The sequence below is a fragment of the Argiope bruennichi genome, chromosome 4 (assembly GCF_947563725.1).
Source record: "Argiope bruennichi chromosome 4, qqArgBrue1.1, whole genome shotgun sequence".
Taxonomy (NCBI): Eukaryota; Metazoa; Arthropoda; class Arachnida; order Araneae; family Araneidae; genus Argiope; species Argiope bruennichi.
The window spans coordinates 82,511,584-82,758,440 of record NC_079154.1 but is presented as its reverse complement, the minus strand read 5'-3'; the positions used below and the strand labels follow the sequence as shown (position 1 = coordinate 82,758,440).

Below are 246,857 nucleotides of genomic sequence, written 5' to 3'. Positions count from 1 at the left end.
ATATTTCTATTAGTGCCTTCTATTAGTCATTTTAATGTGAAAATGCGTTTTCTTTCGATAGAGAGTTATTATTATAATGGAGGTTAGAAATAGATTTCAAAATTCTAAGGATCATCAAACTACTTATCAATCGAAGATTTATAGAATTAAATTAATAATTTTTACAGAATTATTTCCATTACCAGATTCATTAATTTCAATGATTGAATTTCCAAATGCATTTTTTTACCCATACGTTTCTGAATGTTCATGCCTTCTGATAGTAAAAATATTACCACCATGCATTCTATTCTACTTTGAAGAATCTTTAACTGTGTAAAATTTTGGAATTACACATGATAATCTTCTACAAATAATAACATATCAATAGCAGATTCGATTTCTAAATTACCAAAACGCTTTTCTATTTCAATATGAAAATATTTATTTTGTTCCAAAGTTTCTGTTAAATAATCTATGTAATATTTGAAGAATGTAATTAATATACGAATCAACTTATCAAAAAATTCTATTTTTTGATAAGTTATTAATATATTTTATTAACATATTTCGTAACAGAAGTTTTCTAATCCTTTTTAAGATTCTTAATTTTAAATTATTCAAATAAAAAAAACTATTCAAATAAAACCTATTTAAATTCAACGGAAAACATTCCATATCTCATTACTTCAAGATATTTATGCTAAATAACTTCAAACAATTTAACAAAATATAACGTCAAATTATTCAAATCAAACAATTCAAAATCTAATTGAAATTCCAGCACTAGTTAAATACAGAAATAAATAACATGAAATTCGAATTTTCTCACCTTTAGTTGATGGCCATACATTCCAAATGTTGATTTCAGATCATCGAATTCTGAAGAAAACTTCCATCTCCACTTTTCTTCTTCTAAAATGGTTAGCTTCAAATTTTGACTTAAGATATTCCATCCACATGTATTTTTTTCTTTTAATTTATAAATATAAACGCAATGATGTTCCGAGCTCCGATATACGAAAAAATATTTCTCATTCTATCATATATAAAGTAGGTTTGAAAATAAATGTAGATGGTTCATAAACACTTCACCATTTACTTTTATAAAGACAAATGAAATATATATATGAATATAGGTAAATACACGAAGTTTGAAACACTCCACGGAAAGAGAATACAGATGTAGACAGTGTTGCCAGAATATATTAACAAAATATTCCAAAATCAGATTTAAACCTAAAAGCAGATGATCAAACAGATTAAGCAGCGTTTACACGAGGCTAACTATTGCGCGAAGTGGAAGGCCACGCCTATCTCAGGAATGTCACATGACCTCTAGGTTTAGTTTGCGGAAAGATTAATCTTTAGCTCAATCTTTTAATTTGAGCTTCAGTCAGCGTGATAACAACTTGTTGATAAATTTTTTTCATGCACGAGTAACGAGTAATTTATTTTTATTTCATTTGAAAAATATGATTAAAAAATTTTTTAATTAATTAAAAAAATTGCATGCCAAAATAATATAAATTATTGAAAATATATTTTGTGGAATTTCATGATGTAAAAATGATTTTTGTACTGCAATATTTTCCGAAGTTATTGCGAGAAAATTCCAAAATTTCACTTAATTTTTAAAAAATTACTCCGAGATGCAAATGCATCCTCCAAAGTATAGATGAGACAAGTTTAGTAGCTAGGCCAAAAGGCGGGAAAGCGCCAACACACACACTTTATTGGTAGTAGATAGGGTTTATACAAAAACCGGTTTCCAAATTCGATATTTCTAAAAAAACCGGTTTTAGCCGGTTTTCGAATTTTTGTCAAAAAAAAAATTGAATAGGGAAAAATATTTTATTTTTCCCTATTCTATTTTTTTATTTTATTTTAATTTCTATAAAATAACAAAAAACGAATTCAATATCAAAGTCAAAATATAAAAAACAAAATTAAAGATTACATATATATAATGAATTTTCGGAATCCTGTCGGCTTTTTAATATATAACACTTTTGGAATCCTGTCGGCTTTTTAATATGTAATATTATTTGTTATGAAGCATGATGCAGTTTGAAGAATACAGTGAAGAGACTTTTTATCTTTTTAAATTCTTTTTAATCCATCGGAAAAGCATAATTATTTACAAGCAGAGACGCGGACAAGACGTCCGCCACAGCGCAATACAAAAGCCGAAGTGGGGAAAAAGGGCGGAAATAAATTATCCCTCGCCTTATATAACCTTAGATTTTGATAGGTAAAATATTTCTCCACAGTGCTAATATATTATTAAGATTCTGATAGGGATTTCTGACGCATGTCAATCACGTGTAAGGGAAACACAGGGATCTTTTAAGAAAGAATGTGCTTACTGGACATTTTTACCCCTTTACGCCGAGCGTGTGAAAGTATCGGCGTTTAACTGACTAAGCAATTTTATAAAGCTTCTCTTGAATTAATTAAGTAGAGAAAGTGGAATTGGATTACGAAATAAGAGAATATTTTAGAATGAAGTTACTATGGGCTAAATTAAGATGAAGTTACTATGAAAATTAATTAAATTGAAATTAAAAGTTTAAAATATCATTACATATACATATTACTTACAGAAAATAACGAAAACTCAAACAAAAATTTCAAATAATATTTATATTATTTTCACTAATTTTAATTTCTCCTAAAAAAACAGGATTTTAAAAAACATAAAATATCCACTGAAAGGTGGCTAAGTCTCATTCTTATTTTGGGCACAATATTGCCTGAAATTGAAAATACTAGTTCACTAGTTACTGAATTTGGCATCAAATAACAAATCTAAGTTTTTTGTTCTTTTATTCGTTTGTTCAAATAATGAAAATTCAGCTTTCAGTGTCTTTGGATTTGTAAGTTTTTCTACAGGGTCTTCAAGAAATTAAACAATTATATTATATACGACAATTATTTTATGAACTGCTTTCAAATGATTATGTAGATTGCTCGTAGATGATCCTTTGCAGCTCAACATTTTATTACAATGATTTCAGATTGCCTTGTCTATGCCATACTTTTTGAAATTATCCCAAACTTCCGACTAACTTCCCAAACTTTATCTAAAAATGAAATTAAAGTTATTGAATAAATATTTTCGACGTTTATTTTACAATTTTATTATTAACTATTAATATTAATGCAATTTAAAATAATCTAATCTATACATTTACTAGGAATTTTTTTAAAAAAATAAACACTTCTTAATCTAATTCCGATGATTTTAATCTAAAGACATTTTATGCTAAAACGTTTCGAAAGAAAATATGGAATATTTTAACACCCTGTGTTTTATTTAAAATTCCAATTTTATTTTAATTGAATACTTCGTATTGATATGGCTAGTTCAAGTGGTGTAGTAAAAAAGCTTTCAGGAGTGGTACAAAGAAAATTTTATATGATATTATTAAATACTGTGATCAGGAAGCAGAAAACGAGGAATTATTTATTGCTTTCACACGTTCTTCGAAACGAGCCAGTCAAATTGCTGACGTTTCTATTAGCACCGACTTCATACCGATAGACAAAACATCCGACGATAAGCAAGAGATGAACTTTATCAAACTTTTGTTTCACCTAGAAAAAAAAAAGTGAAAAGGGATGTTCATGAAAAACATAAATTGACGAATTCGAGGTGCAGTGCACAAGCACTGGCCAACGCAACTTGCAACGTTGAAAAAATGTGTTTGCTGCCCGTTGCATAGAATGAATAGCAAATCAAATAAGTTCAAAATTAAATTTTACATAATAATATGAATTCTTAAAACCGGTTTTCGAATGTGATAAATTTACTTTAATAAACCGGTTTTTTAAAACCGGGTTTGAAAACCGTCAAACCCTAGTAGTAGAGATTTAAAAATTAATACTTAAGGATTCGCGAAAACGATCTATTCGAATTTTTAAACTACGCATAGGCAAAATTTTAGGTAACCTTTTAAAAAACTGGAATTTTGGCAGGAAAATAGTAAGGGACTTGATACATATTTCAAAGCTTTGATAAGTACATTTTATTCTTCAGATTATGTTTTGCGTTGCAACTTGTATTTTCTCGCTATTAATAAATCAATCCTTCACATATGTGAAAATATTTTAGAATAGGGGAGTAAAACGATCTACAAATTGATAAATCTAAGATTAATGCCCTCTCAAGGATTTTATTTCGGGAACCACAGGAATGTTAGCATTATGAATATAAATAACAGAGTACAAATGGATGCATCGCTTATAAAAATGGACACACCGATTCTTACCAGAAGAGATAATGCGCCCTTATTATTATCGCACCAAGCTACCAATTTATTCACTGCATTTTGCAATTGCCTTTCGATTAAGTTCATATTACTGTCTTGACGTGAAACTTAGAGATCATCAAGTTCCTTGAATAAATGATAGCAAAATGGTTAAAATCTTACTCAAATGATTTATAAAAAGTGTGACGCCGAGAAATCTTCCTTGCGGAATTCCCTCAACTTGAGTAAAGGAATGGGAATAAACATTACTAACATGAATACGAAAAGTTCCATGAGATGAAAAAAAGAATTTTTAAATATAGGCAAGCTGCCCCTAAGACTTAAGTTTTAAAAAATGTGGAAAGTATGCCATAACGCCCAGCACGGTCGTATGATTTTTCTGTGTCGAAGAATATGGTGACAAGGTGGTTCCTCCTAACAAATGCATTGCGAATCTGGGCTTCCATTAAACGAGATTATCAAAAATAAATTCACCTCTACGGCAACCATCCTGCAACGGGGAAATGCAACTTTGTTTCTCCAATTCGAACATTAACCAAAGCTCAGTAAGTTCTTGCATACAGTCCGTCAGAGCAATTGGTCTATAGTGCAGGGGATATGCAGGATCTTTGTCAGGTTTAAAGATCGAGATCACAATAGCGTTGAGCCATTATGTACTTACTTCTCAACCCAGATTCTCCTGAATAATATTAATAGATTAGAAAGGGAAGTTATTCTCAAACGGCAAAGCATGTTATATGTGATTCCATCAGGCCAGGGACTGGAATCATGGCCTTGAAGCAAGGCTATTTCCAGCTCCGACATCCTAAATTCTCAGTTATATGAAAATGTACTTTTAGCATTAAAACGCAAAGGCAAAAAATTCTTATTGCGTAAAAATCAGGAATATAGGAATCTACTGCGGACACATGTGCTAATTCTTGACCGAGAATATTGGTTACATTTAATGGGGAGGAATGCCTCACATTTCTTGTACTTAAAAACAAAAGAAGATTTACTATAAATCCCATTAGCAGTAAGTATTACCTTTTTCCACAGTCTTACTATAAATATAAGATGTCATAGATGAAACAAAAGATGTCAAAGATTTCCTCGAACTACAACAACAAATGCAACAAGCTGAATTTAAAAAAAAAAAAAAAAGGCTTTTTTCTGTTGTTGGATACTTTCTAAAAATATTTCACAGCATCTTTTGGTTTTTATGACTTTGACAATAAACTTAATTCCACCAGTCTACAAAATTTTCTTAGACGTGAGGAAGATGTAGTGTTATTAGTGGCATTTATTATGGTATGTTGAACTGCTTCCGAGATGTCTGATGCTCTGACCATAGCTTGTGTGATATCTGCCAATTGCATGAATACAAACGAGTATGCTTGCTGGAATAGGAAATGCGGAAGACATGGAGTCTCTCTATCTCCTTCCTTGAAACCCCTTTTTTTAATGACGCATTATAAACAACAGATTAAAGAGTCAAATTACATACAAATACAGTATTTATTACACAATACATACAAACATGATACATGAGCATGATACACATGAGAATAATAATTTAAGTCACAAATATCAATGAAATGCTTACTAGTGAAATTTTAAGGTGTAAAATACAAAAATTTACTTTCAAAAAATATATATGCATACATTTTTATTTATTTCTTGGACTTTGCTGAAATCGTTTTTCTTTAAGTTAAATTATCTACCAGTCTTTGCATTAAATAATAACGTAATACATAAATGTTAATGCTTTTCTGAAATTGCAATAGAAAGCAAAAAGAAAGAAAAAAAATAATGGTTATAAGAATCAAATGTTTTATCTAGGGCATTTCCTTTTTAAATTCTCTAAGAATAAATAGAATAGTATAAAAATGATCAAATAGGATGCTCTCAGCAAGGAAAAATATGGAAAAATGCCAGCATTTATTAAATATATTCAGTTTTTCTGTTTCGGTTAAATCAAATTTCTTTTACAATCAATACACTTTTTTAATATCTAAGGAAAATGCAACACACAAACAAAATCTTTTTTTTTTGTATTATTAGAATATTTTCGAATAAATTAAATGTTTTGAAGTTTCATAAATTAAGAAAATTTTTACATAACTATTAAATTTTAGAATTAAAATCAATTCACTCTAGAAAATAATTTGTTACAAAAAGATTTCTAGGTAATCAGTCAGGATGCAAATCATCTTAAAAAAAAGATTTTAATCTTCTAAAACAAATAAAAATTTGTAAATCAAGATTTTTAGTTATAGAGCAAAAGAGATAAGATTTATTTTTAAATTTAAAAAAATTACACGGGGTAAAAACAAAAAAGATGAGGATATATCAATAATAGGTTTATCATTATTACATATTTAATATTTACATGAATATGCTACCAACTATGATACTAATAAAACACAAAAACTACTATGATATTCCCTAAAGTAGCTTAAAAAATGAATTATTTTTAATTCAAGGTAAAAATTATTCTTCTGTTTTTAACATAATACTCAAAACACTACCAAAGTACAATAAATAAACTTTAATTTAACAGTTTTGTAATATCACAAAAAAAATTCAAAAACCTTCTTAATATTTCAAACAAAGTTGAAATTTAAAGAGGAATAATGACTAGACGGGAGGGGGGGGGACAAAAGATAAAAGGTACACTGCACTCTACATTACTACAGCCAGTACCAACTGAAATTATCAAAATTATGAGTACTCTCGCTTTATTTCAGCATTATATTCAGTTAAATTGTTCCAAATATAATATATAGATAACTAAAAAAAAATTAATAAATCTGAATCTGCTTTCTGTTCTGTATTTACATTATCCATCCCATTTTAAACACAAATAATATATATTCTATGTAATGATATATATTATTATCTATAATGATTCTCTGTATTTAAAATGAAGATTTTAATTTCAAGTAATTCTTTCTATGTATAATATGCTTGCACTCTTCAGTATATTATTACTTGAATTGTCATTGACTGTATTATATTTTTGAGTAAACCATATAAAATTCATAAGAGAATTAATAAAAAAGAAGAATATCAAAGAGTAACAGTAGTTGTGAAGAAAAACACAAAAATTAAAAATCCTTGATAAAATATTATCAGTGTAAATTCATCTTTGAAATGCAAATATTCTCTCATCTTGAAGAACATCAAATTAGTTTTTGAATGATAAGCAAAATAAAAAATTTTTGCTATATAAATATTCTCACTAAAATAATGAGCTATTAATGCAAACAATGAAAATAAATGGCAAAACATATACATTACAATGACACAAAAATGCTAAATAAAAAAGTAAAATCCTTTTAAGGAAATGCCTTTTTGTACGTTTTCAGAAATATAATATATATACATATGAATTTTAATACTGTTCATTATGACAAAATTCGCGACACACACTATCAACCTCACTCTTGATGCTATTCCAGTCATCATCAGAATCACAATCAGCATCATCTATAACGACATACAGAGGAGATAATGGAGAAGTTTCATAAGTATCACCACTAATGCTGTTGTTCTTAAATTCCAGTACAGAATTATTCAAAAATTTTGACAAATTACAATTGGGTGTGATCTCCTTATTAGGTAAAATACATTCATTATCAGAACTATCCATGGAATTGGTTTCAATATACTGAAAATTGTTACATGTTTGAGGTATACATTTACCTCCACCTAAATCACAAGTACACGGCTTACAGCAGTCAACATCACAATCAGAACTACACACAGAAATAGGCTCAATATATTGCAAATTAGAGGAAGCCTGAATTAGTTGCTTAGCAATCCTTTCATAAGAACAACATTCATCAAATGACAATTTGGCACTACTTTGAAGAGGTGAATATGATGCTAAATTACCAATATTATCAGTTAAACATGGATTTAATTGTGGAAATTCACAGAAAGTTTGTGGATCTAAGTCCATTTGTTCAGATTCTTTTGTACATAAGTTTAATGGTTGATTGACAATTAATGATTTTCTACAAACTGCTTCCGAAGAATTATCAGCTAAACTTCTAATTGTTTCATCTTTAGTAGAAATCAAGTTTTTCATTCCAACATCACAAATAAATTTTGAGGAAGCAGATGAAATGGAATCCCTACAAATATTTTTATTACCAAAGTAATCACATATTTTAGTATCTTGATAAGGATATAGTATTGTACAGTATACAGGTGAACTTGGTTTGGGTTGAGTTGTAAAATTTTTACTTACACTATTCTTATTTCCCATGCTACTCACAGATATAAGTGCTTTACCTTGACATTTTTCTAAGATTAAGCCAATGAAACCAGATTCTAATTTCAAATCTTCCATTTTAACAAGCAAAAGATTCCATCTTCCCTTGTTACTATAAGATTCTTTTAATGAATCTAAAGAATAGTAGGCTAAATTTTGTTTATTAGAAGAAATTTTAATTGTAGAATCTACTGATATCAAGCACTCCTGAAATTTAGGATTTCCTGCAGCAGAAGTTTCTTGAGATCCCGATATACATTTACTTAAACTACAAATAAATAAACATTCATGAAATTCAATACCACTAATATGTAATAGCTGAAGTTTATTCTCATAAATACAAGGGAAATGCTTATTATCTGAAAGAAAAATTCTTGTAAAGTTATCTTGAATTTGTTTTCTGTCAGTACATTTTTTAGATTTAATTTTATTTTCCAGATCTGTGATCTCAGTTTCCGGATCTTTTGTTTTCTGGACAATTTTTGTTTGATCCCCAACAGATACCAGATTATAAACAAAGTTGTTTATTGTTGATGATTCAACATTAAAATCGAAGCATGGCATTTCTAATGAAGCTTCCTTATTTTCATCTACAAAATTACTTGAATTATAATCTCCAATTCCTGACAGCTGATTGCATTTGTGATGGGTATTATTTAAATAGCTGTATCTGCTATATAAAGAAAGCATTGGCGCACAGGATAATTGATCATTCAATATGCCATCCTTATAATTGAAACCATTAATTAATACAGAAACAACCTTCTCATTCTGCTCAGAGCAAACTGTAATTTGAGAAGCTGATTTGAAGAGCTCTAAATCGGGATCTTCCATAAAATGTACTTTACGATTCAAAGTGTCTTCATAAATACAACTTACAGAAGTTTCTGCCTCAGCTGGACAGAGGTCAGTAGAAATATCTTCTAAACGACTTGACATATCCTTAGATTGAAAGGGATGATCAATATTTGATGTATAATAATTGGCAGAAAAACAATTATTAACAGATGCATCAAGAGAGCAGTTGTTATTAAAATTTATAAGAGAATTTGTGTCTCTTTCAGCAAACTTTTCAAATGATGTATCTAAAGTAGAATTCATGAGAAAAGGTGTAAGCATATCTATGCCACTATCAACTACAGAATTTTGAAACATTTCATGACACATATTATTGTTCAGGTCTTCTGAATCAGAAAGATCGTGTTCAATATTCCTCCTCTTTTTGCAATCATTTGGATTCATTTCAAAAGCCAATGCTGTTTCAGAACAAATTTGAAATGCCCCTGAAACAGATTCAGGAATGTTTTCTGAAATATTTTGAAATGTGGTAAGAATTTTTGAGTGAGTGTCCTTCAAGGGAACTACTATTGCGCTGTCTTGGGAATCACAAATTTCTTCAGAAATAAATTCAATTTGAGAATGCAATAAACTTTCAGTATCGGATCCACTGTTCATTCTTTTTATTGTGGAGTCAATTGAATTTAGTTTTTCAAAGGTTACATCTAATTCAGAACAAATTTGGAATGTCTCCGAAACAGATTCAGATATCTCTCCAGTATTATTTTGCGAAGTAGGAACAGTCTTTAAATAAATATCATTTGAGGGAATAACTATTGCACTGTCTTCGGAATCACAAATTTCTTCAGAAACAGGACATTCAACTTCAGAGAGTAGGTTAATCTGTACTGATGAAACATCTTTACAAATATAATCATTGGAATTACATGACGGAACAGAAGCAATAGCATCATCAGTTTCTCTCTTTTTGATGTTACAGCTTCTTTTAGATGCCACTTTCCGTCTTTTCTGTTTAAAACTAGAGCCAGAAATTTCAGTTCCAGCTCGTTTCTTATTCTTTCTTTGACCATGAATACTTACATTAACAGAATTGTTTTCAACCTGAGCCTCTGTGCTATTTGGCTGAATCTCTAGCAAAGATTTTATGTTGTCATTTGTCTCATCTTTTAATACCAAATTAAGATCACAGTTTTCTTTCTCTGGAACAGTATTCAAAGATTCTTCTGGTAAATTATTTTGATTACAAATTGACAGATGCCCAACTAAAGGTTGTACAAGAGAAAAAGGTTTGGCATTATTATAGGATTCATGCTTGGTATGCAAATAATTTTCAGTAAATACATTTTCAGGTGCATCAGTAACCTCATTTAGAGAAATCTGATTTTCCTGAACAGATTCTTCTTGGCACCTATTGCCTTCAGCTAACGTATCTACCATATCTACAGTGGTAAGATCATTGGGAAGAGTAATATCATTGCACATAATATTGTTCGTATTTGCAGTTGCATTTTGTAAAAAGGCAACATTGCTGGAAACAGGTGGAATTTCTGGTTTAAAATCTGAATTCTTTTCCATGCTAAAATCTAAAATATTGTTACAGGTTTCATTTCTATGTGATGAGGGTTTTTCTGAACACTCTTCTCCTGAATCGTGCAAGAAAGGTAAAGGCACTAAATCAGGTGAAGAGCAGGAAGGACTGACAAATTCTGGATCTATAAAGGAATAGGGTTCTGTGGGCAGATCATGTATATCAAAAACAGGATCAAACACATCAGTAACAATTTCAGGCTGATACAAGACGTTGTTACAATCCAGAATTTCCGTATTCTGGCAGGATCCAGGGAAACTGAAAAAAAAAAAAAAAAAAAGTCTCATGTGAACAAGAATTAGAAACAATACAAACAAATTTTATTCTAAAATAAAATTTTAAAAGCCTGCTACTTCTAAAGCCGTTACTTTAGAAAAACATAGATGGCTATATTTGAAAATTACAATCAGTAATTTTTATTACTCTATATATTTCTTGAAAAAAATGCAGTGCAGTTTTGTGATTTTGAAACAAAAGTAAATGACAATTTAATTTCAGAATAAAACATTTTTAATAAATTTGTAAATAATTCCAAAAAAATGTCCATTAAAAAATTGCATCACAAAAAAAAATTATCAAAAGCAATAGGCACTGTCTAAATTATGAAATGATAATATGAAAATTGACAAATAATGAAGTTTGCAGGCATCTTGATATTGAACTTACATGCTAAAGAGAAATTTAATTAAATAATAAAAACTTTTTTCAATAATATGCAAATATTTTCATTTGGTTTTTTACAAATTTTTTGTAGATTCATAATTACATTTAGTGTAAAATAATAATTAATCAAAAACATAATACAACTGAAGCAAATTTTAAGGCATTAAAAAAAAATACCCAAATTTGATTAGATTTTGCAGACAGGTTAAACACAAACGAGAAAGTAATAAATACCTGAAATGGTTACCTTCCTCAATTAAATATGATTTATAAAGCAGATCATCGCCCTTTTTAGGTAAACTTGTTATAATATTTTGGACAGCAAGAAAATTTATAGGATTAGACATAAATCTCCTGTGCTTCTCTGTTTTAATATGCTAAAAGAGAAAGAAAAATGTCCTTTTTTAATGTTTAACCTTTCAAGATGAACATAAAACTATGCACTTTATTGTAAATTTAGGTATTGTATGTACTGTAAAACACTACAGTGCATACAATACTTAAATTTACAATAAAAAAAGTATAAATTATATAATTATATTTCTATTAGGAAGACATAATCCAACATAACATACTGATGCTTCAACAACATTTCCATGCTTTACCTGTATAAAAATATAAAGGATTTTTTTTTAAGGTTACTCTCACTGTTTGTAAGACAATTTGGAATATAATGATTTGATATATTACCAATTAATTAAATAAATTCCTTATGTTTGGTTTGATTATATTAACGTCCCGTTTGAAGCAACACTAGGGCTATTTTAGGACGGACCTCGTAATTTTGAACCACGGTCAGATAACAAGGACGACACCTGAGCTGGCACCCCCTCTCCACACCACACCAGCGGGAGGACGTTTGGTCATGACGGATTTATCGTGCAACAGACCCCCGTACATGACGGTTCTTCGGTGGAATCGGGTCATGAACCTGAAACCCTCCGGTTCCGAAGCCGAGACCTTACCACCAAGCCACAGCAGTCCCCAATAAGTTCCTTACAAAAAATAGTTGAATATAAAATTTCAATCTAGACACTAACCTTTCGAGTTTATTGTTATAAATAATTAAATGAAACAATAAAGAAAAATATACATTGTTTATAATCAATAATTTTGAAAATTTATTGATTATTGTTTATAAAAAATTAAAATGAAAGAGAGAAACTCATATTCTAGCCACTTTTGGAGACTAGTTTTGGAGACCACTTTTAGACAGTTAAAAAAAAATAATAATAATAATAATATGGAATACTTCTTTTAAATTTCAACATGTTATTTAATACAACTAAAAGACAAGAATTTAACTGATTCAATCTTTTTGAATCAAATTTCTGCAAAACAAACAAATCAGTGCAAAATGAAAAGGGCGAAATAATACTGAAATAAAAACAGAAGTAAAAATCCTACTTTGGTGGCAATATTCAAAAATGAAAATTTTTTATATTAATTTTAACACTGCCAAGAGCATGAGATTTGATGTAAGCAAAAGTATTTTAATGGAAAAGTGTGAATTCCATCATCAGATTCAGATTAAAACTTAAGTAAATTTTAAAAATATTGAAATTTTAAAAAAATGCACAAAAATGCAATCAATATTATTAAAAAAGGAATTTTTATTAATTTTAAGATAATGTATTGTTGGCCAATAAATTATAAAATTCTCAGCTCTTTTGTGTATGCATTAGAACGGGTTTAATTCTATAAAATAAGGATGAGAGGAAAGATGAAGGAAGGGATTTTACATTTAACAATAAAGTAAATTCCGGATATATGCACATCATTCCACATCTCACCCCTTAGTGAGATAGAATAGTCAAAAAGTCGTCGTCTCAGAATACTAAAACGAACAGCAAAAATATTTTTGTGAGGTAATGATTTCAAGAGATATGAGCTTCAGTTTCTATACGCAGGTCATAGCGATTATTCATCTGGTGACATTTAAGATTATTTCCACACCTGATTACACTTTGTTTCTAACATCTTTATCTTTTACATATTCTACCCTCTAACTGAATGGAGTTTTTAATCCACACTAAAGAATTTCTCCTAATATTTAGCAGCTCAATTAGTTAATGAAGCAAAGTGTTAAATTAAGTGCAGTTGAAAAAATGTTCAATGAAGAAGTTTAGTTTAGTTTAGCTAGAAAACTTTTTGGGCTTAAAAAAATGAAGCAATTTGAAGTGTTTGACATTTTGTTTACATTTCACTGTTATCAATTGATAATATGTAATAAGTATGATTTATGTGCCACATAAGTTAGTATCTTATACATATAGAAATATACATGATAATAATTTGTGATGGTGCATTATAGGCCAGACAGTTTGACTTAGAGCAACCAAATTAACTGCATATGTACTTTGAAGGATGGAAAAGGGGTCATAGAGTGATTTTTTAATGTTAATTAGAATTTCATTTAACTAAAAACTAAACAAAATCTTGACATTTTCTCACCATAACTTCTAAAAATATTATAACACAAAAATGATAACCATCATACAAAAAAATAATTTGTTTAGTATTAATTTAATAGTTGTGCAAATTTTTCCAGAATTTTAGCAATTTTTTATAGATTTTTTTGTTTAACTTTCAACAATATTTTATATTGTCGCTCTAAAATTTAAATTATCTTCATTACTTTATTAAAAATTTAATTACATGACTTTTTCCCTTTGTTGGAAGTTAAAAACGGTCTTGTTTAATATCTACATAGTTTACAGGACAAATAAAAATGTAAAGTTACAATATCACAAAAGTCAGAAGATGGATGAACTGGATATTTATATTTTTAATAGAGTTATGATTTCTGGACTAGTTTCCATTAGAAAAGTTTAGTTCATTAAGTAACTGAGCATAAACAAGACAATTAAAATAACACAAATTTAATCCCTGAGATTTTGGTGGAATTATAATCATGAAAATATGAATGATTTCAATTTGAAATAAGAATTTTATTATTATAAACATTGTTACAAATTGTACACTTATTTTTAAAAGTTAATTTTGTACTTGATTATTTATTGAATTTAATTTTCATCAATTTTATTCGAAAGATTGAATTTGCCATGAATTATTCAACATAAGAAAATGTCTTAACGTAGTCCAAAACCAAGTAAAATTGTTTTATTCTCATTCTTAGATCTGAAAAAGTAGGAAGGTTTTTTATAATCAGATCATTAATCATCCTTTATTTAACAAAAAAAAATATATTATTCAAAGATTCCAAAAGTGCAAGAAATATATAAATGAATCTTAATTAAATAAAATAAAATAAACTGTAGTAACAGTTCAAATAAAAGATGGGAAAAAGAATATGATGGATTTTCTTTTTCTTGACAATCAATTGCTTTGGAAACTACTGAAGAAAATACATAAATCTTAAAGAAAAGAAAATTAATACAATTATCAGTATATCATATACGATATAATAGAAATATCAATACATTTACCTCATCAAGATCAATATAATTCTTATGGCAAATTTCACAATACGGGGATTTGGATTTAACTCTTCTACGGTGTTTTTTATTTCTATAGAAAAGATGAGGGAAATAATTTATTATTAAATTTAGAATAACACAAAAAATAAAATATTTTAAAGGAAATAAATAAAAGAAAATATATGTATATACACACATACATATAAGGATTGCAATACCGGTATACGATACAGAATACCGGTATTTTGAGCTATTTGTACAATTTTGTAATACTGGTATTCATAAATTTAAATATCGTTTTTTCGATATTTACTAGAAATTTTTTAAATAGTCTCCACTATATGTTCAGGGATTGTCAACATAGCAAAATAGTATATGTTTTTATGTATCCCTAATGGGAGAAATTAATTAGATTATGAATACAAAGTTGCATCGTACGATCAAGAGTATGATAAAATACTGTTTGACAATGGATTGTAAATGCTTTAGGATGGGTTTAATTCGACAAAATAGGGGTGAGAGAAAAGATGATAGGAGATGTTTACATTTAATAATGAAGACAGAAATCAGCTATATCCAAAACCATCCGACAAGAAATTGATTTATTTGAAGATGAGAGATTTAGAGGTAAATACTTGGAAAAAGTATATCATGCATTGTTAATAGTACCACCAACTAGCGTAGATACCGAAAGAGCATTTTCGACAGCTGGTAATTTTTGCACAAAATTATGTTCCAGGCTTAATGATAGTACAATTGATGCATTATGTTTTTAAGATCACATTTCAAAAATTTGTAATAGTACCACAAACTGAATAGTGATATTTACACTTTTTTGTGATTTAAATAAATAAGATGTTTGTTTCCTTTTTTGTGATTCTTTATATACTGTTATAATTTATGTTACAAATTATTTTTTGTGATATTTACACACTCTAATAAAACTGGCAAATAAAACAAAAAAACACCTGTGTTTTCTTTCTTTTTCTAAAATTTCTACTACCGGTTTTAAAATTGGTATCCCGGTATTAAGATCTAAAAAAATACTGAATACCGGCATTGAACTTTTGGTCCGATATTGCAATCCCTACATACATATACACACAGTGCAATTTGACTAATTCAAGGCCAACAGTAGAAAAAAAAAATTTTTTTAATTTTAAACAATTAATATTTATATTAATATATATTTATGAATATTAAAAGTTTATAATCCTTTTACAAACACTAATTTTTTTTAAGTATTTTTGATAAATATATATTTTACAGCACTTCAAATAGAATAATTGCACAATAAAAATTAAAATATTAATGTGCTCAAAACTTTTCAAGACAGTGAAAAGTTTTATTGCTTTAATTGATTGAATGCATTAGTTTTTAAGGCCCTAGTTCATTCATGTCAAGATTTGAGCGAATAAAGGACCTTAAAAAATTAATCACATACAAACATTGCAGACATAGCATATACATTTTACACTAATATATTTAACAAATAAAAAGCATTTCAGAAATAAAAACAATTTCTAATTTTTTTTACTTCAAATTAATTGGAATGAATTCAAATTATAGACTAAATTTTAACATTATTTAGAAAAGAAATTCAAGAAACCAAAGCGAAATTTAAAACATTCAGTTTAAACTTGTTAACATTTAACTACATTAAAGCCTGTATTTTAATAAGTTACTCTTAAATTACATAAAAAACATCAAGATAATTGTAAAATAACATTAAATTCAAAAATTAAAGAAAATTTATCAAAAAACACAAAAAAGGCATTTAAAATTTTTTTTGTAGATTATATTAAAAAGATTTTAAAAATATGATAAAACATTAAAATATTAAGATAGCTTCAAATTTTTTGCATTAAGTTGAAAATTAAAAGCAAAAATTAAAAAATTCAAATTCACTTTTGACTTCAAAATTTGGATGGCATATGCCTGTTTAAAATTGTTCAGGAATTTAGTAATATATACTGATTTTTAAAAAAAGCAAAAAAGAAATATTGAAATACAATCAGTTTAGACACAGAAGTGAAATGTAACTATCCTGTAAATAGGTGCTGGGCATTAAAAGTTAAATCAAGTTAAACTGCCTAAACAAATCAGCAACGCAAAAAATCAAACACATTAGTGAATTTTTATTTCATTAAATATCATATAGTAATATTGGCCTTTCCCATTATCCTTAAAGCAACCAAAATAGGCATTAAACCACCACTGGACTGTTGGTAGCTATCATCCATAAAGTTTCTATTCTTTAAGTATATTTGAGAATTTATCTGCTAGCAGAAAACTAATACTTTACAATAACAATTTTGTGTGGCAGTAACCGAAGTCAGATTAACAGAAAATTATTATAATATTTTCTTCACAGCAATAGAATTAACAAAATATTTTATAATTATAGCACAGACCATGTATATAGAAGTTTCTGTTATATTAACATCCGTTTTAAAGCAACACCAGAGCTATTTTGGGATGGACATCGTAATTTTGAGTCGCAGTCAGATGATGATGACGACACTTGAACTGGCACCCTTTCTCCCAAACTTCCACACCACACCTTCGGTGGACTCGGGTCCCAAACCTGAAACCCTCTGGTTCTGGACCCGGGACCTTACCACCAGACCACCGCAGCAACATATATATAGAAAAAGAAGTATTTAAGCAAACAAATTTAACTTACTTAACCACTTGCACCGTATTCTCTTTTTCCGTGTCTAATGGAAGTATACTGGTGGATACTTGTACTGAAGTACAATTGGATGGTTTGAGATTCTCTGTTAATTTGGTAAATGATTTTGTGCGACTCTCATCAGCATGAAGTGAGTAAATTCTAGATGATTCTAGATTCTTATTACTAGTATTTATATTAATTTCAGCAAAAACAGATCTTGACACATCTGAGAGATCCCCTGTCCTTTTAAATTGCTTGTTCAGTTGATTGATGTTGCGGGATAGAGATGAATCAATAACCTCAGTCCATGAAGTAAATTCTTGAAAAATTGGCTTAAATTTCCTAAAAAAGATAAACAAGAAAGGTGAATAAATAGAGAAATTTTAGAAAAGTGCTTGATTGCTAAAAGCAACACATCAAGATATAATCCAAAGGGTGTGGGGAGAAAAATATTAACAAACTTATTTATTCTGAAAAATACATCAATAATTATATAAAATATAAGTTGGCATTATTTTATTTTTGTTTTATACATAATTTACATTCTGACAAAAATTAGCAAATGATGAGTATATATATATATATATAGATAAATATACTGTTTGTTTTAGGATTGCAAAACTTACATTTCTCAATAATTGTACTTCATGAAAGGCTAATACATAGAAAGATGAGTGATTATTATGCTTTCTAATTCCATGAATAATCCAAGCTTATCCTATTGCTAAATATAAACATCTCATCTTTTCATCTTTCCTTTCACCCCTTTTTACAGAAAATAAACACCTCCTGGTGAATGCATGAAAGTGCAGAGGGTTTTTGAATTTAAGAATGAAAAATATATCAAAAAGCTTGAAATAAGGATAAAAAAATTAATTAATATTATGAAATTTTGTAGATTTCAAAAAAATTAAATCAAAGTAGTGTAAAATGAGTAACAAAGATGAAGGGGAAACAGTGAACAATACTTATTTGAGTTACAAAAAAAAAAAAAAAAAAAAAACTAGTATCTTCTTTTTATATGTTAAATTACCTTCTAAGAACACATTTATATCTATATACATATTTTAGTTTCTCAGTTCTGGAAATCATTATCAACATTTATTTATGATTTGGATGTGAATTTCAGAAATTAATATATACATTTATACATTTTAAAAAAAATTTAAGAACCAGACTGCTACATTTTCTATGAAGAAATGCATAACATTTAGAATAACTTAAAAGTATAAAATAAAAAATTTTAGTGTATGATAAAATTTGTAAAAAAAAAAAAAAGAAAGAAAGAAAAAAGAAAGACAGAAAGCAGGGGTAAGAAAAACAATTGCTAAATTTACATTACATTTTATCATTACAATTACAGAAGGAAATTTTGAAGGTAAATCTAATAAGTGGACAACATCTATCTAAATATAGACTAAAAAGGTGTAGCAGTGAAAAGAAAATATAAAGAAACCATGCTAAAATTCAAAGTATGCGCCAATTTTTAGGAATATCTTTAATCCACAGAGGAAAGTAGGAATGAATAAGCTATTAAAGGTCATCATAGATTAGCATTACATTTGTCTTTTTAAAAAATGCACTGCTTTTTTTAATGAAATTTATTAAACATCACTGCACTAAAGCAAGGAAGTACACAATCACTCAAAAAATTTCTATTTATTCAATGCATTTTTTTAACGTTCTAAATTCAATAATAAATTCTTCTCGGACTATTTTCAAAGAAAAAATATATAATATTTAATTGAAACTTTTCAAAACTTCAGGCATCAATAAGATCAGCATTTATTTTGATGCCTAATTCTATATTAAAATGGAAAATCTATTGAAACTCCAGGTAAAAAACTTTGCACTTGAAGACAGCCTTTAAAGTGATAAAGCCATTTTAATAAAGTGAAATGTTAAATAGCTTCTAATGAAATGCATCAATTTCTCATTCTATTTATTATGGTAAATATAAATAATCAAGAAATTGCATGACAGTTAAATACCTTTCCTTATCTTCAAACTTTATAAATGGAGGGAGAAGTTTTTTAACATGTGATGGGTATTCTTCCTTTTTTTCATTATCTTTTTTCTTCTGATCTTTCTGGAAAAGAAACATTTTTATTAAGCAGAAAGCAGTATTGCACAAAAATAATGTTTTAAAACAAATACTAAAACTAAAAAAAATATACTGTATATAAAGCAGTATAATTTTAAAAGCAAATGAAACAGAAAGAAACAGACATTCAGATAACAAATGTAAAAGAAATATTAAAACTAAATAAAAATTTCTTCATATGGAGCAGTACAATTTTAATTGCAAATAAAGCAGAAGATAAACCTGTATTCAGATAATAAATATCTTACAGAATAAACAGAAAAAGCACAGAATTAAGATACATAAAATTTCTTTTACTGTCATTAGTAAAAGAAAGTAGCATTAGTATTTCCATTACACAATAGGAAATATGAGAAAGGTCTCCGAACCTGATATAGGAATAGAAGCAATTTGATAACTAAGTAAATGAGAATAAAAATTGAAAAGAAAAAGAAAATTGCAATTTATAGTTTTATGCATCTTTAAATTGTTTCTGAAATACAAATCTGACTCAGCCTTCATAACTTTTTTGTGCACTATATAGTTGATTTCTGATTTCTTAATTCTGATATCAATTTTTGATCCTTTATTTTGAACTAATAGAGAATTCAGCTCAACCTGATTTCAATAACTCTGTGGGACAGAAAAAAGACTAGTGGTTTATAACTATTTTATTGCTGGGAATATTGTTTAAATTTTAACAAAACATTTAGCAAATTATCATTTCATTATACATTTCACATTCTTCTTTGAGAAGTTTCAAAAGTGTTTCAGAAGTTTATACAAAACTCAAAGAATTACTCTTATCATTTTATACATATATCCTAAACATAAAGAGGAATTTGTAGAAGATTTAAAGCATCCCATACTATTCTCAGAGAACATACTATAATATTTCTAATTTGATGTAATAAATTATGCAACTAAATTTTATGTCAATCTGTCCCTTTTTTTTACATATATTTGAACAACTCATCCTGTATCCACAGAAATCTTATAAATGCTGATTGAACCTTGCAACATTTCGTACCAGTAAATCAAAAATAAGTGCACCAATTTCCTGAAAATCGTACTTCAGTCATACGAAATTTCAATTCAAGTTTCAGAAAACAGATAAAAAATTATAACATTTATTCAAATGTCCTGCTCTAAACTGAAAGTTCAGGCTAGTGTTTAGTTTTAACATCAGTTTAAGTTGTATAATTAGAAACATGTTAATCAAATTTTATCAAAATTGAAGCTATATCAAATTTTACATCCATTATTACCCACATTTAAATGGTTCCAACATTTGGAAATAATGCAGAAGCAAACATATAATTGTTGAATTTAATATAAAAAGATAAAACTCCTAAATGATTACTTTCCTAATCAAATATGTTATTACGACTGATAAATGTCAGTGTTTTATGTTTTGCGTAGGAGAAATTCGAGCTTTGAAATAAAGAAGTTGAAGTGAATCAATCATTGATTTTCACATAATACAGAATTATTTCTCACTAAACATGGGTGCAGATGAAGAAACACAATGCAGTTTTTAAAACAGCAAAATGTTTCGAAGGCACTTGGATTTTTTTTTTAGTAGTATTCTTTACAAATATAAAACATTCTGCCAAAAAACTTTTTTTCCCCCCAGCTTCAATAGCTCCACTAACAATCACTATACCAATACCAATACCTTTTCCCAGTTTTAGAAATTGAAACCTGAAAGAAGAAAAGTTAAGTCAGTTGAAAAGAGCGAACTTCTGCAATTTAATGACAGGTTTTATTTTGTTTCAAATGCTGTGGCATTGATCTTTTATTCCTGCAATATTTATAAAGAAACTAATATTTTTTAGACCAAACGAGAAACTATTTTTAAAAGAAATTTAAGATTATCTGTATTTTTCAGATTTTATAAATGATTTTCAAATTCCTTGTAGTTTCCTCATTTTCCTATTGCTGTGGCAACCTAGAAAGTATAACTGAATTCCATTCTAATATATTTTTAAAAAAGTTTTAGAACTCTGCAGGAATTATGGTGATATAAATGCAAAAACTTATATAAATATATAAAACAAACCTGTTTAGCATACTGTGCAGCAATCAAATTTGTGTATTTTTTCACTTTGGGGAGAATTTTTTCTACATGGTACACTTTTATACCCCAGCGCTTGCAATTCTCTAGGAGATCTGTGGCTCGTTGATTCTAATATTATTATAGAAAAAGAAATATATCAAAATAAAAATATTTTTAAATCATTATAAAACTTAAGTTTGCTGTGAACTAGATATTACAATCAGATATAGGGGGAAATGAGAGAAGTTAAAAAATATTAATGATATTACAAATAAATTGAAAAGATAAAAAAAAAAAAAAAAAATAGAATATCTACCCATAGTATTAGTAAAAAGTTAACTTCAGCAAAATGCAGTTAGAACATGAAACGTCAAACTCCTTAAAATGCATGTATTTTATACAAATGTGTGTATGTGTAGTAATTTCAATTTAGCAATGTTCTAAAAATTATTTTCTAATCACTTGAAATTGTATCAATGTAAAGCTCTGAAATGCTACGCGCTATTTATTTTCCCAGATTTTGAGAGAATCAAAATGCTGAGTCAATAAATTCCTTTAATTATATAAGTTCAAAATATTTTTACACAATCTCTTTTTTTTTTTTTTTTTTTTTTTTGCATTCTCCCATCTGCCTTCCTATTCGGTACACTGCATTGTACTATAATATATATATATATATATACACACAACCATAATTTTTTTGAAGCAGAATCATGGCTATCCCGGGAGGCATGATTTATGTAAAGAGGTGCGGACAAGGCACATTCGTTTACAACACGATACAAGAGCAGATTAACATAAAAGAGAGGAAGAATATTTTTTCCAGTGCTTATATTCTATGAGATTCTGATAAGGATTTCTTTACACATCTCGAATTAGGCAAGGGAATAGTAGGGATCTTTTAAAAAGAATTCGCTTGGTTGACAATTGTTTATCCCTTCACTCGGAGCATGGGAACCGCTGACTAAAGCATTTTCACAGAGCTTTCTGTTGCATTAATTAAATAGAAAAAGTGGAATGGGATCAGAAAATAATTCAGAATAAATTTAATATGGGCTAAATTAAGCTAAAAAGTAGGAAATTAATTAAGTTTAAATTAGATTTTAAAATATCATTACATATATATTGTTACGGATATAATTCCATCGGGGTTCTTTTCTGATTTGTCAGTCGATAAAATAAACAGTCCTTTAGTGACAAACAACGACTTTCATTAACACGAAGACGACAAATATACAGCCAAGACGAACACAGGAAACACACTGCAACAAACAGTAGTCCACAAGCCGAAGTCGGTAGTGAAAAAAACAGCACACAAAGTGGCCAGACAGAATTCAGCAGAAGGAGGAAATCTACATAGCTTCACTCAACTATCTCTCCAAACACCTGCAATTCTCCACTGTGTCCTCACTTTAGCTGTATCCAACTACCAACTCACTACTACACGATTGACTATTCCAAACACAACTCGATAATGCTTTCACAATAAACACCAGGACTCAGCACACAACTCAATTCAGCAATCGTTTGAGCTCTTTGCTGGACTGATTTAACTATTCATCGTAGACTCTTTACACGTTTATGACTGACTGCAGCTTGAGACTGCAGGCCTTTCATAGTTCCCGGAAAGCAGACAGAGAAGGTTCTGGACCAATCAGGCGTATCTTGATTCCTATTGGTTGAATTGCTAAGATTCTGGAAGTTTCCAGTAATATCTATTTTATCGCCAAATGGTTGCCAAGCTCTGAGATCACTGATGCAGCATCCAACAAAGCTGATCGTAAAACGGTGTTTCCAATGATAAACTAACCATGCTGCGAAGCAACTTTGCAGGTTTGTAACTATATATATATATACAGTGGTGGCCAAAAGTATGGACATTTTTTGAAGGTTTCATGTTTTTCAACTTTGAGTGCTTGTAGAATATATTAATTTTCACTTAAATACAAATGTTTATATATCAAATTGAAGGTAATTTAATGTAGAATTTAATAACAAAAACAGTAGTACAATATCTGTATTACAAAAAAAAGTTACACTCATTTTAGTAATATCTATCTTAGATTTGCCTTTTTTTAAAGTGATACTTACACAATCAATACTTAGTAGGATAACTCTTATTTTTTAAGACAGCTTCACAGCGTCTTTTCATCGAGTGAACGAGTGTTTGGAGTTCATCTTTCGTAATCACATGGTGCCAAGAATCAATTATAGATTCAATAAGTTGTCTTTTATTGGATGGACGTTTTTTTCGTACAAGAATTTTCAAACGTCGGCACAAATTTTCAATTGGATTGAGATCAGGGCTGTTTCCTTGCCATGGTAATACATCTATGCCTTTATTTTAAAATCATGCTTTGCATACTTTTGCTGTGTGGCATGGGGCTGAATCCTGCTGAAAAATAAATGGTGCTTTATTGGGGAAGAAATCCCTGATGGAAGGTATCAATTTTGGTTCCAGACAGTTTTGATGTATTTTTTTTTGGCATTCAGGATGCCATCAATCACTCGGATTCGGCCCACACCATCTGCAGACATACATGCCCAAATCATGGCATTTGTTGTTGTTTTTATAGTTGCTTCAATGCAATCAGGATGAAGCGCTTCACCTACTCTACGTCTCACGTAGTTTCTTCCATCACTACCAAAGAGCGATAATTTAGTCTCATCGCTCCAGATTACTTGCTTCCATTGATTTTTCTGACCATTTAATGTGTTCTTTTGCGCACTTAACTCGTTTTTCGCGTTGCTTTTGATTTAAATATGGTTTTTTCCTTGGAATTCTAGTTTGTAGTCCAAATCCTGATAACCTTCTCTTCTTATTGTTCTTGAACTTACTGCAATACCCGCTGCATTCATTTCTCATCTAATGGCATTTGATGAAATTTTTCTATCTTGAAGGCATAGCCATTTAATTTTTCTATCGGCAGTAGCACTCGTGCATTTTTTTCGGCCTGATTTGGCCTTATTTCCCACTGATTTCGTTTTTTCATAACGTAAACAGAACTTCCATACACCAGAACAAGTCACTGAACCACCAACTTGTCTTGCAATTTCAGCATAAGAGAGGCCATTTTCTCTCAATATGACAATTCGGCTTCTTTTTGTAGATGTCGAATCAGTTCTTGTAGGTGACATTGTTTAAAATTAGTTTAATTAAAAAAAGGACTTAAAAGATTCAAAAACAACAATACTCTATTTAATTGTACTAGTATGCCTCATTCCGCAAAATATTTCCACAACAATAACTCTTTTACCATCCAAATAACCTAAACTATAGTTACAGACATTTGATGGGTCCTCAGAACAGTGTTTGTGATTGGCTAGTACGCTTTTATTACAAAACACGTCATTATTCAAAACGATTTGTGTTTGTATGTTCTACTAAAATGAACGTAACTTTTTTTTGTAATACAGATATTGTAATACTGTTTTTGTTATTAAATTCTGCATTAAATTACCTTCAATTTGATATACAAACATTTGTATTTAAGTGAAAATTAATATATTCTACAAGCACGCAAAGTTCAAAAACATGAAACTTTCAAAAAATGTCCACACTTTTGGCCACCACTGTATATATATATATATATGCATTTTGAAAATCTGAGAAGCTAATGATAATCAACAGGTTTGCTATACTAGGTGTATGGTAAAAACAATGCAATAGGCTCAATAACAAATAAAGGTGTTTATTCAGTAGGGAGACATGAAAGCAAAAACGCAATCAAAACCTACACAAGCACAACACTTATAATATACATCAGAAAATCAGTAGTAAACAACTGCAACAATATAAAGCAGTCACAGATCTCAGAATTAGAAAGACTTCATCCCTCCAACATTTCCTATTCTTCACAGTCTACTCTTTAGCTGAACTATAAAGCCAACTCACTAACAACTAGATAATAAGACTGGCTACTCCATGTGGCTTAATCCTCAGCTCACTAAGTGCCCAACTTAATTGATTCAATGCTTGCATTTGACTTAACTGATTCCAGCTCGGTCTCTTGTCTTTTTATAGCTTCCGAAGAAGGGCACAGAAACTTCTTATAAAAATTGTCTTATTTCATGTCGGAATGGTACTATTGCTATAATTCTTGTTAATTCTGGGAATGCATTTGGCCAGTTTCCAGATAACAGAAAAACTTGCTGGCGTGAAAGTCGTCAAACCTGAGGGTCATTGATCCATGATCTGTTCAGAATCCATCCGAGCTAACCGTAAAACTGTCTTTCTTACAATGCTATTAAATGTGCTGGAAAGCAATATCACAAATTCGTAATATAATATACATATATCGCAGGATTATTTTTTTTCCAAATTGGCTGCATCAAGCTTGAGTAGAATATTGAAACAATTCCAATTTGGCACTGGCATGATTTAGATGCAGGATGAATGCATTTTGAAGTTACTTTTCAAGACTTCAAAATTTTGAAGTTAATTTTCAAACTTTTTTTCATTTGATTCAGTTTAGGAATAAAGCATATATGTGATAATTTGTTTTATATATAATATTATCCAATATTTAAAAATATGAAGAATTATTTATCTAGTTATTTCAGTTATGAAATAAAATCTTTAATGACACCGCAAACATTTAAAAAAAGCACGGCAAAAAAATCAAAAATATTTCCTAAATGGCGAGAAGTCAAAATGCTGCATACTCACTCACAACGTGGATAAATAATCAATATACAAATAAAAACACCAATTTTGCAAGATTTGAAATATTTTAAACTATTGCTGCTTAATATTGATAAAGTGTGCTAAAAGTAGCTATTTTTTTTTCAAATTAATTTTTCCTTATAAATTAAATTATTGCAAAAGCATACTTTTATAACTTTAAATAATGAATAAGAAAGCAATCCTTTCTATATTAAATAACTTGTTAATTTTAAGTTTTTATTGATTTAAAAGAATATTTAATTTACAAACTAGCAAGTCAAGAGAAAGCCATATCGTAAAAACAAAAATATATTGCAAATACTACTTCATTCTATGCAATGATATATAAAAGTAGTTTTTCTCTATAGATAATATAACAGGCATAATATGGCAAATGGAAGAATTCCAACTGCCTTAGTATACCATATATCCCTATCTCATCAACTACTATAATAAGCAAAGTAGGAGTTCTTATAGAAAGTTTTGTGAATAACTTTTCTAATGAAGAAACTATTTTTTGAAATTTAGAATGAATATAATATTAAAGATAAGTTTGTTCAAAAAATGTTTTTTATATATATATTTAAAAATAATATACATACTAAACAGATAAATACAAATCCTTTACTTTATTTAATTGACTTTCCACATTGATTCTAAAAAAAATTACATGAGAATTTTTAACCACAAAATGAATTTTGGTAACCATTTTTATATATACTTACCTCTTTTGCTTTTTGAGTTGCTTTCTTGAGAAGAGCCATGCCTCTTGATTGTACCTAAGACACAAAACATCCTAATTAATATCTGGAAAATAAATGATTAATATTCTATTATTTTCCATAATCTTAACTTACCTTTGGTGAAGGAGGATATGGATCTGAGGAAAGTGAAATGGAATATGGTGATGATTCAAGATAGTCTGCAGAACTAAAAGGAAGAAAAATTATATTAAGCAATCAAAAGAGAAAATTTTTAATTAATTATAGGTTATTTAAATGTATAATTAATAGATAAGTCTCTATGTAAAAAAAAGCAACAATACACTCAGATACAACAATACAAAAAAATGTATTTAAAATAATAGATGAATCCACAAAAACAATTAATAAAAAGAAAAAATATAATATTTTTATAAATTAAGGGAAATATTTCTATTACACAATTAACACTAAAAAGTAATTTATTAAAATGCATCAAATAATGTTTCCTTCATCATCAGAACACAGCATCATTAGCTGAAGATGCTTCTTTTATACAAAATATATTTGACATCTAAACTTTCCTTAGTATTTACATTATCTTTTATATTAAACTTCTTATTGAAGGAAGGGAGAACAGTTGAATGATCTTCATAATTTTTGGTTAAGCAATATTTCATTTATTATATCAACAACTAATCTATTTTTAAATAGAGTCAGTGAAAATGAAACACGTCAAATGCTTTATGACAGGACAAAATTAAAGAGATGTGGAAGACAAGAAACCAAAAATGTCATTCATTTACCTATTCTAGGAAACATACTTAAAATCTGATTAAAGCAAGATCAAAAGGTCTCAAATTTACAAATCCAATTATGTCATTAATGTGATAAGCATATCTTTATTTACCATTATGTTATGTTTTGAGATATACTATTATCAATTTTTAATATTATCTCTCTTTTATTTCAAAAATATTGAAAGATGGTATCTATTAAAGACATTTATATATTAATACATGTATAATTTGGTTGCCTTTAATGAATTGAAAAATGATTTACAAATATAAGAAAGGATACATATTTACCATTCACTAAACAATTGAGGACTTGGACACATTCCAGTTGATTTTGGTGTTAATGGACTATATGGTCTTTGATGTATTATTGCAGTTGTTTTCAAAGGAACTCTATTAGATACAACAAAAGACACATATTTGCTGAAAACTGGTTCATGCCTCTATAAAAGAAATAAATATATTATAAGAATAAAATTTATGTAATAAATGTTTTAAAAAAACAACAACACTGTACTGTGATTCAAGGCAACAAAACAGGCATCCTCCTCATCACATAGTCATGGCTTTTATAGGAATAATTTAATCAATTTAATTTTTTTTAATCCTGTTAAGAACAATCTTAATTATACAGTTAATATATAATAATGATAAATAGTTTAAATAATTACAAAAATGTCTTATTTTTTTTAATCCTTTGATTATTTGAATAAATATTTATCTGTATAAGATTGCTAATGTTAAGACAAATTTGAAATCACTAATACATCAAGAAAGCTAGAATACGGGCAATAAAAAAAAGTGAACCTAGTTAAAGACTTATAATTTTGATTAAGACATTAAATTTGCACAATAAAATTATTAATATTTATAGAAAGAGCCAAAAGGTAAAGGAAAATTTATAAAAAAAATTTTAAAAAAATGAAGACCACATTGTCACATTTTTTTTTTGTTGTTGTTGTTGTTAAAGAATGTTTTAAAAACTCAGTAAATTTGGATAATATAAGAAATTCTTAATAATACGTAAAATACTGACAAACTTTTAGAGATGCAAAATTTTCTCGTGCATTAGAAACTGCAGGGGGTTAAAACAATGCTCTTTTAATTTATTTCTCTAAATTCATGGAGCAGACGCTCCAAAAGATTGTGCAGCAATGCAAAACAAGGGATCCACGAAATGGGAAGTTAATATTCACTTACAAAGAATCTATTTAAATGATAAAGAATGGATAGTTTAAGAGAATAAGATTTTTTTTTTCTTTTTTTCCCCTTCTTATAATCCTATTCCAACTGTTACAAAATAAACACATAACAAAAAAAAAGGGAGGGGGATTAAAGATGAAAATCAATAAAAATTTTATATTTGAATCTTGCTGAAAAACTTTAATTTGATCCTTTCACATATAAAATAAGGAATTATTACAATGAATATAAAATGTGCAAAAGAAAGAGGAAACAGATTAGACCTTGATTTAATAATATAAATGAAATAAATAATTTTTATTTTGTTACCTTTCTTTTAATATTAAAACTTAAAACCCTTTTCTAGTAAAAGATAATCAAAATTACTTGACCCATGTGATTAACACTGACAATATTTTTTACATTTTTTTTCGGTAGTGAGAATACAAAATGGGATTGCATAATGCAAATCATAGACTAGCTACATTTCATAATCTTGATCTAAATTGTTCAACATTTATTGAAGAAATACTTAATATACCTTTACTTTAAATAGATTACAGAATGCAAAAGATATAACCAAAACACTTTAAAGTTAGTGCATTAACTAAAAACAAAGTAATATCAGTTTGTTTGTTTTTTCCCTCTAAAAACAAATTATAGAAAAAAAATAAGTGAAACCATATTCATTAAAATATTTATGAATAGTTAACAATGCTATTCATAGTTATTATTAAAATATATACAATGAAATTTATAATTTATTAAATTAATTACATATGACAAATAAAAGATCTATGAATTCTGTTTTTGAACAATATAAATTGCTTTTAAAAAAAAAAAAATCTATATTAAAGATTAGAGCAAAAATATGCAGTTATTTATTATCAATATAAATGTATTAAAACCATTATTAAATATAAAAACACTTACAGCACCAAGCAATTTCAAATTTTTAATTAAAGAAGCTTCTTGAGGGTATCCGTGCAAATCAAGGAAAAAAGTTTTTCTCTCAAAGGGTCTTAAAGAACTATCAACTCTCATGCTGCAAAAAATAAACATATGAATAAAATATATATGCAGACTGTTGATATTAAAACAAAATTATCCACTTTATATCCTTTAAAAAGACAATCATAGCTTGAATTAGATACTGCAACAAATTACATGGACCTTACATAGAATCAGTAACATTACCTCAATTTAACATCCATATACTACAAACTTTCAGAAAAACCATAATTAGTGATTCTAAGTCATGATCTAAATGTACAGGTTATTTTTAAATAAGGAGAAGAAAATTATTGGTAAAATTGTTCTATTAATCATGCAGCAGAATTAAATTACCTAAATATGTAAGGAATTAAGAAAATAATATATAGTGTAAAGGATTAACTTTTTAACATAATTCTATCATTTATATTTTAACATGCATGCAACTGCACTTACATCATTTGAAATATTAAATACAATTTATCCTATTTGTCAAAAATAATCAGATTTTGTTAATTTATAAATGCAAATTTAATTTATGTAAAAAGTTTTCAGAATTACACTAAAACTAGTATTTGATATTATATTTATCACATATAAAAAGTATAATGCAATTTTGTAAAAAATAAGTTACAAAAAAGCTAAAATTTCATTTAATTTTTTCATTATAAATTATGCTAGAATAAAAAAAAGACCAGAATCTATAAATTAGTTTTATAAAACCATAAATTTTGAAATAATGTGGATATGAAACATTACTTTTCTCAAAAATTTTATTTTTAATATTTCAAAAACTATGTTCTTTAAAAAAAAAAAAAAAACATTTATTTATTTGTATAACTATTCCCTACAAATTCCTTTCAAAGAAAGATTAAAAGTACATACATTGTAATAAAATTTCATTACAGCTAGTGTTAAATATAGTATTAATACTACAGACATTCCAGAATATAGTTTGGAGCTTATTCATTATGATATGAAATATATATTTATGGTTTAGTATGAAATTTTTTTTATGTACTAAAGTACATAAAAGATCATATTTTACAAAATTATAAGAATTCAAAGGAAAAAGTATTAATAAAATAAAATATCTTTAACTTTCCAAAAATTATACAGCTTTCTTTAATGAATTTCAAACAACTAGTTAATCAAAGATAAAGAGAATTTATGAAAATAAATTTAGCAATTTATTTGCTTAAACCAAAGTTAAAAATAAAACAATATATTGAATTTCCTACACAAATGATTATCATATATTTAAAATAAATTACTCCTTAAACATATAAATATTCAAAAATTAGATACTTTAGAGGATTTAATACAAGAGAATGAGAGTATAAATTTGTTTTTATATCCATTCTGAAATGCAAAAAACATTTGGTCAAAAAATTAACTTTAATGTAACTGATAATTTTTAAAATTTCAAGATAATATAAAAACACATTTTAATAATAAGTAAGCACATAAAAACCTTAGAAAAAATTTAGTAATTGATATCTCTGCAATGATTATAAATATAGCAATCATTATGTAAAAGAAATATTATAGTCATTAATTTGAAAAAAAAAACATTTTTCATACTTATATGCACATGAAGAGCAACAAAGGGAATCATAATGAAGGAATTATTACTCATTCATGGAAAAAAAATAACATTTATAAGTGAAGTCTTACTTTTAGCATTGCCTTTAAATTCAATAAAAACAGTAAATACATAAAAAAAAGGTTCATCAATAATTATTTTTCGGATATTCAGCAATTTATATATATACTAACTAATGAGCCTAATAGTTAAAACTTTGCGCACCACAAATAAAGCTTTTTCAGACGCGCGGGAATTTTTCACTGGTCAGGTTTCAATGATCACATAAAAATACTTATTTTACATTTATTATATTTTTAATTTATACTCAGTAATAAATAACGCTTATTCGTTACTTCAATTCGTATTAAAACAAAAGAAGCACCTTATTCATTTTATAAAAAAAAAACTTATCAAAGGAACTTAAAAAATTATTTGTTTTTTGCCTTTATTAAAAAATTATGAACCATTTATGTTTTTCCAAAATTAGAAAAAATTAAATATTAACAAAGAAATTAAAGCAGTAACTGATATCAAATACTTTCTCACTTGATATGAATAGCCAAACTCGATCAATAATCCCAAAAGAAATCGTCAGCGGAATAATTCTAATCGATTAACAACCGATTTTTCCAATTGTTAACAATAATCATAGAGTATCTTCTTCACATTTTATAAAATATGCACTAAAACATTTTTTCAGCATATCAGAAATATGACGCTTTAGATATAAACAAACAAAATCGTTGGAAACGCTTCTCCCGCTCTTTTCAAACACCGCGAAACGAAAAATGAGATACAAGAATAATAAATACAAAAAAAAATTGAGGTTAAATTATTGATTGATTGATTGTTTGTTTTAATTTTTGGGTGGCATAATTATTTCAATCTCCTTACCTTAAATTGTAATAAGAATTGTGCACTAGTATTCAATAAAAATTTATAAAAAATTTAATTTCAGCTTTTAATACCACATACATAACATACAACAATATGAAAAACGTGTTTCTCTTATCTATGAACACACGCTATTCAACTACAAGGCAAATATTGCTATCAATGAAAAGAAGTTCTGCAGTTTTCGTAGGAAAAAAAGAGGATAGAAAAAGGAATAGAAGTGAAACACCAGTTTTTCGAATTTAAATAAAAAGCTTTAATCTAAGAAAAAAAATCTTTAAATCAAAAAATTGTAGATATTTAAAATACTTATAGACTAAATGGTCGAACTTTTTGATTACTAGATATGATCGGGAAGTTTTTAAAACATGTAAATTTAAATATTTATATATATATATATATATATATATATATATATATATATATATATATATATATATATATATATATATATATATGTGTGTGTGTGTGTGTGTGTGTGTGTGTGTGTGTGTGTGTGTGTGTGTGTGTGTGTGTGTGTGTGTGTGTGTGTGTGTGTTTTGTGAAATTTTTGAAAGTTTATTAAAATATATGTCACATGTAAACACAATTCACTTTTTTTTTTTTTTTTTGAAAAATTCGATTTTTGTTGTAAAAACGCTGGGCCATCGAAAAATGGTAAGTTCTCTATCAAACAGAATTCGTGGACTGAAAAGTAATCTTATTCTAAAAATGTTGCTGCTTGATTTAAAATGGTATCATAATGGTTGATTTTCAAGAATAGTGGTGAAAATTTAATTTTAAGATAACATTTTATTATAATTATTAGTTAAGCTTGAACGTATTTCCCGCTGACCGTCATGCTCTCGAAAACCTTTTCATGCTTTTGGAGACTCCACTACAAAATGAGATTTTTTTTCTTTTTAAAATTTAATTTTAAACACTTTTTTTTGGAAAAATTGTCGTTATATTACCATTTCAAATCAACGAACAACACTTTTGGAACGGGATTATTTTTCGGTCTGGGAATTTTGATTCATAGAAAAGTACTTATATGTATTTTTCAGTGACCTTATTTCTTTTTTTTTTAATAAAGTCGAACTTTTCAGAGAATAATACAGAAAATGATTATTCAATAATCCAGTAATTAATCGAATTACACACTTTGAAATCCATTTTTGGTATGACAATTTAACAATTTAAACCCATAAAAATGCTAATGTTTTTTTTTTTTTTTTTTTAACCGTTAGATATTTTATGGTAATTTGACTCAACTAGTAGCTGAAGGAAGAACTAGGTTACACATGTTAAATGCTCAAACATATGTACACACAAAACGGAGAGAAAAAAATACGTTAGACTATTTTCGTAAGCATAATATAAAAACTCATATTAGATAACTTTTTTAACTTCAAAAAATTATTAAAATAATCAAATATTTGATTAAAATTCTTATGTAACTAGAATTATCTAACCATTGCAAATATTAAAATAAAAAAAAATTACCACTGTTTCATTCAGCAAAATTACTGCTTTCATCAAAACATATTGAAGAAAAAGTTGCGAGACTCAAAATCTTAACGGATTCAAAAAAGAGCTTTATTGTTTTTGCGTGAAGTGCATGAGCATTCAAAATGCGTTTTAATGAATAACGAATGTATTGAAACCATTTGATATTATAAAGCAGCGTTTTTAGATTAGAATTACTTTTTCTTCCCTGCCCAAAAATTTAAATAGATAGAAAAGTATTTATTAGTAGTTTTATACCAGATTTCTTTCGAAAAAAGTTGAATTTTTAGAATTACGATACAGTTATCAACCTGAAATTCTAGTCAGAGGTTTCCTTGGAACTGCAAAATTTGCTCTCAATTTAAATAAAAACTAATAAAATTGATTTTAAAATTTGTTTCCGTTGTAATTAATCTATCGTAACATTTGATAGCTCATTTCATAGAGATTTTTTTTTCAAATACATATTAAACTTTTCAACTTTTTGTCTTAAATTAAAAGCATTTTATTTAAATATGGATGCATTTAATAAAGCATCTTAATTTAATATTTTCTTAATCCCACTTCCTGATTTATTGAATACGCTAAGATCTGTGTGATATAATGGCACGTTTTTGAAGATCCAATAAAAAAAATGTATGGTAATAAAACTATAATATTTTTTCGGCATTTAAAATTCAATCCGATTCACTCCTTCAAACTACAGTCCGAGTGGACTAACCTAAAAGATTGATTAGAAACCTGTAAATTAACATGCACTTGAATATTGTCTATAAATAATAGATTTTTTTTCCATTCGTGCCATAAATTTGTGCGTAAAGATAGAAATAAAAAAAAAACAGCTTCATTTGTGCATGTATTAAATATCTCAACATATTTTACTGATAAGTCATGGTCAATTTCATTATTTATTTCTCTTAATAAAACTGTATACAGTAGACTCCCGATTATCCGCGGGCGGGTTATCCGCGCCTGCCGCACAAAGTTTTTTTTTTTTTTTGGCTGATTTTTTCAAAAAGGTGCAGTTTTACAGTTATGCTTTTGTAATTACATAATACATTACAGTATTAAAACAGTACATATGTATTCATTTTTCTGTCTATCCTTGACGCCTTTCGTAAATACTAAGCACTTTTCTGTTTTCATTAACAAAATGCATTTTAGGTTAGTTTTGAGTGATATTCTAAAATATTAAGCGTTAGTTAAGCATTTCCTGCTGTTTATTTTACGTTTTATTGTGCATAAAACGATTTTTCAAAGTTGGAATGACTGTTTCCTTTTTTGTTATACCCGTTTTTAGCTTTTTTCGGATTATCCGCGATTTTTGTTATCCGCGGCGGCCGCGCCCCCCAATTCCGCGGATAAGCGGGAGTGTACTGTATTTGGTTTTAATACTGAAAAGAAGAAATCTTTATTTAATATTTTTTGTATTACAATATATTTCTCAACTAAATATTTGAATGCGATAATTTTAGATAATATTTGAAGACTTCGTGCTACAAAAATTTTTATGCTTTCGGCTCCATTAGCTGTTCACCTTGAGTACGGGGATGTGAAGTCGCCGTAGATAAGTGAGTTCTTACTACTCTTAGAGATAGATTAATCGTATGTTGAGTTGCCTCAATTTTGATGATGGGTGGAACTCGTTTGAGGTTAAACCGTGGGTGGTGATGGTCTTTTTAACTCCACTTCAGCTCCTGTGTTGATGTCGTATGAATATCATTGAGATGACCCAGAAAGCTTAAGCAATACGAGGGTAGCTTAGTGATGGTTATATATTTTCGGTTCATTTTTCATTTCTGAATTTCTCTGGTCGGAATATCCTTTCTATTTTATAGAATGCCAACGTAATATATCTATTTTTATAAGGCTGCCCAAGAAAATTGCATTGCTACTCTGCTATTCGCTGTTCTTTGAATTTGTATCTGTAAATTAGGTCATAGGAAATTTAAAACAAAACAAAACTCTACGTTTCATCAAACCAACTTTTGTTATTTCAGAAATCGCATTTCATTATTCTCTTTATTAATTCTTTTTTTTTTTTTTTACTTGCTCTAAATTTATACATATGAAAGGTTATTTTCCTTGGCTTTATTTTGACTCTATATATGAATGTGTGTTTTCGTTTCTTTTAAAAGAGTTGTTAATAATACTTCCCATCCAAAAGTATGGTTCTTTTCTTAATATATACTTTGTATAGATTGTAGGCTGCATCACAGAATCACAGGTATAAAGCTGTTGATGGAATAACGAAATAAACTTGATTCAGCATTACATCTCACATACGATATTTTGTAAGTAACTATACATACACACAGTAGCAGTTCGTGTATATGGACTGCTGAATTGCATCACCTCTCTTCCGTTAGTGCATAAACGTAATCACTTATTTATTTGATTTTGTATGTAATATACAAATTAATCAAGCATCTAATCTTTCTATCTGTCTATCTGCAGCCAAAGAGCAATGGGGGAAATGTTATTATGGAGAGATTTCCTTTTATCACAATTTCTTCTGCTTTTCCGTAACTAAGAAAGGTTTTAAAATGCAAACATCACCGGGGATAGTAAAGATGAATTGTAAACATTTTTTTTCATTGTAAAATCAATTCTTCAATGTTCATGAATTCCAATCCTCTAAGTTTAACGTGCTTTAAAAATTAACAGAAGAAAATGTTTAGTTTGAAAATTAAATTTATAGCGTTAAAATTAAATTATAAATGACAAAAATAGTTTCAATTGGAATTTCGAAATATGAAAATTGTAGAAACTTAAAATTACCACTAACTATTCAGCTTTATTATCATACTAGCCAGCTTTGATGAACAATTGGATCAACGGGATAAATGGTTGCTGAAAATTTCAGTTGTTTCCACAGCAAAATATTTTTAAGCTTCTAATGTTGATAGATATTTAACATGCATTATTTTAAAGCCTTACACAGATATATTTATTGTGCTTTGCATTTTCCAACTTTCCTGGGTACACCTTTATATATCCTATTATACCATAAGAAATAGCGGCAGTGTTTTAAAATGGGCGCACTTAAAAAAATTTTCGGCATCGCTTGATTCTGGGGTTCAATTTTAAGTGCAGCAAAATATCAAAAAAATTATTAAGTTAAGTTAAAGTTATTAAAGTTATTTGCTCTTTACTAAAACCTATTCAACATAGAAAAATAATCCAATTCTTCTTATCTTGATCATCAATAAAGGTGAAAAATGTAGGATGAAGTATTAGTAGCAGCATTGAAAACGGTTTGAGCTTCACTTCAACAATGAAATACGTTGTTGTAAAATATGCTTAAAATAATTTTTAAAAAAATTAAAATTCGAAAGAAGAATTGTTTCGCAAAAAAAACCAAGTAGAAAAATTTAATGATAATTTTTCGAATTTTTAAGACGCGGTTAAAAATCATTTTTCTGCTTAAATATTTTCAGAATTTATCGCGGAAAAACGAGAAAATTTTGTTTAATTTTTAATTAAAATTCCAATCACAATTACAAAAAAGATCTCTCCAAGATGCACATTTCCATCCTCCAAGGTATACATGTGCCAAATTTGGTAGCTGTAGATCAAACGGTCTGGCCTGTAGAACACAAGCACACACTCGTTTATCTTTATTATTATTATGGTTGTTCCGCCAGAATAAATGCTCTCTAAAATTTTCAATTATATTTTATGTAACTTGGTCTCTTACTAGCTTGTTCAACAAAATGTTTTTAAGCTTTAAATTTTGCTAGTCATGTAATTCATATTATTATAAAAGACTTACGCCGTTCTGTTTACTGTACTACGCATTTCTCTAACTTTTTGTTAGCTCCCGTAAAATTTGAACATGAATTTATAGTGAAAATGATTAAATTTCAATAAATACAAAAAAAAATTATTGTTGTTGAAACCAAGTATATTTTTTTAAATCGTGGGTAGAGAAAACAGAATCCTTTGGCATTACTGTCACACGAGCACTCCAGAATAATTTTTATAATTTATGCAATAACTGGAATAATTATTGAATAAAAATTTCTCTGCTTCATTACCAGATTCAGTTTTTAATTTTATTGTCAAAAGATTTTAATGACTTAAATAGTAATATTTTATTTTGTTTCGATCAATAAATATGCATCAAAAAATTACGAAGTCAATATTTTATATTTTTTTATTCTAAGGAATCATATCCTGGGAAATATTTTTTATAAACTTTTAAATTTAAAAAAAAAGGTTTCTATCTTCTGCGACCAAATTTGATCGAACTATGAAGTTTTAAACATTTCAATTTTAGAGCAATCAACATTTTCATAATCTTAGACCAATCAGCCTTGGGAAAACTCTGGCTGTCGGGATTATCGTATCTTTGAAACGATCGATGGAGTGGTTTGAAATCGCGCCGCTTTATATGAGAGCAATATTTAAATTCTCGTAACTCACTCAGTTTTAGTCACAATAGAATGGACTTTTCTTTTTATTAAATTTATTCCTCTTAATGACCAACTGGATTATATTATCACTGGGATTATTGGTTATATTAAATTTTCTTTAAATTGTGTAGATATAAATTCATGTGCAAAATTCCGCCAAATTATCAGACATAAAGCCATGTTATTTTAAGTGTCTCTTACATATGCTCTCTGTATTGTGTACATGAAAATTTCTGATATAGATGAGTCCTTTGTCATTATGGTGTTATTAAAAACATAAATATTCAGTTCCTGTTTTTTATAAAAGTTGTTACTTACAAGCCCGCTGACATACCTGTCAGCGATTTAAGCCGAGTGAGCGTTTCTTGTCATGGACTTAATCTATTTCATGCGGCACATTTGCTTGCACAACCTCTTTTTACAGGGGTACACATTCACACACAGAACACGAAAGTAGAACAACAATCATGGCCGAACTGGGACTTGAACTCGGGAAGCCCAGAAAACGGGAAAGACGCGCTACCCCTATGCTAGGGTAGCGCAGTTGCGGTATTGTACCTTCATTTTATGATACGTCTCTTAAACTATACATTAACCTTGGTTGTTGTTTTTTTTTGTTGTTGTTGTTTACCTGCATTCAACAATGGCAAAAATAAATAAATAATCATGGAATCAAATAGTTGATGAAACAATGAAAATTGTTTGAACTTTAGGACAATAATATTATAACATACTGATGGAAAACAGGTGAAAAAATTATATTTTTAAAATTGACAAGATAGATAAAAAAAAATCTTTCGATTATTGAATTGGTAGTATTAAAATGATAATATAAACAATTCTAAAGCGATGTAAAATTTATTTTGAGCGATATAATTTTTATAAGTTATACAGAGGAAACTCCAAGATACAGTATAAGTTTTTATTAATTAAATTTCTTATTAAAAATTCAAATAATCGCTCCTAAGTGCATATTCCTGCCCTCCAAAATATACATTTGCCAAATTTGACAACTGCAAATTGTGGACGATTATAGAGCGTAAACACACACAAAGATATATAGATAAAGATTATTACTTCTAACTATTTTTATCCCTTCTTCTCCCCTTTCATATTTCTACTAATTTTATGATTTATATAAGTCCACATTAAAAAAGTGCTGACAACAGATATCAATGTTTTTACTGTGATTTTACCATTAGCCAGACAGGATTTATTACAAAGAAATGAAATATACTAAATAAAGAATCTTGGAAAAGTTATTGCTGCAAAAAGAAAGATTTGATAAATAAAACGCCAATTCTTTTCTTTTTCGTTTCGTTAAAAGTTAAAAGTTTTCCATGTTAATAAGTTAAAAGGTAGGCGGCAGTAACAGTCCAAGGTAACAGTATTGATTTCTTAGTCGAAAATATAAAAAAAAGGTCGTCAAAAAGTGACTCATGATTCACTTCTCGCCAAATGTGCTATTCAGCCAGCTGTTGGCAAACTAAATGGGCAACAACAAAATCAGATGTCCGACATTCTGCAGATGTAACTGTTGTGTCGTCAAATTTAGACAAAATTCGCTTTTTTCGGCTGTTTACTGTTTACGGTTACCTTAGATGGTATAAAGATTTCAGTTATCATGATCTTTGATATTTAGTTCTTTACCGCTACCTTTCCGGAGTGGTGAAGATTTCTGCTAATGAAACTCTCAATTTCACGCTGGCCGAGATGAATTTTTGCCGAAATTTAATTTTCACTGAGAGTGAAAATTACAGTTCTCTCTCTCCTAATGTCGTCACCTCTGGCTAGATCCACATATTAGGTTATCTATTCAGATTAAAATATAGAAAATTTGAAGAGATACAATATTTAATGAATATTAGTAAATGTATTCACATAAAAAGGGAATCCATAAAGCCTACATATAAATATAATACCATAAATTGATTAATTTTCAAAGATTCGTGTATACACTCGCGCAATTGACAATATACAATCAAAATTGTCAAAATGTTCCACCTCGAGATTTTGAGGAAAATTTCTACATTTTAGAGTTCTTGGAATTCCTTTTGTTTTCTCTCCCGAAGAAAGATTGAAATTATGTCAGTTTGGCCAAATTTTTAAAAACAAAACTGTTCGAAAACCAAATTAGCTAGAATAAAGATTCCCATTTTTTAAATATTACCATCCATTACATCGAAGTAGAATCTACTATAATGATTCACTTCGTTTTCAATGAATAGAATTTTTACGTAGTGAACGGCATTCCTTCTTCCCTAAAAGGGATTCATGAATCAAAGAAGGAATTTCTTACAAAAAATATTTCTAATATGTGCCTTGATAAAGATTTTAAGCTTACACCCCATTTTTGTAAAATATAGAAAAACAAATATACAATCGAAATCTTGTTGTTTCTCATCACAAATTTATTCTTGTTCCTCAACTTGTGTCACATTTGAGCAAGAAGAATGAAATTCGAATGTTTGAGATTTTAACATCAAGATTGTGAATATGTATAAAATTTTGGACGAAATCCATCAAACAAGAGATTCTGTCTGTCCTCCGTCCCTTGTGTTTTCATGTGATAAATAATAATACTAAGGAATAAGTTATAAGTCGTTTTGTTCAAAATAAAATTAGAAAATTATATTCCTTTTTAAGAGTTTTTCTAACCATTCAATTACTAACTGTATATACTATAAGTCCCACCTATTATTAAAATCATAGTGAAATGGTTAGTACCAGTAAATGATATCTTTGTAACTGTATATGCATTGTTTCAACTTGCAATCTTAAATATATTTTTTTTTTAAATTTTCATTCTCGTTGTCTCATATTGGTAAGTGAGAAATAGAAATATAGAGAAATAAATGTAGGAAATTATTTAAAAAATTAATTATTATTAATTAAAAAATTAATTTCTTAATTAAAGTTTTATTTACAAAACATAATCTTTACCAATTTAAAAATGAAGTAATAACTGTCTATTAAGTAATTATTCGAAATTAATAAAAAAAATGGCCTAATTAAAATTATGCAGTAATCACTAGTAGCAATAAAATATTTTAATCGCTTGATCTTTGAATTTATTTAACCTTATTTCGGAATATTTATTGCTAAATAATAATAAATCCTTAAATCAGCATTAAGGTTAATATGAGAAATGAGTTTCAAATGATTTTTGGGTTTTTAATTACTTCATATTCCCCCCATTTGTAACTTTAAATACTAAAAAATTCAGTAATTTGATGCGTGTCAGACATTGTTGGCGAAAAGGTTAAGTTAGGATATCTCCACAGTGATTAAGCAAGAGTCGTCATTGAGAATGCACCAAACTATTTAACTTCAACTTCAGTAAAGATTCAAAGCTGATTCATCATTTAAAACGATTCATTTGATTACAAAAAGAGGTTACACAGTTTGCTGATAACCAGCATATCCTTTTAAAATTAGATGTGCATTCATTTTATAAAATCAATCTGATCTGGCTACACTGAATGATAAAGTTGAACAGCTGTGTTTGAAATTAGATACTGATTATTTGGGGACAAAGACATTGTTTGATATCTTCGGACGTTGGATTGGATTGTTAAGACATTGTAAGGCATTTCAGCAGGCAAGCGTTCCTCTCTAAAGAATTTTTATCGCATAAATGGAAGATCTCTTGAACAAATTTAATATGCACCAGGCAATCATATTTCCATCATCTTTCAACGCTCTGGGCTAAAGTAACTTGGCAATTAAGAGCTTCAGCCCCTACAGCCCAAAAATATATCTATCTAACAATAAATAATTGCGAAGTAAAAAAAAAGTACTTGTTCTTTTATTAAAGCATTAAAAATTGAAAATCAGCGCCTTTTCAAAATTGGATTTAGTAGACTAGCTTAGGTTAATTTTGCTAGCTTGCCTGATGAATTTAAACAGTTACAAAATAAAAATCCCTTTTCTTGTTGGATCCTATATATTTAATAAATGCAAAAGTATAGTAAATTACCAAATATTTAAATTAATATAATAAAGCAGACATTAATACTTGGCAATTTATTAAAAACTATTTATTTCATGAATATATAAATATATTTTTAATTTATAAAAGTAATATTTAAGTAAATATTTTTTTTATTCTTAGATATAAAATATAAATTAAAACAATAATAAATTTTACAAGTATTTATTTAATTGATTTGAATTTATTACTCTAAATATTTTACTGAACTGTTTGGGACAGATTCATTAATCGATCAATATTTTTTTAAATATTATATTCTATCAACGAAACTTTCAAAATCATTTAGTCCTAATGACGATTTTTAACATTATTTAACCCTCTGATTGCAAACTTTTAAAAATTCACTATTTAGATGCAAATAATTTCATATATTAAAAAAAAGCGAAACAGTATCTTATGCTATCCAATAATAGCACGGTATTATTTAAATCTATAATAGTAAAATATAACCGCATTAGCTCACGAAAACTGAAGAATGCAGCCGACAATAAAATGATATCCATTCAGTAGAAACTACGAGATTAGAGCTGAAGGCTTAAATCAATTTTTTATTTCAAAATTAAAATTAATCATTATAGTAAATCGTGCGATCAGAGCCGCCTATAAAATCAGAGATACCCATATAGCCATTGTACAAAACGGCTCTGTTCCGGACCTGAATATGCCTTATTTTGCGCAACTGAATCTCAAACTCATGACCTTCTCGTTCTGAAGTCGAAATTTTGCAACTAGGCCAATTTTACGTACTATCACATTAAATAAATATTCCTGATGTTAAGAGTTTAATCAGAATCGCGTCGCATTTCCATTTATAAGCATTATTATGAATTTAATTCATTTACCTGCTTTGCAGTTATTTATTTATTCATTTTTTACCATTTTGAACTGTTCGTAAACATATATTCATTATATATTATTTCGAGCTGATTGTGTTATATATATATATATAATTCAACATTTTCACTTTGATCCGAAGTTTTAAATCTAAAGTGTAATTCTGTTATCAAGCTTAGTAATAGTTCTTTAAAAACACAGCTCTTTCAATTATGCTTATTCTTGTGCAAAAGACCTTAAGCAAAATTTGAATTCAAAAATGCATATTAAAAAAATGCAATTTACTGACATATAGAATTGTTAGGAGAAGATGGTGTCTCAATCAATGAAGAAAAAGCGGGTATTTATAAGTTCTAGATTCAACAGGTATCTACCACTTTTGGGACAAACAAGTATCCAATGGCGGAGCAAGAATAAGTGGCATCAAGGCGTCACATGACATTTTTGTGTATGGTGTGATAATATGGTATAATATGTATAAATGTTGTCCAGGCCTGATATTAATTTTCGTCCTTTTTTATATATCAAAGATGGTATAAATGATTTTTATTCATGAAGACAAATTTTACAGACACCTTGATCATCCCACCCCGTCCATCTGGCCGCTACGCCCTTGTTAACAGCCAGTTATATAATTCGAGTAAGATCAGGCTTGCGCAGATGGAAGATTGCGTATGCGCTGAAAGAGCAAGCTGAATAACAAGTTCTTGTCTCGATGAACAAATTCTTGTTACTGTACAATTTCTGCTCATGCATGGTATTATTGGATGAATTGTAGAATGAACTGAATGTAATCTTTAATTTAGGAGGGAATCGATCATCTTTATATTTCACTGGGGGATTTTCGGCAACATTGTATAATCATACAATAAGAATTTCCTTCCATTTTCTCTTTGAAAGTACCTTATAAATATCAGATTAATGTTTGCTTATTATGTAACTACAATAAACATTTTAAAATTGCCCTGACAACAACTGACTTAGTTAAGAGGCGGCCATTCGTTATTCTAACTATTGGTTCCCAAACAGCTACATAACAAAAATAAATAATACCCAGAACACAGTAGTATTTTTCTGCTTTTGTGTTATTTAGCTTAAAATTGATAACAAACTCACTGATACTTTACTTTTATGATCTTTTCTCCCTCAACTAGAGCCGAAATATAAATCTCCTCCTTGTTTTCATCAACTATGATTTAGTGCGATTATTAAGCAGTTTGAAAAAAAATCAGGAAAATCGAAATTACTCATATTTTTAGTTTGAATAGGTTAAATTTTTTTAAAGGTCGTTTTAAAGCTTACATTTGCTCTTTAATTAAATTTTAAATGAAATGTATTATTTTTCACTTACCTTGTTTATCAGAATTTTCGTGTGTGATCTGAAGTGAAATCAGGACATGAGAGAAAAAATTTATTTTGTTTTAGTAAAAGGTTATCTTTTTTTCTATAATTAAAAAAAAATTTAAATAAATAATTATTAAATTATCTTATGACATATGGCATAAATAATAAATATTTTTTTAAGATTAATAAAATTGAAAAGTCATAATTCTCCATTTACTTTCAAATAATAACGCTAGATGGCAGTAAAACGCTATTTACAATCCTCTCTAATCTAAGCGCGCGTTCTGCAAATCGCGGTTCTGAAACAGCATTTGTTTTTCGGTATCCAGGCTAGTGACACTGAACCTAACCTAGTGAAATGAATGATTTTCGTTCATTTTTCGCATTATACATATATATATTTATCTCAAACACATTTTTGTGATATTATTCTGTGAAATCTATACATGCATTTTTAAAATAACTTAATTTTATTTACACATTTTATTTTATGACTGCTTAAAAATTAGAGTAAGAATTGAAATCTTTTAATTTGAAGTCCATGAAATATAATTTAAAATCTTCGTTTTCTTTAATATTGGTGAATTTTTTAAAAAAAATTCTATATTAATTTGATAATAATTCTATACTGATTATATAATTAATTATATAGCCAATTAATTACATAACTATATTATATTAGTTATATATAATAACAGTTATCACCAATTTTGTCACTTTCAAAATTTTAATATATTCTATTTAAGAGATAGAAACAGATTACGATTGTAACAAAAATCACATGAACAGATTTTAAAGAATGTGCTTTTAAGGGGAAAATTATTCATATACCGCAATACCTAGAATTAATTGTTAGATTCTTTAAACAGTGTTACTAATAAAAATAATTATACTATAGATGAAGTAAAACATCAATAGTTATTATTTGTTAACTATGGTACTATTTTTTATTCAACAAGACTTCGAATCAAAAAGTGGATGTTCCAGAATAGTATGCTAACGCCCATCTTTAAAAATTCCGTGATCGTAGATGCACGCATAACTGCAGAGTCCGTTTTATTCAGAGGAAGAACAGAAAAAAGCAGAAAGCATCGATTGCTCCATTCTGTCGCCGTCAAAACATCCAACGTATAGAACCGAGTCATTCTAGGCGTAATAGATCGAATCGTTGTTGCTAATGAAATCTAATCAGGTGTTGACCGACCTCTAGGTTTCTGACATTTCGTCTGCTCTTAAAGAATTCATTAGTAAGGACCTTTTTTACTTTATTTCCCTATTATTCTTATAATAGTATGGTGTTTTATGCTTGTGTTGGAATATTATGTAATGTGATGTTCTTTTCTGTTTTCATGATTGAGCAGTTTTGAGATTGTGAATAATACACAAATTAGAATTTCGTTATACAGTTCGACAATCGTGTTAAGCCTAACAATTCGCACATAAAACAGTTTATTTTGATCATTTGATTAGTAGTTTTATTTTAGATTCTAACATCTTACTTCATATGCTTATTATTCTTTTTGAAAATTGCCCGAGAAACATCTAAAATTCCGTATGTACGTACTGCATAGTTTCTAGCATACGAAAAGAGCGAGCATTTTAAAGGGTCTCCTTGTTATTTTTTCATTAATGTATACAATTAGTTAAGTAAGTTAGTAATTGTATTATTATTAAACTTTTTTGAAATTAACGGCCAAAATAGATATGAAAAAATCGAGGGCTTGCTAGAACTTCCGGATGCAATTGTACGCGATAGAAAATTCGTTAATTTATTTTGGGAAAATACAACAATTTTTGTTGATATAATTTATTATTATTATTATAAGTTAGTAGAAATATTTGAACTTCTTTGCGTTTTTAGCGTAATTTTCCAGGCCAAACTTGAAAGTAATTTATGTTAAAAAAGATTTGATGGATTTTTTACTAAACAATTGGTTCATTTTCAAATCATAAATATTATCACATTTTTAATCTGCCTTTTTAGTTGCGAAGTAATTGTAAGTTTGAAAAGAAAATTTAAGAAAAGTAATTGAGTTTGAAAAATTATTTAAGCTTTAAAAAATATTCTCACAAATTAAGAATGATAAATTTTAAATAATTGTTTGATAGTTGTAAAATATAATTATTAATTTACATTTTTAATTTTAATTAGTTTATTTATAATTTAAGTATATTCTTTTAAAAATAGATGATGTTACATACTTGTTATCTAGAAATTTCTATACATTTGATGAAGTATACATTTATTGAGCAATTTATTTTCATGACTTGAGGCATATTAATTATTTAATAATAAATATAATATTGTTTGAAAATTTTTGTACTCAAGAAAAGCTAATTTAAGAATTAGAATTTATTTGTATATTGATTCTTAGCAATATTGTTACCAGAATAATATTTTCGATAAAATTATTTGATTATTGCTGTAAAATGTCTTATATTGGGAATTTTAATGCAGTTTATTTTTTTATATAAATCTTTTATTATATATTTTATTTAAATGTTAATGCTTTAGTTCTTAAATAATATCAATTTAAGTAATTGATATCCCCCAAAGAAGTATTTTAAAGAAATATTCAGACTATATTGCAATAAGAATATCTGTATCTAACTGTTAATTCAAACTTTGAATTATAAAATGTGCATGCTATTTTGAATTTTTTATTTTTAATATATTAGGATTATGAGATTCTTATTTGCATATCTTTTTCGTTATTATATTATTTACCAAAACAATTAATTTGTCTGGAGTATATATAAAAACTTAATTATATTTTTTGTTTACCATAAACTATATATAGTACCATAAGTAATTGTTTACGTCAAAGTAAATTTTATTTCAAAAGATTTATATTGATATAAATAATTATTTAATCTGTTTATGGCGCTTTATATAATAACTTAAATACTGAAATTCATTTTGACACAAATACATGAAATTTGATTTAAGCTTTAAGAATTTTTTGTAACAAGAGATGTAATTGTTTTGATGTGTAAGTTAGAATCATTTTAATTTATTTGTTGGAAAAATGTTCAGATATTTTAAGATGTGAAGTTCAACTTTTTTAAAATTATTAATTTTCAAAATATATTTTGAATTTCTTTTCATTATTTTTGGATTCAAAAATATACCTTTATTAAATATATATTTTTATGAAATATATTTACATTTTTCTTAACTATATTTTATTTATTATTCCATTACATATATATATGAGGAAAACAATGGTAATGTGATGTTCTTTGATGTGTGTATAGATGCTTTATTCTGAGTTAACATGCATATTTATTTATATTGTCCTTCGTAATTTATACTCTGTATTCTTTCAAATACAGTTTTGTGCTTTCATAAAGTTGGAAACAAAAATCACTTTTATTTATGTCATATTAAAACGAATGATAGATTTTTCAATGTGAAAATGATTCTTTATGACATTGGAAGTATTTTTTTTTGATGCAGCCACAATATTTTATTATAAAAATTGTATGACTTTTATTTTATCACATCAGTTTATTTTATTGCTTTAATTATTTGTTTAATTTTTAGATTATAATAAAATTTATTTTGAATTTTGATACACTTTAATTTTATTCAACCTCTAATATTTCCTTACCTTAGACCTTAAGACCTTAATTCATTTTATAGTGTTTTTAAAATAATGTAGTGTAATTTGTTAGAAAGTTAATGTTGCTTTGACATCATAACCTAATATTATTTTATTAAGTAACAGTTTTTATTGTGTAAAATGTAAATATTAAATTATATAAAGAATATGTAAACTGTGAATGAAATATCAATTATGAGTATTAAAAAGTTTATTGCATTTAAATTTTTCTTTATTAAAAAGTAAAGTATTTATAATTAGTTATTTTCTTTATTAAAAATTTTTTCAGTTATTTATAATATTTACATGTATGTAGCTTCTTCATTTTTACTTTTTTGGGTTAAAAGAATTTTTCTAATTTTTATACTAATTTTATTTAATCAAGGTACTTCGTGAAGTGCTGTGACATTTGTTCTTACTAGATTATGTGAAGTTGAATAGCTGTGAGTACCTGAATTTTGAATTTAATTCTTTAATCATATGTAAATAAAATATTTATTTTTCCTTTGCATATTTAATTGTTCTTTATTAAAATAATTTTTGGTGAATAAGTACAGTAGAGTAACGAAAATGGGCTAGGGAAATGTAGATTCCTGAACCATAATTTTAAAGAGTGCCACAAAGTCAATATTTTTATTTAATTGTTTGCATTTTTAAAACCTAAGGCAATAAATGAGAGTAGGATAAAATCAATACAATAATTTTGTCTCATTTCCTTTCAATATGTTCTTGAATGAATGCATGAAATGGCTTAAAGATTATCGTAATTAGGGTGCGTCATTTGTTGTGACTCCAATTATGGGATGTTTTAGAAAAATAATTTTATTGACATTTTAACTAAAGAAATTAAACATTTATTTTTACTATGAACTTCATCGAGGCAGTGTGTGTGAGAGCGTTCCAAAGAGAAGGAGAGAAAAAAGCTTTTTTAGAAGCATACCCGTATGATGAACAGCGCAAAAATTACATCACACTCAGCCTCGATGGAGCCTGTAGTTTACAAATATTTGATATGATTTATGATAGATATATATGATAGGCATTCACTACAAGATTAATGCAAAGTGCTCTATCTGTGTCTTGGAGAATAGTAATTCACGGGGATTATTTATAAAATTTTAAGCAATGCTTTTGTGTTAAATATTTTATTTTCTTAAAAATATTATTTTAACTTTTTTCTTTTATAATGCTTAAAATGTTATTTCTTGATTTTATCGTAAATGCTATGACTTTTATTATTACTTTGTATATTTTTTTATTTAATTCAGGAAATTTTACGTATAATTACTTATACAAGTGATAAATGAGCAGTTTTTTGAGTATATGGCTTTAAAGGTTAGCTCATAGCATTGTCAAATATTCTTCTTTTCTTAAGAAACTTATTCTTATATTTTTATTTGTATATATAAAATTGTCCTTTAGTTACATTTTAATCTTGTATTAGCACTTTGAAAGTGATATTTCTTTTCAATATTTTTTAAAAAATTATTTTAATACAATAGATTATTAAAACAAAAGGTGATTGAATGGACTAAAGAATCTTGAAAAACCAAGTGATTTCACCTAATAACCAAATGAATGTAAAATGTAAGTCTCAGATGTACTAAAGATTCATTTAAATGTCCTCCTTAGCATTAAATATAGGTATAAGTCAAGCATCATCATTTAAATGTAGAACTTTCGAAAGTAAGTTATTTGCTGAAACATCATTCTTAAAAAAAATTAGTTTGTCTAACTTGTTCGTCTTCATTTTTTTTATATAGGATATTAATTGGGCAAATGGCAATTAATATCCTATATACTAATGGAATTCTAACTAATTTTGACTAATTTTTGTTTCCAATTTTGAATTTATCTCTTAAAAAAATTATTATTATTAAATTGAATTTATCTCTTATGTTATAAAATGCATTTAGCTTCATTTTTTAAAAAATATGTGTCAAATTGTCGAAATTGTATTACGTCTAAAATACAGGACAGAATATCAATTATTGTTAAGAAAAGATGTTTTAATAATTGATAATCTTTGTCATTTTATTTTTTGATTTCTTTTTAAAAACTATATATATATATTTAGCTTACACAAGGTTATATTTAAATTGTTATTTAAATTATAAATAATTTTTTTAAATCAAATATTTTAAAGAATGTTTACTTTAGAGACACAATTAAAAAAATCATATTTAACTCACGATCATGACATTATTTCTTTAAAGTTTCTATAGCTTATAAAGGATATAGAAATTAGCTAAAAGATCATTTTTACAATAAAGCAACTGATCAAGAAGAAATTATTCTTTTGTTAAAATTACTAATCCTGAATATGAGTAGCTTAAAATAATACAGTTTTATTGAACCATATACAGTTTTTCCTACAAAATTTTGGAAATTTTATTTATATGTGGATGTATAGCATACATTATTTTTTATTTACAATTTTTCATGCTATTTTACTTTTTAAAAATGCCATTGTCATTTTTGAACAATGGTACGAGAACCATAAATCGCAAGCTATATAAATACTTTCCTATAAGACTTCTTGTGTTCTTGGGTTAAAAACTTCTTTTGTTCATTATTTAAAAATGTATATCACTTAGCATCTGTGATGCTCAATCAGAGTTTTTCTGTTGAATGCTTGATTTTAAAATTATTTTTTGTGCTGAAAAGTTTAAGAATCATGCAGAGGTTGCAATCAACACATTTATTATTGACATATTGTAGATTATTTTCATTTTTTAAATAAAATGATTTTGTCGAAACATTAATTATAAATGCTTATTTTGACATTTGATATATAATAAGATCATCTTTTAATTTTAAATATAATAAAAATATTTCTCGATATTAGTAATAATAAAAATAACACTGTACTTAAATGAACTATAATATAATAGTCTCAGGCAAGTCTTAAAATTATGAGATTCTGTTATGATTAAATTGTGGTATTATTCTAGCATATTTTTATTTAAGGATTTAATGTATCGTTTTCTAATTCTTTTAAATTTAAAGTTTGGCAAAAGTGAAGGAAACTTTTTGAATGAAATTTTCAAATGCAGAAACATTTTATTTCAAATTTTTAAGGATTACAGGAAATCTGAAATTCTCTGAAATTGTTTTTCTGGGTATTCAAATTTTATCGTTTTTATATTTTGTAATTTAAACTTTATTTTATATTTTTAAATTAGTATTTCTTCCATAGTGACTGACTTATTTAACTTTTATAGATTATAAATTGTATAACTATTATGCAAATTAACTTGAATATTCAAGAATAAGTCTCTCAATTTACATAATTCTAATGCATTCTAATTATTTTTTAAGTTATGGAGAATTCTATTGTCTAATGCCTTCTAATTGAATTAATATAAATTTAACTAATATTTAGCTAAAATCTAAGGTTGCATTTTTAAAAAAAATCATGGCTGATTATTTTGCATTATAATTTCTTGATAATGCTTTTTATATTTAGAAAATTTTTTCTCTTCATGAAATAACTATCTTTTCTTGCTACATTCAATAAATAGTAAAAGATAATTAAAAATAATTTTTAAAAGTTTCTTAGAACTTAATTTCTTTTAATAGAAATACTATTAGCAAAGTAAGGAAAAAGTCAAAAATTAACTTTTACAATGGGGATACATTTAATTTAGACAATGCTTAAAATTAATGAATCATTTGAAAATTACATAGAGCCCTAAATAGCAAAGGAAAACATTTTCGTTTATTTGGTGAAATAATTTTTGAAATATATGAAGTATTATTAATTAATTTCAGAATATAATTTTACATTAAAAACTTTTACAGTCTTGTAAATTTGGATTTTGAAGAAAAACTGAATTTAATCAGAGCAAATAAGAAAAATACAGAGCACAAATTTCATTAAACTGGGAAAATTCTTCTTTGTTTCATAGATTCCTTCTTGAATATGCAGTACTTGTTTTGGTTTGGAAAGGAGTTATTAGTTCGTCCATTTTCACCATCTATTCAAGATCTAAAATTATGAGGTCTATCCCAAAATAGTTCTTATGTAGCTTCAGAATGGGTTATTATGGGTCTGAATTTCTATTTCACTTTATCGTATAAAGAGAAATTGAACAGCTATTTCTTTTTTCTTATACATGATTATTTTCATGTACTTTTCTTATAACTAGGCAAAAATAATTTTAATTTTTAATTAAAATTTTCAAAGCACTCAAATATGATTCAACATTTTACTATGAAATTATTTCAGAATTTTATTCTTATAATTCAATAAACCAGACACATACCCCCCCCCCCTGCCCATAAAATTAAGAAATGTAGGCAAGAAAGGTGTAGAGTGGCAAAATTGTTTTTGTAATGTTCTCCCTTCATTTATCCCAAGTTAATTATAATGTTTAAGATACCAATTGGTTGTCAGAGCCCATATAATTATTTTTGTGGTTTTTGACGTTATCAGTAGGTAGAAACTGACATCAGAAGTGGTAAAATAGTTTAACCACAGACATTTAAAAATTGTGAATTTGTTGGAAAACATTCTTCCCTTTGTTTTAGAACAGGTAACTATCAGGAGTAAAATATTGCAATTTGTTCTTGTGACTAATCTCATTTGATCTTGTCAAGTTCATGAATTATGAGATTAGACAACTTCTGTGAGTCAAAGTAAGTTTGGATAACTTAAATATTTCTTGACATAAAAATCTTTCTCTTTTGGTCCAGTGTATGACAGTTGCATTCCTGAGGGATTTTCAGGAAGAACTGACTTTTTTTTTTTTTTTTTGATGGAAACTTTTTAACATCTTGTTTAAACCATAGAAAAGAATATGCTGCTCAAGCAGTGCTGATCTATTTTTTGAATAATGCTATTTAAAAACATGGTTTAATACATAACTTGCAGCCTCCAAGTTGATATTCATCTGCCTTGCAGTGCCTTAATAGCAATGTGCCTTAATAGCAAACTGCAGCCCAGTTAGAGATTCTAACTAGCCTTCTACAGATTTTTAAATAAGGATTTAGAAATTTTATAAGTAATGGAAATGTTATATTTATAACAAAATAAGTTATATTTATTACAAAATATATCTTTTAGAAATGCAATTACTGCTTTCATTCCTCCCTAATAATTTTTATAAAAGGATATTGAATGATTGTTTAAATAATATGTTTGAGTCTTGTTATAGAATTTTGTAATAAATTATAATGGTATGTGAAAATGTTTAATTTTTGACCTGCTCCTAAAAATGCTCCATCCCTATGTAGACCACTGACTGGGGTTAACAATTTGTAGTATAGGAAATAAAAATATTTTATGTATTTAATATAAATTAACTTATTTTAATATATTTGAAAATTAATTAATTGAAGAAATTAATCTGTCACTTTAAAACTCACTTATTTGTTTTGAAAAAATATTTGTGGTATATCCCTGCAAAATATACCAAAAGTGTATTTAAAATAATTTTTGATTTCTCTATCTTGTATAATAAATTTAATCACTTGCCATACGAAATAAAATTTGGACAATTTTTTTTATCTACTGAAAATAATTAATTATGAAAAAAAGCGAAATCTTATGAAAATGTTTTTAATTTGAAGAAATCTGTCATTTGCAAAGATGTAAATTTCAAGACAAGAAAAAAGCATCAAATTTAGAGATTTTTATTTCATATGGAGTACATACAAAATTCTGTTGCATTTCTTATAGGCAGTTCAAAAGTTTAGTTATGAAATAAGAATTTTTCCTCGTCTCTTTGGAAAATTTGGTGTTTAGATTTCAGTTTCAAATTTGAGCACGTTTTTTTATTGCTAGTTATTCACTAATATTGGATTTTGATAAATACATACAATTCACCACATTTATTTAAATTTTCATTTATTTTATAAATCAATTTTTGTTTTTATTATTATATTTTAAGAGTAAATAGCAGGCCGTTTTGATATGTACAAGCTTCCAATAGCCCAACTAAGTGATAAAAAGGAAATGGGGGAGGGGAGAGCTGCTGCATAGACAAAATATGTTTGCGTTAAAATTGACAGATATTTCGAGGGGGGGGGGATAATTACTATGCAGCAGGCATGATTTCCCTCGCTATTCCACTGTTGGCTGCTTTGAATTGGAGTTAATTCCCATTTTTTATTGATATCCCCAAGGAGATTTGATAAACAAACGCATGATAACACTAATCAGGTTTTAAAATGATTTGTTAATACGGTGCAACTTAGGTTCGAAAGTCTTTATTTCTGATTCATCGTTAATTTGCATTTTTATCTAATTCGTTGAATTTCCTTTTGAGTTAATGTTAAATATCATCAGTAATTAGAATTTGAGTTTATTTAAAGTCAGAACTAAAATTTGTAAAAAAGTTATTCATGTTTCTGAATTGCTTTCGTTAATTAAATAATTCGATACTGTTTTCTTATCAAAATTACTTACTGGTTTATTTAAATTAATGATTAATTTTTAATTATTTTATTAATATTATTATTTATTTATTATGAATAATTAGCTGGAGCATAAAATAAATCTATACTGTTATTTTTAACTTAGAAATTATTGTTTTTCTAATCGTACTCATTTAAGAATCAATTGCTCTTAATTCGAATCTTTGTTCTGGTTTCTCAAACTTTCGAATTGGCTAATTTCTACTGTTTATGATTTTCACGACAAATTTTCATTTTAAGGTATGTTACCAATTAATATTATATTACAGGATATGTATGAGTAACGAATGTTTTGGAATTGCATCTTCAGCAGTTTTATTAGAAAATCTTACGTCATATATTTTAATAAATTAAATTTTCTATTCTTTTTTAATAGATTTTAATCTAAAAACTTTTGTACTTATCAAATGGGAGAAAATCGAAAGAAAATGCAAGATATAATGTTAGAATTGGTAGATGTGTTATATGTAAGTAGTTCATAATTTATCTCTTATATGAATTTTCAATGAAATTATGTGGACACAGCTTGCATACTTTCAAACAATCGATACCATATGCCCTATGAAACTTGATCTAGATTCTTAATTAAATTATATGACTAAGTAACATTTCATCTGAACATTCCTTGCTATTGCATCTTACATTTCGGTTTATATCTAGTGATGAAAGAAAAAAAAGTTGTTTTGCGCTGTTAGATCAAACTATCCGAGTGCTGATGCTAATAGAAAAGAATTCCGAATTTTTAAAATATATATATATATATATTTGATATACGTATCGAAATATTTCATGACTTTGAATTTTTTTATTGTTTTTAACATGCTAATGCTCATAGGCTGGCATGCTATCTATAAACTGCGTCGTGAGGCACGAGTGACTAAGCATACATGAATTAAAGATCTTTCAAGATTTTACATGGTAGATTGTTTACTTAGAGCTATCATATTTTCAGGCATTTACTTCTTGGCAAATAAAAGGTTTACTTATAATTGATTTTCCGAAATTTAGATTTTTAATTAAAAATTAATTGAAATGCTAATATTTTCTCTCAGCAAAGTCGCAGCTTATTATCATATAAAAGTTTTTTTTAAACAAAAATTATTTTTAATTTATCTTTTTAATGTTAATAATTTTATATCGATACAATTTTTCTCTTTTAATGAATTCAAAAAAGTTTGATCATATTTAACAATAGTACTTTTCATTATTTTAATAAATATATTAATATGAGCGTTGTTACAATATTCAGTATATTTTTTGTATGCATTTTATCGTTGCAATTATTAAGAGTAAATTTTTAAAAATGATATAATCACAACGCAATCCTTAATGTTTTAATAACTGTATTTAAACTCTCACGGATTGCAACGTCATTAAATATATTTTTGGTTTGTTGTGTCTAATATTTATTTCCTGTTAATTTAACGGGATGTTTTTTTTTTTTTTTTTTTTTTTTTTTTTATACTTTGTTCCGTAGTTTTCATATAGCTGTATGGTCTACAGGTAATGTATATAAAATCTGCTTTCCCGATTACATTATGGTTACAAATGATCTACCCTAATGAATCAATTACTGCTTATAAATTGCATTGTGTGATCAGAGAGAATTGTGATTTAGAGATGAAATATTGTGAATTAGGGTTTTAATATTTCTATAAGTTACATGTTAAATCCACTATGGCATTAGTGGATTTAAATCCTTTGGTCTTTTGGAAAGCTTTGGGAGACAAATATATTACCATTATTATTTGGCGGTCGTCCGAATTTCACACTAGCTATTGTCTTGAATTCTGTTGTTATATTAATTTTTAAAGTATCATCAATTATTTGGAATGAGAGTAAATACCCGTGGCTACCGGGAGATTAAAACTCTTATATATGTGTTGTTTTTTATCGCATAAACTATTTTTGTATAACTTTTTATATAAACTACTTTAATATACAAAATCGTTTTCTCGTCTAAAATGTTTTTTTTTTAAATTTAAATTAAAATATCATTTGAAGCAGACGATTTAAAAAGCCGCAGATAGCTGCTTTCTCCATAAAATTAGTAATATTTGTTATATATTAACACTACGAATTTTGTTCACAAATGCTGAAGTATGAAAAATTTTGAAGTTGAAAGAACGTTTTGAGAAATAATTAATGAAATAGTCAATTTTCTATTCATAAAAAAAAGTTGAAATTAAACTAAAACAGTAACTTTTCCGCTAAAAATTGTTAATCGTCTCTACTTCTAAAGTTTCCTCTTAAAATCTTGCTCATGTGCTCTTGCAAAAGCTCTTCATATTCTTGTTCGTCAACAATAAAAAAGATATTTTATTTGTTTACGAAAGATTTAGTTTCTTAGCCTTCGTTTGAATTTGAGTACTGCACTTATTTTCTTGTTAAATCACTATTTTAAAACAAACAAAAAAACTATGTCAATTGATAAAAATATTGTATTGATAAAAAGCGAAATTAAAAAAAAATGATAGAGTAATTGAATGTCTTATAGTTGCCTGGCAAAAGATTATCTGTAAATTTTCTTATTTCAGAATTTTCTGTTGTAAATTTAAAAAAAGTTAATAAAGATTGAAAAATATTGTTCAGAAATGTAATTCTTGTTAGTGAAAAGGCAAAATTTTGAATTTTAAAATGGAGTAAAAACAATTTTCTGGCATAATTTTTTCGGAAAATCTGTGTGAAAATATGCGTTGATTTGGTTATTTTTTCATAGTCTTCCACTTTATCATCGAATCTGTTTCTTTAGCTAACGAACGCTTTTTGTGCTTCCATCTAAGCGATTGATCTATTTTAGACATTAAACCTGCTACTTTAAAGCAAATAAATATGTTAAATAGTATGTATAAAATAAAAGAGAAATTAAAAAACAAATAGTAATAGAGTTTCACCAAAATATATAGATATTATATTCCTTTTCTAAAAATCATCTATTTTAAATTTAAAAAAATTAATAACAATTGAAGAAAAAGCGCACAGCAACGAAACTGGTATCATTGAAAAGGTAAAATTGTGATATATTTTGATATATAGGTAATTGTGATATAAAGGTGAAATTGTGATGAATTTTAAGATGGCGTAAAACTATCTTTTCTGAAAAAAAATTTCCTCAGAAGTTATTGAAGGAAAATGGTAAAATTTTGGGTAATTTCTAATTAATTGAACATTTAATCAGTTTTTGTACTTTGAAAAATTAAAAAATTCTTTGTTTTGATTTAATTAATAAGCGTGCAAAATTTGATTGAATTTGACTCAGTTGTTTATAAGAAGATTTAGAATTGTCATAATTATGCCTTCAGCCATAATTAGCCGCCTTTGGCGACCACCCTGTTCGCCAATCTTAATGCTCGTTAAAATTTTAATAATTAAATATTTTATGTAACACCTATTTTAATAACTTCTTCATCAAAATATTTTAAAGCTTCAAATTTTGATAGTCATATAATTCATTCATAATATTATAAAGGCCTTCAGCCATAACGTAATATGTATCTCCCTAATTTTCTGTTAGCTTCCGTAGAATTTATGCTTTAAATTAAAGTGGTTAAATTGCAAATGGTTAAATGGTTAAATTGCAATTAATATAAGAACAATTTTTTTACTGAAACGAAGCATTTTTTTTTTTTTTTTTTTTTTTTTTTTAAATATGAGTACTGAAAACAGAGTCGCCGAGTATTTAAGCCTTATAATATCTTTCTAAATTTATGTAATATCTCAAGAAGTTTTCTACAAAATTTTCTAAGATTCATCATGAACAGATCAATTAATTAACAATGTTTAGTTTTAAATGCATGGAACTCTAAGAAAATAAACAGAATCGTTTGAAATAATCGGCCGAAAAAATGTTAAGCCTATCTTCTTTAGCGGGGGGAAAAAGAAACCGAAGCCTTACTAATTTGGCGGTGGGGAAACGAAAAATTTTTTTTATGGGAAAGTTAGTTTTTAATTAATAATTAATATTCCAGTTAAAAATTCTTAAAAAGGGACCCTTGGTGCACATTCCCGACCTCCAAGGTTGGTATGCATGTGCCATATTTGGTAGCTGTAGGTCGAACGATCTGGCCTATAGAGTGCCAACACACACACACACACACACACACACACACACACACACACACACACACACACACACACACACACACACACACACACACAAAGCTATATATAAGTATAGATAGATTATAATAAACAAAAAAAAAATTATCCTCTAAAATCTTTATCATCTGTTTTATATTAGAATATCAATTAAACCAGACAATTTTTTAAAACCGCTAATAACTAATTTTTTCCTTAAGACTTTAATATTTGCTATTTTAGTACTGCAAATGTTGTTCTCAAATACTGAAGTATAAGGATTGTTTTCATTTGAGTGACTCAGTGTTAACTTTAGTTGAATCACTACGTTGAGATCTAAAAAGGATTGTCTAAAGACGTATTAAAATAAAAAAGAAATAAAAAAAAGGTATATTTCAAAGTGTAAAAGTGTAAGATAAAATTTTGTTTATTTCTAATTAATTGAATATTTATTATTGAATATTTTAAGAATATTTTATGCTTTGAAAAGTTCACTGTATTCTTTCTCATGCGGAAAATAGTCTGCTGATTTCCTCCCTCCCAACGTTTTCCCAAAATCTTGTCCTTGATTTTAAGAATTTATTAAACGTCCTTATTCGATGACATACCTTGTAAGGGACACATAATTTTTGTTCTAGGAATATTTAACTTGCCGATATGTTTTTTTAAATCTTTTAAATTGCTATTTTCACCTAATTATAAATTTAAATGTCAAATATTCTGTAGTGTGATGTATGAATCTTGTATGTCGCTGTATACGTAGTCAGTACTTTGATCTTCGTATATCGGTAGTTTGTCTTTTAGCAATTTTAAAATTGAATTTTACCACATGTAGTTGCAATGCTTATAACGCATATGTTACATATGATTTATATAACACTTATGTTGCATAAATTACATGAGATACATCTTAATTATTTCTTTCCAATTTTTTAAAATTTTTAACTACATTTTAACTATTTTTCGAAAGACTCCTGATTTAAATATTGCAAAATGATGCAGACGAATCAGTATTTCAATGTTATAAATGGACGTGGCTTCGAATGGAAAATTTACTGGCATCACTCTTGCATAAAACGACTTCAGCCTTGTTAAACAAACTTTTGAAGTGCGAAACGACGGCATTTTCATAATTACAATAAATCTTTTCGTACGACTACCTAAAACATAGCCGTGTTCTTTTCGTCACACGACTTTTTTTTAGCCATCAACTGTCTTGACCTTGTAGAAGCCGATGAAAACGTCTTCGCTTTTTGAGATTTTTTTCCGTTTGACGCGCATCTTGCTCGTTAAATCTACAGCTGTTTAAATAAATAAATACACTCGTTCGTGGTTAATGTCCGTTCTTGCACTTTCAAATGATGTACAGAAAAATGTCCCAGTGTATCGTGTTTATTGTGCAACGTTTGGTTTTATAGTTGTTAACGGTTCGCTTGAGAGTGCTTCTTGACACCTTAAAAATGATTCTAATTTGACTGGCGAGCGCGTTTTTTCCCTCTGTGTATTTATCATTATCTCATTTATGTTGAGTGCCATTCATAGCTATAGAATGCTGCATCAGGCAGTTGTAAAATTATCTATATACTTAAAATGATTGGCAAGGATTAGTCCCCCAGCTCCAACTACTGGTCCGATTTCGACAATTTTTTTCTGAAATTGACAGCTTATGAACATAGATATATTTTCAGTGGCCGCCTGACACATTCTCCATCTATGAGAAATATCCCCAAAATATTATTTCACTTTATTTTCTCTATGGTCAAAAACATCGACAGAGTTCCTCATCGCAACCTGTGCACCGATTTTGCTAATTTTTATTTAATTTGAAATGTTATAATGCCTATACCCTTACCTCTCACCCCACCGCTCTCCATTCTTGAGAGATGTTGCAAAATAAAAGTTTGAGGTAACAACGGGACTGATATTGCCAATTTATTTCGCTAATTTGAGAGCATAGCTAACCAATCTAAATGTTTTTTTTTTCTTCTTTTTTTTGTGCAGGTATAATTTGAAATGGTATTCTCATTTGATATCATAATATGCTTTTCATCAAAGTTGATTGACTTGATTGGATTAATTCTATTATAGGATAGATGAATAGCTGGTTGTCAAAGGTGGCTATTAATTTATTTAAATTTAAAGAAAGCAAAATAAAATTGCAGTCTGCTTGATGATTGTCATTTAAGCGAAATTGTTCACTGAGCGAAAAGTAAGAAAATCTGAATGTGTGAAGTGACTGTAAAGTTAGTTATCTTCATTTCAAAAATCATGCTAATGATATATCAATGGAATGTTTATGCTTGAATACTTGCCGGTAAAGGGAATTCTTGTTACATCAATGACATGTAACTTCGGATATTATTGGAAAATTTCAAATATTGCAAAATGTTTACGCTGCACTGTGATGTGACTTAATTTGCTTCTTGCAAGTTGCGCAATGAATTTCAAAATTGAATTGGAAAATTGTGTATAAACGATTTATTATTATTATTTTTTTTAATTTTCCTTGTCTTGCTACATATAAAACATATAAGCAATTTCAAAAAAAAAAAAAAAAAAAAAAAAAAAATTCTAAATTAGTAACACGTTGAATATTATTATTTGGCTACATAAAATTCTCTAGGTTTCAAACGTAAATCTCCGATTTTAAAGTTGAGACTTGACCCTAATCCATCACGGCTTTAGAAATTTTTAAAAACACGAGTCACTGTTAGTGATATATCTGATATATTAAAATTGGTTTAAGTTACTTTCATTCTTTTAACCATATAGCATTCTATCTTGAATGTTATCATTCATTTCAATTGATCATGAGTTTTTTTTTTGTCATGATTTTGTTAAACATATTTCTGCAAATGAACACATTTAAAGACCGATAATCTTTTCTTCATTTACGTTGGTATAGCTTTAATATAGTTTGTCAACTTTAGTTGAAAACTGGGTTTTAATTTTCTTATTGCTTGCAGTCTTAACAATTATTGCAAAGCTAATTAATTAATGCAAAGCTCCTTTTTTTCTTCTGAATGAATTTTTGAAATTGTAAATCTTTAAATGTATTTTTTGTTTCAGGAGTAGGACTGAAGTATTAACTTTTTTTTAACTTATAAGCATTAAAAATTAAGTATGCAATAAACTGTCATTATCCACGATTATTAATCATAAAATTTTATTAAAAAAAGCTTCAGTTAAAAAAAAAAGATTTTTAACGCGCGCGCGCGAAAAAAACACACACATCCTTAATTTATTATTTTTTGTTGTTAAAAAGACAATTATCAAGCTTATAAGAACAGAAATCTACTATTTATTAAGCCACAATTTTATGTATTGGCCTTCTATTGTAAACAAAAAATTATTCTAAGTCATATTCGTATTATTTAGGCTGCGGTGGCCTGGTGGTAAGGTCTCGGCTTCGGAACCGGATGGTCTCAGGTTCGAGACCCGATTCTACCGAAAAACCGTTGTGTAAGGGGGGCCTGTTACACGTTAAATCCGTCTTGACCAAACTTCATCGGTGTGGTGTGGTGTGGTGTGATGTGATGTGGAGAGGGGGGTGCCAGCTCAGGTATCGTCCTCGTCATCTGACCGCGGTTCAAAATGACGAGGTCCGTCCGAAAATAGCCCTAGTGTTGCTTCAAATGGGACGTTAATATAACTAAACTAAACATATTCGTATTAAATCATTGTCCATTGCATTCGTTTTCAATCATTTTACGGATTACTTGTGGAATTCGTTTATCCAAGATGGCCGTGCCCCCGATTCCACGAATATTTGGGAGTTTGGCTCTATGTCGTTTTGCGTACCGAGACATATCATTCAGATCTGTCAATCAATATTCTTTGACAGTCCTTTGTTTGAACGATAACACTTAGTAATGGTAAAGGATGTCAGATTTTAAACATTATCTATAATTGTGAGATTTGAAGAAATCGAATATGCTTTTTAATAAAATTTGAATCTAATCGATAATTTTTGTTTGTTAGAGATAAATTGTTTTTTAATGTATTTAAATTATAAATATTAAGAAAATCAAAGAGAAAAAATATATCTTCTTATTTAAGTATATTTATGATCCATGCAGAAATGTCCTGTACACAAATTATAATTCTGTGCAGGAGTTTACTGTTTTTTAAAATTTTGAAAACAAATCTCTCGTTTCTGAAAGGCTGTTTGCAGAACTCTTACTTACATTTCATAATCTTCCAAGACAACGCAATTAAATATATATATTTACTTTCCTAATTTAACGAGAATTCATTCATTACAAATCGAAACAACTTCAAAGGAGTCCAATTTATTTTCCAATTTATCGAACTAAAAGGAAATGATTTAGCAATTAAATAATCAAGAATACAAAACAGAGTATGAATAGTCTTTTTTTGCGCGTCACGGATGAATGATTTCATCTTAAATCATTTGGCATTTAAAAAAAAAAAATGTTGCAAAGCTTGTTTTCTTTTATTTCTTCGACCATCTTCTATGTTTCTCGTATCTAGTCTGTTGTTTACCTTATTTGTAACATGTTTATTCAACGACCGAGTAAATTGCTTTCACATACATGAATGGTTACGCAGATATTTTTTGTTTGTTAAAAAATAGTATATTGTTTTGCTACTTTTTGATATTTTTTTACAAATTGGTATTGTTTTGATATTTGTTTGTTATTTATTGCAATATTTTTGATAATACTTCTTTATAATTGCTCCCATTTTCATTTTTTTTAATACTTTCGAAAGCAAGATTGAAATTATATTAAATTGTTGTATTTTGAGACCACGTAATTTTAACAATTTCAAAACATGTATTGTACATTGATGTATTGTATCAGTATTTAACATGAGTGATATCGTCCCGTATTGTATTGTGCTAAATGGGAGAGAGGCTCCCAGGATCATATCCCCCGGCCCCTCGGTTCCTTCGAGGAAAGTCTATTGCGCATTGCCTTATTTGCCGTCTCATTTTGGTCTTTAATCGTATAATCATTCAAATTAAATTTCTTAAACCTATAAGTTAAAAATTAAATCTTTCGACAACGCTCTTATTCGATGCAAAAACTATACATAATCCGCAGACATCTTTCTATTTTTAATTTAATCAGTTAGATAGCATATTCCCAGAACGGAAGGGATCATTTAATTAGATAATAATTATAAAAGGAAAAAAAGTTACAGGATTAATTTTTTTGTGTGGTATGGAAGTTTGATGCAAGTAAGACCTGTTCCTGTTTTTATGAAATGGCCGAGGTTCAAAGTGAGGAAGTCGGTCTTATACAGCGATGACTTTCAGAATGTGTACTGATATGCAAAATTTAGGAAAAGTTAAAAAGTTAATATTAGGCAATTAGAAAAAAAAAAAAAATCACATTCTTTCAAAAACCAGACAAAAAAGAAGTAAGAGTAGGGGGAAAAAAGAAGAAAAAGAAACATGATCTTGAAATTTAGGAAATTATGAAATAAATAAATAAAATAAACATAATTTTAAATTCAACATACGGGAGCATTAATGCCACTTTCTTATTCGATGATCAGTGGTGTAATTAGGATTGAGTAAATGTTACATGTTCCTAGGGGGGGCATGTAACATAAGCAAAATAAGGAAATCAGTTTATTCCATTTAGGATAAAAGTACTTTTTCTTTTTTTCTTGTTCTTCATATTCTTAAAATTTTAAACGATTCCTGTCAAATGAGAGAGAACATATAGAATAAAATCTAAAATCCTTTCCACAAACTCAAACTTTGTTGCTCAATACAAAATAATAGAAATTTTTAACAGCGCTTTATTAAGCAAAACTTAGTTTTTAGCTTAGTATCAAACGTTTTTTTAGTGATAATTGTGATATTTTCGCTCAAGAATAGTTTATATGCTAACATTCCGAAAATTTTCTTTATGGATATAAATTTAGAATGTAATTTTTCTATAATTTTAATAAATTTCTAAATATAATTTGAAATTGTAGTTCTTGCTATTGAAATTTAATTCAGATTTCAATGATTCATCAAATTTCTAAATTGTTTGTTTTTCTTCTATTGATTAAGGTATCTGATAATTTATATCGGATAATTATATTTCAGATAATTTTTGTCATCAAGGATTTTACTTTACTCTTAATCTGTGAAAATGTTGTAAGTGATTTTTTTAACATAAGAATGTTAGTTTTCATTCCTTTTTTGTAATTTTAAGAATTTAGCAATTTTTTTTTTACTGTTAGATAATGTTATGTGATATTTAATAAATGTCCATGATTTATTTAGATTTTTATAACTTTTAAAGCGATAGATATTTTTAAGTATGCATTTAATAAGAAATTATCTTATTATTTTGAAAGTATTTGTAGCTGTAGATTTCTTATTTGCAAATGCGGTATAATTAGATGAAATAATATGTAATTTGTGATTAGCAAATAAATATAATTATTGTAATTTTAAGATGGTTAAGTGCTATTTCCAATATATATATATATATATATATATATATAAGATATAGAAAATCAAAAAATATATATTTTGGAAATGACACTTAATCATTGTACATTGTTTTAAAATGCTATCAATTTCTAGACTTTTAAAGTCGATTTCGATGTTTTAATTTTTCAAAAATAAAAAGAAGGAAAAGGAAGGCAATGTGCTTGAAAAATCTCAAAATGATAACTTAACTTAAAAGAATGAATTTCTAAAATTAGTTGAGAGCACTTTTCATTAATTCGTTCTTTTCAACATCAATAAAATAGTGTGTTTACTATTTACAGCTAGTTAAAAACAGTAAGGAATATATCTATTAATTCTTAAATTTTGTAAGTGAATTGATATGTTAACTTTAAAGCCTTAGAGGGATTCAAATTATATATTTCGTTTAAAAATGAGAATTACTCTTGATACTGCAGTCGTGCGCTAATTATTTAATTGCGGATAATTGTGTGGAATTTTCTCAAGGCTTTTGATCTACAATTCTTTATTTCAAGAAATACATATTAATCTGTTATTTCTTCATGTTTAATATCAGTTTAATAGTATTATTCGCTCGTATTTTCTTTAGAGTATTCTTTTTAAGATATAGAGGGATTGGAGTTTAATCAAATATGGCAGGTACATAGTTTGAATTCAACTTGTGAGGAAGGACGATTTTGTCGGAAATAATAACAGAAAAAGTTCAGCTTAAATTTAACTTATTATCACTGATTATTTCCATAGCGTTTTAAAATCTGATTCTGTAATTCTATGATTCTTAGGGTTAGAGATTTAACATTACAATTTTCATTGTTATTTTTTTAAATGACATTTTAAATGTAATGCCTCTTTTATTATTGTTTTATGGTCTTTATTATATAACAGGCCAGTCCTCTACAAATACTTTAATTTTTTAATATATATATATATATTGCATACATTTTATTCCCTCTTTAAAAAAATACTTAGTGACTGTAATTTATGTTTTTTTTTTCATTGTTGCTTCTGGTTTATAGATGTGCTCAGTGCTGAAATCGTACCTGTTTTTATAATAGTAATAGAAATAATTTTTCTTATTTTAAAAGAGATTCATATAAAGACTAAACATGCTCTAAATGTTTGTGAAATTCAGTTTTTTTAAAAATAAATCATTAAATTCGCAAACTGTGTTTGGAAGTTGTGTAAAAAAGTGCTTGACATAACATTAAAGGGGAAATGGAATTAAATACCACAAAACAAAAGGAAATTGGCAAAGAATAAAATTTGATTAATAAGGTGCCAACTTTTGAATTTCAATCAGATTAAAAAAATATATTAATCTTTCTTTCTATCTTTCCATTTTCAGAACGGAAACGTTTATAAAAATACGTTTTGTCTGATTTTATGTTTTTGTCTATATGTATGTTAGGGATCGGCATTCAAGTCGTTTTCGTTGTAAAAACTTTGATTATTGTTTTTCTTTATCAATCAAACCATACATTCTCACATTTCGGAATTTTGTACCATTCAATCTTTCATCGGCATTTTTTTTCATGGAAGTCATAGATCTCTTTATGTAAACACTTATCTGCATATCTTATCCAACTGATATATTGGATGTGAAACAAAGCTTAGTAACAGTCAAACATGATGTAAAAAAAATTATCATTTTGCTTTTTTCTTAAAATAGCTTTATAGATGTAGCTCTAAAGTATGGCTTCATTAGGTTTTGTTGTATTCTTTTGGGATTTCTGATAATCAAGTAATTTGGGCTTAAAAATTTAGAGGATAATTTTGTGAAATAATACGTATATATTCACCAAACGACTTCGCATGTTGATATAACTTATGCTTATTTAAAATGAACTATAATTTTTTAGAATTTGAAAATATTTACTATATATCAAATAATTTTTTTTCTCTGTATTTGTAATATTTTAAAATGCATTTAAATTTTAGTATTGTGACAGTAATGATTAAAATGGCTAAGAATTCCAACATATTTATCTAAATTAGTAAATTATCAATATTAAATAAATGATTAAGTTAATATATGCTATAATATAAAAATAGTTAATAGCTAAGCTTATATAGTTAAATATTAGCTAATATTTAACTAGTAAATTATAAATATTTATAATTTACTAATATAATTAATTGATAATATTTATTATTTATTAAAAAATAACTATTTCTTATTACTTGAACTACATTTTGATGTGAGTGCAAACTCCTAAAAAGAAACAATATATTTAATCCAATAACAAGTAGAAATTGCTTTTGTTTAACTTTTACGATCTCTATTGGTATACAGTGATATATTTTTAAAGCCTCCATAGAATAATAACAGAATTAAGTTGCTAAGGAATCGCTGTTGCACTTTGTTGCAATGCATTTATTTTTCTTCAAGCTGACTCTGGAACCGTAACTACATGATAACTTGGTTATTTGTCTATTTCTTTGGAAACTATTACGCCTGTTAATGGTTAATGGTCGTAGGAGTGAATTAGGTATATGATGCCTCCATTCTACAACGCTTAATAAAGTAGTTTAAAGGAATGATGGGCTTTACATTTGGCGAAAAGAACAAGAAATTTCCTTTTAACTTTTCATTTACAAAATATATGCTTATATTTGAATAACATTGGATTGAAGTATGAATTATTAAATTTACGAGCTCCAAAGAGCTATATATTTTAAATGACCTTTTCTTCAAAATGATACGCCCCAGTCCAATTTATACGTCTTTTCAAAATTCCGTGCTGATTAATTTTTTGAAGAAATTCTATGCAATTTATAAGATTATTATTATACCATTAGATATATTTATGTAATTGGATTTGAGTCTTCATGTGAATAATTAGAAGTCACTTTTAGTTAAAAGTTATGTAGTGACTACTTTAAAAAGTAAATTTTTCGTCAAAAATAAAACATTTTTTTTTATTAAATATTCTTAATTTCTGAATAGTCTAATTTAGTACAAAATAAATCTTTAAGATACTAATGAAGGACTGAGTAAGATATACTGAAAGAGTTTTTTTTAAGAAACGCATCTGATATCGTTATATTTATTTCTAATGTATATGTATATAAAATTTTATAACGAAAACATTTAAGTTCGATAGTTTATGAAAAACCTTAATAGAATCTACTGCCCAATTAATTCACTTACATTCTTACCGACCTAACGTGTTATGTAATCTCTTACGTTATTTGCTTACAAGCAAATTTCTTTTTGAAATTTGACAACAATAACATGTTTTATTCGATACCAATATATCAAACACTGGCAAAACTAATTAAACGAATAATCATTTTGGACATTAAAAAGTAGATATATCACTCAATTTGTATTTGTAAAGGAAATTTTTTTCATTGTTTATATAGATTAATAAATTTTTATTGAATACATGGAACAAATTCTAAAATGCATCATGGCGTCCCCAATCATTGTTTATTGAATTGCTCTTACAAACGTGCGCACGCACACATATGATTTCCTTTTCTTTTTTTCATTTTATTAGTCTGCTTAATTAGTTGCTGCTTAAATTCCTGAATAGAATATATAAAAGTAATGAAATTGATTAAAATATAAATTCTCATAGTATTTTTTTAATTACATAAAATTTTTCAATTGTTGCAACGGGAGGTCATTTATGTTGTTTAAAAACGTTTAATGTACTTTCGTTTTAAAATTTATACATTTGGTCATCGGTTTGATTGACATTTTTAAAAATTATTTAAAAACCCCAGGCAGCCCACTCAATAGCTGTCAATGGATATTTTAAATTATAGTTCGCCCTGTTATTTGTGGCCAACTTAAATTCTATCTTGATATATAAGGACTTTTTATAATCATTGTTATAGATAATAGCATTGTAATAGCAGTAAAGAAAAATATATTCATGTAGCAAGTACTTTTCAAATTTATTTTTCTGACGAGCAGTAAGTAATAACGTTTGTGACACGTATGTTTGAATTTGTACTAATTTTTTTCTTTTTTTTTGTCATCGATTTATTTCCGTGAACTTGTTTCATCTGTCGATTTTCTTTCTTTCCCGACCGTTGTAGAAGCAGCATGTCGGACTAGAAATTGTTCATTGACCACAGGAAATCCGTTGAATGGGTCCCGGATGCTACTGATGATATGCATCTGTATTACCTTTAGAAGTTGTTGCGTCGCGCTTTGCATGAACAGCTCAGAATTCTGTGATTTGTCGCTAGTGTCTTAAAAAAAATATCGTCATGATGTTTTTTTCTGAAGAGTAATTTTCTAATCCCCTGTTGGAGAAAAATAAATAAAATTAACCCAAGTTGGAGAAATAAACACAATTTTCAGACTTAAATTTATGTGCCGACCAAATAAACTCAAGTATCTGTTCTTGACCCTGACAAAATAAAATTTTGATGTTGCATGTGAAATTCGTAGCTATTAAAATTAGTAGTTAATATAAAATAAAATTATGCAATAAAAGTAAGCACAATTCTTTATTTAGAAAATATGTAAATGTTTCTGAAATTGCATATATGTTTTTAGCATTGACATTTGAGTTTGCGCAAGCTCCCTCCTCCTTTCGCCCGAAAAATAATTGCAATAAAATATTAGTTAACTACTGGCATAAAATGCCAATAAGATGCAAGAGATATAAAAACATATCAATTTTCCCTCTTAATCGACAAAACATTAACAAGACAAGCTTGCTTATTCTGCTTTTGTGAAAACCATATCTCTGTTCATACAGCCACTTCTTAGCAGCTATCTTAATTTTGTCTTCTGATCAGAATCTCATATCTGACATGTACTCCTTCGTTTATGGGGAAAGGAAATAATCACTAGGAACCAAATCAGAGCTATATGGAGAACACATGCCATTTGATATATGAAAAGATCATAACTGATCATAATGTGGAACTTACCGTCAAATCGCAAGTTTTGCCTGGTATTATTATACAGAACCAATGATATCATTACTCCAAGGGCTTTGCCATTTTCATCAGATAGTTTGTCTTTGCAATCGCAAGTTTTGCCTGATATTATTATACAGAACCAATGATATCATTACTCCAAGGGCTTTGCCATTTTCATCAGATAGTTTGTCTTTGCAACCAAAACCAAAATAGCAAACGATTTGAAGGTGAAATTCACTTGCAGAAGCATTCTTAGCCTATTGGAAATATATTAAACTTTTCACTTCAACGATAGACCAAATTTCAACGCTATAACTCTGCAAATGTTCAGGCAGCTTTACCAATAACTGTACTGGAACGTCTTGTGCCACCTATTTTATTTCTGAAAAAATAGAATAAAAAACACTTGTTTCAGAATTATTTGCTTTAGAATAAAGCATATAACCGCGTTTCTTTCCAAGATTGATCATTGTATTTTAGTCATACTATTAAAGAAACACTGCAGTATATGACCACGACTGAAACTGGATTTTCATGATCACTCCATGCATTGCCAATGAAGTTGTATCAGTTTAGTATTAATCGTTATTGTGATAAACTGATCACAACTGTCATCATTGGGAGCTTGGATGTTCAACCTGTGCGAATTCTTTCTGTCCAGCCATTTGAAATGGTTCATTCACTGAATGCGGATTGGGATAGGCATTGTGTAGGTGAAAGGGGGTTTTAGTGTCCTATAGCAAGCCTTTCACCTAGGGTATTGTACTGACTTACAGGTCATTTGCACTCAATACAGAAGCTGGTGTAGAGTGCTCGTGAATGATTGGTGTTCTTAAGAAAGTATATTGTCCCGGCTATTTGATTGTTTCTTAAATAATTGCATGTAACTTTCACGATTCTTTTTTGTTGATTCATAAAATCTGCTTCTTAATGACAAATCTCATTTGTGTTCAGTTCATTTGTGTTAATTATATTCTGTATTGTGATTTAAAAAAAATTCTCCTTAAATATAACTGTAGGTTTGAAACCTGAATGAAGTTGTTATATAACAGAAGTTTCCAATCTGTGAATCGCTTGTTTGTTTTTAATGGATTGTGATAAGAACTTTAATGTGCATGCAGTTTTCAAAAATTAATCAAAGATATTTTTTCACTCACAAAATTTTCTTTTTGGCCCATGAGACCAATTCGTTTCTGAAAAAGTGCGGTGCACCGAGGATGAAGTGGATTTTATGGATTCTGGTTTCTAAAATTGGGTCATAATGCTTAAATGCTCGGGAACCGCTGTTATACAAAAAAATTATATTTTACACACTTCGACGCGGAACATCTTTGCAGTTCGCCCTTTTTTTCATTTTTTTTTTGTATCACTGAAAAAAGAATGAATTCATCACCAATTAAAAAATAGCTTTTATTTTTATTTTTTCATGTTACTTTATTGTGATTTCTAAATCTTTTGAATTCAATAATTAATTCTTGTTGGTTGATTTCCTTATAATATTTTTACTTACTTTTGAACTTTTTCTTAGAAAAAAATATTTGAAAAAATGCTGTGAGGTAAAAACATGTTTTACTGCCAACACGTGCTGATAGCAACATGTGTGTCTGTAATCTCGTGTTGAATGATGAAGTGTTAAAAAATGGCCTAGCAGCATCACGAGATTCGGTATTCCTATTTCAGTAATGTTTTCGCTTGTCAGCTCATTCGATTTTCTCAACCGTAAATGAAAACCGCTTAGACTATTTTCTCTAAAAAAATATGAATAGTTTTATAAAAAGAAAAGCTGCTGTGTGATCAGTTTTGAAACTCGATGTACATTTTTTTTTTATCTGTTTCATTGTTATGTTGAATTGGTATATAAATTACGGAATTGCTTTGATTAGTTTTCAAAAATCTAATAATTGTTGACTGTTTAAATAAGTAAACTGTTTCCATGGGGGGGTGTCTTTTTGTTGCAATTTTATATAAAATTTGATTGCCATTGTCTTGAAGTTAAAAATGAATTTTTTTGCGCATTTTATGATGTTATGAACGCACAGGAAAAAGAAAATATTAAATATAAAACAGTAGTGCTTATAAAATTTCCCGATTGTCGACTATGACCTTCACAGAGATTAAGGTCATAGATTAATTAGTATGCGAATCATTAAGAATGAATTTAACTTCATTATTATACTATTAATGCCATATAATTTGTATATATAATTTCTGATTAAGATTTAATTATATTATACATTTTATCTTTTTGCACTTTGCTGTAATATTGTTTAAAAAAACCGGCAACGTTTTTTTCTGGTAAAAACAAACTTAGTCGTTTACTTTTTTAAATATACGAATACATTTTTTAAAAATAAGAATATATGAACAATTATTTTTTTTACTAAGTAAAATTCTGTTTTAAATCGTTATTTAATCTCAGAATCAGAATAATTTGTAATAAAAATTGCTGAAAATTCGTATATTTATCCGTGTAATGTCTTTTCAATTATGCAAATGCATAGACATCAACTTTTATTATTTAATAAGTATTTAAATATATATTTAAAATTCATTGCTTAACTGTAAGGAATATGTTTCTTTTCAAATTAGAAGTAATTTATTCATCACTTTCCATAGACACCCTAAAAAACTTATCTGAAATATCACCGAGAATTTAGATAAATTTCATGGAAAATTTATCTGAAATATGTTTTTTAAAAATCAATTTATCATTTTATTCTGTATGCATTTACTGAAGAAGATCCTCTTTATTAAACGCCTCGAAAAGAATTTCGCCTTGCAGCTCGTTGTGTAATCAGCTCTCGCTTTTTCTGATAAAGGCGAATTGTTGTATCCAAACAGTGTACTTTCAAGGAATGCGAACGTTACTAATAAAAAAAGAGCACTTGAAAGCAAAATCATAATATCTCTTTGAGACCCTCCGTAATAAAATTGATTTATGGGTATCAATAATATTTTGTCCATATCTGTTTAATTCTTTCATTCGAAGTGTAAATCTTTCTATTATAACAATTACTTAATAGCTGGCATGTACTTGCAAATGAAGTAGCACGTGGCCATGAGCAAACATCGCAGACGTTATCATGCAGGAAAAATTCCGGTGTGATGATCGATGAATGGTGACCTCGTCCTTCCTTAAGTTTCGTTTTATTTTAGCAACAGATTCTGTTTTAATTTAATATATTTAACTCTGAAATCTTTACAAAATGATATCCGCAAAGTGCTTATTTCTAAGCTATTATGTAAACAAAGTAATATTCATGGAACGGATTTTTTTTTAATGCGTTATATACTGTAAGGTTTTACAGATGGGTAAATGCTTTGAAATGGGAATAGAGATGTTATTTTAGAATGCATATAGATATAAAATGAAACAGCAAACTTCTGATAATTTTGCATTTCGGGAATGTATGTGTAATCTTATTTTATAAATAAAGATTCTTGTTTTTATATCGTGTGATAAACTGGACATTACTGGAAAATACAAATATCATAATTAAAATTATAAGCAGCTACATAGTAACTTGATATCAAATGCAACTTAACTAAAATGAGTTTTAGGGGCCCCTTTTCCCGGGAAAAAAAAAAAAAACAACGCTTGAGTAAAATTAAATACAATGGTAAGCTACAGAAAAATTGTTACTGGAGTCGGAAGATTCTCGGAATGAAGTTTTTAAGACATATTTTTTGATTTGAAGTTTTACAAATTTTACCTTTTCGTATTTCAGCGTATTCGGTTTCTGCATTCCTTCACCAGCCCTAATATGCCCAATATTCTCATTGTCATAAAATCACTCCATGAATATCATATCTAAAAGTGACATCAGGATCAGGTCGCATTTTCATTAATTTTCTAAAATAAATACATATTCATTTTCAGTTTTGATAAATGGGTCATTTTCAAAATTCGGTGCCATTTGTTGCCCATGTGAAACACATTTTTTTTACAAGATGTTATAAAGTTAAAATGATTTTTCTTTTTACCATGCTTTTTAGCTGGCAATTTCCAGTGGAGAAACAATAAAATTAAAATAATTCATCTGATTTTTTATTTTTTTTTCTTATAAAAAAGTTGAGAGGAAACAAAAATTCAGCTATCCAAATCATAAAACTCAAAATGTTTTTTGCTGCATTACTTTCCAAAAATTAAAATTTTTATTCTGACATATTTTTTTATTGTGAAATATACTTTTAATTATGTTATAAAGAAGGTTTTAATAACCTTTTAAGAAGAATAGATGATTTTTACCAATTAAATACAGCTGTCCAGACATTAAGTCATGTCTGTTACCATACAATATTTTCAACATTTTAAGCAACAAGATTGAAATTTTGAAATGACAACACTTGTATACCAGTGAAACATGTTCTAATAAAGAAATGCAAGCAGCCATCTTGAATGTTTGATGTTTAATTGAAGAAGCTGAAGCCTTTTTGTGTTAAGTATTTTTATTGCATGTCATGTCTGTTACCTTAATATTTTGTATAAAATATATTTATTTATTAATTTATTCAACTGATTAATTTAGATTTTTAGGTTTTTAATTTTAATTAAAATTTATTTTCATGTTTTTATGGAATTATTTAGTTTCCTTAATTTTTGTACTTTGAAATGTCATGTCTGTTACTGGTCATGTCTGTTACTCTATATAGTAACAGACATGACAATCTTGGTAACACACTTGACATGTTTCAAGATTTGAAATATGGTTCAATTTTTGGGTTTGTTTTGTTTAAATTTTAGTTGATATTTTAGGAAGAATTTTTTAAGGGGGGGGGGATAAATGTAAGTTCTTACTTTTTAAAAGCGCATGTTTGTTTTTCATTTTTTCTCTTATCTTCTTTGTTTTTTATTATCACATTGTATTTACTGAATTGATTAATGTTTGCAATGTTATCAAATCATTTGCTTTATTAAACTTTATTTCTGAAAATTACGTGTGCAAACATACTACAGAAGTGCAGGTATTTCATTTCGGAGGATCGAGAAAGCAGCAACTCTGCATACTGGCATTTTATATCTAAGAAACCAGCATAAACCAATTTCGTTCTGCACAGTTTCCGAATGTTACGACCATGGTCCTGCAGCAATTTGGGCTCACCTTCAGCCAATATTCAACGAGCTTAAGAGAAGTGGATAATTTCAACTTCCCCTGAAGTTGAAATTATCCACTTTTTTTCTGATGGCCCTACCACGCAATATCGGCAGAAGAAAAATTTCTTCCTTTTGAATGAGCATATAGCAAATAATGGTTATAAATATGGATCATGGTCTTTTTTTGAGGCTGGTCACGGCAAGGGTGCTGCTGATGGAATAGGGATAGCCATTAAGAGAGCTGCTGACAAAATAGTTGCACAAGGGACAGATATACCCGATGTAAAAACTCTGTTTAATGTTTTAATAAATAAAACAAACATTCAGCTTCATTATATCTGTGAAACAGATGTAGAAATGTTAAAAAAAAAATAATTCCATCTGATATTCCGGTTTTAAAAGGAACAATGAGCGTACATCAAATTTTTTCTTTTGGGAATCACTCGATGTTTTTTTTAGGGATTTAAGCTGTTTCTCCTGACAGAAAAATGTCTGTGACTGTTTTACAGTTAATGTATTTGCATTAAAAGAAAATGAACAAGAAAGCACAGCCATGACAATAAATAACGCAGAAAATAATTGTAAATCTTTTTCTTCTCCTTTATCCAACAATTTTCAACAAGATATTCAAGAAGGAAGCTTCATACTTGTAAAATTGGAGGGTAAACGATCGATAAAATATTTCGTTTCAGAAATAATCGACATCTAGGACAACAATTTTACAGTTAAGTATTTAAAAAAAGTCAGGAATCATGCAAAGTTCTTTTGAGAGGATGATAAAGAATATAATATTGAAGCAGAGGATATTGTAATGAAACTTCCAAATCCAAATCTAACTGGATGCTCTTTTCGCCAATTATAATATTTGATGTGGATCTCTCCAAATATGATGTTGAATAAATAGCATTGTAACTCAAGAAAATACTAAAAAATAAAATGTGTACACATGTTCCAATTCTGTATCTGTGAATTTCAAATAATATATACATATTTTTTTTTATTTTATAGTAAAAAGTTATGTACTAAAAGAGAAACACATTTTAGCTTAATTCTATCTTTCAAGCTTTACATCAAAATTTGGCTCCTGAATTTATGTCATGTCTGTTACTCAGTGTCACGTCTGTTACTTTGTGTCATGTCTGTTACCATTTCAAAATTTTCCTTAAAAAGTTTAAATTGACATAATATTGCTACAATTAAGAGTTACATATTAATTGACTCTGCCTAGTATATATAAGAATGACAGACATTTTGCATTAATTGTTTTTTATACTATTTTATATTAAAAAAATCCTTGTAAGAATTCTATATTAGTAACAGACATGACAAACGAAAGTATAAAAATACCATAAGAAATATTTTTTTATTCGAAAGTCTTTATTATATGGGTAAAATGACTCTATACTTATATTAAATATAGCTTTACATTATTGTACACTGAACTTAAATACTAAAATTACAAGAAAAATGTCCGGTAACAGACATGACAATTTTCATCATATCTGACCAAAAAAACATCATTTAAAAATATATAAAAGAAAAAAATGTATCAAAAATATTCAAGTAATATACAGAAATAATGTCTGTTTAATAATATTAAAAAAAATTTACTAATTAAAAATTTTTTTATTTTTGTCTTTTCAATTTCCAAAAGGCACCGAATTTTGAAAATGACCCAAATATCAGCTTTTGTGAAATAAAGGAAATTCAGTAGGTATTCGAGAGCTTTATGCTATTTTTAACAAAAGTAAATTTTAATTATTTGTAACCAACATGCCGTAACATTATTATGTAGCTTAACTCGCACAGTTGGTTTTATTTTCAGGGCAATTCCTTCTGCTAACCTTCCGTAAACAGCGAGGAATTTCCAATTAGTATTTCTTATTCAGAACATGACCTTGTAGAATGAATTCATAATAAGTGACGCCTTTTTAATTTGAAGATACCTTTTAAGTCACTTTTCCATTACTTTTGCTCACGAGATAGCTTTGAATTTTCAGAGGCATTCTTATTTTCCATTTGAAGACTGGTATAAAGCACTGAGAATCGCTCTGATATTTGCTGCAGTCAACATTGGAAGAGTGTCATCTGTTGTTTTTCTTAACCGAAGGTCAAATAGTTACGTTCGATGATTCACATTTTAAAATTCGGAGGTAGCAGACAGTTAATTCGCAGAGTCTGTTCTTGCTCATTATGAAATGCCGTCACATTTCTGTTAGTTGTTTCGTGGCAAAGAATCAATTCAGCAAACATGTTTTTATTTTTATTCCAACGTTCCTTTTCGTGTCAGTTCCTGATTTTAAACTCCAAATAAAAAATAATTCAATATAGCTAAGAAAGTTGCGAGTGACCGTTCATAAATGACGTGATAAGTGTTACAATATGTTTTAAGTCGTTTATTGTGTGAAATTAAAACAATTTTACAGTTAGAAGTAAGTATTTATTACAAGGAGTATCAATGTCAAGTCTATTGAAATATATAAGTTTATTACAATATATCATGGTCATTCATGCAAAGCTCAGTGATCCGTCCGATTGCTTTTCACATAATACCATCTTGAGATGTCATTAACTATTACTATATTTGCTTTATGGATGCTTTTATAAATATTTATTGCCTAGTCGTTTGAAAATTAAATAATTGATTAAAGCGATTGCTATTATTTTTTATTTATTTTGTGCTAGTTAGTATTCGGTGCGTTGCAGCCTCAGATGACATAATTTTGGAAATATCGTTTGAACTTTGAAAAGGCTATCTTGTTTAATTAGGAATGATAGAAAGAATATTTATTTTCTTATCGACAACGTACACATTTAGTGAAATTTAATGATATGTAAAGGAAAAGTATAAATAATATTCCTATTAATTCATACTTGAATATCTTTTTAAAAAAAAAAAAACAGAAATTAGTTACTACTTACTTAATTAATTGACAGAAATTAGTTAACTTAATTAGCAGAAATTAGGTATTACCAGTTATAAAATTCCTTATATCAAAAAGTTTGAGAAACGTTTTTTTTTTTTCTTTCATCCCCGCGTGTGTATGTAGTGTATTTCTGCGTTGAGTGTCTTTTCTAGTTTAGGGAGAAAAATTCTGCTATTTTAGCTAATTTACAATAAAAAAAAAACTTTTTTTTTCGTAATGAATGAGTTTTATGATTCAAGAGCAAAATGTACCTTTATTTACATATATAATATTGTAATACTGCTTTTACTCTCTTTGAATTCTCAGTTTCCTAGTATCCACTATGATTAAAATACTATTTCATTTGCCACGATAATATTTTTTATTGCAATTTCATTTATAAATTAGTGAAAAATTGTAGTAATGTACTATTTATTATTCCTAGTAATAATAAGATATAACTTGTAACCACGTATTTAAATTAAATGTCTTCATAGATATTACTAATATTTTAAAATTTTCCTTATAAATAATAGTTTTATAACTTTTATGTGGTCTCTGCTTGAAACATTTGCACATACGGCATTTTTTTTCCTTGTTGTGACCTCGGGGCAGTCTCAGCTTTGATAGGGCACAGAATCTCAAGTTTTAGATCCAAATCTTTACAAGATCATTCTTGTATAAGTGTCTGTTGTGCAATAAATCCTTTGAGTGGAGTTATCTAGCAAATATAGTGCGGAATTTGGAGAAGGGGTCCATCCTCATCATCTGATTCTGTTCAAAATTCCGAGGTTTGATCCTAAAAATAAAGTAGTAATACTCCCTCGTAGCTTAAGAACGGGACATAAATTTAATTAATAATAAACCCATTATATGGTATCATAAACTTGATATTAATAATAACATAACACAATAAAAATATAATATTGATAATAGCATGCAATTTTCTGAAATTTACCGACCGCAATATCCCAAGTCGTCTCATTTCAGTTCTAAAAAAATTATTTAAAAACACAGCTGACAAAATCTTATTCATTTTAAGAACTTTAAATCTACTTTGAAATACGAAAATTAAATCGAACATGATATACATTGTCTCCAGATAATGTTTTGTTTGTTTCGTACAGTATTGCAAATGAATGCTTAGCAAATGAAACATAGTACGTTTTTCCATAAATATATTTCTTGCAGATAAGCTCAATCTTTTTTATTAATATACAGAAACAAAATATTCGAGCTATTTTTAGAATATTTCTGATTTTGTGGATATCCGCAACATGAATAAAAGGTGACAAATTTAAATCACACATTTTTTTTTACTTCAATGTTTTCATTTTTTCGAAGAATTTAAATATGTTAATTTTCTTGTAATATTACTATTTCGAATCCTTATTCTTTTTTTTGCCATAAAACTTGAGTTTGACTTCTAAATAGCTATCTTTAATCGTTTGTTATTATTTATGTGGTATATTGTAGTGGGTTTTTTTGTACAATTTTTAATTGTTTTAATGCATTATTATTATTATTAAATTAAAAAAATGTATCAATTAGTCATTAATATATAACTTAAATTGACACTTAATAATATAAACTTCTTTATTTAATACTCGTGGTACATATTACTATTTAATTTGAACTTGATTTTTGATATTTTCCGAAATATACCTTTGACCTTAAGCATCCGAAAGACGGCGTCAGAACGATAGAGAACTTCGTTTAAACCGATAGGAACGATCGATAGGGCACTTCCTGATCATGGGAACAATCGGTCATTTCCGTCCAAATGCTACTTGCATGCCATTTCACTCACTAAACCGCTTTGACCACCTCAACAAAAATCATTATTATTACAGACCAGACGTAGGCATTGGACACCTATTCATAAAGCGATGGAAACCTTTTAATGCCTTTTTGCTATATTTACACTTGAGTAAGCAGGTTCTTTCAGTTTAAATATGGAGCTTCTCTTTTTCGACTGGTAGAATATCGAGCTGTGGTTTGAGTTCGAAATTCGGGAAACTCGCCATTGATTTTAGTTTCATTTAGGATAAAAACATTATTTTCCCCAATTCACTTATTTTCTGTATTTTTATTGATTTATAATTTGCACTCAAAAGATTGTACTTTTCTTTCAGAAGCAAATATGTTATCTTATAATAAAAAGAGGGTATAAAATATTTTAAAAATTATCTTTAATTTATATTTGGTACAAATTTTATCTATTTTCATTTGTATATAATTTAGATGCAAGCTCTGAAAAAGACAAATAGTGATAGCAATTATCTACTAAAATTAAAAGCGAATGTATATGTTTTGGTATTCTATAATTTTTTGGTGCAAGTTTACTTTGGGGAATAGGAATGTTTCTTAAGAGCGATTAAAAAAACTTAATCAGAACTGATAAAAAAATGAAACAAAAATTTGGCGTTTTTCGATGGTAATTTCCCAAAACATCAATACACAAAAGTTATTTTTACACCGCTTTAAAATTCAAAAAATTGTCTTTGCAATGTAAAATTCAAAAAATTGTCTTTGCAATGATTCTAGTTTTTTTGTATAATTTTTTCCTTGCTGAAATTTAAAAAAAAATATGCATAATTTTGCAATGTTAGAATGAAAATCAAGCCATTTACAACACGTTACATTCAATTAAATCTTAAATCTCATGTTTTTCTATTAAAAATGATTATAAAATTTAATTATAATGAAAGCCATGAAGTGGAGTTAATTTTTAAAAATCAGTTTTTTTAGTCGGTATTTCGTCTTCATTTTAATTACAGATATAAATAAAATTGAAATGCTTATCATTCTCTATTTTATAGAAATTCAAATTTTTGATAAATTTTCTTCGCATTTTTTTGACTAATACTTTTAAATGTAAGGAAATTTTGAAGTTTCTTGGCAATTACTAAAGTTGTTAATTCTATCGTGCTATCACAAAACATATCGTTGCCCGACATTTAGGTAATAAAATACCCAAAAATTAGATATATTTAAGAAAGTTTTGTTTTATTTTATTGACATTAAAAATATTTCTTTGATTTGAATTGATTTACTCAAAAATTGATTCAAAACGAGACTATTTGCTTTTAACATTCGACATTGATTGAAATTTACCATGTGAAAATGGATGCTTGTATTTTTCATATCATAAACTCATGTTTAAGTTGCCACTCACAATATTTAATTAACTTTTGTGTCATTCTTTAAAATTATTTATTAACTCACTGAAAGAATAAGCCTTTTTCAGTTTTTACTGTCTGCTGTTTTTGTTGCTGTTTGAGTAGTCTGTAATTTTTCCGAGAAACTGCGAAATATTAAAATTCTTTGGTAATATACATTTTCTCATTTTAATTAAAAATGAAGTTGGGGAGAGTAAAAGGATTTTGCATGTAATAACGCTTTATACTTTATGTATTAGTTAATATAAATTAAAATCTTTTACATTAAAAATAAAATATCAGACGATAAGATTATTTCCTAATACTTTACGTAATAGAATCTCTTATATTAGCAATAATTTATATGTTTAAAAGGCGTTGTTTTTGAGCATCACTGAAAGTTACATCATCTTTCTTGGAAATTGTGCGCTAAAATTAGATTTGCACTTTACAATGAGCCAAATAATGATTAAAATTTTCAATTTAATTGAGAATTATGTATTACTAAAATATAAAGTAGTTAAATTGCACAGTTCTTGATCATTTTGCTTTACGAATAATTATAACTAAATGCATGTCGAAATTTAGCTAAGAATAGCTTTTACGCTAGTAAAATCTGAAACCAAACCTAACCTATTAACCATTATTTAAACAATCATAAATTTCATTAAATGCTGTTTTGCTTTTATTCTTATCTATGCATACAAAGTTTATGCATATAGTTCAAATGTGTATACACTTTATATGCACTATTTTTAATTCGTTTCTTTGTCTTTTGTTGCAGTTAATTCTTTTTCCAAAAAATGAAATAAGTTACAAAATTTGAAATAGGTTTACATAACTCAGTAAATGTGATGGGCAAACTGGCTTGTAAGCAATATAAAGTCACTAGTGACTTTATATTGCTATACATATAAATTACATATAATACACATAAATTACATACATATAAATTACATTACATTACATATACATATAAATCGATTGTTCTTCGATATTCATTTTTTCTAAACTGCTATTTTAATTCTTGAATTAAAATGTTTGTGTCAAATAATTTTGGGGAACAAGCTATCTAAGCAGCAACTTAAGAAATTGAGTACCTTAATTGATTGAATTCCATCAATTAAGTATGCAAAAAAAAGTAATTTTACGATTGTATTTTATCTTATTGCATCCATCATTTATCAATTCCGTTTACTTTCTGTTGAATTTGCTAATACTCTATGTTAAGTTACACAAGTAATAGGCTTTACTCAATTGTCGCAATCTAGCATTTGCATGCCATTAGTTAAAAAAGACTGAAGTAAATAAATTTAATAAAATGATTATTTTTTAACGTTTTTTATTGTGCTAATGTCTTAAAATTTTTAAGACAATTAATATTTAATGTTTTCATAATTTGGATCTTGAGATAAATTTTGTTTTTGAGTTTATAAAATGAAATATGTACGTAATAAACACATACAAATACATTTCATTTATTTAGCAAAAGTACTATTTAACGTTGAAATAAAATGAAATAGCCGTATTTTATTTCCTTTCTTTTAGTTGAGAAACTTGGATCAAAATAAATCTAAAATAATCATTTCATTTTAAAAAATTTTGTAACATTATACAAAAAAAAAAAAAAAAAAAAAAAAAATCTACACTCATTATGTTTTTTTTTTTTTTTTTTTTTTTTTTTTTTGTTGTTCCATTGAAGGGGAAAAAATTGTTGCTTTTGTTTGATTTAATTTTGTAACAAAAGAAAAACTTTAAAAGAAACTCTTGTTTTCATTTGGCTCAATTATAAATAATGTAAAATGAAAACAAATCCTCTATTGATAAGATTTATCTCTTTAATTGCTCTGGTTACAAACTGAAGATTTATCCAAGGTTTTTGTTGTATTTTTTTTTCCTTCTAATTTTTGAAATTTTTATTTTAGGCAATAAAAAAAAATGTTAGTGCAATATATAAATTTTAGTTTTTTCATTCATTTGGTTTTTAATTTGTGTCAAGTTTCATTCTTTTTAATGTTGTTTTCATTCTTTTGCGCAGTGAATTAACCGCAATTGGTACTCACAAAATGCTAAAAAAACTTCAGTCATATATTAAAAAAAAAAAAAAAAAAAAAAAAAAAAAGGAGGAACAAATACCCGATATATTTTGTTAACAAATTAATTAACATACTTGTAAGTACAGAAATGTACTGTTCGATAAGCCACAACTGTATGTGTAGGCTCCTTATGATATAGATTCAAAAGCATTTTCATCTAGAATTTATAATCTTTTTCGAACTGTTTCGCCGATTTTCCGCCGAAATCGCTTACTGCTTTTGCTGCGCCGTTCGATTCCGTGGGTAATCGGAGATTTTCTGTAACTTAGATTTCCTTTGGTGAATTTTGAACCGCATTCTTTTATTCTACAATATTTGAAAAAATAAAAAGATGTTTTATTTCTATGCATGAAAAAAAAATGTAGATGTTTTTTTTATTATTATTATTAGAAATAAAGATCTTTTTTTGTATAAAATTATGTTCTTGTTTAATTTTTTTTTCTAAAAATAGACAGTAAATCATTTTTTTGAAGACGCAAGTAATTTCTTTAAGAGGATTTGGTGAGATTCCATATTATCTTAATACAGTTTCCTTTATTCTTAACCTTTTTTTAACCTTCTTATTTATTAACCTTTTATTCTCAAAACATCTAATTAGCATCCTTAGGTTTTTTTTGTTTGTTTGTTGATGATGATATTTAGTGCAATCACTTATAATTATATAGTGAATACTTTCATTTCTCTTGTTTCCCCCCATTTTTCTCTCACATACAACAAACAGGTGTTTCTCACATACAACAACGAGGTGGCTTCTGGTTTTCTTAATCTTTAAGATAACAACCAAAATAAAGAGAATAATAATAGTAAAAAAAAAAAAAAAATTAAATCAGTAATTACGGCTTCGGTGCTAATTTTAGTTTATGATTAAAAAACTTTAGAAAATTTAGAAAAGATTGATGTCTAGAACGTATCTGTAAAGTTTAAAATAAAATCCTGTAATTGTATCATAAAAGTGACACATTTCAAAATGTTTGAAATTAGGGAAACCTTTTGATAAAAGTTATTTTTCTGTGGATGAATTATAATATCACCTTTTTTTTTTTTTTTTTTTTTTTTTTTTGTTGCTAAAATGGCATGAAAGTATATAGTAATAGAAATATAGTTTAAAAATGCAATGCAATAATTTTTTTCAATGTCTTTCTTTCTAAAACATCAGTTAAAATAAAGAAAAATGGTATATATATAAAAATCGGTATTTTCAAAATTTCCCGTCTCATCATGTAGTTGAATTTTATTTAGCGTAATTTCTGACGCATTTAATTTCTTAGCGTAATTTCTGACATTAAAACATCTTTCGATGGATTCAATCATGTTCTGTTGATAATAAGATTGATTTCTGTAAATTTTAATTGATTTTATTGTTCGGTTATTTCTGACAAACCAAGTTGCTTAAGTTAGGTCCAAAGATTTCTGACCAGTTTGGAATGCTGAACTATTCCAACACGCAAACATAATTTGTCTTACCGTTATTTACACACATTTGCGACATTGGCATGCACTTAATCCGGCTAAAATGTTAATACTTTCATTTAGTCCGAAAAGATTACATGTGAGAGACTTAAGTTTAGAATCAGGTTTACCGTCGATCTATATTTGAATTTTTATATTCCCACTAATCATTTTCAAATCTTTTAATATTTTGCAATTATAAATTTGAATATCATTAAAAATTCTACGGTAGATGTGACTAAGAATAAATATGTTCCACGGTTCTATGTCCTATTCATTTTAACATGATAATGTTTAAAGGCTGACATATTGTCTTTTAATTGCATCATGCGGCATGCATGATGAAAAAATCGTGCCATTTTCTACAGTCGACACGCTGTATCTAGAATTAACGCAATTTGATCGCCATTATGTTTTGGGTTATAAATACTCTCGTGGAAAGAATATTTAACATTTTGAAATTTTTCATTCAAATTTAAACAAACAAACAAAAATCCTTCTAATTTAGTAGTATTTTTGCACAAAATCCATTTTATACCTTAAAATTGGAAAAACAAACTTTTTACGATGAAAATTTTAGGTCCTTAAGTTTTTCTTTAATTGTAATAAATTTTTGAAAATATATTTGAGTAGAATTTACCACAATGCTCTCTATTGGTTTAGTTAGCGGATTTATATAAGTTGCAATTATGTTAAATACATTTGCTTATGTGCAAGTTATCATTGCTTTATAATTAAGAACAAATTTTAAACATGAAATGAATCAAACGTAAAATATTGTCATTCTACCTAGTTTCAAGCTAGATGTTCGAGTCTTCTTAAAAAATTTTTTTTTTCGCAGCTTAAAACAAGTTCATATCATTCCAAAAATATATATTTTTCACTTTTTTTGAGTGTTAAGAATTGATTTTTTTCGGGGTGGGGTGATTTCAGAACATATAATCCTCCTGCATCGGATAACCATTGCAATTGAATTTCCATTACATTGCACCATTTCTATTTATACAAGCATGTAATTATCTTTATTTGTCTATGCAGAATTTCTCAATTATTCTATCATTACTTTCTGTTGTGCAATTTTCATTTTTTTATCAAAATAGTTTTGTAATGTTGAATCTCTTCACACCGTTTTAAAGATTTAGATATGCTACTTTTTTTAAAACTCGTTATCAGTTTTTCTTCTTTTTCTTAATTTCTATAGGAGTCTTTCTCTTTGCGTTTAAAATTTTAAATTTTATTAAAAGATTTATTTGTTAATTTAAATTTTATTTATTTATTTGATTAAAATTTTATTTAATTGATTTATGAAATATAAATCACGAATAAAAGTAATATACATATAACTCGTATATAACTATTTATACTCGCGAATAAAAGTAGTATACATATAAATATAACATAAAATTTAATTCCACTGTAAAGCATCATCAGATAAATGCTTACAAGAATGAAGTGACTTTGAGATGGGCTTTCAAAACGAAATGCTCGCAGCCTGTGCATGCATGCATGCGTTCGTGTGTGTGTGTTTTTGTGTGTATGAGAGAGAGAAAGAGCGCAATAAAGCAATAAAATATTTAATATTTTTCGTGAATATCGATATGTGACATATTCCTGTTGGACACTTAGAAAAACATGTTTACATTACGATGTTTCTTTCAATGAAATTGGGTACTAATTTGAAAGAAAAAATGTCGAAGAGCGAAGGCAATTTTGAACGCTGTACACTTAATCTTCAATTTAAACTTTCGAAATGAACGATTTCCTTTTAACATTATAGAACAAATGTGTAAAAACTATATTTACACAATTCTTGATTTATATTTTTAACACTATGAGATATAAAACAATATGTTATGCAAATATTTCTAGTTAAATTGTGAATATTTACTTAAAAAAATATTCTCGTATGTTTAGATTAAATCTTATTAATTTTATTAGATAAAAGAAAATTTGTATTCAGAAAGATTTCCATTTACTTGGCGTTATTTGATAATTACTCCACTTTTTTATTCGATGACTAAATGTTTTTTTGTGTTTTATAATCTTTTCAAAATTACTCCTTTAATTCCTCACTAAGAAAAAGCCACTAAGTATCGACATCACAAATCACTTCAGTAGAATAATAAATATTACTCCTGTGTTTAAATAAAGTTTTTCCACCCTTGCATTTCCCCCAGGACACAAGAACTCCAAGTGACGACTAAGATCTGTACGGGGATAAGCAGGATCTGTTCTATTTATAGCTTCAACGCTGATGGCAGAGAGCTGGACTGTCTATGTATGTGGAAAAAGTAATAGCTCTTAATCAGTTTTTGCCCTAGATTTTTTGATTGAATCGTGTGTGAGCGACAGGCATACTTTTGCATATATATATATTTTAAAAAACCCAGTCTTTAAAATAAATATTTCATGTCAGCTAAGTTCATATAAGAATTGTGAGTATGCAATTTCTTTTATAATAATGATTTTTACAAATATTTTAAGAATACTTTCTTATTTTTATTCCTTTACCTGATAATTATTATTGCTATAATTTTCAGTGAAATTTCACACTAATGTCAAGAGTCACTCTTAATAGTTTATATAAATATTGTGAATCATTTTCCGTTAAAATTTTGCCTTGATTTTTAAAAATTTCTACTTTGGCGATAATTTTAAATAGTTTCTTTTTATGAACAAAATGGGACCAGTTTTTTAAAATTCTTTGAGTCGTTCAGGGTATTTTGTGATGGAAGAATTATTATTTCTTTTCTGAATATTTTCAAATCTGTTGATGTATCCCTACAAGGCATATTGAATAACCTTCATTGGTGTACTTATGGGTCATGGAAATCTCGAAAATCAGGATTTATTATTTTTATCTTTTATATTATACACCAATAATTCAGTTTGGATGAAGAATTAAGGCATTTTTGAAATAATTCTACAAATTTATTAATTTATATGTTTTTATTGTTTTTGATTTCGTAAGAAAAAACATAAATGTTAAATGCTGGAAGAATTTTTTTTCTAAAATATTTAATCATTAAAATATGAATAACTGTGATACGAAATTATGAGCAGCAGTGGTTGCAATCTTTCGATATGCAAATATTTCAATACATTTATTAAATTTAAAGTCTTGATAATTATTCATAAAATCTAGTTGTGAAATAAAATACATCTGATCTGATTTAAATAATTAGATAACAAATTGCCGATGAATTCATGAACTTTTGTCTTGTAATATCTTAGACATCCTGATCAAGAAATACTTCATACTGAACAATTTAATAAAATTCCATATATGAAAAGATAGTCAACGAATCGTTCAAAGGCTTTATGGCCTGTTTTGTAATTCCTTTTTTTTTCAACTCATCTCTTTCGAGTCATGATAGAGAGAGCGTGTCGTATTTTGTGTCACCTGTGTTTGAGTGACGTGGCGATCCACATGTTAAGAACATTTGTTTCCCATAACCACTGCCCTCGTATTGATTTTTTGTAAGTATCGCCACTTCCTCATTTGTTTGGAGAATGTTCTCGTAACAGAGTTGCCAAATGCGCATAAAAACGTTTTTCAGTTTGGAACCAGTATTTTGTAATTATCTATTTTATCGATTAGAATTTATCACAGCTGAAATTCTGTGTACCTGACATAAAATAAGGGAAATGCATTGATACATTTTGAGATTAGGGTTTGAATCTTGAGCAGAATATATAAATGGGTCGTCTATTGATTCAATACCGATTTTAATAGTGTTTTATGTGCTAGAATGTAAGGGGGAAAAAAAGTAAAAATTGATGATTTATGGCTGTTGTTTAATAGATTTTCAATCTATCATATTAATTCATAAATTTATCCAAACTTGGCATTTTATAAATCAATTTTACATAACTGAATGAACAAAAGGAACTGAACTTTTTTAGGGGATGATTATTTTATTCAGTGGAAAATACTTTCAGGATCTAAACTATATGCATGGATTTTAAAGATATTTTTTTTATTATTATTACCTATTAGTATTCTGTTATCTGATTGAAATCTCAAGCTTTAGGGGCTTCTCTTTTAGGACTGTTGCCTTCATTAAGCTCTTTTTTTTTTCAGATGATACCGACATATGTAATATTGTTAATATTAATGAGTTTGTTTTATGACAATAGTTTTAAATAGATTTCAAAACTCTGTAAATGAATGCTCCCCAAACTCACTAAAAATGTGAAAGTATTTAATTGCTCCCCAATTGGTTTAGTAAAATTTTATTTGTGATGAAGCTTCTGAAATAAATAACATTAAATACAAAGGGAAATTAAGTTACGTAGCAATATATTGCTTATCACTAATTAATAAAAAACTCTGTGATTGAATGTTTTCCGAACTCGCTAAAAATGCAAAAGTATTTGACTACTTTCCTATGAATTTATTAAATATTTATTTGTGATTAAGCATCCGAAATAAATAAAGCTAAATATTAATGGAAATAAAGTTACATAGCGATACATTGCTGATCACTAATTAATAATATCACTAATTAATAAAGATATCATTATTACTATTTTCTAATTTCTAAAAACTGAATTCTAAATATTATTTGAAAATATATTCCTCTAGAAGCCACTGTTTTAAATTATTTAAGAAACTAGTCGAGTATTGTATATTTATTATAATTTGTAACTTACGGTTCACAACGCAATTTATTTGAGATCTTTACTTATCATTTTGCAAGTGGAATTTCTTGAACATAATCATGATGACACTTAACCACAGGAATTTCTTTGTCAGTGATTAGGAATTTAGGCATTTCTAATCAGTTTTGACTCCGTTTTCTAATCCGCCTTGTTATTTCGAAAATGTGTCCTGGTATTAAGATATTTAACTGAACTTGATATTGATTAATATTGTTTAAAACATAGAAATAAGTATTATTGATTTAAATATACGGATATTATAACGGAAATAAAAAAAAAATATTAATTTATTATTTTAACCTTGCTGCATTTATCCGCACATTCATAACTGATGAAAACTATTTAATAAACAAAATGATGTTTTAAATCGATATCCGACTTTTATGTGATATTGTTTTGAAGAAATCCAAATTCAATCCATATTCAAATCCAAAATTTTATAGAATGAATCAGAATTGAAAACAGTTCATAAATTATTTAGAATGCTTTAAAATTAAATCATCAATGTTGGCGATTTACTTTTGGAAAAAATCATTTATTTAAAATAGGTTGAAAGTTTTCTTAGTATAATATTTACTCATACTTTTGTAAATGATGGTAAGTCCTAGTTTCCATTAGATCCTTAAAAGTATTTTCTATAAGAAATTGAATTTATTTTTGTATATCGAAAAAAAAATCCATCAAGCAAATATTAATCTAGATTTAATATTGATATTGCTAATTAAGATATAACTATTTTTCTCTACTTTTTTTAGTATGATATAATGTAAATTTATTAAATAAATGTACATGAATTGTGATATACATTATAAAAATAGTGCTAAACACTGTACAGAGCATACTGTTGGATCTAGAGCTAACGGATTTGACAATTTTAACTACTTGGGTATTGGGAAAGGTTTTTTTTCTTCAAAATTTTAATTATTTAATTAAAAATTAATTGATGTTTTTACACATTTTTTTTCTGAATTTCTTCGGATTGCATTTACATCACCTTAAGATCCTTTAAATTATCTTTTTTATCGATAATAATTTTAATTTCCGTAAATTTCTTTTTCTTTAGAAATACTTTTCTCTTCAAAATATTCTTAAGTATATTTTACAAAATTTTTTTTAACTTATTGTAGCTACTGTATTTTACTCGCGTTCTATGTATTGAGTATACATAATTTATTTAAATACATTTTCTTTTTGTGCATGTTATCGGTATCATATAAGAAGGAGTCGATTTTAAAATTATAATTAAAAGATTATAATTAGAGCCAGATGAATCAAACTTGTAACATCACTTTGCTGCAAACTACACGTTCGAATCTCCTTCAAATTTTGATTATTATTTATTTTAAAGTTTTAATACTATTCCGTATAACTTTGCTTCAAAGTCGAAAAATTGAAATTATTCCTACCATATATATTTTTTGCCTTTTCTGGCATCTGAATAATGGATCTTAGTTTAGAAATCCAGGTTTCGCAACCATTTTGTTTGGTCTGGAATTCAAACCTAATTAGCTCACAATATCCATAAACGGATCTGTAGTGCAATTAAGCCCTGCATGGGGTCCTGTAAACGCGATTAGCTATGGCGACTATTGATTTCATGTTTGCCTGCCAGGAAATCTTCCTGGATTGTAATGACGTCACATCTGACATGTTAAATCGGACGCTGCTTAGGCGGGATTAGTATGGAGCTTCTTGCGTTGTGACCGAGTCTTGAAAGTCTGCATAATTTCTTATCTGGATAGTAATATAAAAATGCGTTTATTTCAGTCTTTTCAAATTGGACCCTTTCTGCAGATTATTTACAATTAATTGCCAAAATTAACCTGCTCCAGAGTTTGATTTGAGTTTGGAATTTCTGGCACAAGAGCTAGATTTAGCCATACTGCGCCAAACATATGGTAAAAACTGTATTGTAAATATTAAAAATTGAATACAATATATAGGGAGTTTACCAACGAACAAAGTAATAAAAAATTAAAATCAGTCAATTTAAAAAGGAATAAATAAAACTAGATAAGATGCAAAAATCCATTTTCGTTTAAAAATTTAAAAATGTTCAGACGAGGATGTTCTACTACCATGTCACGCATGTTTAAAGTTGACGTTCCAAGATAATATAACTCAAGGTGATTAAAAACAGGATATTCTGTTAAAATATGAACCATGGTAAAATCGACTTGACATGCTGAACAAGGTGGTGGTACCTGCTGCCACTACAGGACATTGAAACATTTTCCCAAACTATAATTTAAAATAGTTCTTATTAGATTATTCTGTATAGATTTTAAACTTTTGTATTCTATTTTGCTTTGCTTCATATTTTCTTTGCACTTTAAATCACTAGAAGGTATAATAAATTTAGGCCGCAGTCACAATTGTTATTCTATAGGAATTTCTTTTTATTAGGTTGAAAACAGGATTAAAATGTAATTTTTTTAAATGAAAAAATTGGGACTGTGAAATATTTCGAAATTATATTAATTAAACTAGGAATGTAGTTTCAAAACAGGTCGTAAATATAATAAATATCACCAAGATATAAATTTACTATGTTTGTCAATTTATTTAATTTGCACGTAAAGTTTGATTTTATTTTGCAATATATTAATTGTTTTAGATTTGTAATCGCATTTGTAATTATATGATTATAGTGATCAGATAATGAAATCTTTATATATTTATATATTATATATATATATATTTTATATATATATATATATATATATATATATATATATATATATATATATATATATATTCGTTCTTGTAAACAGTTAAACAAAGCTCTTTTATATATTAATATTCATCGGATATTAATTTAGATTAATAGCGAATACTAAATTTTGGATTCCTTACTAAACATAGCAAGTCCTTTTCTTGCCTGTCTTGCTATTTAACTGTTTCATTTTTTTTTCACTTACCTAATTAGATAACACCTTTTGTTTAAGGAATGTGGTGCAATAATCAATCAGCTAAGAATCCGTAGAAAGCATAGCATGTTTATGGTTTCCTCAAAATTTCTGCAATATCTCGATGCACGTTCGACACACGAACTGAGCAATTAAATGGGTTAAATTTAATTTTTATTTGATATTTTCAAGTAGATTTTTAATAAACATGACTAATTATAAACACTGATATTTATTTATTTGTGCTGTGCTGCTTTTATTTTTACTTCTGATACTATTTTCATTTCTCTCTTTATAAACAAAATTAATAAAGAGAGAAAGTAGTATAAGCTTATTTGTGACAAGCTTTTTTGATTTCTTGATTTTCTTTCACGCGTAACAAAAAGGATTTTTTCTTAGTGAAATTAATCCGTTTGTTTGTGCCACCTTGGTTTAATTTTTTTTCACTCGCTTTTTCTGGTACTCTAACAAACAAACAAACATTAATATTTGATTAAATGATCAGCAATAATAGAAGGGGGGATAAGATCTGGATTCTCTCACTATTTTTTTATTAAATTATTTTTATATTAATAAAATTTATCGTTTCTCGAATATTCTCATTTATTTTTGATCAAATTATAAAGCATTTTCTTTTAAATAACTGTTTATATTCTTTGAAAAAAAAGCCAAATATAAAAAAAAGTTCATTATGAAAGCTCCTCAATCCTTCGTTTTTATGTAGTTTTAGCGATAGAGAGAGTTTATTACACTTTAAACCAATAAATAATATAAATCGAGTGTTTATATTTAAAATTACTGAAGTGAATAATATGAATGAATGAAGTTTAATATCAAATTTACTTGTGGAAAAAAGATAAAAATTATATAAATGCATTTTTTGTAATTCCCTCAATTTAATAGTTCTTGGATGAATTGACAGTCAGATTATTTCTTTTCGTCAGGGTGATTTATTAATTTATTTTATGTACGGCTATGCATAAAGATATGTGTTAGTACGGTTTGTTTAAAAGTTTTTCGAACGTATTTTCAATTGGATTTTGTTAAAAGCATGTAGATTTTATATATGCATTTTATTATAACTATACATAAATAACGAAATTTGTTAATACACATTTTTTTATTGATTTTTTCGACTGTTTATAAAATTGAATTATAAATAATTTTTGTTATGTCATTTTATGTACAATGTCTATTGGTGAAATATGTAGAAATCAGATTTTGAAATCGACTTTTGCAGTATATTAGAGTGAGGACTCCTCCCCCCCCCCTTCCCATTTTGCATCTTCATTAATAATCCACAGGCTATTAAAGCGCCCTTTTGCATTGTTACTGTAAATTTTAGTAAAAATATGCTGAGAGTCATTTTCATTTGTTTTTTGTTAGATTTTTAAATATTTTATATCTTCACAAATATTGTTTCAAATACTTTATTGATTTTTTTAAAATAAAAGGGGCGTTGATTCTGCTAAAATATAATTCTGATTCTGTTAAATGTTTTAATTCTGATTGTGAAACAAACTAAATTTTGGAATTAAAAATTAATTAAAAAATTTTTTTTTATTGAATATAATAATGAATTCTTCGAAACCATGATTTTCTAAGTTATTTCATATTTTACTTTTAACAGTTTTGTTAAAGCGAGTCGTGTAAGTACAGTGAATGGTTAGTACAGTAAGTCGTGTAAGTACACTAATGCTGACTGTTTTGCGTGTTAGTTTATCGCAAATATTTTTTTATAAGTGTTTGTTGTTGTCATTAAGAATCTCCACATTTTTTTTTCTCAAAACTACGCCGCTCGTTATTTCTTAGAAATGTTCGCAAAAATAAGAAGGCTAGGAAAAATAAAGGCGAAGTCCTTAATTACAAATGATATAAGATAAACTAAACTGTCTTTAGTGCAGAGACAATTACGCTTCTATATAAAGGTCGAAGATTTTATCAGGGTCCTTTCCACCTTTTAAATACTCAATATTAATCCCCAGAAATGGTTTAACGCATTCTAATATATTAGTTACAGGTTTTAAACATATCGTAAACTCTCAATAATTCAGCAAAATATCAGTTCTGAGGACTTTTTTGGAGAAAATATCTGTTTAGTTAATATTAAAAACGTGTTTAAAGAGCAAAGCATATGTTTACTGCACAAAATGTTTCAAAGCGAATCGAATTGTACAATATACAATAAATATTTCAAAATATAATTCAAAATTTTCTTGTTTTTGTAATGCTAAAGTTACTGACGTCAATATGAAATGACTTGATGAGCATCGAATTATTGAAAATCTACTTTGAAAATAATCGTCATCGTGATCCTTAGACATCGCTTTTTTTTTTTTTTCCTATCTGAAATATAAAATGATAATCCAGTTATAATTTGAATATCCGGTTTAATTCCTTGGTGTATCTTTAATTCGGAAAGAAAATATAAAGGATTCAATAAATTTGCTGTAATTGTTTTATTCCAGCCGGAATTATGGAAAACTTAACACTTTTTATATTTTTTCTCTAAAAAGTTAATTGCTATGTTTATTAATTTTCAATATATATTACTACTTATCAAGATAAGTATATGATAAAAGTTGTTGCTAAGCACTTGATTAGTAGTAGATTTAAATTAATGTTTACTATTGACCTACTTACGAAACTTTCATTTAAATATCTTTTTTTAAAACCTTTTGAAACTTCACTGCGTATACTTTTTGATAAGGACATTTTACTGTTTTATATTTTTTTTTATATGTGTTTCTCTTTCTTTCAAACATCCCAATACCTGTTTAAAAGAAATGTTCTTTTTATTAGAATTCATTACGTATTTGCTTTCAGGTTTGCATTTCAAACTGTATTTCGTGTTTTTCAATTTTGATCTTTTCTTATATTTCTTTTTTATTGCTTGTAGGTATCATTAAAGTCTTCAGTCTCCTTTTGTCTTTGTGGGATAGGCCAAGAAAAACAAGTAGTAGGTGAGATAATGTAACCATTCGTTTTTCTATTCATTATTATTATTTACTTTCGAGGTATCGCTTGAACTCCTCGCCTGTCCTTGAATTATCTCCTCAAATTACTGAATTCTAAACAGATTTTCACTCTTTAAAGAATAAAGCCGATTCCAGACTGGACAAACAGAAAAGAATCAAATCGATGTTTGAAATTCAAAAGTATGAAGGTATTGTCATGAAATAGGAAGTTATTTTCGAAGGTATTGCCTGTGTTTCATTAATGAAAGTTGAAATATTAATTAAAGCTATCATTAACAGATTGTCTTACATCTGTAAATATTATAAGTTATGTATATAAATTACTGATATTTTTAAAGCAATTGAAACAAATTAATATATAATTTTTATGTGAATATTCTGTGATCTGGGCATTCCGGTTTCGAATCCCGGTTCGGGCATGGTTGTTCTTTATCTGTGTTCTATCTGTGAGGTGTGTGAATGTGCCCCCCCCCCTGTAAAAAAGGGGCTGTGCAAGTAAATGTGTGAGTTTCATCTTCATATGAGCTAGAAGTCAGACTTCTGCCCTCGGGTGCTCAGGGGTCTTTACTCTCAGAAGCTACTGTACCTCCTTTCCGTGGTAACGCGGACACGACATCATCATGTGAATATTCTATGATAAATTAACTTGATAATTAGTGATAAATGAACTATATTGGAATAATTTATATTTCAGATTTGACTAGAATGAACTGAACAGAGATAATTTTAATAGCAAAAAATTATGATAGAAATCGATTGGAGCTGGACAATGTTAATTCGAGATTTTGATGAATCTCCACGTTTTAAATCTTCCCGAATTCGAAAAACACACTTTTGGAAAAATGTCCGTCTGTCTGTGACAAAGATAACTCAAAAATACTTTGAGCTAGACAGTTGAAATTTGAAACACGGTCTTTACACCAAATGTTTTGATTTCTATCAAATTTCGAATAAAATCTGTTTAATAAAAGTCCGACTGTTTAGAATTTAAGTTAACACGATATATACAAAAGAATTAGGTAGATAAAATTCGATGCACATATTTAACATTTAGAGTGTAGATACATATCAGATTGTGAGCAAAAACCAGCAAAAATTTGATTGTCGGTCTGTAGTTTCCGGAAAAATGCAATGACTATATAAAAACAATGCAATGACTATATAAATTAGTTACTGGATTTTGAGACTACAAGTTCAGTTTTATATGAAATCTTTGTTTCAATCTGTTGAGAAAAATGTGTCCAAAGCACAAATTCGGTGCTTTGCATACTATTAATCGCACACGGGCAATGCGATACAAAAGATGCGTTTAAAGGTTTAAAAAAAAAAAAAAAAAAAAAAAAAACTTTCCATGGATGACACGATAAATACAGTAAAAATGTTAAATTCACGCCAAAAAAAATATTTCATAACTTGTACGCCAATGCCATATAAGGTGTTCTTTGGTATGGCAAGTTTATTAGAGAATATAAGAGAAGATAATGGGGGGACCATTTCAGCTGGGTTTTCCATGAAACGTATGGAATAATTGTTGTGCTTCCGAAAATACTAAATTTATTCTCTTTATTATAAGCTTTTCTACTGACTATTTACTTTTCTAATGACTATTTACTTTCCCCCTTCATATAAAAAACGACTGATGTCGTTGTATTTTCTTATTCTTGAATCTCTACTTGATTCCATTTTTCATTCACACTAAACTAGAGCTTTTGTACGATTATTACTTAGGTCTAAGCTAAAAAATTGTCTTAAGAATGGTTAGTATTTTTGAAAAATTTTTTGGGGTACTGATTGTTGGAAAATAATTCCATTACTTATAATTTTATTCCAAATCAAAGGTCTATTGTGTATGAATTTTTGCTATTTAAGAACCACTTGATGTTATTTATATGAACTTAAAAAAAATATTTTAAAATAATATTTCGTTTTATATGAATTCCATTTAAGACAGAATAAGATATTCTTTATTTGAGAGTTTCATCCAAAGTGGTAAGCCGTCTGTTAAACACAGTAGTAAAACCAGAAAAACAAATTAAGAAATAATCATTGTCTTTTTGGTGAGTACCTATCCTCCTTTCATTATTCCTCTTATAGTTACTGCCATTTTCTTTACTCTCAGATCAACGTCTTTCATTCTTCATTGTTGTTATTACCTGTAAACAATTTCAAGCTTAGAGTCGAAGTGCTTTTTACATCTAATTTGTGTTGTAGTTGAGAGAAATAGCCTTTAAAAATTGTCTTAATCCACTTCATTATGTCTGCTATAATTGTGTTTACAATAGGAAAAGAAAAATAAAGAAGCAATTCGGATTTTGTGGGAAAAATTTGTTTATTTTGGCATAGAATTTGGTAATAGGGGGAGAAAGACAATGGAAAATGTAGTCAAAAGTATTCAAAGAAAAAATCTGATTAATCCATAGAAGGTTTTACTTCAACAGCTTCATGTAAATTTAAGCCTCATAAAATAACTTTTTAAAGCATCGCAAAAAAAGAGAGAGAGAATATTTGAAATATCTTTTGTAAGTAGTTTTTCCAAACTTATTTAAAGCAAAGCTTAAAGGAAGAGTATTTGTTGAATTTAACATCAAGAAAATGACGAAGAATAAAAATTTTGAACTGTGAAATTTTTGTTGCGTAAAAATTTTAAAAGTGAAAGAAAGAAATAAAAAAAAGTGCTTGGAAATCTGTCAAACTAATAATCCCCCTCTTTTTTAAATTAAAGTTATCCGAACTCGTAAGACCCATTTCAGATATTATGGTATAATAAGATCTTGAAAGTACATTTCAGTTATTGCTATTAATTATTTGCATAACAGTTATTTGCTATTAATTTGAAAACTAGAAACTATTAATTTGAAAATTTAGGTGCAAGGATTTCACCTAAATTTATAGCAAAAGGAAGGCGGATGTAGGGAAGGTGAAATATTAGGATGTTTGATTATTGCTGATTATTGAAAAATCATAGTGACCGGGCAATTTCACGAAAAGGAATTTTGAGAAAGAGGAAAGCGACTATAAGTAAACGTAACCCATTTCATTAATTCATTAATCAGTTGAATCTTGACAGAGTTAAAATATCAGTGCAAAAGCATGTACTTATAAGGTGATTAAATAAAAATGTCAAAATATTTCTGATTTATTACATTCAAAATATAAAATCGTTTTTTACTTATTATAGAGAACTGATTTTATCTTTGGAATTAGCTCAGAAAATTATATGAGAATCAATTATCATAATTAAACCTATTTTCAAACAGTTTCTTTTTTCAGTTTAGTGATATAATTTACTATTATTTCTTTCTTTCTTTCTTTTTTTTCTGTTTTGTCTTCAAAAGTTTTCTGCAGTAACAAGATATGCATTTATTCTTTCTTGTGATCCCTTGATTTCAAATAAAATTGGTCGATGCAAGATTAATTGGATACTACACAATCGGGAATATCATTTTCTGATTACTGTTCAATTGGAACCTACTTTAATCTATCACATGATAAGCACTTCTTATACAATAATGAGTTTTAAAAGGATACTTTGTTTTTACTAATTATTTAAGATTACTTTGGCAATCTTGACAAAATGCATTGTGATACAATAATGTGCATGATTATAACTTTGAATTAGTACGAGAGAAGGAGGAATCAGAGAAGGAGGGAAAAGCCCACATAAATTTGTCACAAAATTAGTAAAAGTTCAAATTATAAATTCAACTTATTTTCAATGGGGAAAAAAATCCTTTAGCTTGAAAACCTGAAGAATATATTTTATTGTGTATTACTGCTTAAAAATAAATAAAAATATTTTTAACATATGCATTGTGTTTGTAAATATTGTAGTGAATTTTATATATGTGTGCCAAAATTTGAAAAATAAATAAAAATGCTTTAATAAAACGCCAAAAAATTGAATTTTTCTATTCAGGGTGGATTTGTCAAATAGGAAAGTAGACGTGTTTGAGGTCCGTTATTACTTAATTAGGAGGACAAGTTTATTACAAGAACATTAGGGAATCCCGAATTCTCGATACATTTTTTGCGACGCTTTTTAAGTATATTAATTATTTACTTTCATTAATTTATCAAATTGATTCAAATTAAAGCCAATTATCATTTAAATGTCAAATCGTTATTCTAATTAATTATCTCTTAAAAATTTGCTATTTTCTATTTAAAATTCTAAACAAACAGGTTGCTTGATAATATTAGAATTGACATTTTATGATTAAGTAGTATTTAGATTATATTCATAAGCGTATTTTTTTTTCTATATGAAATGCTAAAATTAACTCTCTAGAAGGGACCTGTAATTAAATGTTTTGTCATATTATCAGAATTTATAATTATATAATTATCTCATCATAACTGATTTTTTTATCTTGATCTTTCAGACTCCTATGCCAGCTATTACTAAAATACTAGAAATATGTATTTGTGTATTGAATTTTTATTTGCTATATCACATTCAACAAAAGAAACGTTTGATTATTTTCATTTATAGCATCTGTATGTATATAATGCGCTAACGTACATGGCATAGAAGTAGGAGTTAGTATTTATTGTCGAATCTGAACAAACCAATGTACAAATTTTTCAAACAACTTTATTGAACACTTTTACAGCTGCATTTTTTTAACTCTTTACTTATTAATTAACTGATATGCAAAATATAGTTAGAAATGCTTGGAAAAGGGTTCGCCATGTCATTGAAGTCTCTATTCTGTCAAAAGGTATAAATGAAATCAAAATGATGAAAATAGGCGTTAAGTAAAATCTGATTGAGTTCGAAAATAAGGTTTTCCATCGCCTGACAGATAATCAGTATTACTTGCAATGTCAAAATAATTATTAATACAGTATTATTATTAGATAATACAACATTTTATTTCATAATATAACTAGAAATTTTATGAAATAACTAAATTATACACTTTAACAGTAATATATACACATTTTAATTTGCCCGGGTAATGTTTGTAGTAGACTGATTTCATTTAATTCATATTTTTCAATTTTATTAAATAACAAAGTGAAATTTTACTAAACGTGTTCCATATTAATACCTTAATAACCAGAAAGGTTAGCATTCCGAACGACAAGCTGAATGCCAAAGGCAACTAATTTTAATGAAATATTTTAATTTGTTTTCTGATTTTTTTTCCCCTTAAAGTCTTAATCTGAAGGAAGCTTGTATTGAATTTTTCATGACCCTGTTTGGGGTCGAATACATAATTCAAGAATGCTCATGCTAGATATTTAGGAGTATTGCTGAATTTCTTTTATTTTAAGATATAAAGTAAGCGACGATAGAGAGGAAAAATAAAATAAAATAAACCCGGTTAAATAGTTTAAATTTCAAAGAAAGAAGTTAAAAACTTCTGTACTGGGTGGAGCGTGCATGACTGGAGAGTAGTCGGAACGTTTCTAATTTCATGCACATCGCAGCGCTTCCACCCGTAAAACAAAGCGTGCTTTCGAAATAATTTAAATCCTACACAAAAAAGTAGTTCAACCCGTCGCCATCATAAAAGCTGCTCAGTGTTTTGAACGTTGAAGTGATGTCGATTTTTTGGCAAATGCGCAAAGGTCATTTTACCTTTATCGCGCAAATTTTTATCACTGCAGTCGCGGCTGTAAAGTGGGTCAGAGTAGGAACTAACTCTTTTCCTTTTTCGTTATAAGGAATTGTGCGTCTTAAAATATACTCGAAGCCCGAGGATCCCTAGAATGCTTCTAACTTCCTGCTTATTGATACTGTGGCTGCGGTTCTTAGCCAAAGGATAGAAGCCAAAAGATGGAGAGGATGCATTTTTCGTCACTAGCCTGTGAATTCTTTATCGATTATATATTTGCAATGTATTGAACTTTGCTGTTAGATTGAGATTTTGGGTTCTAAAATGCTTGGCGCAATTTGGCTCTTTTGTCCTTAAAATCCACTGACCGAGCTTCTATAATCCCAATAAATAAAAGTATAAATATTTAAAAAAATTATTTTAGAAATTCCGTTTAATTAAATAAAAATTTAGAACAAGCTTTAATTGTCTTAGTCCTCTATGCCGGGAAATACACTTTAATACTTTTTTTTATAATTTATTGATACTATTATTACATTACCGTATATAGAGTATACAAAGAAAAAGTATTGTAATCGTTAGAAAATTCGAAATCGAGATTTTGACCATTTTCTACGTTTCAAACCTATCTGAGTTTGAAAAACATATTTTTGGGAATTATGTCTATAAACAAAATAACTGAAACAAATGATCTGAGCTAGACGGATGAAATTTGGTGTGAGATCTTAATAAAAATAAATAGATTTTTCAAATTTGAATGAAGTGCATTTGCAAGAAGTCTGACTGTTCGAACAGGATAAGTTCAAAGCGCAAAGAATTAGATGAATAATATTTGGTTTATAGATTTAGCATCTAAAGTGTTGATCCATATCAAATTTTGAACCATATCCGACTGATGATTGACTATCTGTACTTTCTTACACATGTAAATGTGATTTTTTTTTTAAAGTAGCTAATTTGGATAAATGAAATTTGATTTACAGTTTTAGCATTAAAGCGTAGATTCTTCGTAAGTTTTGAATCAAATGAGTCGTAGGGTTGGCGTCTGTCATCTGTGCATATATGTAAACGATTGAGAAGCGCAGTGGGAATTTGGTATACGAACTTGCTACCAAGGAAAAAAAAGTGTTCAAAATGCAAATAATAGTTTCTTTACTTATACTTCGAAACGCGAAACCCAGATTCGGGGGGGGGGGGTGCACAGGAGGCGCTTGCATTTTTTCCGAAGGTCCAAACTTTTTTGGGGGGGGGGGATTGATCACATCTTTATTAGAGAGTATATGAGAAAGCTAAAGGAAAAAGTATTATAAATTTTTAAGTGTTATAATTTTTTTAGCAAATGACAATGAATAACTTTGAATTTATAATGTAATCCTAAAAGGAGCTTGTATGGATATGTGAATTAAGGTGAATCTGACTGAAAAATTGAATATATTATGCTTTATTTTAAATCAGTTTAAAACTTTCATTTGGGATTATTACTCTCAAAACTAGAATATAATAGTTACAACATAAATTGTATATAATATTTAAAAACCTGAGAAATTTTTAACAATTACAAGAAAAGAGGGCGCGTTCAACTTTCATAATGATTTTCTTGGAGTTGCATAAAGTTTTATTAGAATTGGAATTTTTTATTTTGATGAATGGGTTCCTAAAAATAATTTTGGTTTAATCGATTATTATGATTTATGTATTTGAAACATTAATTCTTATTGACTCGTTTTATATTACATTCGTTTTGTCGACCCGTAGTTTAAGCAAAACCCACAAGCGATGTTTATTCATAATAATAAGTTTTGTAGTCCTTAGTAGGCTAATTCTTTTTCCAGAATTCTTTCTTTAATTTTGAAGGATTTAAAATGCATTCACAAGAATTTTTATACATTCATTTAGAATGAATTTCAAGTGTGCTAATTCATTTCAATATCTTACAAATATAGGATTTTATAGATTCATTTAAATCAAATCTCTCTGTTTATTCCTTTCAGATTCTTGTCATTTTCTTGTTTTATATTGATTGTCGAATGTTTGTAAATTCTTTTATTTGTTTTAAATTATATTTGATTTTAAACATTTATACTTTGTATCAAGGTCTGGCGCATAAATGCTTAAAATATCGGATGCACTTTAAAAACTGAATAAAATATTTAATGGCGACATTTTTTTATTGCAAATTTCTCTTTCTGGTAATCAATTCCATCGATTATTATTATGATGCAAATGTGAACGGACGCAAAATCTTTTATTTTAATTTTGATGAATTTAAAAATTATAGTTTTAAAAAGAAAGCACATTTAAAACTAAAACTTTTCTTTTTGAAAGATACAACTTAACTAGGAAAAAAAAAAGTATAAGAGCTTTATTTTTGTTGGCAAATAATGTTTTAAGTCTGATTAAAAAAAAAAAAAACTTCTAACACATATTATAGTGGTAGTTATTCTTAAATTAAAACCCCACTGATAAAATCTTTCTCAGAAGAGAGAAGAAGAATATTTGGCAGATTATGAAATTACTATTTTCTCGTCTCCCCCCTCCCCGCAAAAAAAAAAAAAAAAAAAAAAAAAAAAAAAACGTTTATGAAAAAGATTGAAATTGCAATGAAACGAGACAGACTGGCGAAGTTCACTAGAATCTTAAACAGCGACAACACTTCATCAAGCATCATTTCTATTAATCGTCCACGAGGCATATTTCCCTCAGCTTGACATCGTTTAAAATAACGCTTGAAGAAAACGTTTTATTCGGCTGCATTTAAATCCATCTTTTTATTTTTCTACCCTTCATCCCCGCTCTCTTATGCATATGTAATTGAGAAAAGTGAACGTTTGTTCTCTCTCTTTCTTTCTGCAGCAACCCTAGCCGTCATTGAGGTGGATGATTTTTCCGTTTCTCTCCATACTCCTCTAATCCAGGAAAGGAGAACGTCACACCGAGAGTCACGTGGCCAAACGTATCCTTCGCTCCATTCTCCGGCGTTTTCTTCACTCTATCGCTGTTGCCATGGTTACTCTGGCGAAACGGCTGATGATCGGTGATCAACCGCCAAAGCGCGACATTACGGTCGCCAAATTGTAACGTCTTCTCTCGTTCTTTCTCTCTATCCGCATTTTTTGTTGTTTACTTTTACTTGTTTAATTTTTGCGCTCTTTTCTGCTGTCTGGAGTCAATGGCTGATGGTTGTGTTCTTTACGGAAGAAATGATCTTATGCCCGATTCTGTTCATATCTGTTGAGAAAGGTTTTCGGAGATTAGAAAAAAGTGTGCTAAGAAGGGTGAAGAGTGAATGTTGATTCGTCTTAATTTAATTTTGTTGAGGCGTTTTCTTGTTCAGGCATGGATGGTTTATCGTTTGAAAATTTAATTAGATATGTCTTGACGTGTGAGCCGTGCGATACTCAACAACTTAAGAACAAGTACGAGACCGTGAATTATTGTTAAGTAAAATTAAGACCTCTGCCTTTCTCTCTGAATTCTCTGCCTTTTTTTTTTCTTTTATGATATGACTTCATTGTTCTTATCTTTATTCAAAAAAGGGTTTTGTGATTTTCATTATTTAAATTTAATGCTTAGAAAAATGAAATAAAGTAAATGAATCTTAATTTAATAAATCGAATTTCTGTTAATTGAATTTTTATAATCTTACTGTATATGCCAAACCACAGTTTTAAAGTCATTTGGGTTAAGAAGCGGGAATCTGGCCGATATTGCTGAAATTTCATTACCGGTTTTTATTAATTTTTTTATTATGTCATTTTTGCCTCATCTAGATAATAAATATGTTTTACAATTACATTTTTTTAAAATTGAACAAATACTTTTTAATTTTTTAATAGTAAATATCTGTCTTACACGACCAATTTAATCACCAAGAATATTGGTTTTGTTTAATATTAATCATATCTTCTATGCGTATCCAATTTGTCATGGTCATATGAACATTTTTTTTAACTTCAAATTATGTCTTTTTAACACATACTATATTAAGATCTTAGGTCAGCTTTATTTTTAGCACGCTCATGCTCGCAACTAATGTGAGCCTGTAACATCCATTTAAATCTCAGTTTTCACATAACAGTGAATTTGTGCGAAACATAACCATTGACAGTGTAATGCCATTTGTTTTTCAATTATGCACTGTCACTTTTCATGAGTTATTAAAATAATAGCGTCAGTACACGAATTTTAGTGGCACACCATATTATTTCAGTCTCAGAGCGATATTTATAATACTTGGAATTAAAAAAAAATTTAATTTGCTATTTCATATAAAATTCATTTTAAAAATATAGCATATATTTTTAAAAATATATGCTAGAACTTATTTTAATCCATGTAGCGTATCAAATGCCGTAACGATTTGTTTGCTGTTGAAATATATTTTTATGCTGTCGAAAAATATGACCGCCATTTTACTGGGCAAGACGCATCGGACCCTTTCAATCTATGAAGAAAGAACTTCCTGGGATTCCATTTCGGCAGCGACAGCGCCCATATTCGTTCAGCCATTGCGGATCTGCGCTATTGAACGATTGGAACACTGAAGGTCCAAATTATCAAATAGCAAAGCAAAAAGGTGTTTAAGCACATCTTGTATTACCTAGATATTTTTGCTATATATGCAAGACAGTCTTAATTTTGGATTTAAATTTCATTAACAGATGTCATGCATATATTCAAATGAAATCAAATAGCATTTAAATTGCAGAATTTTGTTCTTTTAATTTCTTTCGTGTTTTTTCAAGTTCGATTGCAGAATAGAGGGGTCCAAAAGCTATTATTTGCAGTTATCCGATTGGCTAATATTTCAAAAGTTCTGCTAAGCTTTGTATTTGATTGTTTAGAATTTCATCCTTTTGTTTAAAATTACATTTAAATTTTTTTTAAAAAAATTATGCTCGAGACGCAGAAATCAGATCTTTTCAAGTGCATCCACATTAAAATTTTTTATTATTTTAATTATCCTAATATTTGTCAATTAAAAACCTCTAATATAAGTATTAAGATTTATGTTTAAAAAAATCTTGCTTTAGAAATTTGGAAAAAGGGAGGGAATACCCACAAACTCGTATTGTTTAGGGGCTCTTGGAGTACTACTCTGTCAACAATAAGTAACTAATAAAATTCTATATATTTTTATTTTCCTTTTTAATCTATACATTTTTAAGAAGGCTTTGAAACTCTTTTAATCTATTTGTATGCTTCTATTTGATATGAATAAGCTGAATCGATGTTTGGGAAATTCATTTCATTCATGATTGTAATTTATGTTCTAATCGTAGCCTTTGCCTTCTGATTGCTATTTTGTCGAAAGATTCATGTTTGGTTACTTAAAACTATTTGAATATATTACAAAAAGACATTTGATGTTATTTTTTTAAAAACTTTTTACGAGCTGAATGTTTTAATTAATTTTATCTACTTTTAATTTCATATGCACTAATCATCATTTTAAAATAGTGAAATGAAATTTCGCCTTTTCATTTGAGCTGATTTCATCGAAAATTTTTGTCCAAACATATTTATGCCATTGGTAAAATATTTTATGATATACTAGATGACTTTGGCGATCAGCTGCTTTGTCTTGGATATTAGTTTTATTTCGGTTAAATCATTTAAATTTCACTTCATGTCCATGATTGCTTCAATTGGTAAGAGCCTTGTTATTTCAAATTCCATTAAAACCTTGTTATTTTAATTGTCTTACATATGTTTCGTTCATTGTGTAAATAAAATTTGCCAATTTCGACCAGTCCAATGCCATCATAACGCCAATCGAAACGTAAATGCGCGATTCATTTTTTTTTCTAAATTTCTATTTATTATAACTTTATTTTTTTATTCGCATCGAAACTACATTTCAGTGGCATTGAATAAGAATTTTTGTGAGAGAAATTAGACAAAGTTAGACAAGTTTAGTTTAAAAAAGAAATTAAAAATTAATTACATTAAAATTCACTAAAGTAAAATTCACTAAAGAAATTAAAAATTAATTACATCAAAATTCACTAAAGTAAAAAATAAAAGTTTTTTTCATAAGTACAAATATTTTTAAATACATGTGAAAATTAACATTTATAATGTCGCTTATTTCATTGAATTTTACATTTACTGTCACTTCATATTTTAAAACAAATATTGCATTCTAAGATCGACATTGTAAAATTGGTATATTCTAATACTGTAAAAAAACATTTCTAAAAATTCAAAAATATATATTTTAATTAGTAAAAAAAAAGATTTTGATTTGTATTTATCCAGAAGAATATGATTCATCTCATTTAAAATTTAATTTCGCATTTTTCTTAAACCGTCTATAGAGTGAAAACTTATTTTAGGTTCATTAACTGTGAAAACGGATATAAAATTTAAAATCTGGTTAAACTGTTAAATATTTGTTCCTTATTTATATTGAGTTCTTGGCGCAATGGTTCCATATATTGTCACGTGATGTACCTTGTCGAATATGTAATTAATGTAATTAACTACTAATAATTAAGACGTGTGAGTGTATTGTGCTCTACAAAATAGTTCGTTTGATTTACAGCTGTCAAATTTGGCGTATAAATAAGTTTTTGAGATTTTAATTAATTAAAAATCTTGCTGAAGTTTGGCGTTTTTCAGCAATAACTTCTAAAATTACTACTACTCAAAAATAAATTTTAAATCATTTCAAAATTAAAAAAAGTAGCTCTTTTTAATGATTTCAATTTAATAGGCATGCAAAAATGAATGATTTAATTATGCTGGTATAAGTGTATGTATCTTTTTTTTTTTTTTTTTTATCTATACAAAGAATACTTTTTTGAAAAAGTAAGTTCTTTTAACTGCAAAAGATCACCAGTTTTGAAGAAACATTATAAAACTGAACTTTGTTGAAATTTTTTTAAACTTATCTTTTCATTTTATACTACATATTTATCATACTTTTACTCAAATCGACTGCTCTAAATAGATGGTAAATTCTTTAATAATGAAGTACTCTGAGAAAAACCAATTTCTCGTATCATAATTGAAGCTACTTTTTCACGATTTCAGCATACTAATGTGTGCATGCTTATTTCCGGTATTCGTGCGTTCTGTGGGCGTGACTCTGACACTTTCCACATAATTGCTTTTAGGGCATTTTGTAGGTACTTTAGTACCGATGCAAAAGCGAAAAAATGAGATAGGAAATCAGTTTTCCGTTTATATGCAGTCGAGGTTTAAGAATTTGAAAACATCAGAATTAATTCGATATTCTTATCATAATTTTAAGCAAGAATGCATTTGAAAAAAAGTAATAATTTTTTAAAAAAATAATCGCGTTCTAAAATTTTTAAAAGATTATATGTGCCTATAATCTGTCATAGCTGTAAAATTTCGTTTTTTTTTTTATTATTTGCTCCCATAATTCAAACAAGTTGATTATTATTTTAAAACTTAAAAATAGTTTCAACTTATTTGGATTATTAATTTTAATAACATACATTTTAGTTTAATGAAAACAATATTTTGTAAAAATCATTCATTTTCTTAAAAAAATAATATATATATATATATATTTGTGATATCAAAATTTCCAAATTTTACAAATTTGTAATTTTGAAAATACTTGGTACCTGAGTAAAGCAAGTTGGTGTTCATTTTTAAATTACGATGTAATCTCGAAAAGTAGTATTAGAATTAAGTATCCCCTTAGGAAATTTAAAATGGTAAGCATGTAGACAACCTGTTAAAAAATTTCAGCATTTATTTGGGATGTTTATTATTTTTATTTGGATAGATTGCAAATAATGTCCGAATAATCTCTTATTTTTAATATTAATAAATGAGTTCACAAATTTTGAAAAATCTTTTTTGCATAATTTTCGACAATTTATGAAATGAAATTCCACTCGTTTTTATTGTTTCGTCAAATCTTTAATCGCATGATTTTTCCCCCAAATGTTGAAAGCGAATGATGAAAGACTGCTTATTGTGTACGCAGTTTGGATCAAGAATTAAAAAGTGAATTTTCATTAATTCGAGAAACAACATGTAGTTAGAAAATATATTATTCCGTCGGACACGCTTATAATATTATAATGTTATGTTACTTGATTCTGTTTGAATGATTCATGTTATCACAATAAACAGGTGTAAGGGCGTTTAAATAATGCGGCCTTATATGTCTATTGATAAAAATGCTTTACTGAGAAAACCATCAAGAATAATTTTCGAAGCATGAAAATTTAATTTGTCAATTTAATTTACTAGCTGCCTTTTCAGCTTTTACTTTTTCAATCAGTTGCATAGCTTTAAATTGAAATTCCCATCTACGAGCCTATTAAACGAATATGATTATATCACTACACATACCTTCCTAAGCCGATTAGAATAATTATTTTTCTCTCCAGTCTTTTTTCCACTGATGAATATCTCTAGAGAATTGATCTCTGTGTTTTTCATCGTTTTCGAAAGATGAAATCCATAATGTTTGGAGAAAAACTTTCGTTTAATATTATTTCCAACTGTGATATAAAGTGATGGAGGTCTGCGATTTTTGATTTTGATTATCTAATCAAAATTCACGGACCTCCATTCTTCCAAAACAGTTTCCCAAATATTAGAGATATTTCCTTTGCCTTTTTAGATGTTAGTTTATTATATAATAATTCTTTGTGTGTTGTGTTATCAATTTTCATCTATTTTATAACGTTATATTAAATAAAATATCTGGAAGACATTTTTTTTTTTTGTAAAATTATAAATAAAATCTTATCCTATGGCTCTTTTAAAGTTATAAGCGAAATCTAAATGAATTGAAAAATGCATGGGAGTCTGAAGCCCTAATCTTTTATATAGGTCATTTGTAGCCACATGTCGATATCATATATATATATAAAAAATTAATTTTGTTTGAAAAGTTTTTTCAATGACAAACAATGAGTGGCGTTCTTAATAGACTTTTTCATTTTTATTTCAGTTATTCAGATCTTTTGCCTTTTACAAGAAGCTTTTTTCACCTTTCAAGTCGCTACTTTTTAACTGATAATAAATTCTAGTATAATATTTTAACATGTTCCGTTACGAGATATTATTGCGGAGACTATATCGCTTAAAATACTTCCTTGTGATAAATTTTGAGGAGGTTACGAAAGGGAGCGAAAAAAATTTCTCTTATTCTTTCTCTCTCCCGAGTCCGCTGCTTTAAGTATCCTTAATTAAAACAAGTTATAATTTTGAGTCCCCACCCCCCACCTTGTCCGAAATATATAAGACCGTGTGTGCCCATAGCCTTTGGCATATATAATTCCTATCTCATACCTCCGTTGATTAGATAGAGAACTGGATTTGCTTCCAATCCGCTGCGTGACCCAGCACGGAGAGAGTTACGGATTACGACGGGACCGCAGTGTTTGATACGAGGGGGAAAGCTGTTTAGGGTTTCCATAATACCTCGCATCGCTCTCCCATGGAGGCAGATTCTTCCAATCTCTTTCTCGTTGTCTGGGTGCACCTCCCGTCGGCCTTTCTTTTTTTATTCGCTCGCTCTTGCTTATTTGTACATGATGCTTGAACCCTGAAAGCGGGCCTCTCTTATGGTTGGCCAGAAAGGCCCTCCCTCTCAAAAGTTAGTTTGAATAAACCGGTGATCTGATCAAAGTGTCGTTTGCCGACCTGCTACCTGTGTCTGGTTTTGCGGTTCTCTCGAAGGAGATAATTTTCGGCATTGGCGGGAAGGATACTTTACCTTGGATTACTCGTGGATGGTGAATGACTCTACCTTTAAAATAGAAGTACTTTAGTTTTCGGTTGGTGCTGTGCTGGTAAAAAAGGTAAGGCATTCATTGTATTAATTGCATTAGAATTAAATTGATTTTTTAAAAAAATATTTTTCAAGGCTAAATATATTATTTATTATTTTTTTTTGGTGAGATTTCAACTATATCACAGTTAAATTAAAACAACGAATCGTTTTAACAGCCCAATTTTAGTAATTATAACGAACATTTCCCTTTTTACTTCTTGATTGCAAGTCTGGAAATATTTCTTTTTTCCTTTTCTTTTATAGCCCTAAGAAATGCAATATAAATAAGGCTTTGTGACGATGTTCACATCTTAAATCAAGAAAGAAAGGGTTGTCTGTATCTTTGTATTTTATTAAAAATTTTGGAGCTATGATATTATTCTAGATTTTTGACTTTTGTGATATGTTACCATACAATATTCCTCTTCTCTCTATATATCATTTTAAGAGAACAATTATTTTATTTGTTACTAAATAGTTTTAAATAGTAAAAAAAAAGTTTTATTGAGAATTTATAATTAGGTCATGTTTGTTCAGCATAAAGAAGAGCCTTTTCAAATAAATAATCTAAGTAACTGATTCAAATTATGCCTGTGATATTTAGAACTATTTTTCCCCTTAAAATTTATTCCTGGCTGCGGTTTTCTTTTCTAGAATTATATCATGCAGCCTATGATAAAAGGAACAGGTGAAGTCCGGTTCATCTACATAATTATGAAGGGTAAATTTCTGCGTTAGTGTTTTGTTACGCAGTGGTGCTAAAATCCTTTGTTTAAAATCTTTCTTTTATCCGTCTTTCTTTCTAAAGTGCATTTCAAGGTTGAATGCAGTTCGTAAAAAGATATGCTTTATATAATATGTGCTCTGCAAATGTATTTTTTTCTTGATGTAGTCAAATGTTTTCATGCTTAGTAAGTTGCCTAATATTTTCATTCACAATCCTAATTTAATTTTTTATTGAAATCGTCTAAACTTATTAGTTAGCATTGCATAAAAATCGTTCATAATGATGCTATTTATTTAATTTAGAAATTAATAAATATACATACATTCAATTTAATTTAGGAATATGCTAATTCCGTCATTCCATATGTCCTTTCTCAAAAAGGCGTTATACCGAAGAATTCTATAATTCTCATCATATTCCACCAATTTATCAAAAGAACTTAACGGTAGGAAAATCTTTATTTAATTATATTCATGTAAAATGTAATACGGTTGATATTCATCGATAAAAAAAATTATGATTTAATTGTTTTGCCGTATTTGTAGAGTGATACAAGTTCTAGAATACTCCTTTATCCTATGCTTACTTAAGTAGTCATAATTCAGCAATATTATCTTGCTGAGAGGAAGTTCGAATCATCGACAACAACCTGTTATCTCTGCAACAGTTATGATGTTAGTTGCTACGTTATTGCCTAATATGCCAGTATGGAATTTCCATTGCATTTTCTTCATGCCATTAAACATCCCCTGAGGTATATGTATCATTAATTAAAAATCACTAATTTAGTGTTATTAATGTTTTATTAAGTTGTTTTATAGGAAAAAGAATTTCGTTGATTTTTTATCACATCCTTGTCGAATATTAATTTGAATGATCTGTTAAATATTCTATTTTTGCTCTATTTTTGAAAGTTTATTTTCTTTCACTTGTGCTTTCTTCAGTTGCTTCGACACTTTTTTTCATGTTGTGGGACAAAGGCGTCCCCTATTTAAATTATTTCTGAATAATATTTCATTTTTTAAATTGCGAATATTAAGAGTAAAAATACCTTTTAATTTCTCGTTGATTATTGCGATCTGTTTTCTACTCCTCTTACTCAATGCTCCCTCCGTACCCCCTCATTCCGAGAATTCCACATCTTGCAGTTTTTTACTTCATGCACGTGTGTTCTTGTTACGTGAACGTTTCTTATGAGCTAGTTAGCGTATGATCTGCGCTCAGAATATTATCGAATTTTTAATTGTCTTCTTCCCTTTCTACTTGGAGACGGAGAAAATGGGGAAAAAATTATGAAATAAAATTCTTTTATTGAAATTCTTCTCGAAATTGTCTGCAGGATATAAGAAATCATGTTATTTTTAAATTGTTTTTTAAGAGGAAATTTTAATTTCTTTATGATTATCTATCTGATTGTAATGAAATAATTTATAATTGATAATAATTTTGCATCATTAATAAATAAAATAATTATGAATCAAATCATTTACTTTTCCAGATTTGGTGATGCAATATTGAGTCCGACTTAACATTCATTAGTTTTCCAACGCATTAAGTAAATTAGTAAAACATATAAAGCCAAATTAAATTAACTAATTTTGATTTGTAAATTAAAGTTTTATATAAAAAATGTCACTTTTACATTAGATATCAAGTTTCTTTTTTTTTTAATACACACACATTGCAAAGAATTAATATGCTATTATAAAAAAAAAAAAGCATTTTTTTGTTACTATTTTGTAACTGGTCAGAATGTTTTGTTATACATAAGTAGATATTAATAATTTTTGTTCTTAATTTTCTTGTGAGCTGATTATTATTTTTCTGTGCTTAAAACAAATTATTTCTTAATTTGCTTTATTTTAATGGGGTAAGAATAAGTAAGGAGTGTTTGTAGTTTGGAAATCAGTTTTATGGGCTCAAAGGGCACCAAATAATAATTCTATATATTTATATTGCATTTTAAATTTAACTATTAGGGAGGGTAGCGGAACGATTGCATTATGTCCCTGGTTCGATTTAGACTCTTTATATTTTTATTCATTTGATATTTGAGAAAAAATGAGATTGAATTTTTTTTTTTATCGCATGTATTTTATGCGGAATTTTATGCTCAGTTATGCGGAATATTTAATTATTATACCGACTACTTCATAAGAATTACATAACTTTCGCAAATTGTAATTGACCATATGCTTTTGCCATGTGATTTTTTCTTTGTCTCTAAGAAAAGAATAAAGGTCAGAATGGCATTTTCCGCTTTTAACCAAAACACGTCATGCGTTTGGCTTAGAAAGCAAAGATAAAAAGAAGCTTGATAATGCGTGCGTTGGGACTTTATCGTAATTTATGATGATTCATTACGATATGTTTCTTCCACGAGAAGGTGCCACACGTTGTTACAAAATTGCAGTTAAATATTTTGAAAAATTTGTCTAGAAACCTGCTATACCTGTTTCGTGAAGCAGCTGGACTTCCGATTTACTTACTATCTATTTCTTTTCAAATAAAATTGCCTTAATTAATCGTCTGGAGTTAAATTATATACTATTTAAAGTAAGAAACGTGCAGCATATTGTTTGTCAAGGATTATATCAATTTCCGTGATGCATTAAAATTTTATTTTTTCTTTAATTAAATGATGAGTAAAATAATAATTTTAATGTGGGATTTTTAAAAAAATATATATTATTATTATTATTCAGTATAATATTAAATTTCACTCACTAACCCAAAAGAAGAAACTCCATATAACAAAAATCACTGAATGAAAGCAAGATTTTTTTTATATGATCTTCAGTTATTATTATTTTTTCTATTTAATATGCATTTAAAATGCTTTTGTTAGGGAGACAGTGGACTCTATTAGACACTTTTGAGAATTATTCAGTTAGGGTTAGGAAATTTTTTTATGCATATGTATAATAATATAAATACGTCAAATTTCTTAAAAAACATTTTAAAGCGAAATATATTGTTTTAAAAATTTTTAAAGATATATAATTTTTAAAAATTTCAAAATATTCTAGTCGTCTTAATTTTTAATTTTTTTTTATTACCCAATGTAGATTTATTTGGGATCAAACTACGTATAATTTTGCATTTCCAGTTAAATGCTAATTTTTTAGAAATATTTTTATGCGCACTTACAGAATATTCATAGGAATTTTATGTTTTTCTGAACTAAAATTGACTTTTAGCTATCCAAAAAAAAAAAAAAAAAAAAAAACCCTCGAAACATAACATTTTTTCCATTTTCTTTTAATGTTTGAACGTAATCTTTATTTTCAATTTCATTTAATTTCTTCTATAAGTAAATCACCTGGAACTTTTCAAAAATAATTACAGTATCGGGAAAAGTCTTTTCCCCCTCTTAACCCTTAAAATATTTATTTTATTGAACAATACATTGTATAATACTATTTTAGTTGAATATAAGCATGTATTTTGGTGATGAAACGATAAAAATAAGATTGCACGCTTCCGTCCATTTTTGCTTATTTCAAAATCCATTGTCTCCTCAAAACATCAAGATGTACTTATTGAAAAGTTTACTTAAGTATTTTTTTTAAATATCCAAGAGTAAATCATTAAGAATTTAGTATTTTTCCGTCGATAAACCTGACTGACAACAAAGTAGTATGCTGCCATTTAATGAGTTACGCCCCTGAGAGCTAGCGAACTGCATGAAGAAGCGCGATAATGAGCCAAGCCTGGGGACTACTGTCAATATCGAGATCCTCATTTAGCTGTCTAGGACTTCCATCCATTGCTGCTCCCTTTCCTCAACGTTGCATCTTGCTCCCACCCCTCCTATCTGTCGAAAGGTGATATTGGACCCTCCCAGTGCGCTCACACCGTCGGCCCCAGCTGTGACCGAACGTAACCTTCAACACACCGAGCTTCCATTTTCACCCCCCCCCCCCACCCAACTTTTTCAACCATTTTTCAATATTCTCGTTCATTTTCATATAATGTTCGAAAAGGACCCCATCGCATTTTAACTTTTTCCTGATATACTAAATAGAGAGGCTAATACAGGTATGTGCCCCATTCTTTCACACATGTGGATATATTTTATTTAGTCTTCCTAAAGAACTCATAGCCGCCATGAAAGGCGTCTGGGTTAAGTGAATTCGCAGTTGAATAAATGATAACCTAGGTAAAAGGCGTGGTCGTTGTTTATGGCAGTGGCGTAACCAAGAGGAGGTGGCTAGGACGTTGTGGGTGCCACTACATCGAAGGGGCACAAAAATACTTCTATCAGTTTGAATTCTATTCAGGGGAGGTAGCAAAAAAGAATAGTAATATCATTTGCCTAATACACTTCTAACAACGCCACTGATTTTTGCATGAATGAGTAATCTATCTATTATCTGGAATTCTTCGTTTAGGAATGCTGATAGAAATTCCTTCAAATTTTTATCATATTTATTAAATTGTCCTCGTAGCTATTCTGCAGGTCAGCATTAATTTGCTGTAATCTATTAGCTGTACAAATATATAAATTCACAGGAGCCTGCTTATACGCAATCAGCTGTTTATCACATATGGATAGATCCTTAGCCAAAGCTCTTTTGAAGTTTTCTGATATATTACAAACATTAAGATGCGCCATAGAATGATTTTTCGCTTTTTCGTCATTGTGTTACAATATGTTATTATATTCTAATAAAAATTTATATAAAAACAGATGCATTTAATCATTTCTTTTGACATCCAACTGGATGTAAATGATCTCAATTATATTGACAGCATTAATGAAAGTTCGTAATTATCACATAGTGCAATATATTGAATGCTTATTATATTAAAACTGAATTAGCTATATAATGTTTTTTTAATTGGTATAAAACGATTTTTTTTTTTCAAACAATAACACCGCTAAAAATTTTATTTTAAAAATTTCTGTATAAAAATCTAGTATCTATAAATAGAGATTTCCTTCTTAATTTATATCTGTTTATTGTTTTAGTTTTGAATCCTTTTTTTCAGGAATCAAACTTTCAAGAATCCATTTGATTCCTGAAAGTTTGGAGTATCAATATGATAGCTCAGCATATGCTTCAGATATCTTCTTTGCTATGGTCATTTGATTGTACATTTTTACGTTAGAAAATTTTTTAAATCATGGCATCATAATAACTTCTAAACATGTAAGAGCAGTGTTTTTTTTTTTATTTTTTTGAAAAACATATTGAACTGAAGTAATTTAATTAAGAAAATTAAGAGTACGGTTAAACTTAGTAAAAATTCCAGCTATTGTATTAGTCTTTATAAAAATTTCTTATTGTTTAGAAATCCAAGTCGAAAAACTCGATAAAAATGAATAGACTTCCATAAGAATATAACTGCCTCATGGCATGCATAGAATGGCAGGTATCTTGTTTCAAAAACCGCAGTATCGGTAGTTGTGAATTCTCGGGAAATAGCTTCATCTTTATTTCCTGGAATACAACTCTAAATGTTATCGTAGACATTAAGTTTTGATATCGTCATAACAAAGTGCATACGAAAGTAATACGTCTAGATTATGTCAAATAAAAATTTCTTGGACAAAGCTTTACATATATATTTTAAAATATCATCTGTTCTCTAATATCAAATTTGATATACTTCTGCAATACCGATTAATAAAACAAAATCGTTCTTTTTGCACATTTGATGAAATAAATTTAATGGTAGTGTCATTTTATAGTCATAAGTTTTCATAATATCATTTCAAAATTGTATTGCTTATAATATACCGGTTAAATTTTATTTTCGGGAAAATTTCCAATTTTATTAAACGGTATTTAGTAGTAGAAATTAGTCTGAGTAGACACATCATAAATATAAAGTCTTTTTTAAGTTTTGTGAAACGATTATAAAATATTATTGCCATTTGTGATCAGTTTTGCTTTCCTGCAAGTAATTTTATTAGGAACAAAACTATAAATTAGTAGCCACAAAGTTTTGTGATATATATATATATATATATATATATATATATATAATATGGCAATTTCATATCGGTGAAAATACTTTTTATATTTGTTGTAAAGCAAATACAGTCGCATCAGCTTCCCCCCCCTCTCAATTTGCTCGGTATAGAGAAGTGGAATTTTCGGGTGACACAAATTTAATAGAAAAAAAGATCATGGATCTAAATTTCTGTAACCTTTTGTGGAATTTCGATGTTTTGATTGATAGAGAAAGTAGCAAAATTTAAATAAATCATTAATAAATCAATAAATTTTTATTTCAAACGTTTTTTGGGGGGCTTTTTGGTTTTCTCTCTTTTACTTGATCTTTTGCTGTGCCAACGCATAGTTTCTATAAATACTCAAAGAAATCGATTCAATTGGTAAATAGAACGTTGTTTTAACTGGTGTGTGACGAGATGTCATCTTTCCTGCGCAGTGGATTCCAAAATCGAAATGGCACAGTTGAAGTGTGGTACATGTGTAGAAAGCAGTTCTGTTCTATTGAATAAAATCTATTTAAAATTGATACTGTCAATAGGCCTCTTTTTATAGAGGAGGGGAGGGGAGTGCTTGTTTAATTTTTCAGAAAAATTAGAAATGCTAACTTCATAATAAACGTCCATTCGTCCATTCAATTTCGTTTTTTTTTTTAGTGGAAAATTAATTTATTTCGTTTGAAGCTGAAGAGACGATGAATACTATTAAGTTTAATAATTACGTTATGCAAGTTACATTGGAAAGACCTGGCTACAATTATTTTGAAGACACGTTATCTCCAATTTAAATTTCTGCGGATTTTAAAACATATCAAGAACAATGTTTTATTCAAGTGTCGCTTTTTGTTGAGTAATAATGTTTATTGCATTTCTTCCTATGCATTATCATGGTCTGTGTCAATATATTACAGTTAAGCACAGGTTGAATTGGAAAAGTGCGTTTTATCAGCAAATATATCGCCTATGCTATAAATCGACTAAGCAGGAGGATTTTCATAGGTACGACTACATTGTGAGCTTGTAAATAGAAGTTTTCATGAGCACGTAAAGGTAATTGCGAATTTATTTTTATGAAATGATTATAAATGTTATTTTACTTCTCCGAATTTGAAGCAGTCGTTGATGATGTTAAAATAGGATAAGATTGCTACCGTATTGAAACTAGAATTTCATTCTGAAAAATTAGAGAAAAATTAACAAAGTTTTACAGTAGCCTAAAATAAAAATATTCTGCATAACTTCTCAAGTGATACGCATAGACTAGTTAGAATTTTGATCGTTCTTTGAAGTTTGGAATCGAATAGAATCAATAGTCGATTTCCGATTAGATAACTACTTACCGCCACAAGCAGGACGAATAAATTATATTGTTCGCCTATTTATCAAGTAAATAAATTTGCAAAAAATACAAATTATGAAAATATGAATTAAAGTTGGAATTATTAAATTCATTATTAAATAAATTTAAAAAATGTTATTTATTTATAATAATAAGAATGCAGTTATTCACTTATTTGGTTTTGTTTCATTCTTTTTGATAGATCCTGTAAAATAATAATTTTTAATGTTATATTCGTTTGACGTTTATTATTTGTTTAAAATTTTTCACAATCGTTAAATACTTTTATTTGTTAAGTAAAGAAATCTTTCACTGATAATTCTATTTAATTTTTCAAGAATTTTATTACTTTAGTAATTTTCTTCATGATATATCTTGAGAAAATAAATAAATGAAAATATAATATTTGCTCTGTTATTAAAATCAGAAATTATATTAAAATCTCAGCATGTTGATTTAGGTTGAAATGTGCAAATAAACTGACGATTTGTTAAAAAGAGGCATGATACCGCAGCTGTCTAAATCTACCACTGAGTAATATATGTAATTTTTTTAATCTGGACTAAAAGTATGTAATCTTAAATCTCTGAGTAATTTTTAAAAATTTTAAATCTTTGTTTTGATCGTCAAAACAGAATCGAAAATAAAGGATGAATCAAAAAATTTCGTTATGATAATAGTGCCGTATAAGTCTATCTTAACATTTACTTAAAGGATTTCGCTATATCTCTTCTGCATATCTGTTTTCTTGTCCTCCATTTTTACTGACCGATGAGTCCCGGCGTAGGTAGACTATGTAGTTGTATTTTAGATTCTCAAAAGCACTTAAAGTGAGTTTCCTGCCAGATTCTCCAACGAGAGTGAAGAGAATCAATGCAGAAATTTCTTTTTATTGGAAATGTTTCATTAAAATTTTACGAATCAGAATATTATATTTTCTTCCCTAATTATTAGTGAATACACCGTTTTTCTATTATATTTTCTTCTATGATCATAATATTTTTTTTTCTTTGTGTGAAGCGTTAACCAAATTTTAATTTTCAGTAAAATTAGAGTTACAGAAATATAATAAATTTGCGTTCGAAGTCATTTCCGAATTCATTTTTCTTATATTTGCTTGCATTTCTTATTCCTTCTTACATTATTAAATTTTTTTATATGTTCACCTGGTGTCGCAGAAATCTTTTTTCTTATAACTGAAATCCCATAATGCTCGTGTTTTTATAGCAAAAATGGAGTTACAAATGCGGAATGGCTTAGGAAACTCTGTCTTAACAAATTGACACAAAACAGATTTGAGTACTATTTAAACTTCCTTTGAAGTTTTTTAATGTCGATTAAATCACTTACCAGTCTTTCAACATTTAAATTTTCTTTAAATAGAGAACTTCTGTTTATGCATATACAAATACTAATAGATAGCCTTCATTAAGTATCCGCTATCAAAAAGAATGAATTTACTTTTGTAAAGTTTCACCATTTTTTTAAAAAAAGTTCTTTGAATTTATTTAGATGCATTTTAATGTGCTGAATGATATTTTGATTCTGAAAACACTACTTGCCCTCCAATTGTTGACTCGCATAAATTTGTGAATCTTTTTGATGAGGACTAACTTATCAGCGTCTTTTTGCAATTATGCATGTATTTGCATTGCTCCAGATTTTTTGTTGATACTATTTTAAACCTGTATTTCTGCCGTAGATTAATTATCTTAAAATGCCATATAGTTTAGCTACGCATTTCGAATCTTTGTTTGGCTTTCAAAATAATATGTATTAAATTTAATAAATCTTATCTGCTTACATTAAAAACACTTCAATTTTCGATAGGGTCGTCCTCACCTCTCTTTTCTTTCAGATTGTTTACATAAAAGTTCAAAGAACTTCTCTTTGGAATTGATAATAATGGAAAACAATTACGGTTCTTTTATTACAATATTTTGATTTTTTTTTCTACAATTTTGTGCCTTTACAATTATGATTTTAAGTTGGTTGATGGCTTAACTGAAGCGCCTGGACATTTCGTGTTAATCGATTTAGCTCGATTTCCGAATATGCTTAGAATTAAGGGGAGAAAATTAATCCCGTTTTTAAATAATATCTTTCAAATTTTTATGTAATAGTTAATGTTGAATTTTTTTAAGAAGTTGAAAAATCTTATAAAGAATTTTTTTTTAAGTTGAAAAATATAATCTTAAAATGATAGCTTCTGTAGTTTATTTATTTATTTTTGACAATTTTTACTATACATAAATTTATATCAAAACATAAGCATTGTAAATGAATCAGTTTAAAGAAAAAACGTGTAATAAATTAAATCTTGTCTTTTTTTAATTGTTTTCTTTTTTACATGCTTAACTTTCATCAGTTTTGAGGGAAGACTGATTTCTTTCAATTCGTTCTACAGTCTCTATTCCCCCCCCCCATCATCATTCGAGTAGCTAGCTAACTTGCTCTCGTTATGTGTTTAATTGTTAGAGCACCGATGAAATTCAGGATGAGGGTGGGTGGGTGGGAAACCACTTGAGTGAGGCTGCAATTTCAGCTATTTTGTAAATAAATATTCTTTTACATTTTTTTTAAAAAAATTATATTTTGTTATTTAATTCTCATTGGTGATAAAAGCCGAGTTTGTCACGTGGCGGAATCCCAGCCTCGAGATAGAATAGTTGCAGGTTTGATCGCATGGTTGCCCTCCATTCCATGTTAAAGTAGTAGCGTTTATGAGCCCAATACTCGTTAAATCCACCGAAGGTCAAACATGGGCATCAAAGTCTGGAGTCACGCTGGCATCTCAGATGCTGTCCTCAACATTTAATCATAATCTCGACATTGAAACTTAGAAATAATAAGCTTCGTGGAGCTTCAGAACTTATCCTAATGTGATTAAATCAATCCTCTTTTAATTAAACTGACCTGATTTTCTGTATTTCGGTACCGAAGGTGAAGAGCAACTTAGAAGTAAGAAGGCTGTTTGTAGACTTGGTAAAATGCAAAATAAGTAAAATAAAGGCAACAGTAATAATGAAAGAAAAGCAGGAAAAGGTAAAGAAGCCTAATTAAAATATTTTTCTATTACTATATTTTACTATTACTTCAGGCTGATTTTTTTTATCACGTTAGTCATAGAAAGATCACGATAGTCTACATGCTGCAAAAGTTCTGAATTTTTTTTTTAGAAAGCAAGTTAAAGAAACAAAACAAATGAAACTTATTTAACATTTTTTAACATTTGTACTGTTTACTAATGAGTAAAATCTGAGACATTTAATTCACATCCAAAACAAAGAGCCAAGAATGGGGACTGAGCCATTAATCACGGTAATATTAAACAGACTCAAGTGCTGTAGGCAGGTCAGTCTTGGTTTTTGATTCTTTGACTTGAATAGAAATAAAGCACCGTTTCTAAATTTTTAATTTGAATTAAAAGAAAGCGATTTATTAAATGTAATTTTAAAAATGAATTTCTAAAACTTTCTTTAATTTTTATTATTCATAAAATCTAGTGAAAAATTGCACTTTTTAGCATCGTAACTGCTTTGAATATTTTTAAATAGTATTACATGTAGGTTCATGTTATTACTAGTATCAATATTAATGCATTCTTACAGTAGAATCTATTAGTACTGCTGTATACTAGCAACTACAGAGAATTCTTCATAAAAGGGGCATTGCGCATTATAAACTCAAGGCGCATTGATTCAATGAAGACTTCAAATTTCCGGGGCCATTCGTAGCTAATTATATTTTTGTTTCAATTTCAAACCCTCCTTCTATAATGTCTCATATCCCAAGTTAAAGTTCGATAAATCGAATCGCCTCAATGACACCAAAATTATTCAGTTTACATACCTTGTAAATCCAGAGTTAAGTAAAACTGTGTATTTATAATATATAAATATATCACATATTGTATAGCAAGAAATAAGATCTCATAGTGGGGGGGGGGGGAATGTTTCATAATTTGTTTTCACGATGGCCGGGACCGCCTGAATGCGAACCTCATCCGTACGATCGTTAGCGGAGTGGGAGCCTATTTTTACTAAGCTCGTGATAATTGGATGCATGTCGGTTAATTGGGAGCCCCGCTGCTTTGAAATTGTTCTTTCCACCCCCTCATTCCTTCTTTTCATTATTTTTGATGCACGCGAAGAGCAGAAAAGCAGTTATCTACGTCTCATTTGCGGATTCGAGCTGTTGATTCTGTGAAACTCTACATTTTTCTCCTCTCGTGGTATCGATTTTTGCCTGCCTCTTGTTTGACCATCATAATTTAAATGAGATAACTTTTTCTCTCCCTCTGACAGTGTTGATAACGAGAGAATTGTGTTTGGAAATTCACGATGTTTTGTATTTGGGTAGTTAGTTATTGGGGAGGGGAAAAAAAAGATATATGAGTATAAAACTTGAATCTATTACATTTCTTATCACAAAAATAGATTCTGCTTCTTGTCATCAGATCAGTGTTATTTACTTAAATAACACATGGAATAACAAAAAGTTATTTGTTTTGTCTTCTTCGTTATTTCACCTTTGCAATGGTTCGGTCATATTCGTAATAGTCTGAGTAATTACGTAACTAGAAACTGGATACCCCCTCCACCCCCCACCCCAAAAAAAAGAAAATGATCTCATGCATTTTGCAAACATAATTTCATCCAGTTTATTTTAATTAAAAAATTCAAATAAAATAAAACTATTAGTCCAAAATTATTAGGGATATTTTGATTATCAACATCGCAATCACGAATATTGTTACCTTATGGGGGGGATACTAACTATTTTTTTCAAAACACGTTATATTCCTTAACCTTATGATGAATATTGTTACAGGATTGATTTTAAAACAGAATCTGTCGCAAATTATTTTGCAATGATACGACAATGGAATAATGGAACAACGTTTATATTTTTAACAGTATCTTTGTAATTTTTTTATTACATTATTATTAAAAATTAAATTTTATGAATAAAGACTATGCGAATTAGCAATAAAAAGGGAGGCATTTTAAAATTTATTTTTCAGGCAGTTTTTTTCAAATTTAAAGCTTATATTAAATTTTCACATGCTTATTATTTTTTTTTTATTTCTAAAATGATAATGATTTTACTGTTAGATTTTTGAAGTTTCGAAAAATTTGTTCCCATTTTGTTGAACATTTTCTTTGAATCCATCTTCCATTGATTAAATATTTTTAAAAAAATTAGAATAAAAAAGAAAGAGGTTACACACTTAATTCATTTGACTACGTAGAATTGGGGGGAAAATGAAAATTATATTTAGAAACGATGAAAAATAATATTTTGTAGCTTTTGTCGAAGTTAAGAAGACAATTTATACTCACGTCATATCGCAGGATGCATTGTGACAATTTAATTGTGACCGGATTTAATCAATTAATTAATTAATCAATCGATCAATTTAATTGTTTATCGGATTTAGAAATGATGTAGATAAAAATCAAGAATATATTTTCATTTTCATTTTTTATAAAAGATAATCCTTCTGTTTTTAAAATGTACTTATAAAAAAATAGAATAGACAATAGAATTTTATGATTTCATAAATTATAAAAAACAAGCATATTCAGAAGTTTCTTGAATGCGTTTTTTCATACGTATAAAGAAAATACATTTATAAATTTCTCGAAAATTCCTTAATATGATGAATATGACTTTTTATTTCCACGTTATTTAACTAAGATGATATTTTATTGTTGTAATTTTTATTATTACGTTGTTTCTGTGTAAATAATCATTAGAAGTTTTTGTTAAATTATTTTAGTCAGATAGAAGTTTAAATATTCAAAGTGATGATACAAAACTTCTCTGATATTTTATTTCTTAACTTTTTAAAAGCAATTTTACATTTCTTAGTTTTCCACAATTTTTTATGCGACTTTTTAGCTAATTTTCAGTTACATCAAGGCTCTTAATACTTAACGATAATATTTAACGCTTTTCGTGTAAAACGATTTTATGTATATAATATTGCTTTTCAATGCCTCTTTAGAGATGCTTTATAGCGACGCTAAATTATTAGGAAGAAAACGAAGCATTTATGAAAAATAATTGAACCTTAATTCGAAGAATTATTCAAAGAAATATTTCATGTTAAGATTATTTTCGCTAATAACCTTTGCTTGCAGATGTAAATTATTAAAAGGAAGGGACTGCTATATTGATCCCGGTTTTGTTTCAAAGAACTCTTCTTGGGGTCATGAAAGTCAGATTAATTTCTTTTTAATTGGTTGTTCTAACAATTTCTAAGTAGCGACTTTAATCTTGTCTATATCCCATAAGAAGTCTTATCTTTCAAATCAAAACAGTTGTAATTCATCGAATGAATAATAACTTCCTTCATCGTGTATTTAAAAGTCAAGAAGCACAGAGGCAAGCAGAAGTCTTCAGGATTTTTTTTTTTTTTAATTTAATGACGAGAGACAAATTGGGCGCTCAAATCGCAATGCGGAATTTGTGCGCTCCTCCTAGCTGCTGTTTCTCCGGATGACTGTTACTCTCCCATTTGTCTGGTGGAAAGACGAAAGTATGCCTGCGTGTGTGTGTGTGTATGAACGCGTGAATGGCCTCAGCACATTTGGGTCATGTGTGGAAGCCTCCGCGCTCTGCACTTTCTCCTCTCTAGAATGACTGGCGCGTAATCGTGCGCTTTTTTTTCTTTCATTCTCTCTTGCGAGGAGGAAGCTTTTGTTTAATTTTTGTATCGCAAGGTGGGTTTTTAAAAAGACGAATGCGGGGATAAAATAACGCGAAGTTGGATGGATTAAGGAGGGATTGAATGCGATCATGGCGCTTTATTTCCGGGGATGGGCTTTTTGTAGTGTTTCCTGTTCGTTGATGGGAGGTGTAAACATATCGATGTTGATTTTAATTAACAGGTAGTTTAAATCTCTAATCTGTTGAAAAAAAGTTTTAGTTCTTTGGAAATTTTTCAATTTTTAGTTAAGATTTTTGTTACAATGCAGTGTGTTTCGTTTGACTTCATACGTAACAGTCGTAAATATTTCTGAATTTATTAACTGTAAAAATAGGAATCTTTCACATTTATAACAAAAATAAATAAATAAACAATACAAAATTATTCTGTTTCTTTTTTTCGAGGTTGATTTTGAGAAGAATCCCCCCTTTCAGTTGTCTTTCAAATTTTTGAAATATGATTCAAACGAACAGATATTTAGTGTTTAATGTGCAACAGAAGTATTGCAGCTGGTTCTTTTATTAGATTTGTAATAAAAATTTTTTATTACTAGCAGCAGATTTAAAATGCTGTAAAAGCATAATCAGTTTTAACATAATCTATTCAAATGAATAACTGTGATTAGATCAAACAGGTTAACTTATTAAATTTTCTACCTGCTTTATCCTCTTAAAAATTCGAAATTGTTTAAGATTTTAAAAAATAATATTTGAATGAAAGGTTTATTGATTCTGCAATTTCTTTACGAAACATTAATTTAATTAATTTGGTCAATTTTCCATTTCACAAGCAGGGAGGGGGGGGGGTGAGTAATTCATCGGATTTCATTTCTAAATTGAACACTTATTTCTCACGGTTCATTATCAATTCAGTCGTTTATTGTTTAAATAATTCATTTAAATTAATAGGTGAAAATATGTTTACTTGTATAAATTTTACATAAAAAATGTAAATTACAACTTTTTTATATTAAAACTCATTAAAAAAATATTTCTGCGGAACAAGAAGCTCAGTTTTTTGGTGAATGTTGTTTTCATAATTATATTATTTTGTTAATTAACTTGCTATTACATAAAAACTGAAACTACCGTATGTTTTGATTAATTTCAATGTTGTCTAAATATTTATTTTTTCAAAATTAAGAATTTAAAGTAAAATAAAAAGTATTATAGTAAATTAACCAAAACTCACATTTTCAAATTTAAAAAAAAAAAAAAAAAAAGCGAACATGTTTATAATAAACTGAAAGATAAATAAAATATTTTTTCTCATTATATTTAAAAAAAAGTTTTTTACAGATGATGACTTTATTTTGTATTATATTTGAAGATAAGATTTTTAACTTTTTAATGAATTGAATACTTTTATGTATCTTTATACTGATTTAATTTCAAGAACCAATTAAGTAAGAAATTTCAATTTCTAAGAAAAATAACTTGTATTCATTCTGCAACAAATGAATCTGCGACATTTAACTTACTGAGTTATTTATTTATTTTAATGAAAATAAGATGATCTCTGCTCTTTGTCAAAAAAAATAGAGAAAACGGCACAAGTAGGGATTGCAATATCGTACCAAAATTTCCATACCGGTATTCGGTATTTTTTAGATCTTAATACCAGGATACCGGTTTTAATACCGGTATTAGAAATTTTAGAAAAAGAAAGAAAACACAGGTGTTTCTTTGTTTTACTAGAGAGTGTAAATATCACTAAATATAATTTGTAACTTATCAATTATAACAGTATATAAAGAATCAAAGAAAAGTGAAGGAACATCTTATTTTTTTAAAATCACAAGGTTACCAAAGGTTTAGAAATTAGTTGATCCGATTAGAATTTATATCTTCTACAGAATTATTAAATTAATTATATAGTCATTTTAAAAGGTCGCAGAAATTTTTTTCTTGATTTTATTTTTCTATAAAATATCATGTTTCATATTTATTTCATTTCATTCTGACATGCGCTGAAAATTATAGTTTTCTGGGTTTAGTTCGTTGTGAGAGTGAACTTAATCTTTGAATCTGAGCTTTTACCAGCCTGATGACAAGACCCTTATAAAAGTTAATTTTTATCATGCTCACGTAATGGCCTCATACTGGTTAAGTTTATTTTTTTTTTTTTAATTTATAAGAAATATATTGATCGTAAATAAACTTAATGTGTATTCTGAAAATAAATTAAAAATGGAACAAAAATTTCAACTTAAAAAAAAAAAAAAAAAATAGTATCAGTGAAAATAAATTTTTTGGATTTTAAAATGTAATGTAAAAATCAATTTCGTTTTCTAATTTTGGGAAAGTTATCCCGGAAATAGCCGGGATTTTATTTAACTTGTAATTAAATAAAATTTTAAAAAATATTTCAAGATCCATTGGTAAACTGAAAAAAATCAAAGTAACGATTAATTAGAACAATTATTGGAACTTTGAATTTTACAGTTTGGTACAATTAAGAAATTTTATCTTTACTGTGATAGAAGCATCGTCAAAATAAAAATTAAAGCAAATATATATATATATATATATATATATATATATATATATATATATATATATATATATATATATATATATATATATATATATATATATATATACACTAATTGCTTGCGCGCACACACACACACACACACACACACACAAAGTGCTGTTTAAAATTTTCTAAATTTTATTGTGGCACTAAATTGATTGCTAATTTTTCTCTTAGTGTTAAGCCTTGGAGTATGATTATTTTCATTTTAGATTCTCCTTGTTGCCTTATTGGAATTGGAATCATCATCTTTCAGGATCATCAATAAATAATTTTCTGATCATGTAAAAGTTTATCAAATGAATAAAATGTTTAGTAAACATTAATTTAAGCAAATATTAAAAAATGTTGGAAATTTGAAATTTAAGTGCAAATTCTAGGTTACATAAATTTTTTTGATAATATGATATGAAAACGAATGATTCTGACATTTTTATAGGTTCGTTATAATATTGAAACGAATTAAAATATCATTTACTTCTTGTCTCTTTGATTCAAATTTTTTTTTTTTTTTACCTGTGCTGTAAATGTATGTACTCAACTTATTTACTTTTTTCCTTTTTATTTCGTATAATTTTAAAACTATTTTAAAAAAAATATTATTCTTTTTATTGAAATAATTTCTATGCATATGGCCTTCTTAAACTGCTTACTATTTCCAGATTCATTTCTAAGTGTCCATCGGATTAATTTCAAAATGTTGGACGCTAAATCGTGGAATAGACATTTTACTGTAAGTGAAGAATTACAATATCGAAATTTTTGTTGAAATTTAGGAGTTATCTCCATTTTTCTTAAATATGATCAAATAATCAAAATGTAAATGCATTTAGAAACTAACATTACGTGATTTTTCTGCATCCAGTCTTGTCGGAAACGCAGTAACTATTAATTTTCTATGTGGAAATTTTTCTTTTGCTTTTCATATTTTCAACTAATATTAGACGATATTTTGGCAAAACAATTTTTTAGTAACTTTACAGCTGATAAAAAAAATATTATAAAATCAATCTGTATAGTTTAAGTATACATTTATTTATACTCATATGAATTTTTCTTAAATGAAATTTTCTATTCTGTTCCTAGCTATCAGTAAGAAATTTAAAATTCTTGATTGCCGACTTTCATTTTAAGTTTTAAACATACTCTTTGAAATTTTATGACCAGATTTAGAGGATTCTCGTTCCTTTACAGAAAAGTTGAATTCCAATTATGGACGTATTGGCATAAAATTATTCAAGTGCAGTCCAATAAAAATAAAAATTTATAACTTAGCTAAATAAGAGCTTGGAACGTCTCAGGTAATTTTAAGAACACTTTTTCTAAACTATCTTCTTATAAAATTAGACCACCGAAAAGATCCACCTAATTTTCTTATAGTTAGCCAATTAAATACGAATTGAGGAGAAATTGAAAACTATAAGCTATGAGAACCTTTTTCGTTTTCGAGCTTTTCTTAGGGATTGAACCCTTCTGAATCGTATAGGCTTTCTGCTATGTATATATCTAGCTCTGTTGCGACTTAAATGCAGTCGAGCGGGTTTGAGATGATGCATCATAGCCCATAAACGGATTTGTCTAATTTCTTTATATATATGTAGGGAAATTTCAGAACATAACTAATAAATGTGAGCAGCTTTAAAGATTAAAAACCTCATGATATTCATTTGCACATATGAAAACCATCTGCCCCTTCCTTCCCTTTTTGTATCTAAATATATAAGAGGCATGTCGAACATGCATAGTACGTTTCCTATATATGGCAAGTACCATCTAAAATGGATGAGCTGGTTCAAGTACCTCTGTGAGCAACACGTTCATGATCGGTGAACCGCCTCTCTGATCCAATATGGCCTTTGATGTCTTTGGGCGAGACAGGGATCGAATGGAAGGAGTTTTGAAATTTAGGTGAAATCAGGACCTGAGCGAAACTGAAAGTCGGTGGGGGGTAGGAGGCGCAAATGGTTTCCCAAAATGGCTTTTTTCCAACGAGTTCGATAAATCGATGGGCAGCTCCTCTCTCTCTCTCTCGACGGCTTTTCCTTCCGCATCCCCTCAATAAGGTAATATAGTTAGGGATTGTGCTTCCGGGAAAGCGCGTATGATATATGGCGGGAAAAGAGCGGTGGGAAAAGATTAAAGATTTCTATTGTCTTTTCCTCTCGCCTCGATGACGTGATTGTCATGGAAGAGGCCGAAGATTCCACTACTTACGTCTGCCTTTTAAGAAGGTAGACTTCGGGTAGGGGGTGGCCGGGCTGAGATTTAACTAGGTAAGTCGGGATGCGGTCATAGATCATGCGCGGACGGTGTCGAATTTCTGCTTTGGAAAGGCATACGAGATGTAGAACGATCTTGTTTTTTTTTTTTGTTTTTTTTTTTCTGTTCAGTATTTTTTTTTTTTTTTCAGAATGACTTTTATCATTGCCATATCATAATGAAATGCGAAAAAAGAAGGAAATTTCAAATTGAGAAATTAATAGGAAGTTGCTTAATTTGACCTTGAGATTCTTAGGAATGTGCTTGAATAGTTATAAAAAAGACCTGCTAATGAGTAGGCATTTTTTTCCTTCTTTTGCCATATTTTCTCTATTTTGAGGAATGCAGTGCATCGATTTATAAAAGCTTATTTGTTAGGTTTTTTTTTTTTTTTTTTTTTTTTTTTGCATGAAATTTTTTTTTTAATTCTGCTTCAATTTTTTATCTAAATTTTCGAAGTTGAATTTATTTGTTTTTAGTAGTCTTGACTAATATTATTAGATAAGGCCGGCCTGCTTATTTTATTATGTTATGTAAATTTTTTTTGACGAATGTTCGATTTTTTTTTTTTTTTTCCGATAGAGAAGCAGCAATACATTCACATTAGCAAGTGAAAGGAAGATTCTTAATACGTTACTATCATTATCTGAACTCTAGTTAATTGATCGCAATTATTTAGATAGTTTTTAGGCGGGGGGCAGATCTGCAAGCAATTTCCTCAGCAAAAGAGCAAAGCAATTAATATGTTCATTGAATATTACAATCTAACTACTAGTACTACTGCGAATAGTTGGTATTTATAGTTAATAGTTATATAAAAAATATAGAGAGTAATAGGAGAAATATAAAAATTCATAAGAAAAAAAATGGAGCAAAGAATTATATTCTATAAAGAATTATATAGTTTGAGTTTTCTAAATAATTATACGGGCCATTAGTAATATGAATGCTACAGCGAACTATTAATATATTCTAGCAGATTTTTTTTTATGTAGTATGTAAGTATATAAATTGGAAACTACATTATTTTTGTCATTAAATTTAGTCATTAATTTTAAATGTCTTTTTTTTTTTTGAAGAACTAACTTTTTTTTAAAAAAAAAATTTATCCGGGTAGCAGGATCGAGTCTTGTCGTAATTAATCAGAAAAATTGAAGTTCTACTGTACCTTTTTATCATCAATAAAAAAAAATCCATGTAATTTTTTTTTTCATTATGTTTTCAAACCAGTTACTTCCTAGGTTACATAGTTGTTAAAAATAAATTCTGAAAATAAAATAAAAAAAGTGTTTAGTGCAGGCACACTTCGCTGTTAAAAAATGCTCAAAGAACTGACTGTGCAAAATGTAAAGCAAAATATGCCATTTCATTTTATGTTATATGTATTTTTAGTTTTAAATTTGAGAATGCACTTAATTTTGCTGATTATATAGTTAAGTTTAGAATAGTATATAGGAAAATCATTATCTCTATTCGATTCTTTTTCTTTTTAGAAGGCTGTCATAACCGTGATGACTCTGTCGCTTTTAATTCGCACTAACCGTGGCTAGTCTGTTATCTTAGAAAAACTAAGCTGTTGTAGTTTAAGCATCAATACTTTAGGCGGTTCCATCTTCATAAATGTGATAATGTTGTATTCTACCGGGAATATAATCTTAGAGACACTTTAGTAAATCTGAACAGAATGCATTGCTGCTGACTGAATTTTTGTTGGAGACTGGGAATCCTTTCATTTTGGTGAACTGTCCATTATTAGAGCAGTAAAATCTTAGTAACCGTTATGTGAAGAGGGGGAAAATTTACTCAGTCTTTATAGATCAAAATTTAAAATCTTTTCCATTCATGGTCTTTTTTCAACGTATTTCGCCACTCCTTAAAAGCTCCCCCCTGCCCCCAAAAAATCTTTGTACATTTATTTCTTAATTAGAAAATGAAATAAACCGCCAGTGACTTAATAATAAAAATATTAAATGAATATAGTCATTTGAAAAATTTAATTGACATAAAATGAAATCATACTTCTGAGTTATTTACTCTTATTGATGTCGCAGAATCTTGAGAAAAATATGCTTTTAAGAATGTGATATTCATTTGAATTTTTAAAACTATAGTTTAAGCAGTTTAATTTTAATTTAGAATGCTATATTTATATGGTTTACTTTTGAAAATATTCATTTTTATTATATTATAAGACAATAACGGTAGGAAGATGTCATAAGGTGATATCAGTAGACTTTCATGTGTGCTTTAGCGATAGTTTTTTAATTGCTCACATCCTTAGTAGGAAATCCTTTTTGTACATTATATTTAATTCTTAATGCGTCTTTTCATAGGTTTCTTTTAGGATTCTTAGAGTTTTTTTCTATTAGAAATGAAGTGCTCATGGATTAAAATATATGTCATTTAATCTGTCCCAATAGTTTTTAAAAGTTGATAGTAAAGGGTTTTGTATTTAAAAAAATTATAATATACTAATTACTTCTATTTACTATTATTATGTACTGATCTTCTCGATTGATATGTAGCAAAATATTAATTTGCAGTCGGTATTATTATTTTTTTAACTAATATTTACACCCCCCCCATTTTTTATTCAACTTGAAATGTTATTATTTTTTTTACTGTCATTAACATGTATTTTCATTTTTGTGATCCGTTCAAAATCTATGGGTACCTTTTTGTTTCCACATTCAATTCATTGTTACGCTTGGCAGAGAAACTCATCGGGAAATGTTTCATTCAGTTGGATACAAAAATAAAAAAATTAGTAAACAGAGGTCATTGTCTGTTAGACTGAAGTAAACATAATTGATAAAAGTTGCCTCATTAAAAACATCTATCGTCTCTTTTTATGTTTCAAATAATTTTAAAATTTTTCTCATTAATTGTCGCGCAAATAATGGCGGATCCTTCCTTTATTTTTTCAAGAATGCTCTACTGACATCACTTCATCGAATGAGGACAGGAAATAGAACTTGTAGAAGATGCAAGAAAATAGTTGTCTTTTAAATCCATGGTTGCGCTTCGCCTGTCCTTCTTCATGCATGGCGTCTATCTACTAGATTTTCTCTATCGTTTTTTTTTACAAATGGCATATCTGTCGGGTTTTCCTGACATTTATGTTTTATTTTATTTTCTCAAGAGTCAGACGTATTTCTGGAAACATTTCTATGATAACGTTCATTGTATTAATGCTAAACTTTACTGTAGCGTACATCAGCAATTTTTTTAAATTCTGACTTGATAAAGAAAATAATTAAGGTTGCAAAAAGCAATGCTGATACTTTTTGTAATTTTGAAAATAGTTTTATCGGAAATTTTAACATAATAAACGTTTATAGGCTGGCATATTTTCTGTTTTTTTACAATATGGTTAAAAATCATGCTGATACTGGGTACTGCTGATCTATACAAACCAGAAGCCGTTCAAAATGCTCTGCAGGTTCAATAATTGTGTCTAAGGCTGCCAAATTAATTTTTTTTAGTTACTCTGTTTATGCACTTGTGCGTTTGGCGCAATATAGCCAAATATGGCCCTTGCGCCAGTAAACCAAGCAACAACAACAGCACATGTGTGTTACTACGATTTTCATTTTTTTTTTAGTGTGCGTAATAGTATTATTGCTATCATGATAAGGAACAAACTAAAAAATTATATAGAATATATGAAAAAAAATCTTAAAATCTTATCATATTATACTATATTTGAAATTAAAGGTTCGAATTTTCTTTAGTTGTTTTGTCCTTGTTAGGTTTCTCATATGACACTTATTGTATTCAGTAAATGCCATCAGCGTCGAGAAAATACTTTCTGTACTAAATAATGTCGCTTTCAAAGTGTAATAAAGCTTCCTATTCATACGGTAAATTATTTCGACTGAAATGTTTTTCTAAATCGTTGTAGTACGATTCAAATCCATATTTCATTTTGAAAAGATATGAAATGTCATTAACAAATTGATTTTAAGCAGTATTATATTCCTGATATTGACTAACATTTTTCTGTGTGACTAATTTTAGACGCATGTGTTCATTGAATGATAAATAAAGAATCATCATTTTCTTTTGTTGCTTTAATGCATGTAATCTGCGTTTAAATAAACTTATTTTAAACTAAAATAAACGGTATTCTGAAATCGAAGCACTAGAGTCCTTTATAATGAAAACAACATTTGTATTGAGTCTCTGAGTATGTACTAAGTGTATTTAGTGTAAAAAAATATAAACGGGAAAAATAAATATAAATGAATTTAAAAAAATTACATCTGCCTGAAAGTTTAAGCACAACAAAAGATATGAGCCCTGTCAAAGTCTAAAGACATTAATATTAATAATTTTTTTATTTGTAGTGAAACGACACGAACAATATCTATAACAATATTCATTTAAAACTGTTTCTGTTTTTGTTTTTTTTATCTTCGTTCTTTGCAGCATTATATTGCATTTTTGCAAGTTTGTAAAAGCTTCAAAAATTTTTTTTTTGTACTTTTATTTGGGTGAGAATAAAAATCAAAATATAGTATATGATTAAAAAATAATAAAAATTTGAAAACTTGTTTTTATTAATTTATTTTGTATTTGGCTTCATCGAAAAGTTACTGCTTCCTTAAAAATATGAATATTAAAGTTTGAAAACTATGTCTGTTTTATTTAATGTTGTATTACACGCAAACCCTTTGAATTCTGTTTAAGAAAACCATGACCGCATCTGACTTGCGCTATCAAATTCTACCAACCAATAATTAAACAGAGCTTGTACGACTGCAGCCACTGCTCGTCTAGTTCCTTAAACTTTTATTTTTGTAGATAATGAGTTTTTCCTTAAGTTTTTAAGTATTCATATGACATCTTTCCTTAACTTGAGATCCGAGTCTCAATATCCTTGTGTTTAGTATCTGGACTGGCTCTTGTATCGTCGTCTTCATGAACAGGGTTATTGGTGGAAATTTCATCCATATTAGAGTTTTTGTGTTTCTCACATTAATAAATGGCCTTATACCGTTGAGTAATTCTTCATCTGCCCATCGGCTTTTTTTTCCGAATTTCCAATTACTTTTTTGTGACTTCAAAATGAGATGTTAAATGATATTCCTATATTTAATTGAAGGCATTAAATGAATAGTTATGCAAATTGTTTTATATTTAATTAATTATGCAATTTTAAATGCTTCCTAGCTTGTTTCCAGTTATTCTGAACTTCTGACCACATTAATAATAATAGTAATGAAACGGTTTGAATTAAAAAGTAATTCTATCATATTTGTGCATTAAATATACCTTTAGAGATTTCATTGCAATCTATAATATGTTTATTGGTGATATACTAAAATATTTCGCGAGTAGTTCATTTCTCCTTTAAAAAGTTCTTAGTTTTCTTTTAACCGTTTAAAGGGCCATTTTTTTTTTCTAGTCATATTATGTTAAAATATTTTTAGGCTTGAAATTAGAATAAGAAAAGGGATTCATTTAACTTATTAGATAAATTTAATTTGATTGATTAATTAATTTGGTTAATTAATAATTAAGTAACATATCAAGACACATCATTTTGTGTGAGATAAAGAACTGAAGCAATTAAGTTTCTGTCTTTCTAAAAAAAAAAAAAAAAACTATCAGAACTTATAGCAACCTACATAATTTCATACAATTGATAAATTTGGTGGGAAGCATACTTTCTACGGATCTAGAAAGTGTTAAGCAGAAAATTACTTTTATAAATTACTTTTTAGAGTCTTACTTGTTTGTTTTAACATATTTTTCAGAAGTTTTAAAAATTTTATTATATGAATTTTGCAATCATTTCATATTAATGTTTCTATGATTACTTTTGTGTTTGTATATCATATATTATACTCAACTGTTATTTATGTTTCATTCTAAAATCTATTCAGCATTATTTATGTACTCCTGAGCCTTACATGCACCTTTCATTCTTTTGGATAGATAGTGTCTATGGTTAAATGAATTAATGAGGATATTATCACGAGTTTGTAACAGTTTCATAGTTATACAGTTGAAAAATAATTATTATATAAATATTTGTTACGAAATTTTAGTTAAATAATAATATCTGATGACGTGAAGGAAAGTTTAATTACAGGAAAGTCATAAAAATGAGATTAATTGCTTCTAAAAATCATATTTGTTAAGAAAACACATTAATGAGTGTCTGCGACTAATAAATGATGTATTTATTAATGTATTTGTTGTTAAATTCTGGATATTGTTTGGACGCCATGTTTCAGGAAAATCAGATTTGATTTCTTATATACTATTTAAATAGATTATAAGTGCTTCCAGATGTCTTGAAAGAAGAAATATTAATTACTGGATGGACGAAAGTTTTTCTTAAAATACGGTATGATTTCTTCATTGAAAAATATTTACGTTACTCCGCTTCGATCTGCGAATTTATAGAAAGTTCCTGTAGTTCAACACCGTTTTCGTGTCTAGAGTTTTCGGATTTTAAATATGATTATTTCCACTTGACTGTTGGAAGTATTTATTGCAATGTTGCTGAATAGTTATCTTTATGGGAAGTAAGTTTGTTATCCTTAATATAAAGAAGTCATTCTGGCTATGTATGTATGTGTGTAACATACCTTCTTCTAAATGATTAAGACGATTTCAACCAAACTTTGTGCACTTTTTCTTTAAGACAAGGTAAACTTTTCTGTCAACTTTTCAAAATGCAAAAGTTAATTAAACATTCAATTAATTAGAAATTAAATGAAACTTTACTGTTTTTCTACAGTCTTAAAATAATCTTAAGTGAGACTTTTTTTAATAAAGTTTTTAAAATTAAAAATTTTACATTTAACAAAATCAGTTTCATTTTTGCGCAATATTGCTTTCAATTGTTTTTAATTTTTTAAAGAAATATAACGCACTAAAATTAATATTAACTTTGAATTATTCTGTCGCTATTTTTAAAAAATTCTATTTTATTTTAATACGCATCTTTTTACCAGGCATTCATTTGTTTGAACACTAGTGCCTAAAAAAGCATATGTCAAGACTTTACGAGCAAATGAAACATACTTCTAGTGTCTATAACAGCTGTTTCAGATTGAGAGAAATTACCGATATATTGCGTTTCGTCTATAGAAACGTTGAAAGAAATTAAAATGAAAAAAAAAAAAAAAATGCACTATCATAAAATGAAAAATTTTATGTTCTCAACGATATCAATTTTATTTTAAGCTATTTTTTTCAATTTTTATTATTTTTTAGAAAATTTAATATAGATGATTTTAAAACAAGGAAATTTGTTGATATTTACTTCTCTGCTAGACAACGTTAGGACTTTAAACTAAGCCACTACTATTATTTTTTAAATTTTCACTTTTATTTCAATACATACATCATAAAAAAGGATTTATATTTCATAATATTTTATACAAAAAAGATTCTATATTAAAATTATTCTACATGAAACGATTTTAATCTCGATGAGCGTCAAGTATATCAGATAATATAAAGTAGGTATATGAAAAATGAACCGGAAAACTAAATCAGATAGATCAAACTGAAAGCTACAAAAAAATGTTTGATCTGATCAGAATAATTCAAATAATTTTTGTCAATTAATTATAAGGCATGAGTATTATACATCTTCTTTTTTTATCCCATATATAAGAGGCTGATTGTAAAAGACGGCCGATGTAGGCTGTACCGGACTTCGGATTCATATCATTCGCTATTTAAACAAATTAGCGGCAATATGTGAAGAGATCAGAAAAAGACGGGGTTATTTTGTTTATTAATACACAATTTATTAAATATTTACATTTTCATTTCGACCTTTTTAATAAATTTTTGAACATATGAAAGATTGAAAGATATTGATATTTCATAGTCATCAGATTTCTTTCTGTTGGCATGATGTGGCAATTCTAATCAAAATGCTATCCTCATTGTTTCACTATTACGTGCTTCGTTTCTTGAAGACAGTAGTGAAACCTCTAAATTGAGTTCTTGTTTAGTGAATTCCCCAAATGAGATTTCTTGAATGAAGTATGTCATGACAAAGCTTCATTTTTATTTTTTGTTTTGGTTACTTTTGTAATGAAATATGATGAATAAAATCTTATTATATTTATTATTTATTTGAATTTACGATTTCACTGCATATAAAATTCAGTAGTATCGTCTCATCGTTATTGATACTTTAAGTCATGAAACTGTGATTTAAAATAAAGAAAAAACTGTTTTCCATTGCAGATTGTTAACAAAGTGTGATCGGTTTCTTGTGTAGATTAAAAAAAAAAAAATCGAATGGAGTTAAAATATCGAAATCTTTATTTTTATTTTAGTCATCCAGTTGCAAGTAATTAAAATCTTAGTGCATTTAATTAAACGTTTTCATAAGTCCATTTGTTTGGTCAAGAACAGGAACGGTGAAAAAAAATATATTGCCTTCACGAGTGAAAGTAGATATTACTTTTCTCATATGTGATTTGTTGAAGTCGCAGATGAGAGATTTTTTTTTTCCTTTTTAGAACAGGGATTAGCAAATAACCAAAAGTAATTAGCCTTACAAATCAAATGAAAGAAGAAATGAAATAAAAATGACGTCTAATTACTTACTCTCATTAGCACGAAGTCCACCGTGAAATAATTCATTATTTTAAGGAGTTAAATTAAGATGGCTGTTAACAAAAGTGAAATAAAAACTACTTTCTTGTTCGATGTTTTCTTTATTATGATTAGTCATTTGAGTTCCGAATCTTTTACGCTTTCCGCGTGTTGTTGATGATCTAAATATTTTTGTTTTTGTCATCAGTTCGAAAATAAATAAATAAAAAGCTTAATGCTCTGACTGTTTCGCAAAAAAGTTAATTTCTATTGTTATATGATATATTAAGGTTGCTAAAGCTACGAAAAAGGTTATAGTAGACCTTTTATCAATTCGGCTATATATATTTTTTTATGTATTTTTGAATATATTATATTTCTGATTTAAAAATATTTTCTGTTTAGCAGCGAAATCAGCAATTCATTTTGATTTGGCTTTCAAAAAGAATAAAAATATATTTAACAAAAATATTTCCTTCAGTGCAATTAAATTTTAAATCGAACTAGTGGGCAAACAATTTTTTTCCCTCTTTAATTTTAGAAATGCACTTAATATGCACAAATTGTAATATTTTGTTGAAATAGTTAAAAGAAGTAAAAATATATAAAATCCGAGTTTAAAACTAATACTTGCTGCATGCAATCAATACACGGAAAAAGTTAACAATTCATTAACATGTTTGCATAATTGAAGCAGATTAATTATCAATGATGCAAATTAAAATATCATTTTTATGCATGGGGAACTTTCTGTCTGTCTACCGATTATAGCTTCCTTTAATTTGGACTCGTGAGCCATTTTCTGATTTAAGGTGTATGTACACACTTGAAACTTCGAAAATCGTTCAAAATATCGATTTTTTTTTTGATTGCTTAATAATGTTGTCTGATCCTTTAGCTTTCAAACGATACCAAGATGTTGTCACTATTCGAAATATTTCTCGAGTTGTAATTATTTTTCTTGAGGTGCTTTCATTGAAAACTCTAGTTACAGTGTTTTTAAAACTCATTTTATGAAGAATATTTTTTCACTATGTTGCTTCATTCAAACAATCATAACTCAACAAGAAATGAACCAAATACAGTTATTGATATATCAAAATAATCTGTATGAAATAGCGGATGTTTTGTGCCTCAATCAAAGTTATATTTATAGAAATAAATTTTTAATAGCTGTTTAAAAGTTAAAATGACAGAAAAAATCTCGCTTTTTCTATTCATCGTTGATGAAAAAATTGTTTAAAAAAACTATACATTTTTATAAATTGTTTGAGGCAGACAATATGAAGACTAATATTAGGCATCATTTCCAACTAGAATTGTGTGTCTGTACAAATTAGTATTTAAGATAAATGTTTCATGTTTCAAAAAATAGGCTAATTAGCTCATTAAATATTATTTAATTAATTAATAATTAGTGTAATGGGTTTTTCTCACTGAAATGAGTTTAAACATATATTAATAACCTACTGTAAAAAAACTGGATTCTTAAAGTTAAAATTTAAAAAAAATCTTGAAGTGTGTACGTACACCTTAAAATGATAATAATAATAATAATTGTAATATATATATATATATATATATATAATATATTACAAAGCTTTTTTTTAAATGTGAATGTATCTAAAATCATCCTCATTATTTATTGTTTATTCATAGATGATCGAAATCCATCAGTATATCAGTCTGATATCAAAATAATTATAAAATGAATCATTCAGTTAAAAGCAGCCAATTTTAAGCAACATACTACCACTTAGAATGTGCTGTAACTTTGACGGAGTAAGGCGAAAATCGCTGGTTTTTTTGTTTTTTTTAAATTCGCAAATTTTGTTTTGCATATTTAAAATGCAATAAAATTGTGAAATGTCTGCGATATTTTATATCAAAGTTATTAAATCCTGTAAAAGCTGATATCGGACATAAATTTCTAAGATTTAAAATTCTCAGTGTAATTTATTTCATAGAGCGTAACAAGTTTAGTAAAGAATATCTTACTTTTTATATAGAATTATTTATACTAAAATTCTTAATTCTTATATTTTATAAATAATCTCATAGCTAATCGAATTTTACTTTTATTAAAAAATTTTTTTCAAGAGTTCTAGAAATGATATTGTTGTTGAGTTTTAAAAACGAAATTGTTAATGCAAAAGACCTTTATGCAGAAATAGGCTGATTCATTTTTCGTTCATATGAATTGAAGTTTGAATAAAAACGATACAGAAGTATCTACATAATCTAGTATAATTTATAAATTTATTAAAAGTTCTAATTCTACAGAAAGTGGAAAAACAAGAGTAATTTAAAAATCAGTGAAGAAAACTCATTTCCCTATTATCTGAAAAGCTATTTAGATTAGTACACATTTTCAACTTCGGAATGAATGATAAGATGCTTCCTTTTATTTCATTTACTTATTATTTTCTTTCCACGTCAATGGTTCTAAAACGCTATGCGTAAGCGGTCTCTACAAAATGAAAATTAGTTTATTTATCTAATTTTTTTACCTCTTTCAGTTTTTATTTATTTATTTTTTTCCTCTTTTCTTCTTTTTAATATTTCTTTAATTTCTTTATTTATTTAGTTGCAAGAATCGGAGTTTTGTTGATATGCCGTAAACTTGATTTCCACTTTGTCTATCCTCTATTATTTTAGATATTATTTATCATTTTTAACATTTTCGCAACGTTGCTTACAGTTTTCGTATATAAGTTTATTATTATAATTATTTTAACAACTGCTTAAAGAAGTTTAAAACTAATATTTATAAGCAAAACTTTTCAATAATAAAGCGTGGAATGCTTTTGATACATTTTCTCAATAAAAATTCACATTCACGTAATGCATGACAAGTGCCTCGTGCTAATTTAATTTTGCAATCCAAAGTGTTTTGTGTGTATATGTGGAGGAAACAGGGCAAACAGTGCAAGACAAGTTTAATTACTTATTAGATGTATGTGCAATTGCATCAGTCATATGATTGTGACGCTTTGTGAATGAAGAATACTCTACAGCAGTTTATTGTATAACATCAACTAAAATGATAATAATTTTAAAAAAGCAAGAACGCTTTGATAGAAGAGTTTTTTCTAGTTTTATGAAGTATATGTAACAATCAATATGTAAAATGTTATGCGTAATCCGCTTTAAACAGTTTTTATTTTTGATTTGTGGCATAACGATTTTCAGATTTAAATCACTCAAGTTCGAAGTTTTATCGCATTTTTAAATAAAATTAAGGTTTGCAAAAAATAAAATTATTGAAATTGATATTTTGCTTGTACTGAAGTATTCAGATTTATACAATTAATTATAATAGTCCTATTTCATTGTTTTTCACCATGTAAAATTTATCACTTTAATATTATAGATTCTTTCTGTAATAAAAAATCATTGAGCAAAGCGTGCATTCTGAACATAGCTCAGTTGTAAATTTCTATACCGTTGAAAATAACTTTGTACTTCCATTTGAAAAAAGAAATAGAAATTGATGGAACTTTAATGAAATTGCTCTAAATGACACAAATACTTAGACTGTATTTTTTTTTTTTCCCCTATCAATGAATGCTAAACCAAACCTTGTCAATGAAAACATTGCTGAAAAAATTATGAATTTTAGATTTCTATGTTAGCAGATCTTTAGAAAAATAACCAGAATACACTAGTATTTTAAACAAAAAAGAAAGTGCCTCTTTTCTATGACTAAATTGATTTGAATTGATGGAATTTTGAAGTTCTCATTTTTATTAGTATAGATCAATTAAAGGCCATTTTAAGGATGCGTTGAATGGTGGATCTTCCTCGAATTGACTGTTAGAATAGTCTAAAATCGCCTCAAATAGTGATATTCAAAGCTTTTTAACTCTATCAGTTTCGGTAGCAGAAGAGTGTAAATTTCTTTTTAAGTCATGTATATGTGTGTGTCAAGAATACTTTACTAAATATAAACTAATAATAAGACTAAGTGAGTGTGTAAAAATTTAAACATCGTTTTTTTTTTTGTTTTTTTTTTCATTTTTATAATTTATTGTCTCAAATAGCATAAAATATAATTCTTTACGTCTTTCAGAATATTTGTCCTGTATAAAATACCACTTTTTACTACTATCGTAATAAATTTATACTTACTATTCAATAAATATATAAAATTCTCTCATCTCTATGACCATGATCATTCGAAACAAGGTAGGATGGCCTCATTTTTTCCGAAGCCATTTCTCATGCCTGATAACAGTCTAGTACATTCTGGAAGTTTTTTTTTTTTTTTTTTTTTTTTTTTTTTAAATACCATATAAGGGGGCCTTATCCCTGTTGCCATGGCCTTGAACGACACACTTTCACTGGCGGTGGAGGCGAACCTGACAGGTGTTCTGGTAGTAGTTAAGGATGGTCGGATAGACTTTTTCTTTCCTTCGTTCTTTTTCCCATTCTTCTTGAGAATGTCTGAACCCAAATTTTACCCCTCGTGAAAATAAGAAAGCTCATTGTGTTCAGTTCAATGACACACTTTACTCGAATGGTTGGTTCACTGAGAATCGGGTTCGGGCCGAATTTTGCGTGCGAATATAAAGGAGATAATACAGTCGTGGTTGTTGTGAAGGTTGGTAATGTTGTATGTTTCTAAAAGTATTTCATCGAATTCCATTTATTTCTGTTTTCCTATTTTGGATAGGTACATTTAAGTAATTTACCTCATTCTTTCAGTAACGGATGCTCGTTGTATTTTGCATATCTGTTGGAACAGTAAATGCTATGCTGCATTGTGTGTGTGTTTATATATATATATATATATATATATATATATATATATATAATAGATTTTTATTTGTCATGGACCTTCTTGGTATCAAGCTGTTGTAATTGCTGATAATAAATTCTCAGATTGACATCAGTTTATTGATTTATTCAGAATATATTGATACTCGTAACGTTATTTCTGCCAGAAAATTTTTTGTCATGACCCTAAATATTAATATATGCAAAAATGAAGTATTTTTAATAAAATGGAGTTATATTTAAATTATTTAAATAAAAACTCTAAAATTGATTCTTTTTGTAATTATTTTTGCTTCTTAATATTAAAGCGTGTGAAAGAAAAATGCCATACGAAGCCTGGCCTTTCGAATATTTTTCTTTGTAATTCTACTTGGGATCGTGATATGTAGATAAAGAAGTCCTGATCCAACTGGAATGCAACCAGGGAGCATGGGTTATGGACATGACAAGTATTTTAAATTTACTTATAGAATGATATAATTTTCGTAATGTTCTTGTAGAATGTATAGTTGCTTAAATTTATTATATGTATTACGTTTCCAATGACTTAGTTTCTTCTGTAATAGATCTTGCATTCATTTAGAACAATTCATTGGCATTTAAGATTCAGATAATCTCTTAAAATTTATGAAATGGAACTTGAATTCCTCTCAACAACTATAGTCTCATAAAAGTCGTACAAATTTATCATTCTTCATATTTATCTTTTAAATTTATGTATATTTCTTTTTGTATTATAAACTGCCTTCCGAACTTTCAAAATACATGGCTGCGTTCGAGAAGAAAACTCTTTAAAGTAGCTATATTTTTGAATTTTCGCATCGAAAAGATTGAAAAAACATTTATGAAATCAAAATATACCAGTTAAGTAACAAAAGTTTTATTAAAAAAAACTGGGGGAAAAAAAAACACTTTTTTTTTTTTTTTTTTTTGTCTAAAAAGAGATATTAATGTAAAATCTTTTAGTTTAGAGGTTTATCAAATGAAATTGCTTAAAGGTTTTTGTTTAAAATTTTGCATATAATTTAAGGAATGTACTACCTACTTCCAGGGCCCGACTTAGCTTAATCGGGGTCCATGGCAAAAACTTCTTTGGTGGCCCCCCTCTGCTTTTTGTAAACATATCGCATTTGCGATATGTAAAAATACGGGCTTTTGATTGGTCAAATTTGTCCATCGTAATTGGGAAAATTTAGCTGAATTCCGCCCTAGAAAGAAAGCCATGGATTTACGAAATATAGATTTTTTTGTTTTCATACGATAGATTAATGAAAAAGCTAGCATAAAACTGACGGATTTTTATACTCTACTGATATTATGTTTAAAAAAATTCATTAAAGAAGGAAACGTAAACTTTCTATTCGATTTGAGGCCCCCCTCTGATGTGGGGGACTGGCCCTTATGCCCCTGCCTTAGTCAGGCTCTACCTAATTCCTGAACTAAAAAATAAGCTGTGTTTTCTATCAACATTTTAAGTGTTGAAGGTGCAAACGATAAATAGCATAAAAATCCCAGTTGTTTTTTTTATGTGTGTCGTATTTAAACAACTATTAAATATTTTTAAAAGAATAGATTGCTTATTCTCTAGTTCAGAAATTGCAGAATATATTGAGAAATTATTATACCAAATCTGAACAAAAAATATGCATTATATTTTAATTTATGAAGTTTCTCGTAAGAAAATTCTACAAAACTTCCCAAAATTGAACACTAAAAACAAAATTCAAACAGTTTTATAAAGAAAACTTTTCCAATATTAAGAATTTAAATTTAAAAAAATTCACTTTTATCTTCCAACCTACTCATTTACCTGAATTTACATAACAGACATTTAGTGTTATAAAAATAGTTGTTTTTTAGTGGGGCGGGGGGCGGGGTGACTAAAATTTCCATTCGTGAAAAAAAGCCACAGCAGTTATCTGATTTTCGGTGTATCTCTCTGATTTAATCAGTATCTGTATCCGACTCGTTTTCGTTGTTTTCTTCAAAACTCGTATTCTTGCAGGGTCCGAAAACTATATGCACCTTAAAAAGATTGATATTTATAGTTTTAAAAAAGCGATTAATACAAAATACAAGAAATCATATAATGCTGATTTTTTTTTAACAAATTTGGAATGTGATATAACTTGTGCATGTTTTGGCGCTTTACGGTTACCAAATTTGGGTCATATATACCTAGAAAGTTAAAATTTGCGCCTCAGTTTGATCACGTCATTATCATATAAACATTTAATTGAAATTAAAAAAACTAAAATTTAAAAATTTAAATTATATTTATATATGACATGTATCGATTTAGGAGAGGGAATCTTAGGTATCTTTGAAAGGAATACGTAGGTGTTAGGAGTTTTTACCTCTTTGCTCGAAGCGTGGGAAACTGCAATCGTCAATAATTTTGTAGAGCGTGTGTTGGAAGTAATTATACATAAAAAATGGAATTTGGATCAGAAAATAAATTTAAAAAAAATTAAATAAAGTAACATGAACTAATTTAAAATTAAAAAAAGGAAATTAAAATTTAATCTAAATTAATAGATATTATGATATAAGTATATGTGATATATGTTGCCACAAAATGGGTCGTTGTCTAATCACATGTTATTATCATATTTTTATTTTAAATCTATTTAAATTTGTATTGAAATAAGTTCGTCATTCGAAATTAAATTAAAATCTATAGTAAAATCTTATAGATTTTTGGATGCCTTTGGAGTCTATGGCACTCCTAGGTTAAAATGAGAGACTGATTTAGAAAGTATATGAGGCTACAGGCGCAAAATTTTTTTAAACCAACTTCTCTTGCCTGATATTCTAAATTTCCGTTTGCTTAGTGTGAACGATGTACATCTTATCGATTTTGAGTCCTCCAATAGGTCTCGAAGCTAGCGCCTCTAGTACCTATGCGGAAAACCGTCTTTAGCACTATAATTTTTGCATCGGGCAAGACGACTTTGTGCATAAATATTAATTTTGAAGAGATTCCACTTTTACATTGGTATATTTTGATCCTTTTGAATGAAAAATTAATTAAATAAACAAATGAAAATTCAAATGCTGCCGCAGCGTAGGCCGCCCTCATAGCAATGAATATGTTTATTGCATATTGTCTTGCATTATACTGTGGCGTCGCCATCTGTTTCATCTTGCGAAATATACTGGAGAAAAAAGGATTTTCATTAAATTAATAAGGCATACTAAAATTTTGTAAAATGAATAGAAATCAATTTCCATCCTCTTATTTAAAGGAAAAGAAATAGCGATGATTTATCTTTCTTATTTGTTTTAGTATTGAACATTTGCTCTAATACTTAAAAAAAAAAGAAGAAAAGAAAAGAAAAAAGCTATATATTTGATAATTTTTACTTGAGTTTTACATAAAATGAATTTGAAATATCGAATTCTCCCTTCCATGGAAGATTTTTAATGGCAGGCAAGATTTAAGAAGCATCCAGAAACTATCATAAGAATGGGCACAAGCAGGAAGTGAACGTAATTGTGTGTACCGTGTTGCTTAAAGTAGGGTTGATGTGGAAGAAAAGGTTACATATTTGTCGCACCAGTGTTGAAGGAATTTTCTATGAGTATCTTCGATGGGAAATGGGAAAAGATTTCTATGACTGCTAGCTTCAGTAGTGGCAGATTCTTGGAGACAAAAAGCTAGCTATTGTTTCTAAAATTTCGCAAAACACATCGACTGCGTTGTTTTGAATTTATTTTATTTCTAAAACACTGTCTTATTTTTTTTTTTTTTTTTTTTAACTTCTGGAAATGATTGGCTGTTTTGTAGTTCTAAAATTCTATTATCGGAAATACTTTAATGGGTTGTTACGTTAAATTGCAGCTATTAGTATTTTATTAACACTTATGTTAATCGCAATATTCGAAAGAAATGACCTTGCCATTCAGCTATCTAAAAGTATGAAAATTTCGGAAAGCATTTGATTAATAAAAATACCGAAATTCTAAATAATTTGCTTCTATATTATACCGTGTGTTCATGTATGAAATAGGATAACAATCGACTCTCATCTAGCTGGTGACCACTTGTTTAATTTCATTCATGATATGGTCAGTAGTTCCTAAAATTATGTTGAATTACTTTAATTTTACCTAGAAAGTGGACTATACTTATCTCATTGAATGCTTCCAAAGTAATGATTTCAAATTAGAATATTTTACTAGTACTTGATTGGAAATGACTTGTGGAAAGGCGTTTCGTTTAAAAATGCTGGGTGCGTAACTTGAATAAAAATCATGGTCTCTGATGATTTGTTACCAATGTTTATTTTGAAATTGATAGTATTTTAACACTTGAATAATGATACAATGTCTGAAACAAAGCATTGCTTATAAAATAATATTATAGTTTCATTAATGAGATTATTAATTATTAAAATGAACGGTTTGTAACATTTTTAGACAAAAATGTTACTAACCGTTTACATACATATAAAACATTTATTCTCATAAGATTACCGCCTCAGGCTATTTCGCTTTAATAAAATACATCTTTGGAACAATCCTAGATATTAAGGGAAGAACCAATTCATACTCATATAAAATGTCTCTCCAATTTAATATTTGAATTTATTGCACATCGGATAGAAGGACACGAGCCACAACTCATAGCAAAGTAATGCGGAATTGAATTACATTTGCGGTTACGTTTTTCATATTATTACGTTGCCTTGTGAATCAATTTTTTTGTTGTTGTTGTTTAAATTTTCTAAATTTCTCTTCTTTATTTGTAGAATAATTAGCGCAACAATGATTAAATTCCAAATTCAATTTTGACATTATTATTCTCATTTAATGGAAGTGGTAATCTGATTTTTAAGCTGAAAGATATTACTTCCTACAGACTCATCATATCTATTGCCTGATTCATATAAAAATTGAATTTATTCAGTTGTCATATTTTATTGATTACTTTAAATGTCATGCCAATATGATTTTTCTTTTCCTTTACAGTTAGTTCAACGTGCCAAATATTTACCAAATGCCTAGCGTACTGAAGTTAATGCCTTTACACTGTGAGTACCGATTTATTTCGTTAACTGGTATTTGTTGTTAATATATATTGATTATTTTAGATATGTAGGAATACTGTTTTTCTTTAAAATTATTTAGTGATACTTTTATTTTTATATTCTATTCATTTTTAATACGCTATTATTAAATTTTCTTCAGTGAGAATCTGAAAATGTAGTTCTATCACTTTATAGACCTGAAAAATGATTATGGTTATCATTTTGAACTCCTACTTACAATTGTCTTTCATTTAGCTTGTAGATAAAACACTGTATACAATAAATTTGTAATGTCATTCTTTCAAGTTTAATGACAGCCCAAACTTGCCCTTTTATTTTTCTGTACAGTCATTTGTCATAGCAAGAATCAATTTTTTATGTATTATTTGTATACATAGTTCATCTAATTTTTTGGAATTTAAAATGTTTATAATGAATATAAAAATACAATTAAATTTATCGACCGATATTCTCCGTTTATGTTATTTATTATTTAAAGGAATCTTCTTTGAAAATTCATAAAATGCTGCTATTTTTGAAGACTCACAATATAGATACTTGAAATATTTTATGAAAATTGATTAAATTTTTTTAAATAATTTATTTCATTTAATGATCAGCACTCGAAAAGGTATGATGTTATCTGCTCTCCTGCCCAATAACATAACCCGTCTTTCTTCAAAGGCCTTATTTCTAGTCTCGTCTGGTTTCAGTTAGTGATTAACTATTAACTCTTCTTTTCTGTTCTCGGAATTCCGCCCACCTTGATCCAATGTGGTTCTCACACATGCATCCACAGCAGAGAGGAGAGTGCACTGCGCATGGCTCGGGTGTCCAGGCTTTCCTCTCTTCTCTCGCTCTCTTCGGTTTTCTTTGCTCCTAACTATCCAACAGTCGGCCCTGAGGGTTTGTTGCCGACAGAGTCACTCCATCAACCGTGTACGCACGCACGCACATACGAAAATTCATTCGCACATGCAGGGCGCGCACACATGCAGGCATCCATGCATCGAATTCAGCGGTCGAGTTCATTGTGATGAAGAGAGAGGGCTTTTCGTATTTCTCTCTCTCACTCGCTCCCTCTTCTTCTATCACTCCCGAATGTGATTAGAGACCAACTTCGCAGGGTGATCCTTAGCAGCATTAGCGATTAATTTGGGACGGGAATTTTCCTCGTGTTTTAAAAGCACTGCTCGGGAAAGTCGACTGGATTTCAATATGGCGGCGTTCGAGCCTCATCTTTGACCTGAACCTCGCCTCTCTTTGTGGTGGGTCTTTCAAACTTTTTTTTTTGCGGTCATTGATGGTTTTCTTTAACAAATAAAAATGCGGGGTGGTCGATAAAATTAAGAAATTATTTATTTTTATTGTTAAAAAATAATTTCATTTTATGGCATTGCCTTTTTTGAAATTCCGCCATAGTGGGAGTGGTGAATGGCGCCTCAAAGAATTGGGAGCACTTTTGCAGCGCTATTCGCGTTTGTAAATAGCTGAAAAGTAGTGCTACTGCAGTGGCATTTAGAGAAAAGTATTGCAACGGGAATTTCGCAAAAAGAAAATCTATTTTTTTTAAAACTTATAATAATTTAGAAGAGCGTTCTTGTAATTATTTTAATCAATCCTGAAAATAAACACTGCAATTAACTTTCTGAAAATCATTTTGCTTAGAAATTTTATCGAAATAAATTACCGTATGAATTATAGGTATTATAATTAGAAGAATAATTACTATATTTTGGTAAATTTCATAAATTAAAGATTCATATTTATTGATGGCAATTTTTTGTTCTACCTATTGTTTTATTATTTAGTATCGCATTTCAAATTGACATTATAAATTACATTATTATAAATTTGTTTTAATATTTTTTTTCTTAATGAGTGTTTCGCAGTAAGATTCTTGAATGGATTATGGTCGTTACGCAAGATTCCACTGTATTCTGAAATTTATACCGTACATGATTGCAATTTAAATATGTTTGAATGGAAGCCTCTGGGAATCAAATGAAAGCACAAAATTGCACCTTTGAAGATATCGCGGGGGGGGGGGGCCTCTAAATATTCCGAAATTGTCGGATGCCTAAGTAGTTGCCTACATTGCGTATTTTATATTATTTCCATAAATAAGGAACAGTCCTTACTATATGATCCTATAGTAAACGGTATATCAACGCATACAGACGAAAATGTTATATCAGTTGCATTTATTGTGATTTCCATAACTTATCTGTATTCTTATATAAAAGCGATGACCATTGTCTATTCTATTTTCGTTTGTTGCAACATGTAATTTCTAATTTTATGAATGTCAATTCTCATTTTCTAAATATAGGCATTTTTTTTTTTTTTTTTTCATATCGTGATAGGAAGAAATATACTTATATTCTCTAGTCTATTTTAGCTATTTCTATTTAGTGTATTTGGCTCAAAACAGACTTTAAAAATACAATAACAATACAAAAAGTGTGTCGTTAAATGATAATAAAATAATATCAATTGTGCTTTTCTAAATACCATTTACTGTTCAGTTTTTTTTTTTTTAAATAAGAAATTTTTTCGCGAGAAAGGCAAATTGGTTTGTTCATAGAGTGACCATGAAATTCGCCGTATACTCGCTCATTTATTAATATCTGCTACAGTTTTGCACTCTTAAATCTTTTCGTTGTATCTTTGAATGCGTAATGTTTTAAATGTGACATCAGCCAGTGAGACAGGTATTCAACAATGTCTCGTTGAATGTGCGCCATAAAAGTTTTCTGTTCCGGTCTAGTGGTTTCCATCCTGTACAAACCGGTATGCAGAAGAGGTTGGGTATTTGCAAGTGTTGATGTATCCTCACCAAACATTTGTTTTCACTGGCATAATTTTATGAAGTACAGTAGACTCCCGATTATCCGCGGGCGGGTTATCCGCGGTGCGGATTATCCGCGCCTGCCGCACAAAGTTTTTTTTTTGGGGGGGGGCGATTTTTTCAAAAAGGTGCAGTTTTACAGTTATGCTTTTGTAAATACATAATACATTATAGTATTAAAACAGTACATATGTATTAATTTTTCTGTGTATCCTTGACGCCTCTCGTAAATACTAAGCACTTTTCTGTTTTCATTAACAAAATGCATTTTAGGTTAGTTTTGAGTGATATTCTAAAATATTAAGCGTTAGTTAAACATTTCTTGCTGTTTATTTTACGTTTTATTGTACATAAAACGATTTTTCAAAGTTGGAATGACTGTTTTCTTTTTTGTTATACCCGTTTTTAGCTTTTTTCGGATTATACGCGATTTTTATTATCCGCGGCGGTCGCGCCACCCAATTCCGCGGATAATCGGGAGTGTACTGTACCTTCTTTTACATCTGTATGAAATCGATACTTTGTTGCATTTTATAGCATAACTATTATTATTTTCAATTTTCGAATTTAATCGGACATCTGTTTGCTGGGATGGAAGAATATTCTTTCTTTATAATAACTAGACTTTCTGAAATACGAGTTTCGTTAATAGATAAAATAACTAATGACTAACAAGTGAATATGTATAGATGTCAGTAAATAATGCATTGAACCTTTCCGAGCAAAGTGTTTAGATTGCTGCCATTTTGTTAAAAGTTGCTTTCAAACTTTTAAGTTATTTTTGGGATATTCGATTTCTTTATACGGGAATTAATTTTAAAGGTTGAATAAAATCAACTAATGAATTAATTTTAAATTGTAATAGACTTTTATATCCTAAATCTGCTTTCTTAAGTAGATAATGTGATTTCTGTATAAATGTTTCGTGACTCATTGCTATAATGATAAAATAAAATGATTCTTTTTATTATTATTTGTAATTATTGAATACAATAAAAAGGTTTAAGCTCTTTCTGTTCAGTTTGCGTCTCTTAAGAAACGCTTTTACGCATTTACATATTAAAAAATTATTCAGCTAATAAGTTATGAAATATTTTTAGCGATCTGAAATGTTGCTGGTAGAATTGTCAAATACGAGAAATTAAGGAAAACTAGCCGCCTTTGGTGATTAAATTTTCACTCAGATTATTAATTTTTTGAGTTATTAAATATTAATGTGGAATGCATGTTTTTAAAATTTCACTTTGTTATTTAATATGACAGAAAAGCATGAATTTTATTCAGTAAGTCAAAACAAATTATAATTTATTCAAACTAAAAAGTGTTTATATTAGGAAATAAAAGCGAACATGAAAATCCCTCTTTGAAATTAATATGAAAGAAGGTATTTTCTTAGGCTGACTTATATGTAACACTGGCAAAAGTACATGACTGATTGTTTTGATGGATGAGTTTGTATTTCATAATATTAAAAAATGGTTACAAAATGTGTACTAAATTAGAAAAAAATTATTAAAAATAAAGAAAACATAGTACAGAAATGAAATTAATAAAAAAGGTAATTTTTTTAAGATGATATAAAAGTCATTTTTATGAGATCATAATTTTGAAAGATAAGGTTATCTATTTCCATAAATGAGTCATAGCGATTACCTATCTGGAAATGGTTAAGTCTATTTTCGCGCCCGTTTAAACTTTGTACGCCTATTGATATCGTTTACATCTGCTTTCTTCTGAATGAACAGAATTTTTGACTAGACTTACACAGAACATTCCTAATAATACTTTTGAGCTTCATTAATTAGCGAAGCGCTGAATTAAATATAACTAGAAATTTTGGTGTAATGATTTGTTTGCACTTGACTGTTGCCATTTGCCAGTATGTAATAAGGACGATTTCTTTTCCACATATCTTAGCGTTTTATATTTATAGGTGCTATATGAATTTCGCTTTATACGATCATTATATTGTATAAAAACATGATGAAAATCAAAAATAAGATGAGCCGACTTAAATTTCAGTGATTGAATGTAACTCAGAAATTCAAATATGAATAAAACTGTAAATGCTTGAAGAATAGCAGAAAAACAGGTCATGAAGTGATTATGTTTAAAGGTTTATTAAATACCTAAATATATATTAAAATTAGAAATTATGTGTACAGTTACAAAATGCACGAAATCAGATAATTAGAAATTTATATACTTGTGTTTAGGGTTAATTGAGGTTCTATGAAATTTGTATTATATATTGAGCGAAATCAGAGAATTGTATTCGGTGGAAGTAAGGACATTTTGTCACTTACTTAGGAACCGAGTCATTTTTTTCTGACAAGTGATAAAAAAAGACTGGCATTAAAAGTATGCAAAAAATCGGATTAAATCCCAGATGAATCCCATCCTAAAAGTAAATTTTAGTAATACGAAATGAAGAATAAGTAAGGAATAGATTTTAGAGGATGCTTAAATAATTAATATGTATATATAAGAAATTATAAAAAATATAAGCATTATGAAATTTCAATTAAAATTAAAACCCATTTGTGAAAAACAAACTAAAAAACTAAAAATTATTTTTGAATCAAACTAAAGGATACAATTGTATTTAGAGAGCGCCACTGCTGCTACTATTAAAACACAGACGAACTTAACCAAATTAGTAAAAATATCAAGTTAATATTAGCAAAAAGAATATAAATGGAATCAAAAAGGAAGAATTTAAGAATCCGACCTGAAGACTTTCTCAAGGGTCACCCTCAAGCAGGGATTCAAACAAGGGATTTTTTCTGTGAGGGGTCTGACTTTTGTCCAACATGGTTATTATCTTTGATCCAACATGGAAAAAATGGTTTATCTCTAAGGCCTCAATTTCGGGTCACGAGGGGTCAATATTACCGGACAAAAGTCAAAGCTTGAAAGGCCGGATTCCTAATTTCTTCCTTTTTGATTCTATTTATATTCTTTTTGCTAATATTAACTTGATATTTTTACTAATTTATATATATATATATATATATATATATATATATATATATATATATATATATATATATATATATTTGAAAAAGACATTTAGGTATTTATTTTTATTTAATTTCTTTGAAATTAAATAAAATGCAACTGACTAGTAATTATAATTTTCATACTATTTCATAAATTATACAATCTCTGTTTTATATATCAAAGCTTAATCTCTTGAACTACGAATTTAATTAACATCCTAATGATATGACATCCTGTTTGGAACATTCATTTCATCTTATTTCTATTCGGATAAAAACAGAAAGGTATTTAGGCTATTAAAATGATTTCATATGATTTTTATATTTTAAGTTATTTAATACCTCCATTAAATTGCAGATTTAAATATTAAAAATTGAGTAGTTCGATGCACATATCAGTCACATGACTCGAGGCATGTAAAAAGTGGTTGAATCTCTTTATGTTCTAAATAAAATTAAATATAAATGGGGAAGTTTATAAAGTCAATCATGGTTCTTTAAGCCGTAAGATGTACAGCACTATTGTTTTCTTTCTAATTGACAAATAATCTTTTAAAAGTGTGTGTTTACTGCTTCTATTTATTCAAATATGTGTTTTTTAAAAATATTGTAGTATAAAAGTTTTTTTTTTTATGTAATTTCCTCACGATTAGTAAATATTCTCTAATGAAACTTTGGAAATAGTAAAAAATTGTATTGTACAAAAACAAAAACTTGCGCGTGTTATAAATGTGCTTTCAAAAAAAAAAAAGTGTAATTAGTCTGATTTTACAAATTTAATGAAATTTACTATTTCTTAGAGATGCGATTACTTAAGGTTGCACTGTCTGTGTTGCTCCAAATTGTTTCTCTAAGGATTGCTCATGCTTTATACTAACAATATTATTTTAAGGACTAATATATCGTAAAATAGTAAGAAAAAAAAAATAAATAATTTCTAAATTTTATAACAAAATATAACGCGTGATGTTAATTTAATTTCCTGAAGTTTATTATCCGTATTCTCCCTTTTCCCTTACATTTCTTCCCACACAATCCCACACGAAATTGAATTCATTTTTGAGAGGGACTAACACATGCGAGCTTTCATCCTGAAAATAATCGCTCATTTACATACGATTTGCATTTTTGCCCGACCTCCCATTCCTCCTTACTTAACCCCCAGCGTCACCTGCTCGGGGAGATCTTCCCTCTCTAATGGCCAATCCCTCGGAAGAAATGAACGGAGTTGAGCGAAGGCAAACCGCGGACAAAATGCAGAGCTTTCTCGTGGGCGGCGATGGGTTGATCCCTTCTCATCAAAACGCCTGCGAAGAATCGGAACTACCGTCTATTGAACGGGGGATGAAGGCGGATCGAATAGAACAATGGGCTGATCGGCCATCTTGTTGTCCGCTCTTAAGTCGGGAGTTTTCGCTAGGACCAATTAAGATGAGCGTATTACTGCGTTAGTGAGAGGCACTGTAGGCTGAGATTTGTGTTCTGCTATTTGCGATCATGAGCCGAAAATTGAGGGGATGCAGCCATCTGAATCTCGATTTCCGATCCCAATGTCCAAGTATGCAAATGATTTCCATTCTTAGATATTAAGATTTATATGCCTTGGCGTTGAAGCATCTCTTGGCGCAATCGAAATTTCTCAGGTTTTAGACTATTGGTAATGGTACGTGAAATTTTTTGCCATTTAATGCATAGAGAATGGTGGAATGGCTGCTAATACTACTTTCTTGAATTATCCATTATTCGTCCAGAATTTGAAGTGAAAATAGTTCAGGAAATTTTATATATCGATAGATGACTTCTTGCAATTTTTATGAGAGACTTTTAGTCTACTTGAGAACACAGTGATTCTCTTGATCTAACTTTGCAAGTAATTTGCGTGCGCCCAGAATGCTTCTCGTGCTTAAACGGTGCCTTTGTAAATACAGAGCTTCCCTCTTTTGAAAAACTGTAATGTAAGACCCAGTTTATTTACCATTCGATCTACAATTACCTTATTTACCTTTTAATTTGTAATTATCTATTTCTATGCGATATTTATATATTTCTTACAGAAACCGATGTTTTATGAATTATGAAACCTGTGAAATTCTAGAAGTATGTAGCATTTTATAGACTCAGGGTAGAAGTATGTATTCGTAGTTTTAAATCAGGGGTTCTTAAAATTTTAAACATTGCGACCCACTTTTAATGTATTCCTTCCAAATCTATAGCGATTCCCATCTTCTTCGCCGCATTGAATTTTTCAGAGGCGAGCAACACACGGTATTTTCGAAAGAGATTTTATGAAACAGAAAGAAACCTTTGTAATGAAGAAAGTATATTATTTTTTTTACAAAAAAAAAAAAAATCTTTAATGTGTGATATGAATAAGATTGTAAACCCGCATCACATTTTTGCTAAGTATGCAAAAATACATATATATGTAATAAAGATCCTGTTACAACGCTCCTTATATTGTCTCGTGACCTAAATCAAGAATTCAAGGATAAAAAAAGATAAAAAATTATGACTTTGAAAGGGAAGAAAGAGAGATGCTTTTTTATACATTTTTTTAATTCATTCGTAACGAAAATGAAATATCGTATTATGTTCATGAATTTAAAGTATATAATAACTAATATTCACTAAAATTCTTTTTAAAAAATCTAAGTGACCTCCCCTCCCCCCTCCTTCTCTCCTTCGTCTTAATGAATTAAAAAACATTATTTTACTCATATTGAATCTTAATAGAAAATGACAGTTGTTATTTGTAGATATAAACATTTTGCTCATAGATTTTTAGTCGGTAAGCATTTCTGATAAATGAACTGATTGTTATTTTTATTATATCGGCTTTATTAAAACTATATCACTAAGTTTAAAAATAATCAACAGATCTCCAGGAAACACTCACTGCCCTAAAATAATATTTTTAAAAAAAACCTAACTATAATAAAACAAAAGTGTCATTTTAATAAGACAAAAGAAAGTGGGGGGGTGGGTGCAGATTTTAATAAGAGAGCAAGCACACCAACTAATTTTTAAGTTCAGGAATCTTCACCTTAGATTATAATCGAATGTAAATAAAAATCTTTTAAAAGCATTTGGGTGTTGATCTTTTTTCAGCACCTTTAGTTCATGGGTTACTTGGAGTTAATTAACTAACTGTATTATGAGAAATAGTGAATAATGCGCTAATTATATTTTGAAATAACTGATCAAATACTGCTCAAAAACTTTATATTTTTACCCATAAACCCTGTTTTCAAAATAATAATAACAATAAATGTTTATGGTATTTAAAATTCCGTATCAAATCCGCATATTGGAATTTATCTTCTCCTTATCTGCACTTTACATAAGAACTGTAATCCGCAGCCGAAAGTAAAGCTACCGCTGAAATTGTCAGATAACAAAGTGAGAATCAGCTGACTGCTGCATTATTGTAGCGCTGAACACTATTTGCTTTTATTTGTATTGGATTCCATTATTCTTAGTTAGCGCTTTTTGCTTTTCTCAGACCACAATTCCTTTTCGCCATTCAAGGCAAAACGCTTTTATAATGAAACCTTTTTTTGTGTGTGCTTTAGCTTGTGGTTTCTCTTCGAAGCAAAGTATGCAAATTTTGTATTCTACCTTCATTTTATACATACAATTACCTCTCAAATGTTTAATGTGGTAACAGTATCAAATATTCAGTTTCTGTGGGACATCACATAATTGATTCAAACTTTTAAAATTTATTAACAATAATTTAAAAAATTAGATCCGAAAGATATCACTGAAAGTGATTCTCTCCTCTCACTTTAAGCTTCTATAATAAATAATTAAGTAAAATGAATTAAACAAAAACAGACTTTTAATAGGGGATTAAAATGCTGAAAGTTTAGTACCCAATTATATAAAATGTTTAGTTATTTTTCTACTTTTTGAAAAAAATTATTAATAGTTATCAATAAAAATAATTTGAAATGTTAACAATTTTTTACTTAAACCCATCTCTTAATAATGCCATTACTGTGGATTTTTTTTTTTTTTTTGATAATTACGTTCTGAAAATGTTAAAATAGTGTATTATCATTCAAAATACACACGCGTCCCAATTTTCGAACCTCCTAAGATCAAAAGCCAAAAACTAAATAAAAAAGAAATTAATTGCAAAAATCCATCTTTACATGCAACAAGTCAAGTTAAATTTAGTGCATAAACAGATTATTCTTATGATATAGTGATTAAAATAAAAATATAAGAAACATGTTTTCTTTCCACTTTCTTATATATTATTGTAAATAAATAAATACCTCAAGAATTGACTTAAAAAAATTGAAAAAAAAAAAAAAAACTTTCAACAGATACTGGTATTAATCTTTTTCTGATTTTTATTTGATTCGAACTTGAATTAGTTGTAAAGACATAACTGTTGTCATGCCTCAAAATGAGAAATGCCTGTTTCAAAGAGAGAGATGTTTTCGAGAATGTTATTAATTCTCAAAACTTTTTTTCATTTGTATAATAAAAAGTATACTGATCTGTTTCTTATACGCTTGCATTTAAAAGTGTTTTCTGTATATTTTTAGGAAGTTAAAAAAAAAAAAGTTTTAAATTATTATCACATCAAGTTAGTGTTATAAATTCTCACATCAAGGTTAGGAATAAAGGAAGGAAATAAAGGTTAGTATTATAACTATTATTTCGGATAATTTCAGGTATCCATTTTTGAAAAGCTTAATACAGATTCTAGTTTATTTTGAACAAAATTATTTTAAAAATGCAGGAATTATGTTTTTTGCTGTGGTCCTTAAATGATTTTAGAATCATATATCCAAATTGCTTTGCAATAGATAAATAAATATAAGAAAATAATCTTTATTTAAGATTCTTAAAACTGTTTAATTTTACAATAAATGTGTAATTATTAAAAAAAAAAAAACCTTAGCTAAATTCATTTTTATTTTGAAATTTTGTTGCTGATTTTCTTTTTCTTATTTATGTGATCTAGAAATAAAAGGAAAACCAAACAAAATTTCTAACAACAATTGTATGATGATTAAAATAATTTTAAACTTCAAGTTCCAATTTATTAATATTTAGAAGAAATTTGCATTTTTTTATAAAATAGATAGATTATATTTTTTTGACCCATATTTTCCTTACTTTTGAAAAAAGAGATTTAAAACTACGTTTCGAATGTTTTTCGAGCGAATAACCTTGCCTGTCGTCATCAAGTGGAGATCGAATGACGCACTCGTCTGTCCGGCCATCTTGACTGGAACCGCTACCGCTTTTCTTACCCCTCCTGCCACCTCAGATCACTTCCCTCCCCCTAAATCGATCTATTCCCTTCTGCCTATCCTGCCCCCCCCCCCCCTCTATATACAGCCTACCCTTTCTAAATGCACGCGCAACTACTACAACAAACTACTACTACGTTAGTGCGTGACGTCAGCAGATTGCAAACTGCTGCATAGCCGCCCCTCTAAATGAAACGAAAATAGAAAATTTTGATATCGTTTGCAGTTTCTAGCTGTAATTGCCGAGTCACAAACCCAACAACACAACTCTCAAAAAGGAAGCCGCATTTCATCCCTCCCCCTCTTCTCTTCAGTATCTGCCTTCTTACTTTTTATCAGGTTATCTGGTTTTTCAAATGTGTTACCAGGTGGTGATTTTTGTTTGGTTTGTTATTTTTATGTACAAGTTGCAGTTAAAAGATAAGTGCTGTTTATAAAAATAAAATTGTCTAATAGATTATTCGTAAATTGGATTAGTAGGTTTAAATTTCTTACTCGTTGTTTGTGGAAACTGCATTTTTTTCCCCCTTTCAGTTTTGTATTCCTAAATGGCAGGGTTCCTTAAATTGTATATCGCGTATACAAGTGAGGGGGCAGAGAAAAATATGAATGTGTGGAGGCACGTAAATTTTCACTGGGATTCTTCATTCTTTCAAGTGTTTCAACATTTGAAAAAAAAATTAAACGAATTATTTTGATTTAAAAAAATGTCTTTAGAATTGTCGGAATCCTTCTTTTTAATTTGATTAATTATCATTTAATTTTATTTTTTTCATTAATTTTATTTTCAAACGGAAAGCAGATTATATAGCCCTCTCCTCCTATTTACCTTAAGAGGATGCCACAAACTGAAACAACTTAAAACATTTTTCCAAAGAGTAAGCCAATACATTACATTTTATACGTTAAAAAGTTTGTCTTTTAGTTTAAACTTCCTGCCTTTAATTAATTTAATCGTTTTACATTACGATACACCATAGGTTGTAAATGTATCAGTCAACAATTTTTTTTTTTTTTAAACATTAAAGCATATGCATCGTGCGATTCAGTTTGGCAGGGGGAAGGGAATCATGAATATTTATCTATTTCCCGTATTCACACTTGATGGATTTATCTGTAATTTATTCCAGCTCTATAATTCTTTTTGAATATGGAAATATATTTTTAATATTTCTGTGCTTTTAGAATTTAATTGTTTGGTTTAAATAGACATTTTGAATTTTTAAATTTCTTTTTTTTTTTCATGTTTTGAATGCATTAATTTAATTCTACGTTTGAATATTCAATTAAATATGATTTATTTGAAGTATAAAAATAAGAATTCAGTGCTGGCAGTTTTGAAAACTGTCTTATCAATCGAGATATCGGTTTCAGATGTTTTCTTTGTCATCAAGTGTCATTATTATTATGTAATTTTTTTTCTCTATATGTGTGTTTTGGAAAGCATCATATGACCTCATTAGCTCAGCTTAATTTGTTTAAAATGATTTAAAAATTTTCCTTTTAAATCTTGGAGTACCATGGACTTTCTCAAACTTTATATTGCTCACTTTCTAACTCATTAAAATTGAGATAAAACACTCTTTCATATTTTTAATTTATTTTGCTTTGAAATGGATAATAGTTTCTAAAATGAAAACCGCGGAATGAAGGAGTTAAAACAGGCCAACTTAGATAAGAAACTTAAATGGAAAGATGAGGAACTACATGCATAAGGAGAGAGAAAATTTAAATCAAAATTATGAAATTTTAATAATATTTTAAATATATAAAAATTAAAGTTATTAATAAAAATTATATATATATATATATATATATATATATATATATATATATATATATATATATATATATATATATATATATATATATATATATATATATATATATATATATATATATATATATATATATAGATAGATAGATAGATAGATAGATAGATAGATAGATAGAATAAAACTGTAAACATTCCAGCTTAATAATGTTTGGACTTTGATTCATCTGTATTAATTTTAAAACTTTACTCTTAATTTTACAGCTGCTGTTAAGTGGCACTCCACCCACACCTCTACATATACTATCCTTAACAACACGCGTATATATAAATGCATTAACTATGAAAAATATTGCTTTAAAATATATTTAAAAAGCGTTTTTAAAAATCTGTTAAAACAGAGTAAAAAAATTGTATACCTTATTTTTGAAATTTGAAGTAGTGTAAGTATAGTTATTGTGCAAAAGTATGCTCCAAAATTATTGTTGAAAAATATTAACTTTTAGATTATTTTTAATTAAAATACTGAAAAATATTTTTAATGAACACGTATTACCCAAGAAGTAACTACGTGCTAAATTTGGTAGCTCTAGAGCCAACAGTCTGTCTTCTTGTCTAACGTTTTTGAATGTCTGATTTTTTTAAAAAATTTTTTTTTCCATTACTCTGGTCGTTTTATGCATATCTTAATGTATGTGTAATGTGCTTAATTTATGTGTTTATAATAATGTAATGATGTGAAATAATGGTGTTAAAAATGTAAAAAATATTTTTTTTTTTTTTGTAAAAGAAAAATTATTAAAAATATTATTGTTATTGTATTAATTAATTAAAAAACTGCTTTGAAAAATGAACGTAGCGTACTTGGTAACATTTCGTTATAAAAAAAATGCTTGTGTTTTGTAAAGTTTTGGATCTTGCCCCCCCCCCCCAAGTTATTGATAATGATGTCTCGAAGATATTTATCAACATTCTATTAATATTTTGCTTAAATCATTGGATTGCAATCTCAAGTTAATGCGTGACAATCCGCTAATCTAATCCAATTCGTCCTACATTCATTTAAAAATTAGCTGCTTAAATACTGAGAAATTGTATCTCATTATAGTACATTTTTCAGGGAATCAAAAGAATGATGCTGTAAAATTGCAAGAACCACTTAGATTAGTAAAAATGCTCAGGGGAAAAAAAGCGATAAATGTTTGACAAATACACGTTGTTTATATTATTGAGTAATTTACTTTTATAATTACGTGAAATGTAAATTAAATGCTGAAATTTCCCTCTTTTTATAATTCTACTTATTCATTGGGTAGAAAAAGGATTGACTAAATATTGTATAATATATATATATTTTTAAAATTTGGTTTTCTTTTATAATACTGATATGGAATACCTAAGATGTAATAAATATTCTTTCTCTCAAAACTAATTTTTTGTAACTTATGTCATATTACAGTACTAGTTAATATTTCTTCCCGATGCTGCTTCCTACTGAAATACATAATCCAAAATAGACTTTTAGTTTATGTCCTCTACTTACCGTTCAAATTCACCTACATTATCGAAATTATCACCTCTTTCAAACACTGTGACTGTGAGCATCAGTGATTTAGAAGTAAAGTCTTAGCCTCAGAACCTGAGGATGCCAGGTTCAAAATCCAATTCCACTGAAGATTCATCTGGCCTGATACACTTTAAATCCGACGTCGTGGGCCAAATGTCCTCTCATTTGTGTAGTGTGGAAGTTTGGAAAGGGGGGTGCTAACTCTGATGTCGCCTTCCTCATCTGACCCGGTTTCAAAGTTAACAAGGTCCATCCAAAAGTAGCTCTCTCTTTAATGAAACGTTAATTAAAAAAAAATATTCAGAGTGGTTAACTAGAGCGTTTTTAATTGATTACAATACCATTTAATTATGATTTTTTAATTCTTTCACCCCGTTTTTAAGTATTTTGCTTGATCTAAATTCTAACAAGCGTAAAATTCCACAAAGGTAAATGAATTTTATGAACAATGAATTGTGAGCCTGGGAACCAATAAGTGTTATAGACATTAAAAATCGAACCTAAAAGTGATGTAATACTATAATAGATGTGTGTAAATACTTAATACGATAAACGTTATCCGCCGATAAACTAATGTATTGCAACCAAACTTTATCCGATAAACTAATGTATAGCATTAAGTACCGCATCTAGTTTTACTATCTCTAAGGGTACAATCTTTCTCCTGAATAATCATCAAACTTTTCAGTGATCTATAGTAGCCGCAATAATTTAAAGGTCAAACAGTCACCAATTTGTTTTCCGAATTCCATTGAAGATTCCTGCTTTCTGTTTTTACTTTGATTTGAATGAACTGTCAGTCTGCATCAGACATTCTCACATTAGTATGACATACATGTTTGGCGGATGAGGTGCTTTACTCAGATGTATTCTTGTCATTTCGCTGCAATTAAAAATAGCCGACGGTTATTCCGCACCTTCCTTTCTCCTTCACATAGTTTCCAAGCATTAATCATATATATAATATGCACACACACACACACATACACAAGGGATGTTGGAAAGGTACGAAACGAAACGGTGAGTATAAATGAAGACTTTATTCAAAGTATACACCATAGTCTAAACACAACGATCCCATTGATTAACGAGCCGAAGGATTCCTTCTTCCCAGAATTCCTGTGCCGTGATGAGACCCAGTCCTTCACAGCATCCTTGAGTTCGCCGTCCGAGTTGAAACGCTTCCCTTTCAAATGTTTTTTAAGGGGACCAAACACATGAAAATCGCAAGGCGACATGTCCGGGTTGTAAGGCAGATGGTCGAGCTACTCCCACTTGAACTTGGCCAGTTCTGCGTGTGTGACCTTGGAGACGTGCGTTATCATGGAGCAGAACCACACCTGCGTAGACTTCGGAGTGTCTCACAGTACACATCGGAGTTAATGGTTCTTCTGTGCCTGTGTCATGCTGTCTTCACATGCACTGCCACGTCAAACGGACGGCGCTCTTTATAAGAGCCTCTACCCTCTCCTGCGCATGCTCCGATTTACGCCGGAGGCGTCTCCCTCCTGGTCATAGCTTTTACATAAAGAGAAAAAAAATATTCTGTTTTCGTAACCTAATAAAGTGTAAAAAAATATTGCTTTAAAAAATTATATAAACTTCATACCTATTTCCCGTTAACTTGATAACGTTTTAAGCGCGCTCACATAAATGTATATAAATTTTGTGCTCACACCGAATGAAATGACTGTATACATAGTTGTAAGTTTCGGTTTAACCATTATTAATGTGTTTCTGTTAGATCAGGGATCAGTAAATTGCTCGATGCAACTTGCATCGTGCAAAAATCTTCCAAAGCGCTCTACTAGGATGACTGTTGGACATAGAATTACCAAATCCGGTTATTTTTTTGGCTTTAAACGCTCGCTCAGAAATTGTTTCTCAAAATTTTATTAGATTATTGCGATTTTTGATTAATAACTTTGCAGCAGATAAAAACCTTTTTAATACAATTTAAAATAAATAAGACTAATGAATTAAAAAAAAAGCTGTTTATCATTTTTTTTGCAATTTTTTTTAAAATTTTAATAAAATTTGCAAGACATTTTAAAGAATAAGTAGTTTACAACAAATATTTTTTCACAAAGTGCGTTTATATATAACCGTATTGTCACGACATTAAATGCGTTTTTAAACGCATGCTATCTTTCCTATAATTTTAATTTATTTTTTGATTATTTACAAATAGAAGAATCAAACCTAAAACTTTATCATTCTTTAATGTTTCTATTTTTCTTTCTTTATTTTTTTTAAAAATATATTCAAAGCATTAACATACATTATTTTAGACAATCGCTTTTTCAATACTGCGCTATTTATAAAAGTTGCTGTCAGATATTGCAATTTGTTATTCCGCCCCCCGTGGCAAATATAATGTGTTAGCACGTTTTTAAATGTCAAAGTGATCTTCTTTGGCAGATAGAGGAAATCCCAGCTTTCCGGTATTTCATAATCCACGCTGCAGTCATGGCAAAAATCTTTACTACTTTTCTTAACAAGAAGGCTAAAATGTTTTACTTGTACTTAAGAAAGTTACATTTTTAATATTTATGGAACGCTCGTATCTTATCAGATATGATTTTTTGTAAGTACAATACTTGGAAACTGCAATTTCTGTGCATTTGTTATCCCCAAAAACGGTAACGATCCCATTATAGCTTTCTTGTATTTGCAACTGGAAATCAACATGAAATGGCATACAATAATGTCCTTCATTTATAAAAATTCTACTATTGGAATTTGCTACATCGTTCGATTTAAATTTAATGTTTAAAATTATTTTTTTCAGAATGAAAAAAAAGTATTTTAAAATTTAACATGAATGAAAAAAAATCCTAGTTTTTCTTATTGGTTTTCAGTCTATCCTTTGTTTGAACCCTTTCGAGGACCGTGGGAAGTATGCTTCCCACTTTCTTTGTATGAAATTATGTAGGTTGGCATCAGTTCTGACAAATTTTTTTAGAAAGATAAAGAACTGAAGCATCTAAGTTTCTATCTCACACAAAATAATGTGTCTTTATTTGTTACTTAGTTATTAATTAAGCAAATTAATTAATCAAATTAAATTTATCTAATAAGCTAAATGAATCCCTTTTCTTATTCTAATTTCAAGCCAAAAAATATTTTAACATAATATGACTAGAAAAAAATGGCCCTTTAAAGGGTTAAATTGGAATTAATATCTTTTTTACCCTTTGTACTTGGATGGTGCCTCTCACTCACCATTCAAGACGGTGCATCATCTTGACGTTTTATTTATTTATTAATTAATTTTGATTGTTAAAAACGCCTATAGAATGCTTTGGTGAAAAAGATGTAGATTAATTTTTCAGGAAAATATCAACTTGAACCAATTATAAATATTTACTTTTCGAAACAATAAACAAACCCTTGTATTAGGTGAATAATTATGCATCGAATTACCTTCCCGAGTGCAAAGGGTTAAAATGATTTTTTGATGAAATTTTTTGTTGAAACCAAGCTTCAAAATTTATATTCATAGCTGCTTTCACTCACCCCTTTTAATTATATTAAATTTTTTTGTATCTTGTTATACGTGCGCATGCTTTTTATAAAACTTTAATTTCTAAATTTGTTCAGTACCACCGTTACAGATTGCTTAATGGAAAGTTGTAGAACAACACAAAAAAGCTGGAGTCCTAACTGAGGTATTAATCATCTATATCAGTGGAGAGCATTTTTACACTGACATCACATGTTTTCCTCATAGCTGAACGTGAGGGCTCTCTTGGGAAAGAAAAAAAGAAACCGATTTTCTTATTTATAGCTTCATATGTTGGATATGGGCCTTTTAAGTACGGTACTTTCCAATGACATTGCTAAAAAACAAAGATTGATAGAAAAATAGATATGATACGGAATAAAAGTTTTTAACTTTCTTTATCCACTGGCAATGGTGATCGTGCAAGATGAAGTTTCATTAATTAGTGAGTGGTGGGGGAAAAACCCTAACTAAAGTGGATGCAAGTTTTCCTTTAAGGTTTATGTGCCATTTTTGCCGATCTCTTTTGTTTAAATTAATGTCATCATTTGTCTCGGATCAACAGGGGATGACAGAAATTATACTTTTAAATAAATATTTCATTTTAAGATAATAAATTTAAATTTTCAAAATGATTGTTTAAAAAAATAACAAAAAAAAGGGGGGGGGGCAAATTATTTTTCTCAGCTTATACTATGTTTAAGTTGAAATAGTCTTCCTAATTTAGTTAGAGAAAGAAATGAGAATGTTGTTCTCGCAATGTGGTCAGACCTTCCCTGGATTTCCTGTCGTTTGCATCAGGTTGAGGAAAATGGTCAGATTTTGAATCAGTATGGTTGATTGTCCCATTTTTGCCGAACAGTGAATTTTTCATATTTAAAAAAAGAATAAGTAGATTTAAATTTTATTAAAGTTAACTTTAAAGGACTCTCTATCTCAGTTTATGTAATAGGGTCACCCAAATGTAGCTGATGTAAATGAATAGGTCTGAAGAAAAAATGGCGAAATTTACTTAAAAGTGTATTTAAGCCTTTTAAAAAAAATCTTTTTTAATTTTTTAAATCTTTTAAATTTTTTTACGAAACTTTGCATAGGCCATATTTATTTTACTCGCAACATTTACTTCATTCGGATACCACACCAATTTGTTAAAAATGTACATAATTTCTATTCGGCATATCATATATGAATGCCCTAAGTATCGCTTTTTAAGAACAAAATACTTACGGAAAGTACTTCTAAGAATAAAGTACTTACCAAAATTTTAGAATATAATTGGTGAATCTTCGCATGTTAATGTGTTTTCTTTCATACATGGCATTAATTTCATGCCTAATATTTAATTTCTATTCTCACTTTGTTCTTTTGACTTTGCATTTCCTTACTATTTTTATTGAATAATTTTTTGCATGTTAAATTAACACGAGTTTGGCATAACTTGGCCAATATTGGAACTTCCGCTAGAAAAATCGAAGAGTCAATCATAATCTTTTTACTGATTTCTTTTTTAAAGTTAAAAAATATATAACTATTTTTATTGATTTTTTCCCCTTCAGTTATAGGATTTTATCAAACCTTTTCCGAGCTATTGCACATCAGGATTTCAGAACTTACTGAATTGAGATTTAGAAAATTTTGTCACAATTTCATTTTTTTGAAAATAAAATCATTATTTAATACATTTGTGGAACAATATCTTAGTAATTGGAGAACTGAAAAATAAAAGTGATTAACGATATACTGCAAAAGAGAGAGGGGAAAAAAAGATTTTTTAAAATGTGGTAAATGTTAAAAAAAATGTTATATAGTCTTTTTAGTAATAAAAAAAAGCGTTTAAAGAAGTCACTAATGCGAACGTTCTTACAATTAGTGTGAGATTGCTTGCAATTTCACACCATTTGTGTTTTTGGATTTTGCTACTTTTACCATTTTTAATTTTTTAGTTCAATTGTCCTTTCATCATTATGCAAACGCAGTTAATACTGTTTTTTTTTTATTGGGAAGCTGTTTCTATAATCAATCAAGTGAGAACTGGAGAATTATAAGAACTATAAATTTTTATTTATTCATTTTTTTTGTTGAATTTTTTTTAACCTATCAATGATCGGAAAAATAATTCTTCGGTAATAACAATGAATAATAAGCAAGACTGAATGGTAATTTGAAGAGTCCATCGCATTACCTTATGGTGTCTGTTATAATTAGCTTGTGTAATGCTGTACAGTAACTAACATCAAATTTATCAATTCAATTTTTTAAATGACGTTTTAGAAGATCAAGTTGGGGAGAAAAAAAAAATAACTAATAAAGTTAGTGTTTTTATATTAATTTTTAGAAATACTCTGTAGCGCCCAATTTATTTTTGAATAGCAAAAAAAAAATTTGTCTTTTCGATCTAGGTCGATTGCTGTTAATGGGTAAAGAAAACTTTTATACAGCATTTTACAGATGATGGGGATCCATATTTAAGTTTTGTACGTGGTATGTTTTTATCATTTTCATGTGGATTTCTCCATTCTCGAAATATATGTTATTTCATGTTAAGAAGGAACTGATATGAGTTATGCTCTTTATATTTAGTATTTAGTGCTCTTCACATGACGATAGTATGAGTGAAGAGCACTACCTTCTCGCCTTCCGATGACGAGTTTTACTTCCATTACCTGATTTAATTGAGAAAAAAAAGGAAAGATACATTTATTTGAATGCTGAAGTATTATGTGAATTGAATCATTGGAAATATCAAATTTTGTCAGTTTTCATAGATCAGGATATAGCACAAAAATGTGATGTATTTTCTTTCTACATTTTAATAGGTTTTGCTTTTTTTTTTTTATCCACATCTTTTAAAGGAAACTATGCGTTTCTCCTTGTACCAGAACGGAAATTCCATTCATCATATCCTGTCATTTAACATCTGTGCCAATTATGTTTTGTCGCTGTCATTTTCTTTAACGCCAACATTTATTCAATTTTCTATTACTATTTGAGTGTTTTCCGCTATTTCCACTATCAATTGTCTTTGAGCAATTAAGGAATTTTATATAAATTTATTTTTTTTAACTCATATTTGCATCATTTGTTAGAAAAATTCTATCTTTTGATACTTCACTTGAGGGATGAGTACCACTGAATGGCTGAAATAGCTGAAAATTTCACCACTTTCGCACATCTGTTGGAAACATCATAAAGAATGATTTCAGCATTTTCCGATTTGTATTTTATTTAATTTTTTTTTTCTCACTCTCTCTAGCTGAAAGACCAAGTATACAGCACATTCCCAACACTATTGAAGTTAAGAATAGAAGAGATACGTAGAAAATTTCTGCTTCTATTTTTAGAATCTTGATTTATTTCTAGTGAAAACACGTCAGCGTGTTCCTCCCTTCCTTTTTATGCATGCACTACTACTACTACAATGTTTATTGCACCCTTTCTTAGGGAATGAATTTTTTCCTTTCGTTTGACCCGCCGGTTTGCAATCTGAAGAATTGTTTGAGCGCTTTTGCGGTTATTCTAATTAGATTGAAAGTAATTTATTTGGAAAAATTACTCGTTCCAAAAACCGTTGGGGTTATTCGTTTTACTTGTGCTGGGATGATTTATCTCAAACTCTTTGCACCCTCCGTCGAATAAAAAAAAAATCCCCAGTATCGGAAGAGAAAACTGTTTCTACTAATTCACTACCTGCTTATCTGTATGCATCACTTTTAGGCGTTTCTTTTGGTTCACATTCATGATTGATAAATGTGTTTGTATTAGTGTCTTAATTTTTTTCCTCTTCTTTCCATCCTTCTTTCCATCCACCCCTTTTTAAAAATTCTTATCGATTTATACCGAATATATATACTATGTAGATAAATCATTACAATGTTATAACTATAATTGCAATTAGACTGTTATAACTATAACTAATTTCAACGTAAACTCGTTATCGAAAATTGAATGTACGAGATACTTTTATCTTATAGGGGATAAGCTAATAGTTGATAAAATATATTGTCTATTTACAGTTGGCTATCTAACATATTATTTGTTATCTATATATTTTTTAATTAAATTAGGAAATATTGTCCAATTTGTTTTTGTTTTCATGGTGTGTGTATGTGTGTTGATCTTGAGTATAAAACTGGAATAAAAGTTATTATATAATTGTGTAGATTATGGGTTTTATCTGGAAGTAAATGGATGTACAAATATAAAATATTAACAATCAAGTGACGTTTCTTGTTTAAAAAATTCCTTAAATAATTAAATGTGTGGATGAATTTGAAAATTGAAGTACTTAGACTCCTTTTTCAGTTATTAATAATATTTTGAACGCATTTTGGTAACTTTCCATCTGTATTTAAATCTTGTTATAGAAAATTTCATTTTAAAACCATTTTCATATTTTTATGTGGATTAAAATATGAATTACAATTAAAAAATAAATGACTTTTTTTTTTGAAGGAACTTAAATTTGAAACAGCAATATTTGAAATATTTTTTTCTTGATGGATTAAAAAATAAATAAATTTTAGGGTATTAAAGTGATAGCATATAATTGAGTTGCAAAAAGTAAATAAATAAATAAATGTATCAGACGTATATGTTTATAAATAGTTTTTGAATAAATGTTTAATTCTCTCTCTCGCTTTCTCTTTTTCAAAATTCCCCTTAAAAGTTTTATTTTATTAAAATAACTTCTAATTTTGATATTTCCTATTTATTTGTGAAACTACTTAACAGTGAATGAAAAGTTATTAGTATTTCTGAGATATTATAGTTAATAAAAAGAACCATTCTTTCTCAAGAAACAATCTTTAGAAGGTGGAAACTAAATTATTGAATACATCGCATGGTCTCCCATCTTCATTCACGCTAGAAATAACGATTGTTTTCTTCGGATAAAAATATCACTAATACTCAATAAAATTTAAAATTTTCAAATAATAGTTATAAAAAATAAAAATAAATAACATTGTGCATCTAAGAATAAGTAATTAAATAAATTAATTATAAAAGAATAAGTAATTGAAAATGTGAAAAGTATAACATTTTTTAACCAATTATTTATCTAAGTACTTAAAGATGAACACGTATTATGAATTGACAGGTGATTTAAAGTATGTATTTATCATGAACATAAATTAGCCTTGTGATGGGTGAAATATGCAACAAACTTATTTATGAAAGCTAAACAAGCAGTTAATAATAATACATAATATCTAACACAATTTATATTAAAATGGCCTTCAAAAATCCGCCTTAAAGTTTCAGAAAAAAGTTTCTGCCTTTTTTTTTTTTTTTTTTTTGTCCATTTTTTGACATTTTCAATTGTTTTTAAATTATATTTTGTTAAACAATAATAATTCATTTTGTTTAAAAGCAAAAATGATTTGTTATTTTTTATAATTCTTTTTTTAGACACCAAATATTTAAAAAAGGGACATTCTCGATTTTAAGTTAATACCAAATTTTTGCAGAAAAATTCATTCCAGCCAGAGAAATTTGACATTTTTACTCAATTCTGTTACAGTGCAATTTTCTTTGTAATCCTTTCTTTGTCTTTTACATGTTTTACGATAAAAATTTAAGGGAGAAGAAATGTGCATATGGTTGGTAATGCATGTTTCTCAAGAATGATGATTGTAAAAAATATCATCAAATGATCAGTTGTTAAAGTTTGGAAATTCTGAAAAACCAATTAGCATTGCCTTGCTTTATAAGATTTAATTAAAATTTGAAGTATCAAACTTTGAATTGTTTTAAAGCTAATGAATATTCTCTTGACTCTATAAGCATAAATAATATGCAAAAACAATTACGAGATCTTCTTAACAAACAGGCCTTGAATGTTATATTGCATTGTTGAGGTAAATTTGTCATATTATGAACTGGATTAATCCCTCTAAGAGTCTTATAGCAATGCAATTTCCGCCCCCTCCTATCTAACTCCTCCTTAACTTCTAATTTTTTTAAAATTGGTTTTAATTTCTCATAAGCATTTTTAAGTCGCAAAATTTAAACATATTAAAATTACAAAATATTTAATTTCGGGCCACTTTAAAAAGAATTGGTTTTAGCATCTCCCCTATAAAAAAAATCACGATTCAAATTTAAAAAAATTTAAGCAAAATAATTAAAAAGGATTACAAACCATTTTTAGTAATTATTTAATTATGAAATTGGGCATTTGTACGAATTATAAAACTTCCGTAACTTTTTTAAATTATAAAATAAAATTTGGCAGAAGGTAATTTATTTGAAATATTATTAGAATAATTCTGAAAAATGCACTTAATGTTTGATTTTATTCTAATAAATTTGAATGTACAGCCCTCATACTTTAAATGAAAACACAAAATAAAATTGCTAAAAAAACACCACAAAATATGTCGAGTTTTTGGTATCATTAGGCCATTGCTTATTTTGCCTGTTTATAAGTCCGTTCTTGGTCATTTTTAGATCCAAAATTTAGCAGTATGTCATTTTCGGAATTACGTAAGTGTCATTTGTTAACTTCTTGGACAACTTGCTGAAGAAGTTATTTGCTATTGCAGTTGCCTCAGTTTGTAGTAGACATGATTGTTGCGATCAATCCATTGTACTGATAAAAAAACTGCAGAAACGCATTTCCCGAATACAAACACATAGAAAGTCATGTCACTGACTCTCCAATCCGCCGGAAAGCACACCGATAAATAATACTAAATGACGGAACCGCCGCAACATCAACATTGGCGGGAACTGTGGTTGAGTTCTAAGGACCATCACCGTCCACGGTACAACCCTTCCCGAAAGAAGTACGTCCCGTCATCGATGAGAGGAGCCAGATCCCCCACCTATATATGTACCCACCAGTGTGGCGAGATCCAACCACCATACCGGAAGCATCTCATCCTCATTTCGAGGTGTCCCCCCGGAGATTGCACACACATAGAAAATCTGCCTGATCTAGTGATCAATAATTCCCTTCTAATGATTGGTTTCAATCATCGGGCTGGAAAATTCGAAACTAACGGGAGGGTCAAAAGTAAAATGGAATATATATATATATATATATATATATATATATATATATATATATATATATATATAAAGAGAAGAAAAGAAAAATATCCTCATATCCTTGAAAAGCCTACAGACTTTTCCGAAAAGTATTATGAGTCAGATCAACGTTGGTACATATTTCGACACAGTTTGAAAAAACTGCAGAAAAAAGAATTCGCCGAGCAAGAATGGAAAAGATGATGCCCCAGAGCATAAGGATAATGACGATGAAAAAGGATATAGTTAGCATTATCAACGAAAGAAACGCTCTGCTTTAAGAAAAACTGTGCGATTTCGTGCTCTTTTTTTTTTTTTTTTTTTTTGTTGATGATCCTTTTTCATATACAAGGTTTATACAACACATTTTTGAAACTCAAAATAACGGACTGCTCTTAATAACTGCTTAAAAAAGCTTTAAAAATTATATGTGAATTTTTTTTTCTTATTTAAAACAAATAAGTATATTCCAACAATGTTATATGGATATATTTTATCGGCTCGTATAATTATAAATTTATATTGTTTATTTAGGTAATTGACCATTCTGATTTACTGATCTCCTTGACTTTAGAAGTGATTGCAAACAACGTTTATTGCAATGCTTTTAAATCATTCTATTTATATTTTATGAAATTACTTTTTAAAAACAAGATAAAATATTCTTAAAATTTTAAACGAACAAAGTGGAACCGACTAAGATTTGATTGTGGTTACTTTTCTACAGCTTATAATTTTAAAATGAGATGTATTTTTCTGTAGTCTGAAAGAGTCTGAATGAAAAACTAGAAATCTAAAATGCGGGGGAAAAAAATGAATTAGCTGCTGCAAATAAAACAGCTAAAATTATGAGTTAGCATTGCTTATTGAAGTTTGTATTTATATTAAGATTTTCTATACAAGGCGCAAAGTTTTATCCTTTCATATATTTATATTCAGCGTTTGAACTCTTATAGTCTAAAATGCGTTGTAAATTAGAATCATTCGATAAATTTGAATGATTCTACCTATTGTAACAGCACTTTTGAGTACTTTTAGAGTTTCTTCTAATTCAAAAAAGTAAAATATTTTGGTCACTTCGAATGTATTTGTTTTTGTTATTTTTCGCTTCACCTACATCTGTTGCATTGTTTCTTTAGTTATTTGATTTTTAAATGCATGTAAGCGCTACAAAATTCTAAAATACAAATTAACATTCATTTTTGAAACAAAAATTCTAACAAATGTATAAACAAAATACTTACATTTTGCACTCCGCAATGTTTTATATTTATCAGATTCAAAAACGATTGCCAATTGTCGTATATATTTTTAAATATAAATTTTACATTCTCCCATATACTTTTTAGATGCAGCACAAATGTATACTTGTTTACTTTAGAAATATTTGACGGATAATAGCTGCCGATATAAATTAAAATGTGATGTGACCTTGCATTTTAAAGCAATTCTGTGTTTTCAGCAGATTAATTGTGATTTTAATAAGAGCTCATGGTAATACTTAATATTTAAAACACTATTTTCAATATAATTTTTATTCTTTTTGATATTAATAATAGCTTTCTATATTTATCGCAAAAGTATTTGAACTTCATATGTCACGTGAATGTTAATCATGTGTTATTTCTTTATTTGAATTTTGGTTATCATTAACTGGAAATATATTACTAATTATTTTTGTGTTTGTTTTCATAGCAACTGCCAGTTGCTTAGTTACATTTCTTATTTTATAGTGATCAGTTTATTGTGATAAAATGTTAATGAATTACTTTTTTTCTTGCAGATGACTTTTCCTCCATAGAAAGCTCATTGGAGCCTTAGGAATGCAAAGATTTTTAATTGGAGAGTAAGCTCAAATTTTTTTAATTGCCATTTTATTTACCTTTTTTATTTATAATTTTATTATTTACATATTTATTTAACTTAAAAATAATGAGTATGAGATGTTTCATTATCATTTAACGTTTTTATTAAAAATAGCCAGATTAATGGATGAGTGATCCATTTCTGGCAAATTTCCAGTTCAGTGTAGGGCATTTGAAACATGGGCTACGATCCCGCATAATGAATGCTATGCAGCAGAATTAAGAAATTGCGATAACTAACAAGTTCGTTTGTCAAAATTTTCAATATGAACTGCAAAAAAATGGTAATTTAAGTAACTAATGAATTATCAAATAGCTAATAAATTAAAAAATATATATATTATTTAACTGTCCAAATCACCGTTTCTTATTGTAATGCATGAAACTGAAAACAGCGATTTCAATTTGGTCCAGTGCCAATAAGTAAGTAGGTGGTGACTCAAAATGCATTGTTAAAATGTAGAGTGATTCGCAGCCTTCTAGTTGACATGAAAAGTTGGTCGGCAGAGCAGTTTCAAAGACAACGATTCGCCTGTGTAGCGTCGTACGTTTACGTATCATTTTGACACCGGATTAAATGGCAAGCCTCCAATTGCAAGAACATTGTAAATTAAATTGAAGCTTTAGCCGCGAAAGTACTATCGTCCGCATGAAATTGGTTCTGGCGTTTGAAAAATATAAGACGAATTAACTACACGGCAATTTGTTGAATTCATTGCCGAAATCCTTAATGTCACTTGTTTGTGAATGTATGTTTTTACAAAGTATTGATTTCTGTCATATTGAGTAGAATTAACATACATTAAATACTTTCTAATTGAAGTTAGTGATGTGCAGTATGTTTATAATTCATTAAAAAATTTTTCTTGTGATTGCTTAAACAAACTTATTGGTAGATCTTTTGGGGTTTATGGGTCCATATTAAGAAAGAATCTTTGATTGGATAATTTATATTGATACCGTTTCATAAAATTGTATTGGTATTGTAAATTGTTAAAACAGACTCTGATTATTTTGAAGTAAAAGGTTCTTTACTTTATCTGCACTTTTTCGTTCTGTACTTTCTTGCTAAAATAATGCTTCTTTTTATTTAGTTCTTATTTTTCGGAGTCTTTTTAAGAGATGATTTTTTGTTTTTGTTTATATGTTTAACTTAATTTTCCACGCGCATATCTTGGATTTTTCTACTAACGCTCAATATTTGAATAATCATATAATCAGCAAAGTATTCGATATTAGTTTTTATAAGTACATAATCAGGTTTAAATATCTATTAATTTTTGATGAAATAACATCCTTATGAAAGCTTACGTATTACTTTCTCGTATATGAGGTATAGAGAAAGTATTGTAATCATCAAAAAGTTCGAACTCGAAATTTTGATGAATTTCTAAGTTTCAGACTTCCCTAACCTTTAAATACAAATTTTTGGCATTATGTGTGTCTTTGACAAATATAACAATAACAAAAGCTTTGAGCTAGAATGGTGTATGGAATTTTCACCAAATTTACATATTTCTATCAAATTTTGTGCAAAATCTATTCAGAGGAAATCCGTTTGGCCGACCATCTGAATATATGTTAACACGATAAGTACAGAATAAAGAGAGCTAGATGGATGAAATTTGGAGATAGGCCCTTCTAGGGGTTGATTTTCTGTTGGTCTGTACTTCAAACGCATGTAAATGCGATTACTCAAAAATGCAAGGATTTAAATATATGAAATTGTGCTTTTTTTTAGGACTATGAGTGTAGTTATGTGTCAAATTTTGGTTTCAATCGCTTTAAAAGAACGCATCTAAAACACATATTTGATTTTTGGGTACCTATTTCTAAAAGCAGCGAATTAATCGCCAATTAAGTCGCCAATAATCACACAGCAGATTAACAGCAAGCATTCACAACGGAAGTGAGAGGAGGACAATACTTATAATTATGAAGTTCTTATTAATACTTAATTATGAAGTACTTATTAATACTTATGGGATTAAGCATATATTGAAAGCTTAGCGTTTTCATGTGCCCAATCATTTAAAAATTATATGTAGTGTCACTTTTCAATTTCAAAGCTGAGCCTTATTTCAAGGATAGACACAAGTTAAAAAAAAAAAAAAAATGTTTAAAAGAAATTTTTTAAATGACTGATTCGTTTGTATTCATCATATCATTCGTTGAAATGGAATGAGCTTCAAAACTAGTAAACTCAATAATTATATTAGTTTAATTACTGAAAGAAATTAATTTAAACACCTCTCCCCAAAAGGAAAATAAATCAGAGATATATCTATTTCTTACAGTTCAAAATCTGTTCCTTGGAATAACCAGGAAGGATTTCTTACAGTACTATCCATTTTTTTTAATTAATTTTTTTCTAAGTAACTAACGGATCAAATAAAAACTAGTTCTCTTTCGAGATTAATAAAAAGAGTGCCCCATTATTTACCATTTATCTTGGTGAATATTTCCATCGTTCCAAAAGCCGAAAATTTCCTCCTGAACACGTTTTACGCGAACGCGATGCATATTCTTAAACAAACCCCCCAAATTAGAAGGAACTACAGCCATTAAATGCTCTCTCGAAACTTCTGAGTTAGCTGCGAAGACTGATGCCATGGTTAACGAATACTGTTTTGCATATCATGGCCGCGTTCGTTTCTGCTGGAACGATTTCCTCACAACTTTCTTAGGACGCCATTTTCAGACACATTTCGCCTCCTTCATTTGCATTCTTATCTTTAATCACTAGGTGCATGAAAGTCACCGGCGGAAAAGCAGTGTCGCGGCTACTTCGTTGAGGGATTTATGTTTAGTGACATTTCGGGTAATAATCGCTTGCTTTCTCTATTTTTACGATAACATCATGCCTTATATTTCCATAAGTTGCTAGTTTTTATTAGTTTTTCGCTCTCCATTTCTTTTGTCAGCTTTAAAATTATTTTCTAAATTGATAAAATTCAAGTTACTTGTAGAAGAAAATTCTTCTATATTATAAACCCTTTGGGTCATTTTAGAAATAACCATTTTCATGATTTTGCTTTAATTCTCAATTTAATTAGAAAATATCGATCAGTTTTAATTTATAATTTAATTTATATATTTTTTTAAAATTTATCTTTCAGTATAAAATAAAAGAGTGCATATTCGTTGTGCACCCATTAATGACTATATTATTATTTTAAAAAAAAGGATTAAACACAAACTTAACTAAAAAAACGTTTAGTAACATCAGCTGTAATATATAACTGCTACAGTCAAACCTATGATAGAGGAAAAAATGCCTTACTGAAAATAAACTTTTTAAGTATTAAAATTTAATACCTGAATTTTAAATCTTATCCTATTTTTATTACCATTATTAATTTACATTGCTCGAGTTGACTATTGCATTGTAAGTTGTATGCATTTTTATGTAGTTTACTGTCCACTTTCTTACCCTTATCCGTTTGCCTGTATCCCCTGTTTATGAATTTTGTCCCTGTGTTTCTTTTCATTCTTTCTCTCTCTCTTCATATATTCCACTTTTTTTTTTCAAATTATTTTTAATATTCTTTTAAATATCTTTATAAAAGGCTTTTTTTTTTTTTGCGTGAAATGTGGAAATTAAAGAAATAAATTTAGTCATGCAAATATGTTGTTTCATTTAATTTTTATTATAGAATACAGAATGATCTTGTTTATTCGTTATCAAGGCAATTTCCAGTTTTATGTAAGATTCAACAGATTGGCCTATCCTCGTTTAATGTTTTTATAAAATTAGATGATTTTTTAGTGAATGATTTTGCTCGATATTAAGAGTGTTTATTTCTCAAGTGTATTCATCATCGTTAATTTTACTTTTTATCCTCTTTAAATGTAAATTAGTTTATTTGACCTACATTTGAAGTGTATAGACTTGGTATTCACTAATTTCAATTCCTTTATTAAATAGGATTGTAACAGTGAAGATTTGTATGCTATTATACTAGTCACCTTTGGCGCTTTTAATTTGTTCATGGTGAATATTCATTATTTTAATTTCAATTTATACTTTTATGACTTGATTTTCATGATTTTTTTTCAGCAAGATATCTTTAAACATTAAATTGTGATAGATATTAAAGCTGTACTTTTTTTTAATAGTTTTATCCTGCTTTATGTAATGGTTATACGAACTGTCCCAATAGAATCAGGCCCCATAATATCATATTAGCATAAAAAATAACTATCCAGATAATCTAATTGTACATTGTCATTCACAGTACTATAACTTCACTTTCTTACTCCTCATATATTTAAACTGTGCACATTGTATGCAAAATCTTTCTACTCTAGCTTTCAGTAACAAATGAATATCATAGGATTAAATAATGATGAAATATTGAAAACTGTTTGAGTTTTATTGCGATAAGGAAAAGTATTGTAAATTATGCAATAAATAAAAAACTGTCAAAATTATTCAAAAAAAAAAAAAAAAAGCAGCTCGACTGTAAATCAATTTTATAAAAAAAACCGATTTGCCGAATTTTAATATGTCGTAAAAACGTTTTGTGCAATATTATTTTTGGAAGTTTTTATAGGAAAAGTTAAAATTTCTTTTAATTTGAATTAATTAATATTCAGTTAAAATATTAAATCATTCCGAGACTCGCATTCCCACCTCCAAAATATATTTGTGTGAAATTTTATAGCATTTGATCTGATGATTTCGCTTATAGTCACGCCAATACGTACGCACATTCTCTATTTTTTCTTATAGTAAGAGATTAAGAAATTAATTAATTTCATGTAAAATTGTCGTCAAAAATAAATTGTGAATTTCAATTTTCTGATGCAGGACTTCTTTTAAACCACTGCGTCATTTTTAAAATCATAATAAGAACTTTTAAGTTTGTATTTTGTCTATATGATGAATAATCTCATAGAGCAATCAAAATACATCCTTAGAGAATGTGTTATTGGTTGTATTTTTTTGAATTTGTACTTAAATTTTTAAATTTCACAACCTCTATAATATTTCTGTGTAGACAAAACGATCCTTTAATATGTGATGCTAATTGTAACATTATTTTTAGTTGAACATCGCATAAATTAAAAAAGTTAAATTTTTAAAAATTAATCTTTAATAAGCACATTGTATTTACTTATGAGAAAGGCATTCTTTAATTTTCATACTTTCAGGTTTATTTTCCTGTAAAACTGAATGAAAATAGTTCTCCCCCTTCCCCTGTTCGATGTATAAAAGCATATGCTATGTGTATCGTTAATGATGATATGGAGGAATAATTTTAATCTCCATATAGTACATATATTACTAAAGAGGATGTATATTATACGTTTTCAATTTTAGTGAATAAATCACTGACTGGAAACAATAATGAATTATTATTATTGGTAAGACGAAATTGACTATTTGGAAAATTTTGATCAAGCAGTAGCTGTTGATTTGTATCAGTGAAAAAATAGTTTTTAAAAATGTTTGGTTTCGTTTGCCCAAATATAGATAGAAAGCATCTGCATCGAACTTGACGAATCATAAATTTTTTTAATGAAAGTATGCTCGAACTTTTTAAGACATAGCATGCTGTGATGATTGCGAAATGTGAAAACTTGGATCAAATCAAAGGACACAGTTAATTAGCCTTCACACGTGTCGTCTTTCCCCAAAATTACCCAACACTTGAAAAATATTTAGTTATTTTTATGAGTTTATATTTAGAAAAATCTTTCAAACTATTTTTTAAGATAGAATACTATTTGTACTGATTAGTGTTAAAATTTATCTATATATATATTTTAAAAATGACAAATATTTAAAGGAAACTGTTGTATCAAGCATCATACCACAAAATATCTTATAAAATATTTGAACTTTTACTAGAAATATATAAAATTCATATTAAAATTACTTATACTGTTTTCAATAAAATCAGTTCATTAAATTAATCCTTCATATTAAATTTTAAAAACATTCATTCTGATCAAACAATAAAGAACCAAGACCAAAATAATAATAATAATTTCTTCCATTATTATATATTTTAATTGGAATTTTTCCTCAAAAAATTTTATTACTTCAAAAAAGTGAAAAATGCATACTGCCTATTAGGATAATGTCTTATATTTATTTGGCTAAGAAGTTTGTTTGTACACTCTTTCCCTTAAAAATATCCGTTAAAATTTTTAATAAATATTATCTACAAACATTTAACGTAAAAATCAGTCTGATACTTATGCCTAAGTTTATTTTACCACTTTATCAAAAAATACGAGAAAAACTAAAAGTAATAAAATCCATGCTGAATTCTAATAACTGTATTTAATTAATATACTTTCTTCGCTCTTCTATTGTAACATAAAAAATATAAACTTTATTGCATATGTCATATTAATTCTTATGCTTTCATGTATTCTATATTTTTATTTACTTGTTTAATATTTTGTTAGTGTTTTGTGACCAGGCAAATTAATCTCTACCAATAATGATGATGAATGTGTGTGTCTTGATGCTGTACTAACCAGACTATTTGATTTAAAGCTACAAACCTTAACACTTATATACTTTAGAGAGTAAAAAAATACCCTCTGTACAGTTTTTTTTAAAATTTTTAATTAGAATATCAGTTTATTAAAATTAAAGCAAAAATTTCGCTTTTTCCCGCGATAACTTGCAAAAATATTATATAACAAAAACTATTTTTTATTTCATTTTAGAATTCAAGAAATTATCTTTCCAATGAAAAGTATTATTTTGCTTATAATTTTTGCAATTAAAAAAAATATTTTAAGCATTTTACCAAACAAGTTATTTTCATCTATAAATTGCTACTCAAATCGTTTTCATTGTTGCTACTAATATTTCATCCTAACCTTTTTCCATTGTTGATGTTCAAGATATGAAGATTCTGATTCGTTTTTCATTTTGAATAGGTTTCAGTATATTTTTAATGAAATTTTTCTAATTTTCTTTATTTTACAATTAAGGTTTATCTTCTAAATCAAACAATAGCTATTCTTTAGATAGACTCAATCGATTCTTCTTAGCTAGTCTTCACTAGATTCAATTCTTCTTCAATTGATGTAATTGAGTGTATAAAGATATAGACCGGAAACTAAGGAATTGCACAGCACAATGAACAGAGTAAGTATATGGCTATTAAAATAATATATGTTTTAAAATTAGAAATATTTTGTTGAGAACGAACGCCATTAAGGCGTATTTACACAAAATATTTAATAGAAATTTTTAATAATAATTAATCTCAGCGAACCAGCTGATTGCGAAAGATGGCAAATGCCAATAAATAAATATAATTTCTATATAATGATGTATTTTTTGCATCGTGATACACATTTCCTTGCATTCAATTTAAATAACTAACTTGGAAGAAGTCTCCTCGAAATTTTCTCATATACTCTCTGAAAAAGTACTTATGTATCAGCCGCATGCCATTGACGAATAGTAGTTTCGGAAAAGAATATTAGCGTACAGTCTTTGGCAACTAATCTCTGGGTTACGGTTAATACACAAGCAACAGAAAACCGATTGAGAATTTGTCTTTTTTTCGACCGATTGAAACCAAAATTTGACAATGAGTTATTACAATTTTGGTAACAAAATCCTATATCAAATGTCGTGTATTTTTGTGTCATCATTGTGCATGTCAAAACATTATGTTTTTGAGTTATCGCTTTTATATGTTACTGAAAGTACGAATAAGCTGGTGGTCAAATCCTTGGACGGATTTAACTCCAAATTTTGTACAAATCTACACGCTAATTGATAAATATGTATATAAAATTTTATTCATTTAACTCTCTTCTTTTTATAGTTATCGTGGTATTTAGATTCAGATAACAGAACTGAATTTCCCTGAACTGATTTTATTTAAAATTGTATGTAAATCTACAAATTTGGTGTTAAGTTCATATACCAAATTTCATTCGTCTAGCTCAAAGCATTTTGAATTATCCTGTTCATAGACAGACAGACATGGTTCCAAAAATATGTTTTTCGAATTCGAGGAGATCCGAAACAAGGTGATTCATGAACGAATTTTTTGACGATTACGATATTTTCGTTTTGTATATAAGGCAGTAAAAAAAAAAAAAAAAAAAAAGATAATTCGATTGAAATAAATACTTTAAAAATTGTAAAAATATTTGAATTTATTGCATTTGTGTGCAATTTTTGTTTTTAAAAAATGCATTAATTCAAATTTTAAAGTGGAAACTCCTTGGAAATTGGATGAAGTATCTAATTATCGTTATTTATTTGAGTGGGGCAGTATGAATTATTACTTTTTATAAGCATTCTAAGTATTAATGACGCAATGCCAGGTGGATACATGGGGGGTAGGAATGTCCCGGAAGCCACGCTTAGGCAGTATCATGGAGACGAAACATTAGTGCATGCGTTATTATTTTTTTTTTAAGGCTAGACATAAAGAAGAGAGAAAAAATAAAACTGTGCTCTTCGCCATTTGAATTTATAAGTATTCTAATATTTTTGGGTGGTTGTCCGATAAAACGAATCTTTATGTTTCAAAAGGTACTTAAAAGCACCGCTGTAACTACACTAATATTTCCGTAATATGACTATTTTTCCTTAATAGTATTCACAAGAATATGAAGAAATTAATTATGACAACAAGTAGCAAATGACAGCTAAAAGCACAAATTTTAATGTGTTCATTAAATAATTTAAATTCATTAACAAAATTTGGGGGGGGGGCATGTTCTAAACCAAAACTTATCTAACACTGCATAAATATATATATATTTTTTTTTAAGTTTCTGATAAGTAATATGGAGTAATAGTAAAACATGAAATTTACAGTATCGTTATTTAAAAATGATCTAAATAAGATCTAAAATCATTCTTATTAAAATATTTGTTCTGAATGTAATTTTTTTGGTTATTAAATTAAAAGGGAAATAAAAAATTAATTAAAATTTAAAAATATGAATAATAGTAATAAAGCCATAATACATTTGAATTCATAATGACTATTTAACGATACGTGATTTGCAGAAATTGTTCTGAATTTTTTTTTTTTTTTTTTTTTTTTTTTTTGATTTAGATACCTTTAAAAAATCTTATTCTTTCAATTTCAGTGCATAATCAAAGTAATAAAGATGAAATAAGGATTAATTGCATGTTTAACTCATATGAGTTAAATGGAAATAGGCATATGTATATTTCTAATTGTTTTATGCTTTATTAAATATTCCTTGTATGTTTTTTTTTTAAATTATCGTGAAATAAACGAAGTGATGTAAAAGAAAGTGATTTTTTTAGACTATATATCCTATTTAGATTGCGTATAAAAAAAAAACATCGCTGTCATTGAAATTTTAACAACATGTATCAGTAAAAGGATTTTCTTATTTCAGTAAGACAAAACGCCTTTTAGTACATTTATCTACTTCAAAAATAAAGGAGTGAAAAATAAATGCCATTATTATTTTCCAATTTTAGTTTTCCTTTTTTATGTTCGAAAATTTATTTTACTGCCTAATTTCAAATTTTTAAAAATCATTTTTTGTGAATTTTGCAAATATTGTTGAAAATTTATTTATTACTTATCATTATTTAATTACTTGTTTATTTTTTAGAGAAAAATATATATCTTTATATATATTTTGTCTACAAACAGATACTTTGATAATACATCATTTACCAAAATAAAGAACTATAAGGAATTCATGTCATAATATGAATTTGTTACAAAATAAATGCTAACTACTATATCATTTTACATGAAGAAGCGTAGTGTTTGGTATCAGTATTTAATTCAACTGTAAGAAAATCTATTAAAGTTTGTGTTCAAATGCAGTTGTGAAAATTTGAAAATTACACTGTATAATAATATACATATATACTTAATATATACACTTAATTTACATATATATATATATACTTAATAAAGAATTCTTTGAGAACATAATACTTTGAAGAAAAATTTGAGTGAATAAAGAAATATGTATAATATACTGAGATAGATGTCTTTGTTGTTAAAAAAGCTAACAGAGAAGAAGGAGAAGCATTGTTAATGGAAAGGAATATGTAGATGTAAGGAAAAATTTAATATTACAATATATTACATTTGTTGTTGGAATATCATCAAATTACTTTTCTTCTTATTGAAAAAGTTTTCAAACAAAAATATAGCTGGAATTATTTTCAACTTTAAATTCTGATGTTGTTTTCGAACATTTAAGTTTTTACGCACATTCTACTTTTTAAATGTTCCATTTATTGGAAATAAATTTCATTTTTCAGTATTTTTTAACTGTAAATTAAACTTAATAATTTACAAATTATTAAAATTGACATAACGCTTATTAACCCTTTCTACGGCCATGGGAAGTATGCTTCCCACCAAATTCATCAACGTTTGAATAAAGTTATGTAGATTGGCATAAGTTCTCACAATTTTTTCAAAAAGACAAAGTCCTAGATGCTCAGTTTCTTATCTCACACAAAATGATCTGTCTTGATTTGTTAGTTAGTTATTAATTAACCAAATTAATTAATTAATCAAATTAAATTTATCTAATAAGCTAAACGAATCACTTTTCTTAAGTCAATCTCAATCCTAAAGATATTTTAATATACACCATGACTAGAAAAAAAAAAAATGGAATTTTAAAGGGTTAATGTATATAAATACTGGCATTAAGGAACTTTATATTAATTTATAAATTGGGATGAACATTTTTTTTTGTTCCTCTTTATTTGCAGTCAGTGCAACTGTTTAGTCTTTATATTTTTCCATATATCACGAAATCGATCGATGCGAATCTTCACATCTGTCTCTAATAATGAAGTGACCTTCCCTATTCCTGAAGTGCTTGTTCGCGTCCCCCCATCAGTGTTTGGGACTCAGGAATTTGTTATTGGATTCGGACCATTAGATTCTGCGTCAGCTTGAGTCATGTCCATATCGGTCCCGACTCCAATTTTCGTACGCGTACTATGGGAAAAAGTTTTAACTTTATTGCATTTTTGACCATGTACTTAAATGGTTCCGCCTTTTAGAAAAACAGGTGGTGTTTTAAAACCTTCTGGATTTAGAACTAAATACTGTTAATAGTGTATCGTAAAACAAGTGTTTACGACTATGAAATTTAATGATGGGAATTCTGAAAAATGCGCCAGTGTTTGGAACATTAGTGATTAAAACGTAATATTGTCAACTGCTGATTTTATAATTTGATAGTATACAGCTGGATCGATAGAGAAACTATGGTTTCTTTTTCTGCATTTTGGCATTGGGCGTTATTTATTTTTATGTTAGACTATTCTATTGGTAGAAGTAATAATCGCAAATTCCGAAGAAGTGTTTTTCAAAATACTGTTTTGTGTCATAATCTAAGTCGGTCCGAAAGGGAATGCGAACTGTGCAACTGCAGATGATCTCATACTATTGAGGTTGCAAAGTCAAATGCTTTTGTTTCCTATTTTTTAAAAATTCTGAATATATGTGCATTTAAATCTTTCATTACACTCGCCGAAAGAATTATATAGTTCCTGTCTTAATCGAAAGTGCCATTATTTCTTTTAACCTCTTGACATACGAAATTATTTAACTACCTAATTAGATGACACATCCTATTTTGGAGATGTATTGTCATATTGATTCTTATAATAATAATAATATAAGGGGCATTTGAGATATTGAAGCGTTTCTAAATGATTTTTTCATATTTAAATAGTTAATTCTGTCGCTTAATTGCAGACTTAAAACGAAAAATTCAGTAGTTTGATGTGCGTGTCAGACACATCATTGCATGGGAAAGGGTTAAGAAAAGATTCAAAATGTTTTGCGAGCATGAAACTTTTCTTTTACAAGCGATCTGAAGACGATCTGCTCAGCTGCAAAGGCTTCAATGCGATTCTATGGGACTTATTAAAATCAAAATGTATCGCCGCGTTTTGCTTTCTAGGATCATAATGATACAAATATTATAATATTTTTAAAACGTAATTTACTTGAATTGTATCTAAATTTTATTTATTTTCAGAAAATTACATTTCCATTAATTACAATTCATTAAATTATACATACAATTACATTTACAATAATTAACCTTACCCATTACCGCACGTCTACAGAAATATTTTTCTCTAATTGAAAATAGTAAAAAATTATTTAAAATGTGATATTAATGAAAATAATATACTTTCTGATTTATTTTATCCGTCAGGTTCGAATTAGCCAAAGAAATTAAATCATAAAGATATTTTCAACGAATTTTCGATAAAACAAGGAAGAAGCTCAAACAAAAAAATAGCATAGTCACTCTATTCTAGATTTTCGAATAACAAATGATATTTAGTAAGTGCATTAAGCTATTATTATTTAATTTATTCATCATTATTTGTGTAATTTAATGTTAGTTTTATAAAAATAATTTAATTACAAATCATTCTCCTGTATCCAATAAGATCTTACTAAATCAATCTGTCCAGTGTAATGGATATCAGAATGTAATAAATTATTACTTAGTTCCATTGCTTTTTTCAAGATTCCTCAAGTCAACTGTGTATCATTCTCCGCTTTTGTTTCGACCGGTACTGTTCTTATTACTTCAAGTTTTCATGGATCTTCATCTGTTGTGTACATCAAATCAGTTAATCTTTGTCTGAGATCTTCATGCATATTCATTTGCCTACATTCTCATTTTCGACAATGTGAACATACGAGTTCCTTACTCATCAGTTCATTGCGTAGATAAGATTCGAGATGGAATGTTTAGATTAGGTGAAAATAACAGCATTTTCCGTCCCATATGTAAGATGTTTGATTGTTGCAAAATATTGTTTTAATAAACAGTAACAAATTAACCATAATGATAGAAAATCACAAGCACAAGAAAAATTAAATTTTGAACTTGAGATAGATATGAAGTTATTTTTTTCTCATGTATTGATAATTGTAAGTTATTTGGTTAAAATTCCTTGTAAAATCAAACAACGGATCATCATGGATAAAGAAATAATTTGTAAGAGCGCGATAATGTCATTGAAAATACTTATTCTAATAATCCCTTGATGTCTCGGTCTCGATGTTTATGATCTCACAGCCTCTATTTGTGTATGTGTGTTGTTGTATGTAAAATTTCTCGCATACATAAGATAAAATTACTGAAATGGCATTGTGTGCACTAGCGCTTACACATAATCATGATTTTAAAAAAAGTTAGCAAACATCTTTATTGAAACGGATATCTTATCATTGCTGGTTGCGTACATTTATTTGATATCTGAGAAATCCATATTTGTATATTATAGTTTGAAAGAATTCACTAGAAATGATAATTATTAAAGCTACATAAAATAAGAGATTCAATTGCAATTAACGAAACTAAATGTAGAATAAACCAATTGTAATATTTTGTTCTTCACTTTATCACAATAATATGACAAGATTTGTATTTAGCATGCATTTTCTCTATGCGTCTATGCATTTTGCTACTTTATTTCTTTCCTGTGGTCGAAATCGGTCCAAAATTCGTTACAAATCTACGATTTTGGTGCCAAAACCACATTAAAAAATTATCTGTTTGCGTTTTGAAAATTTTTTGTGTTCTCTAACTTAGAAGTATTACATATTTAAGTCTACTCTTTTAAGGATTTCATTTAAAATTTGACATTGCGAAAATCATTCTAAAATTCATTTATTTAGCTAATTTTTTTTCTTCGAATTATTGCTTTCTGAAGATTGCTTCAGACAGACATTTATTGCTTACATATGTCGTCCAAAATTCGATCCACATCTACAATTTTGAACCTAAATACTACGCAACAAATTTTATAAGCTTAACTCGTTACATTTGTATTTAAATTGCGTTGAACTGCAGTTGCTAACTAATTGTATTCACATGCACCCAGGCAGACTGATTTTCCTTTCAAGGATTTCGTCCAAAGTTTATGAAGATCTAAAATTTCTTTGCAAAAATTACACGTCAAATTTTATTCCTCTGGCTCTTTAAGTTTTTCAGTTTCGCAAACAAACAGTCTTAATTCCTCCGGAAAATAAATTAGAAAACATCATTAAAATTCATTAACATTTCAATAACAGATTCTTTGCCGATTGCAATACTTAACTAAAAAAAGTGCATGATATGGTATCTTGAGATATTTTGTAGCCGACTTGTATTAAAACATATTTTTGTACAAAATGTAAGATAGGGCTTTTCTATGTACAACAATAAAACTTGAATTTTTATTTTCATCATAGTTATTTACTATATTTTCCAATCAACATCATAGACGCCTACATGTTTCCAAATCCATTCTGTCTTATTTGGCTCCATTATATATTTTTTGATATCGTCATGTACAGAGCCTATAAACCTGTGGTTACCTTCCGATTTTAAAATTATTAAAATGCTGTCATATTAAAAAAAAAAAATAGTTACAAAATGCCTGTGATTGATTACTTTTTTTAGTTAAAAACTTTTATCTCAGTAAAATGAATCTGAGAATCTTTGTTCTAGAGTGAAAAATATTCTTTATTAAATTCCACTTTAACGGCTCTCCAAATGCGTTTCTTAAAACATTTCTATTTCTTCATTTTCTTTTTACCTTTATTACATGATTTCTGGCTATTTGTTTGAATTTTTATTACAAAAGCAATACATCAAACTTATAACAATGTATTACAGGAATCGATTTCCATTCATTTCTCTTATATGAATGAACGTATATCAGATAGTGGGAGGGAATATTATGAAAGAATTTTTAAACACTCGGCGGATAGGTTGTCGAATTCCTGGCCAGCTCGATGCGCTGTGTCCTTTGACACCAAACTGGTTTCTCTAGGGTTGAGTTTCTCGTGGACTTTTTTTATTATTATTTTATTTATTTTGTTTATCTCCACCCCCCATCCCCTCTTCCTTTCTCACAGCTTTTAGTTCAGCATGTCTTGTTCCTCTTCGCTCCTTCTGCTGGTATTTTCTTTTTCTTTTTTTTTTTTTTCACTTTCTGTCCTTTGTAGGGTTGTTGCCGTTTACAAAAGAGGAAGAGAGCACACACAAAAAGCGTGCATGGATTAATTCGAAAAACTCACATTCGCAATATGCCGCACTCATAGTGTGATGTATGCATGCAGGACTGTACCTATCGAAGACAGAAACCCTCGCACTATTGTAAGTACTGCTGAAGTTATGTTGTTTGGTTGGTGGTAGGTATGCTAAGGAATCGAATTTTGAGACTCGTTGTTTCATTAACGCGGCAAATCAGGTTTATACACGGCATAGACACGTGCTATCCTTCTTGGAATGAAGAAAGGTATCTGGAATTTATGCGGAGTGGCCTGAACTTGTTGATGTAAATAGTTTTCTGTTGTCTTCTGCTTGCTATTGTAATCTGAGGCCGTAATTGTTTTCTGGGTTAAATGCTAGTTGGTTCTTTTTTACCTTGATAATAGTAAACATTAAAATAAGTTCATAATGAATCATTGCTTCTAATTTGTTAATTATAAACAAGAATTGTCTAGATTTTCCACAATTTTTATTAGAGGTTTGAATTTAGCATCATTTAATTGAATTAGAATAATTTTCGTGTAAAAGAAATTCAGTGATCTCGTGTTGAGTTAAAAGCAGACATCCGCAGAGTCAGTTCCACTTGAATATGATTAGTATTTGTGGTAAAATACCGTTTTTTTTTTTAAATAATGAATTTAAAATTTATTTGAAATACGAAAGAAAAAAAATATTTAAATGATGCATTTACATAAATAGATATTTTTCTTCCCATTTGGTGTGACTCGTATATTATTGCAAAAATTTGCGCAATTTTAAAAGTATACTGGATTTGGGGGGGGGGGAGAAGTGCGGTCAAGATAATTTTTTTGAAGTAAATTTCTAGGAGATTTTCATACAGTAGATTTTAATTAATGAACGTAATACAATTCAGTACAGGTGAGTGAAGAAAGAGTAAAATTAATACTCCCTTTTTTTTTTTAAATCGAAAGATTTTATCTTTTATCTTGAATAGGCAAAGAATTAAGGGAAGTTCTGCTTATAACATGCTATATACTTCTAAAATTTCGCAGATGCCTCAATGTATAAGATATGAACTTCTACAACAATTTAAAAGCTCTTTCAAAAGCCTGAATATAATGTGTTGCTGGCAAAGATAAAGTTGTGAAATCAGTTGGTATATAATCTATTAATAGTTTCATTTATCGATCTGTCTTCTGATCTGGTATCTTTCGGATTATGGAAAATTTACTGTACTTAGCTTTTATTTAGAGTATGAAAAATGTAACGAACTTGTTTAAACAACTAATTTGTTATCTTTCCATTTAAGTTCAAAAAAATATTAAAAATATTATTATCTTGCCGTCACAAAAACTATGAACCTACCCATTTCCCCCCATGGTTAAATGATTGAAAACCAACTTGAGCCTTTCCGTTTCCAATCATACAATTGTGCTGCGGAACTTTCAGAAACTCGCAGGATTTTTCTTAATACCCTTGAGGTTTAAGGGCTCTTTGAAATCTATCTATTTTCTCTCGCCATTGAGTAAAATTGTTTCTAAGGTACACATGGTCAAGCAGTTGGTTTGTAGATTTTTAGAGATGCATTTTTCGTATATTGTGCGTTCACATTCGTGTACTGTTTTAATTTGAAAAGTATTACATTCCTGAAAATGAATGGATTTAATTATTTGTTTATTTCGCTTGACTGTTAAGTAATTGGCGTAAGTACAAATAATCTGAGCTTGTAATTTATTTATTTTGATTCATGTAATATTAGAAAAATAATTGGAAGAGCTATCGTTTCAAAAAATTAAATATGAATGCTAGTAAAAAACTTAAATGATTTAATTTGATCCAGTTAACCCATACTTTTGACTTTGTATTATAGGCAATTTTTTTTTACACTCTCTGTTCTCTGAAGATACTGACTCATTACAAAAATACTGTATTTTATTAATAAAAATTACATCATATTTTCTAAGTTTAATTATTATTTTATCTATATGATTTGAAATAGTGAGAGGACATTTGATGATATTTATTGCTTTTTTTCTGTACTTTTCTTCTGCTTATGTATGTATGTAGTAAACGCCAGTTCTTTACGCTATTTGCATTAATTTAAAATATTTCGGGTCTCATAGATAGTTGTCACGAAAAGGTTAAAGTATTTGCGAATTCGAGGTATTCAAAGTATATATGTTATTTTTTTCCCTAGCATAGTTTTTATGGAATTTCTCTTTAAATTTCTATTATTAAAACTGAACAAAGTGTACAATTCTTAAATTAACTTCAAATTATAATTTATTTCTAAATTCATAATGTTTATAATATTTTTAAAACAATACTTTTACTCTCTTATTAAAGTTATTGCTGAAAATATTTTATATGTTTACTTTTATTGGGAGCAATGATGACGAATTTTGATGTCGATTTAATCCATGTTGAGAATTGTTTTCTATCCCATTTTATTTTAACAAAATACAATTAAAGTTTAGGCTCATTTAAATTTCGTTCATTGATTTTTTTACATCATTGTCTCGCGAATTATCATACAAGTTTTAATTTATAAGAGATGTTCATTAAAATGCTTTATATTTTTAATATTGTTTTATTTATTTTGTGTGCGATGAACTAATATTTATTATTTTATTCATTAAAAATGTTTAAGCTTATTTTTTAAAAATATGCTAACCGAATCATTTAATTATTTTTTTTATCTGGCTTTTATTATTATTACCCTATAATTTGAATAAAGTGGCCAAACGCCCCAAATAAAACAGGCCAATCCAAGTTTTTCAGTCTTTGCTCCGGCTGAAATAGGAAGGGAGATAAGGGACCTAGGGCTTTTTTCTAAACATATAAATGAATTGATCATATTAAATTAAAAAAGAGTAATTATTTAATATAGTATGTGTGTGTAATGATATTTTAAAATTAATTTACATCCTAATTAATTGCCTAATTTTTATCTTAATGTAACCCATATTAACTGAATTCTAAAATATTCTCTTATTTCCTAATCCAAATCCCACATTTTTATTTAATTACTTTTAACACGCGCTCCAGAAAACTGATGAATTCAGCAAGTTCTCACTCTCTGAACGAAGGGATAAAAATCCTTAAGATGCCTAAATTTCTCTTTCCTAAGACTACATGTGTCAAAGAAATCCCTATCTGAATCTCATAGTAAAATCAGTGAAGGGGAAAATTTCGCTCTCTTCTGCTCTGGCATCGCGGTGAAATAAATCGAAGTTTTAAAACTTTTAAAATTTGTTCCTCTCGACCACGCAACTCCTAAAATATATTTACATATATATATAATATATTTCTAAAGCAAACCTTTTCTCCACTTTTACTTTATACACTGATTTAATCATGACATATTAGTGGATATATGGTATCATTTCTTTGAATACTATTAATTTTCACTGTATATAAGCTCATGTTATCACCGTCATTGGTAAAATAATAAAACGTCGCGGATTACAAGCAAAGCTATCTCGAAATTTGACTCTTAATCTCAATGAACCCCTCTTCGCTTTTCTATTTCGCTCACCTAGTGCGTATAATTTTGAGGCTCAAAGATTTCGATATCCTTTTTATTGTGAACTAAATAAAAGAGTACAAAATTTTATGTTGAAATAGTGTCGATATTATTCAAGTGGTTTGTAATCGGCACTTTTTATATTAAACATTTAATCTAATTTCGTTTGCCATAAAATGATTGCCTTTTTTGACAATAACTTTAGCAACTTATTAAGTGCGTAATCTTTAAGTAAGCACCTACTCGTAAACAAAACTCCTAATCCGCCGTCGATACATGTACGCTGTTATTAATATTTGTTGCCTGATTTTACCGGAAACTCGATAGAACGAGTTTGACCATATGTCGTTGTTAATACGAATTGTGACAAATAGGCGTTTTTAAACACAGATGCAGGCTTAGATTTCAACATTGCTATCTTGTGCATGTTAATCATATCATAGTTATCTATATAGCTGACTTTTTGGCTAATCGACTTACTAATTCCATCCTAGGCTGATGTTATAGACCAATGATTCCTCTCCTGCATAAAAAGATAGTTAGTTATAAGTGTAAACATTTTGTATTTTTCGCAAAATCCTGCAGAACTTTGAAAATTTTCTTGAAAACGAAAATTGTGAATCGGAACAGTGGTGTTAATAAAATAGTGAAATGCATGATGTGTATTAGCATTTTGTGAACAGTGTCATATACAGAATCGCTAATTTACTTTAAAATACGAGTCTACCATACGCACTTTGCAAATAATGCCGATTTTTTTTATTATTATTAAAGAGAAAATGAAATGGTATATGCTTTTTAAAAATCAGATTTGTTTTCATCATCAAGAAAACAAAAAAGTATAACCTTTGTCAGTAATTGATTTAGACTATATGAAAAAATCTATCGAAGGTTGGAATAATCATAAATTAACTCTTTCAACTTATCGGTGCATCTAGTTACGGAATTCTTGCGTGAATTTTACGCTGGCTTTTTATTTTTGAAAATGCAAACAGATTATTATAAATTACAACAATCGGATTATGAAAAACCGTGAATATATTTTTTGTAGGAATTTGCACATTAGAAGCATTTGATCGGAACATAAGTTATATTTAAAATTTCTACGTCTAAATATCATATTTTTACATACTATTTGATATATATATATATATATATATATATATATATATATATATCGTAATTTTCTAATCTTTTTTACGGGGTTCTGAATCTTATTTAGGTGAACTTTGCATAGCGGTTTTATAATTGATTTGTAAAATGAAAGCTTATGGCTGATTGATAATTAACTCCTGCCAGAATTGTATATATATTTACCTTTTGAAAGTTACTTTTACTATGATTTTTCCAAAAACACACATTGGCGCTTGCTTGCATTAAGCTATATTGATCAAATTTTAGTTATTTGGGTAAAAATTGAAAGTTTTATAGGGATAACTAATATTGATTGCTGTACTGTTTTTAAAAAGTTAGCTATTTAATTAATTCTCAGGAAACTTTCACTGTAACCTTTCTTTTGGTTCCGTATTTGCGAGCAAAACTTAAAGGCTCTGTAGTTTAACTCTATATTAACTTCAGACAAAATGTCAATGCATATGTAAGTAAACGTTTTTTTTTTTTAATATCAAAAATTATTTTATATAAAATATTACTGTATAAATTCTTTTGTCGTCTGCAACTTTAATTATATATTCAGCTTCACCAAACGATTTTAAGAACTGGTAAACCCTCTAAAAATTACAGACTCTCTCTCTCTCTCTCTCTCTCTCTCTCTCTCTCTGTGTGTGTGTGTGTGTTACTATATTAAATTATATTAAAATTACTATATTAAAATCTTTCTACTTTATAAAAACCGGTGAGTAAAACTTTTATAATTGTGGTAACCGCGAACTGTAACAGATGTTTTCGTAGAATCATTGGTATTATTAATGCCCATTGTTATGTTAAAGTCTAGACATTACATTTACAGAATTTGTTTTTAATTAATCATCTGCGAGCTTTTCTGCAGGTTCATCGCTGTTACTCGAACAGCTTTGTTTCTTACATATTAATACTATTTGTATTTTTACTTTTTTTTACGAATATTCGAATTAAACATGAGAATGAATTATTAATGTTTGCTGAGTTATCTTCATGTTATTAAGAATTTGTAGCACTTAAGTTTACTGTTGAGCATTGTCTTCCAGTTGGCAATTTTATTTCCTGCATAACATTTCTGTAAGCATAAATCAATAAAATAAAAAAGACAAATCGCGGATAAAATTTCTAAACAACTTAAGAAAATTTATTTTAGCATGATATCTGTGATTTTTTTAAAATTAAAAGAACCGTTTTTTTTTCTTCGTCTTTTTATTAAAAAGTAAAATTTCTAGAAATTAGTACTCAATTCACCAGCAACATTAAAACAACAATACTTTTTATGGTATAAATTTGAATATGAAATGTAATATATAAAATTAGCTTCCAATCTTAAAAGATTGCCATATGTAATTCAATTAAAGAAACCCCGAGCAGACCTGAACGAACCATTTAGAGGGTTTGTTGCATGATGTAAATAAAGTTTTGCCTCATGTCCCTTGCGAATCTAATGAATTCAACATTCAAAATAATATGTAAAAATAATGTATAAATTTTAGATATATGCGGTTACATTTTTTGTGATTCTCATTAATTGACCCTTATGAATTTGATGGCATAACAAAACTTTAATGGGTGTTTTAAGTTATATAGAAAATATTTTTCAATAATAAAAATATTTTTTTATAATCTTATTATTCGCTTGTTTTTATTTCCTTAACTAACCCAGCTACGTACTGCCATTTGATGCTCTATATTTCATTCAATACCATTAAAATAAATAACTCTGCAGAAATCTACGAATGCAACCGTTCAATCAAAGGCACTCAGTCTGGCTATTTTGGTGATTTTCTAAAGCAAGAACAGCCATTGTACTTCCGTCGCTCACTATCTCGATTGTGTCGACAATCCTTGTAAGGCCGCATGGATGGACATATGTGTATGCAAGCGTAGGTGAAAACGGCCGGTTCAAGGACGTCTCTCTCAGTCCCGGCCCATGTCTTCTCAACACAATTTTTTTCGAAAAGTTTCGTTGCCGCCATTTTGTTGCTTGGACGAATTAAAATATACTCTATCAGATGAGATGTATAGATAAGTTTTTGCTACATTGTTTCTAGAATCTATGTAAATTTGTTTTTATATTTCTTTATAACATTTAATTTTGATGAAAACGAGTGCAAAAGTGTCTTCCAAATAATGTATAAGAAGAAACATCTTCCTTTTTCTGCTTTAGTTGCGGCGGATTACTTTTTAGTTAGGTCATAGAGTTGCATCACGTCCATTTACAGGTGGTACAATTGTTTATGAGAAATGTGTCACGCTCTGATTCATTTCCTAAAAATATTATGTTTAGTTGGTGGAAGTGTGTGTTCCTTTCACTCATGCGTTGTTTTTCTGCATTGGATATGAGTGGCTATTAAATAAAAAAAGAAACCAATTTTAATTCATTTTGAATATTTATTTTGTTACATAAAAAGCACGCCTTAATTCACCGTTGAAAGTATTTTTTTTGTGTGTGTGTGTGTGTTTATTAGTGCACATTCCTTTCTACCATAAAATAATTTTAAGGTATGGAAAGTTAAAACAATTTAGCTTTTTTTTTAAAGCTATGTATTGAGATTCCCATGTTTGGTCGAAAATTTGAAAAGGAATAGGTACTGTTACTATTTTCTTTTCCAAATCAAATTTTTAATCTGATTGCACAACTTATACCTGAACTATTGATTTAAATAACTTATTCCTAAATCTATTTGATTTGAAAAATCATTTGCATTCACTTTATGCAGTTTATCGCCAATCTATAAAATAAAAAATATTTTTCTTTGTTTAGTTAAGAGAGAAAATGTTGAATAAAATAATTTACATACATAAAGAAAACGCTGTCGCTTTAGCATTATTATTTTATTTATTCTCTTTAAATAAAAATTAAATGAAAGAATGATCTAAATTCTTGCGAAAGAAATGGATTATTAAATATCTACAAATGAATGTTTGCGTGATAAGGTTTGTATTGAATTTGCGACAAATTTTATCGGTAAGTTATGCATTCGCATATATGAGATTTTATTTACTAATTAAATTCTATAGATAGGAACATAAGACAGATTAAAAAAGTACTTATGTATATTTCTGTAAGAAACAAGGTTATTGAAAATTTCTTTTACCTGTTCAATTTTTTCTCGTCAATAATATTAAAGATTATAGTTGAATCTGTGAAAAACAATAACAATTTAGTCCGTAATTCTCACTTCAAAATAATCAAATTTTAGGTTTGGTCAGTTATAGTCTGGTGCGGATTAATATTTAAAAATGTCAGCTACCTATTTAGGGAGGTTGATATAGTACAGCCGTTAATGTTTAGATCTACATTTATCTAACCGATTTGGTGAAAAAATACAACTAGAATTTCGACGTGCATTCTTCCTCTCATCGATTCAATTAAAATATTAAACAAAAAAGATCTCAAAATCTGAAGACATACTTTTAAAAATATACAGTAATATGTATACAATTTACCCACATTGTGACAAGATGATAAATCTTTCAGTTTTGTCTGCTTTAGAATGACCTATTTACTATGCGAAATATTAAAAAAACATTTATTTTAAATTTAAAAAAAAATGTATATCTCCATTTCGTTTTCTCATTTGAATTTATCTGGAACATGAACGTCTTGCATTGTGAGGAAATTCCCTAATATGTATTTATAAATCTAATTTCGTAATATTTTTAACCGATCAAGGTCGTCGCCGGGAAAAAAAAAAAAAAAAAAAAAAAAAAGGTGCGGATGTATTCCTGCTTCTTATCTAGCGTCGTTATTAAACACTCAAAGTCTTTTCCAAGTTCCACTCTAAAAATTCTTTAGATTTTCTTTCATACGGCTTTTTATTCTTTAAATGAAACTTTCTTGTCCTTGAATTTTTACATTTATGTAAAGATAACATGGAAATGTCAGTACTTCTTACGTGGTTTTATAGCATTCTTCGGAGCACAGAAGCATGAATTGTTCTTTTCGATAAGAGTAATAAGTAATAAATCGAAATCTTTACCTCTTAAAATCTGTCTTACCAAATGTTAATTCTGTATCTTTAAATATTTATTTCAAAAATTAAAACAGTGTATTTCAACTCTGGAAACTCATAAAGTAATCTGTGTAGATAAAAGTATATTGGTGAAGTTATTTAAAAAAAAGGGGAGGGTAAATGCATTCATACGTAATATAGCACATACATAATATAGCACTACGCAAAAAGCTATTGAATTAGAAAGATTATCACTCGTAATTCATCTTGTTTTATTTTTTTATTAACGATTTATTACTAATTCTGTTAAAGCACCAACCCTAAGTTATAACTTATGCCTGCAATGAAACTGTGCCTTTGTTTCTAATTTCATTTCAAAATTGTGCGATATCAAGGTTTTTCTTCGTTATGAGAATATTTGAAATTTTATTTATCAGTAAATAAAGTAAAGAAGTATAAATTACTAAATAATCCAAGGAAATCTTTTAGTGTGGGGCGTTTCACATGCCGATTTATTTATTTATTTATTGTGGTTTTTGCCGTTTGTGATAATTAAATTTTTCTTTATTATTTCCTATGAAAAATAACCAAAAATCTTAGGCCATTCAGAGAATATGTTTAATTCAAAGTCGTTTCATCGCGTTCTCAGTTTCGAATTTTATTATTACTATTGATAAGAATACGAATGACTGCTTTTCTCTCATTTTATTTGCTAACGTTTTCACAAGCAAACTCTTATGAATTAACGTGATTGCACATTATAACAATATCCTCACACTTAAAATACAAATAATAATTTAATATGGTAAAAGATTGTTTAGATTTTATATTGGTTTGTTTATTTGAATTATTATTTTTTTCCCTTTTAAATTTTATTTATATTCCAGCGTATTTTTGTTTATGTTCTGATTTGTTTCCTTTCCACGTTTAGCAAGATGATGGCGTATGATGCAACTCCCAACACAGATTACCCAATTCCTGGAGGTGCTAACTACATGCAAGGGTAGGTGGGACATTCTTTTGCTGTGCGCTGGCTCGCTCGCATTTACCTTAATTCTTTTCATTTATACATTCAGAAGAAAATATGCATTCAGTGTTTTAAAGCCCGAAATGTAAATACTTTCGTGTCAATAAGGACTCATCATTTGTTTAATGTTTTGGTATATTAAAACTTATTATTTTGAAGCAATAGACTGATTTCTATATTTATATTTTGAAAATCTTGTAGTGTTCTGATGTTAACAAGAGAAATTGTAGTTTGGCGAGAACTATTTAACAGATTTTTCATTTAATGGTGCTTATAAACAATATAAAAAAGAGGGGGATAAAGAAAGCAGATGATGGAATAGTTTACTCCCTATTACAGTGACATGACACGCGTTAATATATATTTAAAATTCGTCCTATTTCGTTCCTAATAAATACTACACGAGGGTAAAAAAAATCAGTTATTTCCTTAGAAAAAAAGAAGTTTATCAGTTATTTCCTTAGAAGTCTGTTGAAATAAAAACTAATTATTAAAACTCATCCTCGAAAATCCTCACTTTTTTTAAAAACTTAAGAATGTGAATTGCTCTCTTAAAATCGGATTTAAAAGTATCATTGTTTTCGAAGAAATATGTAACATCAATTAAATATTTCAAATTCAAATATGCAATAACTAAAATTCATTTTCCAGTAATATTCTTTTTTTTTTTTTTTTTAAAGGGGCAAAAATAGCGTTTGTGGTACTCAGAAGTTTTTACCTTTTATAAAAACAATTTTATATGTTATACTGATTTAGTGTTTTGTTTTATGTATTCTTATTTAGTTACTGCGTGATAAGAAGTAACAAAATATAAATATTATTCTATTTAGCCATTTTGGAAATGTTTGAAATTATTTTCGAAGTGTGTTATTTGCAAATATTTTGAATGAATTGGAAACAAATATCATAATTAAAATGTCAAGAATAAAAGAAAATCATTTATTCAAGTTGTTACATTTAGGAACATTTATAATATTTGTTATGTTTGAAATCACCAAGACATGGTGTGAAAAAAAAAAATTGTTAATATATTTATTTTCGTTGCATTCTATTAAATAGTAATAAATTCAAAGAAATGAAACTGTAAACATTTGTGAGATGCGCCTTTTTACTTATTGCATATTTTTTACTAAGAGCTGTTTGTAAGCATTGACATTTTCTAAGCATCATTTTGAATAAATATATTTAGATGCTTTACGTTGGAAAATTATCTAATAATATTTCAATTTATTAGGAAATACAAATGTACAGAGAAACATTTGGGTTTCCTGTTTTTTTCTTCCATTGTTTTGCCTTCTGCAGTGTTATGAGCCTGACACACCTAACCGATAAGCTGTGCGTATTTTTGACTGGAAAGATCGGCATTTCGAGAGGTCTAAGCGAGCATGCGCAGTTTGCTTTTCTCTCCTCAGTCTTTTTATTTTTTTATTGGTTTCATTTCTCTTTATGTGGACTAGGCTCAAGTTTTCAGGATTTTACTAGAACTTTAAACAATGTCTGCCATATTTTCAAAAGGATTTCCCCTAGAACTTTTTGTCTCTGTAAAACACTTCCTGTTTGTGTAGGATTTAAGAGGAAATTATTAAAATTAGTTGTTAGGACATTCCAACCAATACCATCGCAAAATAATGAATATTAGCAATATATGTACGTCGTACGCAATTAATGGTATTAATTTATTTGTAATATAATAGTTACTGTGAATTACTTTAAAAAAAGGATTAAATTAAATTCCCTTTGTTTGTTCTACTGATACGTACTGAATGAATTTTCTGACAGTTGAAATACACTACGTATTTACTCTTAAATCTTCATATTGTGAAGAGTAATATTATTTGAAAGCAATCATCATATTACAGATGCAATTAGTTCTTAAATTCTGAATTGTAGATTATTATTTTATGAATATAGCAGATTAAAATGCGAAAAAAAAAAAAGTTTTTGACCGCATTTTGATGGTTTATGCTTTTTTTTTTTAATTGAACCGTCTTTCGAGAATGTCAAAAGGATATTCAGTGAGATATACTGTTGATACAGAAATCTCCGTAAAAAGCAAGACAATCGTATAAATTATAAAAATAGAATACATTTCACAATCAAATTTTGCTTTATGGAAGAACTTTACTGCCTTAGCTAAACAAATTCACAGAAATTATTGATAAAAAATTTTTTAATTATTAAATTTTTTAGTTGAAATTGAAACACAGTTACCCAAAATATAAACCAAGAACTCTTAGTATCGTATTGTAGGAAACAAACAAATGCCATATTAGATTATAATTTTTATTTTTAATTTTATAGATGAAGTTACTTGGAATTTCTATGTTTTGTCGATAATTGTGATGGTTTTACTGCTTATTTTTGATGTTGCCACATTTCTGGTAAATCGATTCGCAGTATTTTTCATTTCCTTGTATTGTAGTTTGCAAAATGACAATCGATTCTTGTCGACCAGTTGTAATTGAAACATTGCGATCTTTTAAATATGTGGCTTCGGGGCATTCTTTTATTAAAAAATATGTGACCCAAGGAAATATTTTATAAAATGTAATGATCTTTTTCTAATGCTCATATGTATGTATATATGCATTCTGAAATATAATTTTAAAGGAATTTAAGTATCCTTGGATTATCACTCTGTTTCCTTCTTATTAAACATTCCAGTAAATTTTTTTAATCTCATGTTTTAATTATTTTTTTCAAACGTTATTTTGCTCTATTCCAACATTAGATTTAATGTTCGATTCAATGATAAGAGAAACGATTTCTCAAAATACATAAAATTTACTTGCTATGCTATTCATAAATATATTTTAATTTTGTTTACTTTGGCTGAAATGTTTTTCAGCCAAAGTAAGGTTTGTGCTTCATTCATTTAGATCCATTTGCCACAATCCTAGACGGAACTTTAATAATATGATAATTTCTAATGGATTCGTCATTTAATTGCAGCAAATTTTATTATGCAGGATAGGAATTTCCAACTGAAGCCGCAAAACTGTGAAGGGACCCCAAATAAGTCGATTAAAATACTTCATTTTCCAAGTTTCCAATAAAAACTTTTTTTTTAAATATAAATTCTAGGAATGGTAAGATAAGATTAACATATTATTAGTTACAATTGGTCAGGTTCTTTTATGTTTTATTACATTTACTTGAGTAGAATTTGTATAAAATCGAACACCGCTTCAATAATATTTAATATATGCGTAGATGCTGGATAGTTTGGGTTCATACATAAATAAAAGCGAATATATATTCACAAAATTAATAAAATAAAAATATATTAACCTTAAATAAATTAGTAACATGTTAAAATTGGACATTTTATTAAAAGAAGGGTCTCAAAATATGCATTGCCTAGGGCTGCAAAATGCCTTAATATCACCGTTGTTTGTACAACTCCCGTTTTATTTACTTTATTTTTTTTATTACAGTACATCTTCCTTCCTATTCAGCCTTTTATGATCGAATTTTTGTCAAATCTATATGGATATTTACAATTTACAAAACCTTTGTTTTTTTGTTTATACCTGTGAATTTTTACTCTGAAAGTTCGTCGTCACTTTATTGGACTATAAATTCCTATACCTCTGTACAAATTTCAAATTTATTGAAACACAAAATTCAGCAATTATTGAATTAGTTCTAAATAATTCTATTGACTAGTTCTAAATAATAAAATAGTAGAATGCGAGTTTCCAAGCTTCAAAAAGTGATACTGTAAAGTATAAAAAAGATGGATAATTTTAGCTTAAATATGCACATTATAGTTATTTTTATCATGCTGCCAAATGTTTTCTACATGATAAATCATTTGTAATATTATGAAGATTTATTTATTTAAAATTCCACATGATTATATTGAGATTTCTTTTTACATACTATATATGAATGTTAACCATACTTATCATACGACTATGATATCAATAAACATAACTTACATATATGATGTCAATAAACCAAATTATAACGTCAGAATATAGTTGTGGTAGCTTAGTAGTAAGATCTCAATTTCAAGATCGGATGGCTACAATCTCGAAATTCGATTCCACAGGTGTATGCAGGCCTTGTGCATATTAAATCTGACGTCTATCAAAGGCTAATCCGATTGTGTGCCTCTAAAATTTGGTGGCGGGACAGCTGGCTCAAGTATCTTCCTCTTAATCTGACCGCAATCCAAAATTAACGAGGTCTATCCATTCAATAGCTTTCATATTATTTTAAAACATGGTGTAAGTATAATTAAGCCATGATGGCTAACTAATGGCGAAAAAAATTAATATTTTTTGAGGTTGTATGTGTACTGAATTTCTTGATTCAGTTGTTTACCGTTAAATGATGAAATGTTCATTTTAGTATAATAAATACCGTGTTTAATGCTGAACTTATGGCTCATTATCTTATACAGAAACAGCAATCCTTTTTGTGCGTACCTTATTTTTTAACTTGCCTCTATTAATTTCAGTGATCATTTCATTCCATTGATAAGATTAGATTTCTGGTTAGTATCACGTGCTGCAGTCATTTTTTTTTTCCCTGCTTGAAAAAAGACAGCATATTTCTAGATAATATCTTCCATTTTTTGAAGGAACAGACAGTTTGCTGTCGTACGTCTACACTACTGTTTTGGCACAGGAATTTATGATGGAAATATATTTAAAAAATTATATAATTTCAAAGCGTAATATTTAACTAAATACAAAAAGAGTAAAACCATTGGAATTGTCTTATAATGAGATTTTTTTTTAAAAAAAATTAATTTCACTTAATTTATATTGTCAGAATTACGTTAACCGAACCCAGGATATCTTTCTAGAACATTTTTTATTGGCATTTTTGCTATATTTATTGTTAAAATAAAATTTAAAAAAAATTAACGGAGCAACAATTTATTTTATTTGATAATCCACAAAACATTTATTGTGCCGTTAAAAAATAATATAGCCTGCACGGAAATTATTTCAGTAACTACTTAAGAAATTGTATTTCAAAAATTCTAATAATAGCCAATTTTATATTTTGAAATTTTAGTTTTCATTTTAAAGTATTCTGTTTACACATAATTAAAATAGTTTATCGCATATTTTAACATCGCCTTATCTTTTGCGATTAGATAACATTTACATTTCCGGTGAGATAAGCCTAATCAATACAATTTTAAGTTTTATTGCATTTTAAATTTATGTTGAAATACATATTTAGGAAATGCATTTAATCCATCTGAACTTCCAAAAGAAATTTAAAAAAAAAAAAAAAAGGCTTTTAGAAAGGCCGGGAATTAGTAGATTTTTATAACACTTATTTACAAGTTAATTGATAATGGCTAGAAACAAGCTCCGAGTCTGATAGGATTTAATGTCACAATAAACAAACATAAGGCTAAAATGCGAGGTGACATGATATTTACTTTATAACCGGTTACTCTTCTGCCGACACGCTGAAACAATTTCGCGGCCTGAGCAAAATCTTTTCCCACTTCAGTTGGGATACTTGCGTGGTTTCGCTGCGTAACGTTCGGTTAAAATGAAACTCAGAAAATAAAATAAAAAAAAAATCTAGCAAAAAGCTTATTCAGACTGCAGCATCCCTACAGGGGCTCCTTGAATTCACTTCTGTAGACCCCTGTGCTTTGCTTAATTTACTTGCTGCAGCCTGAGAGATAGATACGCAGGGTTGCCGACTCTTTGGGTTAAAGGACGGAAGCGGTAAGGTGTGGGGGAGGGGGAATACAATATCGTGGCCGAGTGAGAGAGAGAGAAGTTGCACATGTGTTCGTTCTTTTGATCATGTCTTTTTTATTTGCATTTTTCTCATGTAAGACGTTTTCGTGCAATTTCTAAGGAATGCGACCCCATATCAGACGATCTGGTTTTATACTGACCTTCTAGGTTTCGTTACATCCCCCCCCCCCAAATAAATTGTAAGTTCTCTTTGGGCAGAATTGATTAATGTTTTATGTTTTCGGAATAAAAATTTGTATTGTATCTTCTTATTATTTTCTTTTTCAAAATAGGCCCCTGCACTTTCCTAGGCCTTATTAAAATTTTTTACTTATGAAATTAACCTTGCTCCTACAGCAATAATTATTTCTTAGTGTTTATCGAAATTCGAATCATTATTCAAAAAATGATTTTAAAAAATTTCAATAGCATATTTATAGTGGCCTCTTTGCGATAGAATATGAATTAAAACAAATTAATCTTTTATATAATGTAATTTTTATTTTTATTTTATACTGAACTGTGTCAAAAACAATTCATGCGTAAAAGCTATAGATTACTAACAGAGAGAATTATTACAATACTTTTAAGATGAACTAAACTAAATCACCATTATCTATGTTTCATTCAAGTATCTTTGGTTTAATAATACATGGGCCAATGGATTCTTTTTTATGTTATTTACATTGAAAATACAAGTGAAATTCCGATACGTGGTTGGAATTGTAGTCGTACAAATCAGTATCATTGCGTCTGGTTGTAAGCTTATGAAAATTTTATGTCGAATTCCGGATGTGCGTAGCGGTCGTTGAGTATTAAGGATTTGATCGATTATCATGACCTTGGCTCCTTTATAAAAATATGTGCACGTCGGATACGCTAACTGTTGTTATGTATAGTTATCTTTAACAATATGAGGGCATCGGTTCGAAACCTGGTTAAGAGAGAATTTTTCGCTTTACAATCACTTTAGTTTTAAAACTTCTATTTTATTTCCTAAAATGGAACACGGAAGTATTTTTAAGCTTTAATTTTAGCATCCGTCTTCTACATTATTTTGATTTAAAAAATTATAATATCTGGTATTATTTATAGTATTAATGTATCTTAGAAATCTTTAAATATTTGTTTCTTTTTAATATAAGATTAAAATAAATTAATAAATAATTTACTGAAATATTTTTTTTTAATTTCTTTTTTATTCTTGTGATATATAGAGAAATAGAGTAAAGCGCTTATATGTCATTACATTTTGCGTTTATGACATGAAAATATTCAACATCATTATCTTAACAGAAACGTGCCTGAAATCGTGATAATCGAAAATTGCGGTGTTGCAACTCGATAGATTATCGATTTCAAATTCATTCATTGTCGTCAAAATTTTAAGAGAAGCGCGCACCCAAAGATTAAGTTTTCGCTCTGTATTTATAAAAAACGCTTTGTAAAGTTAAAAGGTAATTTATTTCAAAGTATGCCTCCCTCCCCGAAAAGTTCCTAAATCCATTTCTGCCTCATGTCATGGCCTTCATCCAGACTGCGGTCGATGAAGCGGTCACACCCGCTCATCTGAGTGGCCCTATTTGGAAGAAAACTGGCGAGTATTAGTAACAAGACGACTCTTACTGATTTTTATAACTAAGAAAATGTTCCAGTGATAATGGCACAGCGAGTTATTTTGTGGTAGGAAAGCCTTGTTTTCCGAGTCCTTGGCAAATAATCAAGCACGGTTGGATTTCCCTTTCGTATCGTTCCCCCTTCCCCCTTTTTACGTGGGTGCAACAACACTGTGACACCCAAAGGCGCACTGCAGCTGGGAGGATGTAATGCGTCTCTTCTGTGTATGTGTGTTCTTGCTGCTAGAGCCTCAGCTACCGATCCCTACTCATTCACTATCTGCCTCTCAGCTGTAACCTCTCCCTTCCTCCTCTCTCTCTCTCTGTCGCTCTTCTCCTCTCTTCCCTCTATCCATTCTACTACGTTCTCTCGCTCAAATCGGTGCGCGCTGTGCAACCACGCGCTAGCTTTGACCACTCGCAGAGGGATTGGAATAGCGAATTTTCCCCTCCTCTCTTTCTCTGCTTTTCTGCACTAAAGGTATACGTAGTATGTCGCCCGTTGTTGCCTGGTGTGCCGGTGGCGGTGGAAAGTCGAATTTTGCGCTTATCGCCATGGATTGCAATAAGTGCAGCGGAGGTGGCATTTGTAAAAATTCATTAAAACATTTCTAGTGTTGAAATAGAGTGCTGCCCTTAAAAAAAAACAACAAGATACCACTCACGGTGGGATCTTGACGATGCTGAGGTAATTCCAGCCAGCATATCGATATCTGTTTGTACGTACGTACGTGCGTGTGTGTTGTGAGTTTCATTCTGTCGTTCCCCCCTCTCTTCTCTCACTCTCCCTCGCTTCCTTCCCCCCTCGTTCTGTCTGTGTTCTTTTCTGCCCTTTTCTCCCGTTCGCTCCTCCCTTCCCTTCCTCTTCGCTTATGCTGTCTTACCAGCAGTGGTTGTTGTCGGTATAGGAAGCAAGCGAGCCAAGATGGTAGCTTTGCTGTCTGCATTAACTGATGATGACTAGATCATGCGATCTAGGTACGATTTTTTCCGCTGCGGATTTTGTTAAACTTCGGGCGTAGACACTGCTCTCCATCTTGCTTTTCATACGTGGCTCGATGTGCTAGATTTTTTTTATTTATTCGTTTGTTTATTTATTTTGTCTCCCGGTTTTAATTTATTCGCACCGTGAATGGATGCAGTGCATTTTTATTCGACTGCGATTCGTTGTGACGTAAAGTCGTCTGTAAAAACAATTGTTTTGCAAAACACGATTGCCATTTTTCTGTGATGTTTCTCATACGTACTTTGCTGGAAATAAGGAATGAGATTCCAAAAATATGTTAAGGTGCAACAGTACAAGTAAGTGACTACGTTGTTGTTAACTTGGAGAATATGGAAATGAAAATTGTTTAAACAAATCAAGTTTTTCTCACAGTCATCTACAAATCTACTTTGTAAAAGTATTTATTTGCACCAGTATTATTGATAAAGTAGATTTCTAGATTGTTTATACTGTGAGAAAACACAGGAAGCAATTAAACAGAAGTAAACAATAAAAATTTTCCATCAATAAAAGGTGAAAGTTTAATATCAAATTTTCACTTTTTATGATTTATCTAGTTCAATTTATATTTTTTTATTTGTTAGATAGGTTTTTTTTTTCCTTCACATTTAAACAATTAATTTTGTAGAGAGTAAACAAATTTATGCTAGTTTTAAATTTTCTGGATCTTAAATGTGAAATTTAATAAACACTTATAAATTAATTTCAAATTGTAATTCACAATTTTATTGAAATATTTAGCAATTACTAATTTAATTATGAATTCAAAATACATCAAATATATAAAATGTATAAAAATATGAGAAATATTACAGATTTTAAATTTACTGTTGCTACATTTATATAATTATACCATTCCAATTCAAAACATTTCACATCAATATAAATAGCCCATATTAACCTCTAGAAAGATTATGAATCATAGTTTCAATGTTTGTGCAATATTATGTAAACAAAATAAATTCCTGGTCCTATCATAGCATGTATTTGACACATATTTTCTGATTAATTCTCTATTATAATTCATGAATACATTAATTTAAATTAATGAGGTTTATTTGCATTATTATTCAATTTCTGTTTTCAATAAAATAATGTTATAACCTTTAAATATATTAAAGTATCCAATTCATCAGAAATTTTCATGGTTTCTTTGATTTTTTCATAATAAATCAAGAAATGCCATAATCAAATACATGTTTGTGCTTTCCCTTATTTAAGTTTTTTAAGTACATATATATATTAATGTTATGTGTAGTTTGTTCCTGGATGCTATCAATATTAAAATAATAACAACTGTTCTTTTATAGGTGGGAAACTAAAGCGATGGATAATATCCATACATTGGACCCACGAAAACAAGAACTCCTAGAAGCGAGATTCATTGGGAACAGAGTATGTTTTATCTCAGTTTTATGTATAACTTGTGATATATTTTTTACATTCTAAAACAAATATTTTTTAAAAACTAAAATTTAGTCAAATCAGAGCAAGATTTGAACAAGCAAGTAAAATACTACCTCATTTGCTGTTTTAATGTTCTTCATATATATTATTGAATTTATATCATGTATGACAGAGTTACTTAATATTTATAATAATAACCAATATATACAATTGACTGTAGATATAATTGACTGCTTATTGATATTATTCAGATTAAAAAACATCAATGATAAATTTCATATGATGCTGAATTTTTATTGAGATCAATTTGTTTCATTTTTATAATATATATTATTCATTCCATATGAAAATTTGGACCAATAATATTCTTTTTCTATGATAATGGGATTAGCTATATTTATTTTTATGTGTCAATTTATGTTCAATGTATAAGTTGCTCTATTATGTATTTCTTTCTATTTCAATATATTATCATTCCAGCAATATCATTTATAAATTTTCTTCCTATTAACAGACTTCAGAATAATTTTTAATTTTAATCTCCTTTACTATTACTATTTACTTTAGAATGACTTTAATGTGTATGATATAAATATCAACACCAATTAAAAAATATTTCTATTTATTAACTTACTGTATATAAATGTTTCTATTGATAGAGCAGCATTGTTTCTAGTTATAGTTGTTATTACATTGCATATAACAATTTGAAAACCTTTTATACTATACATTTTTTAGTATTTTGATTTATTTTATGATTTGTTGCATATTGATATTGGATATAATATTCTTTTGTTATAGTTGTGAATGAAGTATACTTATAGAGCTAACTTTTTTAAATGACAGCATCTTGTAATGGAAATAACATGTGTATATAACTGTAATATTGAAAGATATTTTAATTTAAAAAATACTAGTTACATATATAATTTCTGATATTTTTTTGCTTTAATGTTTGCTTCAGGAATTGGTTATTTTTCATTTTATAAATTATGGTAAATCATACGAACTTTAACTTTTTTTATATCTGAAGTGAAAATTTGATTTCATCATTACATGCCAATAAATTTCTTATCTATGCTAATAAATTTCTTATCTATATTACAGTTACTGATTGCTCATTTTTTTTTCAGGGTCTAGTCAATTTCAATATTCATGCTCAGCAGCTGCCTCTTCAGCTCCAGCAACAAATAGTGCAACAAAATTCCCCTATGATGACACTTCCAGGAAATTTGCCACTGCCAGCTCAATCTACGAACTTAGGAATCAACCATGCTTCCTCAGGGACCAGCAGTAATAGTAACATTAACCAGAATCCGGATTCAAATCTCAGTGCAGCTAGCTATGGATCTCAGCCTAGTGACAAAGAATTAGATGTGAGATTTCTCCTAGTTTTCTTCACAGCAAAATGGTGACTTTGTAAACATAACAAAGTTGTGGTGCTATTATAGTATGTTTACACCTTAAACTAGGTTGGATAATCGGAAAATATATGTGATTGCAAAGTGGCATTGTGGAATATGACATAAATAACTCAACCAATTTCTTTTCAGTTAAATTATTTATTATACATATATACAGACAAATGAATGCTTAGTTATGTGATATGCACATATGGAAAAAGCAATTATTATTTATGTATTGCATAAAATTTTGATTATTCAGTGTGGTACAGATACAGTATTTTTGAAATTTACTAAAAATGTTCAATTTTACACATTTATTACATTTTAAAATCATTTACAGATCGATTGATATGGTCATTATACAGTTATTGTTTTTTCCCTTCACTTTAAAACTATGCAAAGGCTGCATTATACCCATTCTTTTGTATTTTGTACAATTATCTTCATTGTGAAGATATGGATTATATCTCTTTGAACTGTTTGAACTCTTAAAAAGATGTTCTTGACTTTCAACTCAGTGTTGGTTTCATAGTTTCTGTTTTAAGTTTTGTATTTTCTGTAGATTATGCGCTGATATGAAGGCTAATTTGCCCCTAAATATTTTGAATAATGACATATTCACAATTTCTTATCATATATTTTTACACATTTAAAAAAATAATTAAAAAACTGAAACATCCTATTTTTAATGACTTTTATGTACTATTTTATTATTTATAATGCAGGAATCTGGTTAAATTGTTGGGAAAACAGGCATACCATTTATATGCATCTTAAAATGTGGAATTGGCTTTAAAAATTGTCCATTATTACTATTATTACTTCAGTGCTCTAATTTTCCATTATGCTCAAAATGTATTATTATTTTCCATATGCCTGATAAATATGTTACCCATAATTTTCTGTGAAATTTTATTTACTTCTAATACTGTTATCTACATCTCAGGGTAAATTAAAAATTTTTAGGGAAAATATATCCATTCATCTTTTTAAAATAATTTGGCAACATGATTGAAGAAAAATTTGTTATGCGCCAGTGACAAAAATTATACTCAAGACAACATTTTTTTATAAATATAAATTAACACTTTTTGCATTTACTTTTAAATCTAATTTTTTGCATTTGGTTTTTTGAAAATACAATTTGGATATAATAAACATAAAACAACATTTTAATTACATTATACATATGATTATGATTACAAGTATTATTTAAACATGCTAAAGTGTATACCAAATAGAAGAAAGAATATTGTTAATCACTGTATGAAAAAAATTTAAAACTGAAAACAAACAAAATAAATAAATAAATAAAGCCTTACATTGCAATAAGTGTTTTGAAATTTCTTCCAAATATTTTTATTTGGAAAGTGTTTATTATGGACATCCTTTATTTTATATCAATGGTTAATATTTTATGAAAATATTTTTTATTCTATATGCATTCTTTTATGATTTACTGAGCTTGTTCATCTTTGTTAGACCCCTGAAAAACACCAACATAGGACTACAACAGAAAGAAAAAGGAAAAGGAAAGATGATGGTTAGTTTCTTATTATTTATTTTTATTTATTTACAACATATAAACTGTTATTGAAAGAAAGCAACAACTTTCTGAATGTATTGAGTATATGTTTTCTACTGAAAGATATGCATCCAAAAAAGAATTTTAGTCTTTAAGAATGAATAATATATTCCATAACTGTCATTAAAATAATCATCTTTGGGTCTTTTATTGAACATATACTTTAAATAAATTTCTAAATGTGTAACTGATAAATTTTAGGATAAACATTGCTCCTACTCCCTCAAATATAACCTATTCCAAATAATATAATTTTATTTTTTCTTTTGATTTCATCCCTTCTAACCCTATCCTATCCTCAGTCCTATTTAACATTGATTGATTTTTTTAAGTCATCATTTCTCCTTCACATTTTAATTGATGAAGAAAAATTTTCTTTTCATAAATTGTAATATATATTTGCTGTTTTAATTGTCGAGTAATTGGTTTATACTTTTTGATTCAATGTTTAAAAAAAAAGCAAGGAGAAGAGTCTTTTGATTAAAAGATTTCTTAAAATATTGACATTTTTTATGGTAGTAATAATAATAATAATTCATCATATATGGAAAAAACAATAAAAATATTTTTTTAAAAAACATCAAGTAGCACATATTTAATATTTAAAAAAGTGAAATTTTAATGAATATATTTTATTATTCATGCAAGTTATATGCCCTAAAGATAATGTAATTGAATTTATTTATTTACACTTTTATTTGTAATCTTTTTATTTTTTACCATGCTAAAATGATTTTGCTATTTAAGAAGAATTAAAATTGATGATCCAATAAAATATTTAGACTTTTGCATAGCATGTTTACACCAATATTTTTTAAAATTCAGATTAATCAACAAATTTTCTTTGTGTGACGCACATACCTAAAAATTGTTCCTACTAGGTAAAAATCAAATCAATAGTCCAACAAAATATGCAAACTTTTAAAAATTGTGATAATCCTAGTATTTTTTTTTTTAATTGAATGTTAAAATATGTATTAACTTAGTAATTTTGCTTTGACTGATGCATATAATAATCTGTGCTAGTTTGTTATCAGATATTTCAATATTAGTTAAAATTTAAATTACATTTCAATCTTTCTGCTTTATAATATGGTTTTACCTTTATTCAGTTAAAGATGATAATTTTATAGTAGGGAGAGCAACAAGCTGCTGCTTAATCTGCCAGTAACTTTTTGCTATTTTGCTATTTGTGTGAAGAATTCAAATATTTTTTAATAATTTCAAACAATTATTTTTAGTAATTTTTGATACACATTTTATTTACTGTTTATGATTTATAATTTTCGTCTAAAGTTCAATATACTGAACTGAATATTGTTTTCAGGGTCAAAATCTGCACGTGAAAATGCTAAGAAAATAAATGAATATTTTAAGGTAAATACATTACTTATGTTCCATGTAATTAAAATTGATTTTCATTCATTTATAAATACATAATTTGTTTTAATTTTGAAAATAACATTTTTAGGGTCACAGTCCTAGTCGATATGCAGGCTCTAAGTCTCCTACACCACAAAGCTATATGGTATTATTTATTTTGCTGTATTCATATATTTTTAGACATACATGCAATTTTTATTGAAATATAAATTAAAATTTAGTATTTTGTTATGTATAGTATATTTTGCTTTGTCTTGATTGTGTTGAATACTTTTGAATGTAATTTTCTTGTTTAGCTTTTTTTTATAATGAACACAATTATATATTAATAAAAAATATTTTAAAATAAGTTTTATATCATAGAAAAATTAAAAAACAAATCATATATAAATTTTTATGTAATAAGTTATTTACTAAATTTTTAACTTGAATTGCTTCAAAAATATTTGCAAATTTTGTACTTGGGAAATTTTATTTGAAACTGGTTATAATATTTCGTTGTAAGCAAACTTGCACCATTTTTATTTTGTTTCTTTTTCCTATAGTATGCTACTGTACAGCAAAGCATAGGTTCACCATCAAATACTTCCATTCCTACTGGTTTAGATTATGCCAATTTAATGGCTCCTCCTCCTTTGTGTCCGTCTCATGCTGTTTATCGGTCAGTGCAAACTGATCTTACTATTAACAAAATCAAAGAGCTTGAAAACAAGTCAGCTTTAGACTTGGAAATGAGAGATAATAGAATAGAAGAACTTCAAAGGGTATGTGTTTTTTTTTTTTAAGTCAATTAAAAATTTTCAACGATCTTGACTTCTAAATGCAATATGCAAAGTAATTTTACTATTTTTCCAGGCAAATGAGGAACTAAAGAGGCAGCTTTCAGCTTTACAAAAAGCCAATGAAAAAGCCAAAGAGCAACTACAAAGGTGCCACGATGTCACTAAGCAGTTACTTATTGAAAAGGTATACTTTTTTCTGTGATTTATTTCTAATTAATATTTATTGGTAACTTATTGCAGAGATTTCCTTGCATTCTTTATTTTTTTAAATGTTTGCTATTTTTCTTGGATGTAATTTTATAGATATTTCTCTGAATGCCTGTTCTTGTGTAATTTTTAATCACTTACGCATTAATCAGAAGGACCTTTTATGCATGTAGCTTCCTATATGATAGGATTAAAACAAATTTTATCGGTTAAATTGGGAAAATTCATTTAAAGAATTAAAGAAACAAACAAAAAAAATGAAGCAGTGAAAATAATTGAAATAAATAATTGCAACATTTCTAGATTTGATCTTAATTTGATTTAAAAGAAATAGTAAAGAAATGAAAACAAAATAAGGTACTCGTTAATATTTATAAAATTTCATTTATCATTTTTCTCTTTTTATTTGCACATTTTCCAATATGATATCTATGATGTTTTAATTTATATGCTTTAAACATAATATAAAATTCCAACAAATATTTTCTTTGTATTTTCTTGAACTTTTTTTAATTGGGCTTTGAAGCATGAGAATATCATTTGAGAATTTCTTTAAAATGTATTGATTGTTTTCAATGTTTTATGATATTTAATTAAGATAATGTTTTATTGTTTCCAAATTTAAATGATGAATAATTACATTTTAAAATATAAATAGAGTTTGAATTGGTTCCTGTTTCAGTGTTGCTTGAATTGTCTTCTCAATTTCTTTTAAATGTATTTAATTTTTTTTTTTCAGTCACTAATGGAGAAAAAGGCCTGTCGACAAAAATGTATGCAAAATAGATTGAGACTTGGTCAGTTTATTACACAACGACAAGGAGCATCCTTTGCTGAAAACTGGGTGGATGGATTTGCTTTCACGGAATTAATAAAGTAAGTATGTGGAAAGTATTATATCATTGTACAATTTGTTGATATATGATTCATATTCATTTTATTTACATATTAATGTATAATTGTTATAATTATTCTAAAAGATATTTTTGATAATCTGAAACTCCTGTTATTCTGCAAGACAGTTTTCAAATTTGTGTCTTTCTTTCTTTCTTTCTTCTTCTTCTTCTTCTTCTTTTTTTTTTTTTTTTTTTTTTTTTTTTTTTGTTGGGATATGAATACTATAATTAAAAATTGCCACTAGCTAGAGCAGAATTCTCCAATTAATTCTAATATGAACCAAATATGTCAATAGACAGAGGTAGTCTTCTAAACTTAGAATTACATTTTCTTCACTGAGTGTAAATACCAGTTCCAGAATATAACATGTCAAAGTATATCAGAAAATCAGAAAGGCTTCTCTAAATAGCTATCCATATAGCTAAACTAATTATAACTATCTGGCTTTATCTATCAAAGAGGTTTTTGATTTCTTTTCAGTATTATTCTACAACAAGAGTAAGTAATTAACTTTTATCATGATTGTTTTAAACTTTAAATAATCACATTTTGCTACAACTTAACTATTTACAACAATTTATTAGGATTTTGTAATTACCTTTCTTTTAAAAAATTTTCCAAGAGTATCAGGTCAGAATATTTGTAATGAAAAGCGGGACTTGAAATTGAAAATTCTCATGTCTTTTTCTCCAAAAAAGAGAAAGAAAGACATCAGATATTGCTATCTCTATAAGTTTAAATGTATGGTTTTTAAAGGGTAATTTGTTTTAATGTTTGTTGACTTAAAGAGTTTTATTTTCTATAAAAAATTATATTTTAAAAGTATTTTTTAATTTTTTTAATAAAATCCTAAATTTAAATTACTTTTAGGAAACAGGAACAAATAGCATTAGAAAGAGAAGATATAGAAAAACAACGTAAATTATTAGGCAAGAAGAAACCAAATGCAAGTCAACCAAGAGGTCGGGCGAATATGAACTTAGCAAATGGAGATTTTGTTCGACCTGATCCTCCTAAAGAGTATGCATTCTTCTTTTTTTATTATATATTAAATAATATATTTAACATATTATTAATATATTTAAAAAATATATTTAAGCATTGATATATGTTATGTTTTTTATTGCTTCAATATATATATAAATTGAATTATGTCATTTATTTATATTTGTTAGTGATAAAGAATATTTTTGCTAAGCAGCTTTTTTATGTAGGCTTATTTCTTTAAAGATATTCTATGTGTATACGATATACTCTTATATGATTAAATTAAGTTTTTAAAGTTTGTAGACTCAGAAAGCTGCTCTTAGACATTCATAATTTATGTATTTAAGGACTTATAACAAACATTTTTTTTTTTAAGTTTTTATTTGTGTAAAGAATTTTTTATGTAAAGAATTTTCTCCTCTTGCATTCTGATGGTGAATTTCACTTCTAGTCTCCTCAGCTGGTCTGAGTTTTTTGAACAAGAAGAAATTTTCAAACTGAGGCAAGTTTCTCTAAAGAAGGAAGACACTGATTTACAGCTAGAATTAGAAAAATTAGAGAGGGAAAGAAATCTTCATATTCGTGAATTGAAAAGGATACACAATGAAGATCAGTCTAGGTAAAGCTCTTTTTTTATGTATAGATTTAGTGATATAAAACCTGCAAAAACACAATTTTAACTAAAAATTTCTTTATCAGCACCTTCTTTCTTGAAATATGAAACTTCCTTTAAAAAGCGAAACTAAAATCTCCTCCTTTTATTTTAGAAAAGGTTTATCACATAAATTTCAGGTATGAATATTGTGTTCAATCAGAACTTTTATAAACATTGCCTCCTGTTATTCTTTAATTCCTTACTTTTAATTTATTGAGAGTTTAATTCTTATTTTAAATGAGTGATCAAATGTTTCTGTAATTATTAATTATTATTTTGGCAAATTGTAATTGATTAATTTCTTTATGAACTTTTCAAAATTAGGCAAAATAATTAGATAAGCTAGCTTTTCTTTCATTTTCAAAGCATCTAAATTTTTTTAAAAGTTAATTAAACTTATTTACATTTTTGGAGAAAACATTACTATCTGCATCAATAACAGATAATTGAATTGTTTTGGCAAAATTGAAAAAAATAAGTGCCACTGAAAATGATAATATTTATTAATTATTTGGTGGATGGGGGTGGGGGGAGGGATAGAAGGTGACTGAAATCTGAAGTTGTCTTCATTTATTTTCTGGAATTGCATATATTTATTACTTTTGAATTACTATTCAACTTTGTCTTTTGATGATCATATTTTGCTGTGATATTTTAAAAAAGTAATCTATAAAAGGTGATTTTATCTGCTTTCATTTAATGGTTGCATATTTTCTTATTCCTTAAATATATTGAATGTAAATAATATATATGAGACATGCCATTGATAGAAAATAAATGCAGACACATTAATTACCCCCATTAATTTTTTCAGTTTTTTAATGAGATTTATATCTGATTCAGTCACATGTATGTATAAAATTATGATAATTGAAATTGTTATAATCTTTAATAATTGTATAAAAGCTTTTGGAAATTTGGTTTAAAATGCTTTTGCATAATTTTATTTATTTAAATATTTTTCATCCTGGTACTATTCAAGACGTATAGTTTTAAAAGTTCTTTGCTTAGCTTAATTGAAACATTTGGTAGTGAAGTCTTGTCCTAGTTTCTGGTAATTTATTGCATACCATCTGGACTTCTACATGTGTCTACTGTTACTATGGATTAATACACGAATAAAAAAATGTCTGAATATTGAATTGAAAAATGAAATATTTTGAAATGAAGCTGTTTTACATACAGAAATAGTTTGTGCACTTAAACACAAGAGAATAATTTTTAAATTTAGTTCTTGTTTTATTTTCCTTAAATGCAATGAAAATTCTTTCAGGAGATTTTTTCTTTCATTGACCATATATTTCACAGAATAGAAATATTTTTTTACTATTTTCATTATAATTTGATTATAAAGCATTACTATATGATTTTTAAAATGATGTGTCAATTCAAAAATAAATATGAGGCATTATCTTTTATGACATTTTTTTATATTGTTAAATTTTCATATTTGTGCATAGGATAAAAAAATCATTTGGAAAAGGATATTTATTTCTCATTTTTAAACCATGCATTTATTTTGTTTATTTACCATATATTTAAGAATTAAAATAGAGAATAAGTATAAAAGGAACAAAGAAATTAATGCTAAAAAAGCAGTAATTTGTTTACATTATTTAACATGTGACAACTTTTACCATTATATTTGATAACATAAGTTAATTTTTCCTGCAAAATTTTTTTTATATTAAATAAAGAATGAGTTTATTTTTTACTACCCTCTGGATGAAAATTTACTGGTGAATTTATCTTATCTAGGTTTTTGGCTACTTTGAAAACTGTTCCTTCATCTTCTGCTCACAATTCCTGGTATTTTATTTGGATTAACTCTGTTTTTAATTGTTACAAAATTCATAAATTTGGTTCTAATTAAGTCAAAAATTTTTGTTTTATGTTTTATCACACTGTATTTCTATTCTGTGAAAAATTTTATTGGAATATCTTCATTTTAATGAATATCATGCAGTTTTATAGAGGCATCACTCCATTTGCCGAATAAATAATTTTATTATCTTACTAAGTTGCTTAGGGAAGTAGATATTAAAATAATTTCAATGAAATATCTGTTGAATAAGCATTTTTGTCCCAAAATTGTTTATATTATTTATTTATTTGTAATTTTTAATGAATATGTAGAAAATGCTTGTTTTAAAATCTTGTCATTATGATATTAGTATTTTTGTGCTTTATTTGAAAAATTAATTTTATAAAATTTGCATTAGCTTTTCTGTACCATTATATTTAATTTTTAAGCTAATTATTCTATAACCTTTTATCTTGTAATACGTTTGTGCACTAATTAGAATAAGAATCTGAACTTTAAAAAAAAATGCTGTTATTATTGAGCACTCTAATAACTGAACACACACTGAACTTTTATTAAAAATGCTGTTAAATTTGAACACTCTAAATTTATATTGCATGTTCTTTTCTTTGATCGAAAGATAAGTTTTTAGGTTTCAAGTCACAAAATTTTTTATTTTAATCTTCAAGCAATTGTCAATCATGTTGTTTGTTTGATGTTGCTCTATAAAACAGACAATTAGGTCTAGAATTACACATTTGACTTAAGTATACTTTGAGTACCAAAGTTGTACACCTCAAAATTATATTTTAAAATTAAGGTTAGTAAGTTTTTCTCCAATAACATCTAAAGCAATCATTCCTTAAAAACTAATTTATGCCATCTTTCGGTGCTGAAAATTTTCTTTCCATTGTTATTAATATAAGACCTGTATGATGCTTTTGTAAAATTTATTTTTAAGTTCCGAGATTTGAATCATTGACCAATATGACCATCATATTTTTCGCACTCTTAGCAGAAGTTGCAAAACTAGTGCATCAATGTTTTAGAAGGAGAGTGTGGCGGAAGGCTTATATAGACTGTTATACATGATTAGTTAAACAATCACTGTTTTTTATTGTTATCTTGGATTCAAAGTGATTGGTTATTCTATATATTTTATATTAGTGAAAAAAGTAACTATTTAGATGAAATTTTAAATTTTTTTCATCGATTTTTTTTTTTTTTTTTCCTCCTGTGATTTTAGATATAATCGATTTTTATTGTTGATTTCAATGCTATTTATAAGTTGCAATTCTCTTTCAAAGTATATATTCTCGTAAAATTCATATTTTTATAGTCGTTGTTGATTTATCTCTAGCATTGTAATTTGTTTTAAAAAACCAATTTATTTTGTTTAAAAATTCAATTTCAAAATGTTTGGCTGGAGGGCTATTATTCAAAGTAAACAATATAAAATACATTAAAAACCATTTAAAAAATTTAAAGATTATTGATTTAACTTAGTAATAATTGCTAGTTAGATGGATAAATTAACTGCTAAAATTGCACTGTGGAATAATTAAAAAAAGAAAAAGAATTATAGAGAGGAATACTATTTTGTAATGGTAAAAATTCAGTTTTTGAATGTATATGAAATTTATTTTGCTTTCATTTACAATAAATATATAAATTATTTTATAAAATATTCATTTTGAATATAGTATCTGTTAAAAAGTATCTGCTTATTATCTGCTATGAATGTATTGACTGTTTATTTTTAGCTAATCTTTTGCATTTCACATGAAATTTTTTTATTATTTTATGTTGAATTATTTAAATGAAGTAAGGATTTGAAAAAATATGTATTTTATATTTAATTATTGTCTCCTTTTGTGAATAGTTTAATTATATTCTTTAGGATAATATAAAACTGACAATTTTGAAACATATTAATGGAATTTGTATTAAAAAAGAAATATACATATATTTTATTATAAGATTATCTGAGATATATGTTTGTATTTGCTTAATTTTCTTTATTTGTATAATAGAAATGGTATTTACACATTCTGATCATTTTAAATATTGTTAAATCTAGTTTGTTACTAAGAACTTTTTTTCTTTTTTTCCTTCCAGGTTTAATAATCATCCTGTTCTCCATGAAAGGTATCTCTTACTAACACTACTGGGTAAAGGAGGATTTAGTGAAGTACATAAAGTAAGAAATGCATGTTTTAATTAATTAATTAATTAATTTTCTCCTTTCTCATATACTTACTGTATAATATTTTATTCATTATTAAGAAATTTATTTTTGTTTCAAGCAGGTAAATTATTTGAAATAATGTCAATGTTTATTTATCTTTATGTTTAAATTTATGCTAATTTAATATTAAAAATAAACAATGCAGAGATATCTGCAGTGATTCCTTCCTAAAAATTTCTCACCTAATGAAAATAAAAGAAAAAATGAGTATTTAAAAAAGTGGAGAAAATATTCCATCATATTCCAAATGCAGTTATCATTTTGTGTTGATGGTTATTGATTCAATGTTAAACAAATATTAGAAATATCTTCCTGAAACAAAAATAGCACATTTGAGTGGTTCTTACTTCAGGAAGCATTTTTTTTAAAAATATTATTTTAATTTGTGAAGAAACTAAATTGATTTTTTATTCAATGAATAGGATAGTTTTTAATTACAACTATCATACTTCCAGAAAATATACTATAAATATGACTTATTTTAAAGAAGTTTGAAAATTATTTTTTATTGATTGAAATATAATTTCCTAGCACTCTTTTATTAATCTATGATTTCATTACGAAATAGTTTTTGCTAGACAGTGCATGATTTCTTTCAGTTGATACCATAATTAGATTCAAGATTTTTCTTTATAGGTATATACTATATTGATATGAAATTTGATTTTAGATAGATATAGGAATGTTGTAAAAATTTATTTTGTAAATATTGACAAATCAAATGGCAGTTTTTCTTCTTTAATTTTCTTTATAAAAATAATTTTAGGCTTTTGACTTGAAAGAGCAAAGATATGTTGCATGCAAAGTTCACCAGCTAAATAAGGACTGGAAGGACGATAAAAAAGCTAATTATATCAAGTGAGCACTTACATTGATTTTACATTTGAATTGCTGACTGCATTTTGAAAATTTATTTTCTTAAACCTTACTTTGCAAGATATTGTGAAGGTAATTTAAGTTACTTAATTCTTTATTTTTAAAATATGATTACAAATTTTATATTTTTAGACATGCCCTTAGAGAGTACAACATTCACAAATCCTTGGACCATCCCCGTGTTGTAAGACTGTATGATGTATTCGAAATAGATGCCAATTCGTAAGTAATTAATATATCTTTCAGTATTGTGATTTTATCAAAAATGATAATTCAGAATTTAATTAATAACCAGTTGTTTTAAAAATAAAAATTTTTGATGGATGCATAATATATATTTATTGCACAGAAATAACAAATTTTTGCTTGCGTTACTTAATTTTACTATGAGTGTGTGCATTTATTTTTAAACTCTTAGACAATTTAGAAATTTTTATGTGCTCTTGGGCAGGGAGGGGGGGGTCAATATTTTCAACATTATCTTTTATTGAAGTTGATATAGCAGATATTTTAGATTTACTCAGTTTTATATTCAAATGTAGCAACCATCAAATTCATGCTGGCACATAATGCCCTGAAATTTGCTTCTGCCAAGCAATTTTCAATTTTTAAAAAAATTGCCTTTATTTTTTTGCTTATGATAATAAAAAATTTCAATGTTTTTTTTCTTTTTTTTTTTCTCAGGCTATTTTATTTTTTAGTTTATAAGATCTGTGTTCTGCTCTATTCTATTTAATTAAGCATGAAGTGTATGTATATATTCATAGAAATATGCTAATTTGGGGAATACAAAACATGACTTTTTGATATTTATTTCTGGATATTGAATTCCTAGTCTTTTTATAAATATTAAAATAAATCTTGCTTCAGGATTATGCTTAAGTTGAATTTAGTTTTCCTAGGTTCCTACTGTCCCAGAAAATCCTTGGAATTTTTTTTCCCCCCTATTTGTAATTTGCTTTTTTCCCCTTGTGAGTATGACAGAGTTTATGAAGTGAGCATTTACTAGTAATTTGTGGGAAGTTAGCATCTAGTAGTAGCCAACAATAAGAGCTTTTGCATTATGATCTTGAAATTGATTTATTAACTAGAAAATGATTGTAGTACAAGTTCTTATGTTCTTCACTTAAGCATTTAGACGTAGTAAGCAAGAAAATAAAGTTGCTTTGAACATTAATGTAAAAATATTTAAGTTTATCATTTCCATTTTTCATGTCTCAAGTATATAATTGTATGATCCTTGAATTTTCTTAACAAGGTCCTTGAATTTTTATCTTCATAAGAGTGGGAACTCTGTTTCCATTTATTTAAAAAAAAAAAAAATCTACTTTGACCGAAATATACCTTATTTTCAAAATATTTTATAAATTCAACTTTAAAAAAAATTTATATAAAAATCAGAAAGATACATTTCAAATGTTACTTGTTGATATTCTCAATGAGTAACATTTGAATTCATAAGTATTTTCATGTCAATTCACATGAAAATAGAAACTTGTTTCCGATTTCAGCTTTTAATGTAAAGTCAAATAAAAGATTCTATATATTTTGATACTTCTTTCATTGTTGTAATTGTTTCACCTACTTGTTTTCAGGTTTTGTACAGTTTTAGAATACTGTGATGGTCATGATTTAGATTTCTACCTCAAGCAACATAAAAATATCCCGGAAAGAGAAGCTCGATGTATCATCATGCAAGTTGTACATGCTCTTAAGTACCTGAATGAAATTAAACCACCTATTATACATTATGATCTCAAGCCAGGTATTTTATTTTTTCTTTTTGTGGGTGAAAAAGAAACTTGTAAAACAAATAATCTGTTAACATAATTTTTATGATTTTTTTCATGTAAAATTTGTGGTGGTTAAATGTGTAATTATATTATTATTCAAAAGATTCATATTATTGATTTTTTTTGTATGTTTTGTTTCTTCTTTTGGACTTTTTTCAAATTCTGTTTTTTTGTTGTTTATTTAGGAAATATTCTATTAGGAAGTGGTGAAATCAAAATTACCGACTTTGGTCTAAGTAAAATTATGGATGATGAAAATTATAGTCCTGAACTTGGAATGGATCTTACTTCTCAAGGTGCTGGAACATATTGGTATGTATACAATATGTGTTATTTTTCAGTGATATGCACATGATTTTTGTATGCTCTGAAAACATTCATAAATGAATATGTCTGTGGAAAAGTCTAAATTTAAAATTGCTCTTTCTGAAAAACTATATTAATATTTAATGAATTAAAGAATAAAAATGCAAATATTCATTAATTCTGTGTTAACTCTCTGTACTTTTTTATGAATTTTTAATATAAATTTTATTGTAATATAGCTTAGATGTATTTATCAACAAGCACATGTAAAAAAATGTAATCTTATTTTAAGTAGGAAATGTAATTATACTTCCTTGTGAAAATGATTATGAATTGAATAATAAGTATTACTTTTTAAATTCTTTTAATCGAATTTCTGTGTGAAATTCTCTTATCAGTAGTTTCTGGCTCAAATGAATATAACTATATTTCAAGCTGTGATTGAGTAGATAGTTTGGGCCAATTTCCACACAAAGTAAATTTTCCAGTTTTTGCTTTTGATAAGCAATATACATGGACATATATATACAAGGAGTAGAATTGCCATAGATATTATGAAAATTATTATTAGTTTGATAAAAAAAAAATTGCATGCTATAATTTATTGTAACTGAATTATTTCTTGGCAGGTATCTTCCTCCTGAGTGCTTTGTAGTAGGCAAATCTCCTCCCAAAATATCATCAAAAGTTGATGTGTGGAGTGTAGGTGTTATATTTTATCAGTGCCTCTATGGGAAAAAGGTAATTAAATATAATTCTGATGAGTTATGATTAATTGTTTTTCCTTCTGACAAATATTTTGTGATGTATAATTGGTTATTTCTTTTTCAGCCATTTGGACACAACCAGTCTCAAGCTACAATATTAGAAGAAAATACTATTTTAAAAGCTACAGAAGTTGAATTTCCAGCCAAACCTGCTGTTAGCAGCGAGGCAAAGGTAAATGATTATTACGCAAATAAATGATTTTACTATTTGCTATTGAATTTTTTTTTTAAATTTACATAGAATACAAAAATTTTAGTTTCGAATATTATCTTGGCCAAATTTTAATTTTGTGCCTTTAAAGATATCTTTGAACTCTCGTTCATTATTTCCTTTTCTCTTTTAAGATTTAATATAGGGAAAAAGTTTTTATCAATTTTTATAATAAATTCATTAAATGTTCAGAATTATCTTATTTGTTTATTATATATCAGTAATGTTTTTAGTTATTTTGTAAAGTAATATGTGAAATATCTTGCTTTACAACTTTTATATAGTTATCAAATTGTGTGTGTTTTTTTCCTTTTGAAATACCTAATTAAGTGCGAGAAATATACATATACATTATAATGTTTCTTAATATTGGATTAATTGAGAGGGAAGATGCTATAGATCTCATTAATATTTTTTACAAGATTTCTGGTATAGTTACTTTTTATGTATTTTTGGTACATATTCTGCATACTAAACAAATATCTTAGTCGAAGTGTGAATTACCCTTTGGATAACTTGTTAATTTTGTAAATTTTTCTGATGAATTATACAAATTATTTTTATTGTCTAAAATATAATTTATTTTTCAGATTTAATTTCTTGTATTGAAACATGACATTGATTACCAAAGCTAAATTTAGTTTCCTAGTTAATAAATATCAATCTCTAATTACTTTTATCTTCGAAAAAATAGTTTAATATCAATTTAAATATATTTTGAAATAAAATCGTCTTCAATTTGCTGTCTTCACTGGTTAATTCCTCTGTTCATTAATTTGTTAGATTCAGCTTTTATTATTAATGTAGGGATAGCATTGTGTTATTTTATTTTATTTTTAGAAACAAACATTTCATTCTTGTTTCATTAGAATAAGTTTCATTCAATGAAACAAATCCAAAAAGTTTCATCAATTAAACTTTCATTCTTATTTCATTATTTTACATTCAGTGAAAACACATTTCTGTTAAATTGTCTTAATTTAGAGCCATTTTAGCTGTTGAATCTCTGTGTATATAAATTAAATATAACTTAATAATATAAATTAAAAATTGTTAGTTTTTAAATTCTCAAATCTTGCAAATAGTTTCTTTGGAATTGCAAGAATAAAATGTTTTTAAAAAAATCCAAAAATTTATATTATGCCTAGGAAAAAAATCATGTGTATTGAAGGCATGGAATTAATTTTTAAAATATAAATTTAGAACTATGTTTTATATTAGAGAATTCAGACTTCTTTATCTGAAGTATATTTCTGGCCAACTGCATAGTGATTGAATACACACATGTTTGATTTTTATTGTATCATGTGTTCACTTTTTCTAATTATTTCTTTAAAAAGCCAATTTTTAGTGAAATGTACTTTTGGTTGATTTATTTTTGTTAAATATAATATATAACATTTGTATTTATGATTAAATTTAATAGATTGCAACAGAATATTCATAACTGGTTTGTTTGTTCTCAGAACTTTATTCGGAGGTGCCTACAATATAGAAAAGAAGATCGAATAGACGTTATCTCACTGTCTGCTGAAGATTATCTAAAACCTAACTATTCCAAACACAGTCGACAGTCGAGTGCCTCATTGGATAAAACATAGCCTTGTCATGTAGTTACTAAATTTATCTTTGGAATGTACATAATCCTCTGCTGCATGTGGTTTGCCCATGAAGACCACACCAGGGGCATTACAGCTCAAGGTTGTTTGCTGCAATCTCCACTGCTGAGAAACTGTTTAGCTGCAGTCCTCCTGCACACAACCTCGTGCTGCTACATAGCTTCATTCCTTGTTCCTAAATCACTCGGGAGATCTGCCAAGGAAGCTTTGATGAGAAATAAAAAAGATGTTGCTGTGATAGGGTAGTGTGGATGAATGACTCAAACACATCCACACGCATGCATTATTTATAATTATATATATATAAATAAATAAATATAAATGAATATCTGTATAAAAAAACAAATGTGGACTCATAAAACCGCATGACCTTATACGACTACAGCTGCAGCATTTTGACTTGTGATTGGACTTGATTTGTTATTTCACTGTCAGGAATTAGCTCTGACTGACAGTGCTGTTGTAAGTAGCATGTACTCTAAATGAAACTAAAGTGTGTAACTGATGTATGAATGTGTGTTGCTATTTGCAAAAGTTTGAGAGTATGAATTTTTGAACTAGTGTTTATATATTTACACTTTGATGAAAGCTTAATTATTCCATGCTTCCAAAAGTAGTTACTTTATGGGGCTTTCTACTACTTCCTCCTTGCAATGCTGTCATTGTACAGTTAAGGTCATGAGGTTAAAGAGAAAAAATCTGTAAATTTAAGGACAATTGCGAGTTGTAATGTTCAAGTTATTGCATTGAGGATTAGATTATGGACTCTGGAGTACAATTTAAATTTGTCTATCTATCTAGTGAATTAATTTTTAGACATGTTTTTAATTGCTAATTTTTGCCTTTTAGTAAAATCTGAATAAAGCTCGAATTGAACACTGAATTTCTGAATTATTATCAGATATCACTAAAATTCATATGTACTATTATATTCAGGAGTATATCAATTGTTAAATAACTAGTCAAGTAGTATTTTTTAAAAATCGGTGTACTTCTGTGCTTTTAGATGATAACAATTCAAATGGATTTTATTTTCCCTAATCAGTCTTTACTTTTTAGATGTACCCACATTAACATTTAAGTCTAAAATATTTTAGCTATTCAAATTTAATTTATCATGAATTTTAACTTAGATCTATTTATAACATCTGCATGTTATGTGAATAGTTAATGATATATAATTTAACAAATTTTTAGATACATATGAAGCATTTGCCAGCATTATTTTTGAAGAATTCATAATCAGCAATAAGTAAAAGTTTTTCAGAGCTCATTAGAAAAAGTATGAATCATCTATTCATACTCTTTTCTATAAAAAAATTAATTTATTCTATTATTTATCTTAGATTTCTATAGGTATATAAATATTGGTAGTCTAATATTATAGTTATTAGAAGTTTTATAAAATAATATATCCATAAGAACATCCCAGATGCCCCTAGCATCTTTGGTTTAATTCAAAATTTCTTTTCACAATATTTTTACAGATATTTTTAATGTATATTTTACAATTTGTAAATGCATATTAAACTTTTTTTTTATTTTATCAATATTATTTTTATTATTATTCATGTTTTTCTTAGGGAAAGAGAGTTGTAAAAACATATTTCCCAACATAGTTTTTATATTCATTGGTTTCATATCCACCCCCACCCACCTATGAACTCTTGAACTGTTACCTGGTAACAACTTTCATTTTAGTTATGGACATTATTTTTTCTGAGCAGACTTATTTATATTGTACTCCAAAGTAAGTTGAAAGTTAATCGTGAAATTTTAAATGATTATTAAGGGAAAATTATTTCATACTAATTATTTATTAGGGCAAAGATATGTTTTTAAAACTTGCACTTATTTTAATAAATTATTTTTTTCAGAGTTTAATAATTTCTCATGTAGTGATTCTTATTAAAATTCTGAGTATGGAGGAAATTAATTTTCATGAGCAGCGATTGTTTATTTTTGATTTCTTTACTCTGATTTATTAATTCATCTTATAATGAAAATACTTATCTAGCTAGCACTAGTAAATTTTCTTGATTCAGTTAAAAATTTTGAATATATTTTCTATGCAGTCAATGATTTTCTATACCTACTTTATACAGTTGTGTTTGGATTTTTTCAACAATAATAGTCAATTTCTATTAATTAGTGGTCATCATAATTGTTTCCTGTGATTTTAAATGAAATTTTTGATAGTGATATTTGTTAATTTTGCTTGATTTCAAATTTCATATGAATGAATTAAGTCAGTTATAACTGTCTTTTCATACTCACTAATGTTTAAGTTATTTTGTAATTGTTTATTTTGTCATGTTTTATGTCTTTCTGTTCAACAATGTACAAAGTTTCTTTTTTTTTGTGATTTTTTTTATAAGTTTGCTTGTAATGAAAATTTTTGTTGTGATTAAATTAATATAGTGTTTATGAAATCTCATTTTGATTATGAGTGTCTTCCAAATTTATAAAACAACTATATCTTAACTAATTAATGCTCCTAAATTTTTATCTTTAAATAATATATAATCTGTGACCAGAAATATATATTATCTGGATTAGTCAAAGTTTGCAAATTTTAGGGGGAAATGCTTTGGATTATTTGAAAAGTTATATTCTCAAATAAGCACGTTGTAATTAAAATGTGATGTTGTAAGAAAAAAAAATAGTAGAAAGTAGAAATGTTTGTTGAAGTTAATTGTTATATGTTTTTCTCAAATTAAATACCCAAGCCAAAAGCTCAATGAGGCATTCCCATGATTGTTAAAATGAGTAAAAATCAAATTTGAAACTTAATTCCTGTAATAAAATGTACAATATTATTACTTACACTTATTGAAAGTAGTTTTATATAACCTTTGTTGTAATTTTGATATAATTTCATGGAATAAGTTAGTGCTCTGTTAATCTTTTCAAAATATCTTATCAATTCATTTGAAGCAAAGTATAAATGTCTTAGTACTTCATCTATTGCTCAGTGAATACTTTTTTATTTTGTAGATTTAATAAGATCGAATGATTTATAGTCGATTGATATGATCAGAATTCGCCCAGTTTCTACTACTTTTTAAAATTTTAAAAATATAACCATCCAAAATTATTTTCCCATTTTTAATAAGTTGATTATGATTGTAATTTTTGATTTTTAATTAAGTGGAAAGATTAATACCAAATGTGTCTAAATGAATTTTTGAATCATCTTACAATCATTTTATTTCTTCATATTTTTTTTAATTTGGATTTAGGCTTTAAATGGTCCTCCACAGTTATAAAGCAATGTAAATAATGCAACATTTCAATAATTTGAAGTTCTTAAAAATTCCAATTTGAAGATATTTTTATCATATGGTTGTACAATATTCTTTATTCGTGGGAGAAGAATAGAAAGGGAAAAAAAAAAGTTTTGAAGTGTCAAATTAAACTACCTCAGGGAATTGTGTTTGCTTACTTTTGATCTGTTTTATCTTCAGAACAGTGTAAAAGCCAAGCTATATATTATTTGTTTCAAACATTATTGGATGTATACTGACTGAATGCAAGTAAGAATGCGCTGTCTTCATCATAATTTATTTTGTTGCATTGTGTAATGAGTTTTTCTGAAGTTGGTATTAAAAGTTTCATTTTCTCCATCAAATATGGATAATATAAATTTGCAGGAAAAAAAAAAGAAAGCTCAAATAGTAAATATAATTGAAATATATCTGTGCAAACTTTTATTCATATTTCATTTCATTCCTGTATGATTATTAATATCTGCTGTGTGTACATCATATGCACAGGAGTTGCAGCTGATCGCTATTTTGCTTGGAGGCACCAATATTTTGTTCACACTTTGTTTTTGTGAAACTTCCTGTCTTCTCATGTAAGTTGAACTCTTCCTTGTAAATAAGCATAACAAAGCTTGTATATATGTAAGCTTATCAAAATTGAGAAGTGATTAAAAAAAAGAAGAAAAAATGAGTTGTTGAGTTCAAGTTATGCCATGTGATTTCAGGTGCATGAACTTAGCTGACAACAGTGAATAAAAAGGATGTGTAGAAATTTTGCGCAAACTGTAGTTGTGTGTTCTTTGTTGTTTTTTTCACAGTAAATAGATATTTATATTCTTAATTTTTTTAAAGTGATATAAACAGTATTATGACATATGCTAGAATATTTAATGTTTCTTTTGAAATATTGAGAAGAGATTTAAGGAAAATTTTTGGGATTGATACATTAGTGAAAAATTTATTGAGAAACTAAAGAATCTATGGTTTGATAGCACACACACACACATAATATACTGAGTATTAGTAAAATTTGTCGAATAATAAGAATTTTTTCGCTCCATCTAGCAAAGTTAAGACTGGTTGTAACTGATATATGTCCTACAGTATCGTTGCTTCAGTTAATAACTTATTTAGAAAACAGTTTAGAGTTTATGAATTTTCAAGCCTGCTAAAATGCTTTTTTAAAAGATATGTTGCATGCAAATATGTGATTTTTTAAAATTCTGTGCTAAGAAGAGACGAATATTGATTCAAAGTGATGATGGAGAGTCTGCTTTCATAAAAATCAATATGTGTGCATGTAAGCCCAAGTGCTTATGCTCCTCAGACCCTGGTGCCGAGTTACAAATGTGTGTGAACGAGCAGAATGTGTATTTATATGAGAATAAAACTGACATCACCAGCATTTTTGCCATTTCTATTTACAATTTTTTTAAAAAAAACTTTAGATGGGGAAAAAATTTATAAAGAAGTCTCAGGTTAATACTGAAAAGCCTAATTTTATTTAAAACCCTCTATATTTATAAAGGTACTTTAAAGTTCAATAGCTTGTTTGATACAGACACAGAGCTTCCACTTCTAGAAAGATGTATGACGATTCTTTTTTCTCTTCAGCCGCCCTGGGAATACTTTGTCCCCTTCTTTTGTCTATGTTACTGTCGTCTATGAAATGCAAGCTGCAGAAGATACAAAAAACAGATACAGCGGTAACATTTTAAAAAATAAATAACACTGAACACAGAATAGGATGGCAAGATAGGAAAAAAAAAAAAAAAATCATGCGACTACAAAATATATGTGTAGTTAATACAATCAAAACTTGGTTTGATTCTATGTTTGTGCCTGTTCTGCTGGCATAACGCGATGAAGGACATTTTGCAAGGAGACAGCAATGGCACATGCGCATCAAAAGCTTTTGTTAGCAATTTAAATAGCACCTGAGGAAAAAAAAATGCTACACTAAATTAGAAATGACAAGTTAATACTGAATTGAACCTCTGACCTTGTTAACGGCTTCCACTCTGCAGATTCATCAAGTTTGTGAAAGCGCTCCGCAATAATGGCTTGCTAAACATCGGCTAGAGCTATTCTTAATTCAATAAGGATCGCTAATGTATGATGTGCCTTCACATCTTTAAAGCATCCCAAAAGTATTCAATAAGATTTAAGCCTACACTCCTAGATGCCAGTTCACGACAAAGAAGTCAGAGGAATGCTCATCTAACTAGACTAGCCAAGCGGGACCTGTGGAAGATGCAGTTGTTTTTGCTGGTATACTCCATTTCATTGTGAATGGCAATACATCGTAAATGGATGTAAGCGATCTCCTTGCAAATCTATGTCTGAATCACATTGAAGAATATTGCAAATACTGTCACCCCAGATCGTCACTGAGCAGTCATGGCCTTGTGCAGTTCCAATCTGGCTTGCATGATTCTCAATCGTTCATGAGCTTAACTTTCTCAACCTCCCATTCGGCGTTAAGTAATTGGATGCAAGACTCATCACTTCATGCTACTCGTTTCTTGCTCTTTTGCCCGATGGTGTGCATTAAACGATGGTACTTTAGTGGGTCTACGGCTACCGATGCTCATACGGTGAAACAAGCGTTGCATAGTCCATTTACTGATTGTACGATTGACTCTCTAATTCAACTGAGTAGTGATGTGAGCTAATGTTTGACTTCACTGGTTACTGACACCACGCTCGTTCAAGGCTAATTGCTGCTTGTCTGATTGTTAGTTTTTTTTGTTTTTTTCCCCCGCCATTTGTGTAATTTCGGTATACTACTGACGTTGAAAATTCTAGTTTTCTGATGATTTTGGAAATGGCTCACGCATCGAACACCTACTATATTCACAACAATAAAAATGTTGCTATAAAATAGACTTAAAATATCTTTAACAGCTAATTAAATCTAAAATAAAGAATTTTACAAATACTAAATTGGTATAAATAAGAAGTTAATTTTTTGAGCTTTAAAACAGTGCAAAAATCATTTTTGCACTGGAACATTTTTTAGAAGTTATCTCGAAATTAAAAAGTCAACATTTCGCGATAACTTCAAATAAAATTCTAATTAAAATTTAAAAAATTCATTTTCAGGTGCACATTTTTCCGTACTCCAAAGTACATGTTTACGGATCTGTGTTCAATGGTCGGACCTGTGTGACGCCACACATACATTCTCCTTAATTATTAGAAATGAATGCGACAGACCATAATACTTTCATGAATTTTTGTTATTGTTGTTATTAAACTTCTAAATTTGTGTATTTCTTGAACTTCATAAAAATAAAATTACTGATTTTTTTTCTTGCGAAATATTTCAAAAAAGAGGAGCTGTTTTTGATTTTATTTAAAAAGAATGGCAGTTTTTTTTTTCTTTTTTTTTTTTTGAAAATAGATACATCAATAGCTTTGGTTAACGAATATATTAGTTTGCATATTTACTGATCTAAATACAGGCTACAAATCTACTTAGCATTGGTAGCATAAACTTCCAAAGTTTACATATTGAATACTAAATAATTAAGATAAATTTTAGCAATTTTAATAAGGTGTTGAGAATATATATTTCAAAATTATTTTTAATTACTTTTTCTTATATGCATCATATATAAAGTACTACATCACTTATTGAAAATATATATGAAAATGATCCCATTTATTTAAAAGTAATATTTTGTTTTTAATCAACTAAATATTGTTAACTGACATTTTTTTCTTAGTTTTGGGGAAAATTTGAATAAAAGTGCATAATTTTAGTTCAAATTCATAAAAATGCTAATTTGGAAAACGATATCTCATTTGGGAATGTTGCATTGATTTAAAACTAACCAATCTTGGCCTGAATTTTTAAGGTACAAAGCCTTTGTTATAATTTATGAGCGGCCGACGTCCTGGCATAGGGGTAACGCGTCTTCCCCGTGATCTGGCCGTCCCGGGTTCGGGCATGGTTGTTTTACCTGTGAGATGTGTGAATGTGCCCTCTTGTAAAAAGGGGTTGTGCAAGCGAATGTGACGCATGAAGTAGCTAGGTCGTACTCTTGGCGCTACTGAAAAAACAAGAGACGCTCTCTCGGTTTAAATCGCTGATAGATAACTGACAGCGGGCTTGGTAAAGTGACATAAGTCACAACGCGCATAATTCATGAGCATCTATTTCTAAACGGCTAGCGGTGCACTCTTAATTTTTTTCTTTGTCTGGGCATTAATGTCATGTCTTTAATGAAAGAAAGCACGCAATAACTTGATTTTAGATTCAATAAAGGTTATGAGTCTGAAATCATGCATTCGTTTTAATGATTTATTAACACAGCGCAATCTTTATTTACTAGAATATGTGCTCATTTATATGGTTTGTTATTGTGTTAATCAGCTATGTGTGTAAATCAAAACCTGTTAATCCTACGAAAATTTCTGATCTTTTGCTTCTAAGATCATTGGAAGATTTGATAATGAATATATGTAGAAATAAGGATATACAAGACTCTTGAGTTCCTACTGTGTTTTCTAAAATAATGTATGGATTGACTGATGAATTGGCTGGTGTGATGCAAGAATTGCATGATATTTTGATTCGTTAGGAATTTCATGGGAATCAAAATTTTAACCAGTTCTGGTTACATTTCTCTCCTTCAAATCCCCAAGTTCCTCAATTCTGTAATAAGAAATAGAAGAAAAGTGCACTCAATTTCACATTTAATCATTCTCTTCGATCACAGGGAATAATTGAGAACGGCGAATATAGGACTTGCCATTGAAGTTTTACTGAAATGGAAGCAGGTATGTTATCTCTCTTTACACACTTAAGAAGAAGGGTAGAAGGCGTTTCCATTTTTTGAAGTAATATTTTCTAACGTTTATTTTCTTTTTTCAATTGTTTTTAGAAAAGGGGAAACTAAAAAATTCGAATTTTCATTATTTGCTTCCTACATAGATTATATTTATGAATAGCTAGCTACCTTTTGCGGATAGTTGGCTGATTTTATTGTTTGAATTTATTTTCGATTAAATCTCTCATGTATAATTTGCTGCTCATAATTCCTTCAATTTTTTTTTAAATTATCAGATTATAACAGGTGCCAAAGCCGTGCCATTTAAATAGACTTGTATCTCTTCTATTTATTGCATATAGTTGACCCATCCTAAAGGAATTTCCATAACTGCATAATGCCATTAAAAACGCCTGTCCGAATAATAAAACTTCTGACTTCCGTGGTACTGTAACTTCACTTTTGGTCTTTTAATATAAACAAAAATAAACAGAAATCCTTCTTTTTTAATTCTCAACAATGAAAGAAAATCAAACGATTTAATATTTTATTAAAAATGATAATGATTTTAGATTTCAGAGGGAGAATGTATTCTATTGTTCAAAGTTAGTCAAAAAGTATTTTTAAAAAATTTCTGACTTCTGGAGAAGTTAGACGATTATTTAATGGGTATCATTAAAAAGTTTTTTAAAAAATTTTAAATATAAATAAGTAATTTTCGGGAGTATTGGTTGTAAAAACGTCAAAATTCTGTTTAATTTTTAATTAAAGTTTTCAAAAATCAATTGGAGGTACATATTTGCAAACTCCAAAGTATATTTGTATTATGTTTAGTGACTCTAGATTTAATGATCTTCATGTAGATTGTGAATTTAGCTAATTTTGACATGAGCCTCTAAAATAAGTATTTTTTTAAAATTATATTCAGTTTTTTTTTATTTTACAAAGATTTATTTCTCGGTTTTTTTATGGAAAAATTGTATACAGAATATCTATAAATTATTCCAATATCTATAAATTATTGGAATATATTAAATATCTTGAATGCAATATTCCATGAAGCAAAAAATATTTTTGCTGAAAAACAATACTTTTGGGTAATTTAAACTAGCCATTAATGTATATTCTGTGACACATTACATTAATTTTTTTAAAAATCATTTCAATTGTTTTTTTCGAATGTATTTGTTACTAGGATCAGAAACAAGTGTTACTCTCATTAAACTCTATAATAACTGGAAACGCACTGTGATAATTAGGAATGTTTCGACAAGCGAAGCTGGTTAATTTATAAATTGATTTGAAAGCAGGCGTTATTTAATTAATCCTTCAGAATATGCACTGAAAAAAATTTAGACCCAGTTTCCGTCAAATATAATAGTTTGAAATAAAATTCTGGAAAATTCGCTTCAATTGCAACAACTGACCCTGATGTAAACAAAAGACATTTAAAGTTCCAAATACTAAAAAGCAGGCGAAATAAAGGAATAGAAATTAAGCCAAAATTTTATTTCAGAATGAGAAATCGATAAATGTGATGAATAATCGAATTCGTCATTATCTCCTCGCAAACGAATCCCCAAAATCAATTAACATAAATGCCTTTTGAATCGATCGTCTCCGAAAGTTAATGAATTCAAAATGGGAGAACTTCTGGTCGGTGGATTGGTTACAGTACAAAAATCGATAACAAAGTAATAATTTTAACTTTCCTATAAAAGTAGGTTCGAAGCTATATTTTTTGATAAATTTATATTTAAGAAAGTGAAAGCAGCAAATTAAAACAAAAATATTAAAAAATTTTTAATCGCAGAGTAATTCTATAATTTATTCTTTTGTACAGGTGTGCTTATATATTTAGCTTTATCTATATTTATATTTACAGCATTATAATTTAATGTTTATTAGAGAATTCGGTTATGGTTATGTCTTCTGAGTAGAACTTTTCAAGGAAATTTTTGAATAATTTAATTCGAATCAATTTTTGTTCCTTTGCCTTTAAAATATAGTAAATAATTTCAATTTATTTCTCTCTTTAGTAGTTGTCCATCAAATTCTGCTACGATTCTTAAATCATATTTCATTTTTAAGGAACTTCAATTCCATTAAGTCCGCAAATTCACCGGTTCGCTTGTGATCTTTCAATCAATCAGGCCTCAATGATGAACGACGCCTTTTATTAACGCGAAGTCACTAATACTTAGACAAATTCACAGCCAGAGATGCACACAAGCAACCCACTTCAGCAAACAGTAGCCCACCAGTAGTAATCGGTAGTAATAACAACCACAGCACATAAAGCTGCCAGACAGAATTCAGCAGAAGGAGAGAATTTACGTAACTTCAATCTATGGTCTCTCCAAGCGTCTGCAATTCTCCACTGTCTCCTCGCTTTAGCTGTATCCAGCTGCCGACTCACAACTACATGACTTCCTAATCCACACACGACACGACTCTGCTTCTACAATAAACGCCAGGACTCGACACTTAGCTCAGTTCACACGCTTGAGCTCCACACAAAGCTTGTTCTTCGCTAGACTATCCTCTCGACGACTCGATACACGACTCACTCGTTGATGACTGACTGCAGCTTGAGACTGCCGGCCTTTTATAGCTCTCGAGAGGCGGACAGAGAAGGTTGTGGACCACTCAGGTGTATCTCGGTTCTCCTCAATTGCTAAAATTCTGGAAGACAAAGTTGCCAAATTCATCGCCAAATGGCCACCAAATTTGTCGCTAAGCTTTGAGATCACTGACGCAGCACCCGATCATCACCCAGCAGAGCTGATCGTAAAACGGTCTTTCCATTGATTGAACTAATCGTGCTGGGAAGCAGCATTACAGGTTTGTAGCAGTATATTTTGCTCCAGAAAATTCTGTTAACTGTTTTTTTTTAACTTTATCTCGAACAGTTTTTTTAAGTAAAATTTAATAAAGCAGTTTTAAAAATTGAAAAAAGTTTCGTAATTCGAAAGAAAGGAATTAAAATATCAAGAGGAAAGAAAATGTGCAAGATGCTTTTTTTTTTTGGTAGAAAAATATATTAATTTATCCATTCTTTTTTTTTGTGTGTGTGCATTTATTTTCAGTAAATCTTATTTTTTTCTCTTCTGTATGCAGATAAGTTTGTTCTTTATTTGAAAAATTAAAGCTTCGTGTAGCTGAGATATGTATATTTTGCTAAAACGTGACTAGTTTGAATCAATAAATAAGTGGATATTATCTGTTTTTAGATATGAAAAATCTGCAAGCTTTTACTAAAACCTTTTACGCTTGGGTCAGTCATTTCTGATACCACTAAAAATAGGGGTGAAATGGCTTAGGAAGGGGATAATGTTTATTTCTTACTAAGCAACCAATAAAACATCATACAGTTTTGAACTAAAGAAAAATAGCACGATTCAACAAAGAATTCAAAAAAACTGTAAAACACAATCTAAGGGACACATTCACTGTCAGATTTTATTCCTAGCCCTTTGCGGAATAAAATCATTAGATGAAATGTATAGGATGCTAATATGAATAGTACAGAAATCAGAGCACATTTTTCTAACAATTTTTTCAAAACTATAACAGAATTAAAAAAAAAAAGTTTTGCAGTGATACCATTAAAAAAGTTTAAAATTGCTGACATATATTTTTGTGAAGGTTGCTTTCCAGTCATGATTTCACTATTGTAGTTTAAGCAATACAACACAGACGAAAGCGACAGTTTACAGCTAATCTAGACGAAAAATAATAGTATAACATGTATTGAACAAATAGTTGCAAATACATTACAAATATTGCAAAAGTAAATTTTGAATTCTGCAGCTGAGAGGAGCACATTTAATGGAAAATTTTATTTTGCGGTTGTTCCTTTTATTTAGTAAATGCCAATTATCCAAAATAGGAAAACCGCAACCAAGTTGATTAAAAGAATATTATTAGCTTGCTTCCAAATAAATAAATTTGTAAAAATACAAATTTCATGAATAAAAAAAGTATTAATATAAAATTAATGGTTTGTTATAATTGATCAAGTTCCTATCATGTTTAATATGTCATTATTTCTAAACACCGTGAGCCTGCTTAAATAATATTGCATATAAATATAGGTGCACAGAATAACAGAATAAATTAACTTAAATAATAAACATATTGGTTGAGTTAAAACATTACATATGATTAACTTGAATAATTCATTAAAAGAGGGTTTCATAATGCACACTGTTTAGGGCCGCAAAAAACCTAAATTCGCCATTGGATATAATGAAAATTGTTTTTAGGCTTGACATAAGATATATTTTAATATATCAGTGCAATTCAAAGTAGGAACATATATTATAAGATAAATTAATGAATGGATGGCTTTTTGCATTAAATTGGAAAAAAGGCGTAATGCAATACGAAGCAAAAAAGTAAGTAAAGTAAAAAAAAGTACGTATCGAAGTAAAAAAAAGTACGATTAAAATAAATCGGTATCCCACACAGTCCAATCTTTAATCTGTGTTTTGTCGCCATCTGTTGAGAGGAAAGAAAACCTAACTAATCACAAAAGCATTAAAATATCTCAAAATCGCAGGAATCTGACGATAAAAGTTTTTAAAAAAAATAAGTAATCCCCAGACTTCAAAAGGATATTAACGAAATATGTTGGCATTTCGTCTTCTTACAAACTTCTGTTTAAAAATCAACTTACAGTGAGAAAATATTTGAATTTCCCCATTAATTTGTCGTTTGAAGTTTACAAAAAAAAAAAAAAAAAACATATGTTATAAATGAAGTTAAAAATAATCAATCTTATTTATTAAGTAGTTAAACGGCCTCAATTTGAATCGATAAAAATTCGGCAGAATTAAGGAAGTTTGTCTTTTTTGTTTATGGTTTGTACCGTGATTTGAAAATATGTACATTTGACATTTTGATATTTTTCGACGATCATTTTCGAAGCTATGTCAAAAAAATTAACTTAAAGAAGAAGTTTTTTTAAAAAAGAATTTGGAAAACAATCAATTGAAACATATCAATTTTCCGCAAACGGATTTGATTCAAATTTTTACATAAATCTACTATTTTAGTCCTGCGAAATTTTCTCTTTCTAGCTTCTTTCATTTTTGAGCAATCATGTTCTCATAGAAACGGAGAGAGAAATACACAGACGTAATTTCAAAATAGCTTTATCGAATTCGTGGAAATCTGAAACTGCAGCGATTGAATTTGTCAAGTTTTCTAAGCTTATTTCGCATACAAGACAACATAAAATCAAGTTTGTTTTTTTATTTTCAAGGATAAGTTAGCGATGAATTGCTTCTATATCAAAATTCGGTTGATGATGCCATTTCACACCTTTTTTCTCTATTTTTTTATTTCTTACAGCATTGAATAATGACTTATTTCTTAGTTGATACAATAATTCCATTTCAAAAGATTTCTCGTGAGATTGCGAAGTTTACGCAATATGAGGCATAAAATGTTAGTAATAATGCATGAATCACCTCTTGCTGAATGATGAATAATCTCTTATTTCAAACCGTATATGAACTTTTTCTATTTCATATGTAGATGCAAGAGAAAATAATTCTTTTTTTAAAAATCACTTTCAGGTTGATACTGTCACACATGCTCACATTTCTTGTTTGCATATCTCTAGATAAATAATGAAACGAAGAAAATATTTTCTGTTTCATAATTTTGAATTTTTATTTAGCTCATAAATTTTAACTATATATTACACATTACATTTTTTCCCGCTTAATGCTACAAAAATGATCATTGTTCTTTCACGTTCTTAAATAACCTCAGTCTCTGAACTTTCATATGCATTTGTTCTATGCTTGTTTTAACGCCAACTTTTAGTGAATAAAACTAACTGTATATTTGCGAAGAATGCGGCATCTCATTGATTGATTTAGTCCACAGATAACAGTATCGTTTTGATGTAAAAATCGCAAATTAAAACACATTCATCTGGCTTGTTACGTTTTTAAGGCGCCGTGTACATACACATAAATAACAATAAACAGTTCAATAGACAATCAATTTTTCAGCAGATTTTAATCAAAATCTGATATAGAACATATTTTATGCTCTATTGATAAGACTGTTCAAAATTCTATGCCTCTGTTTGAATAAATGGATGCATATACGCACGGGTGGTTTATGCAGATAAACATTTCGATCCTGATTTCCTTCTATAAATAAAAAGAGAAAGCTTGATGCAGATATACAGTTTTGTTATAAAATCTGTAACGGAATTTCTTGCATCTTGGTCTTTTTAATGTCAAGTTTTCATTTCATATAAAGATAGATATGTATACATATTTCTAAAAATGTGTTTTTTTTCCCGAATTTAAGGAGGTTTAAAATATGATGGTTAATCAAAACCTCGAAGCTGAGCTCTTTATGATAATAACACTGCCTCATATAGCTTATTTCGTATGCTGGAAAAGCAAGTCAAATTTCAAAAAAAAAAAAAAAAAAAAAAAAAAGTTAAAAAATATAACAATTTTAGCTTAACAACAAAAACTAAAATCTTTTACCAGACGAAACAATTCGATTATTTTAATTCAAAGTAGTTTATTATTTTTTTTTCTTTTTAAATTTTTATATGATTTTCTCGTTGTTCCTTTTATTTTTCCCTTTTTAATAGTTTTTATTATGTTATGTAAATATAGTTATCGATATTAATCTCAAATTTTAAAAAAAATGAAAGCAACAAAATAGTTAATTACATTTTTCGATTGATCGAGTTGTAAATAAAATTCCTTTTTGATTGTCTTTATATTCATTTTTTTTTTCTTTTTCAGATGATAAAACACATTTTTTTTTCTGTCCTGAGCAATTGCAGTAAGTATTAATCTAAAACAAATAAAAATTTTTAAAAAGTAAATCAGTCCAGAATGATGATGCTAAGTTGTCTTTAAGAAGTTATATTCTGAGAAACCTTTATTTGTAATAGATTGTTTTGAAATTCAGCGTTAGTTAGCTGGGTATTTATCTTAACTACTACCTTTATTATTATCCGTATGTGATATCAGTGGCTAAAGGAACTTCATATTATATATTAAGAGATTGGAATTCTGTTCGAATTCAGCTTTAATAAGGGTTATGTTAAAAATTTAACTGAATGAATACATGGCGTTTCGAAGAAAATCTTAAAATCGATACAGAGCTTTTTTGTTCCAAAGTTTCCAGGATACCTTTAAGTATTAGGAAGTTATTACGAAATACAGTAGACTCCCGATTATCCACGGACGGGTTATCCGCGCCTGCCGCACTAAGTTTTTTTTTTTTTTTTTTTTTTTGTTTCCAAGCAAAGAGAAAATGCTTCTAAAGCAAGAAGCAAACCCAAATGACTGATTTCTTCAAAAAGGTGTAGTTTTACAGTTATGCTTTTGTAATTACATAATACATTGCAGTATTAGAACAGCACATATGTATTAATTTTTCTGTGTGTCCTTGACGCCTCTCGTAAGTACAAAGCCCTTTTCTGTTTTCATTAACAAAATGCATTTTAGGTTAGTTTTGAGTGATATACTAAAATATTAAGCTTTAGTTAAATCTTTCCCGCTGTTTATTTTACGTTTTATTGCACATAAAACGATTGTTCAAAGTTGGAATGACTGTTTTCCCTTTCAGATGTTTTTCCAGGGGACCAAACACATGAAAATCGCATGGCGACATGTCCGGGTTGTAGAATGGATGGTCGAGCCGCTCCCACTTGAACTTGGTCATTTCCGTATGTACGATCCTGGAAACGTGTGGACGCGCGTTATCATGGAGAAGAATTACACCCACCGTGAGTAGCCCCGGTCTTTTGTTCTTGATGGACCTGCGTAGTCTTCGGAGTATCTCATAGTACACATCGTAGTTAATAGTTTGCAATGTGAAGGCCATCCTGCCTTCACATGCACTGCCACGTCAATTATACGGCGCTCCTTATAAGAGTCTATGTTCTCTCCTGCTCATGCTGGCACCCGCACATGCTCCGATCTACGCTGGAGACTCCAATCGCATCCCTAGATGTCTAGCTACGTTCTCCCATAGCGGCACTGGCAAATGTGTTAACGGTTACGTTGTTACGATGTTTCGTACCCTTTCATTTGAACACCCCTTCTATAACAAAAGAAAGATACAAAAGATTTCAGAATATAATTTCGTCAAAGCACAGTCAGCTGCTTGATAATGTAAAAATTTAAATTGGTAATGGATTTCTAATGCAATTTATTTGTGAGATGTGATAAAAATGTTTGTTGGTGCGTGCTATCTTATGCTGGGATCAAGAGAGCAGAATGGAATTTATCAAATGCATAAACATTTACACAAACCCATTGATAACGAATAGTTTTACGCATCGACGCACTTAATTTGGCTAGCTAACTTGAGAAAATATTAGCATTAAAAATAATTTGCTTTATTTAATCATTAGGCCAAAAGATAAACCGCACATAAAAAAAAAAACCGCACACGAGGGATAGTCAAATATAAAATGTAATCAAATACCAAATTTTCTTACAGAAACAAACAGTCACATGCGAATGCACACGAAGAATACACACGAGAATAAAAACACTTAAAACACATTCAAAACACTTAATTGAAACTACATAAACGCCATTACACCATTTAACAAAGTCACAAGCGCAATCAGGTCATTTGAAAAAACAGGACTTATTATAGATATACATGTACACAAAAGAATTCACATTCACAGTGTATATCATTAACTAAGTTTAAAAAAAAAAAAAAAAAAAAAAAAAAAACCCAAAGATATAGTTTATCACTATATGTCATCTCAATCGCAAAAATAATTTAAATTAATTTCTAGCAGTTTTAATTAAATATGAAAATATTTAATCTAATATTGATGTAATGTAATTGAGAAAACATGATATGGATATATATGGAAATATTTCCTGACTCCATATATCGCAAATTTCATTAAAAATGTAATCAAAATAAAGTAAATTAAAGAAATATTTCTTTTATATGCACAAAATAAGTAAAATTAAGCATTACACACACACACTTAATAAATTATTTAAAATGTCAATTTTGCAAAGAGGTTTATAATTCTAAGTAATCAGAAATAGAACTAGTTTGAGAGAAATTAACAAGAAATAAAAATTTGATCTCTTAAATGAAAAGGGAAAGTAATAGTATTAAGGAAAATAATCTGGATAGAAAAATATCAATCCAGATTCTGCTGAAGGTCAACATAAATATTTTAAGCTATTAAGAAAATACTACTTTGTATTTTAAGCAAAGAATGTTTACTTCGCATTACATTTTCAAACAATAATATTTTAATTTTATAAGAAGGAGGCTAAAGTGAAATTCTGTTATGTATTTGCAGGTGAAAGTGAAGTAGTCTGATTCTCTCAAATAACTGCACGTCTAATTAGGGATATTTATTTTAAGAAATCAATAAAATGCAAAAAAAAAACATTCACGGAAATAAAATGCAAATCATTTCTATTGTATATTCATAGATTAAATTTTATTTTGGAACTAACCCTTTGATCCTGATATTTCTGTCTGGAACATTCTAATATCGTTTCTAAATATTATACATTTTTGAGTTCTCTTTTTAAATAAATTCTAAGTAGTAGAATTTCATGACAATCCACCCCCTCCCCCGTGGTTGATATGACGTGTTAACTGGCTATTCGTTGCTAGAAATATGTGCATATACCATTGGAAGCCAATCAGAATTTTAGGAAATTAGGCCTAGTTTAAACTGATTTATAAAATTAGTATTTTATTAAATTGTGATATATATTTTTGTTATTGCTTTAAATGGAGTGCGATTGTCAAGCATGTTAAGGATAATGCATCTATTTTGTTTCTAATTAATCTGCGTGATAGATATTTTAAATTTAATAAAAGAATAAATAAAGGAAAACAATAACTAGATCTTTGCTGGTTAATTCCCTTCAAAATAGAACTATAAAAAGTAAAAAAAGGATAAAATGTTAGTTCCAGTTATTTAAAATTATTAAGTTTTACTCTAAAAAATGAATTTTAATTAAAACACACATTTGAAAAAGTTTCAGAATTGATGCTAATCATACTAATAGTTATATAATGCGTATTATTATTTGCAATCCAAATTTATTTAAATATTAATTAGCTGGTAAAATAATGGGAACAATCCAACTTCCAGAGCATTTACATTAATGCTTCAACATCAAGCTGAAAATCTACATTCAACAGAAGACGTAGATGCTGTTTTAAGTGACTAGACGTTGAAATGCCACAGGATTCGTGCCATTATTCAATCAGCCCAGACATTATGTTTGATTAACCAACTAGTTAGACGTTTCAAGACATGCTCCACCAAACTATTTCTTCGAGCAGGGCAGCGGCATTTCTCGGTTCCATTCAATGAACAATGCACATCGTGTTGACTGCGATTTCGTGACGCAAATATTAAGAAAACATTAATAAAAACATTCGATTATCTGTCATAAACTATCCATGGCAGGAAACGTTGGCTTTATATTTCTCGGAATCAAGCATTTTAGATTTATTTGTCTTAAAAATTTTCTGTCTTTTAAATGCGTTTGTAGTTCTCGCTTTTGTCAAGGATAAAATGTATGTGTATGAAAGAGAGGGTTTTAATGTTTATTTAATTAAGATCAGGGTCAAAACTGTTATTTTCACGCAGCTGTTATTATACTGTAATAACAACAGATTATCATGTATTTGCTTTCACAATTAAGAAAAATGCTCCACTAATTGAATTTTACTAAACCATGCATTAAAAATTAGATGCTACTTCTTAATATCAATTTCAGCATTGACAACATTTTTTGTTGTTGCTGCTGTCTGTTCTTATGAGCTCGTAAGTAAAATTCTATTGAAGATTACTGAATTGTGAAATCTCGCATATGGTCCTTTTTTCGAGTTCTTCAATATTTGTTAACAAAAACAGTTACAAAATTAACTAGACGAACGAAATTTTCTCAAACATTATTAAATTAATAAATGTAATTGATTTTATTTATTTATTATTTATTAGTAATTCTTTTTTATGTTTTTATATTTCAGTTAAGATCACGGCAATTTATTTTTCTGATACAAATAGGCTCACAAAATGTTTTTGGCTATCAAAGTTTTATCAAATAAAAATAAATTAAAAAGTCTTGGCTAGGCTAAATCAAATAAAAAATATACTTGTTTCATTTTATTTTTGAATACTCGTATTTTTCTATTAACACAATTAATTTGGTTACGGTGAATCATATTTTCTTTTGGAAAGAATGAACTAATTCATGGATTCATGAATTTATTTTAGTTCTTCACATGTAAAATCAATAATATTATTTTTAATAAATATATGAGAGAGAATGAGATGAGAAAT

General features: G+C 28.0%; 2 protein-coding genes across 8 annotated transcripts; one reads left to right on the top strand and one right to left on the bottom strand.

The window, feature by feature from the left end:
• Nucleotides 1–7,478: 7,478 nt before the first annotated feature.
• On the bottom strand, nt 7,479–32,497 carry LOC129965349 (uncharacterized). Its single transcript, XM_056079178.1, has 11 exons — nt 32,296–32,497; nt 30,102–30,213; nt 28,278–28,429; nt 27,346–27,418; nt 27,214–27,267; nt 21,826–21,951; nt 19,672–19,769; nt 17,690–18,022; nt 15,013–15,094; nt 11,798–11,940; nt 7,479–11,158 (listed from the first exon to the last, which is right to left on the bottom strand). The coding sequence occupies exons 2-11, from the start codon at nt 30,210–30,212 to the stop codon at nt 7,630–7,632; spliced, it is 4,701 nt and encodes a 1,566-aa protein (XP_055935153.1). The 5' UTR covers nt 30,213; nt 32,296–32,497; the 3' UTR covers nt 7,479–7,629.
• Nucleotides 32,498–45,831: 13,334 nt separating this feature from the next.
• On the top strand, nt 45,832–231,520 carry LOC129965489 (serine/threonine-protein kinase tousled-like 2). 7 transcript variants are annotated; one of them, XM_056079413.1, is made up of 25 exons: nt 45,833–45,968; nt 48,712–48,769; nt 95,333–95,396; nt 148,618–148,679; nt 175,464–175,526; nt 200,093–200,164; nt 209,844–209,928; nt 211,074–211,316; nt 212,829–212,889; nt 214,259–214,308; nt 214,403–214,459; nt 214,860–215,078; nt 215,170–215,280; nt 216,043–216,179; nt 217,071–217,220; nt 217,639–217,806; nt 219,601–219,651; nt 221,765–221,846; nt 222,661–222,752; nt 222,903–222,992; nt 224,366–224,535; nt 224,749–224,875; nt 225,499–225,610; nt 225,701–225,808; nt 227,314–231,520. In XM_056079413.1, the coding sequence occupies exons 5-25, from the start codon at nt 175,504–175,506 to the stop codon at nt 227,446–227,448; spliced, it is 2,343 nt and encodes a 780-aa protein (XP_055935388.1). In that variant the 5' UTR covers nt 45,833–45,968; nt 48,712–48,769; nt 95,333–95,396; nt 148,618–148,679; nt 175,464–175,503; the 3' UTR covers nt 227,449–231,520. The 7 variants fall into 7 exon arrangements, with proteins under 7 accessions (XP_055935392.1, XP_055935388.1, XP_055935389.1 ...); XM_056079417.1 differs by lacking the exon at nt 219,601–219,651 and having other exon boundaries at nt 45,832–45,968; XM_056079414.1 differs by lacking the exons at nt 45,833–45,968; nt 48,712–48,769; nt 95,333–95,396 and adding an exon at nt 110,520–110,775.
• Nucleotides 231,521–246,857: the final 15,337 nt, after the last annotated feature.

Coding starts and splice junctions, on each gene's coding strand:
- LOC129965349 (XM_056079178.1), bottom strand. CDS start 30,212: ATGAGAGTTGATAGTTCTTTAAGACCCTTTGAGAGAAAAACTTTTTTC. Junction 11,941..15,012: donor ATTATATTGATCTTGATGAG/GTAAATGTATTG, acceptor TTTCTCTTTTAG/CATATTAAAACAGAGAAGCA. Junction 11,159..11,797: donor GAGGAAGGTAACCATTTCAG/GTATTTATTACT, acceptor TTTTTTTTTCAG/TTTCCCTGGATCCTGCCAGA.
- LOC129965489 (XM_056079413.1), top strand. CDS start 175,504: ATGCAAAGATTTTTAATTGGAGA. Junction 214,309..214,402: donor AAATAAATGAATATTTTAAG/GTAAATACATTA, acceptor TAACATTTTTAG/GGTCACAGTCCTAGTCGATA. Junction 225,809..227,313: donor CTGTTAGCAGCGAGGCAAAG/GTAAATGATTAT, acceptor GTTTGTTCTCAG/AACTTTATTCGGAGGTGCCT.